A 275,929-nucleotide genomic window follows, 5' to 3' on the forward strand; every position below is an offset into this window, starting at 1 on the left:
ACAGGCCTAACAAAGAAAATAACAGAACGCCACTAGCCGTCACCTTCAGCCCCCAACTAAAACCCCTCCAACGCATTATTAAGGATCTACAACCTATCCTGAAGGATGACCCAACACTCTCACAAATCTTGGGAGAAAGGCCAGTCCTTGCCTACAGACAGCCCCCCAACCTGAAGCGAATACTCACCAACAACCACATACCACACAACAGAACCACTAACCCAGGAACCTATCCTTGCAACAAAGCCCGTTGCCAACTGTGCCCACATATCTATTCAGGGAACACCATCACAGGGCCTAACAACATCAGCCACACTATCAGAGGCTCGTTCACCTGCACATCCACCAATGTGATATATGCCATCATGTGCCAGCAATGCCCCTCTGCCATGTACATTGGTCAAACTGGACAGTCTCTACGTAAAAGAATAAATGGACACAAATCAGATGTTAAGAATTATAACATTCATAAACCAGTCGGAGAACACTTCAATCTCTCTGGTCACGCAATCACAGACATGAGGGTCGCTATCTTAAAGCAAAAAAACTTCAAATCCAGACTCCAGCGAGAAACTGCTGAATTGGAATTCATTTGCAAATTGGATACTATTAATTTGGGCTTGAATAGAGACTGGGAGTGGCTAAGTCATTATGCAAGGTAGCCTAACACCCCCCCCCCCCAAGACATTCTGGTTAAACTTGGATTATTGCTGTGCACATTGTAAGATTGTCACGGAGTCCCTGGGCGATGCTCTGGAACTGCTCCCCATGAAGCCAGTCACGACTCTGGGGCAGTCGCCTTTCCGTGAGCAGCCTGTCTGCAGGACACACAGCTCACACAGCTTCCACCTTCCTGGGTCTGACCTCGGAGCATTCAGCATCCTCTGCCCCTCCGTGTGCTTCCCACAGCGAGTCCGCCCAGGCGGGGCTCCTGGGGAAGCCAGAGGGTCCTGCACCCCAAATTCGCAGACATACGTGACTCTCAGCCAGCCAGTAAAACAGAGGTTTATTAGACGACAGGAACATGGTCTAAAACAGAGCTTGCAGGTGCAGAGAACAAGACCCCTCAGCTGGGTCCATTCTGGGGGGCAGTGAGCCAGACAACCACGTCTGCCCTTCACTCCATGTCCCAGCCAGCCCCAAACTGAAACTCCCTCCAGCCCCTCCTCCTCTGGGCTTTGTTCCTTTCCCGGGCCAGGAGGTCACCTGATTCCTTTGTTCTCCAACCCTTTAGCTCTCACCTTGCAGGGGGGAAGGGCCCAGGCCATCAGTGGCCAGGAAACAGGGTGTCGGCCATTCTCTGTGTCCAGACTCCTGCACACACATGCCCTCTAGGGCTCTGCAATGATCATACACCCTTATCGCACCACCTAGATACTTAAGAACTGCCTAGGGGAAACTGAGGCACCCCCACACTATTCAGAGGAAACATTAAGAACAGTCCCACTTCGTCACAAAGATGAGCTATTGCCAGCAGGAGAGTGAGTTTGTGTGTGTGGTTTTTGGAGGGGGGTGTGTGTGTGGGGGCGGGGGTTGGTGAGAAAACCTGGATTAGTGCTGGAAATGACCCACCTTGATTATCATGCGCATTATAAAGAGAGGTTTCAAAGAGGGATGGGCTATTACCAGCAGGAGAGTGAGTTTGTATGTGTGTCTGTGGGGGGGGGGGGGGGAAGGGTGAGAAAACCTGGATTTGTGCTGGAAATGGCCTTCCTTGATGATCACTTTAGATAAGCTGTTAGCAGCAGGACAGTGGGGTGGGAGGAAGTTTTGTTCCATTAATATTAATGGAAATTGCCCAAGTCAATCCCCAATGTATCACAGAACAGACTCACCCACCTTCTGTTCTCTCTAATTAAAACACCACATAAATCTCTAGTAAAAAGAATGTAGATTGTAGTATAGGTTAAGAACTTGACAAGTCGGGGGAAGGGCAATTCCTACTAGAAGCAAACAACTCATTTTGAACCCCTTTTAAAAATAATTCTCCAAGCTGATAAGCCTAGTAAGATGTCAAAAGAGTCAACATAGAAATCTCCTTGTATAGAAGGGCGAAAAACCACCACCATTAGGCATTCCTATATGAACTATTCTTGTTCTGGGTTCCCAAACTCTCTCTGCTTGACTGGCCTCAGTCTAAAATAAAAGTGACTGACTCAACTCTAGAAGTGTGTGTTTTGACAGCATTCATATGCTGCCTTTTCAACCCGAGACTAATGAGCAAAAGGCAATGAATTGGCAAATAATTTCCAATTAAGTCCATAAGGGGCTTGTGTGCCAGATATGTCCATGGTAAGTGGCCCTGTCTGCAGGCCCTAGTGTTCATTCTGTCTAATAAATGACTGTTTAAGTTAATTAAATCACATATTGTGCCATGCACCATATATTTGACAGACATGTCTTTAAAATGTATCATCAGTGATGCAAAACAAGCAGTAGCTTTGAAGTCATGAGTATTGGGTTATCAACAATAATATTTTACTCCTACATAGTGTCTTACATCTCCAAGTATCCCAGAGACCTTTATTACTATATAAATAGAGTACTAAATGCATACAACCCATTCTGGAACAATGGGAATTTTAATTTTTCACTGCAACATTAATTAGGGATGGAGGGGAAGCGTGAAAATAACTAAATACACATTTTTGCTTTCTCCATTTCCACTGTTCACAAGCCCAGACTGTATTATATAGCTTAAGTAAAACTCAATTTAGGGAAAATACAAATGAATGAATAAATACATGTATAATGTGCTGGACTGGCAATAGGAATCAAGCAAAATAAAATCCCAGAAGTCCACGTGTGAATAAAGCACTGTCAGCAGGTTGACATCCTTTGGTAGTTTCCTAGACCCCTTTGCAGTTCAGCAGAACAGAAATGAACATTTTGCCACACTTAGCAGAAAGAGAAAAAAATACATGTAAAAGAGTAGCTGACCTAGAATCTTTGCTTTGAAAAAAAGGTTTCCCATACCACCCAGGAAAAGTTTTTAAAAAATTGATATTTTTAATAATTAAAGCAGCAGTCAGAATGATCTTCTCACACTCAAAAGCTCATATGTAGCTGTGGGTTCATAGCAGAGCCAAATTTTATCCAAAGTCCAAGATAGGTTTGTTAAGGTTCAATCAAGATTTTGTTTTATAAAACGTGGACTGAGCTCTGAATCACTTGCAGGTGCTGAGGAGGAATATAGGTAGAATTTTGAAGAGGCCAGACAAAGCAAAAAGCACAGAGGTTTGTTTAATCTTTGCACAACAGGGGGCAACATTTTTATGCATGTCAGAAGGATTTTATTTTCAGATTTTAGGGGTTCAATTCAATCGAACCTAGAGTACTAAGGGGAAAAAAATTCTCAGGGTCTGAATTCTCCCAAACCGAAAAAACAAACAGGTTTGTTCAAAACCCTTGGGAGCTGAAACCATCAAGTTTTGCAGAGTGTTGGTGGCAATAGGCTAAATCCCCCCCACTTGTATCTCCCCCTTGAAGTTAATAAGAGATTGGTTATAGGAGGCAAATGTTGATCCTGCAGCTCCAAACATTTGAAATCTGGCAGAATTCTCCTCTGCTGTTGGATGGTCAGGGTATTGGGCTTTGGTTTATATTTTCCTTTTTCCAACTACAGCTGGCCAGGGGGTTGAGATTGTTTCCTGCCCCCCCCCCCATGCAGACCATGATATCATGCATGCTTCTGTCACCACCAGGTCAGGTTACTGAAATGTGCTCTACATGAGGCTAACCCATAAATGCATACGGAACAAGCTGTTAGAATTCAGCAGCCAGTTTTCAATCAGAGCATCTCACAGTTCCCTAGTGCTCCATGATCTCTGCTAGCTGCCTATTGGTTTATAGGTGTTGGTTTTAACACAGAAAGCCCTAAATAGGCTGGTAACTGCCTCAGTTGAGTTGCCCAAGCTAAAACTTCCTTGTTTTACTATAAAGGGAGCTGCTAGCAGGATATTCTCAGTAAGGGCCCATTAAGTGGGAACCTGCTCCCTATTTCAGTCCAAGATAACTCATCTTTTGCCCTTTTAAGGCATGCTGCAAAAGTCATCTAGTCTCCCAGCCTTTCACAGAATAGGGAGAATCATGAGGGTAGAGATTTGTGTTGTTCATTTGGTCATTGTTGGCAGAGGGGCTGTATGAAGTTGCTTGATTTGTGCATCATAAGAATTGCATTTTATGCATATTTCTCAATGACAGCTAGAATCAGAGAGGCTCTAAACTTTTCTATACACTGAAATAAGTAAATGCCCTATTAAAAGCAGGACTAATGTTGCCTGGGTTTAAGTTCTCTATGTGGGGATGAAAAAAGAAGGAGGCTATGTCACATGGGGGCTGGAGTCAGACAACTTATATTTCATGGCAAGGAAAATTTACTCAAAGGTGATTAAAAAAACCAGACATCTGGATAAATTGGATACAGCCAAACAAAGTGGTCTGTGACATGCTGTAATTAAGGCAGACAGTTAATCATTTGAAAGGTAACTATTAATCATAACTTAGAGAATCTTCTTCCTTCCCTAGCCCATCTCTTGTAAGATGGGGGGCTGCAAACGTTCACCAACCCTACTGAGTGGATTTATCTTCTGAAAACTGTTTTGGAAAACAGAAAAGGAGTGCTGCCCTGGACTGAAGAGGTTGACAAATGAGTCTGGTGGGTAACATCTCTCTGCATACACCAGCAAGAGGTCATGAGGCTGACCAGGAAAACAATCAGAGAAGGGACTTGCTTTTGAGAGAAGTAAGATTTTCCTTTTTTTCCTCTGAACTAAGCTAAGGAATGCCTACCCCACTAGGTTTTGTATTCAGATTACCTTCTGTATCAAGATAAGGTCGGTTATGTAACTAGGGTGACCAGATACCAAGTGCAAAACATCAGGACTGGAGGGCAGGGGTAATAGGGGCCTATATAAGAAAAAGCCCCAACAACTGGCACATCTGGTCACCCTATAGGCAAACCACTTCTTTTGTTTTAAGACCATTTTCTCTATATTGTACGGGCAATTGCATGCAGATGGCCTCAAAGAGGTCTGAACCCCTCAACCTATTAAGAAATGTGCTAGAGCATCTGGTAGCTAAACCCTCACTCATTCACTTTTTCCATGAAACTCTGCTGCCAAGGGGTGAGGCAAACCAAGGGGAAAAGCTAAGACTAAGGAGGAAACATGAGTTGGCAAGGGTTCTAGTGACAGGCAGTATTCATTATTCTTCCTTATATGCAACATAGGCAGCCGTGATGTTTCCTACCTTGAGTTGATGGGAAAGATTCTGTGCCTCTCCCACCAAATCCAAACTACCATGAACTTCCCCCCCCAAAACAGTTATTTTACTTAAGCCTTGTCTGTAAAACTAGGAATTGGTCCAACATGACTCTCTCTCTCCATGGATGGGTTTCAGAGTGTGCTGACTTCCACCCATTGTAGGCCTGAGACCTGATCAACCCCATATTAAACCAGCCTTGGGCGAAACTTGGAGTTCACCACTAAAATTGAAAAAAGGAATGTTTGCTACTGATAAAGCACCCCTAGCTCAGGAATGTCCCTCATGAGAGTTATAACCACCAAGGTTGTAAAGAGACTGGGAAATTAGGGAGGATACAGAAAGACTCAACAAATGGTAAAATAAGCTCTGACCAGCATTTTATGCTGACCTGCACAAATAGAGAAGGTCACAATTAAGTTACAATTTGGGCATGAAATATAACATGTAAAGAACTTGGGAAGGAAGAGAGGACACATAGGTGCCAGTGAGTAATTGGTTAAAATGTTTGTTATTTAGGAGTGAGAGATAATGTTTAGTAAAGTGTTCAGTAAATTTGAAGAAGGGAACTAGTTTTACCTATACAATGTAAATGAAAAACAATGCTCTTTGGGAACCATGTCTGGACTGCAGTTCAACATCAAGCTGCTGGAACTCTGACCCCTCTGCACGACCATCACATGCAGAGGCATCGCCGGGAATCCCAGATGAGCGGATCCTGACTGGCCATCGGGTGAAATCTATCTGTATATTGGCAGTGGTGAGCATAAGAGATTTGCTTGGTATACGTGTTCTGTGTGTATTGCTAATAAATAGATGTTTAGACCACAACTGTGTAAGGTTTCAGAGTAGCAGCCGTGTTAGTCTGTAATCGCAAAAAGAAAAGGAGGACTTGTGGCACCTTAGAGACTCACCAATTTGTTTGAGCATAAGCTACAGCTCACAAAAGCTTATGCTCAAACAAATTGGTTAGTCTCTAAGGTGCCACAAGTCCTCCTTTTCTACCTGTGTAAGGCTCTTTCACTGGGAAAAGGTTCTGCAGACCCAGAGTCCTGAGCCCCGAAGGGAAAGGGTAGGTACTTAAATTGACCAGGTTGCCTCCTGAGCCCCGTGGGCAAGGATAAATGCCTTACACCATGAGCCCTCGGAAGGGAGAGGGTGGGGGTGCCTAAACTGATTGGGTCATACCTTTAGCCCTCGGCAGGGTATAGATGGGGTACCCTAAACTGAGTGGTTAACACCACTGCTTCTTTCACACATCTCTCTCTGCTTCTCCCTTTCTCTGTTTATTCCTGTGCTTGTTCTTTTTTGTTCAAGATACTCAACTGAAAGCACATTCAGCTTATTACCCATCAATTTTAAAGCAGAAAATATTTTGAAAGGTGATCCTCTCATTAATGTGGACAGCAAGACAACTATTGCTCTGCTAATGGGGTGTGCAAATCAGAGGTCAAAACTCAGGTTGACCATGAAACTACTGTTCTAGCTTTAGAGTCTCTACTATACTACGGGGGGGGGGGGGGGGGGGAAGGGATTGAAAACTGCATTTCTAATATTTAATTTCTCTTTTCCTTAAGTCAGCATCAAAGTTTCAGAAAGTATTTCTCACAAAATGCACCTTAGATCATATTTACAAATTTACCATGCACAGGCTACTACAAGTCAATTGTACATTCCACTTGCTTCATATAAACTAGTAGCATGTAAAAACCATTCTGATCACCTCCCTTCTCCTTCCCCACGAGTCTCAAGGATTAAAATATCAACTTTCCTCAGATGATATTCTTTAGAAATAGCAGAGAGAGTTTAATTCACATCAGTGTGATATATCCAGTAAGCCACAAACAATTAAAATGGCATTTTGCTCCATGGAATGAGGACGGTGAGCCTATAAGCCTCTCACTGTCCTGGTTCTCAGTTCTTTTATGGCATTCTGGTGGTGTAAAGAGGGAAGAACCAATCCACTGAGAATATCCCCCACCCTCTGTAGAGCCTTTCTGGCAAGCCAAGCTGTCATAGGTATGGCTGAGTGCAGAACAAGGAGTAATCGTCTCAAGTTGCAGTGGGGAGGTTTAGGTGGATATTAGGAAAAACTATTTCACTAGGAGGGTGGTGAAGCACTGGAATGGGTTACCTAGGGAGGTGGTCGAATCTCCTGGGATGATTTAGTTGGGGATTGGACTAGATGACCTCCTGAGGTCCCTTCCAACCCTGATAGAAAATAGCGCAAGTCTATGATTGCACTATTTTCCCCAAGGCCCAAACAGGGGATGGGAAGCAGAGCATAAGACAGAGTAGCCCTGAAGCTGTATATAACTCTCTGGGCAGGGATACTCATTGTAAAGCTCAAAAAGGTTATTTTCAATTAACTTCTATAGGACATTTCCACAGGGGTTATGCTATACAACTTTTTAAGAATATAATTTACTTTTAATCATTCGCATCATTTCATTTTTCACTTTACTCAGTTTGGTACACGAAACTAGATTGTAGAGTTTCATTTTTGTTCAGTATCGCTTCCTGATTCTCATGTAATAGCACAGTGCTATGTCTGGAAAAACAACGAGGAGTCCTTGTGGCACGTTAGAAACTAAAAATTTGGGCATAAGTGGGGCTAAATGTGTTAGTCTCTAAAGTGCCACTAACAAATTTAGCCCCACTTATGCCCAAATTTTTAGTTTCTAACGTGCCACAAGGACTCCTTTTTGTTTTTGCTGATACAGACTAACACAGCTACCACTCTGAAACCTGTCACCATGCTATGTCTGGGTTTCCACCACTCCACAAAACTGTTTATATAAAGACTATTTTCTCTTTTTAAAAAGTTAAAATTCATAAAACATTTCTATTCCTATTAAGTTTTATGAAACCCCCATTTTAAATCATTAAAAATGACAACCCCACATTTAGATCTCAAAATGACTTAATGATTCTCTGTAGCAGCTTCGAAAAAGACATTAGGAAATAGCAATTAGAAACAGCAGGATGACACCCCAGGTAAGAACTTTGTCTGATCAGGTTAACACGATCTTGATACACTCCCTCTTTTCCCAATACTTTCTAGGATCTTCCAAAGATGTCAAGAATAAAGGTGTTAAAAAAAAAAAATCTTTGTCACTGTCCATAAAGAAATCTAACAGCTGAAAAGGATGCACCTTATCAGAGCATGTTAGCCTGGAAAATAATAAAAGGCAGAACGTGGCAAAAGGGGGAAAAAGAATTCTTTGGCAATAGCAGCATCTTTCAGCTCACAACTTCAAAAGCCTCTAGAACATGAAAACCCCACTGAAGATGAATTCTCACCAAAATCCAGGGATAATGTTACACAGGCAGCTCAAACAAAACAAAATTGAAGGTGTATTTAGTAAAAGGGTAAAAAACTGTATCTGCTAAAGTATTGATGAAATGATGCTGCTAGGTCTGATGCATTTCGATACATTCTTCAAACGCTGATTTGTTTCCTCTTTACACACATTTTAGAAAGTGAGGGTCAGATTGCATACTCTTTACTTACCTTGGTGAGCAGTTTTCCACATGAGTCATCCCACTGAAGTTCCTGAGGACATGGAGACTGCTATGTGAGCCTCAGGTTCAATGAAGCACAGAGTTTTAATTAGGATCCCATTCCTTAGGCTACATATCCTTATGTACTACAACTGAAAATTAATTCTTACTATGGCTGCACAAAGACTGCAGCAGGCTACTGTGCCATAGGAATTGATCTCGAGTGAGCTTAGGAATTATACTTGCTTTTGTTATCTCATTTTGACTACTTACATTTGCTATCATGTTTACTCAACTTTCCTTTAGTTGCCTTCTGGCTAATCATTTACTGGTTGTAGAACCATGATTAGTGCAGGATTCCAGTTATCAAGTCCTACTGCTAAGGCCTTAGCATTTTCCTCTCTGTGGACCATCTCCTGAAATAAAATGGCACCCAGCCTGAACAACAGGGTTTTGTGGTAATTGTGCTGAAGCTCAGAGCTGACAGAAACAGCCCTTAGCTCCCCCATGTACTTGATGGCCTTAAAATCCTTGTGGTAGCAAACAGCTGGCTGGCTGCTCTCTTTAGCAAGAGGGTCACAGTTACAGGGCAAGCTCCGCCATTTTATGTCTGGGCGGCAGCTCCCCACCCCTTGTTTCCCAGCCTTTTAACCCAACAGACAGGGGCCAAATGTTGCTGGGTAAGCCCCTTTCCTTTGGGGAACATGTGACTGCAGCTGGTTAAAGTGATTCAAAAACAGCATATTCAAAACAAAGCATAAACAGTCACCCCAGAGTACACAGCTGGCACAGCAAAGTGTAAAAACATTAAAGGAAATAAACACATTTCCCCTTATCTAAACCTTCATCTTTTCTTGCAAGCTTTGGTAAATTCCATTCAGTCCAGTTACCTCCACCTCTAGGCGGTTTATTTCTTCCCCCCGTAACAACCTCCTTTGATTTGACTCCTTGCAATCAGACAGGAGAACATCAAAAGGAAAACTGATATTTATAAAACTAAATTTCCCTCATTCTCCTCAAAGGATTTGGCTCTTCTAAATCACGGTATATGCAAACCAACTGGCCATGCCCACAATCCCCTCCACCTCATGAGTCCTCTGTGTTGCCTGTGAGCACTATCTTCCTTGTGCAAGGAGACATGCCTCTGTGAGCACTCTGCTGCCGGAGCAGCAGAAACATGGGAATTCCCCTGTGAATTCTCATGGCAGTGTATGGATGCGTCTCGAAACCAGTGTTCTCCTTGTCTATATCACACTTGGTTTGTTGATGGACAGCCTCAGATATCTGTCTAGACTATATTTTCAGTTCTTTCATCATTTTATAGCAAAGAATACCCTCTCCCCTCCAAAAAAACCAGAGTCTTTGTCAAGAAATATTACCCAGCTAGCTACCTATTTATATAGTTCACATCATCATACTGTCCGAGCACCTCACAATCATGAATTTAATTTATCCTGCAAGATATCTGTGAGGGAGGGAGGTACTATTGCCATTGTACAAAACTCTGCTTGCTTTTAGAATTCTTCTGTATCCCAATTATAACTTACATGGGTTCTTATGCTAGGCTCCAAGACCCTGACCCTCTAACTCCAGCCAAAGTGGCCAGACTGTTGCATCCATATGGAGCCAGCTGAAGGATTAGCATGCAGTTTGGAACAAATCCCAAAACTGGGAAAGTTTTGCCTGGCTTCAGATTTCATAACAAAAATTGTGCACAGCACAAGTGTTCTGCATCTATTTACATCCTTATTACTGAGGCAAAGTACAATGGAGCAAAATAGTCAATTAAAATAAATTAGAGGAAGTAACAAAAATTACAGAAGCTCTCATTTTACTCTATTATAGTTCAGAAAAAAATAACAGCTGTCATAGCTCAACATGAATGGCATACGTAAGACAGGGCATTACCATCTTGAAGAAAGAAAAAAAAAAATCCACTACGTTTCTTTGCCCTATTTTCTTTGGGAGAAAATATCTAGGGGTTAGGAATGCAATCTCATTTAAACCCTGACTTCTGTGGGGGAGAAAAATCCTTTTGTTTTAATTTTTAGTGTTGCCTACACTTGTGATACTTGGTGTTTTTCTGGGACCCATTTGAGGCCATGAGTGTAATCTGGTGGGTTTGGCCACCAGCTCAGGTGGAGAAAGAGAAACAGTGAGCCATACCCAACTCTGTTTTAGCCTTCCAGGCAGACAATTTTATTCTCTTACATAAATGGAGAGGGAAAAAAAAAAGAAGATAGAAAAGAAACAAAAGTGATCATCCTGACCTGGATTGATACTGCAGGGTCCTCTATCCACCAGTAGCTCAAGGTCTTAGCCCTCCTTTAGCCTCAGGGGGAATCACAGAGCCAGCCAGATCCCATTATGGCCTGCTACAACTCTCTCCTACTCTCTATTATAGAGCTTGAGTCTTTACTTATATCTTCCAGCTGGGAATCAGAGCAATCATTAGTTGCTTACCCAGATCCTCTTATTCCCAACACCTGCCTTCTGGACTTCTCTTTAGGCCAGGGCTTTCTGCTCCCTGGCTCTGCAGGCCCTTAAAAGAACAGACTGCCCTGCTGCAATGAGAATGTCACATTTATTTAAAAGAAAATGTATGCCTCTAGTCTTTGCGGTTGAGAATAAAATCAGGAAAACTTGAACCCTAACAGCTCAAAGAGCTGTAAGCAAATAAAAAGAACCCCACGTTTATTGTTTTCAAAAATCTCATGATTTTTAAGCCAGTTACCCAGACCTTGTCACACTGAGGGCTTTGTTGCCAGTTTGACAGGGGTCTGAAGTGTAGCAATTTACATATAAACTGACATTTGTATCGCCTCTGATATTTGGTTGCACTTGTATCTTCTGCAATACACTAACAGTAATATGCTTCTCTAGTAATCAAAACCTGCCGCTGACCAGCTCTGTCTTCACCCTGCAAAGAGAGAGCAGAGAAAGGCCATGTTTTATGACTTCACTGGCCACATTCAGTCATAGTTATAGGCAATCAGAGGCAGGGCAAGTAAATAAGCAATGCACTATATGCCTCAGCTGCTACCTTTCTTTTAACTACAGTGTATGGCCCTGCAGCCATTGGATGGCTGATTGGAAATAACTAGGAGGTGATCATGCAGGTTAACACCTGCCTGAACCACAAACAGCTTTCATTTGCCTAAGTCATTCTAAGACAGTCCAATTCTAAAAGTAGGCTGTGGGTGCTTAGATGCCACATCCCATCCCCGCTTATTTGTACACACTAGTTCTTCATCACACAGACTCTGTCCAGCCACTGCCTTTACAAATTCTACATTCTTGTGCCCTAGAATAAATGTTAATATGGGCATTTGCATGTATACAAGCTTTTGGAAATTTAGGCTTGATTAAGTTATCACACCATAGACGTTTCATGATACCTTCCTCATCATCAGGCCATTCTATGGCTTATATTATGCAGGAGGTCAGACTAGATGTTTATTATGGTTCCTTTGGGCCTTAAACATCTATTACACAGATGGGGAGGAGCAGAAAAATGTACACTGGAAAGAAATCCCAGCACTCGCCTTACTAGATTTGGCATCAAGAATATACTCTGGAAAACACCTCTCAACAATATATAAAGCAACGTAGCTACAAACAATAGAAAGTAGAGAGCAGGGGTCAGGCAGCAGAGTGCTAAAAGGATAGTGGCCCACTGAGATAAAGAGTTATAACCAATGTAGAACTGAGAATGATGCTATGGCTGCTGTAGTAAAGACAAAAATAAAAGATTCAGAATGAAATCAATGAAGCAGGAGTTCTGATAGCTTAGCAGTATTCTCTGGCTTGGTAGAGCTAAAAGAGAAAAACCACTAGGGACAAAAGTAATAAACTCATGCTACCCATAGCCAGACGTCACAGCTGTTGAGTAAGACAAACAGAAGAAAGTCGCAGCTGCTGCCCATAGGGAAATGTAATGACCCAAGTTATGACCTGCCAAAGAGAGTATCCCACAGAAGAATAAGACAGAGCCACAAACCTAGGAAGTTATCTGAAGCTGAAATAGAGTCTGAACAAATTGCAAGTCAGAAATCAGCGGATGAGGAAGAGAGAGAGAATATAACGAACAAACACAGACTGAAACAAGAAAAAAGCCAACTGTATCTTACTGTTTGGCTGGACAAGGTTCACATATGGGACATAACAGTGACAGAACCAAAATGTATTCATGCAGGAAAAAAGTGAAATACTGCGGGGTTGCTTCATTCAGCATCAATAGTCCTGAGGCCCCTGTTCTGTGAGTTTTTATTCCTGATGTAAATTATTTTCAACAATAAAAGGGAGAGGACACTAAATTTATGTGGAAAAAAGGTAGCTTTGAGACTAGATTGAGTGACAACCCCTGAAATGAGAGACATGAGAAACATTTGAGAGTTATGAAAAGCACCTAGGCCAGTGACTTCACCAAAAAAGAATAAAAATAACCTCTGCTGTTAAGAGATAGAGTTTGGTGAAAGGAGGAGGTTAGGGTGTAAGTGTGTGTATGAGAGAGAGAGAGAGAGAGAGAGAACGAATGAGCACATTTTGATGCCTGGCAACTAGCCTGCATCATGAAAGATGAGCTCTATTATTTTCTGAGGATGAATGGACCTCAAGGACCTTTAGAAATGGGTGCACCCTTCTTCCGATGCATAACTCAAGTAATTTCTGTATTGCTTGCCAAGTACTAAGGAAGGACTATATCAAGTGACATACATGGACTTGTGTGCAGGATTTTTCCAGAGGTTTCTATAAAACTAAATGATAAATAAGTTTAAAATGAATATTTAAGATTAGTCCAACTTTCTGCAAGCTGTTGCAGACATTGCAGAGTTCAGTAATTTTGTTCAGATAAGCACAATAAAGTTCTAAAGGTTAGCTGAATTTCTAGGACTTGCACTGCAGGATAGGAAAAGAAAAAATGATATACTGGACCAGACCGGACTAATGTTGCTTCTAGCCCAGTGCCATCAGAAAGTGACCAATGCTGGATGCTTCAGAAAAATATACCAACTCTCATAATGAGCAATTATCAAATAGCCCACAAAGGAAGTTTCTTCCTAACCCCATCAGTTAGAGGTTTGCTTATACGCATGAAGATTTATATCTCCCCCCACCTTTTTTTTTTTTACAATCTCATGTAACTCTGCAGATGTTTTTATCATCCATGTAAATGTTCAACTCTTTTCTGATTTCTTCTAAGTTTTTTGCCCCAAAGATATATTGTGGCAGTGAGTTGTACAGGTTAATTATTTGCCCTATACAAAGTATTTCCTTTGATCAGTTGTAAATTAGTTGCCTCGGTAGTTTTTCCTCTGTCCTTTTATTATAACCTTTATTATAACAGGAGTGCCCAATTTACTGTCTCTGTACCATGTTATTTTATATACTTCTGTCACATGCCCTGCTATTTATCTCCTCTCAAAACAAAACAAATTCCTTAAAGTTAATATTTTGACATCAGGATACCTCAACCCTTGTACGAGAGAGAGGAAAGGCAGCTGTGAATTAATATTTATCTGAGATTTAATTTGAATCAGTGGAAATGTCAAAAGAGATTTATGTTCTGAAGCTAGAGGTGTGAACCTGACCTGGGATAAGTAGATTTTTAAACAAGAAAACAGAAGCACTTTTGGCACTTTTCTCCCACCACAAAATAGGAATAATTCCTTTGGAAGTAAACAAGAGTTGTTAATCATACCCTATCAGAGGAGAATCAGGCCCTTAATCCATGATTTTTCAAGGTATTTAGGGGTTTCTGCGCTCATCAGTCTAAAGCCTAACTGATTTTGGAGCCTAAATCTCATTTTCAAAAGGGATTTAGTTATGTAGGAGCCAAAATACCATTGGCACTGAATGAGATTTGGATTTAGGCATTTAGGATTTAAATCCCTTTTGAAAATGAAATTAGACTCCTAAATCAGTTAGGTGTTGCAATGCTGAGTGCCACAATGCCTAAATAGCTTTAAAAAGTTCAGTCTTGGTGCCTGATTATTATGAATAGGGAGTCAGGAGGGGGAGAGTGCAGAAGAGAAGAGCACAAAGCTGTACCAGTAAAGTTGATCATTCAAAATTGGTGGTGCCCAAAAGTTAGAATACACACACCAGAGTAAAGATGGCAATATATATTGAAATCAGTGGAAGTTAGGAGCCTAAATATCTTTGAAGATCTGGGCGTCAGTGCCTTTCACTCTTACCAGAGTCAATGTGAGCTAGGACAGCTTCTCGTAAGCTCGGGATAGAAGGGGAAAAAGAGAGAGATCAAACCAGTAATCAAAATACAGAGTACAAGCCTCAAGGAGTCTTAAGAACATAAGAATGGATATACTGGGTCAGACCAAAGGTCCATCCAGCCCAGGATCCTGTCTGCCGACAGTGGCCAACACCAGAGGGAGTGAACCTAACAGGTAATGATCAAGTGATCTCTCTCCAGCCATCCATCTCCACCCTCTGACAAACAGAGGCTAGGGACACCTCTGGAAACTCTAAATGCAAGTCATAAAATGTTACTGCAGGGCATAAAATAGACCACCCTGATTCCCCAGCTGTCTTGTTATCCAATAGAACTGTTGTGTAACCATCATGGCTAATAGCCATTAATGGACTTAACCTCCATGAATTTATCCAGTTCTCTTTTAAACCCTGTTATAGTCCTAGCCTTCACAACTTCCTCAGGCAAGGAGTTCCAAAGGTTGACTGTGTAATGTGTGAAGAACTTCCTTTTATTTATTTTAAACCTGCTGCCCATTAATTTCATTTGGTGGCCCCTAGTTCTTAAATTATGGGAACAAGTAAATAACTTTTCCTTATTCACTTTCTCCACACCACTCATGATTTAATATATCTCTATCATATCCCCCCTTAGTCTCCTCTTTTCCAAACTGAAAAGTCCTAGCCTCTTTAATCTCTCCTCATATGGGACCTGTTCCAAACCCCTAATCATTTTAGTTGCCCTTTTCTGAACCTTTTCTAATGCCAGTATATCTTTTTTGAGATGAGGAGACCACATCTGTACTCAGTATTCAAGATGTGGGCGTACCATGGATTTATATAAGGGCAATAAAATATTCTCCGTCTTATTCTCTATCCCTTTTTTAATGATTCCTAACATCCTGTTTGCTTTTTTGACTGCCGTTGCACAGTGTGTGGACATCTTCAGAGAACTATCCACGATGACTCCAAGATCTCTTTCCTGATTAGCTGTAGCTAAATTATCCCCCATCATATTGTATGTATAGTTGGGGTTATTTTTTCCAATGTGCATTACTTTACATTTATCCACATTAAATGTACAGTGTTCCAGAGAGTAGAAATGGGAAAGATATTATGTCAACTAGTTCATCCCCAGCGAGTACAGGACTATCCCCTCTGTTCTAGTAATTTTTCCAGTCAAACTCTAAATGCAAGTCATAAAATGTTACTGCAGGGCATAAAATAGACCACCCTGATTCCCCAGCTGTCTTGTTATCCAATAGAACTGTTGTGTAACCAAAAATATGTCCGTCAGCTAAAACTAACACCACAAGTCTAAATAACAGATTAAACTACTTTGGTATGGACTTGTACTAAAGATTAAAAAACAAACAAAAAATTCTGATACAGTCCTCATGCAGATGGAAAACTCCATTGAGTGCCACAGTAGATGGTCACCTGCTGTTCTCTGATTGGTGGGTGATAAATAGCATGCAGCTGTAAACCTTGTAGGTCAGACTGTCTCAGGCTCCTTTACATTTTATTTAACATATCCCACACTTGCGTGGTGCCAGTTTGTGGATACATAGATCATTAAATGCATTTAGTTACTTCTTTGCTGAGATATATTATTCATTCTTTTCTGATTCCCATCATATGCTATTTGGGACTAAAATGCTCTTGTCAATAAAAAAAAAAAGGGCTTAATGAGCATCCTGAAAATTTCCCCGAAGAATGTTTAAGTGGTAGTCAAGCTACATTGGTTGACACTAAAGAAATTGCTGTAATATTTCCCTGAAACACTGGAAGAGCAACTGTGGCTATTTGGAGTATAAGGTTATCCTTCCCGGTGTGTAAAATAGACAGCCTTATTGTCACAGAGAAACATGCAGATGCCTCGCTCTGACACACTTCTATAACAACAGCTCATTTCAGTGAAAGTTTTGCCTGGTTAGAGAAAACTGAATAGGACACAAATGCAGTAGCTAGCATTTTAAGAACATTCTTTCCTCCCAAGGAGTACTGTACTAGACATGCCATCTATTTGTTGCAGTTCAGAAATATACATAGCCGAGCAGGAAAGGCATTGGAATAAAGTTCTGAGACAGACTGTCATCTTCAAATGTCCCTCATTATTTTATTCATCTCAAGATGTTAAAAAAAAAAATCACAGCTGCACTCATGTGCAGAGGCCAGAGTTACGTGTCCACCTTGTTATTCTATTTTTTTCTCCAAATAAGCTTGAAAATGAGGCATTTCATCCACCAGAAAAATACACCCAGAAGGACAACGGGCAGGTGAAAAAGTGAGAGAGCCAAGGGCTGTGCAACTGCCTGCATATTATTATGCCTATCTACAGTTTCAGAAACCCCAGCTACTCAGCTGGAGAGGTTGGAAAAGCTGGATGCAGAGGCACCTAGTCCAAAAGCAGCAGGGAAGGTCACAGGACACCAACCTATTAGTCTGAACTGAGAGCTAAGAGTGATGGCAGGGATACGGAAAGTAACCTAATTATCCAGGGGAATGGTGGAGGTGGAAATGGGTGGGTAGCACAACCTAACATAGAGATACTATTACAATAGACAGCAGATAGATTGTTCTGCTGCTTTAACCATACAGCCAGAATGCACCAACACCTAGATGAATCCAGTTCTGGCCCTTTGCCTGAGGTTGATGGTAATATTTATGGTCTCCATATTAGCTAACCACCTACCAAGTCCTTCAGTACAATGACAGTAGGTCTGTGTTTCCATTCAGCAACTCTTTGTTAGATGATGGATTTAATAAGGCAAGCTCTGCCATTGAGTTTGGGCTGCTTGCCGTGTGTAAGCTGCTACGGGTCCATATTCTGGTGCAAAGGGTTTGCACCTGACTGTGCACCTGCAGTCCGATGTGTTGGGGAGACAATCCAATGGTAGGTACATTTTGCAGCTTTGACCCACAGTAACACTTCTTGGCAAAGTTTGTTGGGCACAGCTCATGGGTGGCCAGGTTATTCCCATCTTGAATATGTTCTTTGGCTCAAACACCATGGGAACCTTTTACAGCAGATACAGATGCCCAGGTTAGAGGTGCTGTGACCTAGGAACTTCTTAGTGCCCACTGGCCAGGGGCAGAGAGGGGTTGTAAATGGGTTTGGGATGTCCTGAGTCTGGTATGCACATTCTAGTTAAGCCAAGAGGGTCATGAGAGGTCTGCAGTGAATGCTGGTGTCACACTGATCATTTGTATCATTGTGAAACATATGCACAGATGTTGTGTAAGGAGTTATGTATATGCACAGAAATTTATGTTCTTAAAAGGTCTGTGTCCAGGGACCAGTCACCAGCAAAGGGTAAAAACAGGTTTTCTGTCAGAAAAGACAAGTTTATCTAGCTGGCTGTTTGCATGCAAACTGAGTATTTTATAGTTCACAACGGCTCTCCTCTCACCACTCTGAACTGAATGTTAATGAAGGATTGTAAAAACTTCAGAGAGAAAAGTAAGAGGAAAAGCAAGCAGCAGGAGGAGGGGAAGAAGGAACTATATCTGGAGGCTATATCTGAAGTGTCCCTAGCCTCTGTTTGCCAGAGGCTGGGAATGGGTGACAGGGGATGGATCATTTGATGACTACCTGCTCGGTTCATTCCCTCTGAAGCATGGGTGGCATTGGCCACTGTTGGAAGACAGGATACTGGGCTGGATGGATCATTGGTCTGACCCAGTACGGCTGTTCTTATGAGATGCAAATCAAAAGGTTTGCTTACGTATACTTGGGAGACACAGAAGAAACCATCATTCTTCACCATTTAAGTAAATGGACAGTGTGTTTTCTTCATGAGAGAGGGGCCTCAACCAGGATTGGCTGAAAACACTTGGGAGAACATTGGATAAAATGAGCTTCTTTAGACAGGAGGGTACCTTGTTAATTAACTTTAGGCTCTAGAAAACATGTTATGCAATTGTTTTATATTGTAATCATTGGTTTCCAATATTCTTACTCACTGTCACTTGAATTTCAGTTCTTTGATTATAAACATTCTTATCTTCAATATAAATACATCTAAGTGCTGTGGCGTTAACCAAAGTGCTAGGCCTCAGTTAAATCTTAACAGCTTGTATGTACCATTCCTTTGGAAACAGTAGGCCTGGTAATTTTGAGAGTGGCCAGAGAAGAAGGGGGTGGACACTAGAGGAAATGCACCGAGGACTCAGGGGGGTTGATGTGTGTCTATTGCTCGCTACCTGTTGTCAGCTGACTGGGGTGAGGGCAGTCTAGCCTAGTGGCAAGAGCAGTCAGTTGTCAGGAGCCAAGCCCAAAGGTAAAACTAGAAGGCAGAAACAGGGTATGAGAGTCAAGGGCTGAGCTGCAGCCCATAGTCAGGAGCCAGAGCCAAGCCAGCAGTCAGAAACAGAGAAAGCAGAGTAGCAGTCAAGAAGGGAGCCAAAACAGGGGCACAACAGAGGCAAGACTGGCATGCAAGGCAGGAGTACAGTAACACAAGAGCAGGCATGGGTGCTGAGAAGCCAGCCAGCTGCTGCAGTTGCTGGCTTAAGAGCCAGCCTGCTGGCCTCTGCAGCCAATCAGGTTGTATGGCTAATCAGGCAGCCTGCTGCAGGCCAGCTGTACTGATGAGGTTCCCTGGAGACTAGCTCCACTGCAGGCCCTGGTTCCTGACACCTGTACAGAGAGGGGGTTTGGAAAGTAGCACTTGTGCTGCCAGAGGCTGGTGGTTTCAAGGAGCTGATCCACAGCAGACACAGATAAGACTTCCTTATGCTGAGAGTAGGTGGTGGTGAAGTGCCTCACAACCTTGGCTGCCCCTTGGGAGCATCACAGCTGCAAATCCTCTAAAAATGTAATTCTGGGCTGTGTAATCCCTCATTTCAGATTCCCATTTATCTTCATTCTACATGCTCCTGCTGTATCATTTTCCTCAGAGCAAACACTAATTTTAAACTAAAAAACCTGGACCATGCATAGCCAAACCCAACTGCTTTAAAGCGCAGTTCTGCTCTCAAAAGCAGGTACATGGAAATGATGCTTATTACCTCCACAGACCTGCTTATGGTTTGTATTTAGACTCAGTGGTGCTGACTTTAGTGACAACAAATATTTGACAACTGTTACTCCTGCACTGCCAACACAGCTAAGAGAGCTTGAAGTGGATTCTAGTCCTTCTTGAGCTGTTTGCTCTGGGCCAGATTCCAATACCCTGGCTCACACTGAGTAGTACCCTAACTCAGTCCATGGGACCTTTCACTTCATTGGAACTATTGGTGGAGTAAAGTGTTACTCAACACTAGCAACAATAATATAATCAGGCCTTAAATTCCAATGATTGCACCTATGTAAACCTGTGGAGGGCCTTGGGGTTGCAGAGATGGATTTGAAGACACAACAAACGCGTGAATAATAAATGAGTCAGTAAATGAGATTGCACAGGTGTTATAGTGACAGCCTAATTGGGCCTGTAGAACCTGTAATACTGATGATGAAGTGAGAGAAGCAAAGCACGCTGCTTGAATTTCAGATCCTGGTTGGAGCTGGTGGGACAGACAGTGTGTTCTTATAAACTGAGCACATTTGATATGGGGATCACTCAGGGTGGGGATAAAAACCCAAAAAAACAGAAACCCCCAGAGCGACATTTTTACAGACACATTTCAAAGTCAATCATTAGTGTCAGTCTGCTGATTATTGCTTTGTTGCTGACCTCTCTTGGATTGACGTGTTGTCCCTGCCATTTTTTAACTGAAAGCTTGAGATGCAGATCATGTGGCTCTTTTTCACACTACCCCTAACACCTACATGTTACACTGCACCTCCCAAAATATGACCGTAACCCTAGCCCACCCAGCAACATCACAAGCGGCCACTGATGGTTCTGAAGTCACTGCATCCTTCAACCTTTTGCAGGATATGGGTCTGGGTTCTGCAAGGGGTGTAGTGTTTTTCTCTTCTTAAGACACAGAGAACGTGTATTAAACAATTACATTATTTATATTTGAACTGTATATGTCACAGCAATGATCCTACAGTAAGCTTCAGCCAACCCCAATCTGTTCCATCCCCAAGCTATCCAGCCTTCCAAAACTGAGAATGACCTTCAACCTCTGTAGCCCACACCTACATGCTTACATACCAAGGGGGGCTGCTCCTGTTTGAACAGTTATTGCCATTCTTACTTTGGACTGATTTTTCTCTCCTTTCCCTTAATATAACCTTTCATCACTTTTTTCAGTAGTTATGCCAAAACGTGGAATAATAATAATCATCATCAGAATGAGTTTGGGAAAAAACAAACAAAGTTAAAGAGACAATAAAGTTAGATATTATATAAACTCGGTATAAAACCTTGCTGTGTGTTTTGAAAGCCATTCCACAATACACAGAGCAGGAGGTGCGATAGCTTGCAGTTCAGAGGGTACATTGCTTACTGTGAAATGCTGGATTTGCATATGATAAGTACTGTCTTTTATTAAAAAACAATGCAAATAGTCACACAAACGCCTGTCTAAATAGCAGAGCAGAACATTTATCCACCCACCCACACTTAGGATTTACACTATCTTAACTGCAGAATCTGGCCCAGATATTCTGCAATGTCCAAATTTAACTTTGAGGCATTTGTTCACCATTCTTGGGGTTGTTTTCTTTCTTTCATTGCCAAACTTTGTTCCATTTTAGCCTGCAAATGTTTCAAATCAAAAAGATGTGAACTATTTCTGCACATGGGGGCGGGGGGGGGGGGAGTTGTGTTTGAAACTGAGATTTTTTCCCTTTATGGCTCATGAAACTGTTGGCAAACAAATTCTCACAGAAGCCTTCATCACATATAGGATACAGGGTTTCTTTCCTTTGATTAGGTCTTCTCTATGTTTTAAACTCTTCTTTGTTTACAAACTTTAGAATAACACTCTCTTCAAGAACATGTTCTTTAATCTTATCGTCTGAAATCTAATTCCACTTCAGCTAGCCTTTTGACAAGTGATCTTCTGTCTCCCCAACCCCTAACTGGGTAGGCGGTAACAATAAATAAATGTCTGCCTTTATGATTGTTTCCCCTGCTCAGCATTCTAGATATCAAAACTGATCATATATTGCTGTTCATAAGAAATAATATTGCCCTTGCAGAATTTTTCAGTGAACACTTCTTGGAAAATATTCTTTTGTGGGAGCTGTTTCATTAGTTTATTTAAATGCATTTTTCATCTAAAACAGGTTGGTTGTTTCAAAATGTCAGAGTCCAGGAGCAGATTTGAGAGCAATCCCTGGCAAACACAATTTTCCAAATTAAAAATGAACCGTAGAGACTTGACACCAAAGTGGACCAATGACTGGCCTACCATCTGTCACTGATGGATTAAAACCATCTTGCTGTAAGGATATCAAGGAGACATTAATTCCATTGCAAATACATGGATTGGCTTAACAGGACCAGATTTACTCAGAGGAAGATGTTTTTTTTTCTGGTTGTTGAAAGTCGGCTGTAATCTCACTAATATAAACTACTTGTCCTGATTAAAGGCAAACTCCAGTCACTACATATAATTCGTGTATGCCCTAAGTGGACTAAAAAAAATGCATAGTTTACAATTACACCCCCATCAGTTTCATTTCTGTAACCTTCATGACAGCAAAATTGCCATTAACCACACAAAGGCAAAAGGCTTTGACTACAAACAGGAAGCCTTGAGGGAAGTTACAGTAGCATAATCCACTGTTACTCCTTTGGTTTTACTCCAGATTGGGGCAGTGTGACTACCGCATAAGACAATGCCTGTGTGCATTCACTCAACTTCAACAATTAATTTGCTTCTACTCTGCTTGCATCATTAAGAAATTATGTCCATGGGTGGGATTTTCAAAATGACTGCAACCCTTGATGTCATGGGACATTTTGCACATCAGAGTTCACAGCTGCAGAGTTTGGAATGTTCTCTCAAAGAATCATAGAATATCAGGGTTGAAAGGGACCTCAGAAGGTCATCTAGTCCAACCCCCAAAACACAGGCCTCGCTGTGAGCAGGAAGCTGTCATTTTAGTGATACAGTATTCTACTACCCAGCATGGGATCCAACCTGTTTACATGTAATAGGAGTGGGTAAATGCTACTCCCAAGATAAACGAATCCGGGGGTGGGGGGGGGGAGAACAGCATGAATAGTCAAAACATGGTGGGGAAAAGGGATATCATGCAGTCAGAGTGAACATTGTGATGGTTTGCAAACATCATTTTAGTTCCACTTTTTGGGTGGATGAAGTGGGGAGGGGATTAATGAAATGGGAAGATAAATGAAAGGAGAAGTATGTTAAAGAAAGGGCGGTAAGAGGGGAAAAGAAATGAAGAAGTTGAGCATGGGGACCAGATGGAGCCTAGAGTGAAGGCTGAAGTGTGGGGCTGGCTAAGTCCCACTGGTCTGAAAGATTCCACCAGTTTAATGGAATTCCTATTTAAGGTAGAAGATATGGATCTGGAGCTAGATAAAAAGTCCCACCAGTTCACAAGATTCTAGGTGCAACCAGTGTGTGTTGAATGAAAAAAAATTACTAAAGAAATTTAGAGTGTTATTTTTCTAGGGTAGCTAGATACCTTGTGCCTTAGAGCCTCAAAGATTTTCTTTGGGGAAAGAAATATGTGGCTTATTGGGACTGAACAATTGGCTGAGAGCAAGGAATATTTGGGTTCAACTCCTGGCTCTGCTTCTGAAAGTCTCCTAAACACTGTTTCTGTATGTTAATAAGGTGTACTTATCTATTTCAAGTGCAGTAGCTGTTGTGAGGCTTATTTAGTGAATATTTGTAAAGATCTTTGAAGATGGAATACCAATGAAAACACTTTAATACATTATTTGATTTTAGAAAAGAAAGTGGAGGAGACACTCCATCTGAATTTCAGCCAATTCATACCCAGGTGGGTTGTAATCTGTAGCTAGATTTGCCAGAACACTCCCTTAACTGTGTGATAGAAAGCTATTTGCCTAATACACTGTGTTATATAAGTGAAGTTGCACTGAACTGAGCTCCGTAACTGCTCTCATAGTGTAATACCTATTACATTATATATGACCATAAAACGATGAGGAAGTGGAAAGAGCAATAGGTAGCTCTGGGAAGAAACAGAAGAAATGTTATTCCCCCATTTACACTGAACTTTAAAATATGATAAAATATAATAACAGAGAAAAAACATTTAAAAGGGAAAACCTACCCATGAAAGTCCTTTTTAGAATATGACAGCTTCATAAGTAACTCTAGGTTTAATATATTTTCACATCTTGTTATTGATTTATTCAGTTCCACTTTTCAGAGAATAAATGTGTCACTAACACATGCACTAGGGGGAAGAATTCAGGTTATGAGCATTGTGAAATTAAACAGCTCTGAAAAGGTGGTGTGCATATGTATACTACATCTTACCTCTCATGGAAATGCTAGAGCAGCTGGAAGAAGTGCACATGCTTGAGATTTCTTCACTGAAAGGTAGCGCCAGAGCTAATGCCCATTTGAACTCAACAGAAAGACTCCCATGGGCTTTGGATCAGGCCCACAGAAAGCAATGTGGTGTTAGAGCTGTGACCAGGCAGTAAGTATTGCGGGGTTCTATGACAGGCTTGGGTCAATCCATTACCATCACTTCCACGTGTTTCATTTATTGAGAAAATGGATACAATAAATAATGCTTATCAAAGGCTGCGGTGAGGCTTCAATTAATCTCTATATAGATCCTAGCATGAAACATTCAAAGGATACCTACATACATGCTCCACATTATACCAAAAGCACGTGAGAAACATACATATATTCACATTTTTGAATCTACAGTGCTCCTGGGTTTGAAGGATTAAAGAGTAATCCCCATAATATGCTGGATAAAATCTTTCATTCTTTACTGGCTTATGAAATAAGCATCCACAGCAAAGTCAACTACCCTTTGGGGATTATTTATATTTACTGTGAAAAGTCATTAAAGTGTCTGGTCTCCTGTTTTTTTCCAATCAGGCAACATATCCTAAGGATTAGCACTATGCTACACTTCACATTCCCACTCTTGCTCTTTATCAAAAGCTGCCATAAGGAGAGCACTATCTTACAGGTGTACATGAATGTATAGGTGACATTAATACACCACTTTCCTTTCCTGACCTCAAAGATAGTAGGCATGACAAGGATTTCAACCTGGCCTTACTGCTAACTGACTGTAGCAAATAGCTGATAAGGCCTTCATTAATCTACATTGGTATTTACCCCAATTGCTACCCATGTAGCAACAACAATGCAACATCCAATGTAGACGGACAAAGCTGCTATTTGCACTAGTGGTGTTTACCCCTTTTTCAAGTTGGAGTAAGCTCATCAGTGCAAATGCCTGCTTTGCCTGACTATACTAAGGGTTTGCACTGGGCCAGCTACGCCACTAACCTGAATAGAGACAAGGGCTGAGACACTCTCAGCCCATGTCTGTCTATCTTCCATTCTTCTTAAACTACCACTGTGTACACACACACACCCATCCACCCACACACTAACTATAGTTCAAAAATTGAACAGGTGCATGAGAAAGTGACAGGTGCTCTCTTAGGTGAGCCCTTGTGCCTTGCTACGCAACTGCTGCTTAGCTTCTCAAACTCCCTTGATGTTTGACTTTTCAAACATCTGCCATTTGACTTCTTAACCTTGCCGTCAGGTGCCTTCACTTTTCCCCAGAATAAATGTTTCTCAAATGTTACCTCAACCCACACCAGAGACTGCAAGACAGTGAAACTGCAAATAAAGATTTCCCCCATCCCCTCTGTAAACAATGTATTCTTCTGCTGGTAATGTGAGATTATGAAGTTTGCCTTAGATCCAGGGTATTTTAGCTAATTGTTTGGGAATCAGGTTTCATGTGCAGAAGATTGTGTGAATGCAAGAGCAGTTCTTATTCCTAACTTACAGTTCTTAGCCAATTGTACTGTGAAGAGCTGGGAAGTTTGCATGCTCCCTTGCTTTTTGATTAGCTGAACATAGGCCAACATTCTGAAACACACCTAAATGTATACGTAAGCTAGGGTGACCAGACGTCCTGATAAAAATCAGGACTGTCCCGATTTTTAGTTCTTTGTCCCGCCTCCTGACCGATGCACGGTCGGGACGCCATTTGTTGTCCCGATACTGCAGCTTTGGCCGCTCTGGCGGGTTTTTTTTTTTTGGTGGGGGGGGGGGGGTTGCGCTTCTCCCATGTGTCCCTATATTTCGTCTGTTTCATCTGGTCACCCTAACTTAAGCAGCTGCATAAATAAAAGGTCTGATTATCAGAAGTACTGAGCAGTCAGAAATCCTACTGACTTTTGTGGAAACTACAGGTCCTTGGTAATTTTAAACAAAAAATATTTAGATGACTAAACAGGGATTTAGGAGCCTAAATTAAGGTCCTTGGTCTGAAACGGATGGCTAATGAACAAGTACATCAGCAGATTTTCCACAGATAGCAAGTGCCTTTCTTGCTTTTCCTTACTCCATAGACAACTGAGTAGTTATTAGTGTTACAGGATGCTTACAGGGCCAAGAGAGCGAACCTCCACAGTGCATGGCCTGTACCTACACCTACCAAGACACCATCTCTACCTCACAGAGACTATACAGGCAAGACATATGATGGGAAAAGAGGAAGGATTAACAACAGTTAGGCAGCTGGTGTGCTGAGATCACTCTATATCCTGCTGACCATTACTGTGTCATGGTTTCCTTGTGCTTCCCATCTGCATGTATCAATCTGTTGTGTCTTGTCCTGTACTTAAGATGGTAAGTACCTTAAGGCAAAGAAGAGTTGTTGGGTTTTTTTGTTCTGTGTGTTGGTACAGCACCTTGGACAAAGGGGTCCTGGTGCATGACAAAGGCTCCTATATGCTATCATAGTACCAAAAAACCCAACAACCCCCCCCCCTGAAACAAAATATTATTAGTCAGGTTTTACAGATGGGGGACTTTGACACAGTGAGATTATGTAGGAAGCCAGTCGTAAAGCTAGGACTTGAACACAGCACTCTTAAGTCCCCATCCAGTACCCTAACTGCAAGCCCAACTTTCCCAAATTAAAGGGCCAATTTTGCCATCACAGTCCACATCTAAAACTCCCCAGAAATAATATCTGAGGGATGATGCACACATTTTCTTGCTCTAACTTATACATGAACTATTTTCATCAATAATAGAAGTGTCCTGTAGGGCAAAATATTGCACCAAACTCAATCCTGACTCCTCAGCGGGAGTTGTGCTACATATGCCAGCGCTGAATTCGAGACATAATGCTTTACTTAAATACCCACCAGGGTAGCCTTTTAAGTAGAACCTGGGCTACACTTTTAAAAAGATGCAGCCACGAGCACTAAGCTCACTTAAGAACTAAAACTCAAATAATTCAATAGTTGCACAGCTAAAACTGAAAGTCAGAAACCAGAAATGGGCACAATCTTTCACACAATTGAATATTTTTAAACAACTGGCATGAAGGAGCCTAGGACTGGATACAGATATGCATGTGCATCTAATTTGCTCATGCAATTGCATGCACATATCAGGTACTTGTGCTGGAGAACAGCATCTTCCTAATTAAATGTCTTGAAATGCTAAGAGTCACCTTCACAGAAGTGCAGGTGGAGCTGTGTACACAACATGCACTCCCAGCTACTGTGAACGTGCACACAAATTATGTACCTGTGTGTAGAAATGTGTAGTGAGATGTGTGCCCCAAAAATCCAATCATGGTGCGTCAAGGTATTCTAACAAAAATTAGGCACAAAAGTGCCAACAGATCTTTGTCTCAGAATTTGAAAATCTGGCTTATGAGAACCACTAAGTACCAAGGGGGGAGCATGTAATCAAGAAAACTGGGTATGCAGGAGGATGGAGCCAGCTATTGACAGAGCCTGGTATTCAACAAAATTCTGCTGCTAACTCTCGTCATTTTATGTGTACAGTGGTGGTGGCGGCATCTTATTTAAGAATATAGATTTTTAATTATATTTAAATTCTAAATATCAGGAAACCTTCCCTTCCTGATATCACAGGATTGTATATAGCTATACAAGGCTGAGAACTGCTGAGCAGACCCTGTCCCTGCCTAGAGCCTGTGGTAATGATCTCAGAGGTCAAAAGAGTTAATGGTGTTACAAACTTTCACTGTCCGACATTAAACAAGGATTGGTATACAGAGACCTCAGCCTGCTTAGTACCATGGCAAACATGCCATTAAAAATCCTTTTAACCTTTTTCATTACAGATATAGAAAAGGAGGGACAGTTAAAGCATTTGAAATGTCAAGTATTAAGCTTTCATTTTAACATTTCTTGTTAACTTTCCCTTAAGCAGGAGAGTGCTTTTGCAAGGAACCCCCACTCCCTTGTTTTACAGTCTTAGAGGGTATCAAAGATGGTAACAACTGTCCTTTTGGGGAAAAAGAGAAGAAGTTAGTTGAGATGTTGTTATTGTTAAAGTATAATCTCATTTCATTTTAGGTGGTTGGCATTCAGCCGGAGCCTGTAGAGGTGGCAATGTTATCTGTCTCTCTCTTTGGCCTAGTCTGATCAGAACATCTCAGGATTAGGATGGCAAAGTCCCAGGAGATGGTGGGAGTGGAAGCGGTGATGGTGAAACTTACTTCAGTAGCTCCATCTGTTCTTTAAGAACACACAAGGGATTGGTGGGTGGGGCCCACTCCTTCATTATTTTGTCCATCAATTAGGCCTAATACTGACACACTAATTTGGGTTTATTAATTTCCAGTTCCACATCTTCTGTTTTTACCAAGCAGGATTTCAACATAGCCCTTGAAACATATCAAGGTGGGCTTTTTGTTTGAACTAATTTAGTCTCTGGTTCTTTTCCATCTGTTTCTAATATTCATTACTAAAAGCAACTTGCCTTGCTTTCTATTAAGATTTGTTATAATGGGTTACTGTAACATTTCATGAACTTTGATATACTTTTTACAATTGAACTTAAAATTAGAGAAAACTTACTTAGGCCTAATTATAATATCATTATAGTGGAGCTCTGCCTGTTCAGTTTTCAATGCAAGATTAAGAACAAACTGTAGAATAGTCTCCAAAAGAATATGATGGGGGAAAAACATCCCCCATGGTAAGCCCACTTCTTGAATACTGCGTGCAGATCTGGTGGCCCCATCTCAAAAAAGATATATTGGAACTGGAAAAGATATAGAAAAGGGCAACAAAAATTATAAGGGAGGAGAGATTAATAAACCTGGGATTTTTCAGCTTGGAAAAGGGACGACTATGGGGGTGGGGGGGGGAATATGACAGAGGTCTATAAAATCATGACTGCTGTGGAGAAAGTAAATAAGTAACTGTTATTTATTCCTTCTCATAACACAAGAACTAGGGTTCAGCAAATGAAATTAATAGGCAGCAGGTTTAAAAAACAAACAAAAAGGAAGTATTTCTTCACACAACACACAGTCAACCTGTGGAACTCTTTGCCAGAGGATATTGTGAAGCCAAGACTATAACAGGGTCCAAAAAAGAACTAGATAAATTCATGGAGGATAGGTCCATCGATGGCTATTAGCTAGGATGGGCAGGGATGTTGTCCCTAGCCTCTGTTTGCCAGAAGCTGGGAAGGGATCACTTGATTACCTGTTCTGTTCATTCCCTCTGGGGCACCTGGCATTGGCCATGGTTGGAAGACAGGGTACTGCGCTAGATGGACCTTTGGTCTGACCCAGTATGGCCATTCTTATGTTCTTAGTAATTTAATACTAGACCAGACAAAGAACTAGAAAATTTACTGTAAAGGATAATCCTGCACTGAGAGAAAGGGTAAAGTCTTCAGGGCTTTTCCTTCTTTAATGTCTATGGGCTAGACTACAATGCCCTTAATCTTACTGATTAGTACCTTCCTTGGCATGTGCAGGTTTCATTGGGACTACTCACAAAGTAAAACACTGCTTGACAAGCAAATATGGCAAAATCTGGGATTTTAGGATTTCAAACCAAATTGCTAAAGATGGATTTGATTTGCATTATTTTGCAAAATATTTGAAATTCTTAATTTACTTTAACAAAAAGTCAAAAAGAGAAAAGCACTCCCAGCTGTGTTATGCTTATTAGAAGCGCACAGGATCTTTACAGGGAAGAAGGCAGCATGCCGCATTTATTGAGAATACAACAGTTAGCATATGCTTTTCAATCACATACACACACAGACACACACAGTCCTGGCAGTTGATGTTTATAGTTACCAGTCCAGAGTCTGGATCAATCTAATGGCCAGCCAGATTGGTCGCAGAGGGGAGCAGGGCTCTGTCTGTCACAATCCGATGCTCCTGGAGTGTGGCAAGATGAACCCAAAGTCCCATGGCCAAGCACCCTGTTCTTATATAGTCTTTTTTCTCTGTTGAAGTCTATGGATTTTGCTGTGTCAGTTTGTGACCGGTTACTTCTTAATTGGTGTATCTTTTGATGTAAACATTCCAATACACTTCCGAGAGGGTCATCCTGTCCTGGTTCTGATTTAATCAATTGTCCTGTCTTTAGGGGTGCCAGCCTTCACCTCAGGGTTGTCAATCTGCCCTTCCTCAATCATGGATGCGCGTTGCTGGCGTCAACAAATCTCAATAAGTGTCTTCGCTCCTCCTTTCTTGACCATCTGGTTAACAATGGCCTTCATACCTTATCTTTTCCTGATGGATACATTCCTCATTCACACAAACAGTCTTTTTACAGAGACCTTTGAGAATATAAACAGTGTCAGTTTATTTTGAGTCTCTTTAACATAGACACAATACAAGATCTTGTCTCTTACTTACTAAACCTTAAAACAAAGAAATGTGTATTTAACTAGAGAGCTTAATTTGTAATACATATAGGAAACCATAGTAGACATAACTTAACCTAAAACAAAAGGGTGACCATAATCAGTCATAAGGATTGTTCTGGTCTGTCCCTGCCTTAACATCAGTACAGACACTGGCAGTCTGTCAGATGCATTTCTACCAATGTCCCAGAGGGTCATTCCTTTCTGCTATTCAAATGCGGTGGCTGGTAAAATGAAATCAAGACATACATTAGTACCTCTATTCTTATAGTACAATTATAAAATCCTGCTCTTACAACTGTGCCAACATTTGAAAACCAACAAAAGGAAATTAAAAGAAAACTCAATGAAACAGAATAGTGTAAATTATACCTAGCAAATATAGCTATAATAAAAACTTTTATCTGTCTCAAAGCCAATGACAAATACTTCCCAAATTCAGATTGATATGTATTTAGACGGAGACATAAAAGGCTGCCAAATCTGCTAGTATAAGTCCCAGTGACCTCATAAATTTTCACCATGGATTAAGACATATGATAATGAACCAAGAAGGCATTTTTACCCTTCTCACAGAACAAATAGATGAAAGGGTTATTTTTGCCAGCCTTTCAGAAGTGCTACACATCTAAGCAGCATGTAAAACTATGGGCTTGTCTATAGTTTTTGTACTGCTCGAGCTGTTAAATTTATGGAAATTATTGTTTGTATTACCGTAGCAGATAGGAGCCCCAGTCATAGACCAGGGCCCATTGTGATGCGTGTTGTATAAAACACAGCACAACAAGAGTCCCCTGCTCCAAATATTTTAGAATCTATGTAAAAATAAAAGATGTTCTCGTGTAAGCTCCTGTGTAGCAGAATAACTGACCACGCACATGGGTTGTACCACTTTAATGATATCAGTTTCTAAATATAGAGATCGTTGACATGGTACAAAAATTTTGTTTACACCAGCCGCAAGAGAGTAAGTATAGTATCCTAACCATTGGATTAGAGTGGAACTTTAGACCTACATTCACTTCAGTGCTCCATCACAGACTTCCAGTGAGATATGGATAAGTAACCTGGGGTATGTGTCCACTGAAAATAAAATAAAATAAAATAAAATAAAGGCAGCAAGATTCAGAACCCGGGTCAATAGACTTGGGCTTGCGGGGCTCACAACAGCAGTTTAGATACTCCTGTTTAGGCTCCGAAACCTGAGCTCTGAGACACCCCTACCCTGCCTTGCTGTGTTTCAGAGCCCAAGCAGGAACCTACTTCAGTGCTATTTTTAACCCATAGTGGAAGCCCTGTGTGCCCAAGTCAGTTGACTCAGCCTCTGAGACTCATGGTCAGAGGTTTTTGCACACCATAGACATACCCTTACTTCCTCCAGTAAAATGGGGGTAGTAGTACTTCACTACCACATAGGGGCATTGGGCAGGGCAATTCCACTAAGATTGAGGTGCTTAGACACTATGGTCATGGGGCCAAATAAGTACCTAGGATAGATAGTACAGTGTGTCTGAGAACGTGGATAAAAATGTTAACCTTTGAAAGTAAATAACTTGATGGTAAAACAGACTGAAAAAGTGTCCGCTACTGATTTTCACTTGAGCTACTGAACCATTGTTTGTTTGGCTGAAAGGAGCTATTAGTGAGGAAAATTACATCAAGTAAATAAGAGCAAAAATAGGAGGGAACATCCACGTATTTTCTCAGAAGTGGGTCCAAACAAAACTCCTGGATCTTAACACATGAACTTTCAGGAAGTTTGGACTCAATGCAGATCTGAAGTTTATGAGTCAGATCTCTCTCTACCTTGTATGGAAATCTCTTGACTGTCTACCTACAGACGCGTAGTATCTGAGCAGCTCTTGCAAAGTTGTAATGGTAACCAATCTTCCCCCTTAGTACTGGGAGTAGAAGGGGACAAGATCAATCCCTTCCAAAAATAAATAAACCCCTCTTCATTAGTAGTTTGAAACAGTTAAATCTAATATTTACTGCAATACATATTACAACTAGTCATACATACATCCCCCTCAACCCCAGTAACAGTCAGCCAATTGTCATAGTCTTTCCTGCCTGAGGTGTCTATGTAGGAGCACATGTAAAAACAGCTGTTTATTTTCTTCATCCTGTATATTCAGGATATCACCATAATCATATTGGCTTGGAAATTTTCCATTCATCACTCCACTCCCTTTTTATGAATCACACTTTTCAAGACAGCATCAGAGCCGTTCATGTGGCACTTTGCTATTTTTAGGGCAAATGCTGCAAGTGTATTTAGTGTGATTACTTTCAAAATTTCACAGAGAAACCAACCCAGAACACTAAAAACCACAGGCTGATTCTCCATTCACATACCCATGTCATTCCACTGACTTCAGTGCAGTTACTTCCAGTTCACACCCCTGTAAGTGAAGAGAATCAGGCCCATTGTTAGAAGATAAAAGGAATGCTTATGTCAGAGCATAAAAATAACCCACAAGTTGAAAGGAGCACTGCTGTGAGAACAAGCCATTTTAAATTACAAATGGGTCCTGAGAGACAAAGTTCAGAAAAGGATCCTAGTTTTCTCAAGTTCCAGGGGTTTCCATTTAAGATACAGGAGATGTTCAGCCATTTGTAATGAGTTCCTGTCACTAGCTCAACTCTGCAACAAGAAAGCAACAGAAAATAAGAATCAGATCTGTTTCCAGACCTGAACTCTTCCAAAATTTGATGGGATTTGGATGCAGTTTTCAGGCTTGTATTTATACGAAAAGATGCAAGCTCATAATTCCCAATCCTGGTCCCGCTGGAATCAACTGGAGTTTTGCCATTGATTTCAATGGGATCAGGATTTGGGCCTGAATTTCTTCTATTGCTTTTATAACTCGGCACATAGCTCTTTCATATTAAAGGGAACTAAGCATGCAATGTGTTGATCAAGTCTTTTAAATATCTTTTAAAAGATCCTTATCTTAACAGCCTTGGTCTATTCTCTGCTGCATCACTAACCCACACAGTGCTTCAAATGACTGGATGATGACAATTCATTTCATGGCAACTTCCAAGGTTTTGATATTTGTTTTTGTTCCACACTGGTTTTCACAAAAATTGAATTGTGTCAATGTTCCTAACCAAAATCTGAGGTTTTTGATTCAGGAAGAGGGATTGGAATGGCTAAGAAGGCTATGGGGCATGTGTATGCACTCTGGTGAGTAGGGCCTTCGGCTAGGGTGTGGGAGATCAAGGTTCACGTCTGCTCAGTTTAGAATAGAGTTTTCCATTCTAGATCATTCTGAAGGAGGTACAGCAGAGATCTGTACCTCTCTCAAGCTCGATCCAAAAGCCTTTGCAATGAAATTTTTGTCAAAACTGAAATATTTCCACAAAAAGTTTTGGTTTTGATGAAACAGCATATTTAGAATGACATTTATTATTTTTCTAAAAATTTTCTATCCAGCTCTACCCAATGTTACCTAAGTACCCATAATTAAACGTGGTTGAAAAATTTTCAGCAGAACAATATTCCATTAGAAAATGCAATTTTATCTAAATGAAAATGTTTCCAGGAAACATTTCAAAACAAAAACAATTTGTTCCCATTCAAAAGCACTTAAACATTTATGTAATATCAAGATGTTTTATTCTGATAACAGCAAAACATTTCATTTCAACTTTATTAAAATTAATATCGTAATAGATACAAGTAGAATGATAGAGTATTGTATTTATACAGTTCTTAATTTCAAGACATCCTACTATAATAGTTTAATATTAAATCTATCATTATGCAATATCAAAACAAAATGGTTTTACATTATTGAAATGAAATGTTCCCAAATCAAGTTTTTCTGGTATTTCTGTTCTGCAGAATGTTTCTAAGTTTCAATTTTATTCCCCAATTCAGAATGAATTTTTTAAATAATATCAGAACTTCCTGTGGAGTAGAAATACCGTTTTGTGATCAGCTTTACCGATAATAGAGACAGGTCTCAGCTGTGCATTTCACATCCTCCTCCAGATTCAAGCTTTCCCAAAGTTGCATGGGTGCCTGGATCCATCTCCTGTAAGAACAGAGATATATCCAGGGTAAAATTCTATGGGGGACAAGAAAAAATAGGATATTAACTGCGGGAACTAAATGCGAGCAAATCTCAGATTAAATCCAACATTTATTAGTCTCACTGAAGAAAACAGGTGCACACGTTCTTTGGATGCCACCACCTGATTTTCTCTCATTTCTGGAACCCTGTTGTAACATGAAGCTAAACAAATGAGACTCAAGATTGACTTACGTTTTTCTTCCATTCACTCTGCCTCTTAAATTAACCCAGGTCTTAAAATAGGATTTATCAAGGTTGACTTCTTGGGCCAAGTAATTTATTATTTTTGGTTGCTTTAAATTCTTCCTAGCAGGGACTTTGACTCCACATTGTCAGATTAGCCTGCAGTTTAATCTGGTTCCAATTTGTAAATAGCAAGCCAGTTTAGTGCACTTTCCCCTTTAACAAGAGGGGTAACAAGAAGAGAGGCATGAGAAGCAGTGCAAGGACAGCAGCGACTAGCGTCAAACAGGATTTGAGGGGATTGTTCCAGTCACAAATATCACAATCCTACTTTGCACGTCTATAGAGCGATTGGCCTGGGAAAATCTGTAGTGAGAACTTTGTGGCGCTCACTAAGTCTCTAAAACAAAACAAACAAACAAACAAACCCACACCTGGGCTATACAACGACCACAAGGGTTCATGAAAGGGGTTTGTGAACTGAGCCCTGCAGTTTGTTTTGCAGCCACTGGAAACAAGCAATCAGCTGTAGGTTTACTTGGAGAGCAGAGTTGAAAGCTTTGGGGGTGGGGTGTCTTAGTTAACACTCCAAGGCCAGTCCTACACAGCCTCTTAACCATCCCTTAATCTGACAAGCCTCAAGGTCTTCACCTCCTCTCAGTTATCTTGTAATCGGTTTATCATTAACAAAATAACTTAACTGGCCCAATATGTTCACATGGACGCAGCAGAGAAAAGTAGGCCAAAGTGGAAGAGGCTCTTGACAGCCCTTTCCAGATATAAGGACACTTGAACAATGGAACAATTGCCATTGCCACCAACAGCATTCCTGTAAATAGCAACTACCGTATTGAGTTCTCTCAGAGGAATACACCACCGGCTGATGAACAAAGCAGAGGGGATTGTTACTTGAAATATGATGGATTGAACAATAATAACTTGTTCTGTTTCTGGAGCCAGCAGAGAAGGGGGTCGCAGACAGAGGGAGCTGATGGACAAATAACTGTCTGCTGCAGCTTTCTTTATTGTTCTGCCGGCAAAACTGAAATGAACACCAAAGTGAGGCTTCACACTGGGGAGAGGGGAGAGTCCTCAAAAATGTATAGGGATGGGACATCACAATTCTCATCATTTATAAAATAGTTATAGATGTTTGCTCTTGATAATAGGTTGAGTTCGTGACATGTTAATGACATTGCTGCAATAAATGAGGAGGAAGAAGGAAAAATAATAGTGACAGAAACATGTGAGTTAATGAGGATTTTCTCATCATTTGAGAGGGAAGAGAGAGACTCCAGCTTCTCCTAAAACTAAACAGTGTTGATGTCTACCTTGGGAAGAAGAACCCCCAAGAGAGCAAATTCCCAACAGTAAGCTTCACTGAGGAGGTATATCTAGTGATTAGAGCAGGGTCCTACATGTCAAGACTCCTGAAATATTTTTCCTAGCACTACCACTGATTTGCTATGTGATCCTGGGGAAGTCATTTTTCAAGATGAAGAGATCTTTAGGGCATACTTTGCCGTTTTATTTGTCCATAAGGCATCTAGTAAAGGTTGATGCTATGTAAATAATTTGTTTAAGCATAGCCTCTTGTGCCTCATTTTAATTTTCTGTTAAATGGGTGTAGCAAACTTCACAGAGCTTCTGAGAGGCTTAATCGCTGTAAAGTTTTTGAGATCCTCAGAGAACATTACTATAGAAGAGCAAAGAAATCTTCAGTCTCTTTCAATAAAGAAAGAAGGAGTAACACTACAGACTATGTAGGAAAGATAGGAAGTATGAATCAAAGAATATCACGGTTGGAAGGGACCTCAGGAGGTCATCTAGTCCAACCCCCTGCTCAAAGTAGGACCGATTCTCAAACTAAATCATCCCAGCCAGGACTTTGTCAAGCTTGACCTTAAAAACCTCAAAGGAAGGAGATTCCACCACCTTCCTAGGTGACACATTCCAGTGCTTCACCACCCTCCTACCAAAAAAGTTTTTCCTAATATCCAACCTAAACCTCCTGCACTGCAACTTGAGACCATTACTCCTTGTTCTGTTATCTGCTATCACTGAGAACAGTCTAGAGCCATCCTCTTTGGAACCCCCTTTCAGGTAGTTGAAAGCAGCTGTCAAATCCCTCCTCATTCTTCTCTTCTGCAGACTAAACAATCCCAGTTCCCTCAGCCTCTCCTCATAAGTCATGTGTTCCAGTCCCCTAATCATTTTTGTTGCCCTCTGCTGGACGCTTTCCAATTTTTCCACATCCTTCTTGTAGTGTGGGGCCCAAAACTGGACACAGTACTCCAAATGAGGCCTAACCAATGTCAAATAGAGGGGAACGATCACATCCCTTGAAAGATAATGGAGCAAATAATTAAGCAATCAATTTGCAAACATCTAGAAGATAATAAAGTGATAAATAACAGACAGCATGGATTTGTCAAGAACAAATTGTGTCAAACCAGCCTGAGCACTTCATTTGACAGGTAACAAGCCTTGTAGATTGAGCGGGAGCGGTAGACTTGGTATATCTTGACTTTAGTAAAATTTTATGAAAAGGTCATGTGAGACAGTATCAAAACAAACTAGGGAAATGCAACCTTGATGGAACTACTATAAGGTGTATGCATAACTCTATTCCCAGAGAGTAGTTATCACTGGTTCACAGTCATGCTGGAAGGGCATAATGAGTGGGGTCCCATGGGGATTAGTTCTGGGTCCAGTTCTGTTCAATATCTTCATCAATGATTTAGATAATGGCATAGAGAGTATACTTATAAAGTTTGCGGATAATACCAAGCTGGGAGGGGTTGCAAGTGCTTTGGAGGATAGCATTATAATTCAAAATGATCTGGACAAACTGGAGAAATGGTCTAAAGTAAATAGGATGTAATTCAATAAGGACAAATACAAAGTACTCCACTTAGGAAGGAACAATCAGTTGCACACATACAAAATGGGAAATGACTGCCTAGGAAGAAGTACTGCAGAAAGGGATCTGGGGGTCATAGTGGACCACAAGCTAAATATGAGTCAGCAGTGTAACACCGTTGCAGAAAAAGCAAACATCATTCTGGGATGTATTAGCAGGAGTGTTGTAAGCAAGACACAAGAAGTAATTCTTCTGCTGTACTCCACACTTATTAGGCCTCAAGTGGAGTATTGTGTCCAGTTCTGGGAACCACATTTCAGAAAAGATGTGGACAAATTGGAGAAAGTGCAGAAAAGAGCAACAAAAATGAGTAAAGGTCTAGAAAACATGACCTATAAGGGAAGATTGAAAAAACTGGGTTTGTTTAGTCTGGAGAAGAGAAGATTGAGAGGGGACATAACAGTTTTTAAGTCCATAAAAGGTTGTTGCAAGGAGGAGAGAGAAGAATTGTTCTTAACCTCAGAGGATAGGACAAGAAGCAATGCGCTTAAGTTGCAGCAAGGGAGGTTTAGGTTGGACCTTAGGAAAAACTTCCTGTCAGGGTGGTTAAGCACTGAAATAAATTGCCAAGGGAGGCTGTGGAATCTCCATCGCTGGAGATTTTTAAGAGCAGGTTAGACAAACGCCTGTTAGGGATGGTCTAGATAATGCTTAGTCCTGCCATGAGTGCAGGGGACTGGACTAGATGACCTCTCAAAGTCCCTTCCAGTCCTATGATTGCTCTTTAATTGGAACAACAAGGCGAGACCATGGAAACAAAGATCACATAATGGGGACATGGAAGGAATGAAAAGTGAGAACAAAGCATAGAAGCATGCAGGACTGGATCTTTATATAATTTACTCTTATAAAAAAAGGATTGGGCCCACAGCACGTTTGCACTGATTATCATGCTCAGATACATTGATTCAGCTTTAAGGAGGATTTACCTTCTGAAATTGCTACTGGGCTGACAACAGAATTATTAACAGGTGATGGACAGTTGTTGGTGCTCACACTCCACCATGCTGGTTTCATCAACTCAGAACAAGGCCATAAAAATCATCAAGTTATATTCCTGTTGGGTGAATTCTACCCTGTTCCCCGATCCCCAGTGTTCACAGAGGGAACTGAATGAAGCAGAACCATTGTGACATGGTTGCATCAGAAGAATATTCTGGAGGAGATTGCGCGGTGGGAGCAGGCGGGAAAATCCTCTGCGTGCATTACAGCTCCATTTGCCTTCTTTTGCACCACTGGACTTGGGGGGCAGGGTGGATACAATGATTGAGTAAGTCGGAGGGGCACAGACAGTGGAAATAATATTTTGAGTGTTCTAGACAAAGAGGATCTCCTTCAAGAAGGACACGTTCTCTTCCCCTGAGGGCTAAGTGGACTTCACAATGCTCCCTACCCCAGCAAGCAATGGAGAACTCAAGGTTGACTCCACATATTGCCACAGAAGCTTTTTCTAAATATTTTCCCCAATCAGTGGAGAAAACAGTAACAGTTTTAATTGAAATGAACTGTCACGAGCAATGACATGCTCATTAACTTTCATTATAAATACTTTCACTTATCACAGTGACAAAGAAATAAACGAGGAATCCAAACATGCCAACTAGGCAGCTTAACAAAAAAATCCATACATTTTGCCTTTCCCTGTTCTCTTTAGCTAGCATAAGGTAACAGAAAATGAGATCTTCCCTGGATTTCTGTACAAGACTAAATGACAAGAAACAGCCAACTTCTGCTGACCTCCTCACCTCTATTAGTGCTGACTTCATAAGAAAGCTATAAGCAGTTCTGTTCTGTGAGAGAGAAAGGGAAGATGCTAACAGGGACTAGACTGTGTACTTTGGGTTTTATTCCTGGCAAATTTTAGTCTCATGAAATCTAGAACATTTTAAAAAAACGAAAAAACAAAAGCCTTTCGCTTGCTTTGAAGTTCAAAAGAATAAATGCTGGGCCAAAATCAGGACTGTCTTCCAAGTAATTACACTCAACTGACACCAGTATAACTTGCAGCAGAATCTGGCCCTAGGTATCTGAATGGCATGAGCAAATCTGATCTACCAATAGCATGCTCTAACAGGCAGCATAATCCAGTGGACATGGCACTGATCTCTGAATCAGAAGTCCTGGGTTCTGTTGCTGACTTCTTCATTGACCTACCCTGGGACCCTTAATAATAATACCACCAGTATGAAGAAAAAGACAGATACATCTCATTTCAATACATTTTAATACTGCTCTTTAACTTTCTAGTCTTACACAAAGAAGCCTTACACATACAGAACAACAGTTATTGTATTCTTTGTTGAGCACTGACAGTGCGCTAGGTGCTATAAAAAACATAAAATTGGGACAGGTTTCAGAGTAACAGCCGTGTTAGTCTGTATTCGCAAAAAGAAAAGGAGTACTTGTGGCACCTTAGAGACTAAGAAATTTATTTGAGCATAAGCTTTCGTGAGCTACAGCTCACTTCATCGGATGCATAAACTGGAAAATGCAATGAGGATGTTTTATACACAGAGACCATGAAAAAATGGGTGTTTATCACTTCAAAAGGTTTTCTCTCCCCCACTCCACTCTCCTGCTGGTAATGGTCATGTGATTACAGACATGAAAGTTGCAATATTACAACAGAAAAACTTTAAAACCAGACTCCAGCGAGAGACTGCTGAATTGGAATTCATTTGCAAATTGGATACAATTAACTTAGGCTTGAATAGAGACTGGGAGTGGTTAAGTCGTTATGCAAGGTAACTTATTTCCCCTTGTTTTTTCCTTACCTCCCCCCCCCCCGCCACTGTTCCTCAGACGTTCTTGTTAAACCCTGGATTTGTGCTGGAAATGGCCCACCTTGATTATCATACACATTGTAAGGAGAGTGATCACTTTAGATAAGCTATTACCAGCAGAAGAGTGGGATGGGGGGGAGAGAAAACCTTTTGAAGTGATAGACACCCATTTTTTTCATGGTCTGTGTGTATAAAACATCCTCTCTGCATTTTCCACTTTATGCATCCGATGAAGTGAGCTGTAGCTCACGAAAGCTTATGCTCAAATAAATTGGATAGTCTCTAAGGTGCCACAAGTACTCCTTTTCTTTTTATGAAATTGGGACAGATTCTGATCTCGTTTACACAAGTGCAATATAAGAATAACTGCACAGAATAAATGCAGAGTAGCTCCACATGGTCAGCGCTCAACAAATAACAGAGAAAGTTAGAAGGAAATAACTAAATGTTGTAATGAAAACTATAAAATATTACAGAAATTATCCATAAGAGGGCACAAGCATGTCATTCCCAGAGATCCCCAGGATCCTTATTAACTCAAATCAAAATTGATGTTTAAGGCTTAAGTGTCCCCAATACAAAAAATATTAACAGCATCAACAGGCACCATGAGAACCATTCTAAAGGTTTGTGTACACTACAGAGCCTTGGACTGGTATAGCTATGCCAGCAGAACCCCCTAGTGTACACATGGTATAAAGCAGCAGGAGGCATTCTTCTGCCAGCATAGCTACACCACCTTCCAAAATTTCATTAGCTATGCTGACAGAACTCTGTTGGTTTAGTGATATCTACACTGAGGGGTTTTTTGGCTTAGCTATGTGAGCTCCTGGGTGCTAATCCCACCCTCCTTCCCCTGCCCAACTCCTCAGCAACATAGCTATGTAGGCAAAACTTTGTAGTGTAAACTAGGCCTAAGGCTCTGGAAATTGACAAAGAAACTGAACCCTTGAACTGGTACTACAAAATGTGTAATTTGACAATCGAGAGGCTAACACAATTTTAAAAGTAGTATGAGGATTTTAAAAGAAACAAATGGTTTTTAAGATTTATATGAATGGTATGTTCTGGAATGGTCACAAGAATATATTTTTTAATTCTGATTATATATTATCAGCATAGCCCCTAAATGTCCCAATGAGATCTGAGCCCAGTTGTGATAGGCACATAGTGAGACAGTCCCAGGCCTAAGGAGCTTACAATCTACATAGGCAAGATGGAGAAAGAAAGGTGTTCTGTGCTAGGCCACAGGCCTATCAGGAGTGCTCCGAAAGAACAAGGCCTACACGCAGCAAAGCAGCGAGTTATTGGCTTTATTGAAGGTAAGTGACACACCCGCAACGGGGACTCCAAGCGTTGCTGTCAGTGCACCGGAGCTCTGCCTGGAACGGAGTCCGACGAAGGGGTAAACAGCGAGCCATAAGAAGCACTACATAGAAACAGCTCATGAATATATAATTGGGTACTTTCCTAAAGGGGCTTTCCGCTACCTGGCAAAGGGCCATGCAGGGCAGACAGAAGCGGCCTACAGCTGGTTATAGCTGGTTTTCCATGTCCTACAGTGACCCGTTGGCTCCGAGAAAGCGGAAGTTCCCTAGCTAAGCCGTAACAAAGTCTTCCGCAGTCCCTTACAAAAGGGAAGGAAAAAAAAAACAGAGGAATAGAGATGAAGTGAATTTGTCCAGTTGCACAACAGATTAGTGGCAGAACTGGAAAGAGTACCCAGGTCTACTGAGTCCCAGTCCAGAATGCTACCCACTGCATCATGCAGCCAGTATTGTACAGTATTCTTAATACCCAATATTTTCATGCACAGAGGTTATGTACCATACTGTACTTATTGTACAGTAATACCTTCACAGCCACATCCCCTTCTGTCTTTACTTCTGTGTTGATTAGGAACAATTGGCTCTGCATCTGTGATTGGAGTATACACTCACACCATTACTGCTCCTCTAATGCCCCTACAGGGAAAAGCTCCAGTAAGAGATGCTGCATTGGGGGAAGATTTTGAAGTCTGATTGCATTAATTTTCCACCTCTCTGCAGGGCTGGCTGCTAATTGCATTGAGAGCAGTTGCAGAGAAAGAACTCCTTTTCCACAGCATCTAAGGCACCAGAGATTCAGTGTCTGAGAACACCTTCCCCCAAAAGTACTAAACACTTGGGTCCATGTGAGTTTTTTGTACAAGCTGCTGCTAGACAGCACTCTCCCTTTCTTTGTATTTTCTTTTGGTCTCTGGTTTTGGCACTTCCTTGCCTATAAGAAGAGATCTTCAGCTGGTGTAAACTGGTGTAGCTCCACTGACTTCAATGGAACTGAATTAATGCCAGCTTAATATCTGGCCCATAGGCTCTGACCCAAAGCCCATGGAAGTGAGTAAGAGTAAATCCACTGATTTTCATGGGCTTTGGATAAGACCTGTATTTTTCAGCCAGTTTCTGTCTTGAACTTTTACAGCATCATGGATTATATCAGAATTAAGTGGATGAATCTTAAAGTGAGGATCTGATCCACTGGCAACTGTGTTTGCTCTAATGATGTGGTTGGACCTATGTGATATACCTTAAGATCTTCAGAAGCACCTCTGCAATTAACTAACATTACCCTGGTATTTCCTAAGTATCCTTTCTAATGGGAATCCTCTCTATAGGGAATACCATGGTAATATTGTTTCCTTACACAGGAGAAATTGGAAGGATTTTAATGGTGACCACAAAGACAAATTGTGTGCTTTCATTGCTGCACTGCTGAGTTAAATGATCATTGTTTGAACAGTAGGGATTACCAAGGAACAACAGACTTGGTTAGTTTGCCACAGAATATCTTAATGGGTTAGTTTCTCAAATGTCTCCAGTATTACAATCTCTGCCATACTCCACAGAGAAAGTGACACTAGGATCTTCTAAACCAATGACAAATATAATATACATAGCATAATATGGACAGACAGAGGTTTCATTATAAAACCAATACACACACAAGCACACTTATAACCAGGGATAGAAAAATTGTTTAGACTGCCAAGTTTCTGCCATTTCTCTCAGGCTCTGGTAAAATGTTTTTTGAAGAGTCTGAAATAATTGGATCTGGAGTTAGAAGACTGGAAAATTATCCAGTGTTGAAATTTGGACCCCGGCATCTAATGATTTGTTTAGTCAGCATGAATAGAGGATGTCTGCATTACTCACAAGAGGCCTGAGTAATCTTAAATGTCCAGGACTCAATGTCTAAAATATTACACAACAGCACTTGCAACAGAGAATGAAATAGAAATGGTGAAGAATGTAAGAACTTCATTAATTTTCAGTATTAAGAAAACCAGATGGGATCTTTGTTGCATAACTAAGATCTAATGTTCTACATAGAACTAGTGGCTTTAACTACGTCCTAAAATATGAGGGTCAGATCCTCAGCTGGTGTAAAACAACGTAACTATTAAAGTCAATGGAGCAATTTAAATTTGCAAGTTGCTGAGAAATCTGTCCATGGGACTTCATATTTCTCCTTTTCACTTGTTTTCCTTAAACTGAAAAAAAAATTAAATTGAGTTTTGCCTTTCACATAAAAACATGCCCTTAACAGTTGTTCAGTACTGTTACTTGTGTCAAGACTTTATTGATGTGATTTAGGTCTTTAAAAGCTCATGGGTCCTTGGGATCTTTTGGATAAGGACTGTTTTTCATTCAATCTGCATCGTTGTACGTACATGCAAAGGGAACCAACAAGTCAGAGTTCCCCCATTAGTGCTGGGGCCTGTTTCACTTGCATATTTCCAACTTGTCCTTACATCCAAGGTTAACACAATAAATTATAAGCGGATTCCAGTATAAAAGTAATGCATCAGAACTTTTCCTTCCTTTTTTTGGTGCAAGACAGCTGACATAATTTCTATGGCCTAGTAGATCTAATATTGGATTTGAACTCAGGAGACCTGGATTCTATTCTCAGATATAGCAGTGTACGACTTTGGGCAACTTACTGTCTTTGTGCCTCTATTTTCCTTCCTTCGTCTGTCTTGTCTATTTAGTTTGCAGCCTCTTTGGGAGGAAGGACTTTTTCTTACTGCGTGTTTGTCTGTGCCTAACACAATAGGGTCCTTATCTCAGTTGGAGTGTAATGCTACTGTAATACTAATATTTTTATCATCATTTTAGGGAAACTCATTTGCATATTAACTAGCTACCATGTTCCCCTAGTTAACAACATGAGTAACCATCCTTAAAAAAAAGCTTATGGTAATTGACAAGTGATAGACCAGAGATGACATTCACCTGTCAGTTTCATTCCCTGTAAGCACATACATCAGTGATACTCAGACTGAGGCTGGAGAGCTGCAAGTGGCTCTTTAATGTGTCTCCTGCAGCTCTTTGCTGCACATGATATTAAACCACAGTGTGATTTATTATTAACCAGTCTAAGTTATTAACCAATCACGATGCTTTTATTATGTTATTAACCAATTGTAGTTGCTAAAATAATACCAGGTCAGTCATTTTGTTATGAAAATAATTATATTATACAAAAATAGTAAATGAAACAATGAATTCACGCTACTGTGTCCCTTTTGGGTAAAGTTGATTGCTAGTTTGGCTCTTGAACCACTTAGGTCTGAGTATCACAGACATAGATCATTTTGACCCCAATTCTGCGAAGAACTCTTCAAAGGTGCATCCTGTATTTCCATGACTTTTAGAATCTACCCACATGGAGCTCTTTGCAGGATTGGGTCTTCAGGAATAAATTAGGACACTATTATAGAACTAAAGACAATGAATTCATCAACGGGCGCTGAAAAGAACACTACCAAAAGCTTCGGAATCAAGAATCGACTGACTGAACACATCATTGATTCCATCCCTGAGCACCCAATTTGGGAAACTCACCAACATCTGAGGAGGTCCACAAAGCAATTAAGCAAATGAAGAACAATAAAGCATCAGGTCCTGATGGCATACCAGCTGAAGTGGGGGACGAAACACTGACAAAGAAGCCTCATTTGCGGTTCCTCAATATCTGCCACAACGAAGAAATCCTTGCTGACTTACGCAACGCTAACATCATCACCATTTTCAAAAAGGGTGACAGAGCTGATTATGGCAGTTATCAAGGCATTTCCCTCCTTTCCATTGCTGGGAAGAGTCTTGCTAGAATCTTACTGAATCGTCTGCTCCCTCTTGCTGAGGAAGTACTTCCAGAGTCCCAGTGCAGCTTCAGACCATCATGAAGCACCACCAGCATGATTTTCCCAGCCAGGCAGAGCCAGGAAAAATCTCAACACCACCAGGAGCTGTATATGGCTTTCATCGATCTGACCAAAGCCTTTGGCTCTGTCAGCTGTGAGGCTCTGTGGAAAATCATGTCAAAGTTCAGCTGCCCAAGCAAATTTATCACCAAGGTAACTTCCTCCATCCTGTGCAGTGTCTCGATCTCTGAAGTCTTTGCCATCCGAACTGCGTAAAACAAGGTTGTGTACTGGCACCCACCCTCTTCTCCATTTTCTTAGAAGCTATGAAGACACTAATCCAGCATTGCCCACCGCAGGGCATTGGCATCCAGTATCAGACTGATGGCAACCTTTTCCAATCTCTCTCGCCTCCATGCCAGAAATAAAGTAACATCAGCAACAATAACTGAACTGCAGTACACAGATTATTGTGCTGTAGTTGCACACTCAAAGGAGGATCTACAAACAGCTCTTAACTGCTTCTCTGAAGCTTACAGCTAACCCTGAACATCAGCAAAACAAAAGTTCTCCACCAGGCAGTTCCTAGTCAATCATCAGACCCAGCAAAGAAGTTCTATATTGACAGAGAACTGGAAAATGTAGAACACTTTGCCTACCTTGGCAGCCATCTCAAACAGAGAGCAGACAGACATCAAGATTTGGCACAGAATCCACTGTGCCATCCTTGCCTTTGGCAGACTGTCTCGATGAGTGTTCAATAATCACCACATCAGAACACACACTAGACTTTTAGTTTACAAAGCGGTGGTAATCCCAACTATCCTCTATGGCTGCGAGACTTGGTTATCCTACAGAAAACACCTAAAAAACTTGGAATGCCAGCACCAGCACTTTCTTCAGAAGATCCTCAACATAAAGTGGGCGGATCACTGCCTTAACATCAGTGTCTCCATGGAGGCCAACACCTTCAGTATTGAGTCCCTGATTATCCAGCACCAGCTGAGGTGGAGCGGGCACTGTGTGTGCATGCCTCATGCATGCCTACCAAAACAATTGCTGTACGCCCAACTCAAAGGAGAAAGGAAATAGGAAGGCCGAAATAAATGCTTCAAAGACACCCTCAAGACAAACATCAAGAGATGTGGCATCGATACCACGCACTGGGAGACAGTAGCCCAGGGCAGGGCTAATTGGAAAAGACTTGTCAGAGAAGGAACGAACACTTTTGAGGAAAATCACCTTGCCCTGGTCACAGAGAAGCACCAGAAAAGAAAGGATTGATGATTGTCATGCAGCAATAAAGCCCAACACTGCCTTCCAACATCACCTACAATGTTTGCCACTGAATTTGCGGTTCAAGGATTGAACTCCTCAGTCACTGAAGGACCCATAAAAAATAAAAAGCTGTGGAAGAGATCATCCTTGACCCTGAGGGATCAGCGACGATGATAGAATTAATACATTTCAGTTGTCCATTCTTCTTTGAATTGAGCATCAAACCTTATACATTGCCCCAAAACTGTGCCTCTTATATGTAGTTACCTATCTGGAATGACTTTCAAAAGAAAAACTTCACATGGATTAATACATGTGTCAAGGTAAAATTTCTAGAGGCGCTAGAAATGTTAGATTTCTACAGAAAGAACTGACAGTCTTTCACTGAAGCAGCCTCTTATGAGAAGGTCATGAATAGATTACAAAAGAAAGTACAAGAATGCAATCTAAAGATGAATTCAAAATATTTACAATGATAGGACATGATCCTGCTCCCAGTGAAGTCAGCAGCAAAACTAGTCAGGTGCACAGACGTATTTTTAAGTGTTTTCTTTCTTTCATTCCCTTGTCTCTTGAAAAAAGTAACTTTGAAAAGAATTCTATGCTATTTATAAAGACATTCTTCTCTTTTACACTATAAACATATTTTATACTATATGATTAGAAGACAATGGAGTTCCAGTATAAAGCAGTGTGGCATTATCTTCCGATACCGTTTTGCCTTGTCCAATATTTTAGTCTGTATCTTTGAATTTACAAAATAAAATATTATAAATACTTAAACCCCTGGTTTTGTTCTATGCAACTAAGATTCAAGTGGACGCTTCCATCCTTGGTCTCCCCTTTACACCAGTCTTCTTTCTTGGCCAAAGAGGCAAGAGATGTGGACAAATCAATGAATTCCTAAACTGGTTTCCCCATCCATTATCACTTCAAAGTTAAGTTCTAGACACCCCCCTTCAAAGCTCCGTATAACTGCCCCTCCCTAAATTATCCTGTTTCCCATTGTTCCCTACTCCTGGACTTTGCCAATATTCCCATCCTCAGCCACGTGTTTCTCAATTTCTCATACAATCACCTCTGTGTCTACTCCCAAATGGCCTCTTATGTTTGGTACAACCTCCCTAAGTGCACCAGCAAGGCCTCGATACAGTCCATATGTAAGACCTTCTTAAATGCATCCTGCTCTGCTGCTTACAGTGAGTTAACATGTATGTAAATTACCTGTTGTTTCTCTTCCCTTAAACTGTTTACTCGTCTGTCAGATTTTGAGCTCTTTGGAGCAGGGAACATTCTGCTCTAGTGTTAGGTGCTTTCCAAACACATTGTTGGAGCCACCATAAGTAAACAGTAAACAGCTGCCTTTAAGGTCCTATTGTAATTTCTATATCTGAAGGTTTTAAGCCCCAGTGCCATAAGCCATTGCCATAGAAGTCTTTTTCCTATTAATGAGGAAGTCATATGGGCATCTATTATAGTTTAACCCTTCTGCCAGGGGGAGCCGGCAGCAAACAGGGCCAGGTTCAATATCTAAGGGGTTCCTTTTCAACAAAACAACACAGAACTGGCTTGAGCTCCCACCCAGAAATCTGGGAAAACTACACACCACTGCTGGGCGCCTCTGAGAGGCAATACTTCCTCATTTGCAAGCACAGAGTCTGAGTGTAGAAAAGAAACAAACAATGAAAGGAGGGAAGTCACCAGACATTAATTAGGGAAATGTCACAAGCAGGATTCATAATCATAAAACTGTGAGCAGTTCACCCACCCCAGAGTGCATGGGGCTGTGCCTTCTGCCTCATGTTCTTGAGTTCGACAACCAAAAGTTCCTTTTCTATGCCCCTCTCTGTTCCCTCACCATACCCCACTCACAGTGGTTATACTTGGTCAATGAGGACCCAGGGTTCAGTGGTGCATCTGTGCAAGTTCACCTCCCACCTGGGGAAAAAGGCACCTTGCTTGCGCCACCAACTGAGCACTTGTTCTGGCTGGCTGCCACCACACCAGCTGCTTGTTCGTCGACCGACTGTCAGTCACCTTCTGCCTCCACGTGCCTCTCTGCTGTGACCTCTGCACATCAGTCCCTTAGTGATTTCCAGCTTCTTTGCAGGCTGGGCAGAAACACTTTCCCAATACAAATGATTTCAGCTTTCATATGAGCACTTCTACATAAAAGTCTCCTAATGAAGCCTATTTAGCTCTATCTTTGAACACTGGGGAGGAACAGGTTAAACCAGATCAGGTACCCTTAGGGAGAGTCCCACACCTCCTGGCTGGAACAGCTGTCCCCACTCCTCTTACTTTTACAGGGGTCTGGCATTCTAGCCTTTGCAAGTTCCTCTCAGCTGAGGGTGACCCCTCAATCAGGACAAGCTCAACACAGTTCTGCTCCCCTTTAGTCATACAATGAAGATAACATTGATAACAACCTTTCACGACCCCTGCATTCAATACTAAAGTGATTTGTAACCCAACACCAGCCAAAGCTGATCACTTGAAGCTACACAATTCCAGTCTGCTAGATACCTATGCAAAGTACGTTTGTTCATGTAAATATAGTTTGCTCCTGAAGTCTCTCCTCCTCCCCAGCTAGCTGCCAAGGGAGAGTTCATTCAGACCCTGCTTACAATAGCATATCATCGTGCTAGGGTTGCCAACTTTGGTTAGACACATTCCTAAAGGTTTCATCAAATGACAATATTTTATTAAAGATTAATCTTTAATTCCTGGAGACTCCAGGACAATCCTGGCGGGTTGGCAACATTACAGCAAGCACACGCTTGGAAGTATATAGATAGCTCCATTTATATGCTGTCATCTGACTAATGCTAGCAGTGTTAGTGTGTCTCTGAGATCCAAGTACATTCATTGGGGTGGGGAGGGAGAAGTGTTCTGCCAAACATGCTGACTCTTGTGGGAACTGGAGAGGTTGACTTAGCAGACACTAAAGGAGACCATCTCCACTTGTGACTCCTATCTGATGCCTGCCCCCCAAACAACCACCTAGCTTGAACACACCTCATATGGCCCTGTACAGCTATGCCCATTACTCCATCCATTAGTGTGTGTCTACATTTTGGCACAAAGAGGCTCATCTACAAATTCTATATGCACTGAGCCAGAAGAGAAAGTACAGGACTTTAGATTGATTGCATCAGCATACAACTTAGCCTAAGGTTACTCTGGCTTCTGGAAACACTGAATTCACCATGGGCATTCTCAGAGGCTTAACACAGGCTTTAGTATTAGGACACTTAATTGTCAAAGTCACTTGCATGATACAATAATAACTCAATACTTACCCTTATACACATACTCATCCTGCAGTTAAGTAGCGTAAGGATCTGTCTCCATGCAAGCTGTTCAAAATTTGGTTCTACATGTGTAGCCCTATATTTCAGACTGTGCTATTCGACTTTTTGATATGATTTGACTGACTACTGAGTGCAGTGCTGGGAACAATATTATGTGCCCACTAGAAATAGCCTCTGTTAGTTGTTTCGGTCGGATCCTTAGCTGGCATACTTTGCCCTAGCTTCAAGAAGTCCATAGCGTTACACTGATGCACCACTGCTAGCGATCTGGCCCATCAAATTTGCTTGAGTTTTCAGAAGAGAGGAATCTTCCAGTGATGGGAGGTCATTGAATGGAGACTTTTTTCCTCACTCACAATGTAAGTTATCTGAAGATTGGCACCCTGACCGTCACAAGCAGTATTCATTTTCAGTATTTAAAAGACTCTGATTTCATCAAACCTTATCTAGATCCCCACCTGGATCTTGCTTCTGATTATGCTTTATAGAAGTCTGAAATTTCTTTTCCTCCTGGTTAGTATGCAGGATGGCAGATGAGCTTAAGTAGGGTGTGGGTATTTAAATCCCTTCTGAACTTTAAGGGATAGAAACAGAACAAACACAGCCCTCCGTGGCTCCACTTGACTGATTAGTACAGTGGCCCAAGTGGAGTCTGAGAAAGGGATTGTTTCTATATATTTGACTGGCATTTTCTCTACACATTTGTCTGACTGAAATGTACAATGAAATGGCACCTCAATGGAAAGTCAAAGCATTGACCATAGGATAATTTTCTATGGCTGGCCTAGCTGCAGAACTGCTCTCAGAGACAGAGTTACCACAAAATCCATAAGCTGAAGAATTTCAATACAGACCATTCAGGGCTTGATTCCAAGCTTACTGCAGTCTTTCCAGTTACTGCAGTAGGTTTGGATCCAGCCCTCAGAGTGCAGACTTCATTAAAAGAATCAATTTTCTGTCCTCCATCACCACTCCCTCTTGAGTTGACAAGACGAGACAATGGGTGCACTAAGAAACTGACAACAGGCAAAGGGGAAAAAAGCATATTCTCAAGCCGACAAAATTTTGTACCAGCCTCAGGCTACAGCCAACTCTGTGAGGAATGAATATATTAACAACAAGCATTGGAAGAGCCCAGCATCTCAAGTATTCTTATAATTTGTGGAGATAATGCCACACCTAGGCTCAACCTGACCACAGCTAATGTCCTCAAAGCACCTTTTGAGATACACACCGCTAGTGCATGAGATGAACGGAATGGTCCCTAGACAAGGGTCATTTTGTAGAGAAGGATTTATTTAGTACCTTAAAAAGTCTCACACACTAATGCAATCGAGTGCACCTTTAAAAAAATTAATCAAACACATAAAATCAGAAATAAGGCCCTTAGTGGTAGCTCTCCTGGAGCAAGGTGACTTCTGCAGCGAGCTCAGTGCTAGTGCTTTAGTAGTTAATTAAAATCAAAATTTGGCTGTCCTCACCTTTGAGCTTGAGAACAAACACAAAAAGTAACCATTTGGCCCCATATTAGTACTGAAGAACTCCTTTCCCTGTCCCAGCACTACCCAGCATTCCCCCTGCTTGGCTTGCCTGCTGGATCCTGCTTGTGAATGTCTCTTGTTGGCTCTTCTGTGATACTGGACAACTGAGTTCTGTTGCTACCCAGGCCAGCATGGGTTTTGGGGGAGGAAAGGGGCTGTAGGGATGTTGACCTCTCCAGCAGGGGGCAGGGAAGACCTGATAGCCCCTGTCATACCTTCATTATTAGGTAAAAATATCTCAAGCAGGGCCGGATTTGCACCTTACATGCCCCTAGGCATAGCATCTTCAGCGCCTCTCCACCTACAGCTGGTCTTGATGTTTTCTATAAAAAAATCAAATGAAAAGAGATATAAACACAGCTTCTCCAGGAAGGCACGAGACCCTCCACCACAGACAGCGCTCCCAGCTTGAGCTGGAGTGCAGCCCACCCACCCCAGGTGAGATGTAAGGGAGGGACTGTTCTGCTCCCCCTGGCAAGTGGTCCCCCAATGTCTTCTGTCTCTCCTGCAGACCGGGGCGGCCGCCGGGCTCTAGCTCTGCCCATGCAAGTGAATGGGGCACCAGATACAACCCTCCTTCTCACTCCCTGGCATGGGGCTGAGATTGGGAAGGGGCTGGGACCTTCTTAGCACCTTCAGCATCCGCCCCACCCAACTGCAGGCCACAGCGCCCCCAGGCGGGCTGACTTGGATGCTCACCCTGCTCCAGGCCCACATGCTGGGAGGCCGCCAACCCACATCAGGAGCCCACCCGCCTGCAGGGGAGCGGTATGTATTAAAATTTAAAAGTGGATTAAAAGTTAGACACTCCTAGGCATGTGCCTACTGTGCCTAATAGGAAATGCGGCTCAAATCTCAAGGATGATTTACCTCCTTCCTACAGTGCTTTGAAATCTATGTATACAATTTAGCTATTAAACAAGACTACTGGGAAAGTAGTCTGGTAAGGAGAATCAAGCATGAGATTAAACAAACAAAGCCACAACAGAAAGCAGGGGACCCTCTGCTAGGGCCACGGTCAAAAGTACCTCCACACAGGTGATGAAAGAAGACACTAGCAAAGAAAAATTGGTCAACAGCAGGGAAACTACGCAGCCGAGAAAGGTTAACCCAGACAGAAATAAATGTATTACTGTGTCTCTTGTAGCAGCTTTCCAAAAGACAATTTATATATATTTTGGGCACTGTCCAATAGCCAGGACCTGTCCTGTCTTCAGACTTCATTAGTTTTTAATGCCATCTCATTTCAGATATATTTTCCTTAATATGTTCCCCATCTTACCAGGTCAGATGATCCCATTTTTGGACAACATTTAGGGTCTGAATATCCTCAGCTCTCCACCCTCATTCACACCCACAACAAATGAGCGTAAAACACTCTCATTCCAGTTTGGGAGCACACACTCTCTTTTGCACAGGTGCAAAACATGCAAGATGGTGGAAAATGAGGCCCTTCATCTCTAAATACAGGAGGACCTGATCTTGATCTTGGTTACACTGGAGTAACCAGTGAAGCCTGTGGAAATAGATCAGTGTAAAACTAGTGCAATTGAGAGCAAAATCAGGTACTCTGTGCTCCATTCATTTTTAGTCGATACATCTACTTTCTCTCTACCTTTTGTAGTGCTGCCATGCAATGCTCAGTAATTGCCATGCATCACCACACAGGCAGCTTTATATTAGTCCTGGATTAAGGGATTCCTTTGTACATCAATCTGTTGGGTACGCAAAGCACTTTGGCATACTCCAGGATAAAAGGCGATATATAGGGTTAAGATCATAATTTCTGTACCATCAAGCCACCCTGAAAGCGTCTGAAGAATTAGTCATTATCTCATTAGCTGAAATAGACATTCTCCTGCTCAGGGATTGTTTTTGCTGCTCTAATTATCCTCTTAAATTTGGCTTCTGTTCACAGATCTCCTTGTTATCGGAACAGCCATATTTTCAAATGTCTTCTGTTTCAGAAAGAAGCAAGAGAAGCAAGCAAACTCCACATCAGTTCCCAGCACAGCATCCAGTTTTCACGGCTGCAGGATGGAGATGGTATAGTACCTCAGCCACATAGATCTCTGGGTAAGGGCACCAACAGATCCATGGGAAAGGGGCCATTTTACAGGGATGTCTGCCCTTCCGCATCCCTGTACTGACTGCCCCCTTCCCACGTGGCAGCAGAAGTCAAGGTGGGAGCTGTTAGAAGTAGATTTGCCACTAGAAGATCCACTCGGATATCCCTGGGCTGAACTAGGAGATGGTGTCAAGCAGGGGAGCCTGGGTCTGGCCTCCATGACACCCTCTTCTGTCTAGAGGAGGGAAGAAGGGGGCAATCAAGCACTATTGTCTTTTCTTTGTGCATGTGTAGGACATCTGCTGTGGATGGTCCCTTGCATATACATATGTAACCGTTCTTCCAGGTGGAGCTGGCAGCAACCAGGACCAGGTTCAATGTCTAGGGGTTCCTTTTCAATCATAGAACACAGAACCAGCTCAAGCCCCCACCCAGTAACCTGGGAAAATTACACACCACCCCGGGCACCTCGAAGAGGCAATGCTTCCCCACTCACAAGCACAGAGTGAGTGTAGAAAATAAACTTTTAATGAAAGGAGAGAAGTCACCTGACATTCATTAGGGAAAATGTCATAAGCAGGATTTATAATCTTAAAACTGTGAGCAGGACACCCACCCCCGAGTGTGTGGGGCAGAGTCTTCTGCTTCATGTTCTTGAGTTCTACAACCAAAAGTTCCTTTTCTGTGCCCCCCTCTGCTCCCATATCTCATAGTGGTTGTCCTTGGTCAGTGAGGACCCAGGATTCAGAGGTGAATCTGTGTGATTTCACCTCCCACCCAGAGAAGAAGGCACCTGGCTTGCTCTACCATCTAAGGACTTGCTCTGGCTGGCCACCTCGCCAGCCGCTGTTCCTCACTGCCTGGCCGCCCAGTCAGCTGCTTCTGAGGGCTCACCACTTTCGCCGGCTGCTTCTGCTGGCCACACGTCAGTCACCTTCTGCTGCGACCTCTTTAGGTCAGTCTCTTAGTGACTTTTACCTTTCAGCAAGTTGGGAAGAAACACTGCCCCACCACAACTGATTTCAGCTCTTATTGAGTATTTAAGATAACAAAAGGTTCCTAAGGAAGCCTATTTAGCTCTATCTTTGAACACTGGGGAGGAACAGGTTAAACCAGACCCTTAGGGAAAATCCACACCACTTGGCTGGAACACCTGTCCCCACCTCTCTTACTTTCACAGGGGTCTGGCATTCGTGCCCCTACCTTAGCAAGTTCCTTTCAGGTGAGGGTGACCCCTCAATCGGGACAAGCTCAACACAGTTCTGCTCCCCTTTAGTCATACAGTGAAGATAACATTGGTAACATTTCACTACCCTTGTATTCAGTACTAACGTTTTGTAACCCAACACCAGCCAAAGCTGATCACTTGGAACTATACAACTGCTTTCTGCTAGATACCTACTCTGTGTAGGTATGTTCATACAAATACAGTTTGCTCCTGAAGTCTCTCCTCCTCCCCAGCTAGCTGTCAGGGGAGAGTTCATTCAGACCCTGCTTACACATATGTGGAAGGAATGTTCTGTGTTTGTCATTTATTTGATCACACTAGACTCTGTTACCCATTTCCCTAACCCAGAGGGATTTCAATAGCATTTTTCCCTCCTGTTTTGCTGTACATTTTTTTCATTGTTATCACTCTGGTTTTGTATTGTCAATAAATAGTTAAAGTGACAGGTTCCTATATGTTTTGTACATGGAGATGGTGTCTCAGATCTCACACTGTGACCACAGCTCTCAAAGTCAAGGTACTTAAACAGTTCATTAAACAAATTCCAATATAAAGAAATTTTAATGTGAATGCCTTCCGCTGAAAGCTCATAGGATCAGGCCCTAACAGCACCTGATTGGACCTATTCATGCAGCAGGCTTTAACTAATTTCTTCCTTCGCTGTAATACACACATCCTTTTCAACACAGTGAGAGGAGCAAGAAGTGTTATTAATAAGAAAATTGAACTAAAGCTCTTAGCCATCTCCCAAAAATAATGACATAACTTAAATATAACTTATGGTATCATTCACCTTGACTTCCCAACCCTTCACATAAAAAGTGTTGCATTTGAGTTTTAAAACAATGGATTCCACTAAAAAAAAAAAAAAAAAACGCAGAAACCCCAGGAGAGTCTCCATATTAGTCCTTGCTTACAAAAGAATTTCAAAGGAAATACAAAATAATGCATATACATACTGTAGCAGGGTAGACATTCACTCACCCCCTCATGGCCAGGGGCCACTTTGCAGGCACTTTGCCCATTAGCCCCCTCTTGCAGGCTGCTTAAGCACTCCACAGTCTGGTGTGACTTATAGCTCACCTTCGAGGGATTGGTTGTGTGAATAACTGATTTTTCAGTTCAGGGACAGATATGAAAAACTTAAGTCATTTTGGTTCAGGTCAAACCAAATCTGAAGTTATCTGGAAATTTTGGTGAATCAGAAAAGTCAATTCCAGAGCTTGGATTTAAACGTGTGTCTCCCATAGCCCAAATGAGTACCCTAACCACCATGATGAAGGCTATAAGGGAGAAAGGAGGAAGAGAATCATCAGCACCACTTTCCCTCCTCTGCTATCCATTTTGGGTCCAATTTTGTAAATAGTTGTAGGTTGACCAAAACTGCATTTTTCAGATGAATAAACTTTTCATCCAAAAAAATCTCACGCAGTTCTACCTATGATAGAACACATTTTAACAGTTCAGCGGTTTCTAACATACCGTGAGTCCACTCATGCATTTTTTCCAAGCCCAAACACCCTTTAAAGTCAGTAGGAGGTGTGCAAGTAAAGCCTAAGAGTAAAATTTTCAAAAGCCCCTAAGTGAGTTAGGAGCCTAAGTCACTATTGAAAATAGGAGTTTGCAGTCTGTCTCACTGAGTTTCAGTGAGACTTTGGGTGACATTTTCAAAAGTGCCTGAGTGATTTTGAAGCATCAATTCCATTGACTTTCATTAGGATTTAGGTTCCTAAATCTTCTTTAACATTTTTATTCCAAATCTGCAGTATACTGAACACCTAAGGCACTGAGTGCCTTCCACTTCCATTGATTTCAATGAGAGTTAAGAGCCCCTCATAGGGGTTTTCAGCCTCTTTTTAGATCTTTCAATGCAATTAAAAATTATGTCAGATTCTGCTCCCCATTACATTGATGTAAATTCAGACTAGCACCACTGAAGTGCTTCCCTAGTACATATGTGACAGCCACAGTTCTGTAAACTGGAGATCTAGTAATAGCTTCCTGTTTATCTGTGAACATCTTAAATCCTCTACAAATCCTCAGTGCCATTGCTGTCATTTTACACATGGTGAAAACTGAGGGTCAGCAATTTGCCAAAGATCAAAAACAGCAAGTCAGTGCCAGGAAAATAAGGGCTAACCCCTGCACGCACTGAAATGAATGAGAGTTTTGCCTTTAACTTCAACAAGAGCAATATTGAGCCTCAAGTCTCCAACTTCCAGCCCTATAATTAATACATTAGATCACAGTATCATGAGGTAAGTCACTGATCCTCTCTGAGCCTCAGCTTACCCATTTGTAAAATGAAGGACAGTTGTTATTTACCTTACCTCATCCTATTGGTAAAGCTGTAAAGGGTTTTTCAGGTGCAAATATTAATAAGCCTGAAGTAGGACTAAAACTGAAGATGTCCTGTCTCCACCGAGCTCCTCACTCCACCAACCTATATGTGAGAGCAGGAAAAAAAAAAGGCACATTTCCAGGTTTCTTATTTTCCATTCTGAATCCCTTTTTAGTCCGGGGTTCAAAAATCACACTCAATGAATAGGTGAAATATTTCACTTGTATTTTTGTGCAAAAAAATCACCAGTTTCATTCAGCCCTATCAAATATTGAACGTTACACGGTGAACAATATCAGGATGAGAAATATAGTTGCTCATGAAGTATAAATACATTTTGTTTGTTTGTTTGTTTAATCAAGGTAATCTAGATTTATTGCTTCCCCCCCGCCCTGCCTTTTTATGGATAACTTCAAATTCCTGTGAGCATGCAGCAGTAATAAATTATCCCTTCTCACTGTCTGATGGCCTCGAGTAATGCTTAAGAAAAATTATTTTTCATTCCACTGAACTGTAAAATAAACAAAACAAACTCTTCATTAAATGCTATAGGCCAAAGGGTCTCAGCAAATGTACTGCAAATGGCTGCTTTGCTCATCACAGATAAAATCCATTATGTGGTTGTGTTTGGAATTGGACTAGCACATTTTGGGTTCCACATCATTTTAAATAATAAGTTGGTGAAGAAATATCATCCCCTACATTCAAACCTATTTCAATGTCATTTTCTAGAGACAAGGACATGTACAAAACTAAATCAGTTCCATCATTTAGATGGAACATTATGTTTTCCTGCACTTTTCGGCTTACTTTAATTCCTTCCATGTAAGAGAATCTCAAGACCTTTTCAGTATTGGCCTCAAGACATAGCTGAGTAGTTCTTTTCATGCAGAACCCCAAGACCCCAGCTGGCTAGCGTGAAAGCCAACTTTGCTGACAAATCTCTAAGAAAACGTGTCATAATATTCATTCTGTATTTTTTTTCTAAAACAAAAAGTATCAAAATATCTGAGTGTCAGCATACAACGTCCTGTATTTAGCTTTAATCAATATCCTTCGGTACAGAGATCTAGTTGATATGTTTTCTTGTGTGTCTTACGTTAATAAAAGATCAAAGACACTGCAGAATCATACGACTTTCTGGTAGCTGCATCTCTTACACTGCTAGAAAGGGTATGACTAATATTTTAGGATCCATTATCTCTTACGTGTCACCAGAAAACAAAATCCTTCTCATATTTGTTCTCTTGTAAGCTCATCTCAACTCATTCTCAACAGCCAAATGCGAAACTTATGAAGCATCTCTCCAAAAAAAGATTTCAGTATCTTCATTAATCATAGGTAACTTCTGACCTACTGGCAATGGTGGAAAAGTATAAATCATATCTTTAATTTCCAAGTGGCAGAGAGCCAGATTTTCAAAGGAATTTAGGTGCATAAAGATGCAGATATAGGCCTAGTAAGATTTTTAAACGTGTCTACCCAGCTTAGGAGCCTAACTCCCCTTGATTTCAATGCAAATTTGCCATCACAATCGTATTGAACAGCACCTTTCTCTGCTAAGGGGGGAGGGGGGGTACAGGTTGCTGTTACAAAACTGGAGATTGTTCACCCTCTTGAAGACAGATTATGAAAGTTGCTCCTGAAGTGGCTTAGTGGGATGGTTCCAAGGCTGATCCATTGGGCCCAGGCCAGTGCAGTCAAGGGTGGGCTGCTAGCAGACTCACCGTGCAATCTTCATGAGGTGTTTGAGGCAGGGGCAGCAAGTGCCTGATGAAGGTCGTGTATTCCCAGGAACAAAACAAGGCCTTTGGTCAAGGCTGGGATAAGTATCTGTGGGATGTGCTACTGAAACACTGACAGACCCTGGTCATCGGCAGGTGGGATTGAATTTGGGATCTCTGGAGCTAAATGCATGAGCCTCTACTGCATGAGCTAAAAGCCAACTGGCTCTTAGGTAAGGCTGTAGCAGACTCATTAATCTCTCTCTCTAAGTGGTCTCGGTACCACTAGATGGGACAGAGCACTACAACCAGGCGGTGTGTGGGTTACATACTTCCCCTAGCTGAGGAAGCGTGTCCTGAGCTTTAGAAACTTCCCAGCTGAAATCCGGGACGAGCCCCCACTTATAACGCTGACAGACCCTGGTCGTCGGCAGTCAGGATTGAACCTAGGATCTCTAAAGCTTAATGTGTGAGTCTCTACTGAATGAGCTAAAAGCCACATGGCTGTTAACTAAGGCTCTTGAGCAGACTCATTAATCTCTCTCTAAGTGGTCTCAGTGCCACTAGATGGGCCAGAACACCACACCCAGGAGGCGTGTGGGTTACACTACACAACTATGGGATCCCAAGTACCTTCACCTCTTGGCGCAGACACGGCACAAGGGGGCAGTCAGCTACCCTTTGGTTAATGGCTGGCTAAGGCAGAAGGCTAGCCACTGAGGTTTGGGATGAGGCAGGGCTGTCCTTTGAACCCACTGCCCTATGTGTTCTCAGTGAATCCCCCTGGAAGTGGATGGGGGACGGGAAGAGAGCAGGGCCATGTCAGTTTCCATAGGGTGGTAGTGTTTGTGGATGATATGTCACATGGTCACAAATTGTGAGGAGCATGACAGGCCTCCTGTGGCATGTGGCTAGTGTCAGGGGGCAAGTTACATTTGGAGAAAAAAAGGCATTATGGTTGGGTAATGAGTGGGACAGGGGTGGCCATGGTCCAGCATTGCTGACTTTGGAAGGGCTGCAGAGTAGACAACAGGAAGGTGTATTGAAGCTCTTGGAACTACAGTTCTGCTTGGAAGGGGCGACTGTGAGACAGCATTGGGAAAGGGCCCTGGAGCAGGGGGGTGGAGTGATGGAGGAGCTGGCATAGACCCTCCATATTTCAGAGTGTGTGAAGGATAATCAGTACTCACTTCTGCTCGTCCTTCATTTGGCCAGAGTGTATGTGCTGCAAACAGGACAGTTGATGGGGAGGGTGATGGGATTTTTTTTTTCTCTTCTTGTTGGGACAGAAGATGTATCCATTCATTAGGAGGTCTTTGGTCTGTTGAGAGGTGGAACATGGAGGCTTAGGATCAGACACCCAGAGATGTTTTTTCAGGACCTTAAATTTGCATTTTTGTCTGCAACGGATGAAGCAGTTCCTGAGAAACCAACAGGGTCTTATTCAGGGAATGATTCCAGTCTGGGTTCAGTGCCCTCAGCAGACAGGAAGCAGGGGTGGGCACTGTTGCAGGGGTGGGAAGGGAAGCTTGTGAAGCCCTGGCAAGGATGGAGAAGTAGGATGAGTACGCAGAACCAGCTCCCTGAATACCTTTTTTCAGTGTTCCAGTTCTTATGGATATGGGGGATATGCTGGGAGGAGGGGAACGGAGAACAGACCAGCTAGAGGCTGTATCAGCAGGTGTTGAAGCCTCAAGTATATGAGTCCTTGCAGTTAGCTGGCTGCCCAGATGATATGATCATTTTAGGGACTCTGACAATTCTACAGTCCCGGAGGGTCCCCTTTAAATATAAAGAGATGGTTGGAGGGTTTGCCATGGTAAAGTGGCTGGGTGAGAAGTGTGAAAAAACCTTGCAAAGACAAGACCAGGTGTGTCCCAGGCAACAGCTGTGTTCAGGGGGTGTCATACTGTCTGGAATGGCTCTCGACTCAAAGTGCCAACCTCAGGGCAGACTGTCAAAAGCAGGGCAGACACCCCAAATGGATGGCATGTTCTACAATTAGATTTCAACAACCCAGTAACAAATGAGATCACAGTAACAGTCTTATCGTAAACCTACAGACAGTCCCCTTGGGCTCTCCAGTCTGTCTTACTACTTAGGCAAGCCGGACTTAGTGATAAATGGTCACTTACACCAAAAACAACAAAATATTCAGGTTGCTCCCAGTCCCAAGAGACCAGTCACATACCTCAGATCAATTTGTACCTTAGATCTCACACCAAAGACAATGTCTGTAGCCAATCCTGTAACAAACTAACTAAAGGCTTACTAACTAGGAAAAAGAAATTAGTTATTTACAAGGTCAAGCAAGCAAGCATATATACACAAATGAGTTTCAGGCCAGGTCTACACTATAAACTTTCATCAGTATAACTTCGTTGCTCAGAGGTGTGAAAAATCCACACCCATGAGCGACGCAGTTATACCAACTTAACTGAAGCACTGGAATGGATTACCTAGGAAGGTGGTGGAATCTCCTTCCTCAGAGGTTTTTAAGGTCAGGCTTGACAAAGTCCTGGCTGCGATGATTTAGTTGGGGATTGGTCCTGCTTTGAGCAGGGGGTTGGACTAGATGACCTCCTGAGGTCCCTTCCAACCCTGATATTCTATGATTCTATGAACCCCTGGTATAAGAAGTGCTGTGTTGATGGGCGGGCTTCTCCTGTTACCATAACCACCACCTCTCACGGAGGTGGATTAACTATGGCAATGGGAGAAGCCCTCCTGTTGGTGTAGTAGCATCTTCACTGAAGTGCTACAGCTGCACTACTGCAGTGTTTTCAGTGTAGACCTGCCCTCGGTCTGTGATTCAAAAGGTGACAGAGATGCAGTAATCTGTCACCATTGGATGTCAACCCTGGGAGCTCTGCTTTTTTGTTTCTTAGCTCCAGCCCTTGCAAGAGTGCAAACAGCAAAGAGATGAAAAATCTTCATGTCCACGATCCTTAGTGGTAGGACGAGGCCTTCTGCACGTCCTCCTCCATGAGTGAATCAGCAATCAACACAGCTTTTACCCTCCACTGGCCCACATAATGTTGATAGTCCTCCTGAATGGACTGGAGAGCCACTCTTCTCATCTGAGTTCAGAGAAGGCACTTTTACAATTATAAAATAAAAAGTTGTATTTTACCCTTTAACATGGAATACAGACATTACAAGTGAGATTAATGCAGGCAGCAATTTACAAGCATGTCAGAGTCTAAACACTAAATACATTCTTATAAAATTAATACCTACTTTGAACAAAACTAATGTACAAGTGAGCTGGTTTGGTTTCCAGCTATGAGTTTGTCAGTTCTTAGCTAACGCCTACGGCCTTGGTCAGAGCTTGCACTTGGTCTACCAAAGTCATGGGGGGGTCCAAGAGTCTCTGAAGCATCTGTTGAAGGAATGCCCATAGACTCAGAAAGTGCAAGTGGGATTAGCAAGAGTGCTGAAAGTGCTAGTTAATTTAAGACAAGAGAGATATGGGTATTTTCCGGCCAGGGTATCAGCAATGGGAGGGGGAGACCCTCTATCTCATTAGCACAGTCCTCTGGAAGTTGAGGTATGAGGTGGTGTTTCAAAAGAGTCCTCAGACATGGTCTTCCCCAGAGGAGTTGGTGCACACAATCCAGAAGGAGCCGGGGTTGTTGAGACATGCAGAGAGGAACTTTGGCCTGGAGAAGGACAGGAAGTGGTAGAGTCAAATCCAAGTTTAAAACGGGTTGAGTTTGGGTTGGGCCTCTTTCCTTTGAGGATGAGGGAGGAGTCCGGTGTATAGGACCAGAGGCCTTTGGAAGTAAGTTCAGGGCAACCGTGTGAAGGAGTAAGAGGATGTTGGAATATATTTTAGTTCACTATATGGTAGGAATTGGAAAGAGATTATTGTATTGGGTAGGGGAATTATGTTGGACAAAGAGTATGATTTATTGACTAGTATGTCAAGGGCATGGAGTATCAATATTATGCAAAGATTGTGAGGATTTTGCTCTTGCTGTGGGCTATGATTGTTTTCCATTGTCTTTTTTTGTCCTTTTTTTTTTTTTTTCCATGGAGGGACTCATTTCTGTGAATCGAGGAGCTGGGTTTATGTCCATTGAGAGGACCTCAGAAGCAGAATCTTCAGAGGATGTAATGGACTCTGGAGCATCTGTTCTGGGACTGACTTCTATTAGATTGGATGTTGGATGCCAAATGGGCCTGTATTTGGAGGATGGGGCAAGACTTTAGTGCTGGGGTTCTCCTGTCACAGGAATAGGAAATGTTGGAAGGAGGGGGAGGGTTGTATTGTCTTGCATCAGTATGATCTCTGTTTTTGACTATTGTATGTTGTTGTTTATGTTTCTTTGTATGTTCTGTTGTCTGGCTTTGTTGTTATGACAGTTGGAGTTTTTAATAAAAGATCTCAGAGGGCCAGTAACCCTCTGACATGGTCTTTTGGCCAAAATGCCTTCATCTTCAATTACAGAAGAGTCTTTTCTGCCATGAAGTTGATTAAGGTTAACTTAATGTGATCTCAAAAATCTGATTCTAGGGGAAAAAGAACCGATTCTCTCTGTTTGGTATAAAATTTAGTTCTGCTAATATATTAAGTTGCCCCAGGGAGCAACAGAATTTTTACTGACTATTAAACTCAGGCAGAAGCCCATCTGTCACAGACTTCCCTCCTTGACAGCTAACTCTGTACCCAAAGAGAAGCCCTTTCAGCAGAAAAGAGCTTTTAAAGAGTGTTCTCTTGATTCTCCCAATCTAGTCACCATCAGACCTGCAACACTTCCTACATGTTGACAGGACAGGGGGGCAGGGCCAGCTGGGGCAGTTACTGATTTATCTCCTATCTTAGGGACCTCTGAATAGAAAGCATCTCACTAATTCTTACTGACTTAACCTCCCGGGAGAACATCAGTGAGATGACGACTTGCCATCCCCACTTCTAGCACCTTTGTCCACCCTAGCACAGAGAGGCATTAGATCTATTTATTATTCACATATTTACTGAGCATATTCAACCCATCTGCCATGATATGCACTGTCTGACTTCAGGTTACTGACTGAAGTTTAAGATGTTAGCTCTGACCTATAAAGTCTTAACTTTCTCAGTTCTTATTTACTTACTCAAGACACTGCATCACTCCTCAGGCTATGCCATTGCAGCTGCCATCAGCAGAGGTGTGTGAGCTGCAGCCTCACTGGCATACATGAGAAGGGGCTATTGATAGGGCATTCTTGATCCCTCCCTGTCGTTTTGGAATTGGCTTTGCTTCCTCCTCCCACACCTTGGTCCATAACAGTCCGAACTTGGTGTCCTTTCAGGGCACACTGCAAAATTAATCTTTTCCCCCCCCAGGCATTTGATGATGATGAATGGGGAGTCGGGGTGTAAAATAGGTGAAGGACTTAATTTTTCAAGTTACTTCATTCTCTGTGGTGAGTTACACTGAATTGTACTCTAGTTAGGTTTGGCCACTGAGGCCCCCGTTCCAAAAAGCATCCCTAATTCAGGTAATTGCCTAAGCAAAGCTTAACTTTAAGTTTGTGCCCCTGAATTGGGGCCTGATTTGATTGGTGGTCTTTTTGTTTGGTTGGTTGGTTGGTTTTCAAGTAAAGGCAATAGTGTCCAGAGGGCAGGCACCTCTTTTCCAGCATTTGTATAAATCCAAATAATTAATGTGATGCTGCAAATATTTCGATCATTGTTATTCACAAGGTTATTTCTATTAACTGTAAATGAGTCATGTGATTTCCCCATACCCCAGTTAATTTATTCTTTGCTTCTAAATAAAGGTGTTACAATAGACCAGGTTGTATAATGTGGGAATCAAACAGCCAATATTTAATTTGAATCTCTTCTTGAAGTTCCTTATAAAAATAATTTGGTGACTATAACTCGACCAGCTCTGCTGTACAATCAGGTTAATGCAATAATTGGGTTTCATGCAGAAAGCTGAACAAATGTTCTAATACATAATGATAGCTTTTTGTAGGACATATTTTTTGCTATCCCTGGTCATTTGTATGTTTATAGCTCAGCACTGTTTGAACATTTTATTTTCACATCTATCAAGGACATTTCAGGGCTGAACAAATACAGCAGATTCAGCAGCAGTTCGAATACAGCTGCTACAGTTCACCCTTTAGAAAGCTTCTGAAAGAGTTGGCACAGTTTTGAAATATTAAAAGGTCTTCTGAAGCCAGAAGAAAAAACTGAAATGTAAAATCAAGGGTCTGGTCTGGCTGAGTGGATTAAAGTACTTGGCTTTTATTCCTGGGACCTAAATCTTTCAAGTCAATATGTGGTACAAAATGTCCTTGACAATCAGCAGCTAGTAGATGTGAATCTACATCAGTAGAAGTAACATATAATTCACACTGTGACATAGGAAGGAATTGAAGTGTAGGCTAAAAGGTAAGGGAGCACAGTAGCTTGCTTAGAAGTGGACCTGCATCATACCACCTGCTTCAAACCCCTAACACATGGGCCGGTTCAGTTCCCCGTTTGGATCTGGATGTTTCAACTTAGGCTCTGCTGCTCTATCTTAGGTATTTATATGGGCCCTATTACCATAGTATTTGAGCAACTTCTAACCTTTAATGCATTTGTCCTCACAACAGCCCTTTGATGTAGGGACGGACTGAGGCAGAAAGAGCCTAAGTAACTACCCTGAGATCACACAGGAAGCATTTGCCAGAGCAGGGAATTGAACCTGGGTCTCCCAGGCTAGCACCCTGAACACTGGACCAGCCTTCCTCTCTGCATTTACCAGTTTGTGAGATTGTGTGAGCAATAAACCCTCCCACTGAATTATTAGTAAAGCCCATAGGGTCTGAGTCTTGGATTCAGTATGATTTGCCATAATGTCTAAGGATAAAAAACACCTATTAGACCATCCAGCCTAACTCGATGTCAGTGCAGGATTGTTCCCAATTGCACATTTCTACCCACTCGTATTTTCAATTTGAAAAATGGTTGGGCTTCCATGCCCCTCCTTGGGACACAGCCTCAGTGGAGGAAGTTTATGTCACAGCTCCAGTCCATTGCTTCCTCCAGGCCACACAATGGAGTCAGGTGCTGGATAACAATGTGTTTTAAGCCTCCAGAGCCTGAATGGGGCCCACCCACTGCCCCAGTCTTAGGGGTCCTAGGCACATGCTCGGCATGCATACCCTCTATCTAGCAAATTCTCCTAAGAGTTGAAGAGCAGCTGCCTAGCCCCTGGGTTTAGTGCTAACCTTCAGACTCATCCACAGCTTAAACACACCCTCTTCCAGAATCACACTAAGGGTATGAATCTTTTGAGTTACAGAGTAACTGTCTCAGTAGGCATATGGTGTCACACAACACATACAGCCAGGCTTTGCACAGGTTCCAACACCGTTGGTCTTTTACTTAATCACGCAAGAAGTACACAGAGTACAGATCATATAGAAAACAAAAAACATCTTAGACCCAAAGCCCCTTACTAACCTACCCTTCCCTTGAGAGTCCTTGGGGATCATCTCAATTCAGGTAGATGGGCAGGGTCCCCTGCCTCATCAGGCTGCTACACGCTGAGTTGCTTCTCCCTGGTCTTCCAGCCCACTGGCCTTCTCTTGAAAAGTCTGCGCCCATCGTCTCTCCCACACAAGTTTCCTGTTCCTATCCTACCACCACCACGTCCGTTTCTTTGTTCTGTGTTTGGTAACTTTCCAGTATCTCCACTCCCCCCTCCCTTCAGACAAGAGGAAGAAGTATTTCTCATAGTTGAAGCAAGCCCATCTTCCCAAGGTGCTTTGCCTTGAATAAGCAGTGTTTGGGTTCTAATGACCCACCCTTGTACCTGGTCTGGCAGAGATATGACATAACCTTGACAGGAATGGTGGAATCCACAAACATAGACAGAGAGGCATTTACAATACAGCAATTTTCACAGCAACAACTTCACAATATTGACCAGAATTTATAAATTGGGCAGATTCCCTAAATCATCACATTTCTCCCTCCTCAAATAAGAGCAAGGCTGGGGTACCCCTCAGGGTGGATCTTACACCCCTTTTTGAGATAGCATCTGCTATTCCTATTTATTAATTCATACTTCACATCTTCGGTGGGATTCTGGGAGAGGGTTTGTTTAAGCTACAGAGGTATCTTGGGGATCAGCACTATTTACAGGGGTTTAAGGTAGGTTGGATGAGGGACTCCATTTCTGCGAAGCAGTAGAAGACTGGAAAATCGATACCCAGAAAATGTGCCAAGGAGGAAACAGTGCTGCAGCTTGCTGAGACCCAGAGAAGCTTAAAACACCTGGAACCCAGTAGTTAGATTCTCTCACACCAGTCTAATGAGTGGCTTGTGAAAGTTTAGCCTTATATTTACCCTAAAATTTTCCTTTTTCAATTTTATTCTATTACTCCTAATTATGTCCTGTGATAGGGCCACACTGTGAAAGCCTGGGATATTAAAAGGCTATTGAACTCATTTGATATGCATTGTAACAGGCTGACTTGCCCCTAATAGATCAGAGCGAGCTGGCCCCCGGCCCCCTTGTCCTTAATCAGACCCAGCTGGGAAATAGGAGCAAACGATTATAAAAAGCCATCTGAGAGGCTCAGCCAAGAAGGAGCTATATATGACAGATGGGCTCCCGCAGTAGGCTCTGAAGCAGGGGGACATCCGCCCGTCCTCTTTTCAGTATTGAGAAAGGCAAGGGGAAAGCCTCTGGGAGCTGTAGCCCACAGTGGGCAGAGGAACTGCTTTTTGATTTGCTGTTTGGTCTAAGTTTTATGTTGAAGAATAAAACGGTGCGCTGAAAGAGACTTGGGCATGGCCATGAGTCCTTCCTGCACTGGGGAAAGAGGCCAGCAACCTACAGTGTATATTTATGGGCATGCAAGTGATTATATTCCCGGCTAAATTAGGAAGAAAAAAAATGCTTCTTGCAGGAACTAAAAATGGGGGAGGGAGGAGTAAGTAATGCAAATCCCCAGTACTGAAACAATGAGGTAACAGAACTTTTGAAATTTCAGACCTTCCCCTTTCTTTCCTCCCCCTCGAGACTAACTAGAACACAGACTGGTTTGATCTGGTTCAAAGGCCTTGGCAGACAAAGCACATGAAACTGTATTAAATAGCAGCCTCTGACCCGGGGGAAAGAGAATACATCCAATCAGTGACAGGCCCTGAAGGAGTTTAGACCCACCAGGGTCTCTGTTTGGAAGATGAGTGACCACCTGGTAAGCCAGGCATTCATGCAAGCGGTCTATCATTTTACGATAAACAATTTTCATAAATTTCATTCCATAAACAATTTCTCTGAGATGATTTTTGTTCTGAATAAATAGCATGTTGGTTTATGAGAGTCGGCTGGTCACTAGACATAATCCTGTCTTTTCCCTGGAGAGACGAGACCTGCAAATGTATTAGACCTGTTGAGGCAATCACAGTGAATGGCAGGGTCTGCAGCCTTAGGCCCCCAGTCCAGAGGGAAAGAATTGTGGGATTCCACTCTTTAAAAGGTGAGGACTGGAGGCCTGAGAGCATGAGAGGGTCAGACGTGCAGTTAACCCAGGACTGTGACAGATTTCTCCCCTCACAAGTTTACACTAAAATATCTGTCTCCTTCTCTTGTCACTCAATAAAGCTAGACAAAGGAGCTAAGTGCCCAAGATTAGAAATACAAGTAAACTCTGATTAGCTGAATGTTGCAGGGGAGATTTGAAAGATTTGGAAAACCTGAGCTTTCAATAAACATTTTTTTTTTTAAATCATAGAAACATAGGGCTGGAAGGGACCCTGAGAGATCATAAATCGATCCCCCTGCCATGAGGCAGAACCGTAAGCCCCTCACTGACAGGTGTTTGTCTAACCAGTTCTTAAAACCCTCCAATGATGGGGGCTCCCCAACTTCCCTTTGTAACCTATTCCAATACTTAAACGTACCCTTATAGTTAGAAAGCTTTTCCTAATATCTAACCTAAATCTCCCTTGCTACAGATTAAACAGATTATTTTTTGTCACACCTTCAGTGGACATGGAGGACAACTTTCCTCTTTATAACAGCCCTTAACATATTTGAAGACTGCTATCAGGTCCCCCTCCGTCTTCTTTTCTCAAGAATAAACATCTTGTTAATTTCAGACCAACTCTCCAATTTAGCAAGGTCATTTTGAATTCTTATCCTGTCCTCCAAAGGACTAGCAACCCCTTCCAGCTTGGTGTCATCTGCAATTTTATAAAAGTACTCTCCACTCCGTTATCCAAGTCATTAATAAAAACATTAACTAGTACCAGACCAAGGACAGATTCCTGCAGGACCCCACTAAATATGTCCCCCCAGTTTCACAGTGAACCGCTGATAACTACTCTTTGAGCATGGTCTTTCAACCACTTGTGCACCCACTTTATAGCAATTTCATCTAGACCGAATTTCCCAAGTCTGCTTATAGGAATCTCATGTGAGACTTTGTCAAAAGCCTTACTAAAATCAACGTATATGACAGCTACAGCTCCACCACATTCATGAGACCAGTAACCCTGACAGAGAAGGAAATTAGGTTGATTTGTTCATGATAAATCCATTCTGGCTATTCCTTATTGTCCCATTATCCTCTAGGTGCTTACAAATTGATTCTTTAATATTGTTTTCCAGTATCTTTTCAAAGTTAGACTAACTGGTCTATAATTCCCATGGTCCTCTTTGTTCCCCTTTTCAAATATAGGTACTATGTTTGCCCATCTCTAGTGTTATTGGACTCCCCCATCTGCCATGAGTTCTCAAATATATTCACGAATGGTTTTTAGATTGCTTCAGCTAGCTCCTTAAATATTGTAGTATGCATTTTGTCAGGCCCTACCACCTTGAATACATTTAACTTATCTAAATATTCTTTACCCTGTTCTTCCCCCTATACTGGCTTGCATTCCTTCCCCCTTGTTATTTTAGTAGCAATTGTGTTAAGCATCTGATCACCATTAACTTTTTTTAGTGAAGATTGAAGTAAAATGGTCATTAAACACCTGAGCCTTCTTGGTCCTCACCTATTTTTTCCCCATCTTGGATTCAGGTGCCAAATACAAATTCAAGTGATATGAAACTTGGTTAAAATATGTGTGAACATAAATGAATTTGCCTGTTTCAGCAAGTACTAAGTAATCCCCCTATTTATTATTTGTACTACTGTAGCCTTCAAAGACCCCAACTAACATTGTGGTAGGCACTGTGCAATTACATGGTAATAGAGTCTGTTTCTGCTACAAAGAGCTTGTCATCTAAGTAAACAAATAGATCTGGTTAAAAATGATATTTTGAACCATGCTCCTTGATCACACTACATCTCCCAAGGGAGTCGATGACAATAATGCATCATGAGAGACGTAGTCCAGCTGGGGGAGATCATCCCATAAAGGAGAATGGGAATATGAGACAATTGACCTTCTAGTCCCAGGAAGCACTGTGATTGTATATCGAAATCCAAATAGTTCATTTTTGGACAAAATAGTTGGTTTTGGATTTTTAACAAAAAACATTTTTCCCCCCACAGAAATGAGGCTGTTTTCTTGTCACATTTCATTAAGTGAAAAATCCAAATTTCCACTGAGGAAGTTATGATGCAAAATGTTTGTCCAGCCCTATAGACAAGACAGGCAAAAAGTCAGAGAAAGGAAGTATCCTTAGAGCCAGTCAAAAATGGAATGTCCATCCTACGGGCAAGTCTGCTATTTCAAAATTTGTCCAGTCCCTAACTGCCATGGAAAGTCAAGATTTTGGAATATTTCACAAAATGAAATGTTGCAAAATATTTCATTCTGACCTTATCAAAATACTTTAGCTTTGATAATCATGATCATATTTTAACATAAAAGTTCATCTTGTTCCCCAGAAAATACCCTGAGGGCAAGCAAAAGACCTAGTGTGAGAAAGGAAGCTGCTACATGACTAGACATAATGGTGGCCTCATTGGGATTTTTGCAAGTAGAATTACCTGTGTGTAGCCTTGCTCTTCTTTGTGCCATCTCTGTTGAATGTAACCACGACTTGTGTATCTCTTGTCAATGCATAAGTGAGAGTAGCAGCTTTCTGAGACCCAGAAAGAGAGTAACAAACAACCTGGATCTGTGGGTCACAAATTCCTTTTTTCCAGTGGAAAATCCAAAATCTGATACCACTCAACATAGGGGCCACAATATCCATTTGATCCACCTTACTAAAATAAAATAAAATAAAATAAAATAAAATAAATAATCATTCCCTTCCTTGTTTACTTACACCCTTCTAACAATACGCATAAGTAATTATATTTGTCCCAGTTGTTGTTTAAAATGTCCTTGATTGTCTAAATCATATGCTTCAAATTATTCTATTTAAATTTCTAAGTGTGTAATACACGTGGCAAAGAAAACAAAGCAGGTATCATATTAAGCTTTAATTTGTTTGTAAGAATTCATTTTCTCCTCCTTTATCAGACCTATACTTACTCCTCATCTGTAAACTCTCCATAAGATTTGCATTTCTCAGCACCTACTTCGTCATGGAAATGGTTAGCTTAATGAATTGAGTACATAGACTTTACTTGGATTGTAAACTCTTTGGGGCAGAGCCTGTCATTATTGTACAACCAGTAGCACAATGAGGTCTCAGTCCATGACTAGGCTCCTAAGCACTACAATAATACAAATAATTCTTAATAAATATGGAAACACAGGTACCAGATCAGAAAAAAAAAGTAACAAATACAGCTCAGAGTAACAGCAGTGTTAGTCTGTATTTGCAAAAAGAAAAGGAGTACTTGTGGCACCTTAGAGACTAACCAATTTATTTGAGCATAAGCTTTCATGAGCTACAGCTCACTTCATAATATGCATCCGATGAAGTGAGCTGTAGCTCACGAAAGCTCATGCTCAAATAAATTGGTTAGTCTCTAAGGTGCCACAAGTACTCCTTTTCTTTTTGCAAATACAGCCCAGTGTTTGCACATTTGCATTCTCCCTCGCCCCCATAATCTCCATTTATAATAAAAAAGGAGCTTTTAAAGTAGATGAATCAAAGCATACTGATGCCCATTTCTGCCCCCTTCGGGCTCACTCATTCCAGCAATTCTCATTTGACTAAGTGCATTGAAGATTTGCAGGAGACATTAAAACTTAGTGGTGTGACAATGTTTTGGAGGTGTATTAGTTTAGTTGGCTTTCACGCTGACTCTGTAGTGATAAAAATGAGATGAACCAGTAGGTAAAATATAGATATAGATATAATAACCAATCTGCTTCTCTTCCTACCCATCCCTGGCTTCATGATGCTGAAACTCTCAGTGCTTCAGCCTAGGGAAAGAAATCTTTCCATAATCCTACAAGAGAGTTTACAATCTGCCACACAAATCAAAGTAATATGGTAATCAGCAGATAAGCACAATAACACATGTGGTGTTAAATGAAATCTCTTGTTCTCTCATGGGGGAAAAAAGGAGAGAGACTTATTTGTTCAATATACATTATAAAATTATTGAGGGGTTTTCAAATAAAGCATTTTAAATCCTTATCTTTCACTGTTTGTGAAATTTATTGATGAATAATTTATAATAGTGTCTCAGTGATTCTCCTCTGTATATAAAAATGTAATCTGATTTAATTATGTATCATCATAGTAGTAATAATAAAAGAAAACCACACTAGGGATGGCTAAAACATATACTGTTTTATAAAAAAGTCCAATAGACATGGTATGAATTTATACAAAGTGAATTTTAGGGCTTAAGATGTTTTTATTCGCAGAATTGTTTCCAGGCATTTAACTGGCCTCCCACTAGTATGGGGACTTGCACAGAAGATGAAGGATAGAGATGACTGTCTTTGGTTAAAGGGATAATTGGATGATCATATATAGTTGTTCTGGAATTCCGGTTATTATGGAAATACATTAGTCACCAGAAGATTGACTACTGTTATTCATTGAAGACAGAGGGAGTTAGATTATTTGTTTGTCCACCACATCAATTAATACATTCAGCACAGTCTGGTCAATTGGTTTGTTTTTTAATTCAGTCAAGGTCTTTTTGTTTGTTTTTGGTTTTTTGTTTGTTTTGTTCCCTGAACCTGGTGGAGAAGTACATAAGGACCATTTTAAACTAGATCACACTAAGGTGGAATTTACACCCACCTCTCAACTCCAAATCACGCATGTTTTCACTACAAGCACCTCAGAAGAGAAGGGTCACTCAGAAACTTTCGGTCATCAGAGGGAAGTAAATGTTTTATCTGAGACCAGAAAAAGGTCTATCAATTTTGTTTAGATCCGATGGCACACATCACTCTTATAGACAGTCTAGTGCTAAATAACAGTAGCAAAAGTGGAAAGGGGCAATTTATGATGAATCTGCATTGCAACTGTAATGTCTTTATGAAGATATTCCCCATTACTGATATTTCTAGGGAGACTACAATTTATATTTGCTGTCCTGGGATAGGTTCACAGCAGGGTAAGAATGATGGTCATACTGCACAAATGAGTGAGACGAGGTGTGTGGGGTAATATCTATTATTCGACCAGCTTCTGTTAGTGAGTGAGACAAGCTTTCCAGCCACACAGGGTATGACTACATAGCAATGTAAACCTAGGGTTAGTGGGACTCAAGTCAGCTGACCCGTGTCAGGGAACCCTGGGCTGGAGGGTCTACACTGCATTTTTAACCCTAGATTAAGGATATTCTGACCCGTGCTTGAACCCTAGGGCTCTAGTGTCCACACTGCACTGCACAGACCTGAGTCAAAGTAACCTACCTCAGAGTGCCTAGTGCCTCACCCCCAGCGTAAACACTCTTGCCCTATGAATATGTGGCACTGTGGGAAAACTCTACTGCCACCCCGTTTCCTAACTGTGATGGTGCTATTGATGGGACTCAGGTACCCATAAGTACATAAACTGTATCATTTAGCTCCTTTGCTGGCTGTCTTAGTAGAATGACTGGAGTTTGAGAAGGCTTTATACTGACCTGCCATCTAATCTGAGAATTGGGCTCCCCACCTCTAGGCTGAGTCACATTGGCAGGAAAATGCTCAGGTGCACCCGTTCTGAGGAAAATTAGGACGTCAGTCTTCACAGCTGTCAAACTATTAAAATGAAACTTGGCAATTCTTAATGTTTAAAATGGGCTGCTCAATGAAGGTGTTTTTGTTTCGTTGGCTTTTTTTATTTATTTGTGTCTGTTTGTTTTGGAGTTTGACATAAAATGCAGGTTTCAGAGGAACGACACACACACACTCCATGCTGTGTGTGTCCCCAGGGGCTGGGGGCGCTGTGTGCTCCAAACTGCCTGCCTCTGCCATACCCTGGGAGGCAGAGCTAAGGGATCCTTAAGAGGCTGTGGAAACGTTCTGAGGCTGGCTCCCACTCACCACTACCTGGGAATTGCTGCACATGTAGCACCAGGGAGGGCCGGGGGTGGGGGGGGCAGAGAACAGAGTGGGGACCAAGGGCTGCTCTGCAGTGGGCGGGAGCCACTGGGTAGTTGTTGGTCATCTTCCTGCAGCCGTGCTGAGCCAGGAGATCTGCCACTCCCCTTTCCTGCGGAGCAGCCTCTTAGTCCCCAATTCGCTCTCCGGCCCTTGCTCCCGTGACCCGCCCCACTTCCGGTGCCCTCCCTGGGGATCTATGTGCAGGGGCACCCAAGCAGCATGAACCAAAATCTGACCATGCTCTTGTGACCAGGAAGCAAGTCTCTTTGCAAAAAGCTTCTTCTGATCTGTCTCCATTGAACACCCTGCAGGCTCTCTGATAATGTGCTTTGCAGATAGATGTTCAGCATAAAATGGGTTAATGCTGATCTGAGCTGCTGGCATTTGCAAAGGGAGGTGTGGGTTCCATTACAATAGAGTGCAATAGCCTGCACCCCAGATATCAGTTTAGAGAGGACTGAGGAAATTGCCCCAAGGAATTCTGGGATACATCCAGACAACTTTCAGGACCCAAATCAAGCTGGGGCCAGATGCACACAGGAAAGCAATAGGGCTCAGACTCTAGGTCGCAGATTAACATGGGCTCGGATCCTCCAGCCCTGCTGGATCCTGGGAGCCTAGGTTTGAGCCCTAGGTGACCTTAATTGGTGTGTGGACGGAAGGTGAGTTAGGCTTGAGCCCAGGCTTACCCACAGAACTCTTCTTCAGTTCTGCAAAAGGTACTTTGAGAATCACAGCTAAATACAAGGTGGAACAGATCATTTGATATAAGTAGTTAGCACATATTCTAAGGGACCATTCAAGGTCCTCTCTGCAGTCATAGGACAAAAAGAGGGGGTTAGTAGGTTATAAATAATTGTAACAAGCCATAAATCCAGTGTCTTTGCTCAGTCCATTATTTTTAGTGTCTAGCAAGGTTATGAATTTAAGCTCCCAGGCTTGTCTTTTGAAAGTGTTGTGTAAGTGTCCTTTGAAGATAAGGACTGATAGGGTGTTTTTGTTTTATTTTCCTGTGTGAATTCATTCAAGAGCATTGATGGTCTGGTTTCATCCATGTCGCTGTTATTGGGGCATTTAGTGCACTGGATGAGGTACACCACATGTGATAGGCATGTGTAGAACCCATGGATCTTGAAAGGTGTGTTGTTGGGTGTGCTAATTGTTGTAGCAATGGAGATATGTGTGCAGGTTTTGCATCTGTTGTTCTGGCAGGGTCTGGTGCTGCTTTGAGTTAGTGTGTCCTGGTCCGTGGGGAGCTTGCTTCTGATGATGAGCTTGGAAAGGTTTGGGGGGGTTCAGAAAAAAATTCTTTCAGGATGGAATCCCCATTAAGTATGGATTGTAGTTGTTTGATGATATCCTGTGTGGGTTCCAGTGTGCGGTGGTAGGTGACAACCAGGGATGAGCAGACGGAAAGGGGTTTATTTCTGTATTGAAGCAGGTTGTCTCAGGGTATTTGGGAGACCCGTCCATGATGCAATCTACTTCTCTGGTGAATCATCCTTGTTTGGTTAAGGCAGTTTTGAGTGTGTTAAGGTGTAGATCCTGGGCTTTCTTGTTGGAGCATATTCTGTGGTATCTGAGTGCCTGGCTGTAGATAACAGATTTCTTGCTGTCTTTGGGTTCTTATTGGATCTGTGAAGGTAGGTGTGATGATCCATGGCTTTCATGTACATAGTTGTCTGTAGGGGTCTATTGTTGAAGCTGGTTGTGGGTCCAGGCAGAGGAGTTGGTCCAGTAAAAGATATTACCTAGCCCACCTTGTCTCTTTAATATCCTGAGACCAACATGGCTACAACTACACTACCTACTATTGAAATGGCATTTGCATGATGGGTTCCCATTGAGGATCTGATTATCAGCACTTGTTTCCTAAACATAATTGCTTATATCGTTAGAGAGCAGACACAAAGCAACCTGTCTTTCCAATGTGGAAGATCTATGCATTCTGAGCGACAATCACTGCAACACAGAGGGCTAAATTCAAAGGGGGTGTGTAAGTTAGACTCCCTTCCACTAAATTATTTTCTTTTATGCTCAGTTAGATTCCCTGAGAGCTACTCATACCTATTTCTAAGGAAGTCCATATTGTTCTAATTTACAGTCACAGATATTGGAAGAAGGCATAAATTGAAGAAAGATAGAGGATTCTTTAATTTCAACCTCTTACTCTTCTGCCTGGCTCCTCCATATGTAAGAGATATGCAATTTAGACATCAGTAGAGTTGATGTAATTTGCTCAACAGACGTTTAAATTGGTGTAAAGGACCTTGAATTAGAGGCATAAATCTAAATTAGTAACTAAGAAGACGAATGATAGCAGTGGAGACCCAAATTTTCAGAACTGATTAGTGATTTTGGGTGCTCAACTTGAGACACTTAAAAGGGCTTACGTTTCAGAGGGCAAATGCTCAGCACTTTCTTTTGAAAGTCAAACATCAGGCTCCTTTAATGTACCCCAAGTTCTGCTCCCAAAAATTGAGGGACCCACAATCTCTAATCACATATGAATATTTCTGTTCAGGTTCTTATACAGCCCTTATCGCTGTAGTAACTGAGCACCATCCAGAAGACCATCTAGCATCTGTGACACATGGTTCACCCTTTCTTTCTTTCTTCCCTCCCTCCCAAGGTGGACATTGCATAGGGATTTTCCATTATTATTATTATTCAATATTGTAAAGCTTATTTTAGATGGCACCCCCCCAATGCATGTTGCTGTATCTTTATCTTAATGTTAAATTGTTGTCTTGTATGTTATGTTGTATCTGATTGGGAGGTTAATAGGAAGTCAAGCCCTGCCTGAGTGTGCTAGATTTGGTACTTACAGTATTGTAATACTTCCTTTTTATAAATCAAAGATTGTTTAGAATATATTACATGTGCACTGCACTCAGTATTAGGACCAGATTCTGTCATGGTATTTTAGCATTTTCTTCTTCTGGTGATGGGGACACCCCAGAGTATTACCGAGGTGTAGCGCACATCTTCACACATGGCCTCCCACAACTGAAACACAAACTTTCTGGAGCCTCAGAAAACGTGCCAGTTTGGTCAGCTGTTTGGGGGAGGGACTCACATAGGTTTTTGCATTTATCCAAACCATTTCACCCTAGAACGAAAACTTACTTTATTTATAATAAGAATGATTCCTTGTAGCCAATGAACACCACACCCTCCTATGCCTATTTATATGTCATTATTGTTTTGTTGCTACAATCAAGCTTCAGATATTACATTAAGTGGTATTACATTAAAAGGGAGGTATTACATTAAGTTTTCGTGAGGAAACTTTTAAATAGAAGACACTTTAAGGGTTATATTATAGTCCATGAACAATGGTGTAGGAAGTGTCAAATGGCAGAACGAGCGCACAGTGACTATGCTAATTGCATTTCTGGTATTGCTGCATTTCAAAAGGAAACAATATGAAGATAAAAGTGGCATGGAACAATGTGCCTGAGAAGGGGAGACAAAAAATACCAAGGCAATCTGAAAGGTCTGCTGTTCCAGAAGGAAATAATTCATCAAGAAGTTCATACTGAAAGGGAACAAAATAAGCAGTTTGAATTCATGTGAGTTCTTGTTCCTTTGAATAATGCAAAGCTTGTGAAAGCAAATACAGCATAGACTATAAAGTCAGCGTCATGCATTGAAGTATCTAGAATGTGCAGATGTTCTTCAGGGTAGGAATTTGTCTATTCTTTCATGCGTTGGGGGTGATCTTTTTTTAATTTTATTTTATTTATACTGAGGTGAAAAACAAGCGGAGAGGAAGCAAAGTGCCATCTAAAAAGGTATGTGGAACGCAGGACTTGAAAGGAGAAATAGAGCTCTACTTGCAGATGGGAAGCAACTCTATTTTCTCCCCCTCCCGCATCCACCCATGTTGCCAGCAGCAGTGAAAAATGGAGCCATAGCATACGCACCCTGTAGCACTATGAGCACCAAGGGGCAGGTGAAGACTTCAGACTGGGAAGTATAGCTCATGGAATGTTTTATGGGAGACGAGGGTTGAACAAACAACTAACTAGAGCTTGCAGTTTTCATTTCATTGTATTTACACCTATCTAGGAAGCTAACTGCACTTATTTTGACACTTATATTTCTTCGGGGACAAATCTTCTGTCCCAAGAAAAGACCATGAAAAGCCACAAACTCAGTGGCACTGACACAGTTTTGTTTCACAGGCAGGATGCAGAGATAGATACACTCTTCCTGCTGGAGGGCCAGTTTCCACAGAGTGTAGAAGGGCTGCCTGGTGTCAGAACAAAAGCACCTTCCTTGTCAGGAGAGGCTGCCAAGGCTAAGTGAATCTACTAGCCAAACCCAAACTCTCTAATAATCGATGCACCCTTGAAATTAAGTTCTAAGGAATTGGTACTATTGTTCAGATCCTCATGGGGAACCCACCCATGCTCATGACTAGTCAATGGGAGATCAGTTTGTGGCAAAAGTGGATGTTAGGAGTATAAACTGTACCTTTAAGAGCAGAGCACATATTAGAGGGAACAGGACTGGGGCTAGTGAGAACCTGTTGGAAGCAGTCTGGTGGTAGCTTCACCAGACACACAATTAGTAGCTTTTGGTTCTCCTTTATCTTATGTATCTCTGTGTTAGTTCTAACAAAGCCTTACTTCTTAGAGTCCAGTCTGTTTCTTCTTTTATGAATTCACAAGACAACATAGGAGACCAGAAAGAGGACAGAAGAGAGGACAGAGAAAAGGGGACTGTGGTGAAGGTATAAAGGAGTCATCTTGGACATGGAAAAAGAAAAGGAGGACTTGTGGCACCTTAGAGACTAACATATTTATTTGAGCATAAGCTTTCGTGAGCTACAGCTCACTTCATCGGATGCAACCGATGGTTTGGTGTGAAACTGGGCATGGGGCTCTTACTTAGTGTGTCCCAGAAGGATCTGTTCTGAGTCTGGTACCATTCAGTATTCTCATTAATGAGTTGCATAATGGAGTGGAGAGCGTGCTTATAAAATTTTCAAATGACAACAAGCTGGGAGGGATTGCACGTGTAAGGCCAACAGACCCCAGTTGTCGGCAGGCAGGATTGAACCAGGGACCTCTAGAGCTTAGTGCATGAGCCTCTACAGCCTGAGCTAAAAGCAAACGTGCTGTTAGCTAAGGCAGTAGAGCAGACTCATTGAACTCTCTCTAAGTGGTCTAGTGCCACTAGATGGGACAGAACACCACACCCAGGAGGTATGTGGGTTACACATGCAGTTTGGAGAATAGTATTAGCATTCAAAATGACCCTGATAAATTAGAGAATTGGTCTGAAATCAACAAGATGAAATTCAATAAAGACAAGTACAAGTATTGCACTTAGGAAGGAAAAATCAAATGCACAAATACAAAAGGTGGGAAAACTGTCTAGGCAGTAGTACTGCAGAAGAGAATATGGGGATTATAGTGGATCACACATTGAATATGAGCCAACAATGCAATGCAGTTGCAAAACTGGCTAATATCATTCTGAGTATTAACAGGAGTGTCATATGTAAAATACGGGAGGTAATTATTCCACTCTATTCAGGACTGGTGAGGCCTCAGCTGGAGTACTGTGTCCAGTTCTGGATGCCACACTTTAAGAAAGATGTGACAAACTGGAGAGAGTCCAGAGGACAGTAACAAAAATGATAAAAGATTTAGCAAACCTGACCTATGAAGAAAGGTTTAAAAAACTGGGCACGTTTAATCTTTAGAAAAGACAGAGAGGATCTGATAAGTCTTCAAATATGTTAAGCGCTGTTATAAAGAGAATAGTGATCAATTGTTCTCCGTGTCTACTAAAGGTAGGACAAGAAGCAATGGGCTTAATCCGCTGCAAGATCAGACATTAGGAAAACACTTTCTAACTATAAAGATAGCTAAGCACTAGAATAAGCTTGCAAGGAAGGCTGAGGACTCTCCATCATTGGAGGTTTTTGAGAAGAGGTTGGACAAATACTTGTCAGGGGTGGTCTAGGTTTATGTGGTCTTGCCTCCTCACTGGGGGCTGGACTCGATGGCCTCTCAAGGTCCCTTCTCGGCCCACATTTCTGATTCCATGATCACTGGACTGAGCATCAAGAGACCAGGTTGTATTTCTGGCTCCGACACAGACATGCTGTGTAAACTTGGGCATGTCGCTTCATCTCTGTGCCTCTGTTTCTCATCTCACGCTTTTCTGTTTAGATGGTAAACTCTTCAGGGCAGGGACTGTCCCTTAGCATGTGTATGTATAGTAGCTAGCACAGTGGGACCCCGATCTCAGCTGGGGTCTACTGGCTCTGTTATAATACAAATTAATGAGATAACAACAATAATGTCCTCTAAGTCTCCCTGACACCTTGGAAGTCATGAAAGCTGATGCAGAAAATGAGGGATAATATTTCCCAGAAGAGAATTCTGGAGCAGGAAGAGAAATGTGTTTCCAACAGAGGGGAAAATCTCTGCTTCCACAGTAGCAAAAATTAATGCCAGGCAACAGGCAATGGAATCTAGCCAAGTAGCAGCCCAAAAATAATTAAAGAAAAGCAAAAAAGCCTGCCAGAAGGAATTAAGAGAAGGCACAGATGCTGGCCAAGAGGAGATCAAGGAGCTTATCAGTATATAGGATAGGAGCCAACAACAGATAAAGGATAATCTTAAAACAGATCAAACCAAGTCAGTTAATAATAAACACTGCATTGGAGGACACCTGGAGCATATGAAAAGAAACGTAATTACAGTGTTTAAATGTCCAGACTGGACTGATTAAAAAATTGCAAAAAAGTAGGAACCAAAGAGAATATCACAGATCAAGGAGTGATCCAAGATACAGAAGACAGACAGAAAGCACTGGCCATCAAACCTGGAGCTTTGTCCCAGAGAGCAAATGAAGAGAGGACTTATGGATTTCAAGAAATTCTTGGACCAGAAAACCTGAGGTTTCTAACTATATTAGTTAACAGTATGGGAAGAATCAGAAAAGAAATATACTTTTGTTAAGACAAACCAAAGGCTTTTCTGCTTTTCACCCTTTAATTCCAGGACAGAATTAAAAGGCACAGGCACTCACACAGGAATACCGGAGTGTACCTGCCTGACTGGTACAGATTCCTTCAGAGATGGTCAGTAACAATTACTGATAGTTTCTCAAAAGTGCTCCAGTCATGCTCGCTAAATATTTCTAACCAGTAACAGAGTCTAAGGAAGGCAAAAACTGGGCAAAATGTCTGAATCTACTCGACATAATGGAAATCCTTAGCCAGTAACTAATGGCTTGGTAGATAGTTATGTGTTAGCAACCCTTCCTGCTGCTACCATTGTTCTCTGCACCTGAGCAGGGAGCTTCAGCCATGAAAGTAGCACTATCAAACTGCCCTTTATTTCTCCCACCCCCACATATGCACCCCCAGATCTACTCTGCAGATAGTGGAGTAAAAGAGGATGTCTTAGAAACACGGCATCTCAACTCCCACATGTTTTCCTCTAGCAGGTTTTGAACCCATAACACACAGACTCACATCAGGCTTCACAAAGAATGCCACTGCATTTTTGAGAAAAAAAGTGAGAGCTTGCCTTCTACAGAAATCATATGAAGAGGCAAGAAGTGAGTGCCAAATGAGGGTAAGGGTGGGGCAGGTGCCCAATGCCACCTGATCCACATTCTTAACTGTAGAGCTCTCTGCACATGCTCAGAGATCAGTGTTAGCAGTAGACCAGCTGCTAGGACAAGTCTACCATGCACTTAATCAACCTAAAAGAAAGCAGGATGAAGGTAAACTCTTAAAGTATTTTGTTGTATTTGTTCCTGTGCAGTACAGTATATTTAAATGAGGATCAGCAGACACATTTAATTTGGTCTGTCCATCCAGCAAAGACATAGGTAAATTTTACTTACAGCGATCATCGTTATTCTTCTTAGAGATTAGATTATACAACTGTGGAACATAACCAGCATCAACATATTTCTAACATGCCCATCAGCAAGGTGCCAGCTGAAATTCAGCTACCATACTGTCTGAGCCAATAGCTGCTCTTAGAGCCCTCAGCTGTTGCCTTGCTAAAAATTCACACTTCATAAAGTAGGAACTAAATCTAGCCCTATGTGATTTATTCTTGCCTAAATTCATTTACAGCAAAAAGATTTATTTATTTCCTGCCCTCAGTATAATCTGATGGTCTCTTAGCAGCACTCGTTACAGCTGTCACAAAAGCCAATCACCTCAGACAGAGAACATGCTAATGTAATCAGGGTTTCTATCAGGAAGAGATTTTGACAGATTAGAAATTATAGCTTTGTATGGATACTACCCAAGTTGTCAGCCCCTCTTTCCACAGTAACAGCAGGCTGCTCTGTTAAACTTTAAGAACACTCTTGTTTGCTCATCACATTATATAAAACCAACTTCTAACCATATCTGGTGATTTCCTACAATGAAAGACACAGAAGCAGAAGGTTAAAATCCCCATTTGGGCATCGTAATCTTCTATTAATGATGCAACCTGTACTGTACCATCTGAAACACATGAATCAACACTGAACCCACCCTGCTATCAGTGGAACTCTTGCCACTAGAATTAGGTGATCTTTCTTTCTTTAAATGCTTCTTAGAGATTTTTAAAAGGCACTTTGATCCTTAAGTGTAAAATTTGCATTCAAACTACTGTACAAAGAAATACTAACAATGATTTTGAAGTTATTCCTTCTAACAGAGAACACAGACTTCAGATCACACAGCATCAGCGAAGATAAAAATGTGCACAAAGTTTTTTCTTATCTTATTAGCAGCCATTAGAAATCCACAGGGGAAACATAATGACCAGTGGAAAAAAGGGCACAGCAGCCTTGAGTGAACAAAACAGATGTTTAGTGCATATAGATATTATCTAAAACTAGCATCAGACTAGTGAGGTTGGCCATTTAGGGCATCTCCTAGGAAACCATCCGATAACATTAAAAGATATTGATTTTAACATAAAAAGAGCTGCAGGGGAAATGGGGTGCATTTGATAGAATTGGGATGTGTTTCTAAATGCAGCAATTCTAATTCCCACGGGGGGGGGGGGGGGGAACAAAGGTATTTTTAGACACGTATCATGGTTTTGCTTAAAAGGTTTGAAATGGTTGTGTGTTTCTGTATCTTGACATAACAGCCTTTAACTAGGCAGAGTAGAAAATACAATGTAAATGCACAGCTCGGGTTTTATTCCATTGTTACAGAAAAAAAGATATCTTACAAATATCTTGCAACCTGTATGATACGTGAAGTTATTCACTTTATTTTTTTCTAGCTCTTTCAAACTGGGATTTTCCAAGTAGCCTAAGGGAGTAAGGACTTTCAATGCTAGTTGGGAGCCTAATTCCCAGCCTAAATCTTTGTGTTTGATCACCACCAGCTGGCAATATGTCCCTGGTAAGCACATGTTCTAAATCATGCCATTTAGCCTTTTGAATTCCTCATCCATGCATTAAATGACAAAAGTTTCCTTTAACCGCTCTTGTAGACAATTTACCAGATTGATTGTCTGCTACTTTATCATCTAAAATAAAATCACTAGATAGAGAGATTACTCTGGGACTTGGCCAATGAGAACCTTGCTAATGCTGTTGAGGCTGGCTGTTCCTGTTCGGAGGCAGTCTCTCTCATCCAGTGGACAAAGCACCAGATTGGGAAATCAGTAGTTTTTTGCTATTGACTTGCTGGGTTCTGTTAGACCTTAAACTCTCTGTGCCTTGATTTACATATCCATAAACTAGAGATAATGACACTTACTGATCTCTAGCTAAAAGTGCCAAGTATTGTCATTATACTCTTATGAGACTTGGTACACTTGATTAAAGCCTTCAAACTTGAGGACCTGATGCAACTGCTTAAAGCCATATCTGTGGTTTAGCTGAATCCATAGGACTGGGTTGTCAGGGAAGTCTAGAGACCAGCCATGGAGGGAGAAAATACTTCTAGAGCATTGCACTTATAACATTTTCATCTAAACTGAACCAGGAAAAGCTCTGTGGTTTGGAATCCAAGTTGGATCAGGAAGGAAAGAGCTTCTGGTGACCCCATATACACCAGGGAATTGTATTGCATGGGAAATCTCTGCCCCTGTGCACAGGAAGGTTTGAATGGCAGGGATGCAGATGATGGATCTGAGGCAGAATGATGGATCCAAACCAGTCCCTCCCCTGCAGATGACAGGGATTTCTGCCTCCAACTTCAAGCCATCCTTACGTGCACAGCCTGGTGAGTCATGGTGGGTGAAAATCACCCCTGTGCAGAGGGCCAGCACAAGGCCTAGCCACGGCTTCGGTGATGCATGGCTCTTGTACATCTCTGATCACTGGGGTGAATTTCATCCACCACCGTCCTGTCTTCTAATTTGTCCTAAAAGAATCTGTTTGTATAACAAACATGCCAAAAACCAAACAAACAAAACCAGCCCTGCCAAACTTCTTTGGATATTTGTGTTTTGTTTTATTTTCCAGATGGAGCACTTCCAAAAACAGCAGCACAGACACTTGTCTGATCATTTAAAGAACTGTAAAGGGTTTGATTGATCAGCTCAGATGTCAGCAATTTTGGAATCTGTCTGGGCACCAAAGGAGCAGATCAGGTTGGGAAATGCAAAAGGGCGCGGGGGGAAATTGTTCATTCTCATTGTGTCCTTCTTGCTAAATTACAAGCTTTTTCAGCAGCAGATGATTCACTTCATCCAGTATACTGCCTGTAAGTTCAGGACAATAAAACTGAAGTGCATCTTTGACAATTTAAGCTCAAATCATTTTTGACTGGCAAAGCGTGGTATCATCCTGAGGAATTGATGCTACAGTAGCAGCTTCAAATTACAATGTTACAGTGTGTCTAGTTATCAATTGGGTACGGAGACTGACAAAGAAGAAATGGGTAACAATACTTGCCTTAAATGAAATCTACAGTTAATTAAGGGTAAGAATGAGTTGTTTTGCTTGTTTATAATTAAGAGTGAAAATTAAATTGGAGGCATTTGAGATTAGCACAGGACCCCTATAAATACTGCAACATCTACTGCCATATGCACCATTTTCCTCTTCAATCCTCTGCAGAATATTTTTAAATGGGGAATTCAGAGAAGAGATGCATCTCCCCATGTGCTTCTCAGCAAAGGAAATTGGGGGAGGGGGGTGTTTTGTTTGTTTGGTTTTGGGGGAAGGGATTGGGTGTTAGAAAACTATGGTTTGATTAAATAACTGTTTGTGTTAGACCAATACCACTCCCCCCCCGCCCCCCCCCAAAAAAAATTCCAGACAGGTTGTTGTCAGCAGTTGTCACTCTTTCTTAGTAAGCGTTAGGAATGAGATAGCTAGAGATGTCCTTCTGTCAGTTCTGCTGTCAAGCGCAAAGTGCTGTAAAAACAGAACCCAAACCCAGACGTCTTGGGAATAATGACCAAAACTTTTCCCCAGGCTGTTGCATGGGAAAATAGCTTGAGCCTGCATGTTTTAGAATCATAGACTGTTAGGGCTGGAAGAGACCTCAGGAGGTCATCTAGTCCAACCCCCTGCTCAAAGCAGGACCAACCCCAACTACATCATCCCAGGCAGGGCTGTGTCAAGCCAGGCCTTGAAAACCTCTAAGGATGGAGATTCCACCACCTCCCTAGGTAACCCATTCCAGTGTTTCACCACCCTCCTAGGGAGCTAGGGAATGTCTTTTTGGTAAGGGTATGTCTACACAGTAATGTAAGCCCCAGGTTAGTGGGACTCAAGTCAGCTGATGTGTGTCAGAGAACCCTGGGCTTGAGCATCTACACTGCATGTTAAACCTAGGGTAAGGATTTTCTGACCTGTGCTCAAACCTATGGCTCTGGTGGCCACACTGCAGTGCACAGAGCCAAGTCAAAGTAACCCTATCCCACAGTGCCTAGCATCGCCCTGCCCAGTGTCAACACTCTAGCCCTATGAATGTGTGGCACTGTGAGAAAACTCCACTCTTCCCCCCCCCCATTTTCTAACTATGACAGTGCTATTAATGGGGCTCAGGTGCCCACAAGGAGCACATTAACTGTATCATTAGCTCCTCTGGCTGGCTGCTGCTGCTGCTGACCATGGAGCAGTGAAGTGCAACCCCAGGACTTGGGGTGTAGTGTGGTCCAGCACTCCCTGGGGTCTCCTTATCCCTTCCCCTGCTGCACCCCAGGAGGCAGGAATAAGGGATCCCCAGGTGATTATGGGGGAGGATGGTTGCCTGCCACTCACCGCCCTCACAGTGCATGCTTCCCAGATGCTCTTGTGCACACAGCCCTAGGGAAGGGGCAGAGAAAAGAGCAGGAACCCATCAGCTGCGCTACAGGGAGAGGCAATACCTGGATTGTTGGGGATGATCCTCTCCGGGCTGTGCTGAGCCAGAAGCTCTGCTGCTTCCCCTTTCCGCAGGGTAGCTGCTTAGTCCTACCACCACTCTCTAGCCCTTGCTCCTGGGCCCCCTGTGTGGCTGCATGTGCAGGGGTGCCCAAGAAGCATGCATCAAAATCTGGCTGTGCTCCAGTGACAGGAAGCACATCTCTTTGCAAAAAGCTTCTTCTGATTAGTCTCCATTGAAAACCCTGCAGGCTCTCTGTTTGCAGACCACTGTTCAGCAGACAATGGGTTAATGCTTACCTGAGCTGCTGGCATTTGCAAAGGGAAGTGTGGCTTCTGTTTGCGATAAAGTGCAATAGACGGCACTACAGATTGTCAGCATAGAGAGAACTAAGGAAGTTGCCCCCAAGGAACTCTGGGATATATCTGGAAGACTTCTGCGACCTGAGTCAACCTGGTGTCATGCACACACAGGAAAGCAATAGGGCTCAAACCCTGGATCCCAGCTTAATACAGGCTCAGAGGCTCCAGCCCTGCAGGGTCCTGGGACCCTAGGTTCAAGCCCTAGGTTAACACAATTGGTGTGTGGATGCAAAGGGAGTCAGGCTTGAGCCCAAGGGCAAGCCCAGGCTTAAAGTGCTGTGTATACATACCCTAAAAGGCCTTTCCCCCTCTCCTTTGTACAAAGGGCTAGATTGTAAGCTGGGCTATACGCACATGCAGGGATGTAAGAGGGCATGAGACCCCCTCCCTCGCACACCCTTTACGGCTTCCTGGGCCTTGGATCGGGATGTGCAAGAGTAAGCAGCTGCTGCTGCATGCCTTTTTACTTCCTCCCTGGAGCAGGTGGCTGGGGAGTGTTAGGGCATGGGTGGAGCCTCTGGATTCCACCTCCCCCACACCCACTCTTATTGACCATTGGCACTGAGCCATTGTATGGGGAGGTTAGAAATTGACGCAATAGCAACAAATTACAACTCCCTGGAGCAAGCGGAGATGAAGGAGGCAATTGTGTCTCCAGGCAGCCTACTAGCAGCGAAAGATCATACTGCAGATGTATAAAGAATTTGGAGCTAATCACTCAGGGATGGCGTTGAGTGATCATCAGCATGTTGACCATTTTATCAGGAATCCCTCACTGCTCCAAGGTTACCTTTTCAGAAGTGCAGGTCTGAAGGTGCAGTAGGCTGGTGGGGCGCATTTCATCTGCAGTGTAGATTTGAGCGACAGGCAGTGAGAATACAGCCCACACTGCTAAGGTTGCTAAAAGGGCAAACCATGGGTGTAAACAAAGTAGGAGTATTTCCATCAGAACCTGCCATAAAAACTAGTCCAGCCACTGAGCAGAAGCTTCTCAACCCTCTGCCAGAATGTGGGAGCAAAGCTGGCTGAACTGGTTCATCCCATTTCAATTTTATTAGCCTATTTTCCACTGTGTTATTTCTTCTAAAAAAACTCCAACAAACAATAGGCCAAATTCTTCCCAGTTTGTAGTGACTCTGTATTTGAGTAGTCCGACTTACAATGGCAGTATCTTTGAAAACATCCATGGCCTTCTGGGTATCAAGCACTATGGCAGGCTAACCTATACAGAGGAAAGGTCGACCAACTGCTGAAGCAAAGAGGAAAAAAATGCAAAACCTGTTTCACAGTTGAGAGTCGCCTGGGGTTTGAAGAGCTCATGTGAACAAGCTCTCAGCCTTCGATGCTATGCCATGCCTATTTCTCCAAACTTTTAAACCTCAGGAACTCCAAACCCCACTCACTAAATGGCAAATGGTGATCAGTTCAGCGCTAGGCTGGAGTAAGGACTCAGTAGCATGTAAGACAATTGAGGGTTTGAAGACAGCGCATATTAATTGTCCAAGACAGCATCAGGAAACAGAGTTTTAAAATAATGCTAAGCTTTGTTCCTTTCCAAACTGCTACTTAAATTTCCAAAAGATGTCAAAATTAGGATCCTCTGTTAAATGTTAAACTACCGGGCCCTGAGAATTTTACCAGGCAAAACACTTAAGATACAGGAGAGAACAATCCTGCTATGGCTAAATGACTTAATAGGTCTTTTTCCATCTCTAATTTATGTGAATACCATTCTGCTCTCCTCTGCAAACTTTGACTCTGTGAGCCAGATCCTCAGTGGCTATAAATTGACTTAGCTCCACTGAAGTCAATGGAGAGAAACCACTTTACGCCAGCTAAGGATCTGGCTGTATATTGGGTTAAAACTGTCAGAAAGCTTCTCCTAACACCTCAAATCTTATCCTCTAACACAATTGAGTTGTAAATCATAAAAATAATCTCAGCATTTAACAGGGATATGCAGAAGATAAAATTTTAAAATAATTAACAGTCTAATTTATTAGCTATGTTGTACCAAATGTCCATTAATCACACTAATGTGGGTTCCAGAAGTGCTTCCACTCTCTCACACTGGCTTGCTTTTCTTCATTCTTGACAGCATTAGTAGGTAACAGTTACATTATATAGCTGCTCAGTGCTCTGGCAAGAAACCATTATGCTCCCTGATCATTATTGACATCCTGACATTTGTCATCTCCTTTCATAGCAGTTAAATCTTGCTTTATCTGTAAATGTCACCATGTCATTTACTCATGAAAAAGGGGTCACATTCCCAAAATAGTATACTCCGGTTTAAAAAGAGAACTTGGCTTTATTCACAGTAAGTAATCCTTGGACAAACTTCACGGCTGATAAATACCTGTTTTTCGCATGTAGTTGTTTACATCTCCAGAAACAGACTTCAGGGTTGCATTTGTGAAAATAAAATCCTAATAGGAAAGGGAAATGCTCTGGATAAGAAAAATAGCTGTTTATCCTTTCAGCTTCCTATGTATAATCCACAGTGAGTTACTAGCGCTGAATTTACCTGTAGTGCTGTGCAACTTTAATTTGACTTTATACTGACTGAAACCTAGTCGTTCACTAGTTTTATTAAAGCTTTAACATGTGCTTCTCAGCTGGAGTGTATTTCATCCTCTCAAAAAAGAGATTTAAATAATCTTTGATGATAATCTCCCTTTTTTATCTTCAAAGTATGTTGCAACGATTTATTAATTAGTCTCCAAGTCCATTATTATCCCTTTAAAAATACAGACAAGGGAAATTGAGGCAGGGCAGAATAAAGGACTTTTCACATGGCTTTAGAAGGAGGGAATCAATCTCACAGCCAGAATTAGAACTCTGAATTATCCTGACTTCCTGTCCTGTGGTCACGCCATTCTATCATGGCTCTCTCTTGCAACTGTGGTTTATTTAAACATAAGGATTTGCAATATTTTTAAAGAGACAAGTACCCCTGTCATGACATAGCATGCTAGTACTGAAGGGTATGTTATTGAGATAAGCACCATACTTTCAGTGACCATAGAGGGCATGTTGGAATAATTCGGTCTATACATTTATTTTAATGATAAGCTTCACTGTAAATAGTCAGTAAAAGTTTACAAAATGTTACAATAACCTATAACAATAAGTGTTAATAGGAAAAGATGCATAAATACAAAATTAAATTAGTATAAACAAATACCTAATAATTTTGAGAATTGGGTTAATTATGCCCAGTAAACAAACAAAAAAACAATAATTAGTAAAACAAAATTGGTATGTTAAAAATTAAGCTTAATTGGCAAACAACTGTGATGGAATGCGCTATTTTACCCTCGTGTGTGTGTGTGTGTGTGTGGGGGGGGTGTTAAAATACATTTTGGGGAAAATGAACAGAGGAGGACAAAAGAAGGGGAATAAGCAAGTTTTGCCCATTATAGCAGCCATCACCACCCATTTTTTGGGCCTTTTTAATTTTGAAAGATGGTCTCACCAGACCTGGCCAAAAAGAGGGACTCTCATGACTCTGCCGCCTAAACGGGCTTTGGCGGAATCTAAATGCCACCTGGGTTGTGAGACTTTGTTCCTCTGCCCCATGTGTCTATTTGTTTGCTTAATAAAAGTTTGGCTTAGCCGGCTAAGACTGTGTATTTTGCAACATGGCTATAAGCCTGTAACCAAAAAGGCAGCTAAATGCAATGCTCTAAACCACCTGCTGCTAATACAAGTCTGTCAGGTTTTTAAATGGCTAATAAAACCATGTGTTGTGGCTGTGTTTTTAGCAGTAAAATTGCAAGTGAAAGTTAATACCAGAGATAGAAGCAGCATTTTTTTAAATGAAGTTTAACAATCCCCCCCCCCCCCCAGATAGATTTACCATTTTAATACTATTTTAAAAGGTTCAAAATGGGGGGGGGGGAAGGAGGAGGATTTTTAAAAAAAAAAAAGTCAGCAAAAGGGAAGGAAGCACAAGGATTATGGTTAAATAAAAGCCTTCCTTAATACTTCACATTTAAGATGCTTTGTTTTGCCTTCTTTTTTGTTTCTGTGCTTTTCCTGGCTGGGGGCAAAGATACCAGCCCTTGCCCCTACTCTTGGGGCACCAAAAGCCCTGCTAATGGCCTGGGAAGGTAGTAGAGGAGGGAAGCAGGGGAGGGGTCTGGGTTTGCTCCTCAATCTGAGCCCCAGCCCCTCTCAACCTCTGTGGGTTTCTTACCCTCTTCCCTCTAGGGTAGGTCTACCCTCTATCCTTGACACTGGGGCAGGGTCTCCCTTCCTCCAGTTCTCTGGTCTTCTAATTCTCAGCAACACACCTCTCAAGTCCTCTCTCTTTCCTCACACACCCTGAGTGCCTGAAGCAGGGGGCGGTTTATTAGGTTCCTGACAGGGCCTTAATTGACTACAGGTGCTCCAATTATCCTATAGCAACCCTCCCTAGTCTACAAGGAACCACCCCTAATTAGCCTAGGGCTTATATATTTCCTCTCTCCCACTGCTCCCTAGTGTATCACAATCTTTAATACAAAGTTTAAAAATTAATGGTGTATTTGCCAGGTACTGAGCAGCCTGAGGTCCCCAAACCTTGTTTAACATTAAATAGTAACAGGGTCATGTTACCACTTTAACTGTTTGGGCTCAAAGGAAACCTGCACAGCACTTTCAAAAGATGAGCCTAGGAGCTTTAATTCATTACTCTGCTAGACATTAGAAATTATGGACTGAACAGAGTCACTGGATTTATCGTTTATTACAACAATCTGTAACCCACTAACAGACAGAGCCCTCATCCCCCTGCACTCCAACCCTCTGCCCCAGCCCTGAGCCTCTCTAACCCCCCAAGCTCTGTCTGGGGTTGGGGATAAGGTATTTGGGGTGTTGGAGGGGCTCAGGGCTAGGGTAGAGGGTTGAGGGTGCGGTGAGGGGGGTGAAAGCTCTGGCTGGGGGTGTGGGCTCTAGGGTGGGGCAGGACTGGGGACGAGTTTGGGGTGCAGGCAGGCTGCTCCGGGACAGGGGCCAGAGAGGAGGACTCCCTCCAGCCCCTTCCCTGCCGGCAGCAACGAGCTCTGGGGGAGGAGCCCCGCCAACAGCACACTCACCCCCAACACAACATTAGTCTCTCCACCAAATTGAAGATCTACAGTGCAGTGGTCCTAACATAACTCCTGTATGAATCTGCAACGTGGACTCTTTATAGAGGGCACATTAAACAGCTTGAGCAATTCCATGTGCTCCCTCCACTCAATAATGAGCATTCATTGGCAGGGCAGCGTGACCCAATATTAAGGTCCTTGAGAGAGCAATCACAACCTGCACTGAGAAAATGCTATTGAAAGCACAACTTAGGTGGATCAGACATGTCATCAGGATGGAAGACCACGTTGGGGAGCTGAGACAGGGCAACAGGAAAAAGGGCCATCCCTATAAGCTCTTCAAAGATAACCTGCAGAGCAGTCTCCGGGGGCTGGCATCAATCTCAAAGAACTCGAGCAAGTGGCTCAGAACAGGACTCACTGGCAGCCTCTGACCAGACCAGCATGTACCAGGTTTGAGTGGGATCAACAAAATTGTCTCCAGACTGCATATGAAAGGACCACAGAGCTGCATCCTCAAACATCAGAGATATGGACTTCCCATGCTCACAGTGTGCCCAAATCTGTGCATCGGGATTTGGAATTCAGAGTCACACGCATAGCCACAGATGAGAATTGCGACAATATAGTCAATATTGTTAGTGATGGACGACCAACTTTGGGATACTTGTGTATCTACTTGTAGGACAAAGGTAGTTATAAACTGAGTGTTTGGGGGCCAGGAGGCTTTTTAAAGTCAATTTAGTGCCTTTGAAAAATTCAAGGTTGATTGTCCTAAGAATTCTGTTTTCTACTGTTTAGATTTTCTATTTTACTTTAATAAAAAGGAATATGATTGAAAAACTGGAATGTTTATTTTTCCCCACCAGGCATATGTAACCCTAAAGTACTCTGCATCCACTGAACAACTGTCCTACTCCTTCTCCACAATAGTTGCAACTGGGAAAATAGAATTGTGTGACAGGGACACTTGCCTCTCATAAGTGCCTCCTGTCAGCTAGATGTGATGCTGCTAGCTCTCCTGCCCGAGGCACCCCATGTACATTGTTGACCTTACTAGGTGTGTCTTCAGTGGCTTGGCCCTCCGGCCCAGTCACACAGTCTAAAATGGATGTTCCACTTCTGGGGTAGCAAAGAGTTTGACACTCTGTCGGTCCTCACCAAGGTTTTTTCAACTCCATTTCTGAACCTTTTTAAGTCCTGCTCTTCATTTGGGCTTCCCAATAGAGCCTTGTCCCTCTCCTTTTTTAGGCCACTTTGCTAATAGACTGTGGGGGGGGGGAACTCAGGCCCACCCACTTCTCTACATACAGCAGCCACATACACCTTCCTTCAGTTTGTTGCTGCTGTTCCATGGGCTTTTCCCATGTAGCCCCTTTCTCTTCACCCTGACCTCAGGACTGAGGTTCTGTTCTTCCTCACTGACTGCAAGTGCCACCAGAACCCAACCTCTGGTTCTCTCTTGAGCTCCTATGGCCAGCACCCTTCCTAGCTCCTCTGATCCCACACAGGAACTGACCTGCTCAGGCCCTGCAGCTCCTTTTATCTGAGCATGATGAGCTCTGATTGGCTGCTTCTGTGCAGCCTTTCTAGGCAGGCCTGGAGGACCACTTTCACTGTTCCTTTCCTGGGATGGGATGTGGTAGGATCACAGGGCTGCCAGCAGGGAATCTTGAAGGGCCAGGCACACCCTTTGACAAACTTTGTAGGAAAATCTGACTACCAGTATTGCCAGTATTTTATGTTTCAAATGCGATACTCTTGCCACTTATTTTCTAAGCCACTCTTTACAAGAAACTTCCAGTCAGGTGATTTAAGGAATATCAGAACACAGATCACCAGAGCCGAAGAATTAATAAAATGGTTTCCATTAAAAAGTTAACAGGTAATAGTTTCTGCTGGTGTAAATGGACAGATAACCATTGACATTAATGATATTATGCCCATTTACAGCAGCTGAGAATTTAACAAACGTTTGCCCTTGGCTACCATGCAATAATGTCTGAGGAACCATGTATTTCCTGTACAAATTATAAGGGGGAACCATGATATTTCAATTATCATTGAGTGTTAAATTTCGGCTTATGATGAGTTTTTAATGGCAACCACTGTATTGTATTTCCTGGGCAGTAGCAACCTCCTTCTTGAATTAGACTTCATATTACTTTTTGCTAAAGACCTGCTATTTTTACAGTTGCAGGGGAGGTCACAGAATAAGCCCCCTACTTTGTAACTATTGCAGTTTAAAGAGTACAGCATGGCAGCATGAAAGAATACTTTAATTGTACAGATTTTTATGAGTTTCTTAAGAACAGAATATGTCTATAAAGCTTCCTGAAAATAGCTTTATTGAATTTGCTAAGAACTCTCTACAGAACACTAGGCTCGAGGGGTTTTTTTCAGAATCTCCACTGAGCTTCTTAAGTATTTATAGAGATTTACTGTACAAACTACATAGAACATCGCCCTCCCAAAATTATGGGTAAAACATTGTTTAAACTAGGATTTGGCTGTAATAAGGGCAGAGCTGGTAATGACGATAAAAGGGAAGTGGGCTGCGACTAAGAAATCCTGTTGTGCTGGAGATGCACAGTACAATGTACATAACATTTTGGATGAAATCTTGGCTCCGCTGAAGTCAATGGGAGTTTTGCCATTAACTTCAGTGATGTTAGGATTTCTCCCCATATCTCTGAATATGGGAATACCTTCAGTACATATCAATCATTCTTCTCAGAATGTGATGACAGATTGTACAATTATCTTCATATTAGTCTACTAGAAAACCTTATTCTTCTTGTTTCTCCTCTCTTTCTCCTTCTTTGCTCTCTTCCGCTGCATTTCTTATAACTTTCTTAAAGTTCCTGTTGAATATTTCCAAAAAGTCAAACTTTCAGGAACTCATTTGTTTGAAGCATATTTACTAAATGTTTGTAATTCTGTTTTAAAAATCTAGGCCCCAGCTATTATCAGATGATGAAATAACACAGTATTCCCTGTGAGGGCCAAATTCACTCATGGTGTAAACAGGCAAAGTCTATTGACTTCATTAGGGTTGTAGTCACTTATGCTGCTGGGGCCTGATCCAATCCCCATTAAATCAGTGGAAAGACTTGTATTCACTGTGAAGGGAGTTACACTGTGCCTTTGGAAAATTTGGGCCTGAAACTTTAACAATGGTATATCATATTAGATACCTGCAAATCAAGAATGTATTATTTTTTATTAGTAGTTTAAACTGGTACAAAGAATCCTCTCTTCTGTCCTCAGCACTATCCCTCTTATATAAGGCTTTTTTTTCTACTCTCAACTCTGTTAATTTCCATTATTTAAAAAAAAATCTCCTCTTTTATATGTATTTATGGCAATCCAAACAATTGGCTCCTAAGTACCATGCTTTCCCAATGATGCACCCATTTTAGACCAAGCTTATGCCACTGATAGTGTCTGCCACTGATCACCTGTTTGACCAGGCACCTTTCTACTTAAATTTTCTCAAAATATTTGTTCAAATCGAATGCAGTCCAGTGACAAGGCCCCTTGTTCAACCATCATACTTACAGAAATGTGAACAAGAAAACTGATTATGGATAAGAGATGCAGAAGCAGGGATAAGCCATGCTTCTACTGACATCTGGATTAATGCTATGACAAACCTGCATGCAAAGACATGACTCACCATGTAATCAAGTGAGTTATGAGTGACAAACAACAGTAGAAAGAGTATTTTCTAACCAAATTTTATTTATATTTGTGACAAAGTCAGACCTGACAGTTCTGAAAGGGAGGTTGAAGGCAGGTATATAAGTCTTAAATGGTTAAAGCCCTTTCTCCTATGAACTGAAAGAGGTTACCTCAGGTTAATTATGGGCTCCGGAATCCAATTAAGGGCAGCCTGTAACCTTAACCTTCTTCTTCCAGTGACAGAGAGGAGGAAGGTGCTGGTGGGCTGGGAGTTTGACTGTGAGAGTCGGAGAGGCTGGCTGGAGACGGGCCTGGCTGGAGGCTGGGACTGAGCCAGCTGAAGCGGGCTGGCAGGCTGCTGGCTGGAGGTTGGGCTGGGGCTGAGTGCTGTTGTCCGGCTGAAGATGCTGAGGCTGGGCTTTAGGATCAGGTTCGGTGGAGGGCTGCAGCTGTACCCCAGCTGAAATGAGGCTAAATGATGGAAATGGAAAGAGAGGGGTGGAGGGGAAGAGAAAGTTGCTTTGGACTATGAAGGGGAAAGAAGCAGAGGTTGAGGAACGGTTTCAGAACAGGTTAAAAGGAGTGGGGGAAAGACTAGATCTATCAGGAAAAACAAAAACAGGATAAAAGTCAACATTTTATAACTGTCAAATCAGTGACAAAAGGTGTGAAAAGAGTATCCCCTGTTAACCCCCTGAATATGGTGGCATGGATAAAGCAAAGTGTTGGTGACATACAAAGACCTAAAAGGATGCAGGATGGAGATCTATTGATAGAATGTGCCCATGAGGAGCAAGCTGAAAGACTTCTTAAAACTGTAACCTTAGGGAAAATGAAAGTTATTTGTCAACTGCCTAGATTCCTGATGGAGCAAGAGGGGTTATGTCTGAGGAGGTTTCCAAAAAGAGCATAGGCAAAGATCCAGTATGGTTTATTAAATGGCTATGTAGTCAGAGAGAGAGAGAAAACCAACCATCTCTGGCTGTAAGGCTAACACTGAGGGCAGGTCTACACTACAGGGTTAAGTTGACCTAAGTTACGCAACTCCAGCTACATGAATAACATAGCTGGAGTTGACATAGCTTAGGTCGACTTATTGTGGTGTCTACATCACACTGAGTCGCTTGTCGTTCCGGTGGAGTACCGGAGTCGATGGGAGAGTGATCTGTGGTCAATTTAGCAGGTCTTCACGAGACCCTCTAAATTGACCCCTGGTGGATCGATCGCTGCAGCATTGATCCACGGTAAGTATAGACATATCCTTAAGATGGGAATTTCTGGAAAGGATCAAATTGGGTAACAAGCTTTCTGGGTTAAAACATATATTTCCCCCCACACCCACCCATGAGGCCCTATAATTGTCAAAGGTTTGGACATGTGGCAGCCATTTCTGAGGGAACAATGAGGTGCAGTAAATGTGGAGGAAATCATTCCTGTGAGAACTGTGTAGAAGTAACAGAACCTAAATATACCAACTGTGGGGTAAAGCACAGTGCAGCATATAAAGGATGTGTAGCAGAGCAAGCTAGAGAAATAAAAAAAAACCCTCAAAAATATATGCGGGGCTACCAAAAGTTACCCACTGCAGAAAATAGAAAAAGACAAATACACAAGTAAGAAAAAAAGATGTACGAGAAGCAAAACACATAATCGGTCAGTGAGGAGAATATCAGAGGAATGGGAGATGATGTGTTGCTTGTAGTCAAAGAGAAGTGTATATCATTCATTACAGAAGTAATTAACTGCACCTTGCAGAGGGGGAAAAACCAGAAAGGATTCAAATCTTAGCAAAAGCAGAAGAAAAATATCTAAAGAGAGCCAACTACTTGATAAACCACAGTAACGCAATTTTAAATGAAGGCAATAATACAGCTTAAATAACATGATCTTAATGATCCTTAGCTGGAATGTGCATAGTTTAATAATGCATGGAAAGGAATTTTAAAAAGCCATCTTTGAAATAGGGAAAAAAAGCCTGATGTAATATGTATGCAAAAAACATGGCTAGTAAATAAATTTATGTTCAACCTACGGATATGGATATGATATGCTCCAGAGGGATCGAGAGTCTACCGCGTGGGGGGTTGGGGGGGTGAGGGTGGCTGTATATTTGTAAAGAGGGACTTAGATATGTTGAAATGGATGTGAAGAAATTAAGTATTGAATATAATGCTACTGAGAGTCCCACACAGAACAAAAACACATCCTATATGAATTTATAATGTTTATAATCCATGTAAAATAGTTATTTTAGAACTAGAAAAATGAGTTAATAATGTCAAAAACCCACTTATACTTTGCAGAGACTTTAATAGTTATAATCAGCTTTGGGGAAGTAAGAAAACTCACCTAAATAGTAAATGTTTAGAACAAGTTATTGATAGGCATATGGCTATATAACCCATGCCTATTTGGTGTGGCACTCTGTCCCTCTCTAGTGCAGTGTTTCTCTCATGTGGCCACCAGGGGCTTTTCATGCAGCCACACCCTGTTGGGCGATGACTGGGGGGAGAGCAAAGCAGCGGCCCTTCCCCTGGGGCTGCGAGCACGGTTTGGGTCATGCCTTCCTCTGGAATCACAAATGCTGGAGAAACAGGCAGCTGGTGTGAGTTCCCTACCTTCCCCAGGGAGGTGGGGCTCAGACTTTCAGCTTCAGCCCTGGGGTGGCAGGCAGCGGGTTCCATCCCCTGGCCATGGAGCTTCAGGCTCTGACCCTACCCCTCCGCTCGTCCCTGGCCCTGCTGCTTTCTCTGGCCCAAGACTCTGGCCACGCCACAGCGGGCTCAGTCCCCCAGCTACAGGGTTTCGGGCTCTAGCTGTGGGGCCACGGGATCCAGCACACAGCAGCAGCAGGTGCTGGCTCCAGGCTCAACAACCCCCACTCCCATCACCCCTGGCTCCCGCTACATCCTCTGACCCTGGGTGTCAGCTGTGCTCACTGTCCCCTGGCCATGTGGTGGTAGGCACCAGGCCCCAGCCCCAAGCCACACAGCAGGGGTGCTGGCCCTGGGCTCATCACCCCATGCCCATTGCCCCTGGCCCCTGCTGCCTCCCCCAGCCTCTAACACACTCTCATTGCCTCTGGGCCCCACTGCTTCCCCCCAGACCTCCATCCATCCCCCTTGTCCCCCACTGCCTCCCTACCCACCTCCCCATCCTTGGATTAATTTGTCCCCCGACTTGCCAGGGCTGAGCAAGTCTGGTGTGAAAAGTGATATTTGTATGTTTGTTAATATTACTTTTCACTTCCTCCCAGCTAGCTGGTCTGCTGCTGTGAAAAGTGATATTATCAAACATATGAATATCACTTTTCTCAGAAGCAGACTTACTATCTAGCAAGTCTAAAAACAACAACAACAAACCATGCAACCAAAAAATTAAAAGAAACACCACCAACAAAAGACAAGAATATGCACAGCACATTATTTGTTTCAATTCTGCTTAGGTCAAGTAAAGGTTAGAGACAACTGTTCATTATTTTTGAGTTTACAAAAAAATCCCTGCGTAAATAAATTGTAATGATTTTGACACATATCTGTGCGTATTTAGGAAAAACAAATAAAGTAAATTCAGTATTTTAGGAAAAATTGTCAGAGCGTCCACCAGCAAGAGATGCTGGCCGCATACTGAGGCGACCAAAACATTTGTTACAAGAACCCCTGCTAGACCAGCTAAAGATTGATGAGCCTGCTACAGCCTTGGCTAAGAGGCATATTTCTTTTAGCTCATGCAGTAGAAACTCGTGTTAAGCTCCAGAAGTCACAGGTTTGATCCTGGCTGATGACAACCAGGGTCTGTTGGCGTTACACATAACCTAGTAATATTGAATACAAGAACACCTACTAAATTTAATTCAGTGGATGGATCTGGGAGTTGCCACAAATAATATAGCTGGGATATTCATAAAGAAGACAGACATTCTATGGAGGGAGAGCTTCCTATGTAAGTCAGCCAACAATAAACAGGAGAATGTTTTGTGGATAAGGGACTTTTTAAGTAACAGAACTATACAAGTCAAAATGGGAACATCTCTTTCAAAAACCTACAAGCTTACAAATGCAACTCCACGCAGGAGTATTATCAGCCCTCCTTTATTTTCCGTTATGACAAATGACCTCTTGGAAAGTGTGCAGATGGGAAAAAATATTTCCCTTTTTTGTAAACAACTGAGCTTCATGGACTAAGCATAGAAGATTCAAAGTTGCCATAGAAAAAGACAAATAAGGCACTCCAGAGAATTTCAAAGTGGGGAAATGATTGAGGATTTAAATTTTCACTTGCAAAAACAAAGGAAATGATCTTAATCAGGAACAATATTATGGAATAATGGGACTTATTTCTTTATTGTGGAAAAATTCAGATAGTTCAAAAGTTTATGATTCTAGGAATACTGTTTGATAATGAATTAACTTGGAAAGGTCACATAAAAAGTGTAAAAGTAGAATGAACTTACTTATAAGTGTAGGTGGAAACAAAGGGGGTGCAGATAAAAAGGTATTAATGATGATATAGAGAGCATTGATAATACCAGTTATAGACTACAGATGCCAAGCTTTTGATTCAGCCTCAAACACAACTATTGGAAACATGGAACTCCTCTTGGTCCAAGCTCTGCTATTGTCATGTGGTGCAGTGATAACACCACCAGTGTGTGTGCTGCAAATAGCCATTGGAGAAGCATCTATAAATCTAAGGATGAAACTATTAGATTTAACCTTTTGGACAATGGTAAAATAGAATCATGAAAACAGAAGTACACAACAGATTTATGAGGATTGCTAGGAGCTTAGTAGAAAAAATTATATGGATTGCCACAGACTTCCTCATACTAACTGGATCAAAAAATGGGTAAAGAAGATATGTAAAAAGTAAAAATTGAGAGTATTAAAACATTTTAGTTGTGGCAAATTGAATAGCAGCTGGACAGTTATTCCCTCATTTGTGGTTTTGGAATTGTATGAAAAAAATGAGGGAAGGAAAAACCCTCACATGTTATTACCAATGAAATTTCTAAATTTATTTATGAAAAATGGGGCCAGCTTTAACGAATCTATACAGATGGATCAAAAGACAGAATAGAGTGGGTGGAGTGAGAACAGCCTTCTGAATTCCTAGTCTTGGAATGCAGAACTCTTAAAGGCTATTGAATTATGTGACTGTTCTGATGGGCTGAACTAATGGGGATAATGTTGGCACTAACCTGGATAAGAGATATGAAACTGGCTGCAGCTGTAATTTTATCTGATTCTTGGTCAGGCATAAGGACAATCAGAACAGGGACTTCAGGAAGCAGAAATGACATAAATGAAAAAATGTTCCTAACTACAGAAATAATGCAAGCCAATATCTGTGTAACAGTAGCATGATGGCTAATGTAGTGCCAATCTTTAAAAAAGGGAAGAAGGAGGATCCTGGGAACTACAGGCCGGTCAGCCTCACCTCAGTCCCTGGAAAAATCATGGAGCAGGTCCTCAAAGAATCAATCCTGAAGCACTTACATGAGAGGAAAGTGATCAGGAACAGTCAGCATGGATTCACCAAGGGAAGGTCATGCCTGACTAATCTAATCGCCTTTTATGATGAGATTACTGGTTCTGTGGATGAAGGGAAAGCAGTGGATGTATTGTTTCTTGACTTTAGCAAAGCTTTTGACACGGTCTCCCACAGTATTCTTGTCAGCAAGTTAAAGAAGTATGGGCTGGATGAATGCACTATAAGGTGGGTAGAAAGCTGGCTAGATTGTCGGGCTCAACGGGTAGTGATAAATGGCTCCATGTCTAGTTGGCAGCCGGTGTCAAGTGGAGTGCCCCAGGGGTCGGTCCTGGGGCCGGTTTTGTTCAATATCTTCATAAATGATCTGGAGGATGGTGTGGATTGCACTCTCAGCAAATTTGCAGATGATACTAAACTGGGAGGAGTGGTAGATACGCTGGAGGGGAGGGATAGGATACAGAAGGACCTAGACAAATTGGAGGATTGGGCCAAAAGAAATCTGATGAGGTTCAATAAGGATAAGTGCAGGGTCCTGCACTTAGGATGGAAGAATCCAATGCACCGCTACAGACTAGGGACCGAATGGCTAGGCAGCAGTTCTGCGGAAAAGGACCTAGGGGTGACAGTGGACGAGAAGCTGGATATGAGTCAACAGTGTGCCCTTGTTGCCAAGAAGGCCAATGGCATTTTGGGATGTATAAGTAGGGGCATAGCCAGCAGATCGAGGGATGTGATCGTTCCCCTCTATTCGACACTGGTGAGGCCTCATCTGGAGTACTGTGTCCAGTTTTGGGCCCCACACTACAAGAAGGATGTGGATAAATTGGAGAGAGTCCAGCGAAGGGCAACAAAAATGATTAGGGGTCTAGAGCACATGACTTATGAGGAGAGGCTGAGGGAGCTGGGATTGTTTAGTCTGCAGAAGAGAAGAATGAGGGGGGATTTGATAGCTGCTTTCAACTACCTGAAAGGGGGTTCCAAAGAGGATGGCTCTAGACTGTTCTCAATGGTAGCAGATGACAGAACGAGGAGTAATGGTCTCAAGTTGCAATGGGGGAGGTTTAGATTGGATATTAGGAAAAACTTTTTCACTAGGAGGGTGGTGAAACACTGGAATAAGTTACCTAGGGAGGTGGTAGAATCTCCTTCCTTAGAGGTTTTTAAGGTCAGGCTTGACAAAGCCCTGGCTGGGATGATTTAACTGGGAATTGGTCCTGCTTCGAGCAGGGGGTTGGACTAGATGACCTTCTGGGGTCCCTTCCAACCCTGATATTCTATGATTCTATGATTCTATGATTCTATGAATTCTGGCGCATATCAGATTACTGTACCTAGAAATGAGATGACTGACAAAGCAGCAAAACATGCTCTAAAAATGAGGCAGTGGATATTAATATACTCTTAAGTAGAGAACAATTTAAAAGTGTGGTCACCAAGGAGCTTGAGAAGGAACGGAAAGAACTAAGCACTAAGGAAACAAAAGGACAAAGATTCAAAAATTGAAGCTAATACTATACTCCACAGTCATGATAGAAAAAGTAAAGTAGTCATCTTTAGAGTGTTAGCGGATCATCGTGTCTTACATGATAAGTTAAACTTATTAAAAAGTAATAAAGATGGAGTGTGAAACTGTTGATCATGTTCTATGGCATGTGGGCAACATTCAATGGAAATAAAGTTTCTTTATGAAAAATTGAGTCAGCTTGGAATTAAAGATTCTAATTAAAGGGACTTGTTAGAATATCCAGGAAATGGAGCAGTGCAAAAAAAAAAAGTCTGTTTCCTTAAAAATACTAGACTGAGTGAAAGAAAATTAAAACCCATCACTTGGCTAAAAATGAATGAAGAAAGTGGTGTTCATAGCCTCATATGATAAGGCTGCTGTGCCAAAAAACAAAGAAAGATAGAGAGAGGAGGAAGGAGGATGAGAGGATGAGAAGGAGGCTACAGAAAGGTTTTATGCAGCAAGGGGGAAAGGCTTCACTTAGGTAAAAAACTGGATTGCACTATTAGGGAAATCTTGTGTTTATTTCTGTTTGGGGAGGGGGGCCTTGATTCCCAGCACAGCTGGGCCTAGAATGGGTTAGAGAATATGGCTGGTAATTGGTAGCCAGCATCAGAAGAAACAGTACTCTAGTGGGAGTTAGGAAATGTATTTTTGTTTAAAAAAATCTCTGGGGCCAACCCTATGGATGCTGAAAATAAACCAAAGTTAAGAACTAAACTTCCAGAGTAGGGCTGATTTCCTCCAGGCCAATGCCAGAAAAAGAAGCTCTGAGTTTTGACATAATGAAAGAGGTATGTTGCCACTGATTCAAAAGAATGACTGTATATCTTACTGGTATTCTGGACAACATTAGTGACGCACTTGAACAGTGAAGATGACTGCCACAGAAAAATAGGCTAACATGGCATGATAGCTCATGATGGTCTCCTGCTTTGCATGCAAGCTTAATGGGGTTGTTATACCATAGACAGGATAAAGATAGTCCAGCATCACAGCAAATGGGATACATAGTGATATCACTGTCAACCTATGGAAGAAGGCAAGGGAATTTCTGAAATGCTTCAGAAAATAATGTAATTCCCCCCAACAGAAATGCGTTCAGGACAGAATTCAACATTCTGTGGAATTTAGTCTCCTCCTCACCTACACACTGAGCAGCCATTGATCAATGGGAGCCATTCATGCATGTGGGGAAAATAACAGAACTCTGTATATTAGTGAGACTGGTGGAGGAATATGACCCTTTATATGAACATAAAAATTTGTGGATCATGCTCCCAGTTGCAGTCCATATTGTAACTGAATGTGCAGTGGTCATTTGACCAGACTTCTGCAGAGCTAAGTACAGGAATAGTAAACCTGGCTAAGCTGTATTAGTAATTCCCATTTTGCTGCAATAGATTCAAGTAAAGAGCAGACATCCCAAAATAAATTTTGTTTGTTGAAAAGATATGTAGACAAGTTTTTTTTTAAGTAAATCATATCCCATCTTGTGGAGATCTAATACACATTTTGGTCATTGGCTAAAAATGAATGAAGAACTCTGCCTGACACAAAAAATGTCAATTAGGCCAAAAAGCAGTTAAAAAGGACGGTGCGATAACTTGTCTTTCCCCTCTCCCCACATTTGACTACAGGTACTATGACCATTTCATGCAGAGTTTTACAACAGAACTTAATGAAGGTAACTGTATATTGTAATTTACTGAATCCTAAATAAATCCCCATTCTGATCCTCTAGGGATTATTTAAAATCCAGATAAACTATCTGGCTATTGCTCATTCATTTGCCTATTAAATATTTGGCTGCCTTCCCATTAACATGTCATTTGAAATAGTATTTAATAGAGAATGAGATTAAGCATCACCACACAGGTCATGCCTAAATCCAGTCAGTCAGTGGATCAGCTTGTCTCTCTCAAAGCCAATCTACTTATAATTGATTTTCAGCATCAACATTTGTTGAAGAAAAAAACTGCTTCTTTGAATGATTTCAGGGTCACATTTCACATCACATAACTTTGGGCAGGGTCCACGCACCATTGGTACAGTTTTCGTTAAAAGCTTTACATTCCAATGCTTACAGCAGATATTCTACCTACTGTTGTATTTGAGCTCAAAGTAGAAAGGCAAGTTAGAAAAATAACAATAACCGATTTATTAAAATCTCAGTTCAGGCTACAAATAGAAGATAGAGAGTACTAATTCCGTGTTAAACCATTGCCATCAAACTCTACTCACACAGTATTTCTAAAAGGATATTGAGTGACAATATATTCCACCAATGAAACACTAGTTCAGAACACTCTCTCACTGTTTTTTCATGCCTTAAGGACATAGTACGTTGACCGAGGATTTCCAGTCCTCAAACTTACTGCAGGTTAATTTTAGATCCCAGGGTTTTTTTCACCTGTGGTGGGAAAGAAAGAAACATTTGGGGGCAAGTTTTTAAAAGCAAACAAAAACCATGCAATAGAAGGCAGCCATTTCAAAGCTCGATTTGGAATGTTAGAAGTAGTCCTGGAGGAGATGTATTATTGGGGAGAATATAGGTGAGAAAATCTACCAAGTTTACTCTTGTTCTGTGGCATATTTCATGGTTTCAGACACAAAGAAATGAATACCCTGCCCAAATATGTTGCAGATGTGTGGAGACCCCTAGCCTGATGCAATAGGATAATAATAAACTGTAATAAAATATAGGATCAATCCACAGACGCGGATCTGAATCTCACGACTTCAGTGTGTGGGTTGGAATCCATACCTGGATCTTGACCTACATGGGTAGCCAGCCCCAGTCTTTATAATAGGCCAAACCAAAGGATCTAAACACCCACAAAAATGTGTGGCATCTGAAAACTCTATCTGGATGTGAACTATACTCCCCAACACAAACTGTATTTGGGATGCAGTTTGCAAACAGAAACCAACATTCTACAGAATCTAGTCATCTCTTTAGGTACACTGATGACAACCATTATTATCAGTAGGAGTTATGCATGAATGTGGAGATTCCAGACCATGTACAGACAACACTTTTACTCTTACAGATCTGAATCATCTCCTAATGAACTAAATGAAAACCTTCCCATTACCTCCAATGTCAGTTGGATAAAGCCCATAATGCATTTCATCCAAGGAGCTGACAGTGCTTGAACAAACTGTTATTAGTTTAAATGTGTATTATATTCATTTACTTATGAAGGCTCTTCATGGGTGGATATGGAAGGCAGCTCGGGAGGCAGAAGTAAATGTCAGAATTCCTAAGCCATAGAAGCAGAAATTCACAGAAATGTAATTTTAGCTCTAAATTAGGAAGACAGAAAGAGACTAAAAATGTTCATTTGCCCTTAACCTGTTATCCAGCATGACTAGACAGCAGGGACAATGAATGAGGATTATTTTTATTTTAATTCTTTCAAGATAATTGTTATTTTTCCCAAAGACTCTATGAGTCATTTGTAAGGAAGCACTGGCAGAGAGGAGCAAGTTTTATACTGTAAAATGCATTTCTAGTAATGAATGTAAAATCTGTATTTCAAACCTAAAGAGAGTTAAAAAACCAAAAACAAACAACAACAAAACCCCATGAATATTTAGCAAATAATTAAATGTCACATGAACAACTACAGAAAATATTTGGGATATAAATTGTCTATAAAGGATGACTGGAAGTAGAAGGGGAACATGAAAGAAAAAACCCATAAAATGGGATATGGTGCTTCCCATGGGTGCTTTTAGTGGTGTAGGACAAGGAGCACTGCAAATTCATATTCCTTTTGTCCCCTCTTCCTCCTTCCTCTGACAAAATCGCTATTCCTCTGATAAAATTTCACTTAGCCCCTAAAAAAAAAAAATCTGAAACACATGTAGTAATCTCACTCTGAGCATTAGTTTATCTTTCAGGCAGTATCTGCACCAGGGGATTAAAAACAATGGATGCACAATAAAGAACATTTTGTTAAAATACACAACTCCAGCCAATAGCTCATCATAGCTCAATTCTAATCAAACAGCCTCAGAAGCTCACCACTTCCAGGCATAATGGAGTCAGGGATCTTATGAATCCTGGCCAGAGCAGAAGTGTATGGTAATTGAAACTGCTTTCCTGTCCCACAGTTAGGGAATGTTTAGGGGATTCCACAGTGAAACCTTACAAAGGACAAGTTGCAAGTTGCTGAGCTCCATGGCCCTTATTCAGAAAGCATATGCCTGGCTTGAAGGATTCAGGTAGTGGTACAGGACTACTCAGGTGCTTAAAGCTAAAGGCATGCTTAAAATGCTTTGCAACATCAGGGCCAGAGTACTCATCGGCTTCCAGGACTGGCCCCAAAGTTTCATGTTCCCTACACAGGAATTGCTTGTTGATATAGTTACTGATTTGCCAGTCCACCAACCTCTTATATACATTCCATTTGTTAAATCAAGGCAGAGAGCTGCATAAGGAACCATAATAGACACTGAAACAATATTGGCAATCCCTAGCATTCACAAATCAAGAAACAGGTAACAAAAAATCATGGTTCAAAACTCATTAGATTTTTTTAAAATAAATGCTGGCTCTTTGGGGGGGGTAGCCTTCTATTTTTTCATCTTGTAGCATGCAACATTTTCATGCTTTTCTCCACAACCATCACTTCCTTTTAAAGAAAATATAAGCTGAGAGACTTGCATCATCATATGATTCCCAGAAGCCAAGGCTTTCGGATAAAACACAAGATATCATGAGACTCATGATACAAATAATGAAAGTTGGCAACTCTGCAGTGTAAAGTAGATGTACTAACCCCATTTCAACTGGCTGGTTGCAAATTTTCAATGTGTCCATGTGTTTTCCTCCTCCAAACCCCAGTTTATTTTCCTCTGCTCAGCTGTTTTTCTAAGCTCCACTTACTGAGCTGCCCATGTCAGCACATGCTGAATTGCAGGCTTTGTTGTTGCTTTCTCCTTCCTGTATCAGGAGGTGGTGGTTCTCTTTTTGATCCTTCTCTAAATGGCACAGCTTTTAATTCCATCTGTCCAGTCTGCAGCTTATAAAATAAGAACTCTCTCTAGTTTCTGCCAAATAGCCTCTTTTGGATTTTACTTCTTTATGCTGAATTCCCAGTTCTAACTCTTTCATGACCACAGGATGTGTTTGGTAGTTTAGATTGCAATTGAATGCCTAGCATGAGACCAAGGAGTCTGATCTTAAGTATGTTGTTGAGGACGATTTATCTGCATGATTCCTATTAGTGTGAATGGGAGTTAGGTGGCTAAATCCCCACGCAGCTCATTGAAAACATATGACTAGACTTTCTTTCTCCATCCATTGAAGACCTGGTTGCATCGTTAATTGAATAGCCCAACATATAGGTACTGAAACTCAGAACTGCTTCATTTTTTAGTTTTTAAGTAGTAGAACATATTTAAAATACAGTGAGATAAGTTTGAGGCTTCTTAAAAATGCAGTATATTAGTAGCCCTTCAACATTTCCAGAAATAAATGTATCCCAACATCTTTAATATTATCTCATATTATCTAAGACAAAAATAAATGCATCTCAATATCTTTAGTATTCTCTCCTACTTCCTCATACTTATGATAGGAAATGCCCTGAATATTGCAAATATTGAAGTTATCTAACCAGGAACTAGTGTAGCCCATTGCTATCCTTGCAATTGCCAGCCAGAGGCAGATTAATGATCCATCTCTCCAAACATCTTGTTTCCAACAGTGACCAGTATTGTGTGCTTCAGAAGACAAAAACCCAGGCAGAAACTTGACAGTGGTTAGGAAACTGGTGTGTGAGACCACTGTCTATCATGCAGACTAATACCGTCTCATTGATTCCTTGTGCACTGTTGCCTTATACTTAGATTGCAAGCTATTTAGGGCAGGGACTGCCTTTTTCTTCTGTGTTTGTACTGAACAGTGGGGTCCTGAGCACTACTGCAACCCAAATAATAATCAATAATACAGTTGTCGTTTGTGAGATAACCTGGTCCCCAGGGAAAGTTTCATCCTAACCCCCAATCGCTAGAGTTTGGCTTATGGCCTGAAGCCTAATGATTTAATAGTCCTTCCGAAGTTCTTGTTTAGTAATTTCTGTTGTAATCTTGGATATTCCTGTTCTTCATTTAAATGTCTAATCCTTCTTTGAAAACTTCTAAGCGCTTGGTCCCTATGATATCTTGTGGCAATGAGCTCCACCATCTGTCTTGTATGAAAAAAAAGTATTTCCTTTTGTCATTTATGATCTCAAGCAACAAGCAGGCCTGCTTTGTTCCTAAAGAACTCGAACAAAAATGACTGTATGCCCACAGAAGGGGGAAGTTACAGGGATAATTTGGAGGGTGGAGCAAGTAGACCAGGGGTGGGCAAACTTTTTGGCACGAAGGCCACGTCAGGGTTGCCAAACTGTATGGAGGGCTGGGTGAGGAAGTCTGTGCCTCCCAAAACAGCCTGATCCCTGACCCCTATCCGCCCCTCCCACTTTCTGCCCCCTGACAGCCCCCCTCAGAACCTCCAACCCATCCAACCCCCCCTCCCGCTTCTTGTCCCCTGACCGCCCCCTCCCAGGACCGTTGCCCCTAACCACCCCCCCGGGACCCCACCCCCTATCCAACCTCCCCTGCTCCCTGTCCCCTGACTGCCCCAACCCCTATCCACACCCCCGCCCCCTGACAGACCCCCTGGGACTCCCACACCTATCCAACCCCCCCGTTCCCTGTCCCCTGACCATCCCCCCCAGAACCTCTGCCCAATCCAACCGCCCCTGTCCCCTGACTGCCCCCTGGGACCCTCTGCCCCTTATCCAACCCCCCCGCCCCCCCCATCCCCTTACCATGCCGCTCGGAGCAGCAGGACTGGCAGCTGCGCCAAGTGGCGGCATAACTATGGGGGGGGCAGCAGGGGAGGGGCCGTGGGCTAGCCTTCCCAGCCAGGAGCTCAAGGGCCAGGCAGGATGGTCCTGCGGGCCAGATGTGGCCCACGGGCCATAGTTTGCGCACCTCTGAAGTAGACTCTACCACTCTTGGGGACCAGTTACAAGATGTACTAAGGCAAGAGGCAAGTTTTCAAGAGCCACCACTTGTTATGAGAATTATCTATGTATAGCCAAATAGTTTATGGATAAGGTGCTAGCAGATTATATTCAGAATACATAGAGTTCCTGAGTTTTGTAGGACCAATAAAATGTGGTGTTCTTGTACATTACACATGACATCTTGTGTGCAGGGAGCTCTAAACATGATGACTGAGTTTTTATTATTTAATCTCTTTGTGATGCACTGAGTCACTTCAACAATGGCTATGAGCAACACACCTGAAAGTGTTCCTGCTATGATTCATATACATGAGGATATCTGGGAAAAAAGGAGTTTTTTTTCATGGCTTCATGCCTAAACTATTACATGGCTGCAAGACAGACACACACCAACAGAAAACATTGGCATCAGCCCATGATAGCATCTTATGTCACTCCACCCATGGAATGCCACCAATAGCAAATGAACTTTGACGCCAACAGTAGTTGAAGAGTTGACAGAACAAATTAAATAGTGGTGATCGAGTGTCAAATACTACTATGACTGAGATACCAATCTGCTCCCTGAACTCCAGATAGGACAGCCAGTAAGAGTAAAGCCAATGACAGAGATAAGAGATGGAGGGCAGGGACGTATGTGTAAACGTCCCTGCCTTCCATCTCTTATCTCTGTCATTGGCATCAAGGTCATACACAGTACAAGTATGAGGACAACTCTAATTTCCTAAGAACAAAAATGAAGGCACACTTGTCCTCAAGGGATCATCCAGCTGAGTACCCTCACATGGGTGTGGATGCAAGAAAGACTGGTGGTGACTATGAGAGGAATTAAGTTACTGAAAACCCCCAGGAGTTGGAAAAGGGGATGCCAGCATATCTAGCAACACAGAAATCTCCTGCAGGGTGAATGGCAGGAGAAGGAGGCAATTCAGAATAAAACCACACAAAGTGAGCAAGATATAAAGTTGCCTAGTACTGTCAAAGACTATATAATTAATTGAAATTATTCAGTTTCCATTATAGAAAGAGAGATATTATAAGCTTGCTCTATGTATGTAAGTAGTTAATAGATAAGGTGCCAATAGATGGCACCCAAAAATATTTAACATAGTTCCTGGTCTTTGTAAAACCAGTAGATCTTCTTGTTGTGCACTGGAAATGGCTTGCATACCATTCATAACACTACTATCTATGTGTTCGTGTTGTTTATTTACCCTATGAAGAGTGGATTTTTTTCTTTTGTTCAGAAAGTCTGGTCACATATATGCAGACAACTGTAAGACAAAGTGATAGCTTTCCTCACTGTTTCTATTATAAGAACTTCGACATCAGCCCAAATTACCTGTCATCAGCTGTTCAAGTCTTTTTTCTATTACTGACAAAACAAATGAACAGCTGTTTGCCTCTTGAACCTGATGCACTGAAAAAGAGACAAACTAATAAAAAAGACAGTAAACAGCAACCAAAATACATTTTATAAAGGTTCTATAGAAATATCATGTGAGATAAGGCCTCCTTCACTCTCAACTAACTAAATAGAATAACCTCCTTTATAAAATGCTGTATTGAAAAGAATTCCTTTTTATAAAACCACCATAACTTTCTGCAGCAGCTGCTGAATAATCAATTAAAGACAAAAATGTGATTCTTTGTGTTTAGAATTCTCTGATAAAGTGTATTTCTAAGCACTGAAAAATGGCAGAAATACCCAGTACCATGAGAGATCTATTTTGTTTAATCATTTAATACGATATGAGTTTAAATAATTTGTTAGGGTGATCCAAATTTTTTTTTTACTGATAAGGGGATTTTTACTTTTGAAAAAAGATTTTTTTTGTATTCATAGATACTAAGGTCAGAAGGGACCATTATGAACATCTAGTCCGACCTCCTGCACAACGCAGGCCACAGAATTTCACCCACCACTCCTGCAAAAAACCTTTCACCTATGTCTGAGCTATTGAAGTCCTCAAATTGTGGTTTAAAGACTTCAAGGAGCAGAGAATCCTCCAGCAAGTGACCCATGCCCCATGCTACAGAGGAAGGTGAAAAACCTGCAGGGCCTTTTCCAATCTGCCCTGGAGGAAAATTCCTTCCCGACCCCAAATATGGCGATCTTGTGAAAAATTTCGATTTCCTTCACCGAATCACAGATGTTTTTATTTTTCAATTAAATGAAACAAAATGAGAATTTGTGTGTGATGTCATTTCCAGGCAAAATATTTCATTTTGGTTTGGTTTCCAAAAGCTGAAAAAATATTGAGGATATTTTTCCTTTTCTCCTCACCTTTTTTCTTTTTCCGACACTATTTTTTTCCAGTGCAGGGGGGAAAGGGAATAGGGGAAATGGGAAAAAATGAAATGAAACATTGTTTCAAACCCTGAAACAAAACTGTCTGACTAGAAACAAAACTAAATTAAAAATTAAATCAGAACTTTCATTTTATTTCATTTTGTTGAAAAACGGAAAAAAAATTGTACAAAATGATTTTTCCTTTCTTTCACTTTTTTAACCATTGTTTGAACTGCCCTAATAATTTCTTCCAGCCCTGCTCAGCTCAGCAAGTCTGATGAATGTACACTGGTTCTTTTATTCTTGTATGAAAAATAGATTAATAGAGTCAAAAATTTTAAGGCCAGAGTAGACCATTATAACCATCTAATCTTGCCTTCTGCAAAACACAGGCCACAGAACCCTCCTAGTAATTTCATCAAGCCCATAACTTCTGCTTTAGCTATACCTAAAGAAAAGATCTGTATCCCTTACTAACTCTCATTTCAAAAGCTGACAATCAAGGGGGAGATTTTCATTAGTACAACAGGGAAGCAGATGCCCAACTCCAAAGAAAAGTCTATATGAAATGAACTTTTTGGTCCCAGAGGACAGGTGTCCATATCAGAAACATTACCAACCACACTGGCACTACTTAAGGTAACCAGACAGTAAGTGTGAAAAATCAGGATGGGGGGAAGGGGTCTACATAAGACAAAGTCCCAAATATTGGGACTGTCCCTACAAAGTCATGACATCTGGTCACCCTAGCACTACTGTGCATCCTTACCATCTAGGCCAATGATGAAGAAGGCATAGAAATTTAACCACGATATTATATTTTTAAAAAATCTTAAAGATTCTTATAAGAACAAGCCCACTGAAGAATATCAGTTATCCTTCATGCTTGCTCATATTCTCAGACAATAATTTTTGTTATTTTACATCACCCAGAAATGTGCTTTCAGCATCACAGTACAGATATAAAGATTAGACAAAATGAAAAAATTCTAATTACTTTTTTTAAAGATTTTTTTCTTAAAAATTTGAACATTTAACATTTGGATTATTTTTTAATTTTTGAAATTTTTTACCAAGCTCTGTAGTTGGCCACTAAGTAGAGGAAGAAGGGGGATTTCACAGAATTTTTGTCAAGTTCTTTTTCCATTTGTTTTTAAATTTTGCAATTCCAAAATAGTTACCAGTTCTAAATAAAAGATATAGCCCTTGCCCATAAGGGCTTGCAATGCAATTCAGTCATTATAGTAGAACAATGAGACTACAGTAAAAACTGTGTTATCGGGCACTTTACCAGCTGGAAAATTCTATAAATTGGCATTTCTGATCTTCATTGAAAGTCTGGTTTGTAGTCCAGTTGGCGCAGGCTCCCTACCTGGCTCCATGTGGCTCCCTGGATGCGGTGGCATGTCCCTGCTGCTCCTAGACAGAGGAATGGCCATGAGGGGTTCAGAGTGCGGGAGGGGCTGCCAATCCGGCCAATGGGAGCTGCAGAACCAGATCTCAGGGCGGAAGCAGCATGCAGAGCCACCTAGCCGTGCCTCTGCCTAGGAGAAGCAGGCACATGTTGCCGCTTGTGGGGAGCCGCCCAAGGTGAGAGAAACCCAGATCCAGCACCCTTCATTCCCTCCCGCATCCCAACCCCCTGCCATTTCCAGCACAAATCCAGGGTTTAACAAGAACGTCTGGGGGAGGGGGGAGAGGCAGGAAAAAACAAGGGGAAATAGGTTACCTATTTCCCCTTGTTTTTTCCTACCCCCCCCCCCCAGACGTTCTTGTTAAACCCTGGATTTGTGCTGGAAATGGCCCACCTTGATTATCATACACATTGTAAGGAGAGTGGTCACTTTAGATAAGCTATTACCAACAGGAGAGTGGGTTTGTGGGGGGGGGGAGAAAACCTGGATTTGTGCTGGAAATGGCCCAACTTGATTATCATACACATTGTAAGGAGAGTGATCACTTTAGATAAGCTATTACCAGCAGGAGAGTGGGGTGGGGGGGAGGTATTTTTTCATGCTTTGTGTGTATAAAAAGATCTTCTACACTTTCCACAGTATGCATCTGACGAAGTGAGCTGTAGCTCACGAAAGCTTATGCTCAAATAAATTGGTTAGTCTCTAAGGTGCCACAAGTACTCCTTTTCTTTTTGCGAATACAGACTAACACGGCTGTTACTCTGATGACCAGAAGAGATAATGTCAACTAAGATCATCATGATCAGATCTAAATACAATATTTGTTTCTTTGACTTAGATTTTCCTCATTATACTTAAAATCAAAATACAACTGTGATGAGCGCCATGCAAAAACTTAGCCAAAATTGGGCAACAAAACAGTTTGTGATAAAATATGAGGGCCTTGGATCTTTCTGCCTCAATCAGGGCCCTGTGTACATTGGGAACTACCAAATGATGAGGAGGGGACAGGAAGAGGACAACATGGGTTTACAGCAATAAGATTTTACAGTTGCTCAGTGGAGCCATCAGAACATTGGCATAGTGGAGTGGGACTTATTAATATTATATATATTTAAGTTTAATAATAAAATTACAAAAAATGGCTTTTTAGACTCATTTCCTGTCCCTCATGGGGAAGGTAGATCTTCAGGGTGTGATGTAAATATAGGGAGCACATTTCATTATTCCCTTCCTGATCAATTCAGAGTTACTAATATTAATGAATGCACCTCCACCAGAATCTTCAGAAGAGCTCAATGCCCACTTTTGGAGGCCAGATCTGCAATACGGCACAGCACCTTGGATGCTGATTTCCGTGGAAAATCTGGCCGTAAGTGTCACAATGGGAGTAGATGAGTGCTTGCATCTTTTGAAACTATGGCCACAATTTTTGGCGCTGAGCACTTGGGTTCCAGCATTGAAGCTCTTTTGAAGAATTGGCCCCATCAGGTTATTAGTGCAGTTTTTACTGTGATACTCTGAATGTATAAATGCCTTCACTTTAGGTTGGACTGAAGGAGCCTGTCTGCAGCAAGTTGGCTATGTGACAAGGGCTGCTTGTTTTCTAATTGAGTTACTTCAATTTGAAAAAACTCAAAGACTTCGCTGACGTCTCTAACATGGAATATACTAGAGGGATATGGATAAAAGAAAAGAGGCTGGTGGAGTTCAAGGCACTGTTTATTACCTTTGAACATTACTGAATAAAGGGAGGTTGAGCTTTTCTGTGAGGAGAATGTGGCATTCACACTCAACTGTACTGATTTGTAAGAGTGTCTCTCACCTTAATCTTATCCTTTTCTCTTTAATCTGTATACTTTATAAACCTTATCTTCTTTTCTGACCCTACCTTTTGAGCTAATCCCTAATGGCCTATGCCTCACTCTTAAAAAGATGCTCATCATTTCCAGCAGTACCACTGGGGACAAGAGTGTGTAGCGTCCATCTAAAGGGTTTGTCAGCTGCCATTTCAAAACACCCATGTTATATACCCATTGGAGCAAAGTGGTTAGCACTAAAATATACTGGAGATTTTCTTGGGCTTCCTAAAAGTTTAGTAGAAAGAAAGAAAGAAAGAAAGAAAGAAAGAAAGAAAGAAAGAAAGAAAGAAAGAAAGACTTTTACATTAGTCGGAGGGCACACACAATTTCAAGCTGAATTTTATCGATGGGAGCACATGTCTAAGAGTCCAACACAAGTAAAAATAGTGTTCCAGGTGTCCAGCACATCTGAAATCAGGGCACCCAAGACATTGTGGGCCAGATGTTCAGAAAAGCTCATCTTCTGCTTAGGCACCTAAATAAAGTGGCCAGATTTTCAGAAAAGCAGAACACATAGGATGCTGCGCACTTTTGAAATCTGGCCTCATATAAGCCAAAGGCGTGCCAGTGAGTTCCTATGAATGGGTAGTGGTGTTAGTTTTTAAGCCAATCTAGAAATATTTTGTGACCTGACTGATGATTTTTAAACCTTGGGGTTTTAATACTTGTGTGGCTAGAGTCCCACAGAATGTGGTACCATCTCAGAAAAATATGGGTAATTTTTTTTAAGTGCAACTAACTGACGATTAGCGTGATTGCACGGTGGCACAAATGATATGCATATGCAGTTAGAGCTGGGCAAAAATTTTCATCAGAACTTTTTTTCATTGAAAAATGCAGACTTGGCTCAACCAAAATATTTCATGAAATTGTGTTGATTTCAGTGAATTATTTCAGTTGGGGGGAATGGGAAAAATCAGAAATATTAAAGTAGTTCATTTTGAAATTTCTAAAATATATTAAGCTTCAGAGGGGTAGCCATGTTAGTCTGGATCTGTAAAAGTGGCAAAGAGTCCTGTGGCACCTTATAGACAATACGTCTGTTAGTCTATAAGGTGCCACAGGACTCTTTGCCTAAAATATATTGTTTCAAGTTTTCGGGCTAGATTCACAAGTGCACTTAGTTACCTCTGGCATTCAGAAACCCAAGGAGCAAAACCCTATATCCCCATGGTCAGGACACCCATCTGGGATGTGCGTGGTCCAGATTCAAATACCTGCTCTAGAGCAGGGATTTTGTTGCGTATCTGCTAGGCGAGTCTGTTGCCTGATTTGTGAGTGGTTATTGATTTTTAAGACTTTCCAATTAGTCACTGATTAAAATTCTGAGATTTAAAAGGTTCTAATCCCAGAATCATGTACAAGAGAATTAAGTTCAGTGTCAGGATGGGAACCCTGGTGTATACAGTGATGGCACTCACACTGAGAGCAAAGCAAAGCTTTAAATACTTTTATTAGCGTAATTAGTAAAACCCAACCCAAAAGGGAATGTAGCTATAATGTAAAATAAAGATAGTGTCCAGCACCATCCCTAACATATACTCCTTCCCTTCTCATGGAGATGTAATTGTGGGAGACAGGCAGTGTTCCAGGAAGGCTCCTAATCTGCCTCTGGCATGCTAAATGAGTTCGATGGTCAAGATCTCAAAGCTAACATGGTGGTTTGGCCTATCATAGGGCTAGGTGAAAGCCATGAATATTCAAATAAACACCCAGTCTCCTTTGTCCATAATTTCTTCCTCACACTAATTATATTGGGGTGTCCTTATCCTATAGATTAGTATATTAATGATCTCAACTTATTATCATATAGGCCAATTCGTTTGTGGTTGTAGTTTTGCAGATGTTCCTATCGTAAAATATCTACAGCTGGTATCCGTTCATATTCCTGTGGATACCTGGTATCATTATATATAAAAATCCCCTAACTGTAATATTCCCAGTTCCCCCATAACTCAGGGTTACTGTTGGGTAACTCACTTATGGTAAGGCTCATAGGTCACAAAGCCTTATGCTAACTACTTAAGCTAAATATAGGGTGTAGGCCTGTACATTTCTTGCATTACTGCTATACAAAATTCCTTTAAGGTCGCCCTAGAGGCTATGAGTACCCCAGCAATTGGGTTATAGAGTATTCTAGGGTGGGTCCTCTCAGTCTTTCCTGTTGAAGCCATTCCACTTTGTATGAAATTCTTAAATATCCATTGGGCCAGAGAGAGTGAGAATGATTCTATATCCTGATGGTTAGAATACCCACCAGGTAGAGGGGAACAGTAGGGATTCAAATCAGTGTCTCCCACATCTTAGGTGAGTGCCCCAGCCATTGGGCTACAACATATAAAGGGAGCACCAGCTCCTCCTTTGTTGAATGCTATCAGCACCCAAGTCCCCTTGTGAATCCAGCTCTTTGCTTTTGTTAAAAAAATGCCCTGAATTGGAAAAAAAAAACACTTTGTTTCGGGGCTAACAAAATGTTTTGTTCAACCCAAAATAATTTTTTCCTGACTTTTTGATTCACCAAAAATTCAAAAAAGGTCACTTGACCCAAGCCCAAACAATCATTCCTTTTGCACAGCTCTGAATTCAGCGTCATAGTCGCGCTATCACAGTTGGTTTGTATGATACTGCAAATACACTCTGCATAAGAAGAATAGTATTTTCTGGTTGTCCTTCATAGTACTTTTTATGTCTTTGTTATAATTTTAGTCATAGCTGTGGAAAGATTCCAGGACTGAGATAATATGTGGCAATCAACTCACCCCCTTCAGCTGCCTAATTTCAGAGAGACTTGCTGGAATCTTAGAGGGTTTTCTTGGTCCATTTCAGACATTAGCTGCAGTTGTTCCCTGTTTTTGTCTGTGTCATTTCACGTTCTCATTAGCTATGATATTGGTGGCATGCAGCATTGCATCAGACTTTTCTGCAATGTGACATTAAGTGGTCATTAGCTTTTAATATAGCCTGGCAGAATTGAGTTCATACCCAGACTCTCTTTATTAATTCTTCATATTATAGTAGTATCATAGACAGAAGAGTACAGAAAGCAGAAATTCAGAAAACTGAATTTAATAGAGAAAAATAATGTCTGATTTTTTCTTAGCTGATTGCAGTCTAACCCTTATCATAGCAGTTCATTTTCCCCCATCTTGATTTCTTATCCTAATTTATTTTTCCTCCTTTTTTTTTTCAGTTTATGTACAGGGCTCAGGGAGACACTCTTGAGATCAATGTTATGAACACAGCTAGTAAGACTGAAAATAGATCAGAAACACAACAGGATGTATTTTCCTAACACTTTAGAGCATTCTTCCTTTAATTATGAAAAAAAAGAGTTCCATTTTTGTATCATCTGTGGAAGGTATCCATGGTGAACGGCACAACCTTGCCTAACATATTATAGGAATGTAGCTTCTGGCATGAAACAGACACTGCAGTTTGCTGTATTGATTGATTTTCAGGATTTGTGTGGGCAGAAATGGAATCTGTAAATATGTTGACAGAACATAACTTTTCCTTTTCACAGATCACAAAGGCACTCATCAGTAAAGTACAGAGCAGTTCCAGAAGCTAAGGGTGCGAACTATGTAGCAAAAAATGCTATGTGCATTGCTCGTGATGTTCTTTGACCAAAGATGGAAATAAATACCATATTTCTGCACAAACAAGCATAACCATGAGAGATAACAAGCTACCAATATTAGTGGGATTTTTTTTTAATTTAGTGGAGAGGACCTTCAATTTGGACTCTCCAATGTATACAGTCAGAAAATAAATCCTACGAGTGAATATGAACCACAATGTAACCTATAGATCAGGTGGTGTTTCAAAGATGGTGGAGAAGATAAACTCTTAAGGCTGAGGATGATAAAGTCTTATGTTTAAATGTTCATTGTATTTGCCATTTTGCAGGTCAGGTCTTTTCAATAAGGTTGGTGTCCCAGGTCCTTTTCATTCTCACGCATGCTAATATTGGACATCTATTGCTTCCTTCTACACATCTCCCAGAAGCACTCAGTGCTGAAGGAATCCAATGCCATATTTTTGAAAGCAAAACAACAAAAAGTATTGAGGCATGTCCACAAAATGACTAACTCTGCACACATATTGAATAATACATTCTGTTTTGCAATCATGCTCCCTGCATTGTGAGCAAACAGCTGCCAAACTGGACCCTGTGTGCCCTGCCATTGGAGCCATAAGATAAAATGGCTTTCTTGAAATCTCTGCAGCAACACATCGAAGCTTTAAAAGAAAAGGGTCAGATACTGATTTTGCAAAATTATGGGTTCAGGACATATGCTGGACATTTTTTGTAATTTTGTTCTGTTTTTTGACATCAGGAAATTTATTTAGGAAAATTTCATGCAGTCCATAAGCACATAAGAATGGCCATATTGGGTCAGAACAAAGGGCCAGTTAGCCCAGTATCCTGTCTTCTGGTAGTGGCCAATGCCATGTGCCCCAGAGAGAATAAACAGAACTGGTAGTTATCAAGTAATCCATCCCCTGTTGCCCATTCCCAAATTCTGGAAAAAAGAGGCAAGGGACACCATCCCTGCCCATCCTGGCTAATAGCCACTGATGGACCTATCCTCCATGAACTTATCTAGTTCTTTTTTGAACCCTGTTATAGTCTTGGCCTTCACATCATCCTCTGGCAAGAAGTTCCACAGATTGACTGTGCGCTGTATGAAAAAATATTTCCTTTTGTTTGTTTTAAACCTGTTGCCTATTAATTTCATTTGGTGACCCCTAGATCCTGTGTTATGAGAAGGAGTAAATAACACTTCCTTCTTTACTTTCTGCACACCAGTCATGATTTTATAGACCTCTATCATATCCCCCCTTAGTCAACTTTCTTCGAGCTGAAAAGTCCCAGTTTTATTAATCTCTCCTCATATAGCAGCCTTTCCATCCCCCTAATCATTTTTGTTGCCCTTTTCTGAACCTTTTCCAATTCCAATATATCTTTTTTGATATGTGACGACCACATCTGCACGCAGTATTGTTAGGGGCTTATTCCTTCAGCCGCTTACTTCCCTGGTCCTTCTCACATGAACAGAGAGCAACAATACCCGAAGTCCAAAGGTGCAAACAATTCGATGTTTATTGGGGTGAACTTCCAGCAAGCATGATTCCAGTTTCCTTCCTTAGTGTCCCCCTTCCCAGCTCTGACACCACAGAGCCTTACCTGTGTCCCTGTTCCCATTCCCCCCCTTAGCAAAACATGATTCCAATTCCCACACCCCCATTCCCTGTTCCCATCCCCCCTTACTTCCTGATTGACTGCAGACTATATAGTAAAACTTGAGTTCTGCTTAGCTATACCTTAACCAATCATTTTCCTGAAACTTAACCAACCAATCCTAACATATTGTAACATGATTATTTAACCAATTATATCCCACCACCTTAATTAGCTTACACCCAGCAAAATTAATTATACAGCAGACAGAAACAATCACAGAACCAGACAGAGATTATACAACAAAACAAAAGGGAAATGGGGACTACAGTGATAGAACAAACACAGAAATGAGGATTTTACATCCCAGCTATTGATAAGTGAGTTCTTGCTAGACAAAAAGAAAAGGAGTACTTGTGGCACCTTAGAGACTAACCAATTTAACCAATTTAGTCTCTAAGGTGCCACAAGTACTCCTTTTCTTTTTGCGAATACAGAATAACACGGCTGTTATTCTGAAACCTTGCGAGACAGGATGCTATCAAACTAAGTTTCCTTTTACATTTTCTAGGCACTTCCCTTTCTCTGGAGGTGATAGGCACTATCAGGACAGGACTGTATTCCTAAAAGCCCAATAGCACCTTATTTCAATGTGACTAGTTTGGAATGTGAGGATGTGACCAGTCGCTTCCTAGCTTATGGCTGCCTCTGCTGTTTAGCCACAGATCTTAGCCTAAGCACAGGGCCTCAGACTGTCACAGTGAGAGAAGGCCCTTACACCGGCAGACAGTGATTTTGATTCTTTTTTTATACCTCTATAACTAGCTAAGTGATAAAAATACACCTAAATTCTTAGAATTTAGGCCTTTACAAACAGGCCTGCATATCTATATCCTAACAAGTATTCAAGATGTGGGCATACCATGGATTTATATAGAGGCAATATGATATTTTCTGTCTTCTTATCTATCCCTTTCTTAATGATTCCCAACATTCTGTTTGCTTTTTTACTGCCACAGTGACTCCAAGATCCCTTTCTTGAGTAGTAACAGCTAATTTAGACCCCATCATTGTATATGTATAGTTGGGATTATGTTTTCCGATGTGCATTACTTTGCATTTATCAACATTGAATTTCGTCTGCCATTTTGTTGTCCAATCACCCAGTTTTGAGAGATCCTTTTGTAGCTCTTCACAGTCTGCCTGGGACTTAACTATCTTGATTAGTTTTGTATCTTCTGCAAATTTTGCCACCTCACTGTTTATCCCTTTTCCCAGATCCTTTATGAATATGTTGAATAGTACTGGTCCCAGAACAGACCTCTGGGGGACATGACTATTTACTTTTCTCCATTCTGAAAACTGACCATTTATTCCTACCCTTTGTTTCCTATCTTTTAACCAGTTAACAATTCATGAGAGGACCTTCCCTCTTTTCCCAGGACTGCTTACTTATGAGTAGTCCATGCTACTCATATATGGCCATAATCGTCTTCCATTTAAGAAAATGGGAATCTTTCTGTTCACCTAAATGAGATGAGGATTGGCTCCACAGTCCAGAGAATTAATATACCAAATAGTAAAGTTTAGAAATCATTGCTGGGGAACCAAAATCCCTCCTCTGAATCAAGCAGAGGGAATCCACATCTCCTCCCTCCCCCGGTGAGTGCCTTAATCACCAGGTTATAAAGTCATTCTGTCTCTCTGGATCAAAGACTATTTCTGTATTTATATAAGTGGATCAGCTTCAACAGGAGAGAGTGAGAGCAACCAGTCCCAGAATACCAATGGCCTGATGGTTAGGGAACTCACCAGAGAGGGGGGATGGTCTGAATTCAAGACCCTGTTCCAGACTGGGTATTCAAACCTGGGTCTCCTATAGTCCAGGCAAGTCCCCTACCAGCTGGGAGAGATGGACAAGGACACACACACACATATGATTTGCTGGCTCTGAAAAACTTTTCCCTCACCATCAAATTGTGTCAGATTTGTGAATAGTTTCATGTCATCTGAAACTGTATTTTTCAGCAAAGTATTACTCCAAAAAGCAAACAAAAGAAGTTCTAAGCACCAGATCTGAAAGTGAGAATTCACCAAAATGCTTGTATATAATTTTTTTTTCAGTTCTACTAAAGACTCAGGATTTGGCCCATTATTAATATGTCAATATACAGTGCTACAAATGCACTCAAGTCTTTACAATATAGACAAAGACAGTATATGACTAGCAGGATTTAAATAGTAGAAGGAAGAACACCCTCTGAAAACCAGGGTAAGTAACAGATATATTATAAGAAAGTTTTTTGCCCATACTTGCCATACTCTGATGTCAAGAGCGAGAAATAAACTAACTCAATATGATTGCACATAAAGGCTTTCAAATAAATTTCTTGCTCGTACTTTTTATAAAAAATGCTATAGCATAGGATAATATAGGATTAAATCAAACATGTTGACCCAATTTGATTGAAAAATGAAAGATCTGCTTAAATCAGTTGTTTTAAGATAGTATCCTCAGCTTCTTAAAATGAGAAAAATATATAGCTTATAAATTAAATAACTAGCGAGGTTTGCCATTTAAGAATGCCATCAAGTAGTAAACTAATTGAGTTTTCAAATTACCAGGATGTAAATTCCTGGAAACACTAGTAAAAACTAAAAGGTTAGTTTGTCTAAAATATAAGGCCCTCTTATCTTCCTTTGAAAATAAAATTTGATAAATTGTTAAGACACAGGGAACTTGAACTATGGCATAGAAGCAGATAACAAAGGCATCTCTTCCACTCCTGCATCCTGCTAGTGGCTGATTTTCTCTGCTAAGGAAAGGGAACAAAACAGTAAGAATCTTCTTCCCCACTCCTAAACTCATCAGCTGTTAGTCCTCTCTGGAGTGGAAGGGGAATGAAGAAAGTAGGGACTTTGCTTCTGCTTTTGAGTCCTACCAGTTGCTGCTTCTCTTTCAAATTATGTTTTTTACATATATTGGGCCAGATCTCCAAATGGAGAAATCTGGTGTAGCCCTGATTTGGGTAGGTCAGTTGTGCCTGGAACTTTTATAGAGATGAAGAGTACAAGCAGACTTCCTCCAGGGTGCTGCCCTGACTGTCTTCCTCCACAAAGATCAGGTTTAATTACAGCATCTGAGGATCTCTCCCATAATTTTTATCTTGTCAGAACTGTAGACATATGATGTGTCAGTAAATTTCAGAAGACAAGTGTAAAATATGAATAAAGGCGGTGTTTTTTGCTTCCCCTGTTTAACAGAGTCTTCACCCTGTTTACTATTGAAAAGCATAGGGTACAACCCAATGCCCCCCAAACTCCCTTGCACAATAATCTGGAGATGTGTGAAAAACAACTCGACTACTCTTAAAATAACTTAGGACCATGGCTCTTTATAAGAGTAGCAGATGATCACATATATTGTTTTGTTAATTACCACCTTAAATTAAGTTATTACCAACCCTCAGACAGAATTAAGTTCATTCAGAAAAATAATAATGAATGCATATGTTGCTGCAGTGACACATAATGAGAAAATTGGGGGTCATCATAAACAGAGAAACTAGCAATAGTCATATATTTGGAATGATGATTTTCAATTAGAAAATACAGGCATTTTGTATCTTTCCTCCTACATAGAAATTAGAGAGAGAAAAGACCTATTTGATGACTTGGGTATACCACAGTCAGTGAATGATTCTTCTCTACAGTATTGCCTCCAGATCTTTTTGCCACTCAAATTTTAAAATGACTGCAGTAATGGGATTATAAATATTACCCAAATCTCTTCAATTTATATCGATATATGCATCAAAATATCTACATTTCTCAGGTGTCACTAAAGAAGTCAAGAAATCCAACTCATCTGTTTCTATGTAAACTGTATAACAAATGTACGACGAGGACAAATGGTTATCAAGAGTGGTGTCTTATTGGCATTCAGCACCATTGCTACAGCACAAAGAGCAAATATTATAGAAATACAAGAGTCAAAAATAAAAGGGCAACTGTGAGACTCAGGAGGGGAAGCTATTTGTTTTCTGGCCTGAAAGAGTGTTAATTATCTGCTCTATAAATTCTTTTTACAGTCTCATAGTGATAAGCTACTAATATACTGTAGTGCCCTTTAGGGGAATCAGTGATGTCCTACAAACATAAAAATGGCCATTCTAGGCTGGACCAGTGGTTCACCTAGCCCTATAGCCTGTCTCCCAACAGGGGCCGCTGCCAGATGCTTCAGAGGGAATAAAGAGAACAGGATGATTGTCGAGTGATCCATCCCATTGTCCAGTCCCAGCTTCTGTTAGTCAGAGGTTTAGGAATACCTATAGAAAAGCATTGTTTCCCTGAAAATATTGGCTAATAGGCCAGAGCTGTCCCTAGGGGGGTGCAGGCCAGGGGTGGAAGTGACAAATTCGTCTCTTCTGGGACCGACCATGCCGGCCAATCACACCGGCCTGTGGGGCCCCCACAAAGAACAGGAGTGGGGGGACACAGGACATAAGTGATGGATTCATCTCTTCTGGGACCAACCATGCTGGCCAATCACACCAGTCCACGGGGCCCACCAAAGCGTGGGGGCCAGGGCAGTTGCCCCGATTTGCCCTATCCAAGGGACCGCTCTGCTAATAGCCATTGATGGACCTATCCTCCATGAACTTACTTAATTCTTTTTATAACCTTTTCTGGTCTTCACAACATTCCCTGGCAACAAGTTCAACCAATTGACCGTGCATTATATGAAGAAATACTTCCTTTTGTTTGTTTTAAATCTGTTGCATATTAATTTCATTGGATGACCCCTGGTTCTTGTGTAACCTAAAGGGATAAATAATACTTCCTTATTGACTTTCTCCACAGCATTCATGATTTTATAGACCTCTATCATATCCTCCCTTAGTCGTCTCTTTTCTAAAGTGAACAGTCCAAGTCTTTTTAATGTCTCCTCAAACGGAAGTTGTTCCATACCCTGAATAATTTTTGTTGCCATTCTCTGTACTTTTTCCAGTTCTAATGTATCTTTGTTGAGAGAGGCTGACCGGAACTTCATGCAGTATTCAGGGTGTGGGCATAACATGGATTTATATAATGACATAATGATATTTCCATTTTATCTATCTTTTTCCTTATGGTTCCTAACATTCTGTTAGCTTTTTTGAATACCTCTGCTCATTGAGTGGATGTTTTCGGAGAATAATCCACAACTCCAAGATCTCTTTCTTGAGTTGTAGCAGCTAATTTAGACCCCCATCATTTTGTATGTATAGTTGGGATTATGTTTTCCAATGTGCTTTACTTTGCACTTATCAACATTGAATTTCATCAGCCCATTTTGTTGCCCACTCACTCAGTTTTGTGAGATCCCTTTGTAACTCTTCAAAGTCAGCTTTGGATTTATCTTAAGTAACTTTGTATGATCTGCAAACTTTGTCATCTCCCTGTTTATGCCCTTTACCAGATCATTTACGAATATATTGAACAGCACTAGTTCCAGTACAGATCCTTGGGGGAACCTACTATTTACCTCTCTTCACTGTGAAAACTGATCATTTATTCCTATCCTTTGTTTCCTAGCTTTTAAACAGTTACTGATTCATGAGAGGACCTTCCCTCTTATCCCATTACTGCTTACTTTGCTTAAGAGCCTTTAGTGAGGGACCTTGTCAAAAGGCCTCCTGAAAGTCCAAATACACTATATCAGCTGGATCACCATTGTCCACATGCTTGTTGACCCCCTCAAAGATTTTTAATAGATTGGTGAGGTGTAATTTCCCTTTACAAAAGCCATGTTGGTTCTTCTCCAACATATCATGTTCGTCTATGTGTCTGATAATTCTATCCTTTACTGTAGGTTTTAACCAATTTGCCTGGTACTGAAGTTTGGTTTACCAGCCTGTAATTGCCAGGATTGCCTCTCGAATATTTTCTAAAAATTGACATTACATTAGTTATCCTCCAGTCATCTGGTACAGAGACTGATTTAAGTGATAGTTTACATACCACAGTTTTTAACCCCAAGAACAGACCCATGGATCCCAGAGTAGCCCTTCTATTGCTTACTTCCGGGTTCCCAAGATGTTGACCTATAAATCTGTTCATACAAGGTGAAAGGAGGGGGCCTGGCCTACTAGAATTGCCAGGGTTTACATCTCCCTATGCCCTTCAGGAAATTCTCCAGGACAGACTAGATCTGTTCACCCCTGGGAGCACACGGACACAGCCCTCCGCTCAAAGGATTGACACCCTGGCAGTACTTTTCCAGAACAAAGTGTTTTATTTAGTATAACCATCCTTTCCTAATAAAATTAATCTAAACCTAATTAAACAGAAATAAATCCCTTAGAATGGGTATGCAAGTTAAAGTACCCCAGACCGTAAATGTCATACAGTTGGAATTGCTTAACTGATTATGTTCTGCACATGGAGATCAGTCATATGCAGGACCCTGACAGCAACCTTAATAAACCCTAAACTTTATACAGAGTAACATAAACATACACACCACAGACACTCATCTTTATTATCCCAAGCATATGCATTCATTAACCCTATTTCTATTCTATCTCCTATACTATAGTTAGCATGCTTACCCTCTGTAGGCTTCGCTCTCTCTGTTCTGTCAGGGTCATTCTGCTCTGTCCCAGCATCGCCACCGGTGCTGCTGCTGTCACCCTGCAGTTGCTTCTGCTTCTGATTTCTTTGCTCTTTTAAGTTTCTTCTGACCTCTTCCTGTTCTCCTTCTTCTCCTGCTCCTATCTTGACTGTCTTTTGCCTGCTTGCTCTCTGCCTTATATTCAGTTTTTGGCCTGTTCTGGTTGGCTTAGTTTTCAATCCTATCATTAGCATATCTATTCTCCAAACACCTCCAGACCTGCTGTGATGGGTCCATACTTACAGGTCAATCACAACTGCTAAATCTGGTTGCCAGTCATAACTGTTGCACAACAAGTTTTAGTATTATGGGATATTACTATTATGTGATGGTGACCCTCACATGTTTTTGGACTGAGTATGGCTGACTGACCCCTCCCTGAAGTTTTGGAGTGACCTCAGTCCATATTTACCCAGCAACACCTCAGCCATAGATTAAACTTCTTAGAACAGCCATCGCTCTGTCCTTGGCTGTGTACCAATACTGATCACACACTTAAATTACTAGACTTTTAAACTATAAACCATCATCTTATTTCTTAATATATACTTATTTGTTAACTTGTGTATCTTAATGTTAGTCTACTGCTGCCACCCCATTTCTTACCAATTTAATTAATTTGATTTCTGTTTTTCCCCTCTTTTCAGTTAATGGTCACAGAGCATTGTTCTCCAGTGCTGTGCTTGGAAACAAAATAGAGCAGCTCAAAATCCTTTGTATCAAGTTAGTAGTTCTGCATTTTCATATCTGAGTTCCTTCTGAACCCTTGGGTGAATACCATCTGGTCCTGGAGACTTATTATTGTTTAATTTATCAATTAGTTCCAAAATCTCCTCTAACGACAACTCAATCTGGAACAGTTCCTCAGATCTGTCACCTAAAAAGAATGGCTCAAGTGTGAGAATCTCCCTCACATCCTCGGCAGTGAAGACCAATTCAAAGAATTCATGTAGCTTCTCCACAACAGCCTTGTCTTCCTTAATTGCATTTTTAACATCTCAATAATCCAGTGGCCCCACTGATTGTTTGGCAGGCATCCTGCTTCTGATATACTTTAAAAAATGCTGTTTGTTTTTGTGCTTTTGCTAGTTGTTCTTCTAATTTTTTTTTGGCCTGCCTAATTATATTTTTATACTTGACTTACCAGAGTTTCTGCTCCTTTCTATTTTCCTCAGTAGGATTTGACTTCCAATTTTTAAAGGATGCCTTTTTGTCTCTAACTGCCTCTTTTACTCTGTCATTGATTGGCTGCCGACAATCTCTCAGTGTTGGGTTGCAGTATTCTCAGGGCTAGCCCAATGGCTCGAACACTGGGGAGCAGAATTGCATCAGGAATGTCAGCTGACAAGTGACTGATAGTCAGCCCTAGAAAGGACTTCAAATGCAGTCTATTGATTGTATCATCACTTTCCCAGGTATGAACTGAGTACTCTTGGTTGTGTGACAAGAACGCTGATCCATTGCCATTGCAGTCAGAGACATTTGCAACCCACTGTGACCAAGACATTTTTGAACGTGTTCCATCTTTACAATTGCAGAGCAGACCAAGATCTGAATATCTTTCTCAATGGACATCACTTGTAACATGAATTCTGCCCAGTCCACCTTGGAGTAACCCTAGATACATATCTCACATCACTTAACCACCTGAGGGAAACTGTGGCTAAGATGAAGACATATAACAACCTTCTCAGCAAATTGACCAGTACTTCATGGGGAGTAAGTGCTCAGATTCTCTGATCATCTGATTTAGCCCTCTATCACGCTGCAGCAGAATACTGTGCTCTGGCTCCATTCATCTCATGTCAAGTTGGTTCGCATACAACTATACTCAACCATGTGCATCGTAGCTGGGACAATTTGACCCACACCTATACTGGGGTTCCCCATATTAAACAACATCACTCTTCCACACACCCATCATGAGGCTGCTGGAGCCAGAATGGTTGAGAAGATCAGTGCAAAGCTGAGCCTACCACTATTCACAGACCTCTTCAACCACACAGTAGCATGCTTGTCATCAAGGCAGCTGTTGTGGGGCCACTCTTTCTGCCCAGATTTCTCTGCGACGTCAATATGGCATGAAGAATGGTCTGCAACTGATGTCAGAAAAAAGTCTCTTATAATTAACCTGACTAAGAATGTACCCAGCCATGCTTGATTTGATTTGCCACACTGCTTATGAGGCCTTTTGAACCTATTTGGAACAGGTCAGGGTCAATGTGAAGCCAGCCTTCATGCTTGGGGCCACTGAGAGGACCCCACATGTGGCTGAGGCCAAAGACAGACAACGTCTCACATCACTGATGACTCACTATATTTGATGGTAGTCCGAGAGCTCTGCACTTCACTGACAAGGCTGCTGCTGCAAATCTGCTTGGCAACCTCCACTTGTGTTCAGAAGACTGTTGTTTAGCCATAGTGGCATTATTTTGGTCCTCTTACCCTGTTCTTTTTATTATTATTTGGGGTATACATTTTATTTGACTCTATTATGGTGTTTTTAAATAGTTTACCTGTATCTTGCAGGCATTTCACTCTTGTGCCTGTTCTTAATTTCCATTTAACTAGCTTCCTCATTTTTTGCGTAGTTCCCCTTTTCGAAGATAAATGCCACTGTGGTGGGTTTCTTTGCTATTTTCCCCACTACAAGAATGCCAAATTCAATTACATAATGGTTGCTATTATCAAGTGGTTCAGCTATATTCACCTCTTGGACCAGATTCTGTGTGCCACTTAGAACTAAATCAAGAATTGCTTCTCCCCTTGTGGGTTCCAGGACAAGCTGCTCCATGAATGGTGTCTAGAAAGCTAGTCATTAATGGTGTCCAGAAATTTCATCTCTGCATCTCATCCTGAAGAGACATGTACGCAGGCAATAAGTCAAACTCAGATTCACAGGTTTTATGGCCAGAAATGACCGTTGTGATGACCTACTCTGACACCCAGCACAGCATGGAGCATCTTCACCAGATGTGTTACAGCAGTGCAGCCATGTCCATGCTGCTGCACTGCTGTAGCGCTTCTAATGTAGACTAGCCCTGAGTCACTCTCTGCTCCTGTTGCTATGGAAGAATTTCTATGATGGTTTAGTCCAGAGAGACACACACCATGGGTAGTGTTACCATTGCAAGCTTTCCACAACAGAACCTGAAACCATATGAATCTAACTGGGTTAGATTAAACTTTCTGTTTCCGGAGTGGCACCTGTTTTTTTGAGACAGTCTGGTGGCTTCATTCTGGTTTTGTAACAAAACTCGGGTCAGCTGGCCACATGGCAAACCTCCTGGTTTAAACAAGTCAGGCCTTTACAAAACATTTTAAATGTCCTTAAATGCAGATGAACGGATACCAGGAAATTTTGCACAGCTCTCCTTTGGATTGTTTCCCCCCACCTCCACTCAGTGCTGCTCCTTTTCACATGGACAGGCTGAAACACTGGATGTTCTCAGATATCACAGAGATTTTGCAGGATTGGGATTCTCAGTCCAAGGGGAAATCTTTGCTTAAACTGAACTCACTAAAGACCAGTGCCCCTCTTTCACAGACAACACATCAGGAAACTAGTTCAGTCCATTTCTACTGTCACGTGAGGGGAAAAGTGTCCTCTTATAGAAAAAAAAAAGGATAAGGAACTCTACATAGCAATGAGCAGACAACAGGCTTGGTTGGTATTATACTGTATCATGTGCAAAAATACGCACATATTTAAATTCATAAGTCTCCACAATAAGGCTGCACAAGTTGCCCGAGAGATACATCAGCTGGTGAGATGAGATAAGCAGGAACATATAAATAGGTTTTGCTCAAATTCAGAATGTAGAGAGGTAGAGGGAGAGGGTGAGAGAGAGAGAGAGAGAGAGAGAGTGAAAGCAATACAAAGATACTTCTCAAAACTATCAAGAAACTCACCCAAACCCCCTGCTTCTTATTACAGTGGCATCAGGGGAGCAGATGACAATGTGCTAATGGAATGAGGAGACATATCACAAACCTCCGGAGGCTGGAGCAGGGGTATACATTATAGTCAGGTTATTGTGACAGTTTATATGAGACACCAAGGTACGTGCCAGACTTTATCAAGAGAACGGTAATCATTCAAATTGGCATAGATGGAGAACCTCTTCTCTCTCTCTTTTTCCTTTTTTGCAGGCACCTATTACAAGCACACATTGTCTCACACACAAGTCACATTAAATAAAGGCAATAGTAAAGCTGAATTTTACCTGATTGGGTAATGCACAGTATGTTTACTAAATGTTGTTCAGGTGAAAGAAAGAAAGACAGACAGAAAGAAGGGTAGATTGTTACAAATTAACAAATATACAGTTCTTAATACTATGCAAAAGGATACTTGAAGAGAACACAAATAATATTATCCACTTTACAGATGAATAAAATGTCTCTGTAGACTCTGACCTGTGCACAATGCAATTGATTTTGTTTGGTATAATTCATAAAACTAATGAATCCAAGTGATTCACAAGTCTATACTTACCATACAAGTAAATAATACAGCAGACAGATAACATCTGTTGATATGGAGGGGGAGGATGTAACACTAGTGAGGACAAATAACAGTAAAGATGAAGGAATAAGATTTGATTGTTTTAGGACCTGACTACATTGGGGAAATTTTCTAACTATCTTAAAAACTGTTTCAAGTTGTAATCTAGATCCGGGCTTTAGGCATGTCTTGAAACAGGTTAAATAGAAGAAGATCAGGCTGCCTTAAAGCAGGGCTATGCTATGACTCTGATCATGTTTAGAATTGGCTTACTGAAGCCATTTTAAAACTGGCTAGAAAGTATTCCTAGTATAGATCGGGTCTTTAGAGGCACAGGGTTAGACTAAGCCATGGAGAAACAGATCATGGCAGATTTCCCAATGCTTTTTGCTTCCAGTTTTGTGTAATACTAACAGACCATGTTGACCCATTTATTTTTGTGAGCCATATTAAGAATTCTTTAAACATTTAAAGACAGCTGATCAAAAGGTAATACAAAAACACTGGTGTGCTTGAGTACTAAGTACCACAATCTGCACAAAATTATACAATTTGGGTGTGCGTGAGTATATGCTGAAGTCCTATTTCAAAGACTTGGCTAGGTCCACATAGCCTTACGTTTTCTGCTGTAAAAAGGAAAAAACTGTCAATTTAAAATTAATTGTGGAAATGATATGCTTGTCACCAGATGTTAATAAAACCTTTCCAAACACTGACACGGAAGTGTCCAGATTCTCAGATCTTCGGTGCGTGAGTTCTAATTTAAGCATGTGGCTTTTATTTTCTCCAGTGAGTTGCAGTCCCCAAACATCTTGTTGCATTGGCATCATTGTCATTATTGTACATTCAGTTGCAGCCTTCGAGCAAGTTTAATTAGCCTGTAATATTTCCAGAACAGATGTAAGGATTCAAAAATCCTATGCAAAGAATGGATTTTAGCTTGCTGCATATAAAGACTGAACTTCAAAACCCTTGATGGTTAGGGCCATATCATGGTTATATGCTCAACAGCCCCCGCAGTGTTCAAGAGCAGGGATGACATGCAACTGCAAGGAATCCTGCCAGTGGAGAGCAAAACTCCATGTGGCGAGCTGGGCCGGTGTTCTATGGGGCTCTCTTCCAGCAGACACCTGTCACTTCTGGTCACAGAAGTGCCTTCAGTTGATGCTGAGTGAAGCACTACAGTTGATGCTTGTGTGCTAGCACTTTTTGGAGTACACGTTTCCTCAGGCTGTAGTGCATGACAATGGGAGCATCTCCTGTCACATGCATATGCACCATAGATGCATTCTGGGTGCCAGTCAAATCCCACTGACACGCTCTTGCATTTGATTTTGTTGCTATGTTTTAATTCTTACGCTGCTGGCAAAGTCAGGAAATTGCCCTGAGCAATTGCTTATTGTGTTAGTTGAGATGCCAGCCAGAATTAAAAAGGTAGAATCTGAAAAGAGTCATTTACATCACATTGAGATGACCATTTTGGAGACATTTGTGTAAAAAGTCAGATTTAAAGTAATAAATGCTGATGATTAGCCCGATTCTCCTATTACACTGGTATAATTTCACTTAGTTCAATGGAGTTACTCCTAATTTATTCCAGTGTAAATGCAAGGTCCGACATCTGGTCAGGTTAAAAAGTAAAGAGAAAAATACTTCTTAAATACCAATTTAATCATTATTTGTACTGCTTTTCATCTTCAAAGCCCTTCACAGACAAAGTTATCACCTGATATTCTTGGGAGGTAGTTAATTATGTATTATTATTATAAGCTGGTTGGTAACATTGGTGGCATGGAGGCATAGAAACATTCCCAAGGCCGGGCAACTCCATGTCAGAAGTGAAATCAGAAGTTCCTGGCTCCAAGACCTTGGAACACTAGCCCACTCCACTGCAAACTGTTTCATTGTAGTGGAAAGATAGGCTACAAAAAAAAAACACATTCTTAAATCTCATTCGGTCTCTTCCCGCCCTTCCACAGATAACCTTATCAAGTACTGTTTTTCAAAATGTGCACCATTCAAGCAAAGAGAAAATGCACTGGGGTTCACATGACAGACCCATGAACATATTGTGGTTGTGTATAGAGGGCAAAGAATCTGAATGGCAGCAGAACAATGCACCAAATTGCTCTAATGGATAAAGGTGGATACTCTTCTCAAATCAAATTGAAATCATTTATGTATTTGCTGGTGACTGCCGATATCTCAAGGCCGGGGAAGCGGGGAGAACAGCAACATTAGCTGTTCTTGACATGATTTCATTTAACTTTCTAGGTCTCTGACCTTTCTCCAGTGGCAGAAATAGAAGTGGAAATGTAATGTTGAAGGGGAAAAAATTCATGCAAATAATGACCTTTAAAACTACCAACTGACTTTTTTTTATATAAGGAGAAAAGTCTGATGATCCAATTATGCAAGTCATTAGGAAAACAATGCTGAATTTTTGTGGCTAATGGAATTTTAAGTTCTATTGACAATGAAAACCAATTACACTTTCAAAACTTTTGTCTCTATCTGCGATTGTATTATTTTAATGAAATGGCATACCAAACCTCAAGTAGCCAAATTAATGTTAATTATGGCACTAGGTGAGGGAACAAGAGAACACTTCTTTTACTGCCATGACCCCATAACTTTTTGAGCCCGACTAGCAGCATAAAATCATTCATTCTGTACTTAAATTGTTTGACAGTGTAACAGTCTTCAATCCCTTCAAAACTGCTGCTTTATAATAACACTGTGATTACATTTTTAAGAGATACTGATGAGCCAGAACTCAAATCCAGGATGAAAACATTTCCAAGCTCTGAGAGTATTTAGATGATGACTCAAATCTTGCAGGTCAGGACCAGTTCTATTTTTAATGTTAATTTTTGCTTTAATTGATTTTTCCTATACTCTGTTTATTTTGTTTTTCCAAAAGCTTCCAGTAACATATAAATTGATATTCCAGCTCTTATTCCAAAGGACGACTTGTAAAACAACCAGTGTTGCTAGATAAGCTGGTTCAAAAACCAGTGAATTGCGGCTGATGGGAAATGTTGCAAAGCCACTGAATAACCAACAGGAGTTGGTCATACTGCTGCTAGAGCTCTCACTCGCTCCATTGTCTTTCACGTGCCATTATACTCAGTTTAGAAAAACTATTTGCAGGAGGGCAGACTAGATGGTCCTAATGGTCTTTTCCAGCCTTGAAAATCTATGAATATATGAAAATCTTACCCAGCGTTTACAGCCATCATATCACACAAGAGTCACAAGGAAAGGGTAGGGGTTTTGCCGATCTGTGATTAATGCATTTCCTTGCCCCCCCCCCACGCTCCAAAAAAGATAATGTCTTCTTTTTCATGTATTTAAGATGGAGGCAGCATTGAATGGAAATAGTTTTATGCTCCACTACCTGGCATATAATTTTTCACTATGAAGGCAGTGATTTGTCTCCCAAATTTCTTTATTGTCTTGTAGGACTAAACATATTGGAGAGGGAAAGGAAAGGATGGTTAGGAGAAAGTGTAGTCCAGAGCATAGACCACTAAACAATGAGCCAGAAGATTTAGTTTTATCCCCATCTTGGCCACTGACTACTTTTGATCCCTCGGGCAAGTTACTTCTCACCTTTCTGTGTCTTTTCCCCACCATCCTTTGTCTTTTCTATTTAGATTTGGGGCAGGGACGATCTCTTAGTATGTGTATGCACAATGTCGTACCATGTACGGTGTCCTGCTCTTGGCTGTGGCTGGGACGTGATACCATACTACTACTAATAAAGAGCAACAGCAACAGAACTAACATCTGACAGTGGTGGAAAGATCCTCTATCATGCACACAGCAAGGAAAGTATCCTATAAACCCATTCATACTGGAAGTAAAAATAATTTGCTCTTTCTTTTGTATTTTTCCTCAGTGAGAATCTCTCTGAAAATGCTGAGGTACCATGCTCGTCTGTGCAGATCTGTTGTACCTACAGTAAAAGGGATCTGAGTCAATTTAATGAGCCCGAGTATATTTCAAATAGCTGTGTCAGAGCTAATTCAGTGTATTATTAGCTAAGTTAAGTCTTTCGTTGCAGCAGTTTATACCGACTCTTGTTGTCAGACACACACTGTATCAGAGAATTATAGGGCCTAGAAATAAAAAAGACCTATTAGATCATCTAGCCCATTCCCCTGTCAATGCGGTGTATTCCCTACATGATGATATAGCAGAATGACGATCATCCATCTCTGAAATGGGAAGAGCACTTCCAATGCTCGCTTTGTCAGACGCCCCCACCCACACACCAGCACAAGTAATAGAGCTGAACACCGAGCGACTTGGCAGGTCACATGCTTATTGGATATTTGTACTAACTCATCTGCCTCCAAAACTGGCCATCGCCATCTTGCTTGGTGTGTTGTTCCAGGAAGGATATCACTGTTGCCATGTGCTTCATGAGAAAAAACATAAAAGGAGCTGAATACTTGCTGCAGTGGAAAGGATTTGCTACCATATATATATAGTATGGTATATATATACTATACCATACTATATAGTATGGTATATATATATGGTAGCAAATCCTTTCCACTGCAGCAAGTATTCAGCTCCTTTTATGTTTTTTCTCATGAAGCACATGGCAACAGTGATATCCAGAATATATATATATATTCTGCTGCATAACAAATAAATAAAACAAAAATCTGAGTCTATCAATGAACTATTATTTTTACATCAAACAACATTAGAGGCTGAATCCTGTTCCTAGTTATGCCAGTGTAAATCCAGTGTGACTCTGCTTAAGTAAACTGAAGTACTCCAGATCTGCATTAGTTTCACTAGGAAATAAATCAAAGCACATCAACCAGCCACAAGAGTCAAGATGGGCTCTTGATAGATGCATGTGAGAATGGACATGAGAGGAAGGAGTCTTTCCCCCAAGGCAACAAAGCTCAACTGGCCCTTACACATAAATCCTCGACTACTGCTTCTCTCTGCCACCTAATTCACATGCTTTGCCCCCTCTCTTGCCCTGCCACATTTATAAAGGATAGAGCTGAATTTGCCCCAAAGAGCAGGATTGAATAAAGAGAGGAAAATATTTACTTTATCTCCTGAAGGTACGGATCTGGACATTGTCCCTCGCAGAAGTTTACTGTCTTGCTGCCCTGCTGGGTGGAGCTGTTTCAGCACAGCAATGTGAGGGTAAACAGATCTACACTGGCACAGCAGCTGGTTCTGGATTTGTATTACTCCGGCAGGCCACTCATGTTTCAATTTGCCATGTAGTGTAAAATCATGAATGCAAGAATGTGTGTGCATATAAATTTAGATAATACTCTCTCTCTCTCTCTCTCTCTCTCTCTCTCACACACACACACACACACACACACACACAGAGTAGCTTTGCCACACTTGCTTTCAAGTCAAGAAGTACAAGGTGAAAGCGGAACTTCCAATACCCTTGTAAATGAAAGAAATAAGACCCACCATTAAAACAAGAGAAATAAAGGAATTAATGTCTTTATCTAGTACAAGATGTTTCTTTCTAAAAAGGAAAGCAGCGTGCTTCCTCCAGAGCACACAACTGAAGGTAGCAAGAGCTCTCCTGCTCAGTATTTGTTTTCAGGTTGGGAATTTCACACACCACAGCGCCATCTAGTCGGAAGAGACAAAATAGCACCTAGAATAATGCTTGCTGGAAAACAATTTTTAGCGCTAAAGGCTATGCTCATGAATAATTTGTGACCCTCGATGAAGTTTAGCTTTTGGCTTATTGTCTGATTTTTATTCATATTTGTTTTCGACAGCATAATGCAGCTGAGCAACATTTAAGGTCCCATGGGACAGCTACAGGAAATAAGCAACGACTGCTATTTCCATTATTTCTGATCTAAACTCTGAAACTTGAGGGAACATGAAATAATACATTCAGCGAAATCCCAGGGCATGTACATTTTGGGGTGTTTTGGTAGAAAATGGATAACTTTAAATAATATAAGAGCTGAAAATAAGAAGGCTGTAATCAAGAAAGAAAGACTTTGCCAGGATTAAGCGAGGAGTTTTAATTTATTAAGAAAAAAAGATCCTATGCTGAATTATACTATTTTTACCCCGGTATTTCAAAAACTGATTATTAGTAAAGGAAGCTCCACACAACGTTTAATTCACCCATACCATCTTGAAGTTTATCTAAATTAAATATCTGATGTGGAATACAAAAGAATTGAAGTCTACAAAAGGGAAAAAAAAGACTTTCAAAAATCTAGATAACTTCTCCTTACTGAAAAAAGAAAAGGAGTAGTTGTGGCACCTTAGAGACTAACCAATTTATCTGAGCATAAGCTTTCATGAGCTACAGCTCACTTCATCAGATGCATTGGTTAGTCTCTAAGGTGCCACAAGTACTTCTTTTCTTTTTGCGAATACAGACTAACACGGCTGCTACTCTGAAACTTCTCCTTACTGACATTCATCTAAATCAACGCATGAAATGATCACAGGTCTCCCAAGGGTAGCTTTTCAAAAGGGCACTGTTTGTTTTCTTCTGTTTCTCTATTTTCAGGGTCCAAATCCTGGAAGTTGCTGAGTGCTCCCAGTGAGTGGGAATCAACTTTACTGGGAACTGAGATCACTCCACACCTGCCAGGAGGAGATCAACTGGCAGGAAACTAGCTTGTGTTATGAGGAAGGTAAAGTGACCATATGACCTGGTTTTACTAGGACTGTCCCAATTTTCCATGTGATGTCCTTCTTGGTGTCCCAGGTTCTCCTGAAGTGTCTTGGTTTTGTTTTTATTTAATCAATCAAAATATTTTAATAATTACAAAACGTTTGCTTGAGGCATATTATTATATACCAGGCAGAATTAGAACTAACAGTGCAGTGGAATGAGCATCCGGTGTGATTAACAGTAATTGGAGTGAAGAGTTAAATGAGTATAGACATTATTTTGACAGCCGCAATCTTGGCTGACTCCAATGATCAAACTGGAGACCTCTAGAGCTGAAAGGCTGAGTGTCCTACAGCTTGAGACAAAGAGACAGACTTTCTCACCAAGACCTATAACAGACTCACGTGGGCACAGAGTGGGGGGTACAACTCACAGACTACACAGTGGATTATACTGTCAAAGCCGTTCTTTTGTTCAGACTGAATGTTAATGACAAATGTTCAGTGTTTCGTGATAAATTCATTCAGATCACTAAGTTACTGGAAATAATCATCCAATCCAAGAAATATACCAGTGTTGCTATTGTGTCAGAAGCTGGCAGTAGCAACACCAGCATATGGTGATACATAACGCACTTTTTTTTGGTACGAGTATTTTGTGACCCTAAAAAAAAAGTCACCAGAAAAGAGTCTCTTTTTTGTTTTCAAAAATATGGTCATGCTTAAAGGAGGGGCTGCTGTATTGAAGTGGATCATCAGAAACATGGTGCACTTGCTTCATGACTGGTTTCCAAGCACATTCTTTTGAAATCGGACTCCAACTTACAAAATGGAGACTAAGCAACACATAAGGGCCTGATTTTGATCACACTGACACTAGCTTTACACACAAAAAATATCCACTGAGCCAGATTCTGCACTCATCCATATTGGTGTAAATTTAGAAGTAACTCCACTGAAATCAGTGGAATTACATGAATGTAAAACCAGTGCAAATAGAGAATTAGGTCCATAAAGTGGGGAAAATGCCCCTGTCATAAACTTGGCAAACTACAGTGAACAAAGATATAGATAAGTGTTGGGGATAAAATGTTTTTAAACTGCAGGCCTCAGTAGATCTGGTAAAACAGCAAGTATGAAATGCTCAAGCCTCAAGTTCTGCACCACTGAAAAGGATGAGTTAGTAGAAGAAAGGTCAATTATTTATTTTTTTCCTGACAGACTCAACCCCATCCACACAAAAGAGAAGCAAATAATATTTTCCTAAAGTAGAAATTAGAGGGTGAAGAGGCCACCATATTTTTTCCCACCAAACTGGAGCTCACCTGTTTCAACAACCGCTTTGCTTTTAAGGGACACTGAGTCAGCTTTGCCTCTGATATAGAAAATACAATTGGACGGTGTCAGAGATTAAGAGTGTTGATTTTCAATTGTAAATCCTATATTGTTCTCTCGCACAGTTGAAAATTCAAGTATTTGGGGGAGATTTATTTTTGGTGGCATTTCCTTCCAGTTTCAGGATCCTAATCACATGAACCAAGGGATTAACAGGTTATTTCTTCCTTTTCATTATGTTATCTTTAATTAATAGATTCAATTAATTAAAAATAATGATTAAAGCTAACAACAAGCAACCAGTCACTATCTGACCATCATCTTCTCCCCCTTTGCAAATGGAGGCTGTACATTTTTTTATATTAAGTTGCAAAGCCGAATGATAGTCAAAATAACTCATGTAAATCTTTATGTATTATGTGCTACAGTACGGTGCCTTTGTTTGTCTCCAGACAGGGAAAAAAAAAAAAGACTCTGGTATAAATAATTCAATAAACCAGTTAAGTGGTGCTATTGTTACCTCTATTCTTCATGCTGTTCTTAGGACTGATTGTAGAAAAAAATCAATTAAAAAGAAAGTATTAAAAATAGGTGCACTCTAATTCTTTTTTTCCCTTCTCCAAATGTTATGAATTTAAAATAGTGCAGGCTACAAAGGCCTTACACCAACATCCATCAGTTTGTGGTCCCGCATTGGCATACAACCTCTTTATTAAGTATTAGAATTACCAGTCACAAACACTTACATGATGTTAAGTCATTGCAACAGAAAAAAGGAGGAAAGGAAAGGGTCTGTTTCTGATATTTTACATATAATTTACTCACTAATATTCAAGACAGAAGGATTTTTTATTTAAGTCATTACCATCAACTTTCTTGGCTATTCATCCTGCGGGGGGATTAAAGACTTAGGGCTAGATCCACAAAGAGATTTAGGTGGCTAAAGTGGCAGTTTAGGCACCTAAATCCAAATTTCAGATCTCCAAAGCCACCACACAGTAGCCAGATAACCCAGTAGATGTCTAAATTCCCCTTGTGCCTATGTTTCTGCCAGTAAAGTCTCCATGTTTTTACCGGCAGGTGTGCACACAGCTGGCAAACTACTTGGTGCCCTATCTCCAGCAGGATCTTCAAATTAGGCATCTACCTGCCTATCTCGTCAACACGGCCTGATCCAATGTACCAAAGGGTAAGGGAATCTGAATGGTGTAATTTACATGTCAGGAGCCTGGAGTAAGTGTAAATTAAAAGTATTCACCATCCTATTTTAATGTATACCTCCTACAGCCCATTGGCTCACTGGCAGAGTGGGTATAATAACTAGGGCCGGGGGAAGAAGAGAGAAGAGGGGGTCTGAATGTAAAGGAATCTAAGTGCACAAGAATATAACTTATACCACCATACGCATCACCTCTGAATTTGGCCCTTAGCATTTAAATTTCATTTCCACCACCGTGATCCAAAAAAAAAATGCAGCTTTTACCGTCCAACTCTAAGCTTTGTAGAATAAAATATAGTATAGCCAGCCACCCAGGCACCAAACATAATACAATCTAGTAACAATAACTCAACTCTATGTCTTCTTGTCTAAGTCACTTTAGAGACATCCAGAAACATAAATAGATGTTTTCCCTGAAAGGTAACAGTTTTCTTCCATTTTATCTGAAATTAAATTCTGTCCCCATCTCCCCAGGAACAAAAGGTGACAATGAGAGTTTGACAGTGTTCAGGAGATTTTCTTTCCACATTAACCTTACCAATAGCTGCACGATAAATACCGAGTATACAAAAAGCACATTTACTCATTATAGGAGGCACAATGTAAAATCTGAAATTCACACAAATAAATCAGAAGGAAGAGTTAAGGGATCAGATTCTTCTCTAAAACCCATAATGCACAAATTTGTGATGCAGAGTTATTCTCAAGGAATTGTACCTTACACTGCAACAAAATATTATCCCTAATGTAATACAAAATGCTTATGAAACATCAATCACTTGTTTCATTCATCCTTTTCTTGGCTGCACCATCTTGCTGGCCCAAGTCTCATGGAGCTCACTGCAGATGGCTGAGAATCCATGTCTAGTGAGGACCAAGGGAAGACCATGGAGAGAGGAAAAGCATATCACCCCTCTCCCACACAATCCCAACAGAAATCCCAGCAGAGAGTTAATTGAGCCTAAGGGTGTGACTATGTAACCCACTAGCAAGTGTGTGTTACAGGTTCTTTCTGTCTGGTTTGCAGAGGATGTGTGGCTGTTACAGCACCCAGTTAGAGAACTCACCTCGTTAATTCATCTTGTAACTTATAGACTTTAAGGTCAGAAGGGACCATTACGATCGTCTAGTCTGACCTCCTGCACAACGCAGGCCACAGAATCTCACCCACCCACTGCTGCGATAAACCTCTCACTTACGGCTGAGCTATTGAAGTCCTCAAATCATGGTTTAAAGACTTCAAGGTGCAGAGAATCCTCCAGCAAGTGGCCCGTGCCCCACGCTGCAGAGGAAGGCGAAAAACCCCCAGGGCCTCTCCCAATCTGCCCTGAAGGAAAAATCCTTCCCAACCCCCATTATGGTGATCAGCTAAATCCTGAACATGTGGGCAAGACTCACCAGCCAGACACCCAGGAAAGAATTCTCAGTAGTAACTCAGATCCCACCCCATCTAACATCCCATCATAGGCCATTGGGCATCTTTACCGCTACTAGTCAAAGATCAATTCATTGCGAAAATTAGGCTACCCCATCATACCATCCCCTCCATAAACTTATCAAGCTTAGTCTTGAAGCCTGATATTGCCCCCACTGCTCCCCTTGGAAGGCTGTTCCAGAACTTCACTCCTCTGATGGTTAGAAACCTTCATCTAATTTCAAGTCTAAACTTCCTGATGGTCAGTTTATATCCATTTGTTCTTGTGTCCACATTGGTACTGAGCTTAAATAATTCCTCTCCCTCCCTGGTTTTTATCCCTCTGATATATTTATAGAGAGCAATCATAACTCCCCTCAGCCTTCTTTTGGTTAGGCTAAACAAGCCAAGCTCTTTGAGTCTCCTTTCATAAGACAGGTTTTCCATTCCTCGGATCATCCTCGTAACCTTTCTCTGTACCTGTTCCAGTTTGAATTCATCCTTCTTAAACATGGGAGACCAGAACTGCACACAGTATTCCAGGTGAGGTCTCACCAGTGCCTTGTATAATCGTACTAACACCTCCTTATCTCTACTGGAATACTCTATCTCGCCTGATGCATCCTAAGACCGGATTAGCTTTTTTCACAGCCATATCACATTGGCAGCTCATAGTCATCCTATGATCAACCAATACTCTGAGGTCCTTCTCCTCCTCTGTTACTTCTAATTGATGAGTCCCCAGCTTATAACAAAAATTCTTGTTATTAATCCCTACATGCATGACCTTGCACTTTTCACTATTAAATTTCATCCTATTACTATTACTCCAGTTTACAAGGTCATCTAGATCTTCCTGTATGATATCCCAGGCCTTCTCTGTATTGGCAATACCTCCCAGCTTTGTGTCATCCGCAAACTTTATTAGCACATTCCAACTTTTTGTGCCAAGGTCAGCAATAAAAAGATTAAATAAGATTGGTCCCCAAACTGATCCCTGAGGAAAGCCACTAGTAACCTCCCTCCAGCCTGACAGTTCACCTTTCAGTATGACCCGTTGTAGTTTCCCCTTTAACCAGTTCCTTATCCACCTGTCAATTTTCATATTGATCCCCAACTCTGGGTTTTAACAACTCTAGCTTTTAACTCTGGAGGTCCCTGGTGTGGCATCCTTCTAGGTCCCCTCTCTGCACCATGGAAACCTCTCTGAACACCTTCTAGAAGCTCCAAAGACAGCAGCAGCCACCGCTGGGGAAACCCTGTCAATGCAGCACTGTCAGTGAGTTAAAGGCAAGGGGGCAGGGAATGCTCAGGCAGTGCAGAAGCCACTTTGCAGGCCCTGAGGTTCTACCATTCCTGGAGTGGAGCTGAGGCCCATTCCAAGAGAGCAGGGGGACAAACGCCACCCCGTCAACAGACTGTTCAAAGGAAAACTCCAAGAGAGAATTCTAGCTGAGGCATTTGCTCTTTCCTACTCCCTAACACCATAGTTACTTCAGAATTGTTTCTACAAATTTATCAGTCCTAAGGACAATACCATCCCTTGTTAGCATCTCCCATCTTGAAAATCTTGTACAAGTTCATCAACATAATTTCCTTGCTTGAAAGTCCATGCAGGCCAGGCTCTGAGAAAACAAGTCCTTCAAGTCCCAGAATAATGGTCTACCTCAGGACTCAGGGCTAGCTCTTATTTAACCTCCTCACAAATGGCATCCCCAACCGCCTCACAAATGACATCCCCAACACCACTGCCAGGTGTTTTATTTATAAAGACAACACTTCTATGACAGTATAGGACCAGGATTTCAGTCATCAAGAAGAAGTCCTGAATGCTGACATGAAAGAACTGGCTCAGTATAGCAAAAAATAGAGACTTAAAGCTAATATCAAAACAACAGGTTCCAGCTGCTTCCACGTACCCCACACAAAGGCCCACAAATAGCTCAATATCCTTCTGAATGGACACAGGCTGGATCACAGCACAATCTAGGTGTGTATCTAAGTGTTATAATGGCCCCTGCCTTGACTTTCAAGGAACACCTTATCAAAACAAGACAAGAAACAATCTGATCAGCAAACTAGTTGGCTCTATCAAGGGAGCCAATGCACAGACATGAAGAAAGTCTGGGCTTGCTTATGCTATTCTGTAGCAGAGTATTGCTCCCTGGTGTGGCTCAACTCTTTGCACAGAGGACTAGTAGACATTCAGCTGAATGAAACCATGTATACAATAACAGGTACTAAGACCGACTAACCTGGCCTGGCTGCCTGTCCTGCCCAACATTGCCCCTCCTGACATCAGGCAACAAGGTGTCTTGTACCTTATGGAGCGGATTCTGCAAGGCATGCGACATCTACCCATGTTTACAGATGTGTTCAATCCACCAAGCCACCATCTCAGCTCAAGCCACCCTGTTTGGACTGCTCCTCTAAGGCAGCGGTTCTCAAATGTGGTTTGGGACCCCAAGTGAGTCGCGACCCCTTTTTAATGGGCTTGCCAGGGCTGGCTAAAACTTGCTGCGGCCCAGGGCCAAAGCCCAAGCCCCACCACCCAAAGCCCAAGCCTGAGGGTTTCAGCTCTGTGTGTTGGGACTCAGGTTACGGGCCCCCCCATCTGGGGCTGAAGCCCTTAAGCTTCAACTTGCCCCCCCTCCACCGTCCTGGGGCAGTGAGGCTCGGACAGGCACAGGCTTCGGTCCCCACTCCTGGAGTTGTGTAGTAATTTTTATTGTCATGGTGCAATGAAAGTGCAATTAAGTTTGAAAATCCCTTAGAGGGTACACAGAGGTCTTCCAGAGGGTACATCAACTCATCTAGATATTTGTGTAATTTTACAACAGGCTACATAAAACGCACTAGTGAAGTCAGTCCAAACTAAAATTTCATACAGACAATGACTAGTTTATACTGCTCTATATACCATACACTGAAATGTAACTACAATATTTATATTCCAAATGATTTATTTTATAATTATATTGTAAAAATGAGAAAGTAAAGAGTTTGTCAGGAATAGTGTGGCTGAGACACATTTGTATTTTTATGTCTGATTTTGTAAGCAGTAGTTTTTAAGTGAGGTAAAATTTGGGGGTACGCAAGACGAATCAGACTCCTGAAAAGGGGTACAGTAGTCCGGAAAGGTTGAGAGCCACTGCTCTAAGGAATCTCAATATCACTTCCAGGCAGCAAGAATATGCTTCAAACATAGCCAATACCTATTCTGTGACAGAGCCAAAAGTTCAGCCCCCTGGTTTTGATCTTCCATGCCATTTCTGGGAAAAGCTTGGTCGTTTCAGATATGGCATGATCAGATGGACTGCTAATAACTATAAATGCTGCTTTCATGACTCCCTCCTTTGCCACTGTGGCCAGTTAGAAGATGTAGACCACATTTTTGTAGGCTACACCCATTGCTAAGGGCTGCCTGGTTCCCTTATGCACATGCGTAGCAACTGATCGATAGCTGAGGGAAGCATAAGACATTTAGGCTAACATGCTTGACTTGATTGTCTATGTCAGAGGTGGCCAACCTGTGGCTCCGGAGCCACATGTGGCTCTTCAGAAGTTAATATGCGGTTCCTTGTATAGGCACCGACTCCGGGGCTGGAGCGACAGGCGCCAACTTTCCAATGGGCCAGGAGGGGCTCACTGCTCAACCCCTGGCTCTGCCACAGGGTCTGCCCCTCACTCCACCTCTTCCTGCCCCCTCCCAAGCCTGCTGTGCCCACGCTCCTCCCCCTTTCCCCCAGAGCCTCCTGCACGCCACGAAACAGCTGATCGGGAGGTGTGGGGAGGGAGCGGGAGGTGCGGATCAGCGGGGCTGCCAGTGGGTGGGAGGCCCTGGGAGCAGGGGTGGGGGTAGCTGATGGGGGGCTGCTGATGCATTACTGTGGGTCTTTGGCAATGTACATTGGTCAATTCCGGCTCCTTCTCAGGCTCAGGTTGGCCACCCCGGTCTATGTAGATGCAATTGCAATCTATCTTACATAAAAACATAATTGCTTTATATTCCCCTTCAACAAAACTAGTTGCTCCAAAAGGATTAGCTGAGTATGGAGGGAGATTACAGTAAAACAGACTCATCTGACCCCAGGCACATAACCCTAGACTGATTTAAAGGAGCAAAAAGTATTCCTAATACACAGTTCTTTTTCTAGAAATGTCCAATATAGCTACATCTCCACCTGCATGTTATTTCTTATTTTTTCCTTTCCAATCATGAGATAAGTCTTACGGCGCTGATCCTCTGCAATGGCAGCCCCCTGCACTCACACAGGGCTCAGTAAAAGATCAAGAATGTGTTGGAGGGCAATTTACAAACCCAGACATTTTGAGCTACAACGTGCATTTGAGAGCCCTGATTCTATGCCCAAAAAAGGCAGTCTGAATCCTTCCCTTAAGCCTAGTGGGCACTGGATAAGGCCCTTGGACTTTACAACTGTGCTGGGATATATGCTTCTGCTAGGAGGACACACAAAAGATTCATCCTAATGTACTTTCTGAGGCAATGTTTAATTCTGAGTCTCATATCCATTCAGTTCCCTACTAACAGAAAATAACTCATTTCTGGTATCAAAGTGCTAGGAGCTGTGGCAATACACTATTTCCCTCTGTGTTTTGGTGGTACTGTAAAGAAGTGGTCTTATTATTTAGTTTACCCTTCATAGTGCATTAACTTTACACAGCTAAAACAGAAGTTTAGTTCCTTCTTTTCAATAAGTAGAAATTTGTCTCATTTCCAAAAATATGAAATTATTTAAAACAAACAAATAAAATTGTATTCTTTAAACTGCTGTGCATTTCTGAAGCAATCCTAAATGAATGAAATGAAAGACAGGGCTAGATAATTTTAGGGTGGTCTCAATGTAGCAAACATACCAGTGTATAGGAAAGAACGTTCTATAAAATGATGCAGTCCATGTTGGTTTTGACTGTAGCTAAAAGTAAAATAAAGCCATTTTCTACTTGATTTCAGTTAGATTTGGAGATGTTTTTTCAATCTGACCCTCAACAGTGATAAGAAAGGGAGGGGGAAAAGGCAGATATGGCATTGAATTAAATGTTTCCAATTTCAACCCAGGTCCGTCTTAAGTTGGTAGCATATTGGAAAGGTAATGTGCAACTGACAACCTCAGACATAAGAAACTTAATGATGGATGAAAATGAAAAACATCAGGATGCCTTTATATCTATGAGAATTAGAATCCTTTAAACAATTTATGAGTGAAAAAGCTGTGGATAAACCGGATTGTAAGCCAATTAGAAATGAATGAAAAATCTCATTTAAATGGGCATCATCTTCTATTAGTATTAGAAAACAATACTTTCTGCATTTTATTGGAGGTGATAAATTCTTTGCGACACCAGAACAGGACACCTGTTTCATATTACAAGAAATTCTCTTTCCTGCTTAGCAAATAGCCAAAAATGACTAACCTACACTTTGGGATTTTAGTTCCTGAAAGTAAATCATTAAAAACTGCATATTGGTTTTCTTACTTTTACCTATAATGAATGGGTTAAAAACATGCCCATGCTGTCATCATAACCAACATCAAAGGTTTGGCCATTTATGATAGAATCATAGAATATTAGGGTTGGAAGAGACCTCAGGAGGTCATCTAGTCCAACCCCCGGCTCAAAGCAGGACCAACACCAACTAAATCATCCCAGAGCAGGGCTTTGCCAAGACAAGCCTTAAAAACCTGTAAGGATGGAGATTCCACCACCTCCCTAGGTAACCCATTCCAGTACTTCACCACCCTCCTAGTGAAATAGTGTTTCCTAATATCCAACCTAGACCTCCCCCACTGCAACTTGAGACCATTGCTCCTTGTTTGGTCATCTGCCACCGAGAACAGCCAAGCTCCATCCTCTTTGGAACCCCCTTTCAGGTAGTTGAAGGCTGCTATTAAATCCCCCCTCACTCTTCTCTTCTGCAGACTAAATAACCCCAGTTCCCCCAGCCTCTTCTCATGAGTCATGTGTCCCAGCACCCTAATCATTTTTGTTGTCCTCTGCTGGACTCTCTCCAATTTGTCCACATCCTTTCTGTAGTGGGGGGACCAATACTTGGACTCAATATTCACCAGTGCCGAATAGATGAAATAATCACTTCCATCGATCTGCTGGCAATGCTCCTACTAATGCAGCCCAATATGCCATTAGCCTTCCTGGCAACAAGGGCACACTGCTGACTCATATCCAGCTTCTCATCCACTGTAATCCCCAGGTCCTTTTCTGCAGAACTGCTGCTTAGCCAGTCAGTCCCCAGCCTGTAGCGATGCATGGGATTCTCCCATCCTAAGTGCAGGACTCTGCACTTGTCCTTGTTGAACCTCATCAGATTTCTTTTGGCCCAGTCCTCCAATTTGTCTAAGTCACTCTGGACCCTATCCCTACCCTGCCGCATATCTACCTCTCCCCCCAGCTTAGTGTCATCTGCGAATTTGCTGAGGGTGCAATCGATCCCATCATCCAGATCATTAATAAAGATGTTGAACAAAACCTGCCCCAGGACCGATCCCTGGGGCACAATACATGGGGAGCTTCCTGTTCATCTGGGATGCAAAGAGGTCCCCATAGAGGAGTGCCTCACTATGCAAATATGTCTTCTAGAATTGTGTTGTGTATCTCCCATTCTGTAGAGAGACATTTGCTAAGCCTGCCAGCCAGGCAGCTGTGAATACTCAGGAGGTATACAGCCTGTATTGTAATGTGGTTGCTGAGATGCCAGTTGCAAAGCCTGACTGCTTCCATGCAGAGGGGATGAGATCTCCCTCCTCCCTGTCTGTTCATATAGGCCACTGTGGAGATATTGTCTGACATTACCGGCACATGGAGTGAGCGTATGAGTGGAAGGAAGGCTTTGCATGCAAGGCAGACTGCTCTCAGCTCCAGTATGTTTATGTGTAGCCTGGTCTCTCTTGAGGTCCAGGTTCCCTGAGCAGTGTGGTGTTCCAGGTGAGCGCCCCACCGTGTAAGGGAGGTGGCTGTAAGGAGAGTGACCTTCAGTATGGTCACCTCCTGTGGGTTGGACCAAGCAAAGGAGGTGAGAACACTGGTGGGAACAGTAGTATTGGAGTTGATTGATCTCTGCTTGGTCAGTAGGTTGAATGGAGCCAAGACTGCAGGACTCTTGAGTGGAATCTGGCGAATAGTGTCATGTAGATGCATGAGGCCATGTGGACCTGTGCACTGTGGTTTGCGATCTGCACGTACTGTGAGAGATCAAGTTGCTCATTGCATAAAACCTGTCTGCAGGATGAAAAACTCTCACAGACACTGAGTCCAGCCTCGCCCCTATAATTTTATTATCTGTGGGTGACAAAACCGACTTTTCTTTGTTTATGCAAATACCTAAGGTGGTAATAAGATGCCAAAGAAAACCTATTGCTGACATGATTTCCCAGCAATAGTGGACTCTTGGGAGCCAGTCATCCAGGTATGGAAACACCATATAGCCCTGGAGTTGCATCTAGGCTGCTACCACAGCAAAAACTTTTTGTGAATACCCTGGGAGTCATAGCTAGTCCAAAGGGGAGGACATGAAACTGGGAGTGCTCTTGGCCAACCATGAAGTGCAGGAATTTCCTGTGAGATGGGTGAATATCGATGTAGAAATATGAATTCTTCATGTCAAGAGCCATGAATCATATTCCCTCCAGGAGGAAGGAGACTATGGATGCTAATGTAATCATCTTGAATTTCAACTTTAAAATAAAGATGTTGAGTTGCCGAAGATTCACGATGCGTCTCCACCTTCTGTCTTTTGGGGGCGATTTGGAAATATGGGAAGTAGAGCTTTTGGTATTGAGATGGGATGCATTCTGTTGACATCCTCCCCGCCCCCTGCCCCCCCCCCCCGATGAAAGAGGGATTTTGTCTCTTGTTGAAGAATCACTTGATGAGAGTAGTCCCTGGAGGGGGATTGAGGAGGTGGTTTGTGAGAAGGAAAGGAAAGAAACTCTATGGTGTATCCCTGATGGATAATCCCCAGAACCCAGCTATCCACGGTGATCTTGTTCCAGGTGTGGGCGAAGAGTATAAGATGGCCTCCAAAGGTGACAGTGGTGGTGTGAAGGTCTTGACAAAAAATGTCAAAAAATGGCCCTTGGCCTGCAATTAGGAGTAAGCAGAGGTTGTGGCAGTAGAGGGAGCCAAGAAACAGGACCTCTGAATCCTCTGTCATTTACATGGAGGTTCAGGTGGACGCTGGTAACATGGAGTGTGAGAAGGGGATGGCCGTGGTTTAAAAGGCTGTCTCTGCTGTCTCCTCCAGGGAGCTGTAGTGTAAAAACTCAGGGACTGCAGAGTAGCTCTTCAGTCCTTTAAAGAGTGAAGGGACTCGTCAGTCTTTTCATTAAAAAGGTTGGACTCATCGAAGGGGAAGTCTTGAATGGTATTTTGGACCTCTCTAGGAAACCCAGCAACTGGAGCCACTAGTCCCCGCTCATGACTAGTCCTGTAACCAAAATTCTGGATGTTGTTTCTGCGGCAGCCCAGAGAGCTACATTCACTACTAATCTTCCCTCATCCAGGAAAGATTGGAATTGGGCTCAGACCTCAGTGGGGAGTTTGCCTCTGAAGGACACTAGCCTGGCATAGGTATTGAAATAGTATTTAGCTAATAGACCTTAGTCATTAGCTATATGAAATTGGGTCCTGCCAAGGAGAAGACCTTCCTACCTAAGAGATATAGTCTCTTTATGCCCTTTTCTGCTGAAGTAGATTTTTGGTAGTGTGACTGAGTTCTTTCTGTAGCTGCCTGTATTACCAACGAATTAGGGGCAGGGTAGGAAAATAGGAAGTCAGCTCCTTCAGCAGGAACAAAGTAATGCCTCTCAGTTCTCTTTAGTATAGGGGCACAAGATGCAGGTGTGTGCCAAGCTTCTCTGGTCAGCTCCAAGATAATGTTATAATTGGAAGGGCTATTTGGCCGGTCTTTGTGGCTGTAAAATGTCCAGGAGCCAGTGTTGAAGGTCCTGAACCTCTTCCAATGGGATTTGTAGTTCGTTAGCAACCCTTTGCAGCAGCTCCTGATTCTGATGGAGGTCATCCAGTGGAAATGATGGAGCAACTGCATCGTCCAGAGATGATGAAGAAGCCCTGTCAGAACCATCAGTATTGTCAGTGGAGCCAGTTCCATGATGGGATCCATATGCGACATCTCGCCCAACCTGGATCAGCTCAGGGAGGAAACACGTTTCTGATGGACAGTGCCCTGCGGGCATCTGTCCTTCCATCTATGAGAGAGCCCTCTACTCTCATGGGGAGCCCTATAGGAGGAGTCTTTGGGCTTCCATGGCAGAGACTCCACTGCAAGGCTCATGCTTGGAGGGACGCTGCTAGTCAGCTGAGGCCAATGTGCTGGGGAGTCTCCTGGGCTTGGGTTAGAGCGGGGCCTCAAAGCTTCTTCTGTCAGAAACTTTTTAAATTGGAGCTCCTGGGCCTGTCTAGTTCTGGGTGGGAAAGATCAACAAATACTGCACTTTGCAGAGATGTATGTTTCATGCAGGCAATACAGGCACATTGATGCTCATTACTGATGGAGAAGGAGTGAGAGCAGGAGATGCAATTCTTGAATCCTGGGACTCTGGGCATGGTCCTGGGACTGAGGAGGATTTCGCCCAAATAGCAAGGGGGCAATTATGCTACACTAACTCTATACTAACTATAACTACTAAGCTAAATTTAAAAATGGTTTATAACAAGTTTACTTTACAGGTTAAGCACTGAAGGAGGACACAATTCCAACTCAGGCCATGTGGTAATAAGAAGGAACTGGAGAGGTGTTGACCCACACCACCTTTTATACCCTTGGTCAAGAACATGAGGGAAGTTACGGCATATGTGCAGGTCAACAGACACTATCTTGAAGAACTTCTGGACTTGGGTGCATGGTGCACATACATACCTACATGAGGAATATACATAGGGACCAGCACTTGAAGAAGAAAATCTAGATTAACTCCACATTTCAACAGTATAACTGAGATCAGATTCTGGCCCACTACATCCAACTTTCTGAAGTACTTTTTAACATGAGGTGGCCATTATTTTGGAGACTGCACTGTAATGCGTTATATTCCTCCAACTCAAAAGCCACGGGGGAGGAAAATATTCAGTGTAAGAACTCCATCTCCCCTTCTTTGAATTCACTACAGGGAAGAAAAAGAACAGATTCTAAGGTGCAGCCATCCAAAAAAAGTTTGACTTTTAAAAATTAAGTGGAAAGAGCTGTTGTGGTTAAAACTCAACAACAAATAAATATGAGAAAGTTCCAATGTGCTTCCCTGTTGCATGTTCACAGTTCCCACTATGGCAAGCTTGGCAGAGTACAAGTCAATGCAAAAATGTTTCATTTGAGGTCAACAGCCAAGGGAGCATCTAGGGCTTGATCCTTCACCTTTGTGAAGAATGGCTATGTTTCCAGTGACTTCAATAGAGCAGGATTGGGTATTTAGAGACTTGCTGTCCCAAAGATTGGAATCCATTGCAGTAGAGGACAAATATAAAGTCAAATCCAGAGGTATAAGGCAGTTTTTCTCAGTCCTTCCTTAAGTAGGCAAACTTCCAATGGGATATAGCTTGCAGAGAAGAACAACATCTGATTGCAGTGTCATATTTTGTTCTCATCTAAACCAGTGCTCTAATGATTTCAGGGTGCGTTACACAGATGTACAGGGGAGCAGAATTTTCTCCTGAGTAAAGAGACACACATCTGTGTAAATAGAAATAGAAATGCTGTATTCTCTCTGAGTGTTGCAATACAATAACACAAACCAATAGGATGCCAAGCTGCTGGTCCCAGTGTTAGGTTCAAACCATCTACAAAAAGCTGGGGTAATTGATATTGCTATGCCATGCAGCATTTCATCATGCTGAAAAGTTTAAGGGTCAAACAGACACCATATACTATGAGACTGTAAAAATCAACCAATCAATGGAAACTGGACCAGAAGATAGATTTGCAAAGACCTATTAAAATAAGCATGATCTGTCCTTTCTACATTGACTTTGAGTGGACAAATCTTTAAGTGATTTAAAGAGGCACAGATTCTGTCACTCTTACAATTATGGAGTAAGGTATTGTTTAATATAAAGGTAGCAGAATCTGTATTCTTCTGCATGAGTTCGAATTCTGAAGCAACAAGTTATTAGGATGAGAAAATTAAATAATTTACAGTGAACAATGTATACCATTATCCATTGTGAAAATGTGCATATTGCCAACTCTCAATCTTTAACCGACACTTCCTTAGGAAATTATAAAAAAAAATGCATTCTGCTTTTGATAGGAAATACAAAAACAGGCTCTTACTAGAACACCACCACTGGAGTAATGGGGCAAAAATCACTTTCCTTGTCCACAATATAAACTTACTTTAGCACTGAATGGAAATTTTCATTGGAATGCCACAATGTATTACTGTACTTTAATTCCAAATACACAGCTCTTCACTATTGTCATTTGCTAATATGACATTTTCTTGTTTTCTGTGGAGAACATCTAACCTGATGCTAGGAGCACTTACCTGGAATAATTACAAAGGTCTTCTGGTCCTTGAAGAAGCTCCATGAGAGACAACAGAAGAAAAAAAGAATCTAAACAAATTGAAAATCTTTGAGTCAATGTAAAAATAACAACTCATTTTCACGCTCTGAAAGTTACTGTTTTCAAACTCTGATGCTTCATAAAACTGCAGTATGAACACCTGCTCCCCCACACAACAATCTCTTCCTTACCGAGGATCAGGGCTGCTGGAACAATTTTTACAGTGGGGGTGCTGAGCGCCATTGAACCAAACTGTAAACCCTGTATATGATGGAAATCACTTCAAGCCAGGTGGTGTGGCAGCACAACCAGCCCCCGTAGTTTCAGCACCTATGCCAAGGATGGGTCTAAATTTACCTGGTGTATCCCAAATTGATACGGTGAGCACTCAAACTTCATTGCTTTATAAAGTAGGCCTTGGAAAGTAATCTCTCTTAGGTCCTTATATGTCCCCCACCCTGTAGTACCTGTGTGCCTCCCAATCTTTAATATACTAATCCTCACAACACCCCTATGAGGCAGGAAAATGCTATTTAACTCCATTATACAGATGGTAAACTGAGGCAGAGAGAGAATAAGTGACTTATCCAAGATCTCAGAAGGAAATGATGGGAGAAATGGTTACAAATGCATTTCCTGGACATTTGGATTCAAAGTTCCTTATGGAAATAAACAATGTAGCTAAGATTACGTGCTCTGGCTTCAGCCCATGGGGAGGAGAGAACAAAGGTGGTTTTATGCCAGCATTGTGTCCTTTTGATTCTGGACTGCTCCATGGGGCCAGTACAGTCCCTGATGTAATGTTGAGCCATCAAGAGCTGTTCTAATTTATAGCACTGTTCTCTCGACCTTCCCTTCCTCTGCCCCACAAACTGGACTACTCTGCAGCAAATGAGAATTCCCATAGCTGCATATGTTACAGGGATATATTTCTCACCCCCATAATGACATTCAGCCTATGCTGAGACTTGCAAGGAGGCCTGCGAAGGGCAGCCTATGGATGTACTTCACAATGCCTGAGCTGAGAAAATTCTTCTCCAGCCAGCCAAGAGAATTTTACAACCATTTCTATAACACAGCTGTGGCATCCAGGGGTTTTAGTAAGAGAGAGAATCATTCCCTTTGCTCTTTAGGCATTCAGTGGCAAAGCTCCAGAATAGTGCAGTTAATTCATGCCAGCATGTAGGAGGTCACTACTTGTGTGTTTCTCATTTTCTGGGTGCTTGACTTTTGAGCCTGGGGTCTGATTTGCAGAAGTGCTGAGCACTCACAGCTGCAACCTGAAGTCCATGAGAGCTGTGCTTTGAACATATTGATGCTATATAAAGCTACATATTCTGAAAAGTCAGGGCCCTAGGTGTCTCAAATTGGGCACCCAACGTTAGCGGAGATTTTGACCTTAACCTCTGTGTCTCAGGTACCCACCTGTAAAATGGGGATAACGTCACCCGCTCAGCTCACAGAAGTGTTGTGAAAATAAATTCATGAGAATTGAAAAGACATTAGTGTTTGTAAAGCACTCAGATATTACAATGATCAGCACCTTGGAAAAGTTCATGAGGAAATTGATCATTCTGTCTACAGAGCAGGGTTTGAATAGTGTGCAGTAAACAAGGGACAAGGCAACACACTGAACAAAAATAAAACAAAATATTGAATAACGGCTCATGAAGTAAGCACTGTACATTCTGTGTGCTTTATGAGGCAGGTTTCATATGGGGAAAAAAGCATGTAGTCATGTAATTAAAGACTGTATCATAATGCCCCAGAGGGCTGGATTAAGATAGCAAAGGCAACCCCAAATCTGGCATTTCCTAACTTTTGAATGCTTGACATTGCAAACTTAATAATGTTCTGTTAACATTTCTTTTCTCTTTCCGTCTCATATATATTTTATAGAGCACTTCTGTAATACACAGGGAGGTCCAAGGTTAAAAAAGGTCAAAATTGCAAACTTAATTACTCATGTGGCCTTGGCAACAACCAAGCACACTATTGGTATTACTGCAATCTAATCAAGATTGCTACCTACCTCATCCTTAACAATTATCTATGTTTAATATTACTGAGAAAGACCGAACAAAAAAAACCTTTAAAAACTACCAATATGCAAGAAAGGGAAAGGAGCTTTTTGAGACACTGGATTAGAAAAAAAAAACTCCTAAGGTTAAAAAGGAGTGAGCAGTGAGAGGGGCCTTGGACCTCAGAGCACAGGGAAGGTTCCTGAAGGAGCAAAAGACAGAACCCTTGGAGTAGAAATACTATGGTCCTGAAAACACAGAAAAAGACTTAGGGTAATATTTTCTAAAGCATCTAACTGATTTAAGCATCTAAATCTCAGTGACTTTCAAAATTTGAAAATTGTCACCTTAATCATGAAAGAAATGAAAAATGTGTCAAGAGCGAAGACAGAGAAAGCAAGCAACCTGGCAGACCTAACGCAGGACTCTGGTGTGTGTTAAGTGAATTACACCTAGTGCTATGTCCCATGTCTGGATTTGGCACTTATGAAGTCCTACAATTAAAGGATGTTTGCAATACACACAGGGCCATAGATCTTTAAGTCATCATTATACCTGTCTGCCAATGCTTAACATTCCTAGAGCCAATTCAACTAGCTATGGGGGGAGGGACGGTTCAGTGGTTTGAGCATTGGCCTCCTAAACCCAGGGTTGTGAGTTCAATCCTTGAGAGGGCAATTTAGGGATCTGGTGCAAAAATTGGGGATTTGTCCTGCTTTGAGCAGTGGTTGGACTAGATGCTCTCCTGAGGTCCCTTCCAACCCTGATATTCTATGACAAATCAACTTTTGGGGGGAGGGACAGCTCAGTGGTTTGAGCATTGGCCTGCTAAACCCAGGGTTGTGAGTTCAATCCTTGAGGGGGCCATTTAGGGATCTGGGGCAAAAATTGGGGATTGGTCCTGCTTTGAGCAGGGGGTTGGACTAGATGACCTCCTGAGGTCCCTTCCAACCCTGATATTCTATGATAACCCATGCATAGAGGATCCCCAGGGGGGACAGAGATGCTAAAGCAGCTCTTACAATACGCTTCTCCTTGTGACTGGTGCAAGGGTTTATACCTGGGGGGGGAAAAGGTCTCCCCATGTCCAGGTAATCCCTGGCTGCTCTAACAGGTCATAGGCAGCTGGTATTATTTTGAAAGTTGCTCTTGTACCAAGGGAGTGGATGAGAGCAGAGTGACCCCAGGACTGGAAGTGTGCAACGATGGCTCAAAGCCATTCACCGCCTCCTCCTAAGCAGTGTTGACAGCTTCTTGGCTGCAGCTGACCCTCTGGCCTTTATAGTTTTGTAATACAATCAAGATCTTTAAAAGAAAAGCATCCTCCTGATTTCCAGTTCCATTGCACTGAGCAATGCAGAGCACACTTAGCATATGGAAGACTAATTAAAGCAAAATTCTAATTTTTTATCTTGCAGTTACGGCATCCACACAGCACCACTGGTTGAGCATTAATTAAAAATAAAATTAATTATGCATTGGTATTTCTCTTGGGTTATCAGATTGCTGTCTCAGTAAAAGATGATACCTGGTTAAAGACAGGTCAGCTAATAATTAAGAACATTGTGATCAAACTAATGATGGAGGTCTCAGTAATTCATAATAATGGCATTAATGAGAACAGTGACACATGTTCAGAGGATATTAATGTATAATTTGAAGAAATTATTGCCCTGGAATAGCATCCTTTTACATTCATCTAGCCCAACTCCTTGTCAAAAATACCCGTTATTCTCTTTTGCAGACCAAATATTATAGGCTAATATTTTCTTCTTGATGCAGAAAGATTATGCCTATAATTTGCTGTCCTTTGAGGGGAGATTGTGCCCCCTACATATTTCTCAAACTCATTAATTACATTTATTTATAGTGAATGGTACAATCGTATTTAAAAAGAAATAAGTGCTCCTGTTCACATTCTTTATCATTGAGAATATCAACTTAATCAGCATTCTTAATTATGTCCTTGAAATGAAAGAAGTCTGCAAACCATTTAGATGTAAAAAAGGGTGCCCGGGGGTCATTTGAACTTGGAATCAGTTCCTGAGAAACAAGCCCTAATTTATAGAAGGTCCTGATTGCTGTTGCCTTACAAAGACTTTGTTGAAACACAGAAAATGTTTATTTACAGCATGACCTTGACAAAGCTACTACCTTCTGCAATAAGAAAGTTAAAAACTAATAGCTGGCAATGATGCATTAGCATGGAAACAAGTCTCTACATCTGGAATCCATGGGCCAAAACCAGCAGTCCTTCTTCAACCCCCCATTGCATGCCTTTCTTTTAGGGCTTATTCCTGCCAGGGGCTGAGCACTCCTGGAGATTGAGACTTTAGTAATTAATGACCTGATCCAGCTCTTTATGAAGTCAATGGGAGTCTTTTTATTGATTTCAGTGGAACTGGATCAAGTTCTCTATATGCTCAATTATTTTTTTCCTGCATAAAGACTTCAGGATTTACCTTCAGATTAATTGCTATCTTTCAAGGGGCAGATTCTGAAAATAGCTGAATTCTCTCAGCTCTTTTCGACATCCATGAGCTTCACAGGAGGTGGTAAGCAGCAGGATCAGCCTTATATCTGTATCCTGCCTTTTGCAGTAGCCACACAGTTATGTCAGGAGACTGGAAAATGACAGCCTTGTGCGGGCACATACATTTAATGACTATTCTAGCTAACCTGCACAATTGCCTCAGTACTCAGGACACATGGTTCTTAAAAACACTTGCCAGTGTGAACAGCAAATGCCTTAAAATCTCTAATTAAATACATGAAACGGGGCTTTTGGGGGTGGGGGGAAGCCTAGGATATAGTTAGTATCTTTTAAAAGTCTGAGGTAGAATGAGAATATGGATAGATCAGCTGAGTGAGAAAACAGAGCAGCTGTGGCCAAATCACAAATGAAACTCCAGGAGGATTTCTGACAGACTGCAACATAATCCACCTTTTCGGTTTGTTTGTTTGCATTTTATTTGTCAGATTTTTTCACTGATCATTTTTTAAACCCAACAATTTATATTTATTCCTTTAATGATTTAATAAAATATTAATCACTGTCTAAGTAACGCAATGACATCATGCATAAAAATTAAAAATAATGCATCTGCAATAACCCAGAGGTTACATTTAATGAAACAATGCCCATAAACGAAATTTCATCATGAGTGCTAATGACATTCATTTCAGCTGAAAGCACTTCGTATTTATTAGTTTTAACCGTGTTCATCCTCAGCCTATGTAATCAGAATTACAATATCCACTCAGATGAGAAAAGTAATTAAATCATCAGGACATTCTTTCTTAGGGCTGGGTGATTCTGTGGAAACAACTTTTGTCTGACTCCAGCCCTAAGCCCCCAGTGCAATAAATAGACAGTGTTTTCTCCTCAGTTTCTAGAGGGCAAGTCTTCCAAAAGCACATACGCTGTAAGGGTCACACACATTTTGTGCATCCTAGCGAAACAGTATCTTCATGGTGACGGGAGCACAAGGCAGAAGAAAATCACCCTGAATACCAGCAGACTACATCTACACTTGCATACTCTGGTACTTACATGTGTATATACTTGCACATGTGCCCCATACCTGTGCTGAGTGTCTACATGTGCTATCCCAAACAGAGGTACAAGCTGTATACACATATATACACCTGCACCCACACTGCCGCCTTTTGGTATGCTTGCTTGGCACTAGCATTTCAGGGATGGTATCCCAGGGACGTGTGTGTCACAGAAGACACTCTAGGAACTGTCTTGCTATGTGTTTGTTGGGACTGTCTGCTGCCTTCACACATTTGTCGCCTGCTCACCTCTCTCTCCTGCCCTGGACAAGGAGCAAGTGACCGACTGGGGGACTAACATGAAGGGGAAAGGAGTCCAGGAGAGCTGGCTGTATTTCAAGGAATCCCTGTTGAGGTTACAGGGACAAACCATCCCGATGAGTCGAAAGAATAGTAAATATGGCAGGCGACCAGCTTGGCTTAATGGTGAAATCCTAGCAGATCTTAAACATAAAAAAGAAGCTCACAAGAAGTGGAAGGTTGGACATATGACCAGGGAAGAGTATAAAAATATTGCTCGGGCATGTAGGAATGAAATCAGGAGGGCCAAATCGCACCTGGAGCTGCAGCTAGCAAGAGATGTCAAGAGTAACAAGAAGGGTTTCTTCAGGTATGTTTCTTCAGGTATGGCAACAAGAAGAAAGTCAAGGAAAGTGTGGGCCCCTTACTGAATGAGGGAGGCAACCTAGTGACAGAGGATGTGGAAAAAGCTAATGTGCTCAATGCTTTTTTTGCCTCTGTCTTCACTAACAAGGACAGCTCCCAGACTGCTGCGCTGGGCATCGCAACATGAGGAGTAGATGGCCAGCCCTCTGTGGAGAAAGAGGTGGTTAGGGACTATTTAGAAAAGCTGGACGTGCACAAGTCCATGGGGCCGGACGAGTTGCATCCGAGAGTGCTAAAGGAATTGGCGGATGTGATTGCAGAGCCATTGGCCATTATCTTTGAAAACTCGTGGCGAACGGGGGAAGTCCCAGATGACTGGAAAAAGGCTAATGTAGTGCCAATCTTTAAAAAAGGGAAGGAGGAGGATCCTGGGAACTACAGGCCAGTCAGCCTCACCTCAGTCCCCGGAAAAATCATGGAGCAGGTCCTCAAGGAATCAATCCTGAAGCACTTACACGAGAGGAAAGTGATCAGGAACAGTCAGCATGGATTCACCAAGGGAAGGTCATGCCTGACTAATCTAATCGCCTTCTATGATGAGATTACTGGTTCTGTGGATGAAGGGAAAGCAGTGGATGTATTGTTTCTTGACTTTAGCAAAGCTTTTGACACGGTCTCCCACAGTATTCTTGTCAGCAAGTTAAAGAAGTATGGGCTGGATGAATGTACTATAAGGTGGGTAGAAAGTTGGCTAGATTGTCGGGCTCAACGGGTAGTGATCAATGGCTCCATGTCTAGTTGGCAGCCGGTGTCAAGTGGAGTGCCCCAGGGGTCGGTCCTGGGGCCGGTTTTGTTCAATATCTTCATAAATGATCTGGAGGATGGTGTGGATTGCACTCTCAGCAAATATGCGGATGATACTAAACTGGGAGGAGTGGTAGATACGTTGGAGGGCAGGGATAGGATACAGAGGGACCTAGACAAATTGGAGGATAGGGCCAAAAGAAACCTGATGAGGTTCAATAAGGATAAGTGCAGGGTCCTGCACTTAGGACGGAAGAACCCAATGCACAGCTACAGACTAGGGACCGAATGGCTAGGCAGCAGTTCTGCGGACAAGGACCTAGGGGTTACAGTGGATGAGAAGCTGGATATGAGTCAGCAGTGTACCCTTGTTGCCAAGAAGGCCAATGGCATTTTGGGATGTATAAGTAGGGGCATAGCGAGCAGATCGAGGGACGTGATCGTTCCCCTCTATTCGACATTGGTGAGGCCTCATCTGGAGTACTGTGTCCAGTTTTGGGCCCCACACTACAAGAAGGATGTGGATAAATTGGAGAGAGTCCAGCGAAGGGCAACAAAAATGATTAGGGATCTGGAACACATGACTTATGAGGAGAGGCTGAGGGAACTGGGATTGTTTAGTCTGCAGAAGAGAAGAATGAGGGGGGATTTGATAGCTGCTTTCAACTACCTGAGAGGTGGTTCCAAAGAGGATGGTTCTAGACTATTCTCAGTGGTAGAAGATGACAGGACAAGGAGTAATGGTCTCAAGTTGCAGTGGGGGAGGTTTAGGTTGGATATTAGGAAAAACTTTTTCACTAGGAGGGTGGTGAAACACTGGAATGCGTTACCTAGGGAGGTGGTAGAATCTCCTTCCTTAGAAGTTTTTAAGGTCAGGCTTGACAAAGCCCTGGCTAGGATGATTTAATTGGGGATTGGTCCTGCTTTGAGCAGGGGGTTGGACTAGATGACCTCCTGAGGTCCCTTCCAACCCTGATATTCTATGATTCTATGACTATGTGTTTCTGCCCCTGCTCCTTCTTATGACACAAAATACATGTGTGTTGCAGTATGTGACCAGTGAGAATCTTGGGTGAATGGACTCAGACCTTTTTGACAAGCTGAAGACGGGTGACTGGGACAGTCACTGATCCACTGTCGATGCATGACACAGAGATGCAGGAGACTGCCAGTGTTGTGATTGCAGTCTGCTGCTTCTGGACCAGGAGAACCAGCACAGAGTGGTGGGATCGCATCAGCTTGGGAACTTGGAATGACAGTCAGGGGCTGCAGAACTTTAGAATAAAGAAACAAACATTCATGGACTCTATGGGGAGCTGGTCCCAACCCTACAGTGGCTGAGCACTGGTTCCATAGCCCCAGGTGGCTATTGCAGCAGCAGATGGTTATTGCCTTCTTAAAGCTGGCAGTGCCAGACAGCTACCGGTCAGTCACAAACTACTTTGAGGTGGGGAAGTCCACTGTCAGGCTCACAGTGGTGCAGGGTTGCAGTGTGCTTGCCATCGCCAAAGCTCTGGAAATTACAACTGGGTTTCAGAAAATGAGGTTTCTGAACTGTGTGGGGGCCCTTGGTGGTACCCACAGCCCCATTCTTTGCTCAGTGGAAGCAACAAGTGAGTACATTAGTCAAAAAGGTTACTATTAATTCGTTCTTCAAGGCTTAATGGATCACAAACACTAACACTGGGCACAGAAAAATTTCACGATGCCAGGGTGACAAGGAGATTAGGACTGTACATGAAGAGGAAGGAAGGAACTTTATTCCCTAGAAACAACATGGTTCTGTATGGTGGCTCTGTGACACTTTACCCCATATTCTTCATAATTGTATGATTACAAAATGATTATAACATAATTATGATACATCTGGTACAAGATATTTCTTGTGAGGTGTAATTGGAAAAGTTATGATTTGCTGAACATGATTATCTTATTTGTATGCATGTATCATTTTTGTATCTGAAGTTATGAATAACAACTATTTCAAATGTGCTTACTCTGGAAAACACCCACAGCTAGCCTTTCAGGTACAACAATGATGAAGCTAAAAAGTGCTAATAGCTCATCAACAAAGACAATGGACCATGGAAGAGCTTAGCCTTCCTGTAAATGTTTCAGCCAGCCTGTAAGTAATGGCTGCTATGACTCAGCAAGGGCATGTGACCATACCACATGATACTGAACTCCATTTTGGTACCTGTATTTTTCCACAAACTGGTCTGGAAACTGAGCTTGGAACAAAGGATTCCCACCATATGGAGAAGCTATGTAAAGTGGGGAGTGACATCAACTCTTGGCCTCACTCCCCACACAAAATAATTCCTGGAAATGCCTGAGGAACAAAGACTGAACTGGGGGAAGTGCTGGTCCCAGGCTAAAAGGATGTCTAGGCTGTGTATGGAAACTTGGTGGACTGCTTGTATCATCAGTCAGGGTGAAAGATTACTAATTCAAGTCTTATCTAGTATTTTAGGCTTAGTTTGTGGTTTTGTTTATTTACTAAGTGATCTGTTTGCTATCATTTATAATCACTTAAAATCTGTCTTTCTGAAGATAATAAACTTGTTTTATGTTTTATCTAAACCAGAGTGCCTTTAAGTGAAGTGTCTGGGGAAAATCTCAGCTCTGTGAGCAAAGGCTGTTGCATATCCGTCCCACATCGAGGGGGAGGTGAATTTTATTAATGAGCTTACAGTTGTACAGATCCCTGTGCAGTGTAAGATGGTATAATTCTGGGTTTATACTCCAGTTGGAGGTGTGAGCCTGGGGAGCTGGGAAATTGGCTGTATGTTCTTGAGTGGTTTAGGTAAAGAGCTCAGGTAACTCAGTTGGGTGTTTGGCGCCACCTGCTGTCATGCTGGGTGATAATAGGGCCTGGGGAGGCTGGCTGTATCTCCAACAAAGCAGTATGAGCAGGGCCAGCCCAGCTGGGTGATTAGAGGGGTACAGCGGTTCCCACATTTTACCCTGGGGGTGACAACCCATCACAGGCTCAATGCCCATGGTTATGCTTCGGACCTCCATGGAGCCACTCCTACCCTGGCTAATAAAACCATACCACAACACCAACGACCCTGAAAAATGGGAATTCAACTTCAAAGTAAGCAGCTGCAGGATGGTAGTGGAATGCACCTTTGGATGGCTGAAGACCTGTTGGCGATATCTATGCATCTCCTTGGATGCATTGTGTCCAATGACATCCACATTATTGTGGCATGCTGTGCACTTCATAACATTTCTGAAACTAAAGTCAAGTATTTTAGGATGGAGTGGGCACAAGGCAGGACTGGCTTGCAAAGCCCCTACAGACAGCCTGATCCAGTGACCATTAATACTGGGGCTGGATCACAGCACACCAAGAAAATCCTGAATGCTACTTGTGCCTACATCTTGGAAGAATGTGCAGGCAGTGACCACAGCCTGATCCCAAACAAAGCACCACACACCATGCAGGTGCTATAAAACCACAAGAGTGAACATTCCCACTCACTTGTGTTTCAACACACAGTTTAGTTCTCTTTTGGTCAACAGTTGTTAGCCAGTAGTTTAGGTAATGACTTGTTATGGGTACCTGGGGCAAGGCGCCTCTGCAGGTATAATACTTTTTGGTTTGTGATTGTTCTGTGAAGGGTGTCTGCCCAGTTAACTTGCAGTTACTGATCTTTCATTTTGTGTTAATAGTCACAATGGTTAGCAAGACCACAGTTTAGGGGGGAATTACACAATGCTTGTAGGATTTGAGAACAGTTGATAAGTGTGGGGGACCGTTTCAACAGATTTCTGGTGACTGGGATTGTGTGTGGGGATAAGGGGATTTCCTGGCTGTTAACTGGGAGGAATCCCAGGGCTCAAAGCAGTCACTGTTTTGGAGGCAGGAAGGGGTTGAAGAAGGGATATTTTTGCACTGTTCAGTGTCGTGGTGGCACAGTTACTTCACTTTTTTTCCTGTTCTGTGTTGTCAAAGGCAACTTTATGCACCATTTTCTTTTTCTTCCCTAGTTAAAGTTATCTTTTATTTCCATTCTCACTGCACTTTCCTTGTGTCTCCTGCTTACTATATTATATTCATGTGTACCTGAGCAGGGCAGGGAGGAGTTGGGAGGGACAGAAAGGACTTGGCAGTTTTCTGCCCTGGGGAGTTACATGACTCAAGGCACCCCAAAGCCAAAGGGGGAACAAATATAATTTACCCTTTCATGACAGGCTGAAGGAAGAATCCACACAAAAGTAAACAAAAATAACATTTATTGAAACTAGTGCATGGAACATAACTCTGAAAAGAAAATTTAAAAAGGAACCATGAAATTAAACAGAATAGATCAGATTCCACACAGAACATTAGAATCTTTGATGCCTCTGACCCCATGTCCTTGGCCTTGATATCCCCTCCCCTGTACAACAGGGTGTGCGGGGGGAATGATCTGGTGGGGGATAAGCATGGATATCTCCTGCATGGATCTGGGGGGCTGGACACATTACTGGCCCTCAGGCACAGTCTTGGGCTCATTCTTACCCTCCTGCACAGTCACAGGGTTCCCCCTGAGAGCAGTTGTGGGAGTTGATCCAGCCCCTTCATCCAGTATTTGGCCACAAATCACTGATAGAAATTAAGGCTAATCTTCAAAAATGGAGAGTTAGGCTAAAGTTAGGCTCCTAAATCAGGATATAGGCACTTAAATAATTGGCTTGTTTTCAAAAGTATTGAGCAAGCACTCAGAAGCTCCCAAATAACTTTAGTAGTCACTAGAGTTAATCAAGAATTTTTCAGTAAAACACTTCTTTGTCAGAAAATGCTGATTCATCAAAACCGAAATTGTTTGCAGGAAAAGGTTGGTTTCAATGAATCTCATGTTTTTTTAAAAAAGTTATATTAACAGAGGATTACTTGATTTTTTTTAAAAAAAAGAGAGGAGAAAAAGAAGTTTCTTACTAATTTACTATTTAAATAGTCCAGTTAGGCTTTAAAGTTCATACTTAATTGCGATGAATTTGAGAGAGTTGAATTGTCACCTTTGCCAATGCAGTTTACATTTTAATCCCAGACTGGGTTAAGCAGGGAATCTGAGATGTGGTTTTTCAATCATTACTGTTTTATTTTTATTTCCCCCAATAAAAGTATTCACACCTCACCTAAGAATATCTCCATGCCAAGATCTGAGTTTCAAGCTTCAAACATTTTTGCTGTAGTCCTGTTAAAAAAACCCAAATGTGGCTATATATATTTTTCAACAAAAGGAAAAGTGTTCTTTCTTCACACTCCCATAATTCAAAAATAGCCAACAGGTTTGCACTCAAAAAGTTTCCAAAATGTATTTTTTTCCTCAGGCAGAAACCAAACATATCTAAGCTAATAGGCGAATGTTTCAGAAAGATAGGAGCATGTGAAAAGAGGGGGTTATTACAGAAATTCTTTTGCAAACTTTACTATGTATATCGGGGTGCTGGAACAATTTGTATAGTATGGTGCTGAGAGTTATTGAACCAAATTGTAAACCCTGTATATAATGGAAACCACTTCAAGCCAGGGGGTGCGGTAGCACCCCTAGTTCCAGCAACCATGATGTATATGACCAATGCCTATTGTGCAGAGATTGAAAGACTGGTAATACATCATATCTTTCCCTCTCATTCTGACATCTGAAAGACAAGTCATTGATCTGACATTCAATTTATGGTTTCAGTCTACTAAAGCTTCATTTTTGATATTAAAATAAAAATAAACTGTTATAAGGACACAATGAATTCTGTGATCAATAGATACCCAAGATGTTCTTCCAAGGATGACAAATCATTTCAAAAGCAATTGTATCAAGATGCCTATTTTGGATTTTCAGCACAGGAAAAAAAATGGGGACAAATTTAAAATAAAATGCTGGTTATTTTTTTTCCCCTCTGTTTTAGACAAGCTATAACTTTATATCTGTGTTCTGGATTTTTTGTGAACCACTGATAGTGTGCATTCAGTAAATCAGTCAATATTAAACATTCACTATTCAAGCTCTATAACATTTATCCTGAACCACACAGTATTGTTACTATTTCCTGACATGGTAACCTAAACTACTTTCACTTCAACTCAAATTTAACTTTGTTTCTTGATTAAGCTAATCTTGACTGACCACTTGTGAACATTTATATGCACAAAACTTTGGTTGTACAATGTTAGCTAGCAGAGAACAATGAAAGCATAGAATCATACTGAACTGAAACCTATTTGGATAATTGCAACAGATTTTTCACTCTGTTCAATCAGCTATGCTGGTTTATGGAGCAGAATGTATGGTAACTGAAAAATATGTAAATTGCTTTATATTTGTTATGAACACTCCTCTTCCAGATTTTGTTCACAATCTGCAACAGATTGGGCTACCCTGTATAATTTCTCAAAGAATTTGCATCTTGTGCTGGATCTAGCTGTCTTATGAGCAAAACCCCCACTTGACTTCAGTGACAGATTCCCAAAGTCACAAAGTAAGTGTCACTTCCCCTTAACCTCATTTTCCCCATCTTTAGAACACAGATAATAGCCACATCACAGGGAAGTCCTAAGGCACATGCAGTTATTGGTTGTTGAAAGCTTTCAAGATTAATTTTTTATGAATTCACTGTAAAATATATCAGCTGCCTTGGGCCAAGCCAAACAAACAAACAAACTATCGGGTTGCATTACTGTGTTCTTCTGTTTGAAGAGATATTCCCAGTTACAGTAATAGCCTCCATTTTCAGCACAGGGAACCTGTCTTTAATTGAAAGATTTTTAAATCAATTTAAAATTCAAAACAAGAGGAAACTTTTTGAAGTGAAACCACTTGAATGTGAGAGTAGATCAATGTTACATTTTCAAACACTCGTTTTTTAATATATGAGTGTGTTTTGAGATCTGGAATGCAGACATTCATTTTAATAAATGCAATGACTGCCACTAACTTACAGGATTTGAAATGATTGTATGGTGTCATTGTTTTTAAAGTGTAAGGCCAAATGAGAAAGCATATTTTTCTCTTTAAAATGGAAACAAGCTATCAAAACCACAGTATGATACACATTGGAAGTTGGATTTTGCCTTGACTTCTGGTCTACTCTATTCAGGGTCTTATACTGTGCCCATTATCTTGGTATTGTGAGCAGCCTTGAAAATTGTAAAGCTGTCCCTTCTTAGCAGAAGTTCCATAGCTAGCCAGGCTAAATATATGGATGTGTATTTCTTCTTTTCCATAGATGAAGTTAAGCATATTATATCAAAGAAAATGGCATTCCAGATTTCTTGATGTAGACACAATGGTTCCATTTTTAGAACATTGCATATTTATTGTGCACAGACAGGTGTACATGCATAGCATACACAGTAAGCCAAAGCAACATTTCTTGCTTTCATTTCATAATCAGGCTTAGTTCTTAAAAAATCTTATTCTAATCCCCACTGAGCAAGTATAAAGAGGGCATCTCATCGAAAATACCTTATTCTTGCAAAGAATAGGTTCATCTAAAGTGCAACAATGAATAAAATATGGGGAACATATTTTTGAAAGGTTATTTTACAGTGTCACCAAGTTAATTTTGGCACAAGATGACTCAAAGCATCTGCAGTCTGAGCAAGAAGAATGAAACATTTTGACAGGCTCAAAACCTCATCTTTTGATTGGGAATTTTTAAAAATTCCCAATTTAATTTCACCCTTTCTTTTAAAACATGCTCTCTGCCATTAACTCCCCATTAAATCCTAGCAACGAAACCTCCCCCCCTCTATCCAATACTGTTTACCTCAGCCAGATGTTGCTACACCAAGGATGGTTTTGAGACCTTTATCAGACAAACTGCTCCTTCACAAATGCCAGAAGGTACATGTTAACTTCTCCAAAATGTCACCTTGCTGGGAATACAGACTCAAGACTCTTTTACCAGGCTACCTTGGAGCCACCTTAAAATACTACCCACAGTTTATGAGAGTTTGGAATACAACCATGTACACTGTACTACAATATAAACATGACCTGCTACTCAGGGAACTGACACTTCCTATCCTACCGCTAAGATACAGAATAACCTCCAGTCCCTGTAAAGAAACCATAAAGCTGTCACTTTGTACTTTTTCTGCTGTACATTGTTCTCATCTAATGTATAAACCAATACTGCATTGATCCTCATTTGGGAATTTAGGCTCTGAGTCAGCAAAGCACTTAATTATATGCTTTAGTTTAAGCAAGTGTTGGGCTATATAGGGATAGAATTACTCATGTGTTTATTGTTAAGCACGTGTTTAAGTGTTTCACTCAGTCAAGGTCTGACAATTTCTTCCTTCACTCCTTTCTTCTTCCCATCTCCCTAGTTTCATTATGTATTAAATGTATATATTAAAAAATATTTGAGGAACAAAGTTGTGATGAAAGTTAAACAACAGTCCAAATCCTGCCCTATAATGCAGTGAGTCACAGAGCAAATGAGGGTGCACTCTATTGATGAGGTGTTTTGCAGGTCTCTCTCTGTGGCCAATCTGCAGAGGGTATGAGTCTGTTACAAACCCCGCCCCCTGTTTCAGAGGATTGGCGCTTTAGCTCTCGGTCACTGTTCATGCTTTTAGTTCAAGATCCCTGGTGTATCAGCCAAGATGGTGCCCGTCACCAGAGAACTTCTTCCCTTCCACCCCTACCACACACAAGCTTCTCAGGGCCTTTGACTACTGCTGATCCATGAGCTTCATGACCTGAAAGATGAGTGAAGCAGACATATAGAGAACAGCTTCATCCTCAAGGGTGCAATTTATTGCTAGAAGCCTCAACACCTTAATTAATGTGCTTAATTGCTGGTCTGGATGATATTTTGTAATGTATCCTCAAATTCTTCCCTGATAAAAGTCTGCATGTTTGTTATAGCCAGGTTCAATAAAGGTGTGACTCTTCCCTCTCTAAGCTTGGGTTTCAGCAGTCCAGATCTTCAGAGTCAACAGGCTTTTGCTTCCTATTCTTATTTCTCCAAGCTTTTCAAAGCCTCCTCTCTACAGAGACCAGTTTAAGGGACATTATCCCTTTAAATAGCATCTTCTGTGCCCCAAAGCCCATAGGGAATGTGTGAAATTTTCCCCATCTCTGTAAGCTCTGTCAGAAGTCCATTTAGTTGCTAAAGCCTTGGTTCAGTGTGCAGGAGAATTAAGCTCCCCAGTTGTATGTTTTTTTCAGCTGACAAACTGGTTTATCAGTTCCCTAAGGAATTCCTTCCTAGTTGGTTCTGGCATTTCTATGGGAGTTAGACCATGATCCTGTTGAACCTTTACTCAAATCCTCCTTCTTCCCTCAAGAAACAGTAACATGCTGGATACACAGAGTACCTTTAAGCTCTATCTCCTTTGAACATAGCCCTTTAAAGGGGCAAAGGCTGTATGCCATTTCCAAGACCCAAATTAGGGCTCTCTGTCCCTATAAGTTATTAGCTGAAGTCTTGTATTAACTTGACTTGTCAATAGATGGGCAAGACTCCACCTCTGCTCATGAATAAGCACTCTAGTCAGGGCATTTCCACTTCCCGATTGGTTGCCTCACAATTTCATCTCACTTTCCCAGAATAGAGCTAGCAGAGGCCACCTTATCACTTAAAGCTTTCCAAACCACCTCTTAGTTAAATTCATCTCCTCTGGGGTACTGCTGACTAGTCATTTGATAATCTGGAATTTTTCACAGGATGGGAGCAGAGGGGAAGACCATTACTCACTGATAATTCAGCTTGTCAGCATCCTTCCTTCTCTCCCATCCCACATCCCTTCCTCGAGTTATAGGTGGATCCTGTTGATTTTGTCTTTAAAATTTACTGAAGGACTGAGTTGGCGTTGGTCTTCATATCCTTTGACTATTCTTTGCCTTCATGGCATAGCGCTCTGTAAATATGGGTGGTCTGCAATTAACCATATCACAGAAGAAGAGGAAAGATCTCAGCCAAACAATTACCAGTGGATCATTTTCTTTTCCCTTTAAAATCTGGTCACCTTTCTTATTTTTTCCATTATTTCTTCTAAAATTAGAGCTGATAGGTCCACCCTGAAGTGTTCTCCTCCGTGTGCAATTTCTACTTTAAAGAAATGCACAGTCCATGGTTGAAGGAATATCTTTAGAATATGACTTATGGGCTGATCTATTAATCAACATGAATGCTGTTAAGGAATAAAGCCATTAAGATTTGGTAATGTTAAATGGCTCCTTTTTTGTAAACACATTACATAGTTCTGTTTGTATTTCATCATTTACTAAGCAGCTAAACAATTATTTCAAGCTAACAAGAATTAGTTTTGAAGTTGTTAGTGTTAATGAGAAATCACTATATACATATTAGTGTCTCACACTACTAAATAATTGATACCTCAGTTCACATCAGTGCTTTGAGAATACTATCAAACAAAAAGTATTGCTTTCATTTTGTCCCATAACTTGCAAAAAGACTAAACTATTATGGTTTTTTAAAGACAAAATCAAACAATAATTCCTGGTGACAAAATAAAGGGACAAATTCCAGGTTTAGAAGCATAGCAACATTATGTGCTTTTTTTGGTGAAGATTCAATAAAGAAGCACCAGATTAATATGAATTCTATGAGAGTAGTGAGCATGCTGCACTTCCCAGGTGGTTTCCAGTTCCTCACAGGATGAGTCCTATATAAATATTTTCTCACTCTGTAACAGAGTTCACTCACCTCTAGGCACTCACTTGTGGCCAGGCATGGTGTAACTACTCATTGGGCTAGCATCCCCTGCTGACTGTTGTTCCAGCACTGTGGTGATTTCTCTATCTGGTAACTTGTCCAGTGACTCAGCATTCTGGTCATGCCATAGTTTTTAGACCACTCTTTCTCAGGTCACAGTTGTCCAAACTAAAAATCCCAAACTGTCTTTAGCAGAAACAAAAATCCTGGGGCTCTCCCACAGCCAATCCTCAGTTCAGCCTACTGTCCCCTTGCTGGGCTCAACAACCATTACTAGGGGCTCATACACCCCCATTATGGGAATGGTAGGAGAACCCAGTTCCCCCAGCTACTCTGGGTTCTGGTCCACCCCTGTACTGCACAGCTTGATAGGAGTGCTAGTGCCAATGTGAGATTCAAGCCTGCATTTTCGCCTGAGATAGTATTTTGAGTTTTGCTTGCCTGTTTGATTTTTTGATACACATACATTCTTACTAATATGTGTAAACAAAGGACAAACACACTGTGTATGTTGCTTCTCCCTCACCAGGTGGGTTTGTTAGTACAATGAGAACAGACAAGAGCAGTTAAAGTGTTACTGGAGCACACACTTTAAGATTGCCTCAACCCCTATCTCAAGGCAAGGTCAAGCAACCAGTGGGGAGGGGAAACCAGGGAAGGTATAAAACACTAAAAGGCCAAAGAAATGCTTGTCCCAGACCGTAGCACAACCTCACTCCTTACCCCTCCAATGGGGTACAAAAGAAGTGAGACAAAGACCACCAGCCCCCCCTAAATGGAACATAACCATAAGTTGTAAGGGGTGGGACTGTGGGCATGCATTTCAGGTAAAATTATTCCTCCTGAGGAGGGGAGGGGGGATGGGACACTGGGAAACAAGGCTCTGCAGCATCAGAGTTGTGGACACAAGCTTGCTGGAAACTAACCCTAATAAACATCACATTGCCTGCACTTTGGATTTCTGGTCTTCTGCTTTCTGTCTGCTTGACAAGAACCAGGGGAGCGGGTGAAGGGAAAGCCCTCTAACATAACTAGGTTAGCGCCTTTACCCATATTACAGTTTTCCCTGGGCTATTTCCTGTCTCCCCTCTTTACTTCCCATCTGAGTCTCCCAGGCTCTTCCCTAGACCTCCCTGACTGGAGAGCATTTCACTCCTTTCTCTGTTTAATCAGGATCACTTCCAGACCTCCCTGCCTGGATGGCTTTCCTTATCCACTCTTCCCTTCAGCTTTCTTTCCTACTCTGAGCTTTTCCCTACAGATTCAGAATGCACAGAAGCATCCTTGCTGCCTGCTTAGAACCTCACTCCAGCTCTTTCCCCAGCTGGGCCCTGTCAGCATTTAAATCTGGCTCCCTTTATAGAGGAACCACCTGATTGCTCTGAGGTGGGGCTTATTCTATAATCAAGGTTGGCTTAACCCCAGACTCTTCAGCCCACAGAGTAGGCCACCCTGTTAAACCCTCCACTCTATTCAAACCTGTCCCTTTCTCTTGTAATGGGAATTGAGGGTGCTGCACACCTTCCTAGATCAGAACCATAGTCACTAGTTCAGGTAGATTTAAAAGTGATTCCTTTTTTTTGCTGTAAAGGAGTACATAGTCTTGTTTTCTCATGAAAATTTTCCATTCTCTTAATAGGGGCTATGGATACCGTCTCCAGTCTGCCAACCATCCCATTAGCCGCTGATGATGTTGGTTTCTGGTGCCAGCAAATGTGTGGATTTAGATACTGTGTCCTACGTTTATTACAAAGATAGTAAGAGAACAAAATAGAAAGCCAAATCCTCAAATGGTATGAATCAGCACAGCACTAACTTCGATAGAGCTACCAATTTATACCAGCTGAGCATCTGTCCTAGAAGGAGCATTATTATTCTTTGGGGGCTTCCAATCCTTTTCCTTGTAAAGCTCTATCCCTTGATGTGAGCATTCTTCATTCATAAACTTTTTCATGATCTAGTTGTTTTCTTCTCCCCACTCAATATCAAAAGTGTTCTCACTATGTATTCTAACTATACTAGAAATATTTTGTACATAAGCCAGAAAACTTGCTTTGCAATACAGAAGCCTCCAGTTTGTATACCTCCCCCAGACTAGGCCTATTTGTCTCTTTACTATGCACCCCACATTTTATTACAAATCTAGCATGGACTCATCAAAAAGGAAAGTACTTTCATCAGTCCATAATATTAGATTAACCTTCCCCAGTGAAGGATTTTTGTATACAGTACAGTTTCTAGTCCTCTATCCAGCTTCCTTGCAAAAGCCCAAAGTAGTGTGAATTTCCACCACTTCCCCTGGAAAACTATTCTGCAGTCCAATAGAACTCACTCTTATGACACTGTTCCTATATCACCAGGAATTTTTCCTGTCTTAACTAGAAATATTGCAGTGAAAATATGTCAAGTGTTATAGGTTGGGTCTTTCTCTAGCATCACACTCAGGCAGTTTCAGAGTTTCTTCCCCTTCAGAAGTTCTTTTCCCACCAGGGAACTTTATTCCAGCTTTTCAGGGTTCTCCACTATGTGGCTCTCACATTTCAGGGGGTGTCTAGTCTCTGAGTTTCCTTATAAAGGTCTGGCTTGCCCTTGTCAGCTGTTTCCCTCAGTCACCTATACCAAAATCAGCTACTTCTAGGCACACATGCTCTTCTCCCAATTCCCACCTCTTCTTGTGCCAAGCTCTCCTTTTTAAGAGTGCTTCCTCCAGCTGCGGCGGATGCTGCAGGTGTGCCTATTTGATAATGGTTGAGCCTAGAGGAGCTCATTAGCCTTCTCCTGACTGGGATGGGGGTGTGCCCCATCATATTCCCTTTGACCACCAAAAACAATTTCTTTATTCTTCTGGAGGTGTTTACACCCTGCAGCTTTTATCACCATTACCCATCGTAGTCATTGCATAACCAAACCTACATGTATTTATCACTTTTAATCTTTAATCACAAATCACTCCCTCTACCCTCATAACCACCTAGTTGTTCTTATCTGATATCACTCTGGTAGTTTTATCTAACTGCTTCTCAGCTACCACAACCAGTCCCTGACACAATACATTTATGTGTGCATTTGTGTATGCATGTGTCTGTGCTCCGCTTTCCACAGCTCCCATTGCCCGGGAACAGTGAACTGCGGCCACTGGGAGCTGCAGACAGCAGTGCCTGCGGACAATCAATGTAAACATTGTCTCGCAGCCCACCAGTGGATTACCCTGACGAGTCGCATGTGGCCCAAGGGCCGCAGGTTGCCCACCACTGCTATACAGTGATTTCAGTGAGAGTTTTGCCAGAATGAGGACTTAAGGATTGTAAACAATAATGATTAGCAATCTGAGTGTATGAAAAATATAACAACATATCCAATATTAAGGGTTCAAAAAACACTAATTTCTCAAATTCAAACGGAAACATCCCACTGAAGACAGTCACTGAGATGATGAAATTATAACTCTGGAGGAAGGTTCTAAGAAAGGAAAGAAAGGTCCTGAGAAAGGAAAGTAACAGCATTAAAAAATAACATTGCTGATATCGAAGAGAGAGAGCATTTATACAGGTTTAGTTAATCAAAATAGCTTGGGAACACCTAAGCATGGTTTGTAAATATTCCAAGTAATTGTTGTTTGTGCAAGTACTATACTTTATATCTTCCAAATTTAACATTGGCACAATATAGGCATTGCAGACTATAGATATGGATAAATATATTTTTAAATGGCTTAGCATAATGATTACTAGCCAGGAAATGTGGTTAGGGAAGAAGAGTATATAATCTAAAATGGAATGCTCTTTATATCATTCCCTCTCACAGACTATATGATAAGAAGTGATAAGAGGTGGCTGGATATCAAAGTGTGCATTAATGGCTTGGATAGTGCCTTTTCTTTCAAGTTTAATGATACATGATTATCATATCCTATATGATGAAGGAGTCATTCAAGCCAATACCTGGTTCAACAAAGCATTTCTTCCACTGACACATCTATCAGCCAGAAGTAACATATCATTCAAACAACATTTGTATGTCATCCAGGCATCAGTAGAACCAGCTGTCTAGGCTAATGCAAGTACACAATCATCCTGATGATTTCTGGAATAATCCAAGGGAAATTATGATGATGATTCCCTTTGAGACACCTGCCTCTAAAATGGCTCACACTAGTTTTAAACAGCCTGTAATCTCACCTTGAGTGACTGCCAGGCTTCATTTGGATCCTTCATGTTTAATATATTATTTAGATTGCACAGTTTTAGGTCTGAAAGGAAGCAATTTAGATTGAAATTAGCAATAGAATGAGAAATTATACTGACAGGCAGTGAAGGTTTAGAGAGTTATTCAAAAATATATCTCTATTCTATGTGTGTGTGCGTGCGTGTATACAAGACACACACACATCTGACTAAAAATGCTTATGGAACATAAAGATGCCATGGTTGAGCACTCAAACAATAAAATTCCTAAATTAAGGATTCATGCACAACTTCTACTCCTGCCCTTTGCTACATGCATTATGATTTAGACTTCAATTATGTCATCATACATTATTTTACAAAAAGGACATTATGTATTTTCCAACAGTTACAATATGTAAATCAATTAGTGCTACCACCTTACAGATTGGACTTCTCTATGCAGAGGTAAATTTGGCTTTGGCAGACAAATAGTCAACCTACTATTTGTGTAGAAGATAATATGTGAAAGAGTCAATGGTCTGGAAACCTTCAGCCCAATAGGTGAAAGTTTCTGGAACCAGGAGATAATAGCAGAAACACTTTGCCAGCCTGAAGTATAGCTCTTACTAATATGTTATGAGATATGGAATCACACTTAATTTTAAACAGGAGATGTTTATTAAAGAAAGCTACAAACTACAGACACAAACAAGCTCTCTCAAAGCCTGAGTTCCAGCTTTGCTACTTGTTTATCAGGGACTATATGCTGTCTGGAACTCCATACAGCACCACAAAAATCAATCTGTAGGCAACAAAGGTATAGAATCATAGAAATGTTGGGTTGGAAGAAACCTTGAGAAGTCATCAAGTCCAGCCCTCTGTGCTGTGGCAGGACCAAGTAAACCTAGACCTTTCCTAACAGGTGTTTGTCCAACCTGTTTTCTAAAACTTCCAAAGATGTGGATTCTACAACTTCTCTTGGAAGCCCATTCCAGAGCTTAGCTATGTTTATAGTTGGAAAGTTTTTCCTAATACCTAATCAAAATCTCTCTTGCTGCAGACTAAGCCTATTACTTTTGTCCTACCTTCAGTAGACATGAAAAACAATTGATCACTGTTCTCTTTATACCAGCCCTCAGTTTTTTTTTTCCTCAAGACTAAATATGCCCTGCCCCTCCCTACCTTTTTTTAAATCTTTCCTCATAGGTAAGATTTTCTAAATTTTTTCTCATTTGTGTTGCTCTCCTTTGGACTCTCTCCAATTTGTTCACAGCTTTTTTAAAGTATGGCACCCAGAACTGGACACAGTACTCCAGCTGAGGCCTCGCCAGCACTGAGTAGAGCAGGACAATTACTGCCCGTGTCTTAAATACAACACTCCTAATAATAAACCCCAGAATGATATTATCCTTTTACGCAACTGCATCACATTGTTGACTCATATTCAATTTATTACCCACTATAATCCCCAGATCCTTTTCAGCAGTACTACCACCTGTACAATTAAACCTCATCTTGTAACTATGCATTTGATTTTTTCCTTTCTAAGTGTAGTACTTGCATTTATCTTTACTGAATTTCATCTTGTTGATTTTAGATCACTTCTCCAATTTGACAAGGTCATTTTGAATTCTAATCCTGTCCTCCAAAGTGCTTGCAACCCCTCCCAGCTTTGTGTCATCTGCAAACTTTATAGGCACACTCTCCACTTCATTATTCAAGCCATTAATGAAAATAGTGAATAGTTCTGGAGCCAGGACTGACTTCTGTGGGGCCCCACTAGATACACCCTCGCAGTTTGACAGTGAACCATTGTTAACTACACTTTGAGTATGGTCTTCCAACCAGTTGTGCACCCACATTACAGTAATTTCATCTAGACCACATTTCCCTAGTTTGTTTATGAGACTGTCATGTGGGACTCCATCAAAAACCTCACTAAAATCAAGATACTTCAGATCTGCTGATTCCCCCCCGTCTACTAGGCCAGTAATCCTATCAAAGAAGGAAATTAGTTAGTTTGGCATTATTTGTTCTTAACAACTCCATGCTGGCTATTCTTTATAACCCTATAATCCTCCAGGTGCTTATAAATTGATTATTTAATAATTTGTCCCAGTATCTTTCCAGTTATCAAAGACAAGCTGATTCCCTGGGTTCTCTTTTCCCTCCCTTTTAAAGATGCTTACTATGTTTCTCCTTCTGCAGTCTTCTGGGACCTCACCCATCCTCCAGAAGTTCTCAAAAACAATTGCTAATGGTTCCAAGATTGCTCCTTCAGTACCTTAGGATAAATTTCATCAGGTCCTGCCGACCTGAATATATCTAACTTACCTAATTATTTTTAACCTTTCCTTTCCCTATTTTGGCTTGTTTTCCTTCCTTCTTCTTGTTAATTCCCCCTTGTGTGTTGAATATCTGGTCACCATTAACCTTTTTAGTAAAGACTGAAGCACAATAGGCATTAAACACATCAGCCTTCTTGATTTCATCAACTGTTAGCTCTCCTTTCCCAGTAAATAGACGACCTACATTTTTTGTTGTCTTTCTCTTGTTCCCAATGTATTTCAAGAACCTCTTCTTATTGCCTCTTATGTCGCTTGCTAGGTGTAACTCATTTTGTGCCTTAGCCTTCCTGATTTTTTTCCCTACATGTTTGAGCTATTCTTTTTGTACTCTTCCTTAGCCATTAGTCCATGTTTTCACTTTTTGTTGCATTCCTTTTTTGATTTTCAGGGCATTAAAGAGCTCCTCATGGAGCCATACTGGCCTTTTACTATTCTTCCTATCTTTCCTTTGCATCAGGACAGTTTGCAGTTGTACCTTTAATATTGTCTCCTTGAGAAACTGCCAGCTCTCCCAAACAACTTTTTCCCTTAGATTTTCTTCCCAAGGTACCTTACCTACCATTTCTCTGTGTTTGTTAAAGTCTGCTCTTTTGAAGTATGGATGTGTGTAGCTAGGTCCACATGGAAGACAAACAGTCCTACTCCCCTCGTCAGATGCCTTTTTGGCTATGACCACTGAAAATCTAGTAATAGCCTTGCCCCCCCTCCCAAACTACAAACCTTGCAAGCAAATGGAGAATGCCCCTTGTTGATCAGGGGAGCTGCTGTTACCAATTCTTCCAGTTGCTTCTCTCACTCTACCAACATTATCTCTGTCTTATCAGTATTGTGCCTCAGAGCACTTAAGCATTCATTCAGGCTTTTTTATAATGGTACCCATCACGGTAATACCCATGTCCCAGTCTCTGGTAGATGTTGGGTGGTCTACATACTGCCTCACACTGCATTCAGTTCCCTATCAAATGGGGCAAATTGTCACACACTTTTTTTTTAAATCATAGAGCATCTTCCTCAGCTTTACATTTTATTATTACACAATATATTTTTCTTTTGCAATCCAGTTAAATTTCATTGGCAATGGATCTTTTTTAGGAAACTGAATAGCCCTCTGGAATGATTTTTTAAAAAATGTTTATCCTTTGCACTTTTCATATTTCTGTCAACCTCCGTGGTAACAGCTGCTATAACACTCTCCAGCGTTGTGTGGTTTGAGAACTGTGCAATCCAGTGTGGTTTGCAGTCTAGACTCCAAGCAACCACCAATTTGTCAGGCCAATAGTTTTTTTTAGGGTGTTTTTTTTTTGCGCTTTGGAAACTATTATATAGGTGTCATTTCTCTGTCCTTTTTTGCTTGTGGTTTATTTCAAGGATGGTTGATCAGTAGACTTTGTATATTGGTTTTTCATATTGTTTCTTACTCCTGAAAATGTTGCTTCTCACATTAGTAATTCTCTCTCTGGGTTGTCAAGCTTGTATGTGAAAATCTTTTACTCAAACTTTTACTTGTTTGCGAGAACAGAAGCTCTTTTTAGAGTTTTTTAGTTTAACTCCAGATTAATTTTATTTTTTAAAAATAGTAACAATCCATGTTGACACAATAGATCTCATCCAAAAGTCTTTTTTAAGAAAACAAATCAGTGAATCATTGTTTCAGCTACCACTGAAGATGAGGCCACCTCTAGTTTGGAACATGGCAGCAGTTTAATAGTAAAGAGCAGCAAATGAAACAAAATGATAATACCAGCTGACCTGCAGGAGAAATTTAGATAGGCAGAATGTATGTAACCAAACTGGAATTTGGCCAGGACATGTAAAATGTGAAAAAGACCATGGGATCGCTAATGGTTACAAAAAGATTTTAAATTATTTTCCGCAAAGGTTTACAGTGACTGGGTGGTTCAGGATAACATGCTGTGGCCACTGAACCTCAGCTACACACATGTACTGTGACTGAGGAAGGATGGTCCTGTGGTTAGGGCACTAGCGTGAAGCTTAGGAGACCTAACTTCAAGTCCCTGTTCTTCCAGAGATTTCCTATGTGACCTTGGGCTTAGTCTCTGTGTTTGTCAGTTTCCCATCAGTAAAACGAGAATAACTACCTCACAGGGTGTTGTGAGGGGAAATCATTAAAGCTTATGAGGTGCACAGGTCTCAGGTACTGATATAGTCCTGTTACTCTAAGAAAGATGGTTTACATAGAAGAAAAACAGCAATTCTTACTCATCGCTTGGCTTCCTGCAAACTGTTCACCACTGATGACTTTACTCTCCCTTTCCTCAAGCTAAACAGCAGAGCTATATCATAGCTAGTAAATTTTCAGGACCTTATCTTATCCCTTGTGTCACAATACCATGTCAGAGAACCAGGAGTTACCTGCATTTGATTAACACGGATGCACAAGAAAAGGACTTTATTAAAATACTTTACTCTCTGCTCACTTTGACCAGCCTTGAGAACTAATAAAGAGAAAAAACCCCTGCAAACTGCTAACCCGTATGCCACCTTACATCACCATAGCAAGGAAAATAGCGCTAGGGAACATCACAAGGCGGGGAGAGATTTTTGTATACAACGTAAATATTGGACTACTAGTTCTTCTATATTGTTATTGTTACATTCTTTACTATATAACCTGTGTGGTAGAATGCCTGTCAGTCTCTGTAGTACCTGAAGGTTCTTGTAAACAAACAGCATTATGATAAATCTCTTGAGTTTCCCAGAGGCACTTTCTGCTGCTCTAAGCCTGAGGTCATTGTGCAGTCAGTCCTGCAAATATTCCCCTTGACTATCAACTAAGGCAGCACATGCCTGTGTGCTGTGATGCTAGAGCGTTTTAATATTAAACCTCACAATACAGACCTCCTGGAATTGGCATATTTAGCAAGTTTGTGAAATCTTTTCACTTCTTCTAAGGACTGGGGGGAAAAGAGAATTATGTGTCAAAATGTCAATCAAGAGAAGAAACTGTCCCTGAGCACATGCTGTTAGAGAGCAGACAGTTCTGACATAGGCAGCCCTGCTACTTCTTAGTGATCCACTGACGACAAGTCACGCAAAGGTGCTTACTTTCTTTTGGGCTAAAAATGCAATGAAACCAATAATCTGTGTCATATGGATTGGATGTTAGGGCCTAATTTTTAAACACTGGATTCTAAATCCATATTTGGGCTCTGAAATGCCTATCCTGCGCATATAACTGCTGATTTGTGTGTCTAAATTTGAATATTGGCACCCAATTTAGGCACTCAAATTTGAAAATTAGGACCCTTGAGAACTAAGACCAACATATTCATTAATAACTATCCAGAGGAGATATTTTGGGCCACATTGTGCCCCACAGCATCTCTGGTGGAGGGGATCCTTCTTTGTGCAGATATGCCCCTCCCATATGGAGGGGTTGATCAGCTGCCTCTGCAGCACTGGGTACCTCAGCACTGCCATCAGGAGGTGTGACTGCAGTATCTGTAGACATACACAAGTTAACTTTCATCTAGCTAGCAGTGAAGCCGGAGCAGCACAAGCAGCTGCATGGGTTAGCCCTGCCCACCCAGGACCTTGGGTACACACTCAAGCAGCCTCAGGATATGCTACTACAGCTTGAGTAACAATAGCAGTGAAGCTATCTTCAATCTAGTTTGATCAAAGCTAGCACTGGTATATCTGCAGGTGCTGCGTTCACACCTCCTGATTGCAGTTTAGACACAATCCCTTCCTAGAGCCCCACAGAGGCTCTGCAAAAGTTTGTATCTGCATTGTGGAGACTGAAGGACAAGCAGTGAGTGGTCCCAGAAGAAATGGGCATGGAACCACAGTAAGGGGAGATGCACATTGTTAGACACAGTGAGTAATTTAAGATGGCAGCTGCATTACCTTCTTTGTGGAGCTGCCTTTAGGAGGTTTTAGCCATGGCCAAGTTGGGGAGGGAACCCTAGTAGCCTGAACCCAATGGAGCTGCACTGCCAAGGGCACAGAGGAGTCACAGAAACATGGGGCCATGCCAAAAGCCTGTCCCTCTTGCAGATCTCCCAGGAATTCCTCTGGTCCCTGGGGATCCTCCCGGGGTTAAGAGCTTCCCAGATGAGTGCACTAACTCCTGGGTTATAGGATAGTCTAAGGTGGGTCTTTCTCAGTCCTGTCTGTGGCAGTTGTTCCACTTTCTATAAATAATTATAAAGGCATTTGGTCAGAGAGAATGATTCTATAGCCTGGTGATTAGTACACTCACCAGGGTGGTGGGAGACCCAAGTTCATTCCCTTGCTCCAGTGACTATTTACTTACTTATATACAATGGAGTAGCTTCCATAGGAGAAACTGAGAGAGACCCACATCAGAATATCCCACAGCAGTTCAAATCCCTTCACCACATCAGGCTAAAAGGGAAATTGAACATCCCAGGTGAGTGTCCCAATCCCTGGGCTTCAGCTTATTATGGAGGCACCACCATCACCTCCTCCTCTGGCAGTTTTGAGAATCTAGCCTTTAAAAATGCCAGGAAAGAAAACGTTTCAGGTCAAACAACCTGTGTTATTCAATCTGAAATGGACTTTCTCGATTTACCAAAAGTTTTCAGAATTTTCAAATTTGGTTTGATCCAAACCAATTTTTTTTTTCAATTCTTCAGAACCGCCAGTGAAACAAAGAAATCAATTATTTGCCCAGCTATACTGAGAGTTTATTCTGTATTAGGCCAATCCCCTCGCAATGGCACAGTTGGGGAGGAATTCTACAAGCAGACTCTTCCCCTTGGCCTCCTTCTGTAGCTCTTATCATAGAAGGGAAAGGTCTGGCCCTTTGGAAGGGAGCCTTTCCTTGCTTTATATGAGCAATGGAGTTTATTTTTTATTTCATAGCCCTAACCATCTAGAGTCACATCCTGATTACTTATTCTGGCACTGACTCCTATGTACTTGGGGAAGCCTTTGAATAACTGTCTCTCTATTCCCAAGGACTAAAACTAAGATAATATTTAGGCTTGGAAGAATTTTATTTTTTTATCATTTCAATGGATATCATCAATATTTATTTTTAAGCATTTTTTTCAATTTAAATTTACATTTTCACAATTGCAGGAAATTATGGGTGGGTCAGACAATAATTACTTAATGATAGCAGACACTGAGATTCAAAAAGTCAAATCTTTATAACTGTCAATAAAGAGCTTATGCTCAAGTGAATTTGTTAGTCTCTAAGGTGCCACAAGTACTCCTTTTCTTTTTGCGAATACAGACTAACACAGCTGCTACTCTGAAACCTGTCAATAAACAAATTGTCAATATCATAGGTAAAAATATGCAAAGTAAATAGCCTTAAATCAAACACTAATAAGTTCTCAAGCAGCACTTTCCTTACTTTGCCTATATATAAATTTCAATTATCAATGAAAATATTTTCTCATCGGTTTGTGTGTGTACAATCAACATTTACCAATAAAAATCTAACCCTTCCAAGCATAAGAATATTTACATGCCTCACACAGTTAGTGTTTTTAGATCCCCTTAAAGATAAAGTGTTAGGCAGAAGTATAACTTCTCATTTTTGTTCCATGCTGAACGCTAATTGAATTCAAGTTTTCTGGAAAAAAAAATGAGTAGGGGGTGTCCTGTTCTGATATAAAGTAGTTTTAAATATTGAGTTACAAGAAAGCCCTCTCACTTTTAAAGCAAGCCAAGATCTTGAAAAACAACATATCACTTTCTACAAGTGCAACCAGGTCTTCTTTATTAGTGGCTGTACAACCTTAGGTGTTAGACCACCTGAAGAGCTTTGGGCTAGCATTGCCATTGGGGTGAACTTACTTCTGCTTAAAATATGAACATTATTATTTTTACGAGTTCAACTGAGATGGAAATCTATTCCAAAAAAACTTCAGAAACAGACTCCAATGAGAGACTGCTGAATTGGAATTAATTTGCAAACTGGATACCATTAACTTAGGCTTGAATAAAGACTGGGAGTGGATGTGTCATTACACAAAGTAAAAGTATTTCCCCATGTTTATTCCCCCCCCACACACACACTGTTCCTCACACATTCTTGTCAACTGCTGGAAATGGCCCACCTTGATTATCACTACAAAAGGTTCTCCCCGCCCCCCAAACCAGAGACCAGCGTTTTATCTTAACAAGGTAAAATACTCAGGGCAGATGGATGGATGGGCAGACAAGGCATATTAGAACTAGCTATAATAGCTGAGTGGTTAAAACAGAGGGATATTTTTCTGTCTCATGCATGTTGTGTGTGTGTGTGTGTATTCTTAAAGTGGAGCTTCATTTGTTTTCTTCAATATTGGAAACAAAAAGCCCTCACAACAAATTTTATCATAGTCATTTCCAAAGTTTATTAGCTCAGGCAGATAACGAATTACATTTCTCCCCAATTTCAAAGCAGGTGTAGTGAAATTTGTCTGCAAACATCCAGTACATTTATGTTTTGAAGGGTTATTGATGCAAGTAGCACGACATTTAAAAAAAAAGCCTCTGGCTGATTCTTGCTCAGGATGTTTCTTTGGTGCAGCACTGAGAGTAAACATTAGAGTGGAAAAGTTAAACTTAAAAAGGTCCCTGTTACACTCAAAAAAAGAAGAATCAATGTCCTTTTTTCGGTGTGCTGTGCAGTTCTGCAACAGTGATTTGATGAACACATGGTGCACAGCTGTTTGTTGAGTCCAACCCTTGAGGGGAATAAGGATAGAAGGGAGAAACAAATCCCTGCAGAGACCACTTTTTGGGAAGAGAAGGTAGTTGAAAATGGTTACTTGATTATTTTTAGTTATGTGTAACTATTTAAGGTAATGATCTTGCAAACAGATGTGCAGACAGACTCCTGCATAGCCCCATTGACTTCAATGGGGGTCTGCCTGTGTCTAAATGTCCATTTTCCTGGATCCAATTGCAACATCAGGGCCTGTATTTTTATTTACGTCTTATTATGATGTATTCTAGATCTTTCAGAAACAATACTGAAGACTTGCCAATTCTATGGCACCTAATAAAGGTAGGATAGGATTATTCAGAGGTGATGATATTGATATATTGATTAAAGAAGTCTGTCAATGATGATACCAAACCAGAGTTGACATGGGAAATAGCCTAATTCCTTATTTAAGGAACATCAGTTTTAAATATCTTGGAATGTAAAAGGACAAAGTAATTGCACAAACAGGTGCAAGGGTTTTAAATTGACAGAGAGAGCATCATAATCCTTCCTTTAAAAAGAATATTGAAAAAATTCTGACTGGGAAGGGTTTTATAAATTCTTACATACAAAACCAGAGAGTTTTAATTCCATTGTTACTTTCTAAAGCTCTGGTACTTAAAATTATTAAATAAGATAGACAAATATTGATTGTAACCTGCCAAATAAAAGACCAGAAATTAACACCCCAGCCCACCTACTAAGAAAATGTCTGCCTGATGAGATGAGCCTTGCCACCTGCCCCATGCATTGTCAGACAATAGAAGAGAAAAAGTGGATCAAGACAGAGGTAACAAAAGGAACCTGCTTATGAAGATTCACTGCTCACAAACAAGATGACTCCCAGGGATGCCAAAATGTTGACTGTTACAGAGAGGTCAGGCTCCAAAGGGGGACCCCAAATACTATACCTAAATAGAACAAGGTTTCCCACTTGGTGACAAGATTTGGGCTGGTAAAAACAACTTCCACAGCCAGGAATAGTGATCTCAGGGTTTTATAGTACATTAAAATAAAGGTAATTGCTGCTTCCGTGAGCTTACACTCTAAAGGGCAGAGACACAGAAATTCAACAGTGGGGATGCCCTGGTGTGTGTGTTTCCCCCTTCCCTTTCTTTTATATGGCTATAAACTCACTCTTGGGGTATCTGTCAGTGTGTAAGCTCTTTGGAGGGAGGGGCAGTATTTTTGTTCTATATTTGTACAGCACCTAGCTCAATGGCATCCTGTTCCATCACTAAGGCTCCCAGGTACTATGGTAATACAAATTATAAATGAATAAAATTTTAAGAGGGACTGAAATGAAAAGAGCGTGGTGGTTTGATAAATGGGGATGAGAGAAGCATTCCATATACAGAGGGCAATGTGATGACATACAGAATAGTGGGAGGAGATGACCAAGGCTTAACATTGGTAGGACCACAATGCGGCACTCGTGGTAATGCAGGATCCAAGATAGAGTCAGGGATAGAGCTGTGGAAGGCTCTGAAGACAAATTAAACTTGATGCAGAGCTTAAGAAGGAGCCACTGGAAAGATTCAAAGTGACATGATCAAATGTCTGAGAAGAAATCTTCTGGAGATCTTTGGATTAAGAGTGCTGTATAATTGCAAAATATTACTACTTTTCTGTGGTGGCCATCTTCTGACACTGGTCTGAGAAATGCTGATTTTAATTAGAAAAGTAATTGGCAAATCCAGTGCAGAGCTAGTGAGAAGTGTTTCTCAATGGGTTAACTTTCACATAAATGGTGCTGAGCCAAATGGGTACAGGTTTTTCTCTTTTTCATTTAAGCCATCTAATATATAGGTCAAATGTTTGGATAAAGTAAGTATATTCAAATTTGCCTTTTGTTGTACATAGGCTATCTTTCCCTATTATATTATTTCAGAGTTTTCTGTTAAAGTTATAATGCTCTTAATCTCATTCTCTGTGATATCTACAGGAACAAGGACAATGGTGGAAACATTCAGCCCTAATAGTTCTGCGGCTTAGGCCGGCACATGCATTCATCATATGCAAATAGTGTCTATAACAGGCTGTGTTATTCTCATTTTTCAACAAATCTCAAAAGCTTATTTTTTAAAAAATAATCTCAAAAAATGGTTTAATTTTTTTTGCTACAGTTAATGCTTTTCTTTAGTCTTAAGCACACTGTCCAATTATTATATAAACTCTACCATTCTCACCTCCCTTTAAGAGGTTTGTTAAGTATTTTGTATTTTAAAGTATGCAGCATTTTTCCTTCATGTATCTCACAGGAAGTGACCTCTTTCAAACTGCATTTTGTACAATATTCTCCTGTCTGTGGAGGATGCTCACACCCCTGAAGGGTGAGACCCCATTGCAGCAGGTACCTTAAAACTAAAGTAGATTAGAAAATGGACCCTGTAGATTTTATGGGCCTGATTTTCCTCTCATTAACAATGGCATGATACCATTGGCTTCAATGGGATTACTTCAGGTTTACAACAGTAGAAGGAAACGGAGAATCAGGCATTGTGTTTATCTTCAAAGAGACTACTGGGGGTGGTGTCATGAGGAAGCAATGAGAGAAATGGTAAGAAAAGGGAGACCCCTCTCTCTACCCAAATCCATGCAAAATGAAGAGCTAGAACATGTTACAGTCAATGAAGAAAATGTATTTATCCCTATGAGAGTCCTTTAGTGTTTATTCCCATTGCATTAAGAGGATTCTCAGGATCAGCTGGTAAGATCGACGCACAAACATCAGCATTCTCTCTGCAGCCAACATCAGCAGTGTAGAAGCGCAGGTCATGAAACACCAGCTCCGCTGGGCTGGTCGCTGTGTACGTATGCCTGACACTCGCCTCCCAAAGCAAGTACTCTTCTCTGTTAAGTCCGGGAAGAAGGGCTTCCAGGAGGCACTGGAAGCGCTTCAAAGACATACTGAAAGTACATGTTAAAAAGGGAGGCATCAACCTAACAAACTGGGAGGATTTGGCGTGGAACAGAACACAGTGGCACCACACCATACACCAAGCCACAGCCTACTTTGAGAACAGACGTGCTCATGAGACAGAAGCAACAAAGGAGGAAAGAAAGGGCACAACACTCCAGCTAACAACTATGTCTGCATCAATAAATAGCTTGTTTGGAAAACTCACTGGCAGTATAGATTATCAAAGAACCAGTTAGCAAAATGATACTGAAATATGACACTGTCTAGTAGTATTTGTATATGACTGTCACTGACAGATGAGTTTCAGTGATGTCTTTTGTATTAACTGTGCTATACAAAAAGTTGTACTAAAATCTTCTGCACATTTTAAAGGCCAAATAGGTTTTTTTTAATGGCTTGGTCATTTTTAATGGGATCTAATTAAGATGGATGAATTCCTCCCATTTTAACCCATGAAGACAGAACATATTTGAGTATTCTGGATTCTACAATTAATTGAATTTCATTTGAATAAAGCCCTCTTTTTTTTACCCATTTACTTTATATATAAAAATTCACATTCATGAGGTGAGTTTGGGAATCAGGCGCTGTAATATTTCTCCACTGCAATAATTTTAACGGAACATTTGTTATTTATCCAAATGGTTATTTATGCTGTTACTTTTGTTCTCTCACAGCTTCACGATTAGGAAAATTAATGCAAAGTCTCCACCTAGTGGCCAAGTATATTTCAGTGGCTTCAAAGTATTTTGGTGCTTATTCCATACACACTTCCAATACCTCTCATTTAATCAAGTCAAAATAATGCATGCCAAGTATTTTGAATCACAAAATAGGAGTAAAAATATGAGCAGTGGAAAAAATAAAATCCCTATTCTACTGTGGATACAAAGACATTCACAGCTGCATTTCAGATTTGGTATCCAGTACACTCATTCCCATACTGTACCAGTCTTGCTAGTGTCCTGATAGCAAGACATTCAGGTTTGAGATAGACAGATTTCAGGGATCCTGGGCAGGCAGAGAACCATGGTTTTGTACAGGTGGTAAATGTAATGTCTTGTTAGTACAGGTGCAAACTGTAAGACTTTACAAGTTTTGCCTTTCAGATGATCAAAGGAGCAATTTTAACAATAACCTTGGGAAAATACAGTGAATTGTACTCCTCTGAACCAAAGGGAAGCAATACAATGGCAATCTAGGAGAAAGATGATGAAGGAACAAGAACTAAACAGAAAATAAAATCTGGATTCAAAATGAAGAGAGAAGGCTCTGCCTATGCAGAAATGTTTGGAGCGAGGAAAAGTAAATGCCATGTCCTCATCTCTGTTGAGACCTCTAGGTGCTACTATAATACATATAATATTATGATCATCATTATTGCTACTCCTAATAATAGCTATAATACTAAATAATGTAACCCATCTCCGTTCTGGTACAGATTTACTCCCCATTGTATATTTATTAGAGCTTTGTCTAGATTTATGATTATTGCCAATAGCACCTAGAGTTTCTAACAGAGACTAGGGCCACATTGAACAAGGTACTTCATAAACACATAGTATGGAACAGCCTCTGCTTTGAATTGTACTGTAAACAAAGTAAACTTTTCAAAATCACCTAAGTGACTTAGGAGCCTGAGTCTCATTGAAAATTAGTCATGTGTGGAGCTCTTTAGCAGGAGAGAGGGTGTGGGCAAAAATTACATTTTGACAAAGAAGCAGCTTGAGGTTTCTGTCCACACAGACTTTCTGTCGCCTGAACATCAGCTAGAGATGATTCTTGCACAAGAGTAAGGGCTGTAAGAGGAGTGAACAGATGCCCCCAATAATTTCTCCCTTTCTCTCTACCAATGTAATCAACAACACTTGAAGAAAAAAGGAAGCCGCATTGGACTGGGGGAGATCCTGACTGAAGGATACAGAAAGTAAGACTGTTGAAACTTGTGGTGAAATAGACTTTTGCTTTTAATTGACTTAGCTTGTTAAGTTAGGTATTAGTTGTGTTTTATCTTTTATTTCTTTGTAACCAATTCTGACTTTTATGTCTCATTACCTGTGATCACTTAAAATCTATCTTTCTGCCGCTAATAAAGTTGTTTTACTATTTTATCTAAACCAGTGTGCTTGGACTGCAGTGTTTGGGAAACTCCATTTTGGATAACAGGATTTGTGCATATCATTTTCTATGAATGAAATGATGGACTTTATATGAGCTAGTATTGTCCAGGAGGATGCTGGGCAGTACACAATGCATATTTCTGGGGGAAAGACTGGGACTGGTAGTTTGCTGGTGTTGTACTGCAGTGTAATTCATCAGTGGCTGGCTATAGCACGCCTACAGTATAGCTGGGAGTGATTTACATGCTGGAGGCAAACCAGGAGAGGTTGCTCTCATAGCAAAGCCGTGTAAAAGTCACCCCAGGTTGAAGAAATGAGGGGACACAATTATCCATTAGTTCAGATTGTACCCTGGGTAATGTCACAGTACTCCTAGCAAATCGTTTCCTCCTACAGTGTGCAAACAAGACACAAGAGGGGCCAGCTGAAGCAGCTAAGACTGACCCTTTAGAATTACAAGTTTAAACAAACAATGAAGTAGGAGTTTCAGCCCAACTAAAATCCTACCACGCTCTTGTTCCAGCGCAGAGAGGTAAAGTACCTCAGCATTCAAAGGAAATGTCTCTCCAAACTATTTCTGTCAAATTCATGACACACCAAGTCCATCAAAAATTCTGAAAATTCTTGATAGCTATGCACCCCCTACAAAGCCATGCCCACAGAGAAGCATCATGCCTCATATCTGCACAGTACTCATTAAATAGACAGCAAGAACTGTGGAAATTTTCCCACAGTCACCACATCATAGAATAAAAGAAATCAGGAGCAAAAAACACGTCTCAGGTCAGCTACTCTACCCCCCAGGGATCAGCCCAGGGTTGTTCCTTCAAGCACGTTGTCTAATCTAGTTTTAAATAAGCCACATAATGAGGCTTCCACAGCTTCCCTTGGGATTTTATTCTCCATTCTAATAGACCTCATTTCCAGGAAATTTAAACTATTTTTAATTTCCTCCCATTACTCCTAGTTACTTATAATTATATTACACTTCATGCAGCAAAACTTATTTGAAATGCAATAAATAGTCTTTTTTTTAAATATCCTTTACCAATATTAATAAGCTTCCATTATTTACAGAGGTTTTTCTTTTTAAAGGGAATTTAATTCTGGTGAAATGTTCCAGAATAAGCTCTGGAGAGCAAAATCCTCTATTTATATCCACAAATCAGCTAAAACATCAGTGCAAGATCCCCTACAAATGTGACCCAACCAAGAACTAGGTTTTACCACAATGAAGACAGATTAGATCAGTCTCCAAGCCCTTAAATCCAAATTCTCCTTTGCTGAGAGAGTGTGTGTGTGTGTGTCTGTGTGTCCTTTTGCAAAATGGACCCTTTAGGGCTGCAGCTGCTTGGCTCAGCCACATTCTAGATTTCCAGCCCCGACCCCCAGCCCCAGCGAGGCATGCTAGGAAAAAAGTTAGAAGATGGAGTTGGGTTTTTTGTTTTGTTTTTAAAAAGATAGTAGGAAGACTGTTTTGGTGTGTTATCTGCCATCACTAAATCATATTGCCAATAAGCATTCTATCTTTATGGCTGGTTTAAATAAATGGATATTTGTCACTAACCAATTTAATCCAGGGAAGTCAAGTTTAAGAACCCCCGCCTCTCCCAAACACACACACACACACACACAAACCAAAAACCCTCAAAAGGTTCCTAAAGGAAAAAGCAGCAACAAAATACTCTCCCCCTGAAACTGCTGTTGCTAAGATTGTCAAACTCCCGACCTTTCCCTTGACTTTGCAATTCCTGTCCCCCAAGAATTTAGGTCAGGAACCGTGCTTGTGTGCAGCTTGCTGGAGCTGGCTTTATATTCTTGAAGTAGGGTGTCCCACCAGAACAAGTTTCCTTTCAAAAAGAGAAAAGAAGAAAAACAAAATAGACACACCTGGACCACCTTGATAGATCGGTCTGTCATTAAGACAGTGCTGATCACAACACGTCCGCCATTCTTCTTGCATTCTTGCCTTCTCCACGTTCATCTGAGCCATTTAACAATGTCTCGATTTCCACTCCGCCACTGTAGAACTGTTCGATGACACGCAGGGAACTAAGACCTATTTACTCATGTTGTTTTAGACGTTAACTTCAAGCCATCCCACTGGCTAGGCAGGCAGGCAGGCAGGCATAGGTACCTCCTCAAGCTTAGCTAGCCTTCAACCTCTAAGGAGAAGGAAAGGTGCTCTTTCCTCTGAGAGAGCAATCCCCCTCCCTGGATTGGATAGTCTGATACCTTTGTAGCATGGTTAGACCTACCAGGGCATATGCCCCGCTACTATAGCTGTCAGATGGCCAGGGTCACCGCTGTGCCACGATGAGGCACTGAGGTAGGATTTTTCAGCAGAAATAGACACAATCTTCCCTAAAGAGATTCTGTTTCTGCATTTTTGGAGTCTCTGTCACACTCCCCTCCTCTCCCCTGTGGCAGAGCTCCAACCTTGTCCCCATGGGTCCCACACTTCCAGGAGGTTTATGCTAGCTTCAGAGACTCACTGCAACCCTCCACATAGCCCTTCTCTCTCTAGGGCCAGGGATAGAGTCTGCTGAGCCCTTTTCATCATAAGCCAGCAATGGAGGTTGGTGAGAGAATTCCCACAGTCTCTGTTGCTCCTACAGCCTCTTGCCAAAACAGTTTAGCCTCCTATCCTGAGGCTATCCCAGGAGATATTTCTGTAGTGGTGGGTTGTGGGGAACCCAGGCCCGCCCTCTACTCCGGGTTCCAGACCAGGGACCCTAATGGTAGCAGCTGTTCGCAGCCCAGTTTTCACTGCCAGAGTTGCTACATTTCCTTGGACCACTTCCCCACAGCTCTCCTGCCCCTTCTTCATCATTACCTTAGGGCTCCCTTACCAGTGATTTGAGGGTGTCTTCATTAACTAGCCCTTCAGTCACACTTCCTCTCCTCTGGCTCCTCTCTGCCTGACTGGAGTGAGTCCTTTTATAGTATCAGAGGAACCTTAATTAGAGTCAGGTGGTCACAGCTTAATGGCCTCACCTGACTCTTTGCAGGTTAATTGGAGTCAGGTGTTCTCATTAGCCTGGAGCAGCCCCTGCTCTGGTCAGTCAGGGAACAGAAAACTGTTAATCCAGTGGCCAGTATATCTGCCTTCCACTACTCTGCTGTAAGCCCTCCGCCGCATGCCCACCAATAAATCTCCGGGCACAGACGGGCTGACCGTGGAGTTCTACCGCGCGTTCTGGGACGTCCTCGGCCCAGACTTAGTTACTGTCTGGGCCGAGTCTTTGCAGAGCGGGGTCCTCCCTCTTTCGTGCAGGCGAGCTATGCTCGCCTTATTGCCAAAGAAGGGGGACCTCCGCGATTTACGAAATTGGCATCCCGTCTCGCTCCTCAGCACGGACTACAAGGTCGTAGCGAAAGCAATCTCGCTGCGGCTATGGTCCTTGCTGGCGGACGTGATCCACCCAGACCAGACCTACACCGTCCCGGGCCGCACCATCTTCGACAACCTATATCTGGTCCGGGACCTTTTGGAACTCGGGTGTAGGGACGGTCTGTCGTTCGCCCTCCTGTCCCTGGATCAGGAGAAGGCGTTCGACAGGGTGGATCACGGGTATCTCCTGGGCACTCTGCGAGCTTTTGGCTTGGGACCCCAGTTTGTGGGTTTTCTCCAGGTGCTGTATGCCTCCGCAGAGTGTCTGGTCAGGCTCAACTGGACCCTGACCGAATCGGTCAGCTTCGGGCGAGGAGTACGGCAGGGGTGCCCCCTCTCGGGCCAGCTGTACGCTCTGGCGATCGAGCCCTTCCTCTGTCTCCTCCACAGGAAGTTGACGGGATTGGCGCTACGGGAGCCAGAGCTGCGGCTGGTCCTGTCGGCATACGCCAACGATGTACTCCTCGTGGTCCAGGACCCGGGCGACTTGGCGCGGGTGGAGGCTTGCCAGGATGTGTACTCGGCAGCCTCCTCCGCCCGGGTCAACTGGGTCAAGAGCTCTGGCTTGGTGGTAGGGGACTGGCGGCAGGCGAGCTCCCTCCCACCCGTGCTTCAAGCCATCCGGTGGAGCGCAGGTCCACTGCTCTATCTCGGCGTTTACCTTTCTGCCACGCATCCATCTCCGCCGGAGAACTGGCAAGGTTTAGAGGGCAGGGTGGTAGAGCGGCTCCGGAGATGGACAGGACTGCTCTGGTGTCTCTCCTTTTGAGGGCGGGCACTGGTGCTCAATCAACTAGTCCCGTCCATGCTCTGGTACTGGCTCAAACCCTGGTTCCGGCCCCAGATTTCCTGGCCAACCTCCGGAAATTGATTCTGGAGTTCTTCTGGTCAGGACTGCACTGCGTCTCTGCAGGGGTTCTCCATCTGCCCCTGGAGGAGGGAGGGCAGGGCCTGAAGTGTCTCTGCACTCAGGTCCATGTCTTCCGCCTCCAGGCCCTGCAGAGGCTCCTTTATGGTGCAGGTAGTCCGGCGTGGAGCACATTGGCGCACGCCTTCCTGCACCGCCTCCGAGGGCTCCAATATGACCGGCAGCTCCTTTATCTCCATCCGAGGGGTCTTCCGCGGGACCTCTCCAGGCTGCCGGTCTTCTACCAGGACCTCCTCCGGACCTGGAAACTGTTCGCAGCGACCAGGTCCGTGGCAGCCTCCGTGGGGGAAGATCTCCTCGCGGAGCCCCTGCTATACAACCCCCACCTCCGTGTGCAGGCGGTGGAGTCCCCCTCGGTGCGCCAGAGGTTGGTCCTGGCAGAAGTCACCGAAGTCGGAGACCTCCTGGACTACGACCGGGAAGACTGGCTGGATCCCCTGACGCTCGCTCAGCGCATGGGGCTCTCCAGACCTCGTACTGCCCTGCATGTACTTCAGGAGGTGAGGGCCGCTTTGCCGCTCGCTGCTCGGGTTTACCTCGACCAGGTCCTGCGAGAGGGCGCGCCCCGCCCACCCTCCACCCCAGGCCCTCCGGACCTTTTCATCGGGCTCCTGCCCCATGGACCCGACCGACCCCCTCGCCCCTTCACCGTGAGCCAGCTGCGCGAGCTGCAGCCGGTCCGGTTCCAGACCACGCCAAAACAACATCTCTACACGCTCGTGCTCCACACCCTTCATGTCCTCACCCTCGCGTCCCGCCCTGACACAAAGTGGTGGGACCTCCTGCCACCTCTAGAGGGTCAGGAGCCCCGGTGGGTCAGCCTCTATTCCACCTTAGTCCCGAGGCCCGCCGGGGATATCAGTTGGCGGCTCCTTCATGGGGCCGTGAGCACGGGCGTGTACTTGGCGCAGTTCACCCCAATCCCGGACACCTGCCCCTTTTGCGGCATGAGGGAAACCCTGGCACAGGTCTATCTGGAGTGCGCCAGGTTGCAGCCCCTATTCTGGCTCCTCACGAATATTTTGTTAAGGTTTTGGTTGCACTTTTCTCCTCACCTCCTTATCTATGCACTCCCTGTCTGTGGCCCCACTGAGTCGCAGGACCTCCTGGTCAACCTCTTCCTGGCCCTGGCTAAAGTGGCCATCTATAAAACCAGGGTGAGGAGCTTGGCCGATGGAGTCTCCTGCGACTGCGGGGCCTACTTCCGATCCTCTGTCTGTTCACGCCTCCGGACAGAGTTCCTCTGGGCGGCGTCCACTGACTCCCTTGATGCCTTTGAGGAGCGGTGGGCGCTGTCCGGGGTTCTCTGCTCGGTGTCCCCATCCGGTTCCCTTCGTTTGACCCTTTGACCGCACTCCCGTCCCTGTTCTTCATTAGTTGTCCCCCGTAATTATTTGGTTTCCCAGGTCCTGTGGATCTCCCCCTTAGGCTGGGGGGGGGATCCTTTAGCAGTGGGCGAGCTTCGCCCGCCCACTTCCTGGATCCCAATAAGGCTACTCTGCTGTACCAAACTGGCCTGGGTCTATCACACCCCCCATACATAAAAACATAGGCTCTACTTATGGGGTGAGGGACAATGATTACTCTAAAAAAGACTTACAAGGTCATTATTGATAGCCAAGGCCCCAATCCTTCAAAAAGGCATGTACATGCTTAACTTTATGCACTGGCCTTGATAGATTCAAAAATGTGATTTAGGCAACTAGCTTATGCTTTAGGTACCTAAATCCCAGGATCAGGTATTCCTGAAATCCTAGGTGCCTATGTTTCTGCTTCTGCACACTGCTGCTCCACTCTAGGCATCCAGAGTGATGCATAAACTGGGGCATTCCTTACCAGATCGAGCTCCACAGTCAGGCTCACACCAAACAGCTGAGGAACTTAGGCACCTAAACTGTTTCTAGCAAGTACGGGTTCGTAAGACACTAAACTCCATGCAAAATGGCCAGAAGGGATGCTGGCACCACCCACCTTATAACCCACTAGTAAGAGCAGTCATCTGGAATGTACGAGACCCAAGTTCAATTCTGCCCTCCTTCTGCGGAGAAGGGAATTGACCAGTTGCGTCTCCCACTGCTCAGAAAATTGTACTAGTCTATGGGATATTCTGATGTGAGGCTCCCTCAGTCTTTCCTGTTGAAGCTGTTCCACTGTGGATAAATAATGGAAGAACCATTGTTCCAGAAGAGCGAGAGAGAGCACAAGCATGAGAATGACTCTATACCAGGTTTCAGAGTAGCAGCTGTGTTAGTCTGTTTCCGCAAAAAGAAAAGGAGTACTTGTGGCACCTTAGAGACTAATAAATGTATTTACACATAAGCTTTCATGAGCTACAGCTCACTTCATCAGATGCATGCAGTGGAAAATACAGTGGGGAGATTTTATATATACAGAGAACTTGAAACAATGGGTGTTACCATACACACTGTAACAAGAGTGATCAGGTAAGGAGAGCCATTACCAGCAGGAGAGTGGGGAGGGAGCAAAACTTTTGTAGTGATAATCCAGGAGGGCCATTTCCAGCAGTTGACAAGACGTCTGAGGAACAGTAGCGGGCGGGGGGGGGTAAACATGGGGAAATAGTTTTACTTTGTGTAATGACCCATCCACTCCCAGTCTTTATTCAAGCCATCCAGTTTTCAAATTAATTCCAATATTCAGAAGTCTCTCACTGGAGTCTGTTTTTGAAGATTTTTTCTTGAAGAATTGCCACTTTTAGGTCTGTAATCGAGTGACCAAAGAGATTGAAGTGTTCTCCAACTGGTTTTTGAATGTTATAATTCTTGACGTCTGATTTGTGTCCATTTATTCTTTTACGTAGAGACTGTCCAGTTTGGCCAATGTACATGGCAAAGGGACATTGCTGTTACATGATGGCATATATCACATTGGTAGATGTGCAGGTGAACGAGCCTCTGATAGTGTGGCTGATGTGATTAGGCCCTATGATGGTGTCCCCTGAATAGATATGTGGACACAGTTGGCACCGGGCTTTGTTGCAAGGATAGGTTCCTGGGTTAGTGGTTCTGTTGTGTGGTGTGTGGTTGCTGGTGAGTATTTGCTTCAGGTTGGGGGGCTGTCTGTAAGCAAGGACTGGCCTGTCTCCCAAGATCTGTGAGAGTGATGGGTCGTCTTTCAGGATAGGTTGTAGTTCCTTGTTGATGCGTTGGAGAGGTTTTAGTTGGGGGATGAAGGTGACGGCTAGTGGCGTTCCGTTATTTTCTTTGTTGGGCCTATCCTGTAGTAGGTGACTTCTGGGTACTCTTCTGGCTCTGTCAATCTGTTTCTTCACTTCAGCACATGGGTATTGTAGTTGTAAGAACGCTTGATAGAGATCTTGTAGGTGTTTGTCTCTGTCTGAGGAGTTGGAGCAAATGCGGTTGTATCGGAGAGCTTGGCTGTAGACAATGGATCGTGTGGCGTGGTCTGGATGAAAGCTGGAGGCACGTAGGTAAGGATAGCGCTCAGTAGGCTTTTGGTATAGGGTGGTGTTCATGTGACTATCGCATATTAGCACCATAGTGTCCAGGAAGTGGATCTCTTGTGTGGACTGGTCCAGGCTGAGGTTGATGGTGGGATGGAAATTGTTGAAATCATGGTGGAATTCCTCAAGGGCTTCTTTTCCATGGGTCCAGATGATGAAGATGTCATCAATGTAACACGAGTAGGGGTATTAGGGGACGAGAGCTGAAGAAGTGTTGTTCTAAGTCAGCCATAAAAATGTTGGCATACTGTGGGGCCATGCAGGTACCCACAGCAGTGCCACTGATTTGAAGGTATACATTGTCCCCAAATGTGAAATAGTTATGGCTGAGGACAAAGTCACAAAGTTCAGCCACCAGGTTTGCCGTGACATTATCGGGGATACTGTTCCTGATGGCTTGTAGTCCATCTTTGTGTGGAATGATGGTATAGAAGGCTTCTACATCCATAGGGGCCAGGATTGTGTTTTCAGGAAGATCACCGATGGATTGTAGTTTCCTTAGGAAATCAGTGGTGTCTCAAAGATAGCTGGGAGTGCTGGTAGCGTAGGGGCTAAGGAGGGAGTCTACATAGCCAGGCAATCCTGCTGTCAGGGTGCCAATGCCTGAGATGATGGGGCGCCCAGGATTTCCAGGTTTATGGATCTTGGGTAGCAGATAGAATACCCCTGCTCGGGGTTCTAGGGGTGTGTCTGTGCAGATTTTTTCTTGTGCTTTTTCAGTGAGTTTCTTGAGCAGATGGTGTAGTTTCTTTTGGTAACCCTCAGTGGGATTAGAGTGTAATGGCTTGTAGAAAGTGGTGTTGGAGAGCTGCCGAGCAGCTTCTTGTTCATATTCTGACCTATTCATGATGATGACAGAACCTCTTTTGTCAGCCTTTTTGATTATGATGTCAGAGTTGTTTCTGAGGCTGCGGATGGCATTGTGTTCTGCACGGCTGAGGTTATGGGGCAAGTGATGCTGCTTTTCCACAATTTCAGCCTGTGCACGTTGGCAGAAGCACTCTATGTAGAAGTCCAGTCTGTTGTTTCGACCTTCAGAAGGAGCCCACCCAGAATCCTTCTTTTTGTAGTCTTGGTAGGAAGGTCTCTGTGGGTTAGTATGTTGTTCAGAGGTGTGTTGGAAATATTCCTTGAGTTGGAGACGTCGAAAATAGGATTCTAGGTCACCACAGAACTGTATCATTTTCATGGGGGTGGAGAGGCAGAAGGAGAGGCCCTGAGATAGGACAGATTCCTCTGCTGAGCTAAGAGTATAGTTGGATAGATTAACAATATTGCTGAGTGGGTTAAGGGAACCACTGCTGTGGCCCCTTGTGGCATGTAGTAGTTTAGATAGTTTAGTGTCCTTTTTCTTTTGTAAAGAAGCAAAGTGTGTGTTGTAAATGGCTTGTCTAGTTTTTGTAAAGTCCAGCCATGAGGAAGTTTGTGTGGAAGGTTGTTTTTTTATGAGAGTATCCGGTTTTGACAGCTCATTCTCAATTTTTCCCTGTTTGCTGCAGAGGATGTTGATCAGGTGATTCCGCAGTTTCTTTGAGAGGGTGTGGCACAAGCTGTCAGCATAGTCTGTGTGATATGTAGATTGTAATGGATTTTTTACCTTCAGTCCTTTTGGTATGATGCCCATCTGTTTGCATGTGGCCAAACTTACTGTCCCTTTGAGTCACGTATGACAATCTTCAGAAGTTCGAGAGCCAGGGCATGCCTGCTGAGGCTTGGGTTTTCAACCCCGCTCCTGCTGAAGCCTGGAGCCCCAGCAGGTATACCCTGCAGGGCTGAAGCCTTCAGAATCTCTCCCTGCTGGGCAGAAGCCAGAGGTGATGCGGGGCGGGGCGGGGCGGGGGGGGGGGGCGCGGACATCCGATCATGTGATCCCCGCCCCCAATTTTAACAGAGTTTGCTGGCCTCACTCAGTCACATGGTGGCACCAAGCCCTCTCCCTGCACGGCAGCTGCTGGAGCTGGCAAGCTGGGAGCTGTGGCCATGGGGTGAGGCAGCCGCAAACAGCTGGGAGCTGCAGGGAGCGTTGCTGCTTTTGCTGTTGCCTCAGAGCTAAAGCAGTGTCCCCTCCCTGCAGCTCCCAGCTGTTTGCCGCTGCTTCTCCATGTGGAGCTAACAACTGGGAGATGCAGAGAGGGCCACTGAGGGTAAGAGGGTGAGCATGCCTGGAGGTGTGACACTCAAGCTGTTGGGGCGGGGGGTGGCAAACCTTTAAATTGTGCCCCTCCCAACTCTCAGCAGGCACCAGTCATCTCTGGCAGAAGCCCCTAACCCCACCACCGGGCAGACGCCCCAAGCTGCCCCCTCCCCCACAATCTGGTAGGCAGAGAATGGGGGGCGGAGCGCGGGGTTCCACAAGCCACATTTTAATGGTAAAAGAGCCACATGTGGCTCGCAAGCTGCAGTTTAGCCACCCCTGCTTCATAGCCAGGTGGTTAGCACACTCATGGGATGTGGGAGACCCAGTTCCCTTGCTCCAAGGGCTCACTGGAACAGCTTCAACAGGAGAGATACCCCCCATCAGAATGGAAGTTAGGAGTTTAAATACCTTTATGGATCTGGACCCAAATGACTTTCTAAGAGGTATGCTCTAGTTTAACCAAAAATTACAGGCTAGATTCAGGAATCACTGGGTGAAACCCTATGCCCTATCCTATGGACGAAATCAGATTAAATTACGATAATGGTACCATTTGCCCTTAAAATCTATATGTGGAATTCTGGCCCCATTGAAGTCAATGGCAAAACTCCCATACATTTAAATGGAGGAAGGATTTCACCTCAAGAATCTATAAAGTAGATGTAACATTAATCCGCCACTTCTCAATCTTTTCCACTGATTTCTTTAGTGAATTGGTCTTATTCATATGTCCCCAGCTTTCTAAGTAAATATAAGACTTGAACAACATTGTACCTGAACAGTGGTATAATGAAATGTTTAAAGGGAACAGTAACTAAGATACCAAGCTGAGAAGGCCAGTATGAGAACTTGAACAGAATACTAGAATGAAGGCAATTTGTCTTGCTTATGTGATGACTATCTTCCATACAGAGTTTGTATCCAATTCTGACCCCAGACTAGTGTAATTCAGGAGTAACTCCACTTAAACAGAGTTAAATTTCTGTTCCACTAGTGTAAGATATCTCATTATAAATCCTATATACACAGGGGGAATTTGTTAATCGACCCAATCAGCCTTTATCTGTCTTTATATAATTAGTAAGGATTGGCAGGAAAGAGTTTTGTGTCCCTTGAGAATTTTCAAATTTGTAATTTCTCCCCGCCCCATCTCAGTTGGGATGAAAAGTCAAAATCTTGCAATCTTCTACAAACAAGTACACCAAAACAAATGGTTCTGGGTCAATCAGATAATTTCAATTTCAATCTTTTTCTCCACTTTTTAAATTTATACTAAAAAAAATTAAGTTAAATTTCAAAAGGAAAAGTCACTTTGAACTGAAAAGCTGAAACTTTTCACTTGGAAAATGTCAAAACAGGACATTTTAACAATTCAAAACTTTTTTGAACATTTACTTGAGTTGTGAAATTGGTCAAAACTGACCCTTTCCCAAGAACAGTACTGGTTTCAATTAATGTGCATTGTTTGGCAAAAAAATGTTTTGTCAAAAAATTCCCCACCAGTTCCAGCAATTAGATAAATCTTCAAACACATTTGGCCTATGTACATTGAGTACTGGACTCAGTACATGGCAACTGGGTGAAATTCTATGGCCTGTGTTATACAGGAGATCAGATCTAATGGTCCCTTCTGGCTTTAAAAATATGACTCTATGAACACAAATATAAATAAAGAGTCTGATCCTATGATCTTAATTTAGAACAAACTCCTATTAAAGCCAACTGGATAAATACCGCAAGATCAGGTCCAAAATCTGCAAGTTATTTATTCTCTCCTAACACCTTAGCACACTGATGATTTTGGAGAACCAATTATGGCAATATATATTATACTGGAAAAACATAACTCCTGGAATGAAAGAATTGAGGGTGAGATTTTTCAAAAGCGCCTAAAGGACTTAGGAACATAAATCCCACTGAAAGTCAGTGGGACTTGCACTGCTAAGTCAAGCTTTTTTGAAAATTCCATCCCCTCTGTGTGTGCATATGGGGAATTAGAAATTTTTGTAAACAACAACCGTCTCTCAATTAGTGAATGTAACTGCAAATTTTAAAGATCCCTAGATTCCTTGCCTTTTTCTTTTTAGTGTTATAACTGCACTATCAAGTTGATCAGTTTGTTTTTGTCTTTGTCCTAGAGTTAGACAGAAAAATTCTCAGGGAGCAAACTTTGTCTTTTTGCTTTAATTCAAATATCTTCTGTTTTATAATTTGCATTTTTCATTGTTCTTTCACAATGCTAGGCCTGTCTGTAAGATACTGTAGAGATTTAACTTCCCATCTATATTCCTTTTCTATAATACAGTGTCACCATTTTCCAACATCAACAAGAAAAAGAGAACAAAATTCAAATCAAGCTCAGGAAAGTGGAAAAACAGGAATAAGCATACCAAGATCACATAGGCCACACCATTTAAGATTTGCCTTACGTTCACAGAGCCACCAGATGGCAGTATAATTCAAACATGAACTATCAGAAACAGAGACAAACAAGTTTCAGAGGAGCAGCTGTGTTATCATAGAATCATAGAATATCACGGTTGGAAGGGACCTCAGGAGGTCATCTAGTCCAACCCCCTGCTCAAAGCAGGACCAATCCCCATTTAAATCATCCCAGCCAGGGCTTTGTCAAGCCTGACCTTAAAAACTTCTAAAGGAAGGAGATTCCACCACCTCCCTAGGTAACGCATTCCAGTGTTTCACCACCCTCCTAGTGAAAAAGTTTTTCCTATATCCAACCTAGACCTCCCCCACTGCAACTTGAGACCATTACTCCTCGTTCTGTCATCTGCTACCACTGAGAACAGTCTAGAGCCATCCTCTTTGGAACCCCCTTTCAGGTAGTTGAAAGCAGCTATCAAATCCCCCCTCATTCTTCTCTTCCGCAGACTAAACAATCCCAGTTCCCTCAGCCTCTCCTCATAAGTCATGTGTTCCAGTCCCCTAATCATTTTTCTTGCTCTCCGCTGGACATTTTCCAATTTTTCCACATCCTTCTTGTAGTGTGGGGCCCAAAACTGGACACAGTACTCCAGATGAGGCCTCACCAGTGTCGAATAGAGGGGAACGATCACGTCCCTCGATCTGCTGGCAATGCCCCTACTTATACATCCCAAAATCCCATTGGCCTTCTTGGCAACAACTGTACACTGTTGACTCATATCCAGCTTCTCGTCCACTGTAACCCCTAGGTCCTTTTCTGCAGAACTGCTGCTGAGCCATTCGGTCCCTAGTCTGTAGCAATGCATGGGATTCTTCCGTCCTAAGTGCAGCACTCTGCACTTGTCCTTGTTGAACCTCTTCAGATTTCTTTTGGCCCAATCCTCTAATTTGTCTAGGACCCTTTGTATCCTAACCCTACCCTCCAGTGTACCTACCTCTCCTCCCAGTTTAGTGTCATCTGCAAACTATGGTGCTGTCCACGCCATCCTCCAGATCATTAATGAAGATATTGAATAAAACTGGCCTGAGGACCGACCCTTAAAGCACTCCACTTGATACCGGCTGCCAACTAGACATGGAGCCATTGATCACTACCCGTTGAGCCCGACAATCTAGCCAGCTTTCTATCCACCTTATAGTCTGTTCATCCAGCCCATACTTCTTTAACTCACTGGCAAGAATACTGTGGGAGACCATACCAAAAGCTTTGCTAAAGTCAAGGACTAACATGTCCACTGCTTTCCCCTCATCCACAGAGCCAGTTATCTCGTCATAGAGGGCAATTAGTTTAGTCAGGCATGACCTACCCTTGGTGAATTCCTGCTGACTGTTTCTGATCACTTTCCTCTCCTCTAAGTGCTTCAGAACTGTTTTCTTGAGGACCTGTTCCATGATTTTTCGAGGGACTAAGGTGAGGCTGACTAGCCTGTAGTTCCCCAGATCCTCCTTCTTCCCTTTTTAAAAGATAGGCACTACATTAGCCTTTTTCCAGTCATCCAGGACCTCCCCTGATCGCCACAAGTGTTCAAAGATAATGGCTAATGGCTCTGCAATCACATCCACCAACTCCTTTAGCACCCTCGGATGCAGCGCATCCAGCCCCATGGACTTGTGCTTGTCCAGCTTTTTTAAATAGTCCTCAGTCACACAGGGCTGGTCACCTCCTCCCCAGGCTGTGCTGCCCAGTGCAGTAGTCTGGGAGCTGACCTTGTTTGTGAAGACAGAGGCAAAAAAAGCGTTGAGTATATTAGCTGTTTCCACATCCTCTGTCACTAGGTTACCTCCCTCATTCAGGAAGGGGCCCACACTTTCCTTGACTTTCTTCTTGTTGCTAACATACCTGAAGAAACCCTTCTTGTTACTCTTAACATCTCTTGCTAGCTGCAACTCCAAGTGTGATTTGGCCTTCCTGATTTCACTCCTACATGCCTGAGCAATATTTTTATACTCTTCCCTGGTCATTTGTCCAATCTTCCACTTTTTGTAAGCTTTTTTTTTGTGTTTAAGATCAGCAAGGATTTCACTGTTAAGCCAAGCTGGTCGCCTGCCATGTTTACTACTCTTTCTACACATCGGGATGGTTTGTCCCTGTAACCTCAATAAGGATTCTTTAACATGAGGGAGAAAGGAGTCCAGGAGAGCTGGCTGTATTTTATTCTCCCAGGGGATCCTGTCCATCAGTTCCCTGAGGGAGTCAACGTCTGCTTTTCTGAAGTCCATGGTCCGTATTCTGCTGCTCTCCTTTCTTGCTTGTGTCAGGATCCTGAACTGGACCATCTCATGGTCACTGCCTCCCAGGTTCCCATCCACTTTAGCTTCCCCTACTAATTCTTCCTGGTTTGTGAGCAGCAGGTCAAGAAGAGCTCTGCCCCTAGTTGGTTCCTCCAGCACTTGCACCAGGAAATTGTCCCCTACCCTTTCCAAAAACTTCCTGGATTGTCTGTGCACCGCTGTATTGCTCTCCCAGCAGATATCAGGGTGATTGAAGTCTCCCATAAGAACCAGGGCCTGTGATCTAGTAACTTCTGTTAGTTGCCGGAAGAAAGCCTCGTCCACCTCATCCCCCTGGTCCGATGGTCTATAGCAGACTCCAACCACGACATCACCCTTGTTGCTTATGCTTCTAAACTTAATCCAGAGACACTCAGGTTTTTCTGCAGTTTCATACCGGAGCTCTGAGCAGTCATACTGCTCTCTTACATACCATGAACTCCCCCACCTTTTCTGCCCTGCCTGTCCTTCCTGAACAGTTTATATCCATCCATGACAGTACTCCAGTCATGTGAGTTATCCCACCAAGTCTCTGTTATTCCAATCACATCATAATTCCTTGACTGTGCCAGGACTTCCAGTTCTCCCGGCTTGTTTCCCAGGCTGCTTGCATTTGTGTATAGGCACTTGAGATAACTTGCAGTTTGTCCTGCTTTCTTAGTATGAGGCAGGAGCCCTCCCCTTTCGTGCTTCCTCCCGGTATCCCACGTCCCCACTTACCTCAGGGCTTTGGTCTCCTTCCACCGGTGAACCTAGTTTAGTCTGTATCCGCAAAAAGAAAAGGAGTACTCGTGGTACCTTAGAGACTAACAAATTTATTTGAGCATAAGCTTTCGTGATGAAGTGAGCTGTAGCTCATGAAAGCTTATGCTCAAATAATTTTTTTTTGAGAGACAAACAAGTCTGTCTCAACGTTGCTTTATAAAACAACACTGCCATACACCTCATGACGAATCAAAAATATGCTAGATAAGACAGTCCATTTTGAAAACTTAGATAATGGAGTGAGATATCCTCCCTATTTGCACTATTTCAACCAAGATGTTCCCAATTACAAGTATATAGTGTAATGCATTGGGTTTCAAACTGTGGGACACATGAGGTTATAAGGTAAAGGAATAAGAATTCCTCTCACTACCTCAGTCTCCTGCTCTAATTCCTGCTACTGCTGCCAGACTGGAAGAACAAGGAGGGATGAGGAGTGAGGGCGTATGGCCTCTCCCTGTCCAGGTGGTGTGGGGGGTATTCCCACCTGCTCGCCTCTCCAAAGGCTGATGCACAGGCACCCCCATGGGAAGTAGTTACTCTGCCTCCACAGGCTCTTGCACATGCATTCTGGGGATTACCCCAGGGCCAGAAGAACCTGTGGTAATTCTGGTGGTCCTAGGGGCAGGGGCATGAGGATCACAGCACATCTGTCTGTGTCTTGCTGGGGTCACCTGCCTGGAGTATGTCCCAGGCAGGGGATGCTTGCAGGCCAGGGAGCAGGGGGTGCCCTGGCCAACAGGGGCGTCCAGACCCCAGGCATCCATGGAAATAATGTTCTTGGATGCACCAAAAAATACTTCTGGTGCATGGAAGGAATACTGCAGTAAATATTTATCCTGTATTGTTTGTTTGTACTACAGTAACACCTAAAACGCCAGCAGATACTGGGTCCCGATTGTGCTCAGCCCTGTACAAACATAGAATAAGAGACAGTCACTGCTCCAAAGAGCTTACAATCTAAATAGACAAGACAAACGGTAGGGGAAAAAAGTATTACATACAAGCAGAATGATGGTTTTCAAATGTCATTTTAATGCCATGATTTTTTAAAAATTATTTCGGGGTGGTGGTTTTTTGGGAGCAAATTCACTAAAAAGATAGGCAGGGTGGGGGTAAGGAAAAAGTAGAAGTGGAACACAGAGGGTGTGAGATTGAAGTAGAAAGATTGTGAGGGAGGGGGCAGAAGAATGAACAATCATTAGAGGAGAGAGAACGTCGAGAGTGAAAGTTGTAAAAACCACTTGGGCACTGATGGCATCATCACTGTTGACAGCTCCCCAGTACAGCTGCAGTTCTCAGCTCCAGCCAGCTCAGTTACTGGTTGGGCTCCTCCCAGCAATATCTTTCCCAGTGTACACATTTATCCTCCCTCTTTCTCTTCTGTCACTGCCACTGTTTCATACCTACTCCCCTCCTCTAAGCCCTCCACCTCCCTGGTTTTCTCACCATGTCACCTTCATGTCTTCTTTCATGCTATCTCTTATGCAGGTATCACTCCTCTCTGAAAAACTTGTCTATTTAAGCACATGTTCCCCATTCCTTCCAACTGTTCAGTACATCCATATGTTGCATCTTTGGGTAAACAAATGGTATCTCTTCATGCGTATGTTGGAGCCGCATCTTATTGTAAAAAAAATAATAATTAGCTACTGGAAAACAAGCATTTATGGTAACTATTATGTACATTAAAGATTAAAAAAATACCTTCACATTGTATACAATGGGCTATATTCATTATTTTACTTCTAAGAACATTTGGAGATCCAATATAGAATTCTATCCAACTGCATGCAAAATATGGTGGCCTGAGTGCTTGTTTGCATGAGGACCATCTTTGAGTTACCAGGTCTCTTAGACCCAGATCCACAAAGGGACTTAGGCATTGCAATGCCTAACTTTTAAGCACCTAGGAAATCACCAGAATAGCAATGGGATCCATAAAGCCTGGGTAGGTGCCCAAGCTCTGAGCTAAAGAATGGGATCAACAAAATCCAGCATGCTATCCAATGGGAGATGTTGATGAGGGAGTGTGTCCTAAGCCTCCACCCCTCTGATTGAGTCCAACGCTAGAGTCTGGGTTGCAGGGAGGCACCTCTCCACTTGCAATTCACAGCTGTAAACCCTCTTCTTACAATTCTTGTTTCTTACAAGAATGAGTTAGGCAGGCACCAACCTTTACATAAAATGACTGAAGGAGGAGGAGATGGTAGTGGTGCCCTCCCCAATAACTTTTGGCCCAGTTGTTGGAACAGTCACACAAGATGTAAGAGAACCAAGTTAAATTCCCCTGTACACACAACGGGGAGAAAAGAATTGAACGGGGGTCTATCACCTCTAAGGAGAGTGCCCTAGCCACTAAGCTATGGGATAAGATATTCTAATGTGGGGCTCCTTCAATCTCTCCTTTTTGAAGCTGTTCCACTTCGGATAAATATTTAAATAGTCACTGCGCCACAGAGAGATATCAAGAATGCCTATATAGCCTGATGGTTAGGGCCTCCATCTAAGGAATGGGAGACCCAAGGTCCAGATCCCCTGCTCCAGTGGCTCTTTAGATAACTAAAGTGGGACAGCTTCAGTGAGAGAGAATGAGGTCCTACTAGATCAGATCCCACAAGATAGGTGGGAGAATGCTTATCCCCATCTGGTTTGTGGATCATGCTGGGGTTTAGGCATGAGATAGGCATCTGGGAACCTGCCTGAGGCAACGTGCACACACCCAGAAACTTTAGGGGACTTTTACAGCAAAAATGTAGGCACCGAGTGAGTTTAGGCGCCTTCAGGATTAGATAGCAACAAAGTGGGGGGTTTGTAGATAGCAGTGGGGCCTAAAACTATGCCTTAGGTGCCTAAAGCCCTGATATAGGCACTGAAGTTCCTTTGTGGATCTGGACCCAAGTGCCCTGGATGTGAAATTGCTAAATAACCTAGCTTTCCCACCCTTGCTTGGGAGCAACCCACGGATTTGGGTTGGTGACATTTTGAAGATCAGTTCAAACATAAGATTAGTTCAGGTCTGCTACTAAATTAGATAGGCCTCAAGATCATTTGCAACAACAATGAGGATAGACACTTCCACTGATGTTGATTGACTGACAAAAGTGACAAGGCAGTTTGAGGAGTTTTTCCTTATCTTTAGCTTTAAAGATTTGATTTTCTGACTTGCCTTTTTGCTTGACCGCCACTTCCAAAGACCCTTAAGTACCAGAATTCCTCTCCAATGAAATCCCTACGACCCCATTCTTAAAGTCTCTCCCTCCCTATGGATCTTCAATGGAGATCCCCTCTTCCTCTCTCTCTCTCTCTCTCTCTCCTCTCCTCTCACTGGCTCATTATTTATTCTGGCTAAGGATTGAACACAAGTTCCCTTAGGACATGGTTCAGGTTACTCCACTGTCATCCAGGGAGGATCACCAAAATCAGCAAGAGGTAATTCCCTCTCTAGGGACTAATGCATATGCCATCATATGGTACTTGTCAGTGAAGTAAATTGCCACTCTCTCAAACATCTCCTCATGAATTTCCACACTATCTTAAGACCTCCCACTTTTTAAAAAAATTATAATTAGGCTTATACAGTATTATGAATCACTTCAGTGAAGACAATTTTATTTAAACAAGATAACACAGTTTACACACTTTAAATATATACTGAAAAAAGCTTTCAAAAAATAAATGCACATAATTCTAACCAGATTTGAAATGTTGGTACTTATCTTTTTTCACACCATTTACCAACCACTTAAACCTAAGTGAACCTCAAAACGAAGTTAATGATTCAAAATAATTTAGCCATGGCTTGCCATATCCAACACATCAAAACTCTGGAGATTTACTATGTGTATTACAGAATGAGAGTAAACACAAGCTGTATTAATATATGCATGTATAAAATATTTGAACATACTATTTTTTCCAACATAATACAACCATTTTGCTGTAATATGTATATATCATGAATAGAAAATTAAACTATTATATTGTATAAGCAATACTAGGCAATATATACAAATTAAAAAAATACAATCAAATGATTAGCAATTAAAAAAAGCTTTCTTATGATCAAATTTAATGAAACATAAGCGTTAGTTATATTTAGTATCTAGTTTGGTTAAAAGACAATGGAAAAAAATACTCTTTAGGATTTTCAGGCTTAAAATATGTCAATTCCTTTCAAATACAAATACCTGAAAACAAAGTTGATTTAGTTAAATTAAAGTGTTGTATTTTCTCCCTTCCAATACATAAAGCACAAATGCTACTGTAGCTGGGATAAAAGAGGAAAATCAATGAGAGCTGCACAAGAGTATGCAATGCCAAAGCATGGTCCAACACACCTACGTATGGTATAAACCCTACAATGGTTGCAGTCTAGATTTGGTCTTAAAGGAGGCCCTCCCCCGTATTAATTTATTATATATATACACACACACATAAATTAAAACGGGGGACTGGGGCGGACAACACCTCCTTTAAGTCCAAATCTATATATATTACACTTTTCCATGTTTGAAACTTTACTAAAGACATTTGGCAATCTTTTAAATTAATTTACACACTTTCCATTTCTAGAATATTTGGTTGAAATTAATACACATTTGGAAGTGCTGTTTTACAATGGTTGTCATTTCTATGCTACACTTCATAATATTTGGTTGTATTAGAATTACATACAAATAAACTGAAAAACATGGCCACATTAACAATATTCTAATATTCCAAAAAAATCCAGTAGCCTACCATAAGCGTTCCATAAAAAAAAATTAACAGTAAAATTAACAGCTGTAGATGTGGCCGGGTCCTGTTCAGCTTTACTTAACAAAAAATCCCCAAAACAAACAAACAAACAAAAAATGACTTTTTCTTCCTCCATGTCCAAGGTTACATTTGCTTATGAGTACACCTATATTTTCTGAATGAAAAATGGAAACCCAGGGCCAAATTTTGACCTTGGAAAAGTTCAAGGGGAGCTTTGTGAACATCCAAAGGGTAGAATTAGGTCCTGAATATTTAGGGCCAGCTTGGGGCACCCTCTCTCATACCAAATAACACCCTACAATAATTCCCACTGAAATTAACAGGATTACTTATAAAATATGGTACAACTTTTTCATAATCTGCCCCTTAAGCTTTGGATTGTAAAAGTTAATAGTATACCAAAGCAAAAGACAAAGGACTTGCTGGAAAGCAGCCTACAAGAAGTTCCATTAGGTTATTATGTTAACAGATAAAAATAAAAATGTCCTTATCTCTCTAACTTTGCAAACAAATGCACATAATTCAAAATTACCTATGAATATAAAGGAATGATAAAATATAAGTTACTTTAACTATAAGGAAAATGATTTTTAAGATATTCACAAGCAGATGCAAAATGTCTTATCAGTTCCAATGCAACACTATTGGTATTTCATCATGCTACGCACAAATTAACAATGATGAATTTCAACTTTATGTTTTTGTTTTGATATGAATAGAATACTGTAGTTTAATCTGAGTACTGAAACGGATTTTAGCATTTTAAAAGTATTTTACACCTATTTTGAATAGTTTACCAATGGCAACAAGAGAAGTTAAATTCTAGATGTAATGAGAAGCTTTCATATCCTTTATTTTCCCCAGGTGGCACGACATCATTCAATCCTTCTGTATCTAGAAAATCTATAATTTCAGTATTTATATTATTGGGGGGAAAGTTATGTACATCCCATAATACCCAGTCCATATTTAATATACATTTCTTAAATCTTATGTGTGTATAATACAGTAGCTGCACTATTTGAAATGTCTATTAAAGATGAAAAACATTTTCCATTCTAATCTACCATTTTCACACACTCATAACAGTAAGAAGATTTATACTTTTGGCCTAAAGTTCTTCATGCTAGGTCTCTGTCCAAATGTAAATTCTTTAGGAAAGTTTGAGCAAAGTCTCTGAAACCACTCTGGAGTTATGAGGTGTTAAAAAATCTCAAAACAAAGAAAAACAACAACATATTTTTATATAGTTATATTACTGGAAATGTCCATTTGTAAAGAGATTTTAGCATCCTTACATGAGAACTGATATTACAAAACAATCATTTTCTGAAACTGTCCCATTTCCCCCATGGAAGAAAAAATCTAAACCTTCTAATACCCATTCCAATATATCAAAGATAGCAATAGGGCTAGATTCCATCTGCCCTTGTGTACACGCAGTGTGTAGAGAAGAGGGAGTATGGGATTTTCCACCCCACGCCCACATCCCCAGGCATAAGGGCCAGGCAAAATTCTGGTCCCTACTTTGAGTAGGCAGAACCCCATAGCATGGTGTAAATCCATTCTGCCCCCAACTCAAGCTTCTCCCTAAATGGCACCATCTAGTTCTGAAGACCTTATCCCAGGCCAGGAGAAGTCAATGGACGTCTTTCCATTGAATTTAATGTGTTGGTTCAGGCCCATATTTACTGATCCTTTTTCTAGAAATAAGGTGCTAGGCACTAAAATTAGGTTCCTTTCCTTCATTACAAAAATACTTTGGTGTCATGTCTTTTTGTAATAAGCCTTCCTGGATATATAAAAACAGAAATAAAGGCCACAATTTGCATTGGAATCAAAGGGAAGTAAAACCTATTTGAAATCAGAATGAGGCCTAAAAGCTTTATAATGTAAATAAACGTAACTCTTGCAAACATATATTACAGAGCTGAGGTAAAAGTTCAATCTATACTACTGTCCTGAAAAAAGTACTTTTAACACTGAAGCTTACTTACTATTCAAATATTATTTTGATGCCACCTCTTCACTAATCTTCATTTCCCTCATTCTGGTGTTCATGTCAGCAAAGTCACATGTCTCATTCATTGCTTCTGGAGACAGATTTTCAGCAAGACTTTCTGTTGAAATGTTGTTACATTTCTTATCATCCAAAAATTGCATAAATAATTTTTTGTCACACTTAAGTTCATCTTTTGCAATATTTTTGCCATTACTATATGAACTTGGTTTCTTCCTGGGTCGTTTTCTAGAATGTGGTTTAATGGTAGATTTAATTCTTGAAAGTGTACCACAGGCATTTCTATGTTGCAGATCTGGTGTTTGCTGCTGTGCATTCTGTTTTTCACCTGGCAAAAAACTGCTTTCAGTATAGCTATGTTTTGGTTCAGAAATCTGCAGAAAATATGATTGTTGTGCTTCACCTTGAAGTTGTGAACATGGTTCAGTTGGTTTTGTATGGTCAATTCCAACAAGGCAGCATGTACTTTTACAGTAGACAGCATGACCGGCTGCAACCAAGGTATCTGCTAGATTACTCTGCTCACAAAAAACATCTACCTCTAGTTTCATTCCAGAACCATAGTGCTTAAACTGGAAAATCAGGCCTTGTTTACATAGCAATTCCTGAAACAAGAGCTTAGCTTCATCACTCCAGTGTTCCCCTTTAGCAGGAATCACACCAGATAAGGAGCAAGAATAAGATAACCGTGGTAAACAAATAAGTTGTTCTGGAACAACTTTCAGTTTATCGATATCTGAGTAGGGAATATATGCAGAAAAGCCATAATCAATAAACATAAGAACAACAGACTGATTTGAAACTTCTGAAACTTCTACCCTGTTCCACTGTGCTTCCAACCCAAACTTGATCAAACAACTTGCACCAGGAGTCACAAGGTCCCGTGGCAAAGTTGGCAAATTGCCTGGAAGATCAGAAAGTAGCATAAACAAGGTTTTCATAGTGTCAAATAAGTCTTCTAATTGAATGCAGAAGTTTGAAGGATCAGTAACTGTAGTTGCAAATCCAGGGTATTGATTACCACTTTGGAGTAGCGCCCATGTAACTGAATTTATTCTAAAAGAGAGTACAGATGTCTTAGAAGCCACATTATTTGCACTTTCTGTACAATTAGGTTTGCTGATCTTGCCTTGCCCAGAGATCTGATTCAAATATTCCAAAAGTAGAATCCCATCTACTAAGATATCTACTTCCCATATACAAGAAGATTCCAAGTATCTCAAAAACAGAAGCTTTATTTCACGATGTGCAATTTTATTTACCACACAGTCACATGACATTTTACCTGAATTTTCAATCCAAATCCATTTACATGATATGGCTTGTTTAGGAATACACTTGATCTCATTACTAAGTACTTTTGTATTACGCAAGGATACCATTTCATGTCTACCACGATCCATGAAGAAAACTAACATTTTCTCCTCACTAACAAGCTTCATCACTTCTGATCGGTACCACTTCAAGGTGTTTTTAGATTTTGTCAAGCATTCCAATCCTTCTTGAATATTTTCTACTGCAATCAAACGGTTTCTCTTTGCTTCTTTGGCAACCATTACATTTAAATCCGAAAATGTTCGCACATTTCTCATTAATTTTACATGGAAATTTCCACATTTTGAAATATGAATTATTTCTGCCATTTCTAGTTGTCCAGGATATAGATCTTGGTCAGATATTTTAGAGAGAATTTCAGAGGTGTTTCTAGTCTCGACAGCCTCATATTTATTATGACCTCTAGAGTTCTTCCTTAGTTCATCTTCAGGATCTGCATTTGTGACTGGAATGTCTTGTTCTGTATTAGTTTCCATATTTAGCATTGGTGTGTTCTGTAATTCTGAGCTGTCATGTCTCTGCATTAACTCATTAACCACAGACTTTCCATCACAAATTATATCTACCTCCCACTGTTGTTCATGTTGTTGCAAAAATACACAAGTGATTTGTTTATTATTTACTTTTCTGGAAAAGTAGAACATAACATTGCTGCTCCAGCTTCCATCGGGAAGAGTACTTTTTACTCTACTAAGGAAACAATGGATACTGAACCTTGGCAAAGTTAAGAACTTCTCTTGAATTTTGTAGATTTTTGATGGACTCACAACTGCTGTATTACCATAGTCAATGAATTCTACCTCATAGGATTTTCCTGAGCTAACTGTTTTAATAACTGCTCTATATAAGAAACAATCAATTACATATTCTGCTAAAACAAGATCCCCTGCCACAAGTTCATTCAGGTAATTTTCATGGTCTACATTTATTTTTCCTTCATTTAGTTCTTCTGCAAGTTGAATGATTATGTTTTCATCCTCTGCAAGCTGAATATAGAAACTAGATGGGCTATTTATATTAGAAATGTACCCTGCTAACTGAGAATTCAGCTCAATGTTACGTGGAGGAAGATTGATATATTTGGGTCTATTTACCATACCTTCTTGTTGTCCTGTATAATTTCGTTTGTTGGTGCAAGATTCAGTCATAATATTTGCAGGTATTTCCTGCAAATTGAAAACAGACCAAAGTAGAGATTCAGGAGTAAATATTCCATCTGCATTTTTCTCTCTGTGTTCCAAAGATATATTCACAACATTTTTACAAACTGGCTTTTTATTGCCATGGAACGTTGGTAGTATAAAGGGCATATTGTACAATTTTTGTGGAACAAGCACCGTTTGTTCTTTATTTTCAAAATCCTCTTGAACACCAGTCTGAGAAGATATATCATGTACTTCAGTTTTTATTTCAGTTTTCAAGGCAATTCTCTCCATATTTTTATCTTTTGTTTTATTATCTTCATCAGGTTTTACTTTGTGTACCTCCTTACTATTTTCGACAGACTGCTCTGACCAACTTTTCACATGCTCCAACTCCTCTGTGTATTTTTTCCCATTCTCAGACAATAATTGTAGAATTTTGTGATTTATCTGGATATGTCCATCATACAGCTCCAATCCAATCTGGCCATCTGACTCTCTGGATACTACTACTGCCTTCAATGGCTTACCCATGAAATTCTCCTCAAACCATCTATTGACTTCTACTGGAATTTCTCTCGCCCTAAGATCTGACAGATAACATTTAATGGCTTGCATGGGTGTCAATAGTAAATCTGTGGCATGATCTGGAATAGGCATTAGTTTGTCTCTCACTACCATCTGTTTATTCCCAAAGTCCACAAAATAGGCTAATAAATAGGATGATGATCCCACGGATGATGCCAAAGCTCTGTAAAAGAGACCGTCTTCAAAATATTTGGCTATGCATAATCGTATTTTGCTCGGGTCATATTCTGAACTGTTTGGTATGTTACTAATCTCTGCAATCTTCTTCATTAATTTGTCTACAATTTCAGTGTTACGATTAAGCTGGCAATAAAATTTTGTAGGGCTATATATATGTGTTATATATACCTCCTCTTCACTTCCAATTTTTATATTAAAAGATGAGTAGCAAAAACTATATAGAAAAACTGATGGTTTAAGTGCTTTTGTGAATCCAAAAAATTGGGACTGGCCATGGCCATGCTCTATGAGAAACTGCTGTGCATCAATAAATGGAGTCTGTAAATCAACTAAGTTACACAAGCAATTAGGCCTTATGAAAATTAGAGCATAAATGACACAAGTCAATAGCCCACTGTAAGCAGAAACAAAGTTTCCAAAATCCTTACATGCCTCTTTAGTCCAAATGATTGGGTAAAATTGTGGGGGTTCATTTATATTCTTAAGACTACATGTAAAAGCTTGATTTTCCAAAGTTAAAAAATCTGGAAGAATAGCTTGAAGATCCTTAAGTAAAACTCTTTCCTGATTACCATAGTCTACAAATATCACATCAACTTCATTTCTGGATACTTGTTTCAGAAAAGATGCTCTGTACCACTTCCCATCCTTGGAGTGTTTTGCAACACAGGCAATCTGTCCAGTTTTATAGGGATTGCTATGCACTTCATAATAACTCTGAATTTGCTCCATTAAATTCATTAGTTCTGGTAATTTGCTTTGCAACTGACAAAAAAAATGGGATGGAGAAATAATATGAGAGCATATGACATCAAGAACTGCTCCTGGTTTAAACATTAACTCTTTATAAGAGCTGATAGGGTCACTTCTCCCAGATATTATACAATGCTTTTTGGAAAGAGTACTTTCCCAACTTGGAAAAGATTCAAGAGACTCTCTTGCCACAGAAAAACTGGTTAATAACTGTTTGTTTTGACAGATATTTCTAGTTGCTGATACTTTACCTTTAGGTATGACATATGTACCTGGTGTATTTACATATTTTTTGTTTTTGTTTTTTGAATTTAGGCATTTAGAATTTTTCACAAATTTCAAAAGAGAATCCGGTTTCACTTCCCAGTACTCAGCATATCCAGCCTGAACCATAAGCGTGACAACATCCATTTGTTCCAAGCCATTCATAAATTGGGCATTAACAATGTACTTGTCATTTTGCTTTGCAATGACATAAAGCAAGAGCTGTTTGTCAAATACAACCTGTTTAAAGAAATCAGTTTCTTTTTTAACCCAGACGTCCTCAATGGGAAATGCATGAGCAAGTGCACAATGCATGGCGAGTGCCGGTAATTTACAAAACTCTGGAAGCAAAGTTTTCACATCATGAACAGGTACGGTATCTGTATTTCCAAAATCCAAAAAATAAACATTAATGTTTACACCTTCCACTTCAGTGATAAGTCCCCGATAGTACACCATATCTTTCCTATACCGGGCACAGCAAGGTAACCCAGGCTTTGGGTTTTCAACAATCTTATCATAAACTCCATACCTATTATACACATCTGCAATATTTTTCATCAAAGTCTGAAACTCATTGTTATAGTCATTAGTTTGAACCCAGAAGTTTGATGGATTCAACACGTATTCGACAAAAGCAACATGAACAGAATCTATTTTCATTTCTACTGTTTTGCAATAGATTGATAAAGAAGGGTCCTTTTCAATTAAGCAGTTTCCCACTTGCTCTGTGTTTCCAATCAAACTCTCAACTGAAACACAGATCTCTTCATAAGCTTTGACGTCTCCAAGTATATTAGTGATATTTGTACTAGAAACTAGGGAACATGCTTGAACTACCTCATTCACCTGTGGTGGATATTTAGCATTAACTTCAGATTCTTCACTATGTAACGTAACATAATACAAACATTCATTGGCATTGAACAAATCAATGCTGGCATACACAGCAGTCTGTCCTAACAAGGCCTGTCTAAATTCTTTCAGTTGAGAATTTCTTTTTACAGCTGCACTCTGATCACTGAAACATGACAGTGCACACTGAAATGAAATCATTGGTAAGGAAGTGAATACTGGTTGAAGTTTCAGAACATGATTGGAAGGCACAGCTTCACTGTTGCCAAAATCCATGAACCAGACCTTTACTTGGTCATCAGAGAGGAGCTGCTGTATCACTCCCCGGTGCCACTGTCCTTTTTGTCTTTTTGCAGCACAGAGAGCTCCAAAACTATCACAAGATGGAACATTTTCCCTACTGACAGCTTCATAATGCAAAGTCATTGTTGTGGTCAAGTCTTCTAGCCCTTTCTGCCATTTTAGCATCTGACAATAAAATTTGCTTGGACTGATTGCAACAGTTATTTTTACCTTCTCTACACTGCCAACAGATAAAGAAGGCAGAAATCTATCCAGAATTGGCTGAAACTCTGGTAGATTTTCTGCATTGCTGAAAGAGGATGACTCTGGCCTTGTGTATTTCTGTTGCAGCAAATCTGGCATTTGTTTGCACAGGAGCTCTTGGGGTAATTCCTTTAACATTTCTACAATAAGACGAAACGAATCTCCATCAACAAGCTTTCCTAACTGCAGTTCAAGAACATCGCTAGTGACTTTCGGTACTTCCAGGAGAAACAATTGGTATGGTAAAATAGCTTGCACATGACCTTTAATCTGTAATCCTACTAGAGAAGAAAAATAATTTAGAGCTTTTGGACCCCATTTTTTCCCTACTGGAAGTATGTTTGCAAAAACACCACACACCATCTTTGGAGGCAGTTGGAACAATTCACCACATGCAGAAGCAACATTTATTTTGTTAACTATTAGCACTTTCCCAATGTCTATGAGAAACACTTCATAGATTTCTTCTCTTTTTTCCAGCACTCTTCCTCTGTGCCATTCTCCATTTATGTCCTCCACCAAACAAAACTCGCCAATGCCAATACCATCCTTTACTTTCAATATATGCTGTATTTCCTTTTGCAATATGTGGTAATCAAAGTCGTATTCTGTCTTGTATTTCCCCTGAAATGTCACAAGCACTTCCTTTGGATGGCACTCTATGTGAGTTACCTTCAGATCCATGTCTAAAAATTTTGGTGATGGAGACAAAGAATCCATTGTCTACAAAATAAAAATAAGATCAGTTTTGATAATCATCCGGATTTCAATTCACTTTTTTTACATTAACCATATTTAATTTCTTAAAGCAATTTGTATTCAGTATATCTTTAACAGTGCATTTTGCACAAAATAAATAAAAACATTAAATAAATGTTTACTGATTTTAATTCTAATTTTTCTACTTCTCGAGGTACATTTGGCACAATTCTCCCTCAGATGTTGTCTGCATGTGTTCTTCATAGACAAACAGTGTGTCCTGGGTTTACTATTGTGCTTTCTGACTGGCTTTATCACCTTACATGGAGCAATCCAAAGTGATCCTCAAAGAGACAAAAATCCCTCATCTCTATTCATTTTATAATAGACACATCTGCAAAACAAGAACACAGGAGGCTCAGTATTTCTCCACAAAACAAGAAGTGGAAGTGACATTTCTCTGTCATTCATGTTATCTCTGCTAATTCTACAACTGGACTGCCTTTCACTCTGCAGATAGTCTGCAGACATTCCAGGGCTTTCACAGTGGGACTCAGGAGCTGAACCCCACACACCTGACAGCTCATCTGAAGGTTGGACTCTGTTGAGAAGACAAATCACAAAGATTCAGTGCTCTGTTTTAACAACTTTTTTGTTATTTACACTGAAGTATGCTCCTCCACTTCTTGCTATTAGTTTTATTTGAGGGATTTTTATTTCCTCAAGACACACGCATCTCTCTCCCCCAACTCCTTCCTCCTCCTCCTTCAGGAGGATCAATCTGTGGTCCTGTGTAGTAGTGTTTACCTCTTTTGATGGAATTACAACTTTTAGTATAGCTGCAGATGTGTTATTCTTTATAATGTACTTCCCATGTCTTTTTGGAGAAATAATTGGAAGTCACAGTTCTACCAAAGAAAAAAAAGTTTTATGTTAATTATATGCTGAATACCTCTTTTACTGTACTTACTTGTAGCATTCCATAACATAACAGTAGATTTTATTTAAAAAGTAAATATTTTCACATCACTTTTTAAACAAAATGCCCTGACCCACATTTAACCAAGTCTCCAAGGTTCAGATTGACTAGAGCTTTATTCAAATTTATTGCAACTGATCTGACTTCTCATTCTTTGAATCAATATAATACCCCTGCAGTTTCACACCACCACCACACATGCCTATATACTAAATATGATAATCCAGTTAATAATTAACAACAGTCAGATTGTCAAACACATTTGCCCACTGTCCTAGAGCAAGCTGGTAGGAATCAATCCCTGTCAAGCAGAGGCTTAGTTTCTCAGAAACTAAGCTTTACATTTTAAAGAAATATGTATTCCTAGCTCTTATGGAGGAAGGAACATAAGAACACAAGAATGCCCATACCAGTGATTTATCTGGTCCAGTATCCTGTCTGCTGACAGTGACCAGGGCCAGATACTTGAGAAGGCACGAACAGAACAGGGCAATTATTGAGTGATCAATCCTCTGTCATCCAGTCCCAGCTTTTGAGGTTTAGGGACACCTGAGCATTGGGTTGCAACCCAGACCATCCTGACTGAAGCCATTAATGGACTTATCTTCCATGAATTTATCTAATTCTTTTTTGAACTAAGTTATACTTTTCTGGCTTTCACACCATCCCCTGGCAATGAGTTCCACAGGTGGACTGTGAATTGTGTACACCATAGATTTTTATAATGGCATTATGATATTTTTTGTCTTAGCTATCCCTTCTCTAATAGTTCCTAACGTTCTGCTAGCTTTTTTGACTGCTGCTTCACTTGGATAAGATGTTTTCAGAGAACTATCCACAATGACTCCAAGATCTCTTTCTTGAGTGGTAACAGCTAATTTAGAGCATGTAATTTTGTATGTATACTTGGGATTATGCTTTCCAATGTACATTACTTTGCATTTATTAACACAAAACTTCATCTGCCATTCTGTTGCCCACTCACACAGTTTTGTAAGATCCCTTCACAGTAAGCTTTTATCTTAACTATCTTGAGTAATTTTCAGAGTAGCAGCCGTGTTAGTCTGTATCCGCAAAAAGAACAGGAGTACTTGTGGCACCTTAGAGACTAACAAATTTATTAGAGCATAAGCTTCCATGGGCTACAGCCCACTTCACTGGATGCGTAGAATGTAACATATAGTAAGAAGATATATATATATGCACACACACACACACACACACAGAAGGTGGAAGTTGTCATACAAACTGTAAGAGGCAAATTAATTAAAATGAGCTATTATCAGCAGGAGAAAAAAACTTTTGCAGTGATAATCAAGATGGCCCATTTAGACAGTTGACAAGAAGGTGTGAGGAGGATACTTAACATAGGGAAATAGATTCAATAAATGGAGTGACCTAGCAACTCCCAGTCTCTATTCAAAGCCAAGCTGATGGTATCTAGGTTACATATTAATTCAAGCTCAGCAGTTTCTCATTGGAGTCTGTTTTTGAAGCTTTTCTGTTGCAAAACTGCCACCCTTAAATCTTTTACTGAGTGGCCAGAGAGGTTGAAGTGTTCTCCTACCGGTTTTTGAATGTTATGATTCCTGATGTCAGATTTGTGTCCATTTATTCGTTTGCATAGAGACTGTCCGGTTTGGCCAATGTACATCAGGAACACTTCAACCTCTCTGGCCACTCAGTAAAAGATTTAAGGGTGGCAATTTTGCAACAGAAAAGCTTCAGAAACAGACTCCAACAAGAAACTGCTGAGCTTGAATTAATATGCAAACTGGATACCATTAACTTGGGTTTGAATAGAGACTGGGAGTGGCTGGGTCACTACACATATTGAATCTATTTCTCTAAGTTAAGTATCCTCACACCTTCTTGTCAACTGTCTAAATGGGCCATCTTGATTATCACTACAAAAGTTTTTTTCTCCTGCTGATAATAGCTCATCTTAATTAATTTGCCTCTTACAGTTTGTATGGCAACTTCCACCTTCTCTGTATGTATATATATATCGTCTTACTATATGTTCCATTCTATGCATCCGATGAAGTGGGCTGTAGCCCATGAAAGCTTATGCTCTAATAAATTTGTTAGTCTCTAAGGTGCCAAAAGCACTCCTGTTCTTTTTGAGTAATTCTGTATCATTTGCAAACTTTGCCACCTTACTATTTACCCCTTTTTCCAGTTCATTTATGAGTATTTTGAACAGCACTGGACCCAGTACAGATTCTTGGGAGACTGCCCTATTTACCTCTCTCCACTGTGAAAACTGACTATTTATTTCCTACCTTTTGTTTCCTAGCCTTTAACCAGTTACTGATCCACAAGAGGCCCTTCCCTCTCATCCCATGACTGCTTACTTTGCTTATGAGCCGTTTGTGAGGGATATTGTCAAAGACTTTCTAAAAGTCCAAGCACACTATGTCCACTGGATCATCCTTGTCCACATACTTGCTGACCCCCTCAAAAAATTTCAAAAGATTGGTGAAGCATGAGTTCCTTTTACAAAAGCTATATTGACTCTTTCCCAACATATCATGTTCATCTATATGTCTGGTAATTCTATTCTTTACTGTAGTTTCAGCTAATTTGTCTGGTACTAAATTTAGGCTTATTGGCCTGTAATTAACAGGATCACTTGTGGAAGCTTTTTTTTTTTAAAAAAAAAAATCAACATTACATTAGCTATTTTCCAGCCATCTAGTAGAAAGACTGATTTAAGTGATAGGTTATATGTCAGTTAGTAGTTCTGCAATTTCACATCTGAGTTACTTCAGACCTCTTGGGAGAATAGCATCTGGTCCAGGTGACTTATTACTGCTTAATGTATCTATTTGTTCCAAAATCTCCTCTAGTCAATACCTCAATATGGGACAGTTCCTCAGATTTATCACCTAAAAAGAATGGCTCTGGTGTGGGAATCTCTCTCACATCCTCTACAGTGAAGATTAATACAAAGAATTCATTTACCTTCTGTGCAAATAGGCTTGTCTTCCTTGAGTGCTACTTTAGCACCCTGATTGCCCAGTGGCCCTATTGATTGTTTGGCAGGCTTCCTGCTTCCAAAGTACTTTAAAAAATTTGCTGTTAGTTTGTGCACCTTTTGGCCTGCCTAACTGCATTTTTACACTTGACTTGCCAGAGTGTTCCTTTCTATTTTCCTCAGTAGGATTTGACTTCCAATGGTAAAGGATATCTTTTTGTCTCTAAACGGCTCTTTTACTCTGTTGTTTAGCTATGGTAGCATTATTTTGGTCCTCTTACTGTGTTTTTTATTAATTAATTAATTATTATTTGGGGTATATAATTAGTATGAGTCTCTATTATGGTGGGTTTTATTAATGTTTCCATGCCGCTTGCAAGCATGTAATTCTGATGACTGTTCCTTTTAATTTCCATTTAACTAGCTTCCTCGATTTTGTGTAGTGCTCCCTTTTGAAGTTAAATGCTACTGTGATGGGTTTCTTTGTTATTTTTCTCCCTGCAAGTATGTTAAATATAACTACATTATAGTCACTATTACTGAGCAGTTCAGTTACATTCACCTCTTGGACCAGATCCTGTGCTCCACTTAGAACTAAATGAAGAACTGCCTCTCCATTTGTGGGTTCCAGGATTAACTGCTCTCAGAAGCAGTCATTAATGGTGTCTAGATTTCATCTCTGCATTCCTTCCTGAATAACCTTGTGAATGTCAACTATTGCAGTTGTGTCTTCCTCAATCAGCAAACGGCCTACAACACAAAGGTCTGGACATGCGTCTATTCAACTTAATAGGACATTAATTGGCTAGTTATCCAATTAGTAGTCACTTTTCCAACTTATTGAAATATTAATAAAGGACCCAATTCTGCAAAGTTCTGTATGATCTCATCTTTCACTGACATCAACAGCTGAAAAAGTTACAGAGGAAACTGTAGGAAAACAGAGAAGAGCTTGGATGTAGATATGGCTTCTTTTTCTCCCTTCTCCCCCCCCACTTTTTGGGAACAAAGTCCATTCTCGCATTCCCTTTTGCACTATCAAATTACCTCTGCAGGAGAATCTTATAAAGGATGACAACCTGTACTACTACCTATACAGGTTATTATCCTTATTGACATTGTGAGAGTTGACTGCTGCAAGGAATAGAAATATTCAGGAACAAGGTGGGAAGTATGAGAAATAAGCAACAGAAGGGTTCAGTGAAAGAGAGGAAAAAAAAGAAGCCAGATGAGGAAAGATGCAGGGACAAGACAAACAGAGCAGAAGACTTAACAAAAGGTTGAGTTGGCTGTCTCCATGGTCCAGAAACAGCATAAAGAATACAAGAGAGAACTCAGCCCCTGAGGGCAGCAGGGTGGGCGAGTATGGAGGCAACGCACTCAGTCTCCAGAGGGAGGAAGCAAAGTATTTTGTGTGGCAACCCTTTCTTGCCAACTGAAATATCAGAATATATGGACTCTAGAGCACAGGTTCCAAACTTTTTTTTTTTTTTTTTGCTGTGCACCCGTTTCTGAAAAACAGTATTTCCACAGAAGTCTGGTGTCCAAGAGTACATCCCAACTAGGATGCCCCACTGTTCAGCCTGTGAACATCCCCTGACTGTGATATGTTCTGGGCAGATGACCCCAGCAGAACACAACAGCTCAGCTGCACCTCTTTCCTCATATCCCTGACTCTGGGACCTCCCGCTCCCATCACTCACAGGCCACAGGCTCCTCCAACCTGGGCGTGATCCACAGCATGCAGGCAAAAGAGCCTGAATGGGCAGAAAGGAACTACCTCCCACAAGGGTGCATGGATATCAGCCTCTGGAGATGCAAGCAAGCTGGAATGCCTCTTCCCCCATCTCCCACCTCCTGCAAAGGAAGAGGCCACACCTTCTCCCTCCTCCTTGTTCTTCCAGCCTGACAATTGGAGCAGGAGATTCAGCTAATGAGAGAGAATTCTTATTCCTCTCTTTGATTACCTCACCATGTCACAGCAGGAATATCCCACAGTTTGAAAACCAATGCTCTAGAAGTCATGCATAGCCATGCTAAATTTGAAGAGGTGTTGCCATGCTGTTACCTCCAATGCTGGCAAAACTAAAAATAGACTAATAAAACAAAAGCCTTTTCACTCCTTATAAAAAACAATAATTTTGTGTACTCTTAACTCACCAGTACATGCACTCTGGCCTATATTTATAGATCACCCAAAATGCGCATGCAGAAGCCCCTCTCCTATGCACTTCAGCAACTCCACAGCTGTCTGCAAGGGATGAGACAAGCGTTAGAGTGAAAGCTGCATAAAACTAAGGAGCAACTGAAATCCAGGGACAGAATGAAAACTGTTATGCCATTTTCCAGTCCCTTCTGCCACAACAATGACAACTTTATACCAGAACTCTTACTCCTGGGGTAATTCTGCACCAAAAAATTAAAAATATTGTGCACAATATTTTAAAATTCTGCAAAATTCTGCGTATTTTATTTGTCAAAATTACGTAATAGAATCATGACAGTTTCAATTATTTCAAAATACTTGTGAGCAAGTATATCTCTAGCAATACAAACAAAAAAGATTCAGGAAATGTTTTTTGACAAATAGATTCCTTGCTAGGCGTATTAATACTTTGAGTAATAATTCATTTAAAACACAACACAGAAACTTATTTCCCACATCCCCCCAAATCAGTGCAAAGGCTTGGGGTAGTCAGGGGTAACAGAGGAGCTGAGGGGGGGGGGGCGTAATTGCTGGGAAGGAGCCTGGGAGTGAACCTGAAGGGTTGCTGAGTGTGGGTGGGAGAAGTATGGAACAGGTTTTTTTGGGGGGCAACTGTTAGGTAGTTGGGGAGCCGCTCCCACGCAGACCTGGCTGACCCATAGCCTCTCCCATTCAGCCAGGCACATATTCCCCTGTCTCCATATGTCCCTGCACTCCCCTTTTCCCTGAGGCCCTGCATCCCCAATCAGCCACCCCTTCTCCCCTGTCTCCAAATGTCCCTGCACCCCCACTCAGCCAACCTTCCACCCCCCATCCCCATGTGGCCCTGCACCTCCACTTCCATTTAGCCCCTGGCCCTAGCTAGCCACTAGCTCCTGTGCCCTCACCCCAGTCTGTCCCCCCACTAGCCCTTCTGAACTCCAGCCTACGTGACCCCCCAGCAGCCTCAAGTGCCCTGTTCTGTCCATGTCCTCCCCCCACCCCATCCCGGTTCTCCTTACCTAGCCCCGCAGGCAGGGTGCTGTGAGGAACAAAGCCTTTCCTCCTCCCTATCCGCAGCAGGTTGCTCCATCCAGTGAGCAGGCTGCCCTCTGATGTGGTACCACAGTAGCTCCTGGTGGGCAAAAGATGTAATTACAGCACCTGGAAGAATTATTTTCCGCAGAGAAAAAAAATCTGTGGGGGACATGATTAACTCTATATTAACTGTATTTCAGGTTTTTTTTTTAACATGATCAATACACAAAGAAAGCCTAACCAATTTAGTAATACCTCATAATCAAGTATATACTAGAGATGTAAAATAGTAAATGGTAAACTGGTGAAGCGGTAACCCTTAGTCTTACCGGTTAACCCAACATAACCGTTAATCCCCAGCCCCGAGCTGGTAGGAGCAGCCCCAGCCCTGCCGGACAATCCCGGCCAGAGCAGCAGCTGCCCCAGGCCACGCAGACCAACCGAAGCAGCAGCCGCCCCGGGGCGCACCGGCCGACCTCAGCAGCAGCCCCAGCCCCACGGCCAGAGCAACCCCAGCCCCAGCACCTCTCCCTTTCATCAGTTAAACAATATAACTTTAATTAACTGGTTAACTTTTTAAACAATGTTTACATCCCTAGTATCTACTATGTTAAAAGAGAGAAATGTCTTTATTTCTGTTAGTATATTGGCTTGTTTGTCAGCCTGAGGCAGAATTTTGAGTTTGACTTTTTGATACTCTTATATCTTATACTAATATGTGTAAATAAAGGACAAAGACACTATATGTCATGTCTGCCCACAAGCAGATGGGTTGAAAAGAGATGGAACTAAAGTGTTACAGGCTGTGGTGGGAGTGTACTCTATGAGCATACAATGGAAGGTTGCCTGACTCTTTCCTCAAGCCAAGGTCAAGCAACCAGTTAGGAGGGGTAAAGGGGGTTGTGGGGGGAGGCATAAGAAACACTAAAAGCCAAAGAAAGGCCTGGCCTCGACCACAGCACAACCTCTCTCCTTACCCTTCGCATGGGATATAAAAGAGGTGGGACGAAGACCCCATACCCATACCCCCCAAAATGGCACATGACCATAAATTGTAAGGGGTGGGACTGTAGGCATGCACTGTAGGTATATTTGGGCCTGCTAAGAAAGAGGAGATGGAAATGGGGACACAGGCAAGGCTCTGCGCAGGGGGACATGGGGTAAATGTTCTGAGGCGTCAAGAACTGGGAACGGAACACTGGGAAAGGAACACTGGGAAACAGACTCTGCCGGCATGTAAAGTTATGGATATGCTTCCTGGAAACTAACCCCAATAAACATTGTATTGCCTGCACTTCAGACTTCTGATCTTCTGCTTTCTGTCTGCATGACAAGAACGAGGGGAGAGAGTGTAAAGGGAGAGCCCTCTAACAACATCTATGGGCGTATGATAAATGGATTATCATGAAATTGTCATGACAGTGCCCATGAAATTGACCAAAATGGACCATGAATTTGGTAGGACCCTAGATATCAGGAATTATCTTTCTCTCTCATATTGTGGGGAAAATTAACTATCACAGCCTCTCTTTTAGTTACTTAAATTATTACTGCAAGGAACGTATTCATTTCCTGAAATGACAAACTACTTGTCACATTTAAAGCTTTCTTGTTTAGTGTTTGGCCTGATTCAAGATCACTAGCAACATTCTTTTACAAAGTGAAAGAAACCTTTGAAAAACGAAAGAGTTGCCTAAACAAGACTCTCTTACTCTAGAAACAGGTCTAATCTGATGACAGAAACAAACAGAACTTCAGTTACAGGCAACAAAACAGCGCCTCGGTGTTAAGAAGTGTCTCCCCCTTGATCCAAACGCAGAAAAGGCCTTAGGAGGGAAAAAAATGGTTTTAACCAGTCTCCAAGGCCGTGCGTGCGTTATAATGACAGCACCGTGACCTATCCGGGTACTAACCGCACCCCCGGCCCCGGCCCAAAGCCAGGCGTCCAAACACCCATCTGCCCTTTGAGACGGTGGGAGAAAATTCGCCCATCAACACTTTTAAAGGATCGTGTCTGCATCTTTCCTGGCCGCGGACCAGCCCGGCCTACTCGGAACGGAAGGCGGGGGCAGGCAGCACGCGCGCCGGGCGGTTAACGGGGCTTTCCCTGGACGGGGCAGCGCGAGGCGCCTCAGCGGTTCTGCCCGCCGCCGAGCCGCGCGCTAGCCCTGGGCTTTGCCGGGGGAAGGTGCCTCAGCGGGGCTGGAGCTAACGGGGCTGCGGGCGGACCCAGGCTGGGGCTGCGGAAGGGATGCGGCGGCCGCACGAAGGACGCCCGGGCGGCTGCTCCCTTACCCGCGGTCGGACGGGCTCTGACGCCTGCTCTAGGCGCCGGGGCCGCAGGGAAAGATCGCTCTGCGGGCGCCACCCAGAGCTGGCAAAATGGCGGCGCGACTGCCCGTGCCGAACGCCGCAGTGCCGGGCGCATGCGCCGTGGGCCGCCCTGACGCCAGCGTGGGGTGGCTGAGGCCGAGCGCGGTGTGAGGCGGGAGCGGGCGCTTGAAGGTTCCTCTGGCTCTAGCTGCGGTGGGGCTGGGCTGATGCTGGGCTATGGACTCTCTGAGCCTCCCACTCTATTCACTCACACGGGTCTTCAGCATGGGGCTGGGCCTGGCTGGCTGGCGGGGCTCCCCCAGAACCGCAGGCTTGCTTCCGCAGGCCCGTTTCCAGAGTGGGGTCAGGCCAATATCCAGCACCTCTGAAAACCCACCTGGAAATCCACCCTGCTTCTGCAAGCCCATCCGGGTGTGGGCCATGACTGTGCCCACCCGGCGCCCCGCGAGCTGCCCCCTTGGGTTCCCATTGGCAGCCTCTTCCTCCTCCCAATAACGAGCAACATCCAAGTCCATCCAAAACATAAGCACTCTCAGCATCTAATGAGGTGGCCACACCAAGGGAATAGCGTGTTAGCCCACAAAGTCCTTGAAGTGCTATTGGATGCTAAGAACAGTTGTTGGAATGAATTAATCCGGGGATTGTAGTCTCCAAGCATGTGGCCCTCACCTTTGCCAGAATTTGGTCTGTGACTGCTAATCGGGGATCTTGGTGGACCGTGGATAATAAGAGTTAGCCCTGGCAAGCTTGGGAGAAATTAAAGCTTTCTGTGCAAGAAATGGAAATATTCCTATTTGGAAAACATTGCTAATACAAGCTTGGGAGAGAGATGGGACTGTTTGGTCTTGATACTATATGTTTTGTACAAATCAGAGGAAAGATCATGCCAACCTGGAGTTAGTTCTCTTTAAAACTCCTGGTCTTTAGGCTATTGTAGTTAAAACATCCATAATAACAAAGTTCAAATATTTTGTAGCAATAGTTTCATTCCTTAAAATAGATATTTCTAAATGCCTATCACTGAGCTGCCTAAAAGGATAGAAATGTATGTTTCTGGCATTACTTCATAGTATGACAGTTATTAAATTTGCCTCATTATATGACCATTAATAAACTTGCTCCCTTTCCATATTTTTCCTGTTTTTGCAGGAAAGACAATCCATCATATCTGAACACTTTGAACATGTCTCCTATGCAGCTTTGTTAGTAGTACATGGTGCATTAATGTCCAGGAAGGAGATGTTTACATTTAATCTTTCAGGATAGAGAAGCTCACTAACTCTTGGCTGGACACCAAATTCTAGCCCTCATTTACTTCTAAGTGCTGTACCAACCTGGAAATAGGTCTATGCCTTTGGATTACCATGGAGATGTCAATGATTTAGGTGTGTGAAGTCATGCCACTTTCCAAGAAGCTACTGTAGCAGCATCCCTGATGGGGTCTGTGGTTGCTTGTTTAAGCAGCTTAAAAGGGCTGAAGTATTTCTAAATGTCTGTATGAGTGAATGGCAATAGAAGCTGTAAAATATGTACCAAGGTCTGATGCAAATGAATAATAGCATTTCCAAATAAAACTAAAACATCTGGGATAGTTTTGCCAAAAGGACTTAGGCACCTAACTGCCACTTTAGGTGCCGAAATCCCAGAATCAGTCCCTTCTGAAATTCAGCTCCCCCTTCCCCCCCATTCAGCCACCTAACCCGGCAGGCAGCTAAACTCACTCATTGCCTACATTTTTGCAATAAAATTCCCTGTGCAACTGTATTTCAACCACACACCAGGTGACCGGATGCTTAAGCCTCAGCGTGATTCATGCACTGGGGAGAGATAAGCATTCCTCCACCTAACTGACCCATGGGCACCGAGCCAGTAAGTGTGCTCAGATCTTGCCTACTGGATAGGCCTCTATATGTAAGCTTGCACAAAACAACTGGGGGTGGCCTCTCTCATAGCTTTTTAGTCCAGTAGTTAGGGTACTCATCTAGGATGGGGAAGACCCCAGTTCAAATCCCTTTTCCAGTTGAGGGAGACAAAGGATTTTAAATGGGCTCTGTAACTTTTCAGATTAGTGTCCTAACCACAGGGTCATAGGATACCCTAATGTGGAAGGGCTTCCTCAGTCTCTGCTGTTGAATCTGTTCCACTGTAGAAGGTTTTGGTTTTTTGTTTTTTTGAAAGCAGATGGACCAGGAGACTGGCTACTGAGTCTTCTGCCACTACCACCAGCACCACCCCCTGTTAAGTGAATGTTCTAACCACCAATCTACAGAGCCATTCTCATGTGGGGTTATCTCTCTCTCCCTCTCTGGCCTCATGATTCTATCGTTATTTAGCCACAGTGGAACAGCTTCAATAGGCAAGAATGAGGGAGTCTCACATCATAATATGCCATAGGCCAGTGGTTAGGGCTTGCACCTGAGCAGTAGGTCCCTATTCAAGTCACCTTTCCCCACGTGAAGGGAGAACTTCCCCTCTTCCACATCCCATCTGAATACCCTACACTAACCACTGGATTAAGAGTTATAAGGGAAGGCCTCCTCTCCTGGCTTCTTGCTAAAATGGCATAGGCACTTAATGCCATGGCAGTGTTTTCAGAGGGAACCCCCTCCTTGCACCCAGGACTTAGTCACCTATGTCTAAGGGATGGGATTTAGCACACACACTCTGTGCCTTGGCATCTCCCACTGCCTGGCTTAGGTGAGGAGCTGCCTAGGATGCTGACTTTTGTGAATCCCATTCTGAGGCACTTATCTCTTTCCATTCGTTGTATAGGGAGCCTAGGCACTGAACTCAGGCTTTGTGAATCCCATGGTTTTCTGAGTGCCTACAAATTTGACGTGGCAATATTCAGCATCACCACACGTAAAGTTTCTCTGTGAATCTAGCCCATGGTGAATGACTCAGATTTGTTATTCTTTGTAATAATCTTCCATAGATAAGAGAACAAATGCTGGTGTGTATAAGAAATGGGGGAAATAAAAATAATTTCTTATTCAAGACCTTGAATGGGAAAAAAAACCATTTAACTATAGCTCCAGATGTGGAGCTAACTGTTGGGTGAAGACTATTTTCTTTTGTAGTGCATCTGTGCACTATATTCAAACCTTTACACAAAAGGATTTCATACATCACAAACTCTGGTAGAAGTTCTGCTGTCTCTGTAATAGGCAGAGATTTGGAAGAGAAAAAAGTACAAAACAACCAAACCAAAATTAGGCTAGTGCAGAAACAACGAGAAGTCCTTGTGGCACCCACTGTTTTAGCCCACAAAAGCTTATGCCCAAATAAATTTGTTAGTCTCTAAATTGCCACAAGGACTCCTCGCTTATGTCCAGATAAATTTGTTAGTCTCTAAATTGCCACAAGGACTCCTCATTGTTTTTGCTGATACAGACTAACATGGCTACCCCTCTGAAGCTAGTACAGAGGTGCTGGAAAAATTGTGTAGTGGGGGTGCTGAGAGCAATTGAATCAAACCTTAAACCCTCTATATAATGGAAATCACTTCAAGCCAGGGGGTGCTACCGCACCCCCGCAGCCCTAGCTCTAGCACCTATGGGCTAGTGTACTTTTTCCCACTCTTTCTTTGAAAGGACCTCATCTAATCCACAGCAACCACTGTGTGGTGTGGATAACTGAGCAGCAGCCACTAGGTGGCAGAAACAACCAAAGGTGGCCCATAGTGAAATACTTGACAATATACCAGTATTGCTTTAACAGTTTGACCTATGAAGCATTTAAATGAGCCTGTCCTATCCTGAAATACAAGTGTATATATGTATGGGGGAACTTTGAAGATCACATTTACACTATTAGAAATGTTTTCAGATATTGCTATAATTTGTATTAACATTGAAGCATCTTGATTTATGTACATAATGCAGGTTTCAGAGTAACAGCCGTGTTAGTCTGTATTCGCAAAAAGAAAAGGAGTACTTGTGGCACCTTAGAGACTAACCAATTTATTTGAGCATGAGCTTTCGTGAGCTACAGCTCACTTCATCGGATGCATCCGATGAAGTGAGCTGTAGCTCACGAAAGCTCATGCTCAAATAAATTGGTTAGTCTCTAAGGTGCCACAAGTACTCCTTTTCTTTTTGTACATAATGCAGTTCCCTTTGAAAATATTTTATTATATAATACATTACTCTTGTAGTCACTGTATTTTTGCAAATTATCTTTATATCTTCAGTAACCTGTTATTACACAGTTATAAACTCAGCAGTTTATACATCAAAGAGCAGTCAGTGGAAGCCATAACTATGAAATCATGACAGAAGAAGCTAGTATCTTCTACTACTACTTAAAATATATATAGCACTTTACAAGCAATTAATGGCTCCTCATAACACCCCAAGCAGGTAAGAAAGTAAAATCCCCATTTTATTGATGGAGTAGCAGAGAACGGAGTTAAGTGGCTTGTCCCTGGCCACAGTGGACTAACTGGGAGGAATTCTCATAAGAAAGGATTGTTATTCACTTTATTCTGTTTTACCCTTAGGGCTTGTTTACATACACAAGCTGTGTTGCTTTAACTATATTGGTATAGTTAAAAGTACAACCTCCTCCCTCAATGTGTGTGCAGTTATATTGGTATAAAGGTGCTTTATACTGGTATAGCTATTCCCATATGAGAAGGAGAATAACTATACCTGTATAAGTATCAGGGGGTAGCCATGTTAGTCTGTATCCACAAAAACAACAAGGAGTCCTGTGGCACCTTAAAGACTAACAGATTTATTTGGGCATAAGCTTTCGTGGGCTAGAACCCACTTCATCAGATGCATGGAGTGAAAATTACAGATGCAGGTATTATTATACTGACACATGAATGGTAACATACAAAAGCCAGTAGGAGAACACTTCAATCTTCCTGGACATTCTATAACAGATTTAAAAGTAGCTATACTTGAACAAAAAAACTTCAGAAACAGACTTCAAAGAGAAATAGCAGAACTAAAATTCATTTGCAAATTTTTCACCATTAATTTGGGCCTGAATAGGGACTGGGAGTGGCTGGCTCATTACAAAAGCAGCTTTGCCTCTCCTGGAATTGGCACCTCCTCATCTATTATTGGGAGTTACATCCACTCTGATTGAATTGGCCCTGTCAACACTGGTTCTTCACTTGTGAGGTAAATCCCTTCTCTTCATGTGTCAGTATATAATGCCTGCATCTGTAATTTTCACTCCATGCATCTGATGAAGTGGGTTCTAGCCCACGAAAGCTTAAGCCCAAATAAATCTGTTAGTCTTTAAGGTGCCACCGGACTCCTTGTTATACCTGTATAAGTCACCTCAGTACCAATATAATTCCATCCACAGTAGGACTTTTACCATTAAAACTATTTTAGTTTAAAAAATCACAGCCCTAACCCAAACAGTGACACTGGTAAAACTTATAAGTATACACAAACCTAAGATTTTTGAAGGGAAAATCAGGGAGTGCATGTGCAGTGTAACTTGTCATTTTAAAGGTTAAGTGATATGTCAGATGCATGGTAGAGCAATTTAGTGCTTGCATTGATGGTGGGTGATCTAACCAAATTGTGAGTCATGGAATCATATAAACTAAGAGGTGGAAAAAGACCTATTAAATCATCTAGACTGGTGAGGAGACAGACTATATGATCTAATAGGTCTTTAGCATCTTTCATTTCTATGATCCACATCAGTTAACCAAGGTGTGGCCCGAAACCTGGAAACTGGTCCATGTGGAAAAATCCTTATGCTCACACAGAGCCCCACTGGTGCCAATGTGGGGAAGGGGCCTGCCTAAACAGATTTGCTTGAATGTTCAAGGACTTAATTTGTACTCTTTAAAACCTGTTCCAAAAAGTTCACCTGTATGACTTTTGTAAATTCAAAGAGAAATTTCAGGCAATCTTATCCAGGAAACAATGTGAATTGGGAATTATCTTTGTATATGTTCATATGAGGCCAGATCAACAAAGGGACTTAAGTGCCTACACTCTAAGTCCCAGTTTTAGGCAACACTGCAATCCAGAAAAACAATGCTCAGCTGCTGCCTAACATTGTATGTTTCTAAACTCACCTGATGCCTAAATTTCCACTGTAAAAATTGCCCAGACCCCTATGTTCCGCCTCTGGGCATACACACTGTTGCTTCACTGTAGGTATCTGGGTTCCTATATCCCACCTTAGCCCCAGTGCAATTCATGAACCCAGGGATGATAGGCATAGGAGCGTCTGTGTTATTTGCAAGGCCTGATCCAGTAGGTGTGCTCTGAGCATGCCTAACTCCACACAAAGCACTGGAGCGGGGAGGGGAGGAGGAGGCCTCCCTCATATCTTTAGATTTGTACAGAAATTTCCCACCCCTCAGGAGAGTGCCCTAGCCACTGAAATATCGAGTGATACTGTCTTTGGCCCAATTAATATTTAATATTTCAATTATTTAATTAAAGTGGAATGGCTTCAACAGGAGAGACTGAGAAAGAGACACCATCAGAATATCCCATAGTCCAGTTACTAGGGTATTGTCTTGAGAGAGAGATGATCCTTGTTCAAATCCCTTCTCATCAGACTCAGGAGAGAATGGCACCAGACTCTTCTACTTGCTGGTGAGTCCTGACCACTGAGCTAAAGTTTATGAGGGAAGCTTCTTTCTCCTCCCACTCCTCATGACCACTTTGCATGGAGTTAAGTGCTTGCATCATTCATTCTCACAAGAAATGGGTTAGGTGCCTAAGCCATCTGAGTCCAGAAGAGGGGTTCCTGGCAGTGGATCACAAGCCGAGATAGGTGCGTCCCTGCAGGCCAGATTTAGGTGCTGAACTACATGAGGGAGTGGGACTTATGACACACCCCTTTCATCAGCATCTCCCATTGGCTAGTTTAGGCAGACCTCACCTAATCGCTTTTATAGATCCTATTCTTAGGCACCCAGCTCTCCCCATTCATTATGTAGGGAGCCTAGGCACCTAACTCAGACTCTGGGGCTCTCGTTGTTCCAGTGATTTTCTAGGCACTTAAAAGTTAGGTATTGCAATGACTAATCCCTTTGTGGATCCAATCCATGGTGCCAATTATGGGACCCCAATCTTTACTGGACCCTGTGGGTGTGATTTTAATATAAATATAACAGAAAATACATTGGAACTGCAAAAGACTTCTCTTGATTAACTCTCCATCTCAAGGCTCAGGTCTGCTGTCCCTAATGACCTGAGAGGGGGCTGAGCAACCTTCACTCCCACTGAAATCAGTGCTCAGCCCCTTTGAAAATCAGGCCATAAAAGCCTTGGTTCAATCTAGACTTGTGTCTGGGTTTCTCCCCCACCCCACCCCCAACCCTTGCAATATGAGGCTCTAGAGTTAATCATTATGTCTGTCTTGTTAAATATTTCACCTTTTTCTCTGTTTACAAACAGAACAAATGACCTAGAACTGCTTTTTGGACATTTGTCATTGGTCATTTGTATGAAACGTGAAATTGCAGTGCAAACAAAGGCAATGGTCATGCGATGTCTACTTGCTCTTCGTACTGTCAGCAGGGCTAATGGATTTGCTCTGTAATTCTTCAGATATATGTGGCATTTAGCTCCAGTTTTTTAAAGGTATATGACCCTATTCTGATTTCAGGTGGGTACCATCGATGGGAGCTCCATCAAATATCTGGGGCAGAACTGCACTCATCAGTTGTCCATTAATCTTGAAATAAGTTTTAAAATGTTCTCTTTAAGCTAGTGATTCTCTTTAATTGCTCTGTGGTACACCCTGGATAGTTTTTTATGCAGCATAAATCTAAAATTATGTCTACACTATCATCCTATAATAGAGCAGACAATATACTATGGTACTTCAGGAAAAGCATGATATATTATAGCAGTTTTAATTGCCTGCAGGGTGCTGATCCATCTTGGAATTAAAATATGTGATGTTGTCATCAGATATATTAAAGGGACAATTTCATGGGTGAAATTCTGGCCTTATTGAAGTCAATGGCAAAACTCTGATTGTCCTCAATGGAGCCAGGATTTCAGCCCATATATTTTAAAAAATACATGTGTTACTAATGTTGTATGCGGAAAATAAAAATGGAAAGATTTTCAAAATCTGACTGGCTTTTGATCATTTGTGTTGTGGATTACTTTTTGCATTTCACTTCTGCTGGAGTAACAATAATAGATTAGTAATTTTCACATTAAAACCCTGATTAAAGCAATCAAATCTGTGCAGATGGACCCCTGTGCCTGAGCCCCTTTGAAGTTAGTTCACGCATGCAGATTTGGTTGCAGGATCTGGGCCTACAAGATTCTATTGATGAGGAGAAAGCTACCAAGAGACAGAGCATACTCAGCAGCAAGCCTTCTCATTTGGAATCACTCCCCTTTGATCCAGACCTTGTTTACATTCAGGAAATTATGTAAATCACATCTCCTTGTCCAGACTTCTTGCTATGTTCATTTCCCAGCATTCAGTCTATTGTCTAAGTTTCCCCATTTCTGTCTTGCAAAATTGTGGTATTTCTGGGCAGATGGAGATTTCTGCTTCATATACTTTACTACTGCTTGCAATCTAAGTCATATAAACTACACTCTGGTCTCGTGTATGCTAGGTTTTTAGCCACTAGTGCAACTGAATCAGGGCAAAACCCTAGTGCATACACAACTTACATTGAGGCAGCATGAGTTTTACACAGTACAACTTATCTTGTTTTCAAACAGCTACAAGTACACGAGTGGCTAAAAACTCCATGTAGACAAGGCTCCATGTACTATGGTGCTGGGTGCCACATAAATTCTTGTAATCATATTTTTTTCTCTGCATATCAATCTATGTAGCAACAGGTAAGGTTCTCTATTGAAGAATCACAAGGCTTTGGATATTCTTAACAAAATGCTTCACTTATATGCTGAAAATAGATTCCAAAGACTGAGGGATCTAACCATCTTGAAAGCCAACACATTTCTCAAGAGCAATCCTCAAGCTGCTCTACACAGCTCTTCATTTTAGTTTAGTGAGATGATTAACTTTTTAGTCCCTAGATTAACTCACTGTGGGAAACACACATTAACCTGGTAATGCACTCATGTTTTATGTAATGCACAATCTCACCTTGACATCTTTCCAACTCTGCTGAGACTGGCATTTAGGATAATCAGTATACTGTTTGGTAATAATGTGACCTGCTAGCTTTGCATATCTACAATAAACAGAGTCGATGATTATGTCAGTAAGAGAAGCTTGTCTTGTGAAACTCAACTGCACTGTTCTATAGGGAACTTTCATTCCTCTCCATCTTTTGCAGGGAAAATACAATAACGTTAATAAATTATAGTGCTGAAGTGTATAACTTTTCAGATGTTCTGTTAAGAAATAAAATAGCTTTCTACTAATTGATCTGGTTTGCACATGTAATCCTCATATTTATATTTTGGAGAAAATCTATTTTTTGTACAAAATGACAATGTAGGCCAAAACTTACAAATAAATAAATTTACAAATGAGACACTACTTTTAAGGAAAGGGAAACCTGCTTTGATAACTCCAGCTGAGAAGGAGCAGAATTGGGGGACAACTGCAACAGTGAGAAAATGTTATGAACACTGAAAATTGTACTTAAAAAAAATTGTACCTGACTTGAAAGTGTCCCCCCAATTCCATCTACATCTGTGTACTCTAGTTCTAGATAAGTAACTGTTTGACTAAATATGGATAATATCAATTATATTGAGAATGATTTTCTTTTATGAGATCAGTAAGTCACTCTTTCCACATAACTTCAGATTTTGTGTATAGCACACAGAAATTTGGTGAGTCCTAGCAAACTGTAGAATTATATATTTGATTTGGCTCATATGTAACTGAAATCTTTTGGATATTTTCATAATTTATCTGTTTTTGTTACTTTACGTGGCCACTAGTACTGTCAGAGTTAAGGTGCATTAATCCTTTCATATCCGATGAAGTGAGCTCTAGCTCACGAAAGCTTATGCTCAAATAAATTTGTTAGTCTCTAAGGTGCCACAAGTCCTCCTTTTCTTTTTACTCTCAAAATAGTGTTGTTTTTTAATATTAAAAGCAGAATAAAACAGAATTTGTTGCGTATGTTGAGAGATAACTTTGCATCCAGACATAAGGGCCCAGATCCTGGAGGGTAGTTCGGCTCCTAAAATATCCATTGAAATCCATGAATGTGGGTCCTTGTGAATATTCAAGCAGCCATAAGGCCAGGCATGCTGCCTATATTTTAAGAATGAGCTTCGTACATATTTTCTATTTACTCCATGATAAATCCTGGCCAACAGATGTGCTTGAAAATAGGTGCAATATGTTACAGGAAAATCTATTTGTTTGCTTTTTACTCAAATAAAAATGCTTATTTCATAAGCAAGGAGGGAGGCAATGTCACATGACTAACAAACTTATAAGACTTTTTACTTCAAATGCTTATACTTTGTTCCTGAAAAGTATATTCAATGTATGGGTAAAATATAAGAGTGCTTAGACACTATGATAATACAAACAAATTAACAATTTATGAAGGGAAAGAGTCCTCCCTGGTACTTTAATAAAATCAACCCTGCAATTTGGTGCAATCTGATCAATTCCAAAAGGCAAAACCTTGTACTTCAGAAATATTTCTCTGAGTTCCAGATATAAGGCAATCCACAGCAGAGGTTTAACTTTGTCCAGAGATGGGGTGAAACAGAGAAATTGTCCCTCTTCACTCTTTAGTTTGGTGGCAACATTTTAACAAGGGGCTCCCAGTAGCCCTGAAGATCATCACCCCTCCAGCTTATCCTGGCAAGCAGACAAGATCCTTCTAGTCAGAACTAGGTTTGCAAATGGTTTTCTGTTAAAGAACAGCACCATATACTGTAATTATGATTGATGTTCTCATGACTACCTTTTCATTAGGATCTGTCCTAAGTAACTTTTATAACTTTTCTCCCTTTGAGGACAATTGCAATCAAACAAAACTTTAAAATGTCCAAACAGCTTCCTTTAAGAAATTGTACACAATACAGATAATAAATAAATAAGCTTTTGATGGGGACAGTGAATGATCATTCATATATGAGCTCCATAATCATGAATCCTTCCTGCATACCTCACTCCCCAAAGAGAAAGACTCCCATTTACTTCACTCAGATTATGCTGAGGCCCCAAACCAGTCAATGTGGGACACAATGTGAATAAATTTGATTTAGATAAAGGGAAAGAGGCACTTTACTCCTTTAGCGCTCTATTTTTCCAGTTAAGGTTGGAGACAGTGGTTCAGGCAAATGCTTGTAGCTGTAAAGCAAACTGTTAAATTCTTAGTGGATATTAAGACCAAAAGGAACCATTTTGGCTCTAGCCTAACCTTCTGCATAATGCACGTCATAGAATTTCACACAGTTATTCCTGCACCAAGCCCAATAACTTGTGGATGAACTATTTTATAAATGAAAAAGTGTATACTTAATAGTGCTTGCTAATTACCTCACTTGATAAAATAGTAAGTAAATGTAAGGGTATACTAAGGCTAAAAGTGGGCAGGATTCACCAAAATTTGTCCCATCTGTTAACTCATTTTAAGCAGAAGGGGTGAAGTCCTCCCTCACTGAAGTTAATGGGAGTGTTACCACTGGAGCCAGGATTTCATATGGCAACTCAGCCCATGTAATGCGAGGGGTTGAACAGAGGGAAGGCAATTCTTCTCCGCAACTATTCCCTAACTAAATCAACTGCTCCCTGGGGCTCAGGCAGTCACAGAGTGCAGATCCCAAGGACCTGGATTTAATTCTCCCATGTAAAAAGAATACTCGGCAACTTTCTTCAATGTTTCAACGGGGGTTAGCTCTGCCATGCCTGATGTAAGAGAGGAAAGGTTACTAAAGGCAGAAAGTACACAATCTCCTCTATCTCTACAAAGGGCATATCTCAACTTCAAATAACATTGGAAGCATAACTAGTTTTCTTCCCTCCAAAACGAAAAAAGTTGGCAGTTCATCAGACAGGCTGGTGCAGAAACTTTTCATCCTAGCTCATGGAGGAGACTGCAAACAGGGGGACAGAATTCATCCAAACAGTCATTATGGGGCACGTTAGCTATTTTTCTTTCATATGCCCTGTGTCATGCTGATCTTTTAGCTGAATAGGTCAGTATGTTCTGGAGTTAGGTATTATCTACTGAAATGAGCCCTAACATGTTTGCTCTGAATAATTGCTTTTTTTTTTTTTTTTTTTTTTTTGGAATTACACAACGTACAATACTTTTCAAAATACATGCATTAGCCATTTCTAGTCATAAGCTCTATTTTATCTCTTTAATGATTCAAGAAATTTAGGCAATATAAGTTAACCTGAATGTTGCATCACTTAAGAGACAAGGTGCCTTTATTTAGCACAGAGTAACTGCCCCAAAGGACCATTTTATCACTAAGACCCGAGAGCTAGAGCTGGTTGAAATGTTTTCATCCAAACATTTTTTTTCTTCAATAAAAATGTGTCTTGAACAAAATGCAATTTTTATTTTGGTCAAAAATCTGGATTTTTGACCAAAACCCCTAAAACAGTCAGTTTGCAATAAAAAAATTGGGGTTTTGATAAAACATTTTTGGTTTTTGAAAACTGAAAATGTTTATCAACAACAAACAAAACAAAAACACTGTTTTTGAACAAAAATGTAAGTTTTCAAAACCTAAAAAAAATTCAGGTTTGGGGATTCTTCCCCCCATTGAAAAACAAACATACATTTGCAAGAAATTTAGGGAAAAACTTTCAAATGTCACATGAAAAACAATAGGTATATTTTTACTAGCCTCACAAAGTGTGCAATTCTGAGTTATATTTAGAACTGTGTCATGATTCATGTTGCTCCAGTAAGTTTCCTAACCTTGGTGTGCCTCATTTTTCCTTGCCTGTGATTTGGGGATAATTTCTACCTCACAGGAAACTTTGAGGATTATGTTATTAATTTTGATGAAGTGTGTTAGTTTTCCTACATGAAGGCTTCTATGGACCTTATTCAGACAAAACTCATACTGATATGAATGAGAGTTTTGCTTGTATTAAGACTGAAGGTTTAGAAAAAAAGACTTCAGGAACTGGGCTAATTTAAGGACAAAGTAGTATTTCTATTATTTATTCACTCTGACCAGAAATTTTTGCAAGCTTTTAAATTTCTGGTTAAATTCCAAATACAAAATGAAATGTGGAAAGTCTCTTTTGCAACATCTCTATGAACAATTCAACCTAAATGTTCCATCCACTAGCAAAGATACTGTGATATTACCATAGCACTCCACTTCCACTATGATAGCACCAGGAACTTATTACTTGTAGTTGAAATATTCTTATCGTGCTTCACTATCACTCTCACCCCTGCACATCAAACTAAGTCATTCTCTCCCTCATGAATATATGATAGAATCATGCTAATCCTGTGTATCCTTCCAAAGACACTGTGGTGGAAATCATTTAGTACAAATGTGTTCCCTTAATTCCTTAATTCCATGCCATGCCATGCCATGTCAGATTCATGTTGAAAACTTCTATTGTAATTAGATGCTGGTTATAATTAGAAGGTTTGGGGGCCAGGTCGAATTCTGAATCAGGGATCGAGGCTGTGTCAAATTGAATGGTCCCAACTCTTCTCTTAATCATCTCATCTAAGAAGAGTTCAATCTTTATGAATAGTGAAACTTGAGATAAACTTCTTCCATCTTGAATGGCAGAGGTTCTTACGAGGTCAGCCCCTTCCTGTGTTATTTCAACACCATCAGAACCAGAAAACTGTCCCTTTTGGTCAACCCAAAGCCATAGGGTCAGGTTTGAATACAGAGAATTAAATCTAAATCTTATTCATTCCCCCGGGCCTAAAATTTAGAAGACAGTTGACATTCTGTCATCTCTAACTAAAACTATTTAAGGAAAACATCAACGCATAAAGATTTAGATTTTTTGTAACCATTTGAAAGAAATAAGAATATTTAAGTGTTTTTTGTTTTATTTTTAACCCCCACAGGAGATGATGTAACATAATGCATGCCAATTAAGTTAAGTTTGTTTGTTCAGATGGACTGAGGCCAAATTTCAAGAGCAATTTAATGCCTGATAGCTAAAATAATGACTTGGGAAAATTGGCTTAGCAAACAACATAGCAACTTGGGAGACAAGGGTGAAGTGATAATTTCAAGAAAAGAAATTTAAGGGATTCACAACCTTCACAAACAAGTCCAGAGAATGTAGGTTAGAGGGTGATGATGCTAGTGTATGCAAATGTTCTCACATGAAATCTTCCTCAGGATCAATATAGGCAGGCACGCCAATCTCAGGGAGTGCGCTCAAGATAAAACCGTAGACTTTATTACATGATAGAGCAAAATAAATTATTACAAAATGAAATGTGTAACAGCTCAGTAAAACTGGGGAGGTTGCCACTTTATTTAGACAAACACGTTCTGTAACCAGCATAAGTAGCTCTAGGTTGAATTCTGTCACCCTTATGTCAATTAATATCTTGTTCAATGAGCAATAATAGTGCTTAGTTACTATACGTAGGCACAGATATGTCCAGTCAAAGGCAGAGCTGGGACTAGAACCAGTTTCTTTTCTAAAGCACCAGGTATGGTTGCTATGTTGCAATTAATCTCAATGCCATGCTATCTTGCTCGGTTTTTGAGTTCTCCCTGCTTTGAATTCTTGCTTTACTGACACAGAGATTTATTTCTATAGTGCCACAAGGGTGCAAATAATTAAATGAGCATAAAGACACAGACCATATACCAAGAAACTTACAAATTAAAGCCCTGATCTTGCCTCTTTTACTCATATGGGTATTCCTTATTCACACAAGCAGTCCCATTGGTATAAATGTTAATGCCTTGATATTAGAAAAAAATACAGATGAAATAAGTGGTGAAGAGATGCAACACAAAATAAAATAGTTTAGGTTTGGTACACACCCAGTCAGCTCCAGAAGTCAGGCATGGAGGGTAGGTAAGCCTTGTTTACAAAGTAACTGTCAGGAACATGTTAGCCCTAGACCAACACTCTGAGAGAAAGCTAGCCTGATGCCATATCAAAAGGTCAAAGTAGATGTCCAGTTAAGCCCTCAAAATATGTAATAAATACAGAGTTAGGACCTAACTTTGGGTATCCACATTTGAAAAATTTGGCCTAAGTTCATACCAAAATCAAGTTATAAAACTAATCTGTGTGTGAGCTACCCAAGCACAAAAGATAAAGCTTCTGAAAAATAACTTACATGGTTAAATAAAAACCCGCACAAAAAAACTTTTTTTCATTCTGTTATCTATCTCCAATACTTTTAAAGTACCTGAAATTTAATTGAACTTACCAAGAAACTTTGTTAATGGAGAACAAGCATCGGCCATTTCTGGGGAATTTTATATTTCAGGATAAATAGGAGTTTACGCTGAAAATACCATCTTAACCATAACTCTAGTATCACTAACAACATATTGTGATCCTTTTTTTATGAAATATACAATCTAAACTATTTTGCAGTGCAGCCTGGTTGAGACCATAATACTTTTGGGCTAGATTGTCCTTTAACAACCAGCCCCATATAAGAGATGGTGCTTAGCTCTACCACCCCAGAAGCAGCTGTGGAAGGATTGTGCCTAAACAGGAGGTAAGTAATCTGGTGCTCACCCTTCCCAGTAGCAGAATATTACCCAATGCTTCAGCAGATATTCCATCCCTCCTTGTCCACCTCTTGCCCACTGGTGTGGGGGAAGAAAAATTCGGCTGCTTTCTTACCTCAGACCTGCAGTGGAGATGCAGAGAGTCTGTTTGAGATTGAGGTGGGATGGCTTGTGGGGAGGGGCAATCTTATGTCCAATTAGGCCAAACCAGAATCTGGCCCTTTATGAATGGTGTGTATGTGAACCACTGACCTCTACTAGCTGGAACTGCAACTGCTCAGCTGTGTGTCATAGGCCATATACCACTAACAGAAATTATTTGTTGGCTCAAATGACAGGGACTTGTGGTTATAGAACAGGAGGATTTGAATTCCATTGGCTTATTATGTAAAGTTTTCAGAGGCAATGGTGTGTATCGCAGTGACAACTGTGAGTCCCTTAAGTGGCCATAATATTAATGATATCTGAATAAATAGTTGGTACTGTTTCCCATTCTTATGAGAGTCTTTATCTTGACAGTGAGTGTAAGTAAATTTCCCTGTATTTGCAATCCTGTAAAATGTGTAATAATGAATTTATTAACTAGCATACTATATAAATTACAGGTCTGGGTTCTGCTGCTTCCTAATTCTCTGTTCTTCACAGCTTAATTATCCAATGCAGAATAAGATGGATGGCCTTTTTGGCCACCAGTCATTACTGTAACAATGAAAGGTCTTTAGACATTACGTTTCTGATACCACATTCTCATGACACAGATTGCAACAAGAGTAAAGGTGCATGATTCCCCATAGGAGTCAACAGTAGCAATGAGAAGTGGAATCCCCGGAGAGAATTTATTCTCATTATGATCTCCAGATCATACTCTCTTGGTATTTCCTGGATGTTCTATTTACCATATAGGTCTGAGGAGAAGTGAGAAGCTGTAGATTCAAACACAATATATTAGATGGTTCAGCCAGAAATGACTTCTGCTAAGAATCTGTGTGGATTTTTCCAACTGTGAGACACCGTCCATGTATAAAACTATGAGATACACAAATGGCTTAGCAATCGTGCTGACTCTACCACTGTTTATCAGTATTGTGTATGTGTGGGTTAAAACTGGTGTCAGTAATGAACTGACTTGAGACTGAAACCAGTGTCTTCCTGTACCTCCTGTTTTTCCCAGCCCTTATCAGAGAAGTTATAAAGAAGTTGTTTTATCTGAACCCCCATGGATTATACAGAAGCAACAAGAAATATCCTGCTTTTATTACTAAGATCCCAGATACCTGGACTTTGCACCAAACAAATCTCTGTTGGCTTTAACCTTTGCACAATATCATAAATCTGTTTGCTGCGTGGCAATGAGATCACTGGTTGTTACAGAGCAAAGAACATGAACTGGTTAGTCATGTAAAACTATTCTCTAACTTTGAAGAAACAGCTACTTTGTAGCTATTTCATGCTCTGATTGATTTCAAACCAGGAACCTTATTAATCAAGTAGAATATCCACACCTCTGGGCTGTGTTTTGTCCCAAGGTGGTTCATCCATAACTTACGTTGTTGATTCTGTATATGCCTTACAAAGTGATACATCAGTTTTATTCAGGTGCACAAAAGCAACTATTCTCAGGGTAGAAAAAGGATTCAATACTTAGTGACTACAATTGTATATTCATTCCAATATATTGTAGGCATAAATAGAGATGGAATTCACAAATTTTGATTTCTTGATTATACTCTTCATCAACATTTGAATTTGTATGGGGAAAAAATAGGGGAAAAGATACAGGACATTTTTACAAATTTCTCCTTACCATTTTTCAGTCACATCAGTATAACAATAGCCATAGCACCAAGAGCTAGATTTTTAAAGGGATTTAGGTACCTAAAGTTGAAGATAGGCACCTAGGGTGGAATGTTTCACAGGAGTAAGGCTCTTAACTTCTATTTAGGTTCCCAACTTGTATTGATTCCAATGGAAGTTAGGATCCTAACTCCTTTTGAGCATTCCACCCCTAGTGGGCGTTTCAGAAGCACCTAGGTGCCTAACTCCAATTGATTTCAATAGGAGTTCGTTATCTAGGTGCTTTTTGAATCCCACTTGGCAGCTAACTACATCTTTAGGCACCTAATACCCTTGAAAATCTGGCCTGTAAAGGGTAAACTGCTGGGCATTTCTCCTTGATTGCTTTATGAATATGATTTTCTTGAATTAGAAAAATAAATACAAACTATTAGCAAAGTGTATGACTTATTTCAGAAGATGACACTTAAAGGAGGCAGAGACACTCCCAGATTTTATGAACTGCCAGGGTTTGTTTTCATATGGTTTGGATATACATAATCTATATGAGGACAGAGTAGTTCGGAAGAGCAGCAGTGCCCAGAACTGTGTTCAGTAAGTTTTTTGTGAAGACAAGACTTGCATTGTTAAGGAAGATAATTCTGTTGGGCCAAAATTAGCCCTGGTGTAAGCAAGCACAGTTGTATGGAATTGTACCAACCATACAAGGTCAGAATTTTACCCATTTGTCCCTGAATCTCTTTGTGGTTACACAGGCGTAAATCAGAAGTAACGTCACTAAAGTGAAAATCTATGTGTGAGAAATCAGCACAATTATTTTCAGTAAAGATAGTGTTGTGGTTGAGGCAATGGCCTCAGATTCAAGACACCTGAGTTCAATTCCTGACTCTGCCACAGACTTTCTATCTGACCGCGGCCAAGTAATTAAGTCTCTCTATGCTCAATTCCCCAACTGTGAACTTTCCTATCTCACAGGGGGTGCCTTAAGTATAAATAAATTAATATCTGTTACTGGGAGGTGCTCAGATACTATATTGATGGAAGGACCATATAATAACCTGGACAAATACATATTAGGATAGCTATGATATGGTGTGGTATGGTATGGGAGGATGTAAATATTTCTGTAACATTGACATAAATGACTAAAATCTAACCTGAAAAAGTAAAACTAAATTAAGTTTTAATTATATTGATGGCTACATGGTGTCACGCAAAACAATAAAGAGATAGTAACTGAAAGGAAGATTCAGACATTGTCATCAGGAGTTTGCTTCAGATTTACATTGGTATGACTGAGATTAGCAACTGGTCCTTCCTTTAAAATTGGGCAATTTTTGATAGACAAGTACTGAAAGCTTAGAAGCCAACAGCTCTGTCGGTATTTGGATCTAGATTGTTTTGTCTTGATCTGGGCTACTTAAATTTTAGGTGAGGCTTTGTAGCTTTACAAATGTTTAGACAATGGAACAAGCTGCAGAGGGAGGGAGTAGAATTCCCATCAGTGGAGTTATTTAATGCTAGATGAGAGACACACATCTATCAGCTGGGTCAGGAATAATCAAACTAGTCATACCATGATGCAGGGGGAAAGCTAGATGAATCACTAGAGGACCCTTCCAATTCAAATGAATCTATGATTTTTTTCTGAGTGTTATTAGTTGTTGGTATATATGAGATGGTTCTGGGCATGTCTTCAGTGAAAACTTAATTCAGATTATCGACACTCAATTTACTCCTCCCGAGATGGCCTAGCTCAAATGAGAGCAGCCACACTGCAGGATCAGAGGTAGCCTCCTGATTCAATGGGAATGGGGATGGGGGCCAGGAAGATGATAGGGGGGCCAAAGAGGGCTCAGGCCTGTGAAAGAGGGAACTCTGCTTTGCATGAGCTGGGAGAGCTCTTCCTGCCTCTCCTTGAGCTCCAAGTCCACCGCCAATGGATGCGGTGGTATCCCTGACCCCCAACCCTGTGCCTACCTCGGGGCTCTCATCCTGGCAAGTCACCTCAGTCCCAGTGCAATGATGCCAGCAGTGATGATGGTGGGATCTGGGCCAGCCCGGGATGAGCGAGTCTCTCCTTGCACTATCAACGGTGGATGCCAAGCCTGAGTGGTGCTGCCACCTGGTGCATGGGGTCGCAATGCCACTCACTCAAATTTGCCATGGCTTCCCCTCCACCATGGTGGCCACGTCAAATTTGAGTGAGGGGCATTGCAATCCCTGTGCCAGATGCATTGCGACTCCAGGTTGACCTGAGTTGGCTTGATATCCGTGGATGCAGTTGCACCCATGGACCCCAGCTAAGGCTGCCCCTGGCATACTGTGAAATAATACTTAAACTGCTGTGTCCACAAGGCGCTGCACTCATTTTTCTGCAGCACGAAGACTTCTGGGGGTATCTGGACTTCCCATTGTCCTTGAGGTGTAGTAAGCTGGGCCACTATATTAATTCTTTCACAGTGAATTGTGGGAGAACTTGTTTGTCTTTTTTGGGCTCATGGCAAGGAATCAAGAGATTCTAGCCTTCTTCCACACTACAAGGTGATGAGTTTTTCATACAAGTTTAAGTCTATACCCCTTTTCGGGCCAGCCAACTCAAGTAAAAACATCACCACACTTGAATTAAGGGGTTTTGTATGTGGATGGGACTCAAGGCATGGGCAAGACTCAAGTTAGAACTTGAGTAAACTTGAAAGTGAAGACAAGCCCTCTGAATGAGAGTGGAAGAGATTCTGAGAGGGGATGGATGTATTGGGCACCAGGGGGAAAATCCTAGCCCCATTGAAGTCAATAGCAAAACACTCATTTACTCCACTGGAATCAGGATTTCATCCAAAACAACTTTATTAAAGGTCTGATAATGTATTCTTCAATATGCAGAATATGAAGCCTTTCAGAGTGCTGCATGCAAAAATACTGCAGAATCAGGTAACTAACTTCCATTCAAGAAATGGAAATAAACTGAAATAAAAATAGCAAGTGAGGGGAAGAGAGGAGTGAACCCCATAGTAGTACTTTTTTCAGAGTAACAGCCGTGTTAGTCTGTATTCGCAAAAAGAAAAGGAGTACTTGTGGCACCTTAGAGACTAACCAATTTATTTGAGCATAAGCTCACTTGTAAGTGATTTTTATTTCAGACTCTTGATACGCTGAAAGAAGAGAAAGAGTTTTGAGTGAGTGGTAATGTTTGTGCAATATAAACCTAAGAATGCATACAATATAGTCTAACATTCCCTAAAGTGCCCTCAAAGCATTTACAACTGATCACTTTTCACTCTATCAATGATTGTAATAAGCTGCCCCTAAATTTGTTGTCCAATGAATTTATAGTTTTAGTTTTGTGTTTACATTTTCCTCAGGTCTATTAACTGTGGGCTCAATCCCACATTTCATACACAGGCAGAACTCAGCTGAAGTCTGTGGGAGTTTAAGACAAGCAATGAATGCTGGGCCAAGCCTTAATTGTAACATTTTGTACTGTCTTTTCCCTTGAATTTGTTTTTAATTTCAAGGCAAATAATAATAATAGTATCCCAGTTTCTAGAAATGTTCTCAGATTAAAATATGCTTTTCTGAAAAGCAATGATTAACTTATATCCTCCTCAGTCGAAGAGCCAACACAAACCTTTTGTTTTGCAATATAACTAGCATGTCCAAAACCAAAAAAACCAAAGCAAAGAAAAAAGAACAACCAACAATCCTCAAGTCGCAGTAAGGCTTGTGCAAAACCACAATTGAGCCCTGCAGAAGTACCATGTCCTGATTTTGATCTTATGTAAACATGGAATAACTTCACTGAAGTAAATGGAGTTCACCAGTGTCAAACTGGTGTGGGATGAAAATCAGGCCCTACATTTTTGCATAGAAGTATATGAAGTTTGTACCATCTGCTTTTAATTAATTAAATATTTTAATAGACTAAAATTGAATTATTCAAATATTCTATCTAATATGTAATAACATTCTATGAAATCCAGCAAATCAGTGTTACTCTTTGTTACTCTATTTAAATAATATATTAGGCAAAACTGCAACGCATTAATGAATCTTCCTACATAGCTAAAAAGCTATGATTTTTTCATATAAATAATGATACAGGCTTATTGATTAAACTGTCTGCTTTATCAATCACTAAATAAAAACTGACTAATTAAGTTCACATTAAAGCTTGACCCCAAGCCCCACTCCCAACTCGGAATTTAATGATTTCGCATGTGAAATTGCGTATGAATGACCATGGCATCTGTCTTTGGCAGTCTCCCGCTATGTAGAATTCAGGCTTAGTGGGACTGATCTGATAAGGTGGCCACAGAAGCAGCGTACTGAGTATTGATCATACTCCAGCAACTTCCCTGCTTGCCTCATGATCTTCCCTGCGTGGGCCAACATACAGAGCATTAAGCAATGCTTTACACAGCATGGCTGAAGAGCACCCCCTTGTTTCTCTGGTCTGAGCAATCATAGGAATCTTGACCAAAAGGCAGGAAATGCAAAAGAGAAGAGGCTCACAGAACAATGATGAGTGTACATACAGTGGAGTAGAAAGGAGGTGAGTGGTGGAAATAAGGAAAGAAGTAGAGAAAGACAAGATCTACGAGACAGGTTGAAGCCATGCATGGTAGAATTTTAAAATAAGGAGAACAATTCTGAAGTGAATGTTCAAGTATATGGGAGCCAATGGAGCTGTCTGATAATGGGGGGTGAGGTGATCACACTACTTTATACAGAAGAAAAGAGATACTAAAATAGATCAAAAGTATGGAGTGTTGGTTATGATGTTAGTTCAATGATCTTAAGATTTAAGAAGGATATGGAGAATCTTAATGCAGTATATATAGTAAGTAATAATGCTAATATAACACATCTAGTGCTTTTCATCAGTAAATCTCAATTTACTTCACAGTCTTTAATAAATTTATCCTCACAACCCCCATGAGGTAGAGAAATGCTACTATCTCCAATTTACAAAGAGGAAACTGAGACATTACGTGACTTGCCCATGGTCACACAGGAAGTCTGTGGCAGAGCAGGAATTGAACTTGAATCTCTCAAATCCTAGGCCACAGCCCTAATCACTGGACCAAAATGATGAGCCTTGGACAAGAATCTCTGAACTAGTCAATAATTGGAGAAAATGTTCCATCATATCCCTGCCTATTACAAAAACAAAGTTTTAATTTAATTTGAGATCTGCTACTTATTCTACTCATAGTGTTGTAGAAAGAGGCTAGCAATGGTTCATCTACTGCCTGGAAATTAATACTGGACCAGAATCTTTGTAATTACAAACCATCCACTTGAGAGACTACTGTCTTTCCTTCCTCATCTCCTTCCCACTTTCCCCCGCCATTGCATCACGTGTAAAATCTAGGGCCCAATCATACAAACACTTACCCACGAGCTTAAGTTTTAAGCATGTGCATAAGTGTTTGCTGGACTGAGACCTTAGGCCTTGATTCAGGAAAAGCTCTTAAGCATGTACTTAAGTGCCATTGACTTCAGTGGGAGATACGTGTGTACTCAAAATTAAGCATGTGCTTAAACGCAATGAGTGAATGTGGGGGCTTTCTATCATCAGGGACGCAGATTGCCCAGAAAAGCTTAAAGAGACCAGTCGTATGTGCTAGAAAGTGCCTCAGCACAGTTTTGGGTAAAATAATAAATAATACATAATAGCTAGTACTTGGAACCGGAAGAGGGTGGACAAAATACACCTATAGAAAAATTTAAGGGGGGGTTGTCCTAATTTTATGCTATATGAACGAAAGACCAAGGAGTGTATTGAATTAAACTTCACACTCTATTGCTTATCTCCTGAACTTTCATGTTATCAGGTTAGATGCACAATCGTCATTAGACTGTAATATTGATGGTGCATGCAGCACGTGCACTGTGTGTGAGACTCTACCAGAAATTCCCGTTTGTGTTTACTATACAAATAGGGCCCAAGGGTGGCACAACTGGGTCTGAATTTTTTGACTGATGGAATATAATGCTGTAAAGGAAAAAATATTACTTTATATATTCATTGTCATAAATATCCATATTTAATGGCACATGCACAAAGGTTCAGAGCTGAGTCAACATTAACTGCATTTACTGAATTTTGTGTGCTTGATTTCTCAGATCATCTTAGGTTTGTGTGTGACAGTTTGTTAGACCAGTACTTTTGGCACAAGAGCAGGAGCGTTGTCCAGGTTCGTAGAGTTAGATAATGGCTCATGTGCGAAACAGAGAAATGTGAACTCACAGGACCTGAAGAGAAGAGGCAGACTTCTGAAACAAAAGATCTGGGAATGCTGTGCTAACTCTAAATTTAATAATACTCAATATGCTGACTTTGCTGCCTCCTTGTCAAAAGCAACATTTCCTGACTCTTCTTTAACATTTTATTTACAATATTGTACTATTCACTCTTCTTCACGGTATCTCCAAATGGATCAAAAAGAGAGAGTTGATGTCTGCTGATCAGGGGAACAAATGAAGTCAAAGAATCACTGATTTACATATCATCATTACCCATCAGTGGAGGTTGGTATGGCTTAGGATTCTACAGTGAAAGATAGGAATTGAACCATGTTCCTAAACAGTGCTAAGCTGATCACATAGAACCCTGAATACCAATACTGAACTTTAGCTTTATAGCTACCATCAACAACAAATCATGTTGTTTCCAGGCTTCTTATACCTGGAAACCCAGGGTTTTTAGATGTGAATGCTGCAGCTATTCAGATTTAGAGAAATAAATAGTTAATGATGAGAGCAGAAAATATTCAGGGTAGAAACACTGACCACCAAACTAATGTTTAACTAAAATAAATTTGCCCTAGGTTTCCTTGACAGAATTTCCAGGAAACTAAAATGCACACAGAAGTCTATCCAGCATTCTGTGCTTAGTTGCTATCAAACATTGCCTGAAATTTATTGAAAAACAGCTGTAGTACACTGGACCCTCACTAGAACGCGGGATTTGGGATCCATGAGCGGTACCGCATTAACGTGGGGACCACGTTATAGCGGGGATTGTGTTAAAATGAATTGCAATTAAATTAAATAAATTTGGGATCCATGGCTGTGACCCCGTTACATGCGAATTCGTGCTATATAGACGCACATTCTAGCGAGGGTCCGGTGTATCCTAATTTTTTTGTTTTCAAACAGAATGTGTTTGTGAATCATAGAAACATAGGACTGGAAGGGACCTTGAGAGGTCTTCTAGTCCAGTCCCCTTCACTCAAGGCAAGACTAAATATTATCTAGACCATCCCTGACAAGTGTTTGTCTAACCTGCTCTTAAAAGGCTCTAATGATGGAGATTCCACAACCTCCCTAGGCAATTTATTCCAATGCTTAATTACCCTGACAGGAAGTTTTTTCTAATGTCCAACCTAAACCTTCCTTGCTGCAATTTCAGCCCGTTGCTTCTTGTCCTATCCTCAGAGGTTAACAAGAACATTTTTTCTCCCTCATCCTTGTAACAACCTTTTATGTACATGAAAACTGTTATCATGTCCCCCCCCTCAGTCTTCTCTTCTCCAAACTAAACAAACCCAATTTTTTTAATCTTCCCTCACAGGTCATGCTTTCTAGACCTTTAATCATTTGTGTTGCTCTTCCTTGGACTTTCTCCAATTTGTCCACATCTTTCCTAAAATGTGGTGCCAAGAACTGCACACAATATTCCAGTTGAGGCTGATTCAGCACGGAGTAGAGCGGAAGAATTACTTCTTGTGTCTTGCTTACAACACGCTTACTAATACATCCCAGAATGATGTTCGCTTTTTTTTTTGCAACAGTGTTACTCTGTTGACTCATGTTTTAGCTTGTGACCCACTATGACCCCCAGATCCCTTTCTGCTGTACTCCTTCCTAGGCAGTCATTTACCATTTTGAATGTCTGCAACTGATTGTTCCTCTGGAGTAGTAGAATTTGTCCTTAATGAATTTCATCCTATTTGCTTCAGATCATTTCTCCAGTTTGTCCAGATTATTTTGAGTTTGAATCCTATTTTCCAAAGCACTTGCAACCCCTCCCAGCTCAGTATTGCCTGCAAATTTTGTAAGTATATTCTCTATCCCATTGTGTAAATAATTGATGATGATATTGAACAGAACTGGACCCAGAACTGATCCCTGTGGGACCCCACTCATTATACCCTTTCAGCTTGACTGTGAACCACTGATACTCTACTGTCTGGGAATGGTTTTCCAACCAGTTATGCACTCACCTTATAGTAGATCCATCTAGGTTGTATTTCCCTATTTTGTTTATGAGAAGATCATGTAAGACAATATCAAAAGCCTTATTAAAGTCAAGATATACCACATCTATTGCATCCACAAGATGTGTTACCCTGTCAAAGAAAGCTATTAGGTTGGTTTGACGTGATTTTTTTCTTGACAAATCCATGCTGTTACTTATCACTTTATTTTCTTCTTACTTACTATTTATTACTTACTATTTGTTATTTTACACTATTTATTAATGTATCCATTTCACAGAGGTTGTAGTAAAAGACATGTGTCTTGCTTTCTCTTCAACCATCTGCTAAATCCTCGCATGATGAATCAGAATCCAAAACAATCTGAGTCCAATATTTTTCTCTTTTTAATAATGCCTGTTTCGTTGTAAATATTCGGCTTCCACATATCATCAGAGGGATCAGAAGTACAAACCTTACGCTAGGGGATCCTATGGCAGCATGGCACATGTGACTGTGTTTTCAGTGAGAAGGATGAGGTGTGGTTGGGAACCAAATGGAGCCAGACCAATTAAAACCAGGGGCATGCAAAGGAGGGGGACAGCAAGCAGGGGCATGCCCCCCCAATAATCTTCAGGGGCACAGAACTCATCTGGCCCTGGGGTCACAGTGGGGGGAAGGGGAGAGTGAGCTCCTGCCAGGTAAGGGCGGAAGGAAGGAAGGAAGAGTGAGTTCTTGCCAGAGACGGGGTGGGACGGGACAAGGGAAGGAAGAGCCAGCTCCTGCTGTGGGCCAGGAAGGGAGGGAAGAGCTAGTTGTCAAAAGGTGTCAAAGTTGTCAAAAGGCAAGTTGTCAAAAGGTGTCAAAGTTAAATTCCTGCGCACATCTCTGATTACAACCTATGCTCCAGGATCAATGAATTTTACATAGTTTTTACCTGCAGTCTCCCAATCTACTCCAATATGGGAAAATGCAGAAAAGATAAGGCCAGAACAACCACTGATTTTTTTCTCACAATCTCTCCCCTTTAGCTAGTTTTTCTAGAGGAGCCACAAAGGCACCTAGAGTTCAAAGCTTTGTGGAGAGCTTGCCTAGGATTCTGTTATAATTTTCTACCTGTGAACAAAGCCTGTCCACACTGTAACTGGAGGTGCAACTGCGGCTCGGGTAGGCATAGCTGTGCTAGCTTTAATCTAGCGAACAATGGCAATGAAGACCTGACAGCCTGTGCTGCAAATCGCATCTTTGATTGTAATGTAGGCGTAGCCACAAGCACAAAGGATAAAATCCTCGCTCTGCTCAAGTCAGTGGCAAAAGTCCCATTGACTTCAGAAGGGATAAGATTTCATCCAATGTGCATAGAGTATTCCTAAATCAAAATGTAAGCAAGCAGGCGTCTCATTAAAGAAGTCCCAGTAACAACTGAGCCAAAAGCAGTATTATTTCTTTGAAAGAGAGTGATGCAGTTTACATGCCAACAGCAGACTTGCTTTTGGAGTCTACGAAGGATCCAGATGCCATAGCTAAAATTTCTCACATTCAGACATCTGGGTTCACTGATCACAGTTCAAAGGGAAATAATTAATAAAGAAGAAGTGGTAAAATGATGTTATTTACGTAAGGGCACTAAATTTTATAGCCATTAAAAGCAATATATATATATATATATTAATCACAGAAAGCTGGTTTCATTTTGTACAGCGGTGGTTCCATTTTTCTCCTTGGAGAAAGTGGAAAAGAGCAAATGGAACTAATTGTTTGAAGATTAGTGGAGTCAGAGAGTTTCAAAATGATGACAAAAAGTGAAAAAAGGGGACAATTTTAATGACTTTTTTTCTCATTTTCCAGCCAGATATACAAAATAGTTAATATTTCCTTATACAGCTCTCTTAGAGTCATGTGGCTATATTCAAACCCCCAAAGATTCCAAGATTTACCACTGAGACCTCAGTTCAGTGTGTACTGGAACCTGTATCTGAGTGCATTGCTCTTGGCTTTCTGTCTCCAGTGCAGAAGAGACTTTGAACTCTTCAGCTGAACCCAGTTAAAAAGACTACCTCTGTGGTTATCTGCTTGTTAATGACCCTTGCTACAGGGAGTCCAGGAGCTGCTCTTCTTCTCTACACAGGAAGAGTTCTATGCACTATAAGCAAAGAGTTTGGTGGGGAGGGTTATTTATGCTGCTTTTGTATTTTTTCTATCCACTTTTCAGTGGAATGGTGACCCTTCCCAGGGGTTGTGACGGCAACCTTATTACAGGAACTGATAAGCCTGGGAGGTCATCCTCCTTGTTTAATGGTTTCCAATGCCATTTCTCATAATGAAAAAGTTGGCAAGTCTGGAGCAAGTACTCAGCATTTTAGGGTGAGAGTACAGGGAACCGTGGAGGTCAGCAAAATCATTTTTTTGCAGCTATGAGCAGTGATGGTATTTGCTCATGATTCTGGTTTTGTTTTAAGTTCTAGGAGATTGTATTGCACAGTGGCACATTACTGAAGAGATATTCATTACCTGTGAGAAACATTTTTCTTGTTCATATATGACTGACATCCAACACTCTTAGATCCGGTAGCGTCACTGTGCATAAATCAGTGCTGGTTTCTGGTCTGCATGCTTCAAATGTGACCAAGGGTTAATGGCCTTACATTTATATTTTACGTAAGGAGATAACCTTTACATATGAACTTAGTGCTTGTTTAAGGTGAACCAACAGCCCTGGGCAGCAGCAATGCAATCTCCTCCAAATGCAAGTGTGCTTCAGGCCTGGGCTAGAAGGACCACATTTAAGGTGATAAATCTGGTTTGATTTCTATGGCCCAGTCAGTGTTCGCGCATGGCCTACCTCCTGAACAATGAGTAAGGGTGCCCTGCAATGGTGGTAGTTTTTGTGGGAAGTTAATTATATGTTTAAAAATATGAGGGTTGTGACATAAACATACAAAAGTCAGAAATAAAGCCAAATTATTTTTCTATGAAACATTAACTTGACCTCCCATCCTCTAACTTCTCCTAAGAGGAAGAGGGGTAACATTTTCAAAAACTCTTGAATGATCAAGGAGCCTACGTCCCAATGACTTTCAATGAAGCTTAGCCATCTAAGGGCCAGGTTTTTAAAGGTATTTAGGCACTTAAAGACACAGATAGTCACCTGGTAGGCTTTTCAAAAATGTCTAGGCCCATTGGGAGTTAGGACCTTAACAATGTTCATTGAGAGTTAGGAACCTAAATACTTTTGAGAATTTGAGCCTGTGACTATGCTGCTATTTAAAAATGGGGTTTAGGTTCCTAAGTCACTTGGACACTTTTGAAGATTTCTCCTGAACTGTCTCCAGTGACTGTTCCTAGGGCAACAGAGTGTCTCACATAACTCAGCAGTGAACAGTTATGCACAATAGTTATGTGTGGGGCTTGTTAGGGGGTGACTGGAAATCACTCTGATTTTATCTAGCCCTGGAAGTTTACAGATGCAAGGTATTGAGGGAAATGAGAAGATGTACATTAAAGACTAAGGGAGAGTAGACTGTCCTCTAGAGAGGACAAAAGCCATACAAAGTCCAAAACAATGAAAATTTTAAATTTTGCCCTGATCCTTAATGGAATGTAGTAAGGAATGCCTATGTAAAGGTTACAGAAAGGGGGTGGGAGTCAGAACAGCTGGGCTTCAGTTCTGGCTGTACCACTGACTCATTGTGGCACCTTTGGGAAGACACGTAGGTCAAAATTTTCGAAATTGGCCTCTGATTTTGGGTGCATTAATTTTTAGATTCCCATTTTGAGATACGTTGGCCCTGATTTTCAGAGGTGCTGAACATCAGTACCTTCCATTGAATGCAAATCACATTTTGATTGTTCCACACTTCCGAAAATCAGGCCCAGGGTATCTCAGGTTAGCCTTGCAAATACTGAAGCACCCAAAAAGACATCCACTTTTGTTGGCCTTAACTTGTCTGTGCACTCAACTTACTCCTGTCAAATGGCAACATATTATTTAAAGAGGTGTCATGAAACTTAATTAATATTTTAGAAGGATTTGCAAAAGTGAAAATGATTATTGTAATAAATACAGTAACAATACATTTGGCTGAATTTTCTAGGTCATGAAACATTCTTGTGACTATCCAGAAGTCTGCTATGATATCATTTGCAACTGTGAGTGGCACCTTGTTAGTAGTAACTGTGACGGGTTGGACCCCTCTTTTGGAATGCCCCGCGATGTACTGGGGTTTCACGGAGCCCCTCTGCTCCACCAGGCTGGATTCCCTCTCCCTGTTTTGCTTAATTAGGCTCTCCAGCATCTTGCAGCACACACACATACACACAGGTAGGGCCATACGCAGCTGCAGACACAGACTGAAGTCATCTCTGTGTGAGAGGATTCACCCAGCACTCACGGGAACACCCCTTTTGGGGAATAAACCCACAATAATACTGTCTTGCACTGTATAGAAAAATCTGCACCGCACAAGCTCAGAAAAATTCACCCTCTCCCTCGATGTGAAGAGATGTGCACAGCTTCTTGCCCCCCAAGATATGAATTGCACAAACTGGGTAATGTTATAAACAAAACAAATGCATTAACTATAAAAGGCAGATTATAAGTGATTATAAGAGATAATAGAACAAACAGATTACTGAGCAAATAAAACACAATACGCAAACTAAGCTTGATTCACTAAAGAAACAGGTTACAAAATATAATTTCTCACCCTAAATGTTGACTTAGGGAGGATGCAGAGTTTCTGTATCTCAGAGTTCCAGTTATTTCTTCTTACAGACTGGACCCCTGTCTCAGTCTGGACTCACCCCTGCCTTTCCCTTCAGGTTAGTTCCTTTGTCCCTTCAGGTTCTTTCAGCAGTCCTTCTTCTTGGGTAGGCAATGGAGGAGAGTTCAGATCAACCCCCTCCCCAGCCCTTAAAAAGGATTTACCTAAGGCAGGAATCCTTTGTTTGATTCCCATCCCCCTACAGAGGAAAAGTGCCAGCAGTGTCCAAGGTAGTATTTTGTATCACGTGACAGGACCACCTGACCTGGTAGTGTCAGAGCTACATTCCAGGATGCCTCTCAGGAAAGAGAGAGATTAGTATCTTCACAATCTTCTTGTTTCTTCTCAATGGGCCATCAAGGCTGTGATGTCTGGTTGTCTGGTGGGTGTCTCCCAAGTACACACACAGCTGTAATTGTTACATAGTGTGACAGGGTTGGACCAGATGGCTATAGGAGAATAATAGAAGGCAGATATATTAGCCCCAGGCTAGGTAGGTCCCTTTTCCCTGGGTAAAGTAACGGGGAAGGTTCCAGAACAATCAGGAACCTTCTGGAGACAATTAAGACAGGCTGATTAGAACACTTGCAGCCAATCAAGAAGCTGCTAGAATCAATTAAGGCAGGCTAATCAGGGCACCTGAGTTTTAAAAAGGAGCTCACTTCAGTTTGTGGTGTGCGTGTGAGGAGCTGGGAGCAAGAGGCACTAGGAGCTGAGAATGAGAACGCGGACTGTTGGAGGACTGATGTGTACAGGCAATATCAGACACCAGGAAGAAGGTCCTATGGTGAGGATAAAGAAGGTGTTGGGAGGAGGCCATGGGGAAGTAGCCCAGGGAGCTGTAGCTGTCGCACAGCTGTTCCAGGAGGCACTCTAGACAGTTGCATTCCACAGGGCCCTGGGCTGGAACCTGGAGTAGAGGGCGGGCCCGGGTTCCCCCCAAATCCTCCCAACTCCTGGTCAGACACAGGAGGAGTCGACCTGGACTGTTCAGAAAAACGGCCAAGCTGAGGGCTTCCGTGAAGCTCCAAGGCGAGCAAATCCGCCAATAAGCGTAAGACCCACCAAGGTAGAGCAGGAACTTTGTCACAACAGTCAATATTCCTAACCTTAGATACAGAAATTATACATGCATACAAATTGGATAATCACATTCAGTAAATCATAACCTTTCCAGTGAGCCATCTTGCATAAAGTATATCTTAGTTATGCCATATGCATATCATACCATATTTCTATGAAGAATATGGGGTGTAACATCACAGTAGTGATGCTTGGCATGGCTTCCCTAAGAGGTTCATCGTTCAGTCCAGAATCTTTTTTATCTACAGTTTTATCAATTGCAAAATGCTGGGAGATTTAAATACATAAGTTATCAAAATGTGGTTATTTGTTTTTATGCCTTCATTATCTAACACAATTATGGAAAACTTCTTTACTTGGATTTTACTTCTTTTTATCCCATGCCCTTTGCTCTCCAACCTCTTCCTGAGCTCTGCTGAGGTCAACTCGGACACAACTCAGAATTGGGATCTTTGGTTTTACCTAAGAAAATATTCTTCATAATAATAATATAATATGACAACTGTAATTACTTGTATTACACTGATAAAAAATATATCCGAATCCCATCTCTGAATGCATTAATCACTACAAAAATAAACTTAGCACTGAAACAGAAATAACCGAAGTCAGACATTCGCTTAAATGTCCATTGTTGCTGAGATCACACTTTGTACTGATATCACTACAAGATCAAGATAGGATATTAAAGATGGGCAAAACCCATACTGACTGATACCACTCTATGCTATCTCCTGTGTGTAATACAAGAAAAACCGGTTAATTACTGTACTTCATTCCATGGCAGACTTTGATACTGACTAAGCAGTAGACAAGAAAGACAGTTGCAAGATAATGCACAGTAGAAAGAACTAAACTGCTCAGTAGAAAGATCTAGGTGTTATTTAGGACATCTCATTGTAGACGTTTGCCCAGTGTGTAGCAGTGATTTAAAAGATGAGTTAAGATCTTAGCTTGCATTAAACAGAATTTAAAGAATAATTTATATAATGTACTACCACCCCCTGGGCTAAGCAACAGATGAAATAGAGGGCTTTACAGATCAACTTTCCATTCGGAAAAGAAATCAGTGACACAGAGTCAGATATTTTCTTAGTATAATTTGTTTATTTTCAAAATGTATCCCAGTCTTGTTTCCCTGGACAGCAGGAGGAACCAATTGAACACAGATTGTACCCTTTTTTTCAGGTAAGGAACCACTACTTTCTCCCACGAAGCAGCTATTCTGAGCCTCTGCCTCTCTCCGAGGGCTTGTACAGAATCTCAGCCAAACACCGATTGCTCCTTCCGAGGGACCAAACTTGGTGTGCTGACTGCATAACACAAAGTTTTGTTCCACCCCTCAGTCCCTGAGTTTGAAACCTAGGCACCCCTGTCAGTGCCACATTCTCCCTTTGGAACATATGGTCTTGGTGTGCCAGCCTCCTCCTTTATATCCAGCTGTTCTGTGCTACCAAAGGGCGTGAGCTGCTCCTACTGTTGGGCACAATGGATGTGCTAAAGCCCCCTCCCTTCCCTTTAAAAAAGTCTGTGATGACCTTTGCATCCAAGGTTCTTAATAGTGGACCATTCCACTATCACAATATCATTAAAAAGGGGAAACATTCTAATGTCACACCAGCCAATGCTACCTTCCACCTTGAATATTTTATTCACTTTGGATCTCATTTCAGAGAAGACATAGAGGGGAAGAAAAAATTCCAAAAAGCAAAAACAAAACTGAGTGGAGACATGGGAAGGTAGATCCTCCATATGGGGAGATTTTAAAAGATTAGGACTATTTTATTTATAGAGGAGATATAATGAGAGTAATAGAAAGTAAAATAATGGACGATAGAGGGGAACAAACAGTGGAGTTAAACAGTCAATAGGTATAAGAGTAGCTTCTTTATCTCAAGTGGTCGAGGATTGAGCTTTGGCACCAACAGTACTGGGCTCAGACCAGCAGTTGAGGTTACTTCAAGGTGGTGGCCTGCTGGGGTTGAATTCTGTTGACCTCAGACACTGGGGATAAATTTTCCCTAATCTTTGATACACTCCTTTCCCTGAGGAATGTATCAAAGATTCTCCAGCGTGAAAAAACTGCAATGACTCTAGAATAGTTTTCAGCTGCTATGGTGAGTGCAAAACCTAATTGTCTGTGTCCTTAAAACTAGACAAAGGCCTGAAAAATACAAATAAGGAGGCAATCCTTAGTTACAGGGGATGAACCAGTGGTTGTTTTTTAAAAATAGGTGCCTAAAGTTATGGTCCCAAGTCTATATTTAGAGATCAAAATAAGTGACCTGATTTTCTAAAGTGCTGACAAAACTTGTTGACTTTTTCTGTCGCTTGCCGTTGTTCAATGGCTCTGCTGAACTCCCTTATATCCCTAGTGATTCTGGTGAGACAAGAGAATGGTAAAGATTATAGCGGAAATGCCGGGTAACGTGTCAGTAAGTTTGTAGCCGGGGCAGGAATGTAAGAGAAAAGTCTGGCTACCTCAGTGATGGCCCCACTATTGAGAAACTGCTCAGCAGTCTGCATGAGAGAAAAGTCACAGAGGGGTCCAATGGGTGTGGCTTTCATCCCACTTCTAGGGATCACTGGGTTGGGTGATCCATATATGGCTCCATACAGTGGCTGAAATTCACCTCTGCGCAGGAACCATTTGGCCTTCACTTCAGACCATACTATGGGGCTTCCAGGAAAGGAGTCTGAACTCTAGGCCTTCTGTACTGGGGTGAATAGGTTCATTCATTTTAAGTGATATAGCAGGGAAGCACAATTGCCAGCAAGAGATCTCTATGGAGCATATACAGAGGCCAGTGGCACATGCAGAGAGGCCTGATTGTATCTGGTAACAGCCTTGCCACCAATTTGCAATCCTGAGCTCCAATTGTCACACCAAACTAGGTTGCTCCTGAATCTTTTTGTCTAGTCCACTCCTCATTCTACAAATATCAGTTATATATTGACATTCCTTTGCATCATAAAGTGTATGTTTTCCTGTTTGGGTGAGAGAATGCCAGTTTCCTCAAACATGCCAGAAGTAGGCTCTACAGATTTTAAAAGAGGGGTTCTCTTTTAAAGAAGGAACGTGTCCAGTTACGCATCAGTTATTACAGCTGATTTCAATGTTTGTTAGTTGCGGTATCATAATTATCTTAATCATACAGTTATTGCAGGACTCAAAGTACATTTATTTTTATATAATGGAAAACACCCTTGGGTTAGTAACGCAAGTGAAAATAAAGTATGATGGTTACATTCTACAACAGTTGCTCAGATAAAGCTTCCACTGAAGTCAGTGGGAGTTCTATTTGTGTAAGATCTTACATGCACTAGTAGCCTCATATATCAAATTACATTTGGAGCAGAGACTATGGAGTAGATTTTCAAAGGCATAAATGGCGTTTAGGAACCTAACTGTTGTTTGTGTCTTTGAAAGCCTACTCCTGTATCTTCTTGTGTGTTTGTCCATTGCCTGGCACAATGGTGCATCTGCTACTGATAAATGGGTGCAGGGCTGATCTAAATATTTATGTACCTTATTAGTTGAACAATCTGTTATTCTGCATTATTTAGCTGTTAGCCTTTGAAATTAGATACAATTCTAATTTTAGATATAGCGTTCCTCAGATCTTTTGGGGTAATATTATAAAAACAACCCACAACTTTTCTGAGGATCATATGATGTTGCAATAAGGGGTTTCACCTTTCAGGTTAATGTTTGACATTAGGTATAAATGTAAACTAGAAACTAGTCAAACAGAAAAATCTCTGTGTAAAGAATCCATGGATCTGTAGTACAGCTGGGACAAAGGAATAATCACCCTATGTTTTCAGCAATCTCCTAATTAATTCACTGCATAGTGGTACCATTTTGCCAAAAACTGCAATGCTAATATGAAGAGAACATTAAGCCTGTTTCTTACTTTATTCCAAAATAATTCCTTACCAAAGAGTTTAGTCATCAGAAAAGGTCAACAGCTACTTTCACAACTTAAGTCTTAAATAATTAGAGTTCAATATTCATCTTAATACTAACCCCTGAAAAATACACATATCAAAATGAATAACTAAAATGTTAACTACTGCATCTGTAAGCTGACCTCCCATTCCAAGATTAAGTTTCTATCCCATTGGAAAAGTATAGAGTTCTCCTTCTATAACTATCAAATGTTCCCTTCTCGCAGGTCAAGGACCTGGCTCTGTTCTCACCCTCAGGTAAATCATATGTAATTCCACTTAAGTCACTAGAAAATAAGTATATGAGAAGTAGAAAAGTGCTGTTTTCTCCAATAGAAATAAACTCAAACCCTCTTAGAACCATGTCTTATGAATTCAAAGAAAAAAATTAGAATTACAGGAACATAAAAATTGCCATGCAGGAAGAGAGTAGTGGTTCCTCTAACCCAGTATCCTGTCTCTAACAGTTGGCAATGCCAGCTGCTTCAGAGAAGGATGCAAGAAGCCCTTAAGAAGGCCATTATGGAAAAACCTTCCTCATCCCCATTTGTCTCTTGTTCATGAAAATTTATAGTCTTTCCAAACATTGGTTGTCTTCATTATCCCAGTAAACGTCCAGTCCCTGTGGCAACTAGTTCAAGAGGCCAATTGGACATCATGTTTCATTTTTTCAGTTTCGAATTTACTGCCAACTTTCAGTTTCATTGAATGGCCCCTCATTTTCATAGTGTGAGAAAGGGTGAATAGAAGTGCTTGGTCTTTAATTGTTTTGTGCGTCTTTATCCTGCCCCCTCCTCTGAGATTCCTTTCTAACACAAATAGTCCCCGTCTCGCTCATCTCTCTTGACCGGATATTTTCTCATGCCTCTGACCATTTATATTGCTTGTCTGTCAACCCCCTCTATGTCTGCAATGTTTGTTTTGAGACAGGATAAAAGGCATTGAACACAGTACCCCAGATGACGACATGTCATTGGTTTATATTAATATAATGCCATTTTCTTATCATCTTTGCTATCTTTCATCACACTGCACACTAAGCAGAGGTCTTCACTGAACTGTTCAGGTGCAGTTATAAGCATGTATCTTTACTGAGTTCTGACAGCTAACTACAGTTAACCCAGTAAAATGTATGAGAAATTCAGATTATTCCTTCCCATTTGCAGATCCTTGCATTTGTCACCAGTTAATTCCATCTGTCACTTTGCTGTCCATACACTTCGCCGTATTAGGTCCTCACAGCCTTGCCTAGAGAGATTTGGAGGAGGAGCTGGCAAAGGAGCGCTGTGCCAGCTCTATTCCTCCTCGCATCCCCCTGCATAGGGATGATCCTTCTGTGGCTAGTGTAAGTGGTTTTAAAGCAGCTCTGTGTTGCTCTGCTTAATCTGAAATAAAGGAAGTGGCTCAGTGCAGGTTGGACCTAGGACTGAGGAAGTGCTAAGGTGGTTTAAAGTCACTTTTGCACTTTCCCCATGCTCTGAGTTGCACTGAGTGCCCTTGGTCCAGAGTCAGGAATGGGATAAGAGGACCAGGGAAGTTCTGAGGGCGAGTGATGGAAAGCAAACAGTTAGACCCACATTAAAAACACTAACAATGTTCTGTGTGTAAAACTTTAAGCACATAAAAGTTTTCCATGTGGATAAAAGCCTCCACTTCTACCTCCTCCATTCCCCTCTGACATCCATGACCCCCACAGCCCTACACAGCAATGAGTAGGGCATACTCACCTTTCCCGGGCTGTGTGCCATTCACCAACAGCAGGGATGGTCTTAGTCTAGGAATCACTCCACTCAGTCTACATCCCTGAAGGAGCCGCTGTGCTGGCATTAGGCTCTCATCACACCAGAGTAAAGGAGTGGGGTCACAGTTGGGAGGAGAGCTCCACGGGGAACAGAATTCTGAGGCACTCTGAAGGCAAGTTCAATTATCTTGTACTTAATGCAGAATAAGAAACCATTTACAGGAGGCAGGTGCTCTGGTGAGAGCAGCTGGAGTGGAAAACGCCCCTCGCAATGGAATTCTGGCTAGGATGGAACTGGTGAAATACAAATGAACAGGAGGAGGAGACTGTAGTACTGTGGCACCTATGCAGGATTTAGCAAGATCTTAGATATTGGATGAGAAGGTAAGGGAGGAGTCAAAAGTGACACCCAGCTTGCAAGCCTGGGTGACAAGGAGGTCTGTAGTGTTGTGCTGTAGCAGAGAAAGGCAATAGGGAGAAGAGGAGAGGGTATAGGTTGAAATGCAAAAAGCGTTGATAAATGTACCCGCAAAACATCCAAGAGGAGATACTAGACAGACAAAGGGTGGGTGGTGAAAGTTCTAGTGTGAAAAGGTAAATTTCAGAGAGGTGGTAGCTGAGCGCAATGAACTGAAGGAGAACAGACAGCGAGACGGTTTAGAAAGTGAATGGGGCTGGCGATGGAGGAAAAAACAGAATTTAGAAACACAATTATCTATTTGCCTATGCAAATATGGTATTTTGCAAGTGAAAAATGGATAACCTTGCAAATTTTATGGTCATAGTTAAAGAGCTAAAAAACTGGCTCCATAAATCTCAGACTTGCTCATGTTGCTATCAAGAAAAAAGTATCAGGCTAAATCCTCAGAAGCGTAGCCCCAGCCGTTCACTCCAGCAGAGAATCTGGCTCACAGCGTCCATATTTCTCTAAAAATAACTCCGTGTTTTTCAACAAGGCAAGATAAGTTTTATGTTACAAGATAATCCATTTATTCTTCAAATTTGAAATGACTGGAGCAGCATAATTCTGAAAGTTTTGGCTCTTTCCTACTAAATAAATATTTAGGTGCTCTGTTTACCTTTAGTAAACCTGTTTTCAAAGAACTGAAAAAGGATGAACTGATGGAAGGTTTGGTCCTGTTACTAAATAACATTTGAACAACAGAACGTTCTCTTTTCTTGTCTGACAGCCCTAGCTGTTATCTAAAGATAAACTCTAATTATGTTTTTTATGGCTTATCTTAATTTAAAAAGTTAGTTCAGTTGAAGAAAGACCATTGTAACAAATCGCTGTGCTGTAGACAGACTGACACATAAAAATCATCCACACCCCATAATAACATGAACTAGAATGCTGCTTCTTCAGCTCAAGAGCAATGGTATCTACCTCTTGAGCTAATGGAGTTTTGGCTTTTCTGGCAATAAGATTAGGTTTCTGTGATCTTTGTAGGTCAGACACTAAGGATCACATTTTCAAAAGACCTCAGAGCCTGATTTTCCAAACACTCAGCCTCCAAAATTAAAGCCAGATTTTCAAAATAGCTCAGCACCATTGTGAAAATCAGGCCATATATTTTGATGCCTAAACTGGAGCTGAGCTGTTTTGACAATCTAGCTCTACAGCATATCATCATACACACATGCAAAGTGGGTGAACGACAGCATGTTTGTTTCCAGAATCATTCTTTCTGACTGTACAAAGGAGTGTGTCTTAGCAAAAACAGTGTGGATTTTCCAGCGTCAGCTAAAACAAACTTATATCCGAGATGGGTCTGAACCTAAACCTCACATTTGGAAACACCTCGGCTTGTGGAGAAGTGTGTATCCAGAAATGGACATGAGCATGTGCGGTGGACAAATAAAGACATGGCCATTCCAGATGCCATATGCTCACAATACCACTCCAGAAGTGGTTTCCAAGTGAGATACCAATCTTATTTTTCTGAATAAAGGGATCTCTCTCATATTGGGTGAGATCCTGAAGGACAGTAGTCCACAAACCAATTGCGTTATCGTTTCATCCATATAATTCTTGTAGCTACCTGCGTTGATTTCAGAAGCTACTTTTTTCCAAATGTATTCAAATTACATAGGGAGTTGGTTCATTCTAATTAGATGACTGCTGCTTCCAGGGGTGAAAGTAGGACAGTACAAGCCGGTATGGAGTACCGGTAAGAAGTGGCTGCTGGTACCAGCCTGTACGCAGCTGACGTTAAAGCGCTGCCGCAGCACTGCTTTAACGTCACTGCCCCTTTTGCCCATCCCCATTGGTGGCCTTGCTGGTAGGGCTAGTAGTGGCTGGGTGGGGGCATAAAAGGGGTAGCTGTCCTAGAGCCCGGCAATTTAAAAAGGCCTGGGGCTCCTGGCTGCCGCCACTGCTACCACAGCAGTGGCTGGAGCCCCAGGCCCTTTTAAATCACCGCCGGAGTCTGGGCAGCATGGGCCAGGCAGCGCGGATGGGATAGCTAGGGGGATGTTGACCCCAGCCCCACCCCTTCTGCCTGAGGCCTGCCCCTTCCTCCTGAGGCCCTGCCCTTTCCAGCGGCCCAGCTGGGCCCCCATACCGGTAAGTCTTCTGTGTTACTTTCACGCCTGGCTGCTGCTTTATCCAAATTAGTTTCTGTGGGCTCACTCAATCTGTCTAATGCAAGGGATCAAACCCATTCTGTGGAGAGGGACAAATCCAATTTTATTATGGTCCATGGCCTCAGATAAATTTAGAACTACAGATTTCCTTTGACCCACAGCAGATCTCCCGTTGATGTCAATGGAAGGTGTGTGCAAAGATCAATGGCAAAATATAACCTCTATTTAGTAACACAACTTTTATTTATCATTTATTATTTGTTCAGTAACTGCCTGGATATATTATATAATGTATAATGGATATATAATAAAATGATCTGAAAGGTCAGATGTGGCCCTCAGGCTACCAGTTGCTCCTGTAGTATGGGATTTGGAAAGACAACAGAAAAGATTTTACTAATTAATTTGGAAGGTGACCAGAGCCAGGACATATGTTTTGCCCATTGAGAAAGAAAAGAAAGGTTGGATTTTTGGAATATGACAAAGAAAGACACAAGAAGACTTGGTAATGGGTTAGATGAAGAAATCAAAGGAAGAAGAGGGAGGAATCAAAAATAAACCCCGAGTTTATGAAGCTGAGGAACTATCCAGTATGAGCCATGATTTTGTAAAGGGATTGCTCAGTGCAACAAAAATAAATTTACTTATAGGACTTCAGGCTGGGAACTTGCCGTTTTGTTTAGCTGCACCACAATAGATCGGGGGGTGGGCATGGAATTACTACTAACTATGCAGCAAATAAGGGATGGGTGGGCATGTCTCCATCCCATAATACTCTGAGCAACCAAGTTATCCCTATCAAGACCACTTTACTATACTTGATTTATAGAATTCACTAATAAAACACAAATAACTCATAGTTCACACAAACTGAAAAATGGCACTATTGGTTTATCCTCTCTGAAGTTCAAAATGTGATTTTCAACCCTAAAAATATAATAAACAACAAAGAACTTCAGAGTCTTTTGCACCTTGCTACTCATGTAATCACATATTTTATTTCCGGAGGCTGTGCACAAGAAATATATGCACTAACACTCTACCTTAGATTCATTATATAGCCCAAAACAGCCTCTCATAAGACAGTATTGATAGTTGCATAGATGCATGATTTCTTTTATTCTTTCATAGTGTACAGTGTCTTGTAAAGTCAAAAGCAGAATTTGAAAATGATATCAGTGGTTCACAATATAAACGTTGAGTTTTTTTGGCAATTAATTACCAGAAAGTTATTTTAATGATGAAATACATGTTTATAATGAGATGCCGGGTGCAATGAAATTCTTCACTTTCCATAAAGTACCCTATAAAACTCTGATATAATTCAATTTTTTTACATTTGGGTTTATGAATAATTCCCCCTCATCCTCAAGTACTTCGCTGCAGCTCCATGCCCTAATATCTCTGGGCTACCTTTAAATCCCTACAGCCCTAACTCCCATACTACTCCCTGGGAGTCCCTCTCACTGACTCAGCCCCTTTGGGCTACCTTTCCATCTTCTGTGTTCTGGGACTGAACCCTGCCTCCCAGGCCACTTCCTTGAAGTACTTACAGACTCTGCTTCAGAGATCCATAAGAACCCCACATGCTTCCTATGAGTGCTCCCCCCACACTGAGCTCTCTCAGCCCTTTTATGAGGCCCATTAGGTATCAGCTGACACCCCCCACCTCCGCCCCACAGTTCCACCCCCTCAGGCTGGGAAGCCGCTAATTAATTATGGTGCAGCTGGGGCTGATGGAACAGGGCTGATTAGCCTAGCCCTTATAGGGACAGGCCACCCTGTTACAGTGTTGCTTTGGCAGTCAAAAAAGGCCTGCCCCAACCCCCAGGACGTTAGAGTCTAATTCAAAACAAGACACAACAAAAGTGGTTAGCAAGCAATAGGCGCTTGATCTAATGCTCAGTGAAGTCAATTGGTAGAGTAGTAAATAATGCTAAGGATAGGTCTGTTATACAAAGCAATCTGAATTACATGTTAATAATAATAAAATAAAATAATAATGATCATTAATCATAAAAATTGTTAGCACTTTTCCTCAGTAGATCTCAAAGCACTTTACCAAGAAGGTCAGTACCAATAACCCCATTTTACAGATGGGGAAACTGAGGCACAGAGTGTTGCAATTACTTGCCCAAGGTCACCCAGCAGGCTAGTGACTGAGCCAGCAATAAAACCAGTTTCCTGAGTCCTGTGTCCTGTCCATTAGACAGCACTGCCGGATAAGCTGAGTTCAGCTGAACAATATCTATTTTAACACAGTCAAAAGCTAGGTCATACATCGAGAAGCAAAGAATGAAGACCACACTTTCAGAATGGGAGACAGCATTCTGAAAAGTACTGACCCTGAAAAAAGGATTTAGGGGTCATGGTGGATAACAACTGAACATGAGCTCCCAGTGCGAGGTTGTGGCTAAGCGGGTTAATACTGCTACTCAGATGTATAAGCAGGGGAATACTGAACAGGAGTAGGACAGTGCTATTACCTCTGTATATAGTGTTAGTGAGACTATTACAGGAATGTTGTGTCCACACTTCAGAAAGGAGGCTGAAAAATTAGAAATGGCTCAAAAAAGAGGTACAAGAAGTATCTGAGGTCTGGAAAATGTGCCGTCTAGTGAGAGATTTCAGCAGCTCAATGTTTTTAGCTTATCAAAGATACGGTTAAGAGATCATTTGTTTCTGGTCTATAAGCACATACATAGGACAAAGATTTATGATAGCAGATGATTCCTTAGTAGAAAAAGACATAACTAGATCCAGAGGTTGAAAGGTGAATCTAGACAAAGTCAGACTAGACATAAAATGCAAATTTTTGACTGTGAGAGCAGTAAGCCATTGGAATAAATTTTCAAGGGATGTGATGGACTCTCCCTTGCTTGAAATCTTTAAATCAAGCCAATGTCTTTCTAAAAGATGTTTTATAGCTAAATAACAAGAGGTGGGCTTGATGCAGGAATTACTGGGTGAGATTCTATGGCCTGCCTCAAGCAGGAGGTCAGGCTAGATAAGCACAATGGTTTCTTCTGCCCTTAAAATCTGTGAATTAGTGAAAGTTCTTCCATTGACTTCAAAAGGTGTTGGATCAGGCTCAAAAAAGAAGAGAAGACAATGGTAACAAAAAATAGATCCAGCGGGTCTATTTCACAACTTGATGGTTCAAAATCAGCTGAACGTTATTTTTAAAAAAATACATGCAAAAAATAATCTCTCTCAATATAGCCATGATTGGTTGGATAATCTTTTTAGGCATCACAACAGAAAAGGGGTCTTTAGGAAGGATTTGAAGGAGGAGAGGGTAGTGGCCTCACAAATAAAGTTACTTCAACATGGTGAGTTCTTCTGTCGCCTTCTATTGTTTATCACTGAAGCATTAATAATAAGGCCATATGAAAAGACATCTTCTACAGTAAACACATATCAAGGAATTGCTAATAAGGTTGTGGCACATTTTAGATGAGTTATCACAATGAAAATGTATGTTATTGATGCCTCTCACTTTATTTACATGCATACTACATGCTACAAAATACTGCAGTTTCCTGATGTGTACTGTTACACTGTATATAAAGGCTAGATATAATTATTATATAATGTAATGATTAAATACATTCTAATGATCCAATATTAAAAACACTGCTTGGCTGTATGCAGCCTGTTTTAGACAGGTAATCTATGATGCCCCTACACTTTTTGAAGAACTTTTGATTGACATCAATTTCTAGGAAACTTGTCTTTCTTTAATTTTTTTTTAAAAAAGTCATATGATTTGTAATTTTGATTAAAGAAATTGGATAACTGAATCAGCAAAATACTTAAGCACATGAGTAACTTTAAGCCCAGGAGCAAGCCCCATGATTCAGTGAAACTATTCACATGCCTAGAGTCAACAACCTTGTTGAATCAGGGCATAAGTCCTCAGTTTAGCTAGGGACCTCTCTAGGGGATGAAAGGACAGTTCACTTCCCATGGCCCTTTGATCCTTGGCCTCTGGTGGGAATGCAAAGTAGTGCTAGTTACAGTAATGTTTTTTTATGCTGCCAGCTTCTGTCCTCTAGGAATTGAATTGAGACTAGTACCCACTAAGGTTGCTTGTAAAAAGGCAACCTATAAGCGAAAGATTATTGATATCCTTACTACTAACCTTAACTACCTGCTCTCTGATTCCTCAGAGAGTCAAGCATAGTAGGTAGCACTTCATCATCCAGTAATGACAAAAGCTACAGGAATTTATGACCTGTTCTATATTTTGTTTAAAGTTCAGTCTCCACTTAGCATTGAAGTCTGCTCTCTATCTCTTAATGTTTCATTCATTATGGCTAACATTTCTGGTAATGCCACATAAAAGATAATAGTTTTTCTTCTTCTCTTCCATATATTTCATCAATAACTTAGCAAAAAAAAGTCTCCCTGCCTCTTATCTAAGATAAAAAACAACAACAGCTGAACCAAGAGTGTAAAATATTTTAATGCAGATGTTCCCCAACTGTGGTCTGTGTAATCTCTGGCTGGTTACATGGTGCTAGCTCCTCCTTCTTGTTTCTAATGGTTAAATTACATTAAAAGGTATCTAAAACCTTCAATCCTTTCCCGATATTACTGTTCCACGTAAGCTATTGGAGAAGATGCCCCAGGAATGTTATATGAGCATGACGGTGAAGGAGGATGGGCCAGTGACTAGGGCACTAGTCTATGTCTTGGGAGACAGGGATTCAAATTCCTGCTTTGCTACAGACTTTCTGTGTGACCTTGGGCAAGTCACTTAGCTCTGGGCCTCAGGTCCCCATCTGTAAAATGAAGATAATAGCACTTCTTTACCATTCAGGGCTATTGTGGGGATAAGTACATTAAAGACTGTGCAGTACTCTAATAATGAGGGCTATGAAGGTGCCTAAAATAGATAGAAGATGATCCATGTAATCATGAATGGGAAAGGAGGTGGGTCCACATGATAATCTCCTTGCTAGGGTCTGGTCACATGTAAACATTAGAGGACTTCAGTCTAAACAGATCATTGGGGTCTATCAAGACAACTTTTTGATGTTTTTGGAAAGCGTTTTAAAGATTCAAATTATGAGGGCCTTGAGACCTGTCTTCCACAAAGTATAACAGTCAGATCCTCAGGTATAAATTGCCCTAACTCCATTGATATAGACATGTACTAACTGAAGATCTAGCATTCTGTCTAACAGATTTTATCGGACTTAATAGTACATCTTCCTCCATAAGCCATGCCAGCTCCTTTCAGTTACACTTAATTACTTGCTAACTTTTCTTCTCTCTTTTTGGGGGGGAATCTTTCCCTCTTCTTACTTCTCTCCTAAGAGCAAAAGAAGGGAACCACCCAGAGCCAGATGCTTCCTAAATATCTGCACTTCACAGTTCCGTAATTTCCCCCTGTGTATTTACTATTAAAACTAAGATTGCATCTATATTGTGTAGAAACATGAGGTATGATCTCACTGTTATTTCAAAGTACATATTGTCTCATCAATATGCCCCTCCACCCAACTGGGGTATCACGGCCTAAGTGGGTTTCCTTCCCCAGCCATGTGGGATAAAGAAGAACAGCACTCCTAGGGAAGAAGAGTCAGCAAGCAGAGCAAAGATTCGCCTCAGATGGGCCTGACCCAAAGCCCATTAAAGCCAATGGGAAGACTCCTATTTATTGAAATAGGCTTAAAATAGTGCCATAGAGCTCATGCCAGCATCAGGGCAGAGTTTAAGGGTTAGTGAGGGCTCCCTTGTCCCCTGGATCTAGCATTAGGATTGGTACAGCATTAATTGCTCCCTCCTTCCTCATATACCATGGTTGAAGTTGGAGCCAGCCCTCAGGTGCATAGAGACTCCTCCCAGCTGGAGTGACCTTCTCAAACCACCCCTCCTCCCACTATCACCAACACAGCTCTGGACATCAGTGTTGTCCTCAGACTCCACTTTCTTCAGTTTGAAATATGGACTTTCTTCTCCCTCTGCAGATTGGCATCAGTCACCTCCCATCCCTGTGTGACGCACTCTATATGATTTTATAAAAGTATGCTGATGAGTGTGAATATAATGTAACTAAAATATGCTTCATGCAAAAGGTCTCTTGTAAGGTATCATTACAAAGCTTATAATCTAATCATCTGATTTGTCTAAATGAAATATAAATTATAACTCTGAGGGCCTATTGTAGTTATGCAACGTGTGGGCCATTAATGGTGGTTTGGAATCTTGATGGCTCCCATCAACCAGGACAATTGACTGTGGATGGCTCTGTTTGCAGGCAGGCCTTCCTGTGAGTTAGGTTGGGAGGAATGAAGGCTTGGGGTCTCACAGGACATGTGATATTGTCACCTGAACTGGAATCCATCTTTAACCTGCTGCTTTTCCACTGAGAAGGAGGGGTGGGAACCCAGAGGGACAAAGGATTCCCGCCTTATGCAAAAGATATATAAGTGGGTGGAACAGAACAAGGGGAGGCAGCCATCATGAGAAATCCCCTAGCTACCACCTGAGCTGGAATAAGGGCTGTACCAGGGGAAAGGATTGTGCCCAGACTAGAAAGGTGTCCAGTCTGTGAAAGAAACTATTGAAACATCTCTAAGGATGAGATTAAATCTGTATTCAGTTTTTATTACTGTACTAGACTTAGACTTGCGTGTTTTATTTTGTTTTGCTTGGTAATTCACTTTGTTCTGTCTGTTCCTACTTGGAACCACTTAAATCCTACTTTCTGTATTTAATAAAATCACTTTTTACTTATTAATACTTGGGGCGGGGAAACAGCTGTGCATATCTCTCTATCAGTGTTATGGAGGGCGAACAATTTAAGCTTTATACAGGGTAAAATGGATGTATTTAGGGTTTGGACCCCATTGGGAGTTGGGCATCTGAGTGTTAAAGAAAGGAACACTTCTGTAAGCTGCTCTCAATTGAGCCTACAGCTGTTAGGGGACATGGTTCAGACCTGGGTCTGGGCTTGCAGCAGGCTAGCGGGTCTGGCTCAAACCAGGCAGGGCACTGAAGTCCTAAGCTGAGTGCACAGGAAAGCAGGGGGAGAAGTAGTCTTGACACATCAGTTGGCAGCTCCCAGGGGATTTCTGTGATCCAACCCATCACACCCTCTTCCTCAAATAAAGAAAGAGAAAGAAAGGAGGGAGGCAACTACTTGTATACAATCAGATCCTTCAAAAATGTTGACATCTCCAGACCTGCTGTTCTTGTGGTATTTTCAACCCAAATCACGGAAGGAGAGGGAATTCTCACAAGAAAGTCTGTTCTTATGAGATTTCTGGTCTGACCAAAATGGCTTGCCCATCCAAGTGTCTTTAGATGAAATTCTAACCCCAGAGATGTCAAGGAAGGGCTGGGCTCCCTGGCTGAACTATATCTGCCATGATGCACTACCTACCTTCTGGTTGAACTGACATTGTACATCATGAGAGTTATGTGAACATGGTGCATCATGGGAGACTAATTTAGCAACAGAGCCTACCCCACAGAGAAGAGTCAAGTCATGAGGTACCTGAATTACAACTCCCATGAGGCATCATGGCAATTTAGGGGCACCCAGATTACTGTTGATCCAAGCTAAAAATAAATGTTTTGATTTGGTTCAACAAAACAAAAAGAAATATTTTGATTTGGGAATGTCAAAACTTTTCATTGTGGACAGAAATGTCAATATCAAATGTTTTGACATTACTGAACTGAACTTCTGGGAACTTTCCATTTTGAAAAAAAAATTGCTTTTCATAGTGATTTGGGAATTTTCCCCCAAATATTAGAATTCCCTATGGGATGGAAAGCCTGATTTTTGA

The 275,929-nt window shown here is 41.5% G+C and overlaps 1 protein-coding gene and 1 long non-coding RNA gene across 2 annotated transcripts; both read right to left on the reverse strand.

Moving 5' to 3' along the window:
* Positions 1 to 31,807: 31,807 nt before the first annotated feature.
* Positions 31,808 to 228,435, reverse strand: LOC141983778 (uncharacterized). Its single transcript, XR_012638507.1, has 5 exons — positions 228,341 to 228,435; positions 226,030 to 226,142; positions 34,713 to 34,802; positions 33,115 to 33,161; positions 31,808 to 31,839 (listed from the first exon to the last, which is right to left on the reverse strand). It is a non-coding gene; the product is annotated as an uncharacterized LOC141983778 (long non-coding RNA).
* On the reverse strand, positions 212,489 to 219,450 carry TDRD15 (tudor domain containing 15). The gene is made up of 2 exons (XM_074946793.1): positions 219,439 to 219,450; positions 212,489 to 218,887 (listed from the first exon to the last, which is right to left on the reverse strand). The coding sequence occupies exons 1-2, from the start codon at positions 219,448 to 219,450 to the stop codon at positions 212,489 to 212,491; spliced, it is 6,411 nt and encodes a 2,136-aa protein (XP_074802894.1).
* Positions 228,436 to 275,929: the final 47,494 nt, after the last annotated feature.

Source organism: Natator depressus, chromosome 3 (assembly GCF_965152275.1).
Source record: "Natator depressus isolate rNatDep1 chromosome 3, rNatDep2.hap1, whole genome shotgun sequence".
Lineage (NCBI taxonomy): Eukaryota > Metazoa > Chordata > Testudines > Cheloniidae > Natator > Natator depressus.